This window comes from Lineus longissimus, chromosome 1 (genome assembly GCF_910592395.1).
Source record: "Lineus longissimus chromosome 1, tnLinLong1.2, whole genome shotgun sequence".
NCBI lineage: Eukaryota > Metazoa > Nemertea > Pilidiophora > Heteronemertea > Lineidae > Lineus > Lineus longissimus.
In genome coordinates, this window is record NC_088308.1 from 20,589,865 (window position 1) to 20,817,543 (window position 227,679).

Here is a 227,679-nt window from a genome sequence, read left to right on the forward strand (position 1 = left end):
GGATATGTATGACTAGTAGGCCAACATGGAGAGCAATCTTGCACCCTGAGTTTTTGATAGAATCTCGACCGAAAATTACCGCACAGTAATTTAGGATCGGCCGCCACGTAATTCGGGATCGGCCGCCACGTGTGTCGGTAGGCTCCTCCATACTTCTGAACATGTTGACCTTCCACAGACTGAACTGTATAGCTGACATGAAGGCGCCGCGCCATGACCCTCAAATGTATTGACATTGCCAGACAACGCGCGTCATGGGCGGAGGCATCCTCGATCTGATGGCGTGATAACGAGTGACCTCTCTCGCCATCACCGGTGAAGGCATGGAAGGTGGACTTGAAGTCCATCCTTCACCCGTAATGCCTGTGTCGATGGAAATCGGTTGACATATTGATGATATGGAGACAGTCAATATCGGCCAAATTAATACCTTTACCTGAAACCTCTTCATCTTCCCGTAAAGTAACATATCAACATGGGGCTGCTAAAACAACAACTTGTTTCTTGTCCCTGCCTGCGCCTCGAATGTGGCCGCCGCCCCTATCAGACCATGCACAGCCCGTGCTAACAGCACTCGATCTGTTATATAAGTATGATTTTTGATTTGGTGTGGGGGATTTTCTTCATTCTGGTGTGTGTTGAATGCCATGGGGACTTTCTTCGTGGCACGGACTGGTATTTCCACTTGAAAAGTGTCGATTCTGTCGTCTACCATGATCCATGAAAGATAAAAAATCATGAAAGGGTTTGGACGAGAAAAAATTGTATCTTTTTGCCCTTACTAAAAACTATGGAACCACACCGGCTAGCGCAGGATCGATGGGTAAAAATAGAGGACCAGGTCGATAAGTCAGCGTGATTGGCAATAGTGGAGAATACGGTGTCATCAGGGATGACTTTTAAGTCTTATCATCGATTTTACGTATTTGATCGACTATAGTATCCAATGCTTAGAAAATCGAGAGTCGTGCATTGATTTTAGCTGGAATTGATCCCATTTTTCATTCGAGTCCTACAGGTGGAGGCTCGGCACAAAACAGGCGTGTTGTCCACTGGGACTACATGTATCTTGTTCTAGCTGCTGTCGAGTTTCAAAACTTCAACGTCAGTTACATCCATCATGATAAGTAATCGGCGTATGAAAATATAAAGTCCAATAATGTGCTGTAAAATGTTTGATCGTTCACTAATTCAACTAATATCAATATTATCACCCTATAAAACACAAGGTGTGCATGTTAAACGATGAAGAGTATCTCCCCGGCCCGGAGAGCTCATCGATCATGTCCCTAGATAGACCGGCGCTGGTCCGCCCAGGCCTATTTTAATGGACTACTCCTTAGACTGCTAAGAGTCTTGATATAGAACCCGCAGTGCTATTTCCCCCATCTTGTTCCGCTCTGTTATTTCACTACTGTTAGCTACAGTCATGTGACTTCTCCTTTGTCCATAGCAAGATTCGTTGCTTTCAATTGATATGCTTTACAAACGTTTCAACCTGAATCCATATAGTATCGTGGGCTGTAAGCTAAGAAAGAAACTGTCACCAGACCGCCTTCGGGCTATAAAGAGCACCGGGTTTGCCGGTTATGGAAAGCTTCGCCAGGCAAATATACTCCATGTTGGTTTGGTGCAAATAATGTCGATATTGAAATGTGGGTTGTCATGGTTGTAAAGATTATGAAGGTTTCAGGCAACCTACTGAGAACCTTATTCTACCCAGTAATTGAAACTTGGCATCACCATCGAGGCAGTACCAAATCAGTAAGCCGTCACACGACTTTGAGTGATTTCTCCCTTGAAGGAATACTGGTGTGCTCTAACATGCAGCTTCCGTGATGCGGAAGCTGAGTTGATGAGGTCAGTTCGTCTTAGAACGTATGCTGCAGAAGAGCAGTTCATTAGTTCACAGACAAGGGTTAGTTTTCTGTCACGCAAGCGATGTTGCGAAGTGTGTTGTTTGGTGTCGATCGATGAGACAAAATTGCTTTGAAATCCAATCGGTCAGTTTCCTCGTAACGTAGCTCATGTGGTCGTTGTCAAGGTGATACATATATTGTTGGTTGTAATATCTGACGTTGATGATCTTTATTGGTCATTTTAGGTTGTTGGGTGGCATTTGCTACCGCTGAGACTATGGGGTGGAACGGATCAAACTTAGGCTGACAACCAAGTGCATGGGTGTCAGTTTGGTTTGCCTTCTCCAAAATCATCATACCCAGCGATGATTATATGTTGCACAGATTTTCAGAGCCGTGCGGGTGATACAACATTCGTGACACCCTTCCAATGGGAAAAGACGAGCTAAATTTGCTCCGTCGATCAAAAGAACGCTAGTAAACTGTGCTAGTCGATCACTGAGCAGCAGTCACCAATTGCGAGGCTTGGAGATTGCGATCATGACTTCCTGCCGTCAGAGCTCCCGTCATTGCGTCATTATTTCCCTGCAAGCTTCAGTCACGTAGTTCGCTGCAAACAAAACCATGTCCAGGCTATCTTTAACTATACATCTCATTTCTTGAGCGACAGGTTATTTCAACTCTCTTTGCTTTAAATAATCAAAAGCACATTTTCCAGTGAAATGTGTTTTTTTTAATCCGATATCCCGTTCATCGGTGCGAAGCGTATACACCATCTTCTACGTTACATGGATTCACGCATACTTCAAAAAAGGTCATTTTGTACTGACTATAGCTTGAGATGCAATTAAGTTCCTTTTATCTCATCGATTTTCATCAACATCTGAACATCTACCGAGTAAATATTGACAAGTTATTTCATAATTTGTTGATAACCATTGTAGATACATGAAGTATGGTTATTTCCGTATTGAATATGTTTTTGTTATGTCACTGTGATTAAACGGTGTCGGGCACTGGCAGACGATGTTGTCAGCCGCCGCCTGAAGAATTCTGAGCAGACGACAGCAGCTAGCGAATAGAACTGTCTCATGATGGTAATCCATGATCGGGAGGTGTATGAGGTATTGTCGTGTTAAGATAAGGTATTGGTTTCTGCAGCAGCTAGACCGGGTGTGGTTCGCTCGGCGCTCTCTTTTTACGTTTGATATTTGATCAACTGGCTGAGGAGGATTACATTATTGTGTACACAGCGCATGGGAGTAGATGTCCGAGATAGGTAACTTGGTGCGTTTTCTTTCTGAAAGATTCAAAAGTGGATTACAGCAGATAGAATTTTGAAATGCGGTGTGGGTGTGTTCGGCACCTAATAAAATATTGGCGTTGTCGACATTAAATTAATCATGGAGTTCTCAATTGGTATCAAAATGCGGGGATGTGGCGTTTTGCAAGGCAGATACTGTGCTCTTTTCAAGGAATAACGACTTGCAACTTTGCACCGCACTGGATTGGTATAAGAGACCCTTTAGATCGTTAAGGTAAAATGTAAAACATTAATGTAAGTTGTTGTGGAATCCACTAATCGCGTGATCGTATATACAGTGATATTAGACGGGTTTCGCAACACTTAGGAAGAGCTACGAAATGTAGTTCATCGATGATCCCGCCCCGCTCCCCCTCGACAAAAAACTCCATGCCGTCTTTGTTTAGTTAGGTGGTACACATTTAACGTCTTCTTCGACAACAACCCAATACACCGACATAAATTCGTTCGTATCATAGCTTCCTTTAAAGGGAAAATTGCTCATGTTCTATGTATTTCATACGAATGCTAAAATACTTGTATCACCACTTCAGTTGGACAGGTCAACTCTAAAGAAACCAAGTTTTCCTCATTTTTACAAAATACAATGTATATAACCCGAGTAACCGGCATGGGTATACCATGTGTGAACTCTTAAAACTTGCATTGCGATGACATTAACAGAAGTCCATCACACCCACATGCCGCTGTCGTGTTGGTACGAAAGACACCATATATGACTTGACAGCTGGCGGCACGCGCCTGACCTTTACGGCAACGATGATTACATACAGTTATGATACAGAAATGGTGCCAGCGATGGAGGGCGATATCCAATATTATCCTCCGCATTCCAGTTCAAAAATATAATTTGATACATTTCTTTTGCGTCTGTAGTTGTTTCAGTTCATATATCAGTTCATCTGATAATGATAACTACAGTGATACGGCGATTAGAAAAAAACACCAGTAAATCGAGAGATATTATTTATTCTGCGTGCAACCGATACCTAGGCGTAAAATGATATCAAAAACCTTCTTCGATAATGATGATACTTTCTGCACATATTTCCATGGCAACAAATTAAAGATATCAACGATAACTGATGTAACAGGTAATGAAAGTGGATTTACTAGTGTATTTATAAAAATGTCAACCGCTTGTCGCATAAGAATGATTCTGCTTCTATAGATGGTCGACAAGGGTTGATAGTCCAGAAAAACAGAGCTCCAAAGGTCGCTCTAATGGATTGTATTACATGTATCTGTTTTTTCTTCTTTTTCTTATCTATCTGATTTCTTTTTGAATAAAAATATACAAAAAGAGATTCTGCTTCTCTGAAGGTCTAGAAACAAACAACAACAATAATGAGGCTGGTGATTTGAAATACTGTAATATTAGATACAAAAAACTCAAAAAGCGATTTTAGTCATTAAAATGTGCCATCACAAAGCCTCGTTGGTGGGAACCATCTGGTTTGTCCTGTTTTTCAGGAAGGGGTAACTCCACTCTCCCTCAATGGAACACCAATAGTAACCTGTCGTTTAGTTAGTTTACATCATATTATCTCACATTTTTTTCACGCGCTTTGAAATAGCCAGTGTGATTTTTTGAGAAAACGTACATTGTAATAACTGAAACAATATCAAATTTCATTGGGTTACGATTTCAAAGAAAAGACTCCTTATCCACCCACGATTTTTCACTGAACATAATATTGAGTCATATGACATTTGCTAAACACAGCGTTGTAGACCAGTCAAGGCTGTCACTGTTTCCTGCAACCGAAAGGTTTTGACATTAAGGGCCGTTTGAACAAACAAGGACTTTTAGAATGAGAATCACCAAACGAACTTAACTTCGCACTAGTATGATTCTCTCATTCACGCGGCAACGCTTTCACAATACCTTTGTCTGAATTACACCTGCTCTGTATTCCCCACCAAAGATCTTTGTAAATGACCAAGACGCAGCCTCCGCATTTCCTGCTTTGAGTGAATAATGGCTAAAAGGAAAAGGTTTCCAAGGAAGCGATTGTTTCCTTCTGCATTTGCTAAAGGTTGCATGAACACGATATACTATTAGTCTTCTCTTTTCACCCTGGCGTACTTTGTATACATATTGGGTAAGTGGGAAACCAGACAAATATAGAAATACGTGAGCTATAAAGTGTGTGGGTGTTTGTTTCTTTTTATTTCATGACATGGAGAAAATCTTTTTTTTGTGTCATATGTCATGCCTTGATCTTGTTCCGGGCGTCATCGAACTGACGGAAATGTACGGAATGAATGGAAGATAATGGAAGATGATGAAACATGCCCAAAACTGTCGCAGGTATGTTTTAGGAACTTATTACGTTCCGCTATATTCCCTTCATTCCGATGAGGCCCTTCTTGTGTGTAGTAAAAAAGATTCGCCGAAAGCATGCTGGGATACATTTAAATGAGCCTACGCGACGTGTCGTGCAAGTTTCCAGAAAAGAGTGCATTGTGCAGTGTCATTAGTCTCAAATATAAGATGTGGTATCATAGTTGCGGTGTGTGTAGATGCCATGCAATCACAAGAGGTCAATCGAAACGAAAGAAAATTCTACATCTATGATGTCAGATCTATAAGGTTTGAGCACAAATATAAACATAATGTAATGTTGTTTACCAATGATCGCTCTTTAAGTCACCGTTTGCAGCACTCTAGTACATAAGTTACATTTTGACCATGTAACTTCCAGCTACATTTTAGAAACATTTGTTCTCAAAATCAGTAGCACCGTAAAGGAGCTTAATAAATAATACAGAACAATCTCTTAAGGGTGGATCTTTGATGATGTTGAAAACAAATGTCATCATTTGACCAGAAATAGCTCTTTAAGACGGCTACGCTATTTTATGATATCAGTTTGCGGATAGAAAATTGCTGCGTAGGTTCATTCATCGAGCAAAATTTATTCATCCTGCTAATGAAAGGTTAAAGACTAAAACGCGATGAATATCAATGTCATCGTCTTATCTACGTCATCATGACGTCAATGGACGGGAAAGTATCAAGCTTGCTCTTTGATACAGCAGACAAAATATTTGAATGGTTTAACCACCTTAGTATCTGCATCTATTATTGATACAGTTTACCAGCTCCTGGAGTAAAATTATCGATACGTGAAATACCTATTGTACATACAGAATGTATGAGCTCCTCGGGATCAATAGATTCATATAGTGCCGCCTACTACTGCAGCGCGTTTTGCGATATCACAGAAGAATACTAGTTGCCACTAGCCAAGTTCGTAGTCAAATATTATGAAGTGGAAGCGAAGGAATGGTCATCGTTGTGTGACATAAATGAGATGGCAGCCACATTTCGATCACAAGCTATAGGAAAAATATAGATATATGTTATGATTATCTCTGAAATTGATGAATTATTTTTCATTCTTTATTCGTCATCTTTCGTTCCGAAGGAGAGTTATTCTGAAACATTGAAACTAAAAAATTTCCACTGATACTGTGCAAAACCCAGCTCCATCGTTTCCATCCGTTGCTAAAATTACTGTCATGTACTGTCAGCTGATTTTACACTGTATGGACTGTATATTTATACCGATGTTATGTTACATTCGCTAATCAGATACATGCACTTTAGTATTCCAGACCATTCCATTGACAACTGAAAAGAATAGAAAATCGAAAGGATTGAGAGAATGGCGATACTCATTGCTGTGACTTTGAAATCTGGCTTCATGTGTTACTCATGTAGACTATTGTTCTGTCTTTTCAGATTGTAAGAAGTGTAGCCACCAACGTCAGAACTTAAACACACACATCCCAAGCAGTCACTAATCAATTCTTTTGGTCAAACGCATAAGCTGCCAAGAACAGATGTGATGTCTTTCAGCGTACAGAAGGATGAGAACTTCGCTCACAGAAGTTGCATTAATTGTCACCACGAACTGACTTTGAGACTTCTTCACGGATACCCCGAATAAAAGCAATAATCTTTCTTGCAGCAACGGTCGGAATTATCACATCTCGTCAGATTTCCAGTTGTGCTTAATTGAGTCTTGACGCCGATGAATTAATCTGGCAGTATAATGTAGTTTATCGTCAAACGTTTTGTTGGCACAGGCTGAAAACGTCTTAATCATGACAATTTACACGATGTCAACTGAATATTCACCCATCTTGCAGCGCTTTCGTTGCTAAATGTCTTCTATCACATACCGGTACATTCATCCTGCAAACTACATACTTTGAGCTGGTCATCCACGTAGAAATCATTACAGGACAAACGGTTCGTTATCTCTGAAGGCGCTTCATTACTCGCCTCGCTTCCTTCAACATATACTACCTCCAATCGACTGAACTGGCTGTCGCATGTCTAGGGTGGTGAGCGCAGGCAGTTCAAGAGGAACTCTTGGGTAATCGCTGATTAAGCACTGATTGAATTGGAAAGCAGATTGGCATAGGATTCGACGAGGATATTGATAGTTGAGATTCCACCTATTTGCACGTATCAACAGGTGTCCTGTGCAGTACTGTGCAAAAGTGCAAGGTACAGTGGGTAATCGGTGACGCTTCTTTGTCACTTAAATTATTAGTGGGTTGTTCCTTGTAACGGATGTTCTCAGTTGGATACAATCCTAAGGCGAGGAAACTACGATTCCCACTCGCATAACTTAACGAGCCGTTTTGATCTGTGCAAATAAGGAGGCACATTGGTTTGTGTCAGTTATACGATTTAGCAAAAATCTTGAGGTGAAACAGATTCTATAGTGAAATTAACTATATGTTTTGAAGCTATATGTGTGTATGGGAGTACTATTGCGTCAGCTACTATATACGGCACAGTAAAAAGGAAAAAATTTATCGACCTTCGTGTAACAGAACAGAATTTCTGTGAACGCATGCGATGCAAATACCTCCAATTGTTCGCCACAGGGAGACAATTTTTACAAGGGACCAGTGATTTCGTTGAACGGTTGAGAGAATTTATCTTCTCACCAACCTTTGCAATCTGACTAAACACATACGGCGTATAGCAATCGCCGCAAGCGATAACATCTTAGTTTGCGATCGATCGCTATTGCATTTGCTAGGAGAAGCACAACCGTGTATCTGGATTTTGTAGATTTGGACTTTATAGATTTCTAGTTTACAGATTTGGTGGGTGAGGTCGTGTCAAAAGCCTTCACAAGAGCGGATTACACAATATATATAATATAGGTACATAATCAAGTTCGAGAGCACATACATTTGTATATCGGAAGGTTGATCTAGATCATATAACTTTAAAGGCAAAGTTAAGTTTTGAGAGAAAGAATACTGATACCCATTTCAGGGAAGAACCCATTATTCTGATTGGCGTACGTTTGTTCTCAAATATGCCAAATAATCGTCACTGGAAGCGTCGCCAGGCCAGACTCCACGGTGCCCTACGCGGCTGGCCAAACAATTCAATGATAGTAACATTTAATATCGAAGGTCAGAATCGAACATTTAAGGCACTCATAGACCACATTCCGCAGGAAAAAGAACCCTACGATGCAGAAGGTGCCACTCTATACGTTGTAGCTGTGATAATCATTTATGGGGTCAGTATAATACTGATGATTTTAGCAACTGTCCGGGGTCGTCGACAGCATAGATACCTTGACCAACAGATATCGTCGTACTTCAAAGACGTTGAACGAATTAGGAAAAAGGCTATGGCAAATTCTGTTATCAACCAATCCATTAGTTTAGCAGCTTCACAGACTAGACTGGACTCCAGTACGAATCAGTTAGACTCATTACCATTGATTGTGGAGTCGTCTGAACCTTCCCCTGACGTGCGAGGTTCTCGCAATTTTTTCCCGAACGATTCCGCTAGTTCATGCAGCACCCCAGCTCTGTCTCAGTGTGGACAATTCGACGTTGCTGGTGCACCAACGCGCTTTGAAAAAGGGATTCTGAGAAAATCATTTAATAGAGAGAATTCAGCGAGTGCTGAGAGTTCGCCAGCTTCATCTCGGAGTGTCAAGTTCCGGCACGATTATGGGGTTGAGAGAGGAGCTCTTCGGCATCAGCTGAAGTATCAGATCGACAGCTTAGGCGTCCTCAGGCCAAAACTAGCGGATTATATTGACGACGAGGATACTGTTAGTGCTCCCAATTCTCCTGGACTTGCAAGGGTTCAATTCAAACCATTGGGTCAACAGCTTGGTAGAAGGGGCCAGGCGCGTGTACACAAGATGCAACAAGAACATGAGGAGCAAAATAGATCTGAAACGGAGGATGAAAACTGAAACTGATTTACATGTAATGCCTTGTGTGTTGACCGGCAAGTAGCACAATATTGCAGTGTACACTTATATGACGTACACTAGCATGCTCTTCTGGTCCTCGTTCTCTCGAAATTGTTTTTTCCCGAAAAATCTTTGGAATGAATAGGTATGGAATAGTTTATGTGAAAGCTCCACTCCAGCATCTCCATCTAACGGTTGAAAAACCAATGGGGGGGGGGGATCATCAAAGGACTGTCAAAGTGCATGATAACGTACATGTATGCAAATATGGAGAGTTAGATCCCATCCCTTTAAAAGGTGGGGTCCGGTCATCCAATACTGAGACAGGGTCGAAACGGTCAGTCTGTTCATCAAAAGTGAGGGAGCGTCAAATGTCAGTGTCTGCATACGAAAATGTTGGTTCGTTAGCAGCTGTTTTATGTGAGGGATTATATACCATGTAAACCGTCCCATTTTTGTACGACTCAAATTATCAAAGTACCGTACTTACTGTTGTTTTAGTGGCTATTAAAGTTTTTGATGTTACAAACGATGCTCGTCGGTTTATCACATTTGTATATATAAGTTAAAAAACCAAGGCTACTTCAGGTAGGAATCTAACCTATTGACATATTAATCGATTCTTGTATGGACAATTTATAAGCACTTAATGTGATCTGGTGCCATTTGGTAAGTAAATATGTATATGTATGATTCGAATTGGTATACATTATACTCGGAAGACATTTAAACAAATGAGGTCAGATATAAAAAAGAAACAATAGAAGTCTTGCTGAATGCCTCAATTCAAATTCGTAGTAATATAATACACGAGATATTAAGAATGCTGCTTAAAAGGTGTTTCATTTTGCTTGCTTGCTCCGGGCAAGTTCTTTGCGGATTAAAGTCGCTGGGATCGGACCTCAAGGATCGCCTGGTCGAGTGTCCATCATATCACTACTACGAGGCCATCTTCACGTCGTGTCAGCCTTGTGGGATACTGTGTGATATCAGCCAAGAGATATGCATTGATCGTGGCTGCACAGGTAAATCACTCACAATGTAATACAAAGAACTTCGTAAATGCTGGTTAAATCGAATTTTGATAATACTAGGTTTTGAGTCCGGGAAAAATTCAGTTTTATGAGAATATTGCAAAGGTAAAGGCGATTGATGTCGTTTTTCTTAATCAAATAGTGACTCAAGGAGTGACTAGAATAGCTAAAAGGGAACGTGTATAGAAAAGTATATCTATTTGATCGGTAAAAGGAAAGGAGCGAGCATTGAAACGAGGCGAGTGTAAGAGGAGTAAGAAGATGGGAACTTGTATGGAGAAACACCAAAAATAAATTCCTCTAGTCGATGGCCTTGAACTGTTAGAAGTGATATATGTACGGCTCCTCGAAATGTATTGGTGACTTTGACACTATGGCCGCAATTTATGTTTCCGGGGTCCCCAAAAAATTGTTGCACCTTTTCTGACGACTTGCCATCATTAATGTGCCTGTCCCGCGACTCGTATTAACGTTCTCATCGCAGCTCATGACGACCCTTTTGGAAGTAACTACAATACTTTATAGGTTTTCTGCAGGAATACACAATAACACTGAGCTAGATGTAAGTCGTTATTTCAGATTACTTGGAGCTTTTCGCTGAAGAACCAACGACTTCTCCTTCGACGCCGAAACCTGAACTCCTCTATGATATCAGCCCCAACGACCCCGACTATAATGACTACACAGACGACTACGCGCCAGACGAGTCTCCAGCTGCCAATGATTGTATGTGCGTCTCAACCTTCAACGTGATATTGGTGTTGTCAATCTGCGCCAGCGCACCCCTTCTGATGGCCGTACTCGGCTTACAGATCTACGTCTTCTTCTGTCGGAGGAGAAAACGTCTCGCAAAGGTGAATATGTACATGTATTGGGGTTTACCTGACATATGTGTTGCATCGCGATATTTGTTGAAATTGTATGATCATAGAAAGATTCGATTTAATAACAGCTACTTGGTAGTGGCTCTTCATCAATTCTGGTACAATATTTTCGACTCTACCAGCATATTATACCTTTTGATGCAAAAGCAACCAAAGTGATTTCATCGACTTAACCAATGAAGCACGTCTAGCTGATAATTCCCCTTTCAGAAATTCAAGATGGAATGCAAAGCACTAAAGAATACTTCCAAAAGACGTAACGAACTGTGCTTTACCGTACCAAACGGTGGCTATGGAAACGAAGGATGCGTTACAAACAGTGGAAGGCCATAACATTGTTGATGGAGCAGAAACACCGATAACTTCACGGCAGCTGCTGTTGAAATCAACGCGTTGCTGGATCTACAAGGTCCTCCAGAAAACTTCACTGCCAAAACTCACATCCTTGTCAGTGAAGTTTTCCCATTTATCGCGATCATTTAGTTTTTTGTTGAAGTATTGTCATCATACATATCAATGCCAATGTAGAAGGTTTAAAATGTCCTGGGATAGGAAGTTTAGGGAACAAAGTATTCTATTTTACGCTTACGCTTTAATCTCTGAGCTATTGACGATCATGGCCTCCATAGAACCATATTCCCTAATTTATCAGAATACGATTTACCCGGACACTTTTTCCAAGGTGTCATTTTCTACTTGTACACCGGTCGAAATAGGCTCCTTGTCTACATCGCCGATGCGGTAAGCAGAGTAAATCCTTTCTCATTTAATTACAACAGGGAGGAGAAACGACCCCGGCTTTCTCTGGAAATCCCAGGGCAGTAGCCAGAGAGAATGCATTCTGCGTGTACATGGTATAGGAGTCGAAGACTCGTGAGGGTTCCTACCAACTCACAGATGATGCTGATGAAGAAATAAGGAACAAGGATTTTAGCACGCATGCCAATATTGCATTGTAAGGTGTACTATATTGTTTAAGTGGGTCGAACGTACATACAATTGTACATGACATATTACATGACATAGTACATACGCTGTCTGGTAACCGCAAAGAAACTTAAATGAATGTACAAGTATACACAAAGCAAAGCACTTATTGCGTTTAGTTGGTGAGTGGAATTTAATAACATCATCGTATTTATGTCTTACAAATATTGTATTTTAAAAGAAGGTGTAAGTCCCTGCAATATACGCCTGTTTGGCTTTGGTCCAATTTGAAAGTTAAAACTTATATTTGAGTTTGATGAGGTCAAATCAAAGACAAATCCCTTGAGAAACCTTTGCCTACTGAGAAAACAGTTATGTACTTCAGTTTGTTTTGGCATATCGACTAACCTCGGACGCAACTTGCCTTAGCATAGTATCATTTTCCGTTGCGTGATCCATTCTGAAGCGCTTCTTGGGCACCACGGCGCAGGTCTTCTTGTACAGGTCCACAAAGTGGTAGAATGCACAGTAAATACCCTTATTTGCGCCACCAGGACCCCGTTTCCGTCTCAGATACGTTTCCTGCATATACTGGTTACCCGACTTCCGTATCTGCACTCCAACACACCATGAGGCATCCTTGCATTTCTTCACACAGGCCCTCGTTGTCATATTCATTTGGCGTCGACTCTGAGCGTTCGAGTTAAATTCCCCAAGATATCGGAAACCTAAGTCTGTGGAGTTCATCTTGCGGATAATGCAAGATGTCTTGTCATCACCTTAAAACAGAGTAGATTTTCATCAACTTTCTTCATTTGGATAGAAAGCAAACAATCAGGTATTCGTATGATGATGCAAGGGGAACGGGATGGCCGCGAAACGACAACCCGCTTCATCTCCACATGACTGAAGTTATAGTTTAAGGCAGGTTGAACGCCGAAGAAGAAGAAAGTGGAACTGGTAGTGCTCCGTAAAAACGTAGGAAAGATCTCTCTATGAATTGTATGAAGATAGGATGCTCCCCTGAATCGAACCAGGTGTGACGTTTTGGGTTTTTTCTGTTTCTGAGTGTTTCAGATCACTGAAGGACAGACTGACATGCACGTTTTTCTCTGTTTCTGTCTGCTTACCGTCACATAATTTCCCGTAGAAGGTCGGTTGGTTAAACTTTTCATTTCGATTGTCGTCAGTGCCGTTGTCTCGAGTTAGGTTCTTGAGCTGACTCCATGAGAAGTACCCGTGGTGATGTCCATACGTCATGTCTGGTGAAAAGCGGCGTTCGTATACGGCAGTTTTGTTCCCCCGTGGTTTTTCTTGTTTGTAATAGTTGTAGCACTGATAATAAGTTGCACCGCGGCGTTGACGACCGTTCGATTTATGGCCCATTGCGATACATGTTGCTTTCAGTTGACATTTCCTCTGACATTTTTTTAAGGTGTATTGACTGCCATAATATGAGCGTGAGGTCAGGGGTCGCTTAACAACTGTCAGAGGATCAGTAGGTATCAGCCTGCTGTTTGTTCCTATAAATATCGTACGTCGGAATTTAAAACGGACAGAGCAAGTGAGAAAATCAAAAAACAATTTCAAAAAAGGTGACCGAAAATTTAGGATAAAAACGTAAATTTTGACAAGGAAATTTGACGCGTCTTTATTGCTGTGTTTTATGAAGTTACCATGCTGCTGTTTACACGAGATATTTGTATTAGTTGATCCCAGTTGAGCACAAAGTTCAAACACTTTCTGTGCATCCATTTCTCTGAGATACAACATCAAAGACAGGCACATTTTTCTGAATAACCCGATTTAACAACCGCAGCACCCCTGGCCTGTGAGAGAGCATGCGACACTTACCGGTAAGAACTTTCTCATAGAATCTGAAGTTCTTATTGTTCTTTTGAAATGAACAATGCGTCTTTCGTGTAAACCAGCTGTGGTTGATTCGAGTCCCTTGGCAGATCTGGTCCCTCTTACACAGCGCGACACATCTTGCTGGGGTTGCAGTGTGAGATCTATACTGATTAATACGGTAATATTGCATATTTGGTGGCATCTGTGCTATCTTCGTCAACGTGCATTGACCAACTAGAAAGAAGAAAAAACTTCAGGTTTGATATGCGAGGTATTTTTTTAGATACGATGCGACGGATCGGAATAAGAAGAAGGGGCTCAATGATGACATTTCATTTGGGAAAATACCATGCAGTTGCACTGAAGAAAAGGCGGATAATTGTGCACTTAACCTAGGAAATAACCAGTTTCTTTTTGTTGAATATGTGTTGATGGTAGCACTTAGCTTTGCATTGGTGGAATAAGAGTGGACAGTTACACTTAGTATGAATAAATACCATGACTAGGGCGTTTGGTGAAAATTAGCTTGAAATAGATACCAGTTTCATTGGTTGATAGCTGACGTTGATTCTTAGTCCTGGAAAATACCATGCACAGATTCATTAATAGACTAAGAGCTGATGGATGACAGTTGCACTAGCTTGGCAGGAACAACCAGTGTCTTTGGTGGAAAAGGGTGCGACTGAGCTTGAAAAAGTACCAGTTTTACTTGTGGAATGAATATAAGGGCTGATAGTGACATGTAGCTTGGCAGAGCAGTTTTATTTGGATAAAATAGGGGCTGGTGGTGCCTTTTCAAGCTTGGGAAAGTACCAGATTCATTGATAGAATAAGAGCTGACAGTGACACGTAGCCTGGCAGGAAATAGATAAAATGTTTCATTGGTGGGCTGATGGTGACATTTCGCCCTGGAAAATACCATAAACAGACTGATAGGTGGCATCATGATAAGGGTTTATGGTAATAAGGGATAATGGCAAGGGAAGGTACAAGCTACACTGATGAAATACGTGCTGACGGTGTCACTTCATAGCTTTGCAGGAAAATACCAGTTAGGTTGGTGGAATAAGGGCTAATGGTGGCACTTAGCACGGGATGGTACTATTTCATTAATGAAATACGAGCTGACGGTGCCACTGCATAAGCTTTGCAGGAAAATACCAGTTACGTTGGAGTATTAGGGACTGATGGTGCAACTTTCTACATGTAGCTTGGGAAAGTACGACGGTGCCACTTACCTGGCAGGAAATACAAGATTTTTTTGTGGAATAGTGGCTGATGGTGCCACCTTAAAGCTTGGGAAGGTACATGCACCAGCTTCATTGACAAAATAACGATTCCTTTATCAACAAACCAGTTGATCAGAAAATTAATTGCCACTTCGATTTGAAAAACTACAATTACCTGTGTTACAAATCTTGTAGAATTGGGTAATAGTATACGACCGAAATCCAAAAACACGACACATCGACGTCGTTTTCTCGTAGCCTATGCCAGTACACTTGGCATTATCACGTGAGCAGGACTGAGCACATTGCTGATAGGTCGTCTTGATTTGTTGGGTCTGAGGCTGCACCCTCATCTTCTTAGTCCCCGAGAGTCTCATCTGAACAAGTCTGCATACTGAATCCGAAAAGAAATTAAACTTATTGATCAGTTTTAAAAGTAGGGAGATGGTGTCACTAATGAACCACGCGCAATTTGGTGTCATACAGTCCTCGCAAATTGAATAATAATGTTAGTTCTCCAGGCAATTCTGTCCGTAAAGCACCTAGGCCGATGTTTACTGCAGCTGTGGACTTATATAAGGGCCACCATCGCATGCGACGGCCACTCTCTTGCAATTCTGTTGTGAACTACACATGATGATGTACATTTATACCGGTTCTCCGAGAATTAAGGGTTGTCGACCTTTTGAAAAGCCTTTATAAAGATCTTCGACCAAAAATTATGCACTAAGAGGTCTTTCAGCGAAATTTAAAACCCTTAAAGGTCACTTTGATTAAAAACTAGGTTTTTCAAAAGCTCAAGGACCTTTATTTCTCCGAGTGTACATTGTACGAACTGAGTTATCAATTACCTCTTCGACTTGATACCATTCGGCACTCATTTTTCATCAGATCAAAAAGAAGATAAAGTTGGCAGCGTTTTCCATATTGGATGGCGTAACATCTATTCTTGTAATGCTCGCATGCTTCCTTGCACTGCTCCAGTCCTCGGGTATTGAGGTTGCGTTGGGTCTTTATATAATACGGAGCACGCCATATAACATTCGAACTTGCTGACTTCAGGTGACAGCGCCAATTAAGACCAACGTCTGGATTAGAAAGTTTAAATAGTCATGCACATCTAACAGTTTTTCTAAAAAATAATCATTGCGCTGTGTAACATAATGTACGATGTCTAAGAATTTGTACTTTCAATTGATTTTTAAAGATTCCGCATGGCAAAGCTATCTGCCACTAAGTATCATTCTTGACGTGGATTTTTGGGGCTGACGACCTCATGTAATGCGGACTATTAAAGGGGACGAGCACTGGCCCTGTCATGCTAGGATGCTCAGCAGAATCGCGTACTAATGCCAGTATACTAGTAGTTTCCGCCGCAATAATTTTCCAATTCGTGAAAATAAGTCTGTTTCGAATTATATTCATATTTTGACGATATTTCTTTTCTTCTGGTCAAGAAGCAAAAAAAAACTGTCGCGAGATAAAATTCGGAAATTGAAACAATTTGGCAATATAATGAAGTGAGGTAATGCCTAATTACATTGTAATGACAGTTTTTTCGGTGATGCTCTCGTTTCTCTATACATATTCATGGAGTTATTTCTGCAAAAGTGCATTAAATGAAATTTCGCTGAGAAGAGAACGACGGGAAAGCAAAAAAGGCGATCACGATTCAAGCACCAACCTTGGCACTTATTCAACATGGTGATCTTTGCCACGTATGATCGGCAGCCGACTCGATTCCTCACTATATATGGCCGCATAAAAAGGCAATTGCTATCTTGGAGACATCTTCGTCCGCAGACCGATCGATAATTGGTAAGTCCTGCAGTGACCTCGTAACTCTGTTCAACGTCTGACCATTTTGGCCGGCCATTTACCATTTTGCAGTTTCGGTTTCCTGAAAAAGGTCGGGACATAAATTGCCGCGAGAGACTATAACTTCCTAGACTTGGGACAGTAATTTCAACCCATTGGCCCTTAATCCATTGCTGAAAATTGGATGAAACATATGACACATAGGCTATACAGGAACAGTGCAAAGTACATGTATTTCCTGAACACACCTATTGCAATGCATGTAAACTCGGCCTACATTTATGCAAGTATCAATTCGTGTCTTGTACCCCCCCCCCCCTCCTCAAGGGTACGACACCTTATCACCCTATAACGACATCTTGAGGCTCAAGCATCACCCTTTTTTCACCAATGCTGCTTTTTCTTTCGTCAAGACATCACCATCAACATTAATCAGTTATCACCGTCATATAAAGTAACCGAACTAATTTTACTGGGTAAGGCTGTATGTTCGACAAGACATCGACACATTAGCATCCTTATTCTTTCCAGCTTCGCCAAATTTTCACTAAAGGAAAAATAAATACTACTCAAGCATCGGCAAAGATTAGTGGTGAGAGCTTAACTACCCTTGAGGAGGGGGGGGGGGTACAAGAAACGGATTGATACTTGCATTAGCCCCTCCTATTTAGCGAGTTTGTCGGTCTCGAATTTTCGATCGAGATAACCAGTGGCCTGTCGAGTAATGGGCGGCGCGATAAAGATGCAAGTGATATGTCAGTGGATGTGTAGGATTTGTCCGAATGAAGCCAAAGCGAAGATGGTAGCAGCATGCTTTGTTTAATGGCTTTGTTTATACGCTGTATCGTTATTTTGTTTGAATTTATAGACTCTCCACCAACGAAAAGAATTTGGACACATTTTATGTTTGAAAAATTGAAACTGAGATCGCACTGCAGTTTTTTTGCTCTGAAATCAAGACTGATGGGAACTCATATAATTCGTCAGAAACCTTAGACCAAAGTTCATAGCGTTGCATCAAATGTTGTTGGCAGTACTCATGCATCACCTCAGTTAATAGTCTGTATCAAATTCCATGCATATTTAGAAAGACTGAAGATGAACTATTCTCACCTTGTTGGCACTGTTTTCTGAGGTAGTACAACGTTGTCCGTAAATAGCATTGGTTATATCGAGGTTGACTCGAATGTCCATGGAAAGTCAAATAGCTGCATCTGGGATTTTGTGCACATTGATGTTTACACTGGTGTTCATTTATTCCCGTTCTTGAAGCAATAGTGGAAGTGATCATCCCAGATGCATTATCAGGAGTATGGGAAACCATTTTGCAGCGACCTCCTGTTAAAATAAATAACAAGGAACGTATTAAAGGCCATATATCAAGGTTTTTTGCCATTTTCTGCTGTAAGACGATTTCAAAAGTGTACCTAACACTTTATACAATACAGAAAACCAAATGCAATTAGCTCCATCCATTTTGAAGATATAGCCAATTATGTGTTTGACAACTTGATTACCTAATCAGGCTAGCAACTGGCTTGTTAGAGCCAGGCGGCGGGTTCAGCAAAAGCTGTGATGTAGATCAGGTTATCTGTACATGTCATGCAATCATAAAAGCAGGAGGGCCTTAATTAATTATGCACACCTGGAAGTAATGTGTTTCATTCACTATGGTGTATTGTGTGGCTCCGAATTGTGTCAAGGCTAGCACAAAGAACAATCGAATGACGGATGGGACCCATTTTCATGAATTTCCAAAGCCAGTTGAACGAGAGAGGAGGAAGCTGTGGATTCGGAAGTGCAAACGTTTGGAGTGTTGGAAGCCTGGGCCTTCGGCCAAACTTTGCAGTGATCACTTTATCGATACGGATTATCACATGAAGCCGGATATCTGCATCCAACTGAATATCAAATGCCACTTGTTAAAAACAGCTGTTCCAACCATGTCAATTGCATTTAATGCCCGAGGCTGCTGAGGTCGGTTGTTATACATAATGTGTAGGCCCTATTGGGGCCTGTGATACCGCATAGTGTCTTCTTGTGTTCCAGCCATAGCAAGGTGACAGCGACACAGGTCAGTGTCAGTGACAGCCACTGTCAATGACAGATTATTGTCATCTGACATCTAGGCCTATCTAACGTTGCACGGCATTATATCGTCACGTCAAGATGATTGTGCATAATGCCGTCACTTTTCAATAGTAGTTCAGCGTCATGACATAACTGGCGATACAACACAGACGAGGCGAAACAATATTGTGCAACATTAGTCTGTTCAAAAATCATACATGTTATGCATCTGCAACCGTCTATCAATGTCTTCTTTGCTATATCGGCAGGTCTGCCATGCAAATTGATTAACCACAAATTCTAATCACTTTCGTCCGAATGATCACTCTCATTATGATCTAGTGATATTAATGGCTCGAACATGTACGGCTCAACGTTTAAATATCCTTCTGTATCGACCAAAACATCCTCAAATTCACTGCTCTCACTCTCTGAACTGTATGCGGAAGCCATCTTGCTTTGTTCTGACTGGCCTGATCTACGTCATCAAAAAATCCCTAGCGGCAACATGTGGAACTAATCTAAAGTTGTGTGTGGTGGGAAATTCAAATAGTTTAAAATTGAAAATTGAAATAACTAAATAATGACTTTATTATTAGAATTTTTTTAATGTCTGGGATCTTGTTTTTTTAACCCTCAACATATTTCATGAGTATCAAGCATGTTTTCAAACCTTGATATATGGCCTTTAAACGACAAGACAGCCGACTGTAAGAAGACTGATGTCTCAACTATTGACGGCCACGTCGAAACAGAGGGAACAGAGACGTTCTCATTACGTTTTATCGTAAACATCCAACATACATGTAATATGTATTATAATGCCTACAGATATGCTCTTGAGTACTATTATACACTTAATGAATAAATGGTGTGCGGCCGGATGATGTAGGGAATTTTCCAAACTCCTTGCCTCGCCATGGTAACCGTCGCTAAGTGATACAATCCCAGTTTACTGCCAGACACATATTTAACGGCAAGTCTGGGCTGCAATGAACTAGCGATCTTGACTGAGGAACATGAATTCATTTTTTGTTCAGTTGTAATTCTGTCCTGTCATCTGCAGTATGCTTTAGGTACTGGCCATCAGCACACACAACATTGTGTCACTATCCTTTTCCAAAACAAAACCATAACAAAACAACACTATACATGTATATACATGTATCGTGGTAGAGATTTTCTGTTTAGACAAATCCTACAGAATAACAAATCGAGTAATACATTTATAAAGTCCAAATTGACATCCTTCCTGCTTCGTCAGTTACGCGCGACGAACACGCCGGTGACGCGCCGCGCGACTTAAGCCCGCAGCACACTAGCCGCCAACTTTGGCGACAAGAAGCGTTCGGCTGACGCCTCTCGACGCCATAGTTGCCGGCCAGTGGATCCCGGTCAGAGCACACCTGCCCAGAATCGGCGTCCAGTAGCGTCTTTTCCGCCACTTTAGGCTGCCCTTTTGAAATCATGTGACATCAAGACGCAAGCTGATTGGCCATAGCCTCGCCGCCGACGCCGAGTCAGGCGACCATCCGTAGCACACCTGGCTTCTTCTTGCGTTCAAGCGCGGTGACACGTGTCAAAAATCAAACATTATGTTAGATATTTGGCGTTTAGTTGCGGCGAGTGGCGTCAAGTCGCGTCCGCCGACGCCGTTCGTAGCAGACTAGGGATTTTTCAGGCGTTCAGGACTCTTGCGGCAAAAAACGCCTGTGAACGCCGAAGTTGGCGGCTAGTGTGCTGCAGGCTTTACGCGAATTAAGGGATGACGCGAATTAAGGGATGTCAATCGTGATTTGGACTGTATATAAACTTACTGTTATCGCATTTCTTCATATACTGCATGTAACTTGGTTTTAGCATCATCGCGCATTGCTTCTTCCCAACAGGTATGGACACTGCGAGACATCTGCGGTTGACCTGACATTTCTTGAAGCATTCGTCCCTCCGGTGCAAATTTTGGGAAGGCATGTTGTGAAAGTTGGAAAAATCGGTAACCTTCTGAAAGCATCTATTTCCTGTAATAGAAGGATGAATCAAATTTAAAAAGATATTTTGCTTACAATGTATGATCCCCCCCCCCCCCAGTTTTTCACACGGGGGAGGGAGAAGAGAAACACACGACCATCCTCTTATCCATATTGCAAGGACAAAGTCCTTTGGCATTTTTGGCAATTCTATTGGAAGGCTGTCTTCCCGGGAAGACATATTGACATGTTTTTTTCCTGTTTGCCCCTAACGAAAAGTTTCTCTAGAAATATATTGTGGAACAACAAAAGACGTCGTTACACCGGCAACGTGTCGACTTAAGTTCTAAGCAACTTATACATGTAGCTACTATTTCATTGATTAAAAAAATTCTCGGACATCGAGATAAAGGTCTTATGACTGGCTGCCCAACAGCGAAATTGGTAATTAGTTCACGAGATATTTCCTTAATGTTAACATGGTATGCTGCAGTGCGTGCTAATTGATTTAAAGAATTTGATTGTCTGATCACGACCCCTCTGCTAATAGACGGAACTTTCAGACCAAATACCGAGGTGTGAGCGGAGGTTTTGGCCGAATTGGAGGTCAATCCGAGCGGGATTAGACACCTAAGGATCTACTGGAAGGTATCAATTTCGTTTTTAGGATAACCTACCGTTGGTGGCTTCTCGTCGTTCGACACCACATGTTTTGACTTTCCTAATGATTGCACTGTTCCGCGCCTCGCCCACTCGGACGCTGTAGCCGACCGTCCTTTGCCAGATTTGTTGAAGGTGGATGACACAGGTAGCCAGCGAGGAATTTGTACGGGGTGAGTAGAGAACCGCCTTGCATGCCTTGCCGTGGGCCTCGCAGCGGCGTTCGCAGCGGCCAAGGCTTGGGCAACCGACTACGGCCGATGGCCAGGTTGAGGCCAAGAGCGAACGATCAAATTTTCGGGTGGTAACTAGGCGACAGCCTTTGGCAGGAAGAAAATTGCTTTTATCAAATACATGTAGTTGTGGTAAATGTCGTGTCGGTCCAAAACATTTGTTTCGTGTGCTTTATACTGTACGGCGTAAATGCGTGGATTCAAACTCAAAAGACCGAGGCGAGATTAAAGAATATGTTCTTGGAGGAGGCGTGCATGGACTTCAATTTACTGTTTTCACTTCAGAAAATCAAGACTTTGAATTCAGCGAGGAGCTGAATGAAACCAAAATCTACATTAGGCCCATATGGTCAGTCTGTGATGCACGCATTTGAGATTAGTACAGAGGTTCAGATTCTGATCTGAGAACGAGTATAAGGCGCATTTCGACGATTGATATCGTATTGGCTCTCGTCAGAAGTGCAATGAAACAGCGTGGTGTTTATTTTCTATAGTATGCCAAGAACCAAACATCCTGACAATATCAGGCCGTTACACCAGATACATACTTACTCCCACGGAAACATGCGTAAGCAGGTAAGGAGGAGTAATGTTCTAGGCTCTTTTGCAAAAGGATGAGATCCAAAGAAAAAATCGCCTTGTCCTCATTCTGAAATCAATCTGAACCTCTCTTTTACCTTTTTCCAAACGTCCTTCTGTCGAAGAAGCAAAGAACACCAAAGCCACTAACAACGACAATTGAATGGATGCCATCTCGCCGATGTTCAAGCTTTCACTGGGAACATCCGACTGTGAATAACCGGACCCCCGGGATAACCAAATCAACTTCGATACAATCACGTGGTTATACGCGTGGCCAATCACGTGCATGGAAGTACATGTAGTAACCTCGGGCAATAAGTATCAGTTGCAATGATAAACTATGAATCAAACATTGAAGGAGATTTTGTACTTTCTTTCTAGGGTGACACCCATTTCTTTCTTGATGTGGACTCAGAAATGCATAAAGTTTTTGGCTATATATAGCCCATTAAGTGAATTGTTGCTTTCATCGGCATCTCCTTCCTCATATTTTGTGTATCGAGTAATTTAGGCATTTGGTGGCGCAGCATCGCCCTTGGGTTTCCCATCCTCGAAATAAAACACGTCAAGCAAACCAATTAAGGTGTCGCATAATGCCACTTTCTTTTAACCAATAAATTAACTTTTAGTATTCCTCAGGCTCAGTCAGAGTAACAAAAGTGATTATAGACATAGAGTGGGCCGGGTGGGGAAATCGAACACAGACCAAAACGCGATGTGAAATATTATTTTATTTAATTATTTAATTTGAAAGCCCGCACCACACGGTGAAAATTTGCGTGATGCAAGTGACACGCGTGCATCTTGCGACAGGCAAATTCTCACTGTGTGGGGTCGTTTTTTGCTGCGTATCTTCCTCGCGTGTCGAGACGCAGCCGATCTAGCATGTTTGATATTTTCTCGACACGCGAGGAAGCTGTATGCCTGGTGACATTTTGGAAAGATAATCTGACGTTGCCAAACAATTTAATTGGCCAGGGAATAAAAAAGCTCATCATTCATGTGGACGTTCGGGTCTTTAAACATACATGTACTTGCTTTGAATGATAATTTAGCATCCATCTCGACGACGACAGCGAGTGTCTCAAGTCCGATGAAGAGGCTAAAAAGCCCAGTATATACACGTAGCTCCTCAGGTGATAAATAAAAATTGTATCCTGACAAATCAAGAATGAAGTTAAATTGGACTATATACAGCGGCAGTGGGTTAAATTCGTCATCTTCGGGTGACAACTACACATTGTACACAGTAACGTTTTATTCAGCACTAAATATTTTCGATGTACTCTGAGATTGAGGAGACCCCTATTGGCGACTTCGTGCAACTTTATTTTTCCTATCCAGCTACTGCCTAGAGTCCCTTTAAGCCATAAAGCTCGCTTGTGCAGTTCCAGTTTCATGTATCAAACACCTCGTCTTCGTGGTGCTGCCGTCCATCGAAAGAACATTCCGTCGGCTCTCGAGATTCTCTGATCTGCGGCAGTTGTTCAAGTTGGGTCGGATAGTATTCTGTTAGTCGCCACCGCTGACAGGCGTAGGCATGATAGTCCGGTCGCGGCGAGCTCCAATCCTGCCATCCTTCTCCTTCAGAACTCGGACTGTGAATAGCAGAATGTTCATCCGAACCATCGTCAGCCATAACAACATCGGAGTGAGTTTTCCGAATACTGGCAGAACGAGCTAAAGACGACGTCATAATTTGGCGACAGGGTACAACATCTCGCATCGCCTCCATGTCCTTGAAGTACATTGCAACCTGCTTGTCAAGATTCCGTGAGTGTCGTTTCCTCCGCACGGTGGCGCCTATCAGAAGAACAATGCTCATGCCGTAAATGAGCACCATTGCAATGACGTAATATGCTGCACCCACCGAATCGTACTCCCCTGAATCTTCCACGACGGCATTGAAAGTGTTATTGAACCCGTCGATTCGGAAGGTCACATCCCTAGAAGAACCCACTGCAGAATTCAAGAACTTGTGATCATCTCGTCTATTCTTATGAATACGACCCATCTCTTAATCCTATGACTGAGATATTTCCAAAAAAGATTGTACAGCCTGTATCAAAAGCGCCTTCCTCATTTCTCACCATGTATGGTGAAGTGAGATATCTAAACCCATTTTCATTGTTGACACTGTCATTTTATTACTATTGGACTCCAAACAGTAACACCATGGTAACCGAACCACAATTCCTGCCCATAATGATAAATTGTTATATAATGTTAACAGAAACTGGTCAGATATTCCAAACAAGAGGCCATTAGTCTTAGTGGTTTGATTCATTATTCTGTTTGCGTATCATGCTGTGATATTTACCAAGTTTCTGGTGACCATTGTCGGAAAATGAGACTACTATATTTCCGTTACGGATAAACACGCCGTACATGACAAAAGAGGCTGACAGCTTCCAATTAGTAACCTCAGATCGATGAATGGAACACAAGAGCGTGACATTCGACCGTTATTATGGGAATGCCTGGCATAATATGTTCATAAGTATGCTGACACATATATATACGATTTCATTTCAACTCCAGGGTGGATAACTGCCAAAGCCTGACCATAGCAGAAAATTCAACAGTATCGACTGAGTGTCCGGTAATCTAATCGCCTGTGGAGGGGTTACAGGGTTTGTATTGACCGCTGTAAAATTTAGGCGGGCCGAATGGTAATCGTCCTTGTAGAAAAACCGACGATAACAACTATTAGTTGTAACCGTTGTATTTGGACTTTGGGACATCGAACATTCGATTCTGGGCACGAATTGGTTGTTATGCGACTACTTTTGCAATCAGTTTCGCTTTGTTTTAGTTTGTGGCCTTGCTTACTCACTTTTGACCAGGTTTTCAACCACTGACACGCTGTCAGATGGTCGAATCGACCACTTTCCGCGAATGCACATGTGTCAAATTGAATGCCAGATAGATAGTCACTATTTTAGAAGCTAGATGGCGCAGTGTAGAATAATTATTCGTGGCGGGAAATCCGAGACCGCACTGCGGCATGCGGCATTTGGTGATTCTGATTCCGTAAACTTCGTATTTGAAATGTATGATATTATTTAAAAACTACAATTTACATGTACAGTGTATGTATCATTTGACGAATTTCGTACTGTGTCGAATTGGTGGTTAAGTTTCTTTCTGGAATAATCTAGTACTGTGAGTGTCATTTCCTCCTACAGTTTCACTCAGACTTCGTTTAAGTCGTGCATCGACCTTTCAAAGGTAAGAGCGAGTCAGGACCGTATAAAATAGGGCCTATGTTGTATATGTCTGGAATTTCCATTTTCTTGTAGGTTACAATGGCTGATAAACTTGCAAACTGTATGAGGGTCAACCCCGACGCTGCGTGTCGTATATTCTGTTTTCCTTGGGCTGGTGGTGGATCCATTTTCTACGCCAAGTGGGGGTCCAAAGTCCCAGCAGACATTGAAGGTATGAATCCTTATCCAGGTGCCTAGGGCATTGTAAGGGGAAACGATGTTTTTAAAACAGGGAATCAGATCCTTATATCAAAACTTCTTACTAAAGTGGGCAAATGAATAGCTTTTGAAAGAAAGCACGCCAATCTTTTGAAAAAGGTATTTGAAAGCAGTAAACCAAGATGAAAAGATTTGGGCACTCTTAAGATATAATCATCACCTCTCGGAGGAGATGCATTAGAACCTGCCGATTGTGACTTCAAGGTTGTAAAAACGTCATTTTATTATATATACATGATTTCCGTTTTAGTATGTTCCCTGCGTTATCCTGGCCGAGAGAATCGTTTCCGAGAGCAAAGTTACACGAGTCAGACTGCGCTAGTGAACGATATAACCACCAACCTTCTTCCCCTGTTCAAGGAAAAGCCATTTGTGTTCTTTGGCCATAGGTAGGGTAATTGTTTTAGGTTTTGGAGAAGTACCACTTGACTAACCGATATAGCCATATATTTTACAGGAGACATCCAGACGTCAAATAGCATTTTATTATGATTTGTAGTTATAAAAAATGTAAGAATTGCTCAAAAATGTTTACTCTTGATCGTTTAAGATTCACTCGCAGGAAGTTTTTCATAATATTATTATAAGTGCGGTCCCTGCTTTATCTTGAGACATTCCTCCTTTGTGCTACTTTTTTGGGGCTCCATTGCAATTTCAGCCTTGGAGCAGTTGTCTCATTTGAAGTTGCAAGAAACCTGAAAGAAATGTATGGTATCGAACCCAAGCATTTGGTTGTTTCTGGAGCAAACGCACCACATGTAAGTCCATACCTACCCAGCATGCAGTTTTAGAAATATTGCACCCGCCACGTAAAGTCTTTTTTATCGGTAAAATTATATATCAAATGACAATTTGAATAAAATCCAATTCTTCCTACAACTAAAGTATTACGGATGATTTACGTGTGTCGCGCAAAAAATCAGCAAAAGACGAACATACATGTACCTTCGTACGTCGCACTTTGTCGTTCGCATACGGATCGCGAAAAATGCCCGTCTGAGGTTTTAAATTAGCACCGGCTTTGCTATTTCACATTCATTACGACTGCTGGAGAAGACTTTGGTTAATACTTTAAGTCCGTGGGTAAAGTCAACTAGTCAAATTCTGCCTTCAACAAAATGGATTTATCCGTTTTTTCAGTCTGTGAAATGGAAAGATCATCCGGCCAGGTCATGCTCACAGATGGGGGACGACGAATTTATAGCATATTTAGGGAAGTTAGGTAAATAACTTATTTTAGATTTTTACGAACAATGTGTTGAAATGTCCTTCTTAGTGGCGTACTGTACCGTACGCGTACCCTATATTACGTGGTAAATAAATTGCAAAGGTTTACGTCTGGCTTTGATACATGTAGTTGTGCATTGAGACGATCTTCTTCCAATCGCAGACACTAGTAAATGTGACAGTGTTTAAATCTACATTTTCGTATGTACATGTACAATCATGCTGGCTCGTGTTTACTTGAACTTGGAATGGATGGAAACTTCAATGCATGGTATATTGATGGCGTGGTATTACTCTGGTTGTTGTTTTAACCCACAGGTGGAACTCCCAAAGAGGTGCTGCAGAACAGAGAAATGATGAAGATATTTTTACCATCACTTCGAGCCGACTATGGAATTATTGAAAAATATGAGTTAGTACACATCTTACTTGAAATTCAAGGCAACACGTCTTTCAGCTAGTAAATATGACTGTCTATATTGGCCTCAGTAATTTTGCTTGTTTGCCCGCTGGAGAATCAGTTGCAAATACAGATATGTCCGCAAAAATAGTGTCATTGATCATTTACGTCTACTTCTTGGTCATCCTGAGCTTCGACACGTACCTCCCTTTTGCCCAGAGTAAAACCATTAATCCCCCTCTGGATGGCAGGTTGTCGTCTACAGTTACAGCACCTAGTACACATAACAAATCCAATTTAATATCGCTTGATAAATTTCAGGTACACTTTGCCAGAATCTGGAAGTCAGTTGATATGTCCAGTGAGTGTGGTCAATGGAAGTGAGGATAGAGCCAAGGACATTGATGGTATGTTAATCTGACATTAGGGGGCAGCATACTTGTCTTAGTCCGTCCCTTGACTTTCTCGTGGGTTGATCGTACTCCTTAGCTGGCAGAAATATACAGATCCCGCGACATGTCATTGAAAAAACCTGTATTCTTTGCAAATCGATATTCGTTGCACTGCCACTGGTCCTTTTTATTGTGCGAAATGAACTATTTCTCAGCAAATAAATTCTGACATAGACCTGGGAATGGATTCATGAAATGTTGTGAATCCCTATTATATAATATATATTGTAATTTTTTCTTCCTCATGAACAGGCTTCATAATAAAAACTCTTTTTTTGTAATCTAGCGCGTGCGTTTGATGGTTATTGTTTTGATTTTTGAGCTGGTGACTAGTTTTTTCTAGGAAAAGTAACGTAAATACATGTAACACTTTGACATTCGAAATGATCACGCGCATCTCAACAGCAGGATGCGCCTGACCATTTTAAAGGTGATAAGAATACTATAACTTCTTGCTTACAGCCTGGTCGGAAGTGACAACTGGTCCCTTCAAGAAGCAGATTCTACCAGGAGGGCATTTCCATTTCATCGGAAACTCAGCCAACGAGGAACAGCTTTTAAAATTCATAACAGACTCATGTATTAATTAGTAGATAATGACATTCTTTTATAAAATAAAATCACAAAAAATTATTTCTCAATGTCGTTGATTTTTTCGTTAGCACAGATGATGTTATTCAAGTCACAACCAAGATAACGATTGAACGTTACCTTGTGAACATTTTAGGCAGACTTTACATAGAGCTTCACGCTTCACTCCTCACGCCTCATGCTTCACGGTTCACTCGTGACGCGAAGAATTTCCAAGGCATTTCAACTTAGGCCCTCATTTTTTCCGATGTAACAGGGCTCATTGAAATACCTTGTTAATTCTAGAGTTGCACAAAAATATAATAAGCATGTTTATTGCTGGTTTGAAGCGTAGTGAAATAATTCTTTAAACAGAAACATAATTACGTACCGGTAAGTGAACCGGGTAAGCGAATCGTTGCCCATGCCTACTGAAACAGATAATCGATGATCGCGTCGAATCAATTGAATGAGCCTGCACTATCGAACATTCTGCCTATGGGCTCTAGGCCTATACTATACACCTTTATCATAGATAAAGTCTGAACTGTTTTATTGTGGTGAGCAGAGCTCGCTAGCTTATTGATGGTTCTGTCCACTCCACATTTTGTAGCAGACGACCATTTTGAAATATCAAAACTAGCAGGTCACGTGCACGTCATGTGACTATGTTTTGACATACATTCACATGAATGGAGTGTGCCACGTCAATCTGGAATTTTGAGCTGATATGATCCAATTTTACTACGCTCGGATAGTGCAGGCAACAACCTAGCGATGGAGGGTGCGATTCCCGCGGATATTTTCACCTCCGATTTGGCGGAGACGTTAGAATCGGACGAAAACTACTGGTACCAGAATGGTTAGTATCCTGAGACGCATATAAAGCAGTACATAAACATATGGATGGCTTTCTATGAAAACATATACTGGATTTTATCGATTCGTTGTTACAATGCCAGATGGTTTGGACAGCTATTAAGCATTCCCGTGAAATCGACTGGTATCATCACTTATGATGAGACTCCTGTCATGCGCATTTACCCTAGGCCTTTCATTAATCATGAGACTGGCCTTTGTGCGATCACTTCTTCCTCATTAATATCTGCCTGTGTATACTCTCCATCTTTTGACGGGGCCTTTCAATTCACTTTAGTTCTTCCCGCCTTAATTGTGATATTTTCACCAACTCTGTTTTTATCAAGGCGCTTTTCAATAAAATGCACTATCGTAGACGTAGGTCTGTAAATATGTTTATTGATATATAATATGTGAGTGCCTTGATTGGCTTGTGTAATCATTGATATGAAATAACAACTCTTTATATTTAATAATATTTCCCTATACTCTTTACTTAACAATATACCGGCAATCTAACGGCCCAGGGGAATGTTGAATGATCTACTTATCAACGATATAACCCATGCCCAGTTCAGGCTAAGACTATAAGAGGCCATGCAGGCCTTTAAAGGCCCTATCTAGAACCTGCTCAGACTGATTGTTTTTAATAGGCCTGATGGGATCCTGCTGTCATGGTACATAAAGACGCCCGCCCGTTGATAAAGGGCCCATTATGTGCCAATGCTACCATATTTTTAGTCGGCAATTAGACTGGGTGATACTGGCGCATGCCTAATAGCACTGGTTACATTGGGGAAGCTGTACATCCAGGAAGCTGTACGTATAAAGGGTGTATATGTGAAATACAAGTACAACATGATAGTTGCAATTAAAATCAAAGTACTTCCTGTCATTAATGCGACCAGCAGGACATGACGAAGTCAAGGTCAGTCCCGGGGTCAGTCACTATTGTCATGATGGTCATACCATATGTGGCATTTATTTATAATAATTACGATTGTGCATATACATGTATCCCCAATTAGTTACCGTCGATACCACCATGATCTACATGTTGATAATGCACTTACACTTGACCTGATGTTAATATAGGACACAATCTATTCGGAGATTGTTGCAAAAGATAATGTTACATGGGAGAGAAAAATCAGTATCTTACTATTAACACTACAACATATTTTTCTAATGAAAGAGGGGCTTCGTTATTTTCATCTTTGTAAAAAAAATGTGAGCAACGAGGCCTCTCACTGGATATTGTGTTGAAAAAAACAAATGCGTAGTGTCGTTGACACTCATTGAGCTCATTCAACAAACATAAAGGCCGGTCTCCACATAAGCGATTTAGAGAGCAAACTGTAAGATTTGCCAAATCATACAGGCGCCTTTCAAACAGTTGATATTTTCCCGTTGTGATGTCTAATGAAAGGACGTTCTTTCTTCCCCGGTAATACACAGTTGGCATTCTCGCTACTTTATTGAGTCGAGACACATCTTTTTCTATATTTTTCTTTTTGTATACTGGTCCAGGTATCACCTGGAATGCTATTAAACATAAGAAACTGGAACCCAATATTAGTTTGTGATGTAGGGGAATGACTCATGTTTCCGATGGAAGCATGTTTTGCTTCATGTTCATCCATAACCACGTACCTTAGCGAAACTAAAGATTTTACCAATCATGCTTATCGTGCGTACCGTGTGCTCCTTGAGATATGTATGTAGGAGATAAAGACTGCGGATAAATGAAAAAAGAAAGCCTCTCCTTGATCTGGCATAGATGGACTCAAGAACAAGGATAAAGAAAAAAGGGGAATTCTGGCGAACGGCAAAAATGGAACGTGAACGCCTTTAATCTGTAAATGGAAAAAACCGAGTTGTATTTTGGCGGTGAAATATGATCATGACTAAATGAACACGGAGCTTGTAATGCCATGCACGCTTGTGCAGCAGGGGGTCCAGGTTTGCGGTAAATGACCATTGTCATGTTGTTATTGATGATTTAAGAAAATCTTTCCATCAGAGACACAGTTGGCGGTCCCCTTAAAAGTAGGTTGGCCACGTCATCGTAACTCGACGACTCGCTCTTCCAAAACATAACTACAATGTACCCTACTCCGCCTTTTTCTTTGCTTTCGGGGTCTAGGCTTTCGTAGCTGAGTCACCACTCTTTCAGTGTATTTACTTTACACGTGATTCACCATGGTGATCTCGTAATTCCTCGTGTGGAGTCCTTGACATTATATATCCATGTGGTCAACTCAGCATCAGCAGCATGACGGAAGATTATTATACAATGCCGTAACACAGTTACTTTTATCTTGGGAAATAATGATTAATGCACTCGAAACAAATTCTGATTTCTAACCATCAAATGTTCCCATTGCAATTTTTCAGAGTTGCAGTTAGCAGCAGAGCTAGGCAAGACCCTTCTGGAGAGGAACCGAGAGCTTGAGACACAGTTGGCAGCGGCACAGCAGCTGAACCATGACCAGACACTTGAGATTGACGTAAGTTTCGCAGGGAAATTTCAAAAGGATTGTCAGTTAGTCCAGTGCTTTCTCGTGAAATGATTTCGGACCCGTCCGGTCGATCTGTAGTTCCTGCTTAGGCGTTAGCCATAAGGAAAAGAGGTGTCTGTCTTTGGAACGTCCCGTATTTGTAATGTATACCTATTAAGGCTCAAGAACAATTATCCGATTTGCACTTGACTATTTTTTGCCAAGATGATTTTTGCCTCAGTGCGAGCAGTTGCATGATTAAGGGCCCGTCCCTGCTCACCTAGACTTGAGGTGATGAATTTTCTCTAGCTGAGCAAATACGTTCACTTTTGAAATGATCCACAGTAAGGAATCAACTGTACCCCTCTCACTAATTCCCCAAATCGATTCGTTTAACCGGTCGAAAGCACCTAAAATGTAATGCTCCCGCAACTGCTCCTCTGACAGACTTGGGACACAATTATCGGACATATCGATTATTAATGCTCTTGTACCAGTCGGCGAGTGCTTTGCTATGTTATTCTATCTAAATGGATACTGTGGTTCAGATATATACCCATGTTATTGTATGTGGTTATCTTGAGCCATCTGTGGTGGTTGGCATGTAAAAAGGTCCGCTCTGGCGCCGTTTGATTGCTGCAAACGATTGCCTTAACAGTTAACTGTTGCACATGCATGTGATAGGGAAAAGCTTGGCGGCATGTCGACACACAGAGATAAAAGACTGAAGCTATTCGGTTAGAGCATTTGCGGCTCCTTAAGATAGCTGCTCCTGCAGCATTGCTGAAAGGATTTTAGAATTTAATTATCGGATCGGGTGGGCTACTAAATCCAATATTGTTTTCTTTGTTTACGCCGAGTGTCAACAAAGAAATAAATTAAAACCTAACAGTCGATATCCTTGGCCATCTAACCGATTCTCTCAAGGAACCCAGGTCGTTCAAATACGTTTTAGGGCCTACCTGCCGATAAATTAAGTTCTTGTATTGTTACTGGTTCTTTTTTCCCGCTTCATGTATAGTTCTTAGCGAAGCAGATTGAGACCCTGCGGGAGCTAAACCAATCGAAGATGAGAGTATACGAAGAGGTTGACAAGAACTCACAGGAGATCGAAAAAATCAATCAGTCACTTCAGAGGGAATGCAAGGCAGACAAGGAAAAAATCAAAAGGTACATATATACATGTAGTTTGTTTGTCCATGCTGCGAATATACAGCACTGAGATTATTGAAAGCGGCAATGAGATATTCAAGAGAATTTTTCCAAAGCTGAGCAAAACCAATCATCGGGTGATTTTTGAAAGTAACACCAAAAGAATCATTCACTGATGATACAATATCTTTTTTAGAATCTTCTGCTTGGGGTCAGACGATCGACTTGGGTTTCGCATCAACATGAACGGACTCGAACGATGTTATTTCAAAATGAATCTTAACTGGAGACGATTGAGCTCTGATGGTTAAAATTATCCTCTTAGATGTGAATTGCAACTCTGGTATCATGATGATGCTTCAAGTTGCAGACAAGGCTGCTGTCCACAGCTAATGGAATAGAACGCTGATGTACTGCGCACTAGTCAATCGATTTTCTACTACTAGTATCTCTCATCATGCATCTTGATGAATGTGGGTGCAAGCAGCTGTCATTTGCTTGCCTTCACATTAAACTCGGAAAGCATCCAATTAAGATTATAAGCGTGGCAACATGTAAAAGCTGCACAGGAAGATGTTGGCAGTTGAATGCCTGGCCTTTAGAACAAGCAAATTGGAATATACATCTACTTGAAGTGAGCGATCGATTAGGTTTCTGAACTAACAGTAGATTGTTGCTTGGTTGTGGTGGCAGTTCGATCGATTCATTAACTCATTAGTCGCATGTCGACCCCGAGAGGAAATACATCATCTTTAAAAGCACACCCAATAACTATTTCTTATGGGCAAAAACATTTGCTTGTTGTTCTCTATGTCTGTGTGTACATACTCTAAACAGAATGATTTCATTGTTAGGATACAAATCGTTGTGCCTCAGGGAAGTGATGAACCTGTCCTGTACCTGATCTTATCTCGAAAACAGTTCCACTCTTGAACTTAAATTGGTGCACTGGGTAGTCTTTCTGTGTGTTTTTATCCTCGACATATTATCATCATCTCGCGGCGCTACCTCATTCAAATTTCTCTCGTTTATTCAACGTCTTCGATCACGCCATGCCTACAAGGCGAAATGGTACAAGATTGCTTTATTTAAAGTTAGATGTTCGCTAAGTCTTAGAGTTCAGCATTTGTTACGTATGTACTTTTGATTTCATCAGTTTAAGCAAAAGAATACATTGTGGAGCTAAAATTTGCTTAAACTGATGAAATCAAAGGTACATACGTAACAAATGCTGAACTCTAAGACTTAGCGAACATCATCAACTTAGTATGTTGTATGTATTTTGGACAAAATATGCCACCCACATTCTTTCATTGCCTTTTTTCAGACTGATTGAGGCAATAAATGGCATGGAAACCAAGTGCGAGTCTTTACAGAATGAGGTGGAGACTCTCAGACAGGCTGAACGTGAAGCACAGCAAAAACCAGTCGTGAAACGACGAACAAAGAGCGTGCCCAGTCTCAAAGAATTAGGACTATTCGCTGACTATCATTTAGTAACAAACAGTAGGCAAGGCACCTTGACTCCACAGGAAGTTGAAATCAAGAAACTGCAGCTGATTGTGAAAAACTTGAGTTCTAAACTGAGTTGTGAACAGCGCCGGAATGACACTGCGGAGTCCGAACTCATGGCTGTGACACTGGAGAATAAGTTATTAGCGGATCGTGTGAGGGAGCTACAGGACAATGCGCATTTAATCAAAAGACTTGAGAAGGAACTCCAGGATTTGGAGAACCGGTCGTCCGGTAAGAATGACGTTTTCTGTGATAGGTGTAAGAAGTGTGTCGATGCGGTTGAGAGGTTCGCCACAGTGCCGGAACATGACGGAGAGTGTGAGATCCGACACGCGGAACTGATGAAACATCAAAATGGTGGCAGTATCTATGGGAGCAGGGAATCTCTTCAAAGCGAAGGTGTGGACAAACAGGACTTGAGTACTTACGTTGCCGAGGAGGTTCATATCTCACTTCTATCAGAACTTGACCAACAGTATCATCATCTTGTTCAGAAATACGAACAACTCTTAGAGGCGAAAGGGCGCAGAGATTCAGGAAAGACGGACGCCCATGACCAGAGAAGACATAAAGAAGCACAGGTACAAACTGCGTTGACACCCAGAGCCCCAAGACCCCTTAGCCTACCACTGCCGGCGAATTTTCGTATTACAGCCATGACTTTGCCATCCCCTGGTGTTGAAGGAGAGCCCGAGTACAAGCAACTATTCCGAGAGATCTTCGACACTCTGCGGCGTACTGTTGAGGACCAGGAGGGTCTGACTCCTGTGGTAGCAGGCTCAAAGAGCCCGCTGAAGCCAACAAATAAGAGGAATGGTACAGACAAAGCGAATACTTCTTGTAAATGAATATCGAACGATGTGGTGGCACCTTTTTTGCTAAGCACTAACTGAATCAATTTTGTACCCGTTTATGGGTTCCACAAAATAATCTGACTGTCCTTCGAAAGGTTTTTTTATTCTTCCTGAACTTCCTGTCTGGTCATATTCATATTATTATTGATAAGTTTTTCCATGGTCCTATATTTGTATTATGATTTCGTCAGCTGTAGGCAGGTTTCATCCAAATACCATGTCATACGAATGGCTTGATAGCTGCCGTTTTCGCAAATGGAACCTACTTCGGATGACTATTTGAGAACATATTGATAACCTATCTGTTTGTTTCAACATGTTATGGGTAACAGAGGTAGAGATGGTTAGTCATATTCTGTCAAAAGGTGATAAGCTGGCACTCTTAGCATAACCAACACTTTCACAGAATTACTCCGATCATCCTATTTTCTCCTCATAAAGAGTATTTTGTGTCACTTCTACGTGTAGGTGGGACGTGGGAAAATTTAGTGTTAGTTTTTTAATTCATGTTATATTTAAGAGTGTGTCGGTCAATCATGGAAATGTATCGTCGTAATGAAAATATGGTTGGGCTAGTCTTTGTGATATTTTATTCACTCGGTAGGTTAGTACGAAAAGCCTTGTATTGTACCTCCAGTGAAAATAGTTTTGGTCCCATGCGAGAGATGGTCCTGTATGAGCTTATTGTAACGAAATATCGAACTGTTTCTATCAAAAACTTGGCAAAAATTTCCTACAATCCTATAAACGTAGTATTGGCGTTCCATTTTGTGCTCTTATCACGGCTGATATGCCTTCCATTGAGACTATCACTATGTCATTCAAAGTTCGAGTAGCCAGTGAGTAGACAAGTTGGGGCCAAGTGTCTGTCATTATTATCAAAATAAACTTGCCAATTAGATTTAAACCCAGTTGAGCAAAATCTGTCGGGTAGTTTCTTTCGAACTCCCGATGCCAGGGCGCAAAGTGAATCAGTTCCCCGCAGAAGTTTATACCTGCACTAAAAAGGTCAATATCATAAAATTTCCCACTCGGACGAACACTCATCACTGGCCAGTTGTCTGTTTCCTACTGATGTCTCTACTTAGTCAGTGGGTCTTGTTACACATGGTATATCGATATCATTGTTCACTGGTAGTTAGAGTGCATGTGATTGTGCAAGTTCTTATGCAAGTTGGTTTGTGTTAGATTATCTCAACGATTCCTGTTATGCAATCGTTTGTCTTTGACTATGTGATATAATAAAGACTGCAATACATATAATACCCTTTCTTTTCAATCTCGTTATCTGGTGAGACAACCAATACTTCAAGTTCGGTATCAATTCATGAGAAATGCTAGGATATGGCCCAAGGATATGGCCTCCATTTGCATTTCAGATTTAAAAAGAACAATGCGAGGGGAACCTACTTCGCTCCCCCCCCATCAATGTTCTTTGCTTCAAGCTCATTCTTCTCAAAATCCTGAACACGCTCCTGCAGAGTATCTCGATCTCGACCTATATAATGTGGTAGGCAGCTAAACTTTCAATAAGCACACAGGAGGATCATGCCATCATGAATTCAATCCAGTTCACAATCGATGAATAGGCACCATCACGTTTTGATAAACAGCTAAGACAACGTTGCTGTACAATTGTATTTACAAACAGGCAACGACGGGTGTTTGAAAAGAAACCTATTCATTGACAATTCGTTCCCTGATACTTAGTCGTCACATCAGCCTATACCGATACCATTGCTGTTCATTATAATATCGCCTTGACCACGGATGGTTCTTGTGAGGATGGGCATAGTTTCAGTCACGACCTCTGAACTGAATTCTGTCAGGGTACTGTCCTCAACACAGGCTTATAATATCATGTGCCGGGGATTGGACTTCTATCCCATGTCGAAAGACGCAGTATCTCGGTTTTGACATCGCGAAGTAACTCATTGCGGAGCTCGTACTTGTGCAAATGCACGAGAGTCGCCATCTTTACCGTAGCGCCATCCTTACTGTAAGGCCGCAGGTAACATGGTCCAGGGATTTTTTATAGCAACGTGATAATTATGAAAATTACAAAGCCGGTGCAGTAGTGTCGTGGAAAAAAGTGACGATAACAAACTAATGATACTTATAATACGCTTTTATATGTTTTGCTTCCATATTTTGCTCTGTAGCGGAGCATGCCGATCTAACGGCGCTGTTCGTCGGTATCCCACCTCGCGGGGGCACAAGACAGAGATTTTAGTGTGCGTCTAATTGAGCAGATGCTCATGCAACCAAAGGGACATGGGCAGAAAATCTAATTGCTTGTGCCAATAGAAACTTCGATATCAGTGAGAAAAACTACGTGCTTCTTTTTACAATGATTCTTCCCTCTATGAGTGGCAGCTAGACTAGTCTCTGGTGGCCGCTTGGGGAACAAAAATGTGAATGCCGATCGCGACTTTTCCGATGATAACAAGTCTCCCTTCGTCTAATTTCATCACCCGTTCGAATAGTTACATGTACAGCAAAGACGATTGTGTCGATTAGATTCGGCAAATGTTCGCTACATGGAGACAAAGTCAACACAATTGGTCTGTTTCAAAATAATCGGAGGCCTTGAATTAGAGCAAGCATTGCTGCGACCGCCACGATATCAAAGATGGATGAGGCACAAGAAGTAGTCGTCTGAAACAAGAAAACATAACACATGAACATGATAAATGGTAAACCAACAACATGTATGGAGAAGGAGGCATTTCAAACAAGTATATTATCTGGTTTAATCCAGGATTTCGGAAAGCAAAACGTGGGGTAGTTTCTAACATCCTAGCCCATTTGGGAGGCAGTTTTTTTCAAACGGTTTCGAAAATATACCCACTGTCGTTGCCTGCGTGGTGGTTGTCGTCGTCTGGTTGGAGTTTGGGTCCACAGCTGAAAGATACAGGGACATTTTGGGAATTTTTTTAAAGACGTATCATTTATATGACAAACATTTAAATTTACATCTAGAGTGACTTTGAAATCGAAGGGACGTATATTTCAGCTGCGATATTTCTTTTTTTCTCAGGATGCCGGCGACTGTTTGGAAAGTAACCACTGATTAAACTGATGATGTGTACGTTAACAAAGGCACAGCAGAAATTCAGGATCAATAGAATTAGGATCGCCAACCAGTATGAATGTCTGCATACTAGGCTTTTATTTCAAAGAGAACGAGATACTTACTTGGTGCGGTACAGCTTCCTGAAAAGACGAATAGAAGCTTCTAAAGTACTGGGAAGAAGCACGTTTTTTCTGCATTATCCTATTCAGTCGATACCGATGTTAATTCATTGAGAAGTTCATGACAAATTATCGAAAAAACTTACTAATCAGACAAAAAAACTTGTGTTTGATTGAACTATTAACAACAAAAATAGAAATGTGTAACGTATTTTGTTTATAAAGGATCTCGCTGATGTTGTGACACTTACCCTCGGATGTGAAGAGAAGGGCGACGCCTGGACTAGATACAGTCGTGTCGGTCTGGCCTGCAGCACAGTTCTGGGGGGATTGGGTGGCGAAGGTTGTTAAACCACTGGTGGAAAACACCTGTTTGGAAAAGGAATACTTTGGTCTCAATCTGTATATAAGGACTATGTCGTGATTTTGCATTCGCTATACATGTAGGTAGGTCCAAGCTGTGCCCAAAGTTAACCAAGGAGTGCAACATGGCACTGCGTGACCAACAGATGATCAGATTTGAAATATTCTTAACCCGAAGTTATTTAAGTCAAAAGTGTCGCATTTTATTTGAAACGCGTAGTTATCTTGAATACTTACCAGGCAGCTGAACTGGTAAGTGGAAGACCCATCAGGGCTGACATCGTTGTTGAATAATGTGAGATAGGTCAGACTTCCATTGGTCGTTTCATAAAGACAGCTCAAGTCTCCATCGGCTGTAAAAGAACGAAGTAGGATATCACACAATGTGAAGTAAATGTACAAAATTTGTTGTTACTAGAATCTCTGAGCCTGAAGGAAGTATCCAGTGAACTGTTCCATGGCCCGATCAAGCATGCAAAATGCCCATGTATAGATTACTAAAGCTCTTACAAAAAAATAGTTTGATCCCCACCCTTTCCTGGAGAAGACCCTTTTTGATTTTTCCTATCTTACCAGAAAACCTATATCTTCACAACCAGAATCATGAGATTTAACGAAAAAGTGGCGTACGACATACATGGTAAATGTTAAGAACGCAGATCGCAAAAAAGCTAGCGGTTGTTAAAAAAAGGAGAAGCTATCTGTTGTTAAGCCCCAAAAACAGTGCCTGTGTACATGGCTACAGCCACGTTTTCATTACGAAATTTGAATGAACAGCAGTGCTGGCGTTTTCTTCCAACTCATGAAGATCGACTTACAAGAATAGAACATCTCCGTGGCACAATACGTGTAATTGACGGCAAGCGCGTCAGTCTGTACGCAGTTGTCCATCATGGAGTTACCAGAGCAGAGGTCACTGCCACCAAAATCGTACGTGTAGTTGAACCGGTACTGGAGATCGGAGGGACACGTGATTATGTTACTGGCAACAGAATCTGAAATTTAGAAGATCTTGGAGTTTTTACTGGTATTATAGTCAGGGTCCCCATTAGGAGTAACGTGTGTACCGTTCAAAGGAAACATAATCTTTATGCTATGAATTCGCATACACATTTAGGTGCATCCTAGTGTTTTTGACGGCGTTTCCTGACTGGAGAGAGGAGGTTGTAAAGAGTGCGGACAACCTTTTGTGCATGGTTGACATCAACACACCCATTAGCATATGGGGTTTTGTTTATCACACTCCAAAAGCTATGTAGTTCATTAAGCAATTTGTTCTCCAGAGCATTGTATTTCCTTATGCCTTCACTGCAAATTCTGAGAATGCTAAATAATAGTTGTATTTTCAAGATTGCTTAAGTAAGTGATGATTGGGAAGAATCAACGTCATGCCGACATCTCAAAATCATTTGGTGGTCTAACCGAACGCAGGGTTTGTAAATCAAGTGTGACTTTGGATAACACTTACCATTTTTGAGTAAAATTGAGTATATACCGGTGTCATACGGAGCTGAGACATCACAAACCTCAGCGATGGTAGCCGACGAGCCTTCAGCCATTGCAAGGGCACGCTCGTTGTTTATGGCCGAGTTCACAGCTGAAATAATCATTGAAAACATGAACTACTTGATCAGCTCCAACTCATCATCCTTTTCATGCGAACAACCGTTACTTTGCCTTATGACGACAAATATATCTCTTCAGATTGAACTTGATGTTTACGCTGACGTCGATTGGCCTCTTGTGCGCGAAAGCTGGTCATTCGCAAACTCCGCCTGGCGCACATCAAATTCAGCTGGCAGAAACTATTCGGCATTTTTGCTACAAATGCCGAGAGTTGGTGTCAGCAGACGCCCGACAAATACATTTTACTTCAGAATCTAAGGCAAACAATTTTCGTTCAAAAATCTCCTGGAAAAAAGGCTTTGCAAAAGTCAAACTTTATACTGACGATGTGCTCAGTGCTGTTGGCCCTGATTAAAGAATCTTGAGGCTGAGCCTGATTGTTTAATAGAGTAAATCCGAACTGACCTCATGGATACAAAGAATTCGGGAGACAAAAAGGTCGCAACTTACATGTTGCTTGCCAGTATTTGTACATTGATACGCTGACCGCTTCGAAGTCAAAACAGATGAAGAGATCCAATTTAATGAATGGCGGGATGACTGGCACACTGCCTGTTCTGAAACAGAAGAGCAAATCATACATTGTACGCAATTTCGTTCCTTTGATCATTTGGAAAGCAATCCATTCCTTTGATATCATTTGGAAAGCAATCCATTCCTTTGATAACATTTGGAAAGCAATTCCATTCCTTTGATATCATTTGGAAGCAATTCTTTTACTTTAATAAATTGGAAAGCAATCCGTTCCTTTGATATCATTTGGAAAGTCATTCCATTTCTTAGCCATCGCGAGGAATACTAGTAAATGGAGCCCTTCATGTCGTTAAAATGCTATAAGGGGTTTCTTTTTTATGACAAAGACTTGTTAAGCATGTTGGCATGAAGGTTTTCTGTGCGACCTCTACGAGCTAAAGATTTACGTACCTTACAATATATTTGGTGACATTATCTGTATCGTAACACTCAAAGTCTAGAGCGCCGTATGTGCCCATGTCCAGACTAATAATTGTGGAACTGTTGAGCGTGAAGGAACCACGATCACTGGACAACCATGTTCCGACAAGAGCGTTGGGAAACGTGCAAGCACCTAGGGGAAAAATGAAAGCTTATTGAAGACCTGCAGGGTACAAAATAATTGATATGAGGGAGTATTCGCAAAGTTCCACAAACGTCCTTGTTGACGCCTAGGCTAGTGTTCGAATTCGTTAGCAGTGGTCAAACAATGCGATTTAGGCGTCCATGTTGATGTTTCGGGGATTTGCCAAAAATCCGCATTGGCTCATCCCCTATCTTCGGCCCTAATATTTGTAATTCGATCACCAACTGTCCTCACAATATCGATATTCAATGAATTTAACTGTTATTGACCGTCCTATGGTTCCAGACTCTCCACTGTCTCTCCAGCAATGTTTGGATAAATGTTTGGAGTTGCTATAGGCTCTACAGTTATTTCTTAAAGCAAATACGCGGAGGAGGTGACAAAATTAATTTGTATCATAAAATGGCTGTGTTGCCGAATTCATGGACTTGCATGAATTGAAACGAGCAGGGCTCAGATACTTTCACCAATACACACATCACTTCGGTCAAAGAGAAACAATTATCAAGACATACCTACGCATCCTAAATGAAATATCATTATAAAACACACCCAATGGAAATTCTCCCGACGTAAATTTGGCAGTTCCATACTAAAATTGAAATATAAATCCCGTGTTGGGAGTCGAACAGAGATTCTTTGACTGAGGGGCTGTGCATTGTTTACAACTGTTTAGTTAGAAACGTCATGAATGTGTCAAAAACTTTGCCCGTTACCAACACGTGACGGGGCAAATACAATGTAGCTTTAAATATTATTTGTTACAGTGTGATGACGTCGCGATCCTCTCCAGTAGTAGGACAGTTGTTCCAGTTAACCACATCTAATTGTAAAACTGTTAGTCACCAAAAAATAATTGTATAAAATTATCCGATAGTTGAACTACATAGAGGACAAGAAGGGGGGCGTGGTATATTTTAAAACTTTACCAGCTGTTGTTCCAACTAAGTAATAGACCAAGACAATAAGTATGTAATTAAAAGCAATTTTCAAAAACCGGAAAAGTCTGGCCCTAATTGACGGTGCAAAAAAGTGATTATTCATTCGGCTTTGTCTCGTCTATGGGATGAACAAGATGTGATGAGGAACGATCAACAGAGTTGGTAATCTAATTGTCCACGACTACACTAGAAGTGGTTGTAGGCCTAACACAAGTCGACAGCGTTGGTAAGGACAATAAAGTTGAAATAGTCGCTTGATCCACTCTATATACCCATCAACACAATTCGATCTTCGAAGATGATGCGATTGGTAACAATAATCACAATCAGAATGAGGTCTTCAGGCGTTTAGTTCTAATGTTCTATGACGGGCGTCGCCTCTGTGTAAAAAGGTGCAACATGCCAAGATGTCCAAATAATAGAATCATTGTTACAACCGGACCCGCCCGCTCTTTTCGTCATCGAGAAGACATTCTAGCCTCTTCGCACCATGTACTATGTGCTTTTTTGCTCCGCAGCAAATGCTGGTATGCTCTCATTGGGAGATTGAGAATGAAGACATAATTGCAAGCTGATTGAAGAATTTATCTCTCTTGGAGGGCATTACTACCTTGGCCTCCTAGGACCATGTCGCATTCAGGCCATGCCTAGCTAACCTGAAGGCGGGACTTGTCGAGGAATCTATCTCTCCATCCCACATGGATGTGAGAACAATAAATAGTGTGGTACTACTACCTTGGCCTTCTCAGGACCATGTCGCATTCAGGCAATGCCTAGCTGTCTTTGAAGACAAGACTTCTCGAATGTGGCTTTTCTGGAGAGCATCACAGTGGATCGGAGAATAAGCATAATGCCAACTTGATGTTCTTAATAGGACCACTTCTCAAACAGCCCATGCCAAGCTGCCTGTATACGGCACGTCTTGTCGAATGCATCTCTCTTGGAGAGCATCTGCATGGTTCTTAGAACACGTGTCGTACTACTTGGACGTTCCTAGCCAGGACGCCATGCCAAGCTAAGCTACCTTGACGACAAGATTTAGAATGTGGCTCTCCTGTAAACCAACACTGGATCTGAAACGAGTGTGGTGCCAACTTGTCGTTCCTAGGACTGTGTCTCATTCAGCACATGCCAATTCGAAGCTATCTTGAAGACTCGTAAAATGTATATCTCTTAGAGACCATCCCAAATTTTGATCTGAAGACAAGTGTGGTACCACCTTGACGTTCATAGGACCTTGTCACATTCAGGCCATGCCTGGATTATCTTGAAGACAAGCTCTCCGGGAGACCATTCAACTGGATTTGAGGACAAGTGTGGCACCACATTGACGTTCTCGGGACAATGGGTCATATGAATAAAAACTAGCATTTCCTTGGAAGGAAATCCTTCAAGTAGAGGCAGTATTTGCTAAAAGTAGAAGATTATGCTTATTTTCGTATGAATAATGTGGACCTTTCCTTCCGGGTATGGAAAGGCCGAGCTAAAACCCCTGCTATTGGAGTACCAGCCATGGAAGGATGTGGGCCAAATGCGCAATCGCTAACATTTCCACTTCCGCCTTGCTAAACGGATCCGAAGCTACCCCAGCGCCGCGTATCAACAGCGATAAGAACCAGACTAGCTTTTCCTACTGTATTCATGCAAAATTGGGACGGGTACCAGTTGGCTTGCATAGCAACATGGCGTATGGTTTTATCGAAAATGCGAACTTGTGGGAAATGAAAAATGGACGGGTTAAATACAGTGAAAACAGCTGGAAAGGGGGTTGTAACGTTTGGTACTTATGATTATATGTATAAATTACATTCCAAGCAGTGATATTCTTCAAAAAAGTTCAACTCGATCGCGTCATCGAGTCATCGCGTCGTCGAGTCATGGAGTCGAATACATCAAGCCCAAGAGGTCTCCTGATGAAAAGATGTTGGCGAAAGTGCTTAGGGTTCGGTCCTCGTTGACACACTCTCTTGCGTCATCATCATCGGACTCATCTGTCATCTAACTGGGAAATCCTGCGCGCATCCGTTTAATAATTTGCCACGTTATACATCATAGAGCCTCTACTGCTGAGGGAGACCCCCTTTGCAATTGTTTTGGAATGATTACTTTGATAGAAAAATTTAACCTCCACCTCGCCAGACCCGAAACCGGAGTTCTCGTAGATTATAAGGAAACACTTGACATTTGGTCTTTTGTGCTTAAAGACATATTTCGAGTGTCCTCCGAATAAATTGTAAAATGCTATGACCTCCGCAACACGTGGCCAAATAAAATCTGCACGACATGGCTTTCATGGCAAATACAATTTTCGTGACCAAAATGCATAAAATTAGCCATTCGGAAGATGACAAACATCTAACTTCCTAGCCACCTCAGGAGCAACCTTGAAAAATCGAAGCATTTCCTATCAAGTGCAAATCATATGTTATGCTTTATTCATATGAAGACAAGCATTCACTCCCTTTAGAAGCAAATTCGTTTGCTTTGACTTGAAGCAAAAACTTCAATTTCCGAGCATTTGCTAAGGTTTTATTCATACGAGTATCAACAAAGCCTTCAAAATCGGTAGAGAAAGCAAATGCTAGTTTTTATTCATACGACCCATTGGGCCATATGAATAAAAACTAGCATTTTCTTGGAAGCAAATCCTTCAAGTAGAGGCAGTATTTACTAAAAATAGAAGATCACGCTTGTTTTCGTGTGAATAATGTGGCCCTTTCAGTCCCGATGTCATATTTTTATGAATGGTCGGTGCTGGTTATCTATTTCATCTTGCAGTTTTGGTATTGTTGAAGGGGGTAAAGCATCCTGAACTTCAGGGCTTTTCACTTAGCATCTATAAATGACCAAGTTTTTTGAGTTAACGACGTCACGACTTCATGCCAACGTTGAAAGCGAATAGCGGGAATTCCAACAAAGATGTAACAAAAGACAGCAATGAATATGACATGAAATAGTGAGGGGCCTTTCTCCGGACTGCACTCATCGCTTATCTGCCGCTTCGGTTCATTGAGGGTATTTGCCGGTTCACTGCATTTAAGGTGTTTGCCGGTTCACTGCATTTAAGGTATATTATAAATATTGGATATCGGTTAGAGAGATATCTCTATTTTTTCTACAGTTATAGCCAGGGCGCACCACGCCAAATGCACAATGCTGACGCACAACGCCTGACGCACAAGGCCCGACGCACAATGCCCGATGCCCAGTGCACAATGCCCGACACACAACAATGTAGAGGTCATAGGGGTCAAGGCGAAAATTAATTTCTTTACTGGCCAGAGTAAAGGGTACCCTATTGGACCGAGTTGTTTGATTTGGGCCCTCGGATGCCGGGGCTGCCGTGTGTGGAATGCCCAGGGAGAAATTGAGTGGACGGTGCGATGGCACAGATGGGTTAGCAGACCCGCTCCTCCACCTGCTCCATCGTATTGACTACCACATCCCTGAGTCAGACTCTCATCGCACGGCGTGTCAGCTGCTGAGAGTCGATTTCGGTTGATTTCTATTGTGATCCACTTGAACTGCTATGTTTTATGTGAATGTTAATCTTTAAGAGAACTGCTATTTTTTATTTAGATGTGTATTTCTTAAGAAAATGTTTCTGTGCACGAGTTTGGAGGAGCAGGTATTGTTGCAGCCCTGTATGTTTGTCAGGGGCAGCAACAGCGCTGTGGCACAGCTGCTCTTTCAGTCTTCGTCCTATAGACGTATATATGATAAAGGTAAATGTATGTTTTATTCTCCTCATCAGGAGGTCAATGAATTATTATTATCACTATTATTATTAGTATTATCATTATTATCAGTATCATACATTATGCTGCTGCATTGATATCACTTCGTAGTTTTTTCTATACTGGAAGACCACCGCAAGGGCAGCCAGGTGGCCATCTCGGATTTCAGATTGGACCAAAAATTGATAAGGCACCTCTCCTACCCCACCCCATCATGCCACCGAAAATTGAAAGGCATCCGTTCAGCAGTTACAGTATGGAATGCTTGAGCCAGGATGACCACCTGGAAACCAATACGTCGTCAAGAGCTTTCCGGCCGGAGAAAATTAACGAGTGCAATCTGGTGATGAGGACCACACACGATGGCAGTATCATAAAGTGTGTTTTAACAAAAAGGAAACAGATATTGACTTGTTAATTTCTAGGACATTGCTAAATATTTGGGAAATTGGCAACCGCAATTCAATACCTTATGATGTCCTCTTTCTTATGACACCAAGAAATACAATTTAATGTCACAGATAACTGAGCACGAAGCAGTTCAATCAACCACGTCAGCACTGCCCAGTGCAGGGCTTTTGTTGGGCCTCCAAATTATGCAATCATCTGCATGTTTCTTCATTGCACACTCCTTAAAAGTAGGTGGAAAGGTTGTTCATTTTTCAGACCAGCAAAAATGCAGCTTACAACTGAACAGCGTGTGTTTGTGGTAACCGAGTGGTTGAGGTCTGGAAGCCTCCAGCAAGTAGCAGATGTATTTGGTCAGCGTTTTCCTGACCGTGCCATCACCTCCAAGTCGACTATTTGGAAAATTATCCGAAAGTGCCAAAGGGAGGAGACAACCTTGAATCTCAACAAGGGTTGCTCAGGCTAAAGAAGAACGACAGGATCCGATGCGAACATCAGCACTGTCCGTGAGATCCTACAAAGACACCTGCATGTGTCTGCCAGGAGAAATGGGCTAGGTATTTCGCCGTCCTCTTTCAACAAGAATGTTCGATTGACCATCCAATGGTACCCTTAAAAGATGCACACGCGACACAAACTCCTTGATGCAGATCTACCAAGACGACTAAGATTTTGCTAGTGGTTCCTGAACTGGCATCCCAGATTCTTCGAGCACCGTGTGATTGGGAATGAAGCAGCCTTTTTCATGAATGGCCAAGTCAATAACCAGAATGTCCGCGATACCGCTCCGATGTATGCACAACCCAACTTCAATTTTGATGTGAAAATGAGCCGAGAGAATATTTCACTTTGGATGGGCCTTTGTGGAGAGGCACCATCATTGGACCCTGTTTCTTTGATGGTAATCTTAATGGTGAACGTTGCCTTCAGATTATCGACGACAAAATTGTACCGCAGTTACAGCAACACTTTGGTGGAATGTTTCACCGCTTATTGCGGGCCCAGGATGGAGCTCCACCTCATCGTCGGATCATCGTGAGGGAAAGGCTACGAGAGTTGTTCACACGAGAGTAATTGTCAGAATGGTCGCTGCAGCTGAGACCTCAGGAGGACAGAGAGAAATCAGGAAAGATCAGGAATGCATTGAGAGCAATGAGGACCAGAGCAAGTATGCGTTGAAAGGAATTGGAGGCATGTCGAAGGGCACTGGGGTTAGGATGAGACAGGAATAAGTACCCGGATCGAAATCATTGAGTGAAAATATTATAAGTATGAAAATTGTCAGAATTAGGCTGCGGTGAATCTGGTGCAAGACCAGTTCTGACATGATTGATTGAACTGCTTCGTGCTCAGTCATCAATTTATTGGTGTATACATGAAAGAAAACATCTTTGGTATTTAATGGTGGTTGCCAATTTCCTAAATCTCTAATGACGTGAATGCGACATCGCCTTCATGAGCTTGTCCGTTGATCCAGCCCCCAGGGAAGACAGGCACAGGTTGGCGATCTCCACCCGATCCCGGTTCCTCTCGGCCATACGCTGCAACTCCATGTAGAACTCTGCCTGTCCATCCTTAGCCGCAACTGCCGTAGAAGCGAGATCCTCCAGGGCCGCCAGCAGATGGGGAGTGCTTGGTTTCGCCTGCAAGGCCAAGCTTCTTTTCTTTCTCAAAGCTGCCTGCGATGTCTCTTCCGTCCGTTGTCGTTGTGCTGCCTCAAGGACATCCAACCTAAAAGTAAACAATCCTCAGATTAGCTGCAGAATGCATGAGGCTATAAGTACTACTACCGTTACAAAGTGAAATTTAAGCAAAACACTGATAGCGGACATTCACACCAAGTATTCACGCCCAACCTCGTGGCACATATCTGCAACTCTCAGGGCTATCACTTTAGACTACCTCATAACCTGTGCTACCTTATGGTACTCGGCAACTCATGCGGACTCAAAATCGAGAAGAAATCGGTGATAAAATCGAGCGATCCAAAACCTGCAGCTCACTGCACTGGCGTGGAGGGAAAATCGAAAGAGGTTCCTTCAAACCCCGATAGGGGCCACTGTGGATGACGTAAGTTTTGAGGTAACGACGTCACGACTTCATGCCAACGTTGAAAGCCAATAGCGTGGGGATTCAAACAATAATGTAACAAAATACAGCAATGAATATGACATGAAATAGTGAGGGGCCTTTCTCCGGACTGCACTCATCGCTTATCAGCCGGTTTGGTTCATTTAGGGTATTTACCGGTTCACTGCATTTAAGGTATTTGCCGGTTCACTGCATTTAAGGCATATGATAAATATTGGATATCGGTTAGAGAGATATCTCTATTTGTTCTAAAGTCATAGCCAGGGCGCATGACGCCAAATGCACAATGCCGACGCACAACGCCTGACGCACAAGGCCCGACGCACAATGCCCGATGCCCAATGCACAATGCCCGACACACAACAATCTAGATGTTATAGGGGTCAAGGCGAAAATTAATTTCTTTACATAGATTTGTTCCCAACTTCGGAATTGTCAGGATTCAAGATCACTTCCACACGTACATGCGCATGTGATGTTTAAACAAGTGTACCGCAAAGCGGCAGCAATATGCCCGTCGCTCTGCACTCTCAAATTAACCACGAGCAGAGCAAATCAACCGGCAATTCACGGTTGCTCAGTGCAGTTCTATATTAACTACTGGCCACAGAGTAAAGGGCACCCTATTGGACCGACTTGTAGGGTTTGGGCCCACGGATGCCGGTGTAGAAGTTTAAAATGTCCTAGGATAAAATGTCCGGGAACAAAGGATTCTATTATACGCTGAGCTAGTGACGGTCATTGCCACTATAGAACCATATGCCATAATCTGTCAGAATACAATAGGCCCGGACACTTTTTCTAGGGGGGGACACTTTTTACTTTTACACCGGGGCTGCCGTGAGTGGAATGCCCAGGGAGAAATTGAGTGGACGGTGCGATGGCACAAATGGGTTAGCGGACACGCTCCTCCACCTGCTCCATCGTATTGACTACCACATCCCGGAGTCGGACTCTCATCGCACGGCGTGTCAGCTGCTGAGAGTCGATTTCGGTTGATTTCTATTGTGATCCACTTGAACTGCTATGTTTCATGTGAATGTTTACCTTTAGGAGAACTGCTATTTTTTATTTAGATGTGTATTTCTTAAGAAAATGTTTCTGTGCAAGAGTTTGGAGGAGCAGGTATTGTTGCAGCCCTGTATGTTTGTCAGGGGCAGCAACAGCGCTGTGGCACAGCTGCTCTTTCAGTCTTCGTCCTATAGACGTATATGATAAAGGTAAATGTATGTTTTATTCTCCTCATCAGGAGGTCAATGACTTATAATTATCATTATTATTATTAGTATTATTATTATTATCATTATCATACATTATACTGCTGCACTGATATCACTTCGTAGTTTTTTTCTATACTGGAAGACCACCGCAAGGGCAGCCAGGTGGCCATCTCGGATTTCAGATTGGACCAAAAATTGATAAGGCACCTCTCCCACCCCACCCCATCATGCCACCGAAAATTGAAAGGCATCCGTTCAGCAGTTACAGTATGGAATGCTTGAGCCAGGATGACCACCTGGAAACCAATACGTCGTCAAGAGCTTTCCGGCTGGAGAAAATTAACGAGTGCAATCTGGTGATGAGGACCACACACGATGGCAGTATCATAAAGTGTGTTTTAACAAAAAGGAAACACATATTGACTTGGTAATTTCTAATACATGGCTAAATATTTGGGAAATTGGCAACCGCAGTTCATTACCTTATGATGTCCTCTTTCTTATGACACCAAGAAATACAATTTAATGTCACAGATAACTGAGCACGAAGCAGTTCAATCAACCATGTCAGCACTGCCCAGTGCAGGGCTTTTATTGGGCCTCCAAATTATGCAATCATCTGCATGTTTCTTCATTGCACACTCCTTAAAAGTAAGTGGAAAGGTTGTTCATTTTTTCAGACCAGCAAAAATGCAGCTTACAACTGAAGCGTGTGTTTGTGGTAACCGAGTGGTTGAGGTCTGGAAGCCTCCAGCAAGTAGCAGATGCATTTGGTCAGCGTTTTCCTGACCGTGCCATCACCCCCCAAGTCGACTATTTGGAAAATTATCCGAAAGTGCCAAAGGGAGGAGACAAGCTTGAGTCTCAACAAGGGTTGCTCAGGCTAAAGAAGAACGACAAGATCCGATGCGAACATCAGCACTCTCCGTGAGATCCTACAAAGACACCTGCATGTGTCTGCCTGGAGAAATGGGCTAGGTATTTCGCCATCCTCTTTCAACAAGAATGTTCGATTGACCATCCAAAGGTATCCTTAAAAGACACACACGCGACACTAACTCCTTGATGCAGATCTACCAAGACGACTAAGATTTTGCTAGTGGTTCCTGAACTGGCATCCCAGATTCTTCGAGCACCTTGTGATTGGGAATGAAGCAGCCTTTTTTATGAATGTCCAAGTCAATAACCAGAATGTCCGCGAAAACGCTCCGATGTATGCACCACCCAACTTCAATTTTGATGTGAAAATGTGCCGAGAGAATATTTCACTTTGGATGGGCCTTTGTGGAGAGGCACCATCATTGGACCCTGTTTCTTTGATGGTAATCTTAATGGTGAACGTTGCCTTCAGATTATCGACGACAAAATTGTACCGCAGTTACAGCAACACTTTGGTGGAATGTTTCACCGCTTATTGTGGGCCCAGGATGGAGCTCCACCTCATCGTCGGATCATCGTGAGGGAAAGGCCACGAGAGTTGTTCACACGAGCGTAAGTGCGATTAATGACCTACGTGTCAGAATGGTCGCTGCAGTTGAGACCTCAAGAGGACAGAGAGAAATCAGGAAACATCAGGAATGCATTGAGAGCAATGAGGACCAGAGCTGAAGTATGTGTTGAAAGGAATTGGAGGCATGTCGAAGGGCACTTGGGTTAGGTTGAGACAGGAATAAGTACCCGGATCTAAATCATTGAGTGAAAATATTTCAAGTATGAAAATTGTCAGAGTTAGGCTGCGGTGAATCTGGTGCAAGACCAGTCCTGACATGATTGATTGAACTGCTTCGTGCTCAGTCATCAATTCATTGGTGTATACATGAAAGAAAACATCTTTGGTATTAAATGGTGGTTGCCAATTTCCTAAATCTCGAATGATTTGAATGCAACATTGCCTTCATGAGCTTGTCCGTTGATCCAGCCCCCAGGGAAGACAGGCACAGGTTGGCGATCTCCACCCGATCCCGGTTCCTCTCGGCCATACGCTGCAACTCCATGTAGAACTCTGCCTGTCCATCCATAGCCGTAACTGCCGTAGAAGCAAGATCCTCCAGGGCTGTCAGCAGAAGGGGAGTGCTTGGTTTCGCCTGCAAGGCCAAGCTTCTTTTCTTTCTCAAAGCTGCCTGCGTTGTCTCTTCCGTCCGTTGTCGTTGTGCTGCCTCAAGGACATCCAACCTAAAAGTAAACCATCCTCAGATTAGCCGCAGAATGCATGAGGCTATAAGTATTACTACCGTTACAATGTGAAATTTAAGCAAAACACTGATAGGGGACTTTCACACCAAGTATTCACGCCCAACCTCGTGGCACATATCTGCAACTCTCAGGGCTCTCAGTTTAGACCAACTCATAGCCTGTACTACCTCGTGGTACTCAGCAACTCATCTGAATCAAAATCGGGAAGAAATCGGTGATAATTACCGGAGCGATCCAAAACCTGCAGCTCACTGGCGTGGAGGCAAAATCGAAAGAGGTTCCTTCAAACCCCGATAGGGGCCACTGTGAATGACGTAAGTTTTGAGGTAACGACGTCACGACTTCATGTAACGTTGAAAGCCAATAGCGTTGGGATTCAAACAATAATGTAACAAAATACAGCAATGAATATGACATGAAATAGTGAGGGGCCTTTCTCCGGACTGCACTCATCGCTTATCAGCCGGTTTGGTTCATTTAGGGTATTTACCGGTTCACTGCATTTAAGGTATTTGCCGGTTCACTGCATTTAAGGCATATGATAAATATTGGATATCGGTTAGAGAGATATCTCTATTTGTTCTAAAGTCATAGCCAGGGCGCATGACGCAAAATGCACAATGCCGACGCACAAGGCCAGACGCACAATGCCCGATGCCCAATGCACAATGCCCGACACACAACAATCTAGAGGTTATAGAGGTCAATGCAAAAATTAATTTCTTTACATAGATCTGTTCCCAACTTCGGAATTGTCGGGATTCAAGATCACTACCGCATGTACATGCGCATGTTTAAATAAGTGTACCGAAAAGCGGCAGCATATCATATGCCCGTCGCTCTGCACTCTGAAATTAACCACGAGGAGAGCAAATCAACCGGCAATTCATGGTTGCTCAGTGTAGCTCAATATTAACTTCTGGCCACAGAGTAAAGGTCACCCTATTGGACCGAGTTGTTGGATTTGGGCCCTCGGATGCCGGGGCTGCCGTGTGTGGAATGCCCAGGGAGAAATTGAATGGACGGTGCGATGGCACAGATGGGTTAGCGGACCCGCTCCTCCACCTGCTCCATCGTATTGACTACCACATCCCTGGGTCGGACTCTCATCGCACGGCGTGTCAGCTGCTGAGAGTCGATTTCGGTTGATTTCTATTGTGATCCACTTGAACTGCTATGTTTTATGTGAATGTTTATCTTTAAGAGAACTGCTATTTTTTATTTAGATGTGTATTTCTTAAGAAAATGTTTCTGTGCAAGAGTTTGGAGGAGCAGGTATTGTTGCAGCCCTGTATGTTTGTCAGGGGCAGCAACAGCGCTGTGGCACAGCTGCTCTTTCAGTCTTCGTCCTATAGACGTATATATGATAAATGTAAATGTATGTTTTATTCTCCTCATCACGAGGTCAATGAATTATCATTATCATTATTATTATTAGTATTATTATTATTATCATTATCATACATTATGCTGCTGCATTGATATCACTTCGTAGTTTTTTTTCTATACTGGAAGACCACCGCAAGGGCAGCAAGGTGGCCATCTCGGATTTCTAATAGGACCAAAAATTTATAAGGCACCTCTCCCACCCCACCCTATCATGCCACCGAAAATTGAAAGGCATCCGTTCAGCAGTTACAGTATGGAATGCTTGAGCCAGGATGGCCACCTGGAAACTAATACGTCATCAAGAGCTTTCCGGCTGGAGAAAATTAAGGAGTGCAATCTGGTGATGAGGACCACACACGATGGCAGTATCATAAAGTGTGTTTTTTTACAAAAACGAAACAGATATTGACTTGTTAATTTCTAATACATGGCTAAATATTTGGGAAATTGGCAACCGCAATTCATTACCTTATGATGTCCTCTTTCTTATGACACCAAGAAATACAATTTAATGTCACAGATAACTGAGCACGAAGCAGTTCAATCAACCATGTCAGCACTGCCCAGTGCAGGGCTTTTGTTAGGCCTCCAAATTATGCAATCATCTGCATGTTTCTTCATTGCACACTCCTTAAAAGTAGGTGAAAAGGTTGTTCATTTTTTCAGACCAGCAAAACTGCAGCTTACAACTGAAGCGTGTGTTTGTGGTAACCGAGTGGTTGAGGTCTGGAAGCCTCCAGCAAGTAGCAGATGCATTTGGTCAGCGATTTCCTGACCGTGCCATCACCTCCAAGTCGACTTTTTGGAAAATTATTAGTGCCAAAGGGAGGAGACAAGCTTGAATCTCAACAAGGGTTGCTCAGGCTAAAGAAGAACGACAAGATCCGAGGCGAACATCAGCACTGTCCGTGAAATCCTACAAAGAGACCTTCATGTGTCTGCCAGGAGAAATGGGCTAGGTATTTCGCCATTCTCTTTCAACAAGAATGTTCGATCGACCATCCAATGGTACCCTTAAAAGATGCACACGCGACACAAACTCCTTGATGCAGATCTACCAACACGATTAAGATTTTGCTAGTGGTTCCTGAACTGGCATCCCAGATTCTTCGAGCACCTTGTGAATGGGAATGAAGCAGCCTTTTTTATGAATGTCCAAGTCAATAACCAGAATGTCCGCGAAAACGCTCCGATGTATGCACCACCCAACTTCAATTTTGATGTGAAAATGTGCCGAGAGAATATTTCACTTTGGATGGGCCTTTGTGGAGAGGCACCATCATTGGACCCTGTTTCTTTGATGGTAATCTTAATGGTGAACGTTGCCTTCAGATTATCGACGACAAAAGTGTACCGCAGTTACAGCAACACTTTGGTGGAATGTTTCACCGCTTATTGTGGGCCCAGGATGAAGCTCCACCTCATCGTCGGATCATCGTGAGGGAAAGGCTACGAGAGTTGTTCACACGAGAGTAATTGCGATTAATGACCTACGCGTCAGAATGGTCGCTGCAGTTGAGACCTCAAGAGGACAGAGAGAAATCAGGAAACATCAGGAATGCATTGAGAGCAATGAGGATCAGAGCTGAAGTATGTGTTGAAAGGAATTGGAGGCATGTCGAAGGGCACTGGGGTTAGGAAGAGACAGGAATAAGTACCCGGATCGAAATCATTGAGTGAAAATATTATAAGTATGAAAATCGTCAGAGTTAGGCTGCGGTGAATCTGGTGCAAGACCAGTTCTGACATGATTGATTGAACTGCTTCGTGCTCAGTCATCAATTTATTGGTGTATACATGAAAGAAAACATCTTTGGTATTAAATGGTGGTTGCCAATTTCCTAAATCTCTAATGACGTGAATGCGACATCGCCTTCATGAGCTTGTCCGTTGATCCAGCCCCCAGGGAAGACAGGCACAGGTTGGCGATCTCCACCCGATCCCGGTTCCTCTCGGCCATACGCTGCAACTCCATGTAGAACTCTGCCTGTCCATCCTTAGCCGCAACTGCCGTAGAAGCAAGATCCTCCAGGGCCGCCAGCAGATGGGGAGTGCTTGGTTTCGCCTGCAAGGCCAAGCTTTTTTTCTTTCTCAAAACTGCCTGCGTTGTCTCTTCCGTCCGTTGTCGTTGTGCTGCCTCAAGGACATCCAACCTAAAAGTAAACCATCCTCAGATTAGCCGCAGTATGCATGAGGCTATAAGTATTACTACCGTTACAAAGTGAAATTTAAGCAAAACACTGATAGCGGACTTTCACACCAAGTATTCACGCCCAACCTCGTGGCACATATCTGCAACTCTCAGGGCTATCACTTTAGACTACCTCATAACCTGTGCTACCTTATGGTACTCGGCAACTCATGCGGACTCAAAATCGGGAAGAAATCGGTGATAATTACCGGAGCGATCCAAAACCTGCAGCTCACTGCACTGGCGTGGAGGCAAAATCGAAAGAGGTTCCTTCAAACCCCGATAGGGGCCACTGTGGATGACGTAAGTTTTGAGGTAACGACGTCACGACTTCATGCCAACGTTGAAAGCCAATAGCGTGGGGATTCAAACAATAATAGTGAGGTTTCGCAACCACCCGTTTAGGCCCTACGACGACGTTTATCTATTGTGTGAGTTTACCTGAACAATAGATAAACGTCGTCGAAGGGCCTAACCGGGCGGTTGCGAAACCTCACTATTGTAACAAAATACAGCAATGAATATGACATGAAATAGTGAGGGGCCTTTCTCCGGACTGCACTCCTCGCTTATCAGCCGGTTTGGTTCATTTAGGGTATTTACCGGTTCACTGCATTTAAGGTATTTGCCGGTTCACTGCATTTAAGGCATATGATAAATATTGGATATCGGTTAGAGAGATATCTCTATTTGTTCTAAAGTCATAGTCAGGGCGCACGACGCCAAATGCACAATGCCGACGCACAACGCCTGACGCACAAGGCCCGACGCACAATGCCCGATGCCCAATGCCCGATGCCCAATGCACAATGCCCGACACACAACAATCTAGAGGTTATAGGGGTCAAGGCGAAAATTTAATTTCTTTACATAGATTTGTTTCCAACTGCGGAATTGTCGGGATTCAAGATCACTACCACACGTACATGCGCATGTGATGTTTAAACAAGTGTACCGCAAAGCGGCAGCAATATGCCCGTCGCTCTGCACTCTCAAATTAACCACGAGCAGAGCAAATCAACCGGCAATTCACGGTTGCTCAGTGCAGTTCTATATTACCTACTGGCCACAGAGTAAAGGGCACCCTATTGGACCGACTTGTTGGGTTTGGGCCCTCGGATGCCGGTGTAGAAGTTTAAAATATCCTAGGATAAAATGTCCGGGAACAAAGGATTCTATTATACGCTGAGCTAGTGACGGTCATTGCCTCTATAGAACCATATGCCATAATCTGTCAGAATACAATAGGCCCGGACACTTTTTCTAGGGGGGGACACTTTTTACTTTTACACTGGGGCTGCCGTGAGTGGAATGCCCAGGGAGAAATTGAGTGGACGGTGCGATGGCACAAATGGGTTAGCGGACACGCTCCTCCACCTGCTCCATCGTATTGACTACCACATCCCTGAGTCGGACTCTCATCGCACGGCGTGTCAGCTGCTGAGAGTCGATTTCGGTTGATTTCTATTGTGATCCACTTGAACTGCTATGTTTCATGTGAATGTTTACCTTTAGGAGAACTGCTATTTTTTATTTAGATGTGTATTTCTTAAGAAAATGTTTCTGTGCAAGAGTTTGGAGGAGCAGGTATTGTTGCAGCCCTGTATGTTTGTCAGGGGTAGCAACAGCGCTGTGGCACAGCTGCTCTTCCAGTCTTCGTCCTATAGACGTATATGATAAAGGTAAATGTATGTTTTATTCTCCTCATCAGGAGGTCAATGAATTATTATTATCATTATTATTATTAGTATTATTATTATTATCATTATCATACATTATACTGCTGCACTGATATCATTTCGTAGTTTTTTTCTATACTGGAAGACCACCGCAAGGGCAGCCAGGTGGCCATCTCGGATTTCAGATTGGACCAAAAATTGATAAGGCACCTCTCCCACCCCACCCCATCATGCCACCGAAAATTGAAAGGCATCCGTTCAGCAGTTACAGTATGGAATGCTTGAGCCAGGATGACCACCTGGAAACCAATACGTCGTCAAGAGCTTTCCGGCTGGAGAAAATTAACGAGTGCAATCTGGTGATGAGGACCACACACGATGGCAGTATCATAAAGTGTGTTTTAACAAAAAGGAAACACATATTGACTTGGTAATTTCTAATACATGGCTAAATATTTGGGAAATTGGCAACCGCAGTTCATTACCTTATGATGTCCTCTTTCTTATGACACCAAGAAATACAATTTAATGTCACAGATAACTGAGCACGAAGCAGTTCAATCAACCATGTCAGCACTGCCCAGTGCAGGGCTTTTGTTGGGCCTCCAAATTATGCAATCATCTGCATGTTTCTTCATTGCACACTCCTTAAAAGTAAGTGAAAAGGTTGTTCATTTTTTCAGACCAGCAAAACTGCAGCTTACAACTGAAGCGTGTGTTTGTGGTAACCGAGTGGTTGAGGTCTGGAAGCCTCCAGCAAGTAGCAGATGCATTTGGTCAGCGATTTCCTGACCGTGCCATCACCTCCAAGTCGACTATTTGGAAAATTATCCGAAAGTGCCAAAGGGAGGAGACAAGCTTGAATCTCAACAAGGGTTGCTCTGGCTAAAGAAGAACGACAAGATCCGAGGCGAACATCAGCACTGTCCGTGAGATCCTACAAAGAGACCTTCATGTGTCTGCCAGGAGAAATGGGCTAGGTATTTCGCCATCCTCTTTCAACAAGAATGTTCGATCGACCATCCAATGGTACCCTTAAAAGATGCACACGTGACACAAACTCCTTGATGCAGATCTACCAAGACGACTAAGATTTTGCTAGTGGTTCCTGAACTGGCATCCTAGATTCTTCGAGCACCTTGTGATTGGGAATGAAGCAGCCTTTTTTATGAATGTCCAAGTCAATAACCAGAATGTCCGCGAAAACGCTCCGATGTATGCACCACCCAACTTCAATTTTGATGTGAAAATGTGCCGAGAGAATATTTCACTTTGGATGGGCCTTTGTGGAGAGGCACCATCATTGGACCCCGTTTCTTTGATGGTAATCTTAATGGTGAACGTTGCCTTCAGATTATCGACGACAAAAGTGTACCGCAGTTACAGCAACACTTTGGTGGAATGTTTCACCGCTTATTGTGGGCCCAGGATGAAGCTCCACCTCATCGTCGGATCATCGTGAGGGAAAGGCTACGAGAGTTGTTCACACGAGAGTAATTGCGATTAATGACCTACGCGTCAGAATGGTCGCTGCAGTTGAGACCTCAAGAGGACAGAGAGAAATCAGGAAACATCAGGAATGCATTGAGAGCAATGAGGATCAGAGCTGAAGTATGTGTTGAAAGGAATTGGAGGCATGTCGAAGGGCACTGGGGTTAGGAAGAGACAGGAATAAGTACCCGGATCGAAATCATTGAGTGAAAATATTATAAGTATGAAAATCGTCAGAGTTAGGCTGCGGTGAATCTGGTGCAAGACCAGTTCTGACATGATTGATTGAACTGCTTCGTGCTCAGTCATCAATTTATTGGTGTATACATGAAAGAAAACATCTTTGGTATTAAATGGTGGTTGCCAATTTCCTAAATCTCTAATGACGTGAATGCGACATCGCCTTCATGAGCTTGTCCGTTGATCCAGCCCCCAGGGAAGACAGGCACAGGTTGGCGATCTCCACCCGATCCCGGTTCCTCTCGGCCATACGCTGCAACTCCATGTAGAACTCTGCCTGTCCATCCTTAGCCGCAACTGCCGTAGAAGCAAGATCCTCCAGGGCCGCCAGCAGATGGGGAGTGCTTGGTTTCGCCTGCAAGGCCAAGCTTCTTTTCTTTCTCAAAGCTGCCTGCGTTGTCTCTTCCGTCCGTTGTCGTTGTGCTGCCTCAAGGACATCCAACCTAAAAGTAAACCATCCTCAGATTAGCCGCAGTATGCATGAGGCTATAAGTATTACTACCGTTACAAAGTGAAATTTAAGCAAAACACTGATAGCGGACTTTCACACCAAGTATTCACGCCCAACCTCGTGGCACATATCTGCAACTCTCAGGGCTATCACTTTAGACTACCTCATAACCTGTGCTACCTCATGGTACTCGGCAACTCATGCGGACTCAAAATCGGGAAGAAATCGGTGATAATTACCGGAGCGATCCAAAACCTGCAGCTCACTGCACTGGCGTGGAGGCAAAATCGAAAGAGGTTCCTTTAAACCCCGATAGGGGCCACTGTGGATGACGTAAGTTTTGAGGTAACGACGTCACGACTTCATGCCAACGTTGAAAGCCAATAGCGTGGGGATTCAAACAATAATAGTGAGGTTTCGCAACCACCCGTTTAGGCCCTACGACGACGTTTATCTATTGTGTGAGTTTACCTGAACAATAGATAAACGTCGTCGAAGGGCCTAACCGGGCGGTTGCGAAACCTCACTATTGTAACAAAATACAGCAATGAATATGACATGAAATAGTGAGGGGCCTTTCTCCGGACTGCACTCCTCGCTTATCAGCCGGTTTGGTTCATTTAGGGTATTTACCGGTTCACTGCATTTAAGGTATTTGCCGGTTCACTGCATTTAAGGCTTATGATAAATATTGGATATCGGTTAGAGAGATATCTCTATTTGTTCTAAAGTCAGAGCCAGGGCGCACGACGCCAAATGCACAATGCCGACGCACAAGGCCCGACGCACAATGCCCGATGCCCAATGCACAATGCCCGACACACAACAATCTAGAGGTTATAGGGGTCAAGGCGAAAATTAATTTCTTTACATAGATTTGTTTCCAACTTCGGAATTGTCGGGATTCAAGATCACTACCACACGTACATGCGCATGTGATGTTTAAACAAGTGTACCGCAAAGCGACAGCAATATGCCCGTCGCTCTGCACTCTCAAATTAACCACGAGCAGAGCAAATCAACCGGCAATTCACGGTTGCTCAGTGCAGTTCTATATTACCTACTGGCCACAGAGTAAAGGGCACCCTATTGGACCGACTTGTTGGGTTTGGGCCCTCGGATGCCGGTGTAGAAGTTTAAAATATCCTAGGATAAAATGTCCGGGAACAAAGGATTCTATTATACGCTGAGCTAGTGACGGTCATTGCCTCTATAGAACCATATGCCATAATCTGTCAGAATACAATAGGCCCGGACACTTTTTCTAGGGGGGACACTTTTTACTTTTACACCGGGGCTGCCGTGAGTGGAATGCCCAGGGAGAAATTGAGTGGACGGTGCGATGGCACAAATGGGTTAGCGGACACGCTCCTCCACCTGCTCCATCGTATTGACTACCACATCCCTGAGTCGGACTCTCATCGCACGGCGTGTCAGCTGCTGAGAGTCGATTTCGGTTGATTTCTATTGTGATCCACTTGAACTGCTATGTTTCATGTGAATGTTTACCTTTAGGAGAACTGCTATTTTTTATTTAGATGTGTATTTCTTAAGAAAATGTTTCTGTGCAAGAGTTTGGAGGAGCAGGTATTGTTGCAGCCCTGTATGTTTGTCAGGGGCAGCAACAGCGCTGTGGCACAGCTGCTCTTCCAGTCTTCGTCCTATAGACGTATATGATAAAGGTAAATGTATGTTTTATTCTCCTCATCAGGAGGTCAATGACTTATTATTATCATTATTATTATTAGTATTATTATTATTATCATTATCATACATTATACTGCTGCACTGATATCATTTCGTAGTTTTTTTCTATACTGGAAGACCACCGCAAGGGCAGCCAGGTGGCCATCTCGGATTTCAGATTGGACCAAAAATTGATAAGGCACCTCTCCCACCCAACCCCATCATGCCACCGAAAATTGAAAGGCATCCGTTCAGCAGTTACAGTATGGAATGCTTGAGCCAGGATGACCACCTGGAAACCAATACGTCGTCAAGAGCTTTCCGGCCGGAGAAAATTAACGAGTGCAATCTGGTGATGAGGACCACACACGATGGCAGTATCATAAAGTGTGTTTTAACAAAAAGGAAACACATATTGACTTGGTAATTTCTAATACATGGCTAAATATTTGGGAAATTGGCAACCGCAGTTCATTACCTTATGATGTCCTCTTTCTTATGACACCAAGAAATACAATTTAATGTCACAGATAACTGAGCACGAAGCAGTTCAATCAACCATGTCAGCACTGCCCAGTGCAGAGCTTTTGTTGGGCCTCCAAATTATGCAATCATCTGCATGTTTCTTCATTGCACACTCCTTAAAAGTAGGTGGAAAGGTTGTTCATTTTTTCAGACCAGCAAAAATGCAGCTTACAACTGAAGCGTGTGTTTGTGGTAACCGAGTGGTTGAGGTCTGGAAGCCTCCAGCAAGTAGCAGATGCATTTGGTCAGCGTTTTCCTGACCGTGCCATCACCCCCCAAGTCGACTATTTGGAAAATTATCCGAAGGTGCCAAAGGGAGGAGACAACCTTGAATCTCAACAAGGGTTGCTCAGGCTAAAGAAGAACGACAAGATCCGATGCGAACATCAGCACTCTCCGTGAGATCCTACAAAGACACCTGCATGTGTCTGCAAGGAGAAATGGGCTAGGTATTTCGCCGTCCTCTTTCAACAAGAATGTTCGATTGACCATCCAATGGTATCCTTAAAAGACACACACGCGACACTAACTCCTTGATGCAGATCTACCAAGACGACTAAGATTTTGCTAGTGGTTCCTGAACTGGCATCCCAGATTCTTCGAGCACCTTGTGATTGGGAATGAAGCAGCCTTTTTTATGAATGTCCAAGTCAATAACCAGAATGTCCGCGAAAACGCTCCGATGTATGCACCACCCAACTTCAATTTTGATGTGAAAATGTGCCGAGAGAATATTTCACTTTGGATGGGCCTTTGTGGAGAGGCACCATCATTGGACCCTGTTTCTTTGATGGTAATCTAATGGTGAATGTTGCCTTCAGATTATCGACGACAAAATTGTACCGCAGTTACAGCAACACTTTGGTGGAATGTTTCACCGCTTATTGTGGGCCCAGGATGGAGCTCCACCTCATCGTCGGATCATCGTGAGGGAAAGGCTACGGGAGTTGTTCACACGAGCGTAAGTGCGATTAACGACCTACGTGTCAGAATGGTCGCTGCAGTTGAGACCTCAAGAGGACAGAGAGAAATCAGGAAACATCAGGAATGCATTGAGAGCAATTAGGACCAGAGCAGATGTATGTGTTGAAAGGAATTGGAGGCATGTCGAAGGGCACTGGGGTTAGGATGAGACAGGAATAAGTACCCGGATCGAAATCATTGAATGAAAATATTATAAGTATGAAAATTGTCAGAGTTAGGCTGCGGTGAATCTGGTGCAAGACCAGTTCTGACATGATTGATTGAACTGCTTCGTGCTCAGTCATCAATTTATTGGTGTATACATGAAAGAAAACATCTTTGGTATTAAATGGTGGTTGCCAATTTCCTAAATCTCTAATGAAGTGAATGCGACATCGCCTTCATGAGCTTGTCCGTTGATCCAGCCACCAGGGAAGACAGGCACAGGTTGGCGATCTCCACCCGATCCCGGTTCCTCTCGGCCATACGGTGCAACTCCATGTAGAACTCTGCCTGTCCATCCTTAGCCGCAACTGCCGTAGAAGCAAGATCCTCCAGGGCCGCCAGCAGAAGGGGAGTGCTTGGTTTCGCCTGCAAGGCCAAGCTTCTTTTCTTTCTCAAAGCTGCCTGCGTTGCCTCTTCCGTCCGTTGTCGTTGTGCTGCCTCAAGGACATCCAACCTTAAAGTAAACCATCCTCAGATTAGCCGCAGTATGCATGAGGCTATAAGTATTACTACCGTTACAAAGTGAAATTTAAGCAAAACACTGATAGTGGACTTTCAAACGAAGTATTCACGCCCAACCTCGTGGCACATATCTGCAACTCTCAGGGCTATCACTTTAGACTACCTCATAGCTTGTGCTACCTCATGGTACTCGGCAACTCATGCGGACTCAAAATCGGGAAGAAATCGGTGATAATTACCGGAGCGATCCAAAACCTGCAGCTCACTGCACTGGCGTGGAGGCAAAATCGAAAGAGGTTCCTTCAAACCCCGATAGGGGCCACTGTGGATGACGTAAGTTTTGAGGTAACGACGTCACGACTTCATGCCAACGTTGAAAGCCAATAGCGCGGGGATTCAAACAATAATGTAACAAAATACAGCAATGAATATGACATGAAATAGTGAGGGGCCTTTCTCCGGACTGCACTCATCGCTTATCAACCGGTTTGGTTCATTTAGGGCATTTTAGGCATTTGATAAATATTGGATATCGGTTAGAGAGATATCTCTATTTGTTCTAAAGTCATAGCCAGGGCGCACGACGCCAAATGCACAATGCCGACGCAGAAAGCCCGACGCACAATGCCCGATACCCAATGCACAATGCCCGACACACAACAATCTAGAGGTTATAGGGGTCAAGGCGAAAATTAATTTCTTTACATAGATTTTGTCCCCAACTTCGGAATTGTCGGGATTCAAGATCACTACCACACGTACATGCGCATGTGATGTTCAAACAAGTGTACCGCAAAGCGGCAGCAATATGCCCGCCGCTCTGCACTATGAAATTAACCACGAGCAGAGCAAATCAACCGGCAATTCACGGTTGCTCAGTGCAGTTCTATATTAACTACTTGCCACAGAGTAAAGGGCACACTACTGGACCGACTTGTTGGGTTTGGGCCCTCGGATGCCGGGGCTGCCGTGAGTGGAATGCCCAGGGAGAAATTGAGTGGACGGTGCGATGGCACAGATGGGTTAGCGGACACGCTCCTCCACCTGCTCCATCGTATTGACTACCACATCACCGAGTCGGACTCTCATCGCACGGCGTGTCAGCTGCTGAGAGTCGATTTCGGTTGATTTCTATTGTGATCCACTTGAACTGCTATGTTTTATGTGAATGTTTATCTTTAAGAGAACTGCTATTTTTTATTTAGATGTGTATTTCTTAAGAAAATGTTTCTGTGCAAGAGTTTGGAGGAGCAGGTATTGTTGCAGCCCTGTATGTTTGTCAGGGGCAGCAACAGCGCTGTGGCACAGCTGCTCTTTCAGTCTTCGTCCTATAGACGTATATATGATAAAAGTAAATGTATGTTTTATTCTCCTCATCAGGAGGTCAATGAATTATTATTACCATTATTATTATTAGTATTATTATTATTATTATCATTATCATACATTATGCTGCTGCATTGATATCACTTCGTAGTTTTTTTTCTATACTGGAAGACCACCGCAAGGGCAGCCAGGTGGCCATCTCGGATTTCAGATTGGACCAAAAATTGATCAGGCGCCTCTCCCACCCCACCCCATCATGCCACCGAAAATTGAAAGGCATCTGTTCAGCAGCTACAGTATGGAATGCTTGAGCCAGGATGGCCACCTGGAAACCAATACGTCGTCAAGAGCTTTCCGGCCGGAGAAAATTAACGAGTGCAATCTGGTGATGAGGACCACACACGATGACAGTATCATAAAGTGTGTTTTAACAAAAAGGAAACAGATATTGACTTGTTAATTTCAAGGACATGGCTAAATATTTGGGAAATTGGCAACCGCAATTCATTACCTTATGATGTCCTCTTTCTTATGACACCAAGAAATACAATTTAACGTCACAGATAACTGAGCACGAAGTAGTTCAATCAACCATGTCAGCACTGCCCAGTGCAGGGCTTTTGTTGGGCCTCCAAATTATACAATCATATGCATGTTTCTTCACTGCACACTCCTTAAAAGTAGGTGGAAAGGTTGTTTATTTTTCAGACCAGCAAAAATGCAGCTTACAACTGAACAGCGTGTTTGTGGTAACCGAGTGGTTGAGGTCTGGAAGCCTCCAGCAAGTAGCAGATGCATTTAGTCAGCGTTTTCCTGACTGTGCCATCACCTCCAAGTCGACTACATGTATTTGGAAAATTATCCGAAAGTGCCAAAGGGAGGAGACAACCTTGAATCTCAACAAGGGTTGCTCAGGCTAAAGAAGAACGACAAGATCCGATGCGAACATCAGCACTGTCCGAGATATCCTACAAAGACACCTGCATGTGTCTGCCAGGAGAAATGGGCTAGGTATTTCGCCGTCCTCTTTCAACAAGAATGTTCGATTGACCATCCAATGGTACCCTTAAAAGATGCACACGCGACACAAACTCCTTGATGCAGATCTACCAAGACGACTAAGATTTTGCTAGTGGTTCCTGAACTGGCATCCCAGATTCTTCGAGCACCTTGTGATTGGGAATGAAGCAGCCTTTTTCATGAATGGCCAAGTCAATAACCAGAATGTCCGCGAAAACGCTCCGATGTATGCACCACCCAACTTCAATTTTGATGTGAAAATGAGCCGAGAGAATATTTCACTTTGGATGGGCCTTTGTGGAGATGCACCATCATTGGACCCTGTTTCTTTGATGGTAATCTTAATGGTGAACGTTGCCTTCAGATTATCGACGACAAAAGTGTACCGCAGTTACAGCAACACTTTGGTGGAATGTTTCACCGCTTATTGTGGGCCCAGGATGGAGCTCCACCTCATCGTCGGATCATCGTGAGGGAAAGGCTACGAGAGTTGATCACACGAGAATAATTGCGATTAATGACCTACGCGTCAGAATGGTCGCTGCGGTTGAGACCTCAAGAGGACAGAGAGAAATCAGGAAAGATCAGGAATGCATTGAGAGCAATGAGGACAAGAGCTGAAGTATGTGTTGAAAGGAATTGGAGGCATGTCGAAGGGCACAGGGGTTAGGTTGAGACAGGAATAAGCACCCGGATCTAACTCATTGAGTGAAAATATTTCAAGTATGAAAATTTTCAGAGTTAGGCTACGGTGAATCTGATGCAAGACCAGTTCTGACATGATTGATTGAACTGCTTCGTGCTCAGTCATCAATTTATTGGTGTATACATGAAAGAAAACATCTTTGGTATTAAATAGTGGTTGCCAATTTCCTAAATCTCTAATGACGTGAATGCAACATCGCCTTCATGAGCTTGTCCGTTGATCCAGCCCCCAGAGAAGACAGGCACAGGTTGGCGATCTCCACCCGATCCCTGTTCCTCTCGGCCATACGCTGCAACTCCATGTAGAACTCTGCCTGTCCATCCTTAGCCGCAACTGCCGTAGAAGCAAGATCCTCCAGGGCTGCCAGCAGAAGGGGAGTGCTTGGTTTCGCCTGCAAGGCCAAGCTTCTTTTCTTTCTCAAAGCTGCCTGCGTTGTCTCTTCCGTCCGTTGTCGTTGTGCTGCCTCAAGGACATCCAACCTAAAAGTAAACCATCCTCAGATTAGCCGCAGAATGCATGAGGCTATAAGTATTACTACCGTTACAATGTGAAATTTAAGCAAAACACTGATAGGGGACTTTCACACCAAGTATTCACGCCCAACCTCGTGGCACATATCTGCAACTCTCAGGGCTATCACTTTAGACCAATTCATAGCCTGTACTACCTCGTGGTACTCAGCAACTCATGCGGAATCAAAATCGGGAAGAAATCGGTGATAATTACCGGAGGGATCCAAAACCTGCAGCTCACTGGCGTGGAGGCAAAATCGAAAGAGGTTCCTTCAAACCCCGATAGGGGCCACTGTGGATGACGTAAGTTTTGAGGTAACGACGTCACGACTTCATGTAACGTTGAAAGCCAATAGCGTTGGGATTCAAACAATAATGTAACAAAATACAGCAATGAATATGACATGAAATAGTGAGGGGCCTTTCTCCGGACTGCACTCATCGCTTATCAGCCGGTTTGGTTCATTTAGGGTATTTACCGGTTCACTGCATTTAAGGTATTTGCCGGTTCACTGCATTTAAGGCATATGATAAATATTGGATATCGGTTAGAGAGATATCTCTATTTGTTCTAAAGTCATAGCCAGGGCGCATGACGCCAAATGCACAATGCCGACGCACAACGCCTGACGCACAAGGCCCGACGCACAATGCCCGATGCCAAATGCACAATGCCCGACACACAACAATCTAGAGGTTATAGAGGTCAAGGCAAAAATTAATTTCTTTACATAGATTGGTTCCCAACTTCGGAATTGTCGGGATTCAAGATCACTACCGCATGTACATGCGCATTTTTAAATAAGTGTACCGCAAAGCGGCAGCATATCATATGCCCGTAGCTCTGCACTCTGAAATTAACCACGAGCAGAGCAAATCAACCGACAATTCATGGTTGCTCAGTGTAGTTCAATATTAACTTCTGGCCACAGAGTAAAGGTCACCCTATTGGACAGAGTTGTTGGATCTGGGCCCTCGGATGCCGGGACTGCCGTGTGTGGAATGCCCAGGGAGAAATTGAATGGACGGTGCGATGGCACAGATGGGTTAGCAGACCCGCTCCTCCACCTGCTCCATCGTATTGACTACCACATCCCTGGGTCGGACTCTCATCGCACGGCGTGTCAGCTGCTGAGAGTCGATTTCGGTTGATTTCTATTGTGATCGACTTGAACTGCTATGTTTTATGTGAATGTTTATCTTTAAGAGAACTGCTATTTTTTATTTAGATGTATTTCTTAAGAAAATGTTTCTGTGCAAGAGTTTGGAGGAGCAGGAATTGTTGCAGCCCTGTATGTTTGTCAGGGGCAGCAACAGCGCTGTGGCACAGCTGCTCTTTCAGTCTTCGTCCTATAGACGTACATATGATAAATGTAAATGTATGTTTTATTCTCCTCATCAGGAGGTCAATGAATTATTATTATCATTATTATTATTAGTATTATTACTATTATCATTATCATACATTATACTGCTGCATTGATATCACTTCGTAGTTTTTTTCTATACTGGAAGACCACCGCAAGGGCAGCCAGGTGGCCATCTCGGATTTCAGATTGGACCAAAAATTGATAAGGCACCTCTCCCACCCCACCCCATCATGCCACCGAAAATTGAAAGGCATCCGTTCAGCAGTTACAGTATGGAATGCTTGAGCCAGGATGGCCACCTGGAAACCAATACGTGGTCAAGAGCTTTCCGGCCGGAGAAAATTAAGAGTGCAATCTGGTGATGAGGACCACACACGATGGCAGTATCATAAAGTGTGTTTTAACAAAAAGGAAACAGATATTGACTTGTTAATTTCTAATACATGGCTAAATATTTGGGAAATTGGCAACCGCAATTCATTACCTTATGATGTCCTCTTTCTTATGACACCAAGAAATACAATTTAATGTCACAGATAACTGAGCACGAAGCAGTTCAATCAACCATGTCAGCACTGCCCAGTGCAGGGCTTTTGTTGGGCCTCCAAATTATGCAATCATCTGTGTGTTTCTTCATTGCACACTCCTTAAAAGTAAGTGGAAAGGTTGTTCATTTTTTCAGACCAGCAAAAATGCAGCTTACAACTGAAGCGTGTGTGTGTGGTAACCGAGTGGTTGAGGTCTGGAAGCCTCCAGCAAGTAGCAGATGAATTTGGTCAGCGTTTTCCTGACCGTGCCATCACCCCCAAGTCGACTATTTGGAAAATTATCCGAAAGTGCCAAAGGGAGGAGACAACCTTGAATCTCAACAAGGGTTGCTCAGGCTAAAGAAGAACGACAAGATCCGATGCGAACATCAGCACTCTCCGTGAGATCCTACAAAGACACCTGCATGTGTCTGCCAGGAGAAATGGGCTAGGTATTTCGCCGTCCTCTTTCAACAAGAATGTTCGATTGACCATCCAATGGTACCTTTAAAAGACGCACACGCGACACAAACTCCTTGATGCAGATCTACCAAGACGATTAAGATTTTGCTAGTGGTTCCTGAACTGGCATCCCAGATTCTTCGAGCACCTTGTGAATGGGAATGAAGCAGCCTTTTTTATGAATGTCCAAGTCAATAACCAGAATGTCCGCGAAAACGCTCCGATGTATGCACCACCCAACTTCAATTTTGATGTGAAAATGAGCCGAGAGAATATTTCACTTTGGATGGGCCTTTGTGGAGAGGCACCATCATTGGACCCCGTTTCTTTGATGGTAATCTTAATGGTGAACGTTGCCTTCAGATTATCGACGACAAAATTGTACCGCAGTTACAGCAACACTTTGGTGGAATGTTTCACCGCTTATTGTGGGCCCAGGATGGAGCTCCACCTCATCGTCGGATCATCGTGAGGGAAAGGCTACGAGAGATGTTCACACGAGAGTAAGTGCGATTAATGACCTACGTGTCAGAATGGTCGCTGCAGTCGAGACCTCAAGACTGAGGACAGAGAGAAATCAGGAAAGATCAGGAATGCATTGAGAGCAATGAGGACCAGAGCTGAAGTATGTGTTGAAAGGAATTGGAGGCATGTCGAAGGGTACTGGGGTTAGGTTGAGACAGGAATAAGCACCCGGATCGAAATCATTGAATGAAAATATTATAAGTATGAAAATTGTCAGAGTTAGGCTGCGGTGAATCTGGTGCAAGACCAGTTCTGACATGATTGATTGAACTGCTTCGTGCTCAGTCATCAATTTATTGGTGTATACATGAAAGAAAACATCTTTGGTATTAAATGGCGGTTGCCAATTTCCTAAATCTCTAATGACGTGAATGCAACATTGCCTTCATGAGCTTGTCCGTTGATCCAGCCCCCAGGGAAGACAGGCACAGGTTGGCGATCTCCACCCGATCCCGGTTCCTCTCGGCCATACGCTGCAACTCCATGTAGAACTCTGCCTGTCCATCCTTAGCCGCAACTGCCGTAGAAGCAAGATCCTCCAGGGCTGCCAGCAGAAGGGTAGTGCTTGGTTTCGCCTGCAAGGCCAAACTTCTTTTCTTTCTCAAAGCTGCCTTCGTTGCCCCTTCCGTCCGTTGTCGTTCAGCTGCTTCAAGGACATCCAACCTAAAAGTAAACCATCCTCAGATTAGCCGTAGTATGCATGAGGCTATAAGTATTACTACCGTTACAATATGAAATTTAAGCAAAACACTGATAATAGTGATAGGGGACTTTCACACCAAGTATTCACGCCCTACCTCGTGGCACATATCTGCAACTCTCAGGGCTATCACTTTAGACTAACTCATAGCCTGTACTACCTCGTGGTACTCAGCAACTCATGCGGACTCAAAATCGGGAAGAAATCGGTGATAATTACCGGAGCGATCCAAAACCTGCAGCTCACTGGCGTCGAGGCAAAATCGAAAGAGGTTCCTTCAAACCCCGATAGGGGCCACTGTGGATGACGTAAGTTTTGAGGTAACGACGTCACGACTTCATGCCAACGTTGAAAGCCAATAGCGCGGGAATTCAAACAATAATGTAACAAAATATAGCAATGAATATGACGTGAAATAGTGAAGGGCCTTTCTCCGAATTGCAGAAGGTGTCTTCTTGATACTGCAATGTACAACCAACAGCTCGGATGGGATTAACAGTCAAATTTAGCTCCCATTTTGGCACTTTTATTATATTCAGCTTTATGACTATACATGTATATTACTAGCTAAACGTGAAGGAAGGAAGCCCTAACCCACGTGAAAGTCTAGCTTCCAAGCTAGCGGGTAAAACTTACCCAAGACAAACTTGCACAGTACCTCCTTTGCGACATGCACTCAAAATCTGTTTCATACGCTGCACGACACGACTTTATTACTAAGATTCTTTTTATCCAACAGTGTAGACCATCAAAGCACAGTGTAGCGCCTGTACGATGTACAGGAAGGTGTACACAAATACGGCGATATATACTATGAATACTAACAGAGCGGAGCGAAGCTCTGCACACCTCGGCAAACACACAATGAATGACAATTAATCACTCGTTCGAGGGGTTTAAATACACTCAGGGTGGGAGGGTTTCAAGAAGAAGATGCCCGTCGCTCTGCACTCTGAAATTAAGCACGAACATAGCAAATCAACCGGCAATTCTTGGTTGCATAGGCCTAGCTAGTGTTGTTCTATTTGCCGGTTCAGTACATTTAGGGTATTTGCCGTGTGCAGAATACCACACTCAACGTCCGTAACATACTACAAATGAACATTCTCTCATCCCAAAAGCATCCAGATAATCATTTATGCAAAACTCTCTAGAAATATAATTTGATTAGGCCTTGGGCAAGGCAATTCATGTCTCGTGCTGCAACAGTGTCCACATTTTGGGATGACTGCAACAAAAACAGGTGCCCCTTGACGCTCAAGTTGTAAATTCTGCCCTCCAAGGATGTCACATACATTCAGTTGCTTCTGAGACAATTAAGGTATTCCTTAGTATGTGTGAGAAATCTGACATGATTCGTTGCCATACGTCACCAAACGTGATGAAAACGGCCGATTTTAATTTTGAAGCCGTCCTAGAATAGAATGCCCGGGAAACAAAGGATTCTATTATGCGCTTCACTCTCTGAGCTATTGACGGTCAGGGTCTCTATAGAACCACATTGCAGAATACAATAGGGCCAGACACTTTTTCCAGGGGGACATTTGTTACTGTTACACCGGGCCTACTGGAAATGTGTCAAAGACACCAATGGCGCACTGTTGTTTCAAACGGCTCTCTGTTCAGCATTAAGGCCTAGGCCTATTTCGTATTTATTTTGGTACCAAACGGTTCATTGTTCAGAGCTTGGTGGTGAAGTCAAAGACTATTTGAAAATAACGCTGTTCTCTCATGACACTCATTTCAAAATGCGTTTTGAAGGCGCTTTTCAAAGAATGACCAATTGGTGCTGTACACCACTGGAAAGGCTGTGATCGCATCTTTCACACGAACTCATCTCATTTATTTAATGAATACAAGTTAGTGATTATTGCAGGATTGGCTCCGAACACTTGAGGCCACCGCAAACTAAAAATTTCAAACCAGACCCCAATTGACTAAAAAACCACCATTTAAAAAAAAATTCTAATATGCCTAAGTATGTACATCCAAAAATACCGGTTTCCACGTGAAGCACTATAGCAAATACTCGAGAAAAATGCGATAAAAATTTAGTTTAGTTTGCCCATTTTCGAAATATTTAGATTTTTGTCCAAAGCATGGAAAACACACAAAACTGGACAGTGCACCAGCTGATCACCCGGCTGACACACACACTCCAATCCAGTGAACGCCTCTGCCGCCATCATTACGAGAATGTCTTCATTCTTATACCAATCTTTTGAACAGTTTCATAAACTCTGCATGTCATGTCCCAACTCGTACAGGTGCTGGTTCAGTGCTAGATGTAATAGACAGCAGTATATGCAAACAATTTTAGGAACTACGGTTAGGGGTTGCAGGCGGATTAATCCACGGAATCTCTTCATCAAAAGGCACCTATAAACCAAAGAAAGGCGGTCTTTTCTTCCTATAAATGCAAGAAGGACTATAGTTTCTTCCTAAAATGCAAAGAAAGCAGTCGTTTCATTTGTAAAATGAGAGAAAACCTCTCGTCTCTTCCTGAAAAGCAGGGAAAGCAGGGGTTTCTTCCTATAAATGCAAGAAAGCCTGTCATTTCTTCCTAAATTGCAAAGAAAGCAGTCGTTTCATTCGTGAAATGAAAGAAAACTTCCCACTTCTTTCTAAAAAGCAAAGAAAGCAGTCGTTTCTTCCTATAAATGCAAGAAAGCCTGTCATTTCTTCCTAAATTGCAAAGAAAGCAGTCATTTCATTCGTGAAATGAGGGAACACTTCCCATTTCTTCCTAAAAAGCAAAGAAAGCAGTCGTTTCTTCCTATAAATGCAAGAAAGCCTGTCATTTCTTCCTAAATTGCAAAGAAAGCAGTCGTTTCTTCCTATAAATGCAAGAAAGCCTGTCATTTCTTCCTAAATTGCAAAGAAAGCAGTCGTTTCATTCGTGAAATGAGGGAAAACTTCCCATTTCTTCCTAAAAAGCAAAGAAAGCAGTCGTTTCTTCCTATAAATGCAAGAAAGCCTGTCATTTCTTCCTAAATTGCAAAGAAAGCAGTCGTTTCATTCGTGAAATGAGAGAAAACTTTCCATTTCTTCCTAAAAAGCAAAGAAAGCAGTCGTTTCTTCCTATAAATGCAAAAAAGCCTTCATTTCTTCCTAAATTGCAAAGAAAGCATAGGTTTCATTCGTGAAATGAGAGAAAACTTCCCATTTCTTCCTAAAAAGCAAAGAAAGCAGTCGTTTCTTCCTATAAATGCAAGAGAGCATGTCGTCTCTTCCTTTCATGCAAAGAAAGCAGTATAGCGGTTAAGAAACGTGCCATAGTTATACTCAAATGAAAATTTACGCCATTTGACCTCTGTGACCTTGAAAATTAGGTCAAATCAAAAACCGGTACAATATGTTATGTATCCTTGCTGGGACAACCTACCATAAAAATTTTATCGAAAACGAGTCACTCATTAGAGAGATATCACACTTTTTAGGTTTCCACTTCTGGCCCCCTGGTGGCCAAGTCGAAAATCAAATCGGACCGAAATTCACTGTCAGTGGTCACCTGACCTAAAGAGTTTCCGTGGATTCATCCGCCTTGCGACCCCTAACCGTAGTTCCTAAATATTTTGGATTTCCTGCTGCCTATTATATCTCACACTGGACATGTCATTCAGAGTTTCTGAAACCGGGTGCACTGTCTAGAACATGCCACCATTGTTGACACGATGGACGGACGAAGGACCACAGACAAGACGTGACGACATAGCTCACCCAGGTGAGCTAAAAAGCACATGCCAGAGAAACAAAAGGACGGTCAGATATATACTTTCAGGTGTGCGTGAAGTGACATTCATTCCTAATATACTAAAAAGAGGAACAGATGAACAATATTATGAATACAATAAATAGAAACATCAAGATGCATGACGGAACACATGAATCATACAAAGTCACATTAAGATTTTGTCACTCGTTTAGAAGAGCAAACCGAACCCCATGTTCTGATGAAGATTTTTCACATTCGAAATCAGTACCAATTACAGTTGGGCGCAACAATGTTTTATTTCATGTTTTGTATGTACAAACTTTGGACATCCTCAAAATTGAACATTTGACCCTGAAGACAAAGCAAGTTGCAGATGTCCGATATGAGTCTGTACAGTCACTTATTTATCAAGTCAAAAGATCAATGAAATAGTGAAGTCACAGAACTTCATGTCAAATGTGCTGTATGGCATTACAAGCCTTTTCAAATTCAGTCAAAGTGATTGTCTAGAGTCAATACTTCTACATCTGGTGGTATTGCCCTAATACATGATGCAGAATAGTAAAATTCATTTGCTCTCTCATCAAGGGAGTGTTTGGAGACAGTCGAATTTACCTATTTTTTGCCGAGTCTGACCTGAGTGAGTAGGGGAGAAGGCCGGGTGTTAATTACCTTACCTTATAAAGATGTTTCCTCCAACAATGTGTAGTCTACATCATACCATACTGAGTTTGTTCATATCCTCCTGTGGTAGTCCACATCTTCAATGCTGTCCGAGATTCTGGCTCCATCCTGAATCCATTTCCCTCCATCACTTACTGTCTATGTTGCTGCCTAGTCGAAGCTGGAATTTTAAGTGAAAAAAATTTATATTTTGCAGAAATCAAGAAGTTCCCCAAATCTTACACTACAGTAATCACTCTGTTGGCCTTATCTTCTGTCTTGGTATCCTGGTAGTCCATTGATGAATCATGCAGAGTATAGAGAAAAGGAAATCGGACCAACGAATAGGCTTTGAGTTCTGAATCTGATCCTTTCAATTTATCAACAAAAAATCTCATATCTGAATATGATATCTCGTCAGCACCTAAGTCATAACAGTAGCAAATTAAAAAAAAAAGTTCATGCACCACTCACTTCTGCCCAAGCCGTTTCTGCCCTCTGTAGGCGACCACCCCGCACGCCCTTATACCAGACAGGCATGTCAATCAAGTAATAAACTGTGAATCAACGAGCCAATGAAAATGAGGCAACATGAAAAAGGGTGCAGCGCCTCCATAATTAGAACAGGTCATCGAAAACCAGTGGAACAATGATTCTCATCCCCGACACAAAGACATGAGAAGCATAATCTTTGCTTAGATAGATTTGTCATTGGACTTCCCATCCACAGCACATTTTACTCCATTGTTGAAAAGATCATGAAAGGAATTAAAATGTTTAAAAACTTTTAACAGAGTTGCATTGGCGATGGATTACCAATTCTTTTCAAAGGGAAGCTGTCATTGGTCAGTTGAATGCCTATTTTCTCCAGTCCAAATAAAAAATGGTTCTAGAAACATTGTACTAATGGAATGCATGGGTTGTTGATTTACTTTAGTATGCTCCTTGAGTATCTGATGATGTCAATTGTTCATTACAATCCCAAAGCAATATTTTTTAGATAAATTTTTGTAAAAAGTATACAGGTTAATGAGGGGGGGGGGGATTTTTGCCTTACCTTGCATTGTTTTTTCACCAAGATAAAGTTTGACTTCCTCAGCATTCTGTTCTATTCGAATGACACTTGATTTGTCTGCAAAATGTCTCTTTAGTCCACTGTTGATGTCCTTCCAATCCATATCATCAATCTCATTTGCTCTGGGATGTCCTCAGCATTGTGCCGTCACCTTCCATCATCGTCATCTCCAGTCATCTCTACACATGACTTGTCACTAAACAGCGGACTGAAAAAAAAAGATGTAAGAATTGAAACATTTCGATATTTAAGCCTGAAAAGAAGTCAACCTTTGGAGATGTTTTACACCAAAACATCATCACAGCAGAGTGATCATCGCACAATGCAGATTTCTGGTTCTGAGCTGTTGAATGATCAAGTTACAACGAACAACGAACGCAGTATGTACTTCTCACTTGCCTGTGTGCAATCTCTCACTCGCCTGTGACAACGAATCTGAATGAAACAATGTATTTCGTTATAATGACGAGCACGCCCATTGGCATTTGATTCGCGCCGTTTTCGTTTCTGTCATTTTGATGTTCATTTTTGTGTGGAAACTTTCCCAAAAAGAAATAAAAAGGAAACTATAATTAATTGGTTGATAAATCGTATAAATGTGGACCGCTTTATCTTTCAAAACGCTGAAAATTCTCCGAAATCATTTCAATGCAATAATGGTTTGAACCACTTGAACGTAAGACGCAAAAACCAATCACAAGTACGACGATTTTAGCACTTTTACCCCGTGAAATCCACTCAATTTTAAATATACTCTAGGCCTAACTAATTTCGGAATTCAAAAAGACTATTTGAACCTTGAAAAGTGACGAAAAATGTCAACAAATTTAGAAACTTCACAAAATGGGAAGTTGAGTACTCACCGACCCGATCCGAACGGAGGACGCGCACCGAATGAATGAAACAGCAGACGAAAGCGGTCGAACTGTGCACATCAGACTGGCGCAAGACATAAATAGATTGTACTGGTTGGCCCTGCCGCGCCCTGGACAACCTCGTTCTGACAAATTTTCTTTGCTATGGTCTCACTAGCCGGTAAGGAGGCCAGGCCTACCTGCCTCCAAAAATGACGCGACGTCATTTCATGCATGCATATCCCTGTTCCAGCGGCTGTAGACTTGGCAGTGTACGTTACTCTCACACAAACCTATACATTTCTGAATAGATTGTCTCTTGTAGAATACATCTGGCCAAGTTTCAACGTCGTCCTAGACATACAGTCATGCATAGACTGATGCAGCACAATGCATGAGACACCCTCTATGTTAACGCAAATTTGAAAGATTTCACCTCTATGCCTTATAACTTCAAGATTAACATATTAAAATTTCATACACATCTACTCATCACCTTGAGAAAGCCAACTGACTATTTCAATCTTTTATATAAAAATAGGCTGTCGTTGCGGCGTTTGTTTGAGTTTTTTTGCCCTCGAAATTTTACCTTGAGGACATGTGCAATCTCACAGGAACCAGTCGATGTCAACATCCTCTTGAGCTATAAGTAGCATGCGGGGCATGCTCACCGCGTAAGTGCACAGAGGAAACTGGTATTTTCCTCAAATAATCGTCAGAGCTCCCCCTTCACAAAAAACATCGGACATTTACATATTCAATTATTCAATTATTCAATTCAATTCAATTTATTTCATCTTTTTAATGCCCATAGGGCTGTTACAGATATATATGAATAGAAAACATGCAATGATACAAAGCAGTGAAAGGTATATACAAATTAATAGGGGTACATATCATAAATATAAGCAGCAATGCGAACAAAGGCAGGGGTGGAAATACAGGTTAAGAGATATTTAAATTTGTCGATGTCGGGTAGATTTACAAAGCTTGTATCAACTGTACATATGAACAAGTAGCAATTGGGATAGAGTAGGCCCATCTGTATCCATGATAATCACTCGAGATTGAAGAACTAGTTTTTTGGCCGACCTGATCACCACTGGCTAGTGAGACCTATATCTCCCTCGTGCACAAAAAGCGAGAGTTTGGTCAGTGGGGCGAGGATGGCACATGCCAAGATGTCAAGGTTATCCGGTGGGAAACGGCATTAGGCAGGTTTCGCAGGCCGTACACGAAGGGCTACGAACGGCTAAGTGCGACGAAGTCCGAAAATGCATTTTATAGAGTTTTTTTCAATAGTTTCCCGATTCCTCCTCAACTACAGAATATATAAACGATGATTTACGAGAACTGGAGGAGACCACAGACATTCGTTCTTCGTCAGTCGTACGGATGCGAAACCTACCTATGTACCAGCTGAAAGAGACACCAAGGAACGGTTTGGCGACACCAGTTCACGTAACATAAGAGATGAAATGTGGGATTAAAAAAAAAATGTAACCCCAAATTATATGTCACTGCTCTACGCCCTATAGAGTGTGTTCTAAAATGCCATTCAAAAAATTCATCCTTCTGTACATTGTGCAAAAACCAAGGCAGATTGCAACGGTATGTATTTATGGTGTGATCGAGAGAGACACTGGCAAGTTGTGACAAGGTCGTCGTCTCAGTTCTTGGTAACAAGACTTCATGGAACCTTTTCTGATACACCCTGCGTATAGCAAGGAGGATTGCGACAGTATGAGGATAACTGCTGCGACTGAGGTTGGTTGTGACGAAGTTTCCATGTGAGACCCTCGGTAACACGGCCTCATATTACAAACCATATCTGAGACATCCTGCATACAACAAGGATGATTGCGAAAGTATATCATATTGGTGCGACAATTAATTATAGTTGTTGACGATGTCTTCATGTACAGTCCTTGGTTTGCAAGGGTTGAATTTTTTTTTCGACATCCTTTGTAGGACAACATTTCTAGATTGTGACATGTCTGACAGGTGCGATAATGATAGGTTGTGACGGTGTCTCCAAAATGTCTCCTCTACATACCCTTTTCTGCGACATCCTGTATAATGGTAGGCCTAAGACAGATTGCAATTGTGTGTATAATTGCTGCGAGATGAGGGACATTGGTTGCGACGATTCATTGCGGGACTGTGGTTACAAGGCTTATATAGATCCTTTCTTCTGAGACATCCTGTTTATAGCACAACGGATTGAAGAGAAGTGACAATTAATGATTGGTTGGGACGATGTCTTCATGTCAAGCTCTTTTTTCAAAGCTTTACATATTCATGAAACATCCTGGATCTTGTGAAGACCCTTGCGAAAATATTAGGATTGTGACCGGGTATCTAACTGGTACGAGTGAGGAAGGTTGTGACATTCAGACCGTTGGTTAATACTAGGCTTTATAGAGCCTTCCTGATGAGACATCCTGTATATTGCAATCAGAGTGAACAGGTGCTACAATGATAGGCTGTGACGAAATCTCTAAGTCAGGCCCTTGATGCTTTATACTACATTTTCTGACCTTTTCGGAGACCTCTTGTATAACAAAACTGATTGCGACATTACGTCTACTCAAGTGCTACGAGAGAAATATGTTACAACGATGTCTCCATGTGAGGCCCTTGGTTTCATGGCTTATAGACCTTTCCGAAACATCATGTGCACAGGTGCAACTTGTCCGCCAGAAGCAGGTTGACATTGGATTGACAATTAGTTTGCAAAACTTGTCTCCTCCAAAGACGATTTGATTGACGTTTAGTTAAGAAACTTGTCCGCCAGAGACAAATTGACGTTCATTTCACAACGCGTGTCTCCAACTGTGAAAGACAGATTTATATTCATTTAATAAAACTCGTCAACGTGTTAGAAGACGCTGATAATTCAGGATATGACTGATACATGTATATATACGTTATATACCAAAGCAATGAATGATTCTTACCTTTTTCAGTTTCCCTGACTGAAATGAAGGAAGGTGATGATTGGGAAAGTCATTGAATCACTTAACCGAGATCTCCTTTATCAACTCAGTGTCAACCACACTGATGAATGGGATGTAAAGAAGGGACGTTCTGCAGGGGTTAAGGGTTAAACTGTCGTAGTACATTTTAATTTGCAGGTCAAATGCCCTGCGCTGATGGTCGGTTGCATCGTTTCCTAAAAAAACTCCGGTATTCTGAATGACTTTGTATTTTGGGAACAAAAAGAATTTCGTCAGTTCCGTTCTGGACTCCATCAGTTACTCTTTCTCAAGTTCAATCAAAAATATATAGCTCGACCTATAATTATTTTGGTATCATGCATTTCCCACTCCTAGCTCGAGTACTCGTTCAACCCCCGGGAAAGGGACTCGGCCGAAAAGCATATCTTATACCAGGCTGTCTGTTTCGAAAAACGAGGAGTTACTCTTATGACAAAAGGAGTAACAAGTGGATGCCTTCTACTCCGACTTAAGATGCCCCGACTTACAGTTCGCTCAGCACACATCGTTCAGTAAAGGTATTATATAAAGTATTTTGTCCGACAATGATTTATTATAATCTAGAAACGACATTTCATTGTTTTAGCATTAAGTGTCCGCAGTGCCAAAAGTTGTATCTTATTTTACTATGCCTCCATGTCTTGATGTTAAGCGATCTCATGCGAAAATGTCAAAACTCAGTTTTTGGAGCTTCAATATGGTTTGACATTTTTAGATAGACAAAGCGGGTGTGCGTGCGTGTGTGTTGGGGGGGGGGGGGGGGGGGGGTTGGGGGGGGGGAGAGGGATACGTCTAGGGCATAGCTCCGTACTCTTAAAAGAGTTAAAAGAGTCCAGTAGATCTTAGCTCTCTCATTCGCAGTGAGCAAATCGAACGTAAATATACGTATACATGTAGCCTTCTCAAACGGTTCATCGCATTAGATGACTGATTTGGTATCATCACAGGCTGCGACAACGACGTCTTCATCCGAGCCCTCATAGTTTGAGCTTAGCCCAAGGTACACCATACTGTCCCTATGGTACAGTTCTCTTTTCTCCAAGCTCACAACACCCTTTTTCCTAAAATTTGGCAGCTCATTTACACAGTCGTCATCAGTAGGAGTTGGGCTGGAGGTCTCCCGCATTTGGGTCACATCACTGTTGTGTTGGGTCACCCAAACACGCGGGACCGGTGTACAAGTCCTTGAATTCTTTTTCGACGCCGGGTGATTGATTTCCTCCCTTGAGTTTTTCCTCTCTTGTGTTTTAGGCCGGACCCAAAAGACAGATTTTGGTCGCGTTGGTTCGGAATGTTTTCTGCTCTTACTGACTTCTTCCAAACTTTTCCGACTGGAGATGTTCCGTTCCATACCTTCTTCTGTACCATGGTCGGCCAACAAAGCTAGATGATATCCACCAGGCATTGTCCTAGACCGCTTACTCATGGAAACCTCGGCAGTCCCTCGGGCAGTCCGACGTGACTGATCCGATTTCACCCGATTTTGGAGCGTTTGATTCAAAGGCAAATGTTCCGATTGTCTTGCACCAGGAAGGGTGCTTTTTGATTTAACTTTTGGATCTCCTGTCTCCTCTTTCATACGACGCGCATCGTACTGGTTCGTCGCATCGATTGTTAGCAAATCATCATCATGAACATCATCGGATGAGATCAAAACCGGTGGCGGTACCAGCTTTCGTTCGAGATCGGGACTACGGCTTGGGGAGGATATCGAGAATCGAGATGATACCCGCGGACTCCACGGCTTAGACTCGATCCATGTTGCGTGATGAGTATTCGGTAAATTTTGCTCACTCCCATTAGCGATGTCGGACATAGTTGGCGCAGATGGAGTGGTTTGCGGCCGACGGTACTGTTCTTGAAATTCGGAATCCGGAGGATAGACAAAAGGAGCACTGGGCGCCAAAAACAGGCGATCGACGTTCCTTGCAATTGGTGGTCCCGGCATAAAGTGTTCGTTGTTTGAACATACCACTACCAACATTGTATTATCCGAGACCATACTTGCCCTACGCTGTACGATGTTATTGATGAAGTTCGTAATCGGCCCCTGCGCATTAGACGGATTCAACTGATGTAAATTGTTCAGAGACGCAGGGACATGCGGAAGGGTATCAGATGGACGTTTCAGATTACTTTCATCAGCGAATCGATCAAGAACTTGACTCCGTACGGGAGCTTCTTTGTAAGGAGGAGGTGCATTCATCTGCTTGAACTGTGGTTCAAATTGTGAAGGACTATGAAGGGCGTTCACGCTGAGGTATGCTGCTTGGGTTGGATTGACATTGTTCGTGGAATGCTGCGGTTGTTCCCCCACTGTTTGAATCATGGGACTTGTCAGCCTTGTTCGAGAGGAGATAGACGGACTCCGTGCGCCAAAGCCTCGGTCAAAGAAGACATCAGTCACTTGCATTTGCCCAAGATCGTTCACCGTGGTTGAGATCACGGAATGACCGTCGGGTTTGTTTATAAAAAGTGTTGTAAAGTCACCCGGAGACACTGGCAAACGGTCCTTTTCAATCGGTGTGACCACACGACTATGTTCGCCACTGGTGGCTGCGTGTTGTACAAACGTCGTGATAGCACTCGAACCAGCTAGTGTGTTAATTGATAATTGCGAGGAGCAACGGGGATCAGAGGGTGATGCCAACTGGCTCATCGCCATTTGTTCGGTATAAGGAGTGACTGGCACGGTCGAAGTCGTAAGCTCTGAGCGCAAGTTGATTGTGCTCTTGTGCACAATCGCGGTAGAGTTGTCCAATGAAACTTCTAATTCATGGTATCTGACTTCATTTTGTACCGAACTTTCCTCCCTGATACAGTTGTCTATTGAAGCACGTAAATCATCAGTTATGAACACTGAGGGCCGAGGTTCCAAGATGTCTCTATTGGGGGCCACGATTCGAAAACCTCCTCCTTGTGGCATATCCGCGCCTTCTGAAGGTCTTGTGCACCAGAAGACTTTATGCGTAACCTCCGTGTTTGAGAAAATGAACTCCAATGGAATAACAGATAGCGCCAGGCACTCCACAACAAAACCTATCGTGTCTAAATGATGGTATTCCGGATCGTTGAGGAATTGTCTTAATGTGAACAAGGTCTGCGTGATGACTTCAACAGAGCAGTTCGTCACGGTTATAACAAGCGTTGACTTCAGCCACTTGAGTTGCTTCTTGAACTTGAGTTGGTCTCTGTTAAGTGTGGGGAAGTTGAGCTCGGACAGGTGGTGCAAGATACGCAAGCCTGCTCTCCGCAACGTGATGATTTTAAACGCCATGAAGTAGATGACCAAGAGTACCACTGCCTTCGCCACACTCACGATATAGAACATGGGGCTTGAGACATTTAGGAGAAGGCCGCAAGTAAACTTGTCTGGGATGTAGGAAATTCCGTTATGGCCAAAAAACAGCACTGTACACAAGACGCCTGGAAGTAAAAATGCATTTTTGCTTTAGACTCAAAGAAGGTCCACTCTTAAAATTAAATAGTGAAAATGTTTTTACTTTGTTTTAAGAGTGTTTTTACTATAAAATAAATTTTTCAGTGTCATTAGCTTGGTGAAACCAAGTTTGTGTTCAAAGGCAAACTGGGAGTCTTTATTAATTCTTGATATCATACAGGGTAGTAGTAAAATTACCTGCAACCACCCACACCAAAGATAGGAGGAGGGAATAACACGACTTATTCATGGTATATTCGTTCTGATCCAGTTTCCCTAATGATATGTACCTGAAATGATAACGAAATGGTCCAGTGCAATGTAAATAATATATGGAACGAAAAAAAAAGATATGGCCATAGCAAGTGTGGAAAGCATTGGACATGGTAGAATTGTATCAAACCATATGGCAAAATATCCGTCCCAGCTTTTTGAAATCAAATGTCACAGAGAAGCGCGCGTGCCTGGAATATACTCTTCATCAGAACCGGACGCATGCAACGGTGACGCATGACTTCGAATCATCTGTCGATCTTGGCGCTGATTTAGAATTCTCCTTTATTTCCCGTGGCTCGGTCGGTATCAAAGCGAGCATGAATGAAACGGTCCCATATTACTGCACGACTCATGACTCTAAAATTCCTCAACGGATGATGAGTTTCTGGATATCGAATCGGTCCAAATCACGATTGCAGCACACCGAATCTGACTAACTGCGGTTTAATGGGCGGTGAAAATGTAGAAGTAGGCAAAAAATTGGCCGTACGAAATTCACTTTGATACTCACATATCAGAAAGCAGGAACAGAAAATGCATAACGTAGATGCAGTAAAGATACATGTTCAGGACACCGACAGTGAGGCACGTGGCGTCATCAAAGTCCCAATCAATCAAAACCATCTTGACAGTGGTGATGGGTATTTGCGTAAGGATGCGCAGTAGTACGCAGAAGAACAAGCTCACAAAGGCTCGACCTGAAAGTGTGAAAGTGAAGCGACTAGTAATGTCAATTTCAATAAAATCCGCTACAAATTGAATCAAAGACAAATACATCTCATTGGGTTGATCTAATTGGATCCAATTGATGAAATTCAGTTAAAATGATTCTCATAGGGAACTTGCGTTTGTCATGTGCGTGATTTGGGATGGGGGTCTTTTGAATTGACACCTCAAGCCCTATCCTCGCATAATCTATAAATATATGCATCCGACGCGAGTATTACATCCGGTCGTTCACTGCTGACATTTAACTGCCGGTGTTACATGTGTGTGAATATATGAATATATAAGCAAAATGGTATGATATAAATATCAAGCAATCTCAGATATCTCAGGTGGAATCGGTACGAACAATATTGGAAAGCCCGCTCGCTGCTAGGCCTAAATTTCTATTGTTCTATTGACTTATCAAAGGGTTATCACAGCAAACCTCGTTAACACCGACCTCCACGAAACAGCTATCATGGAGGCGGCATAAGACTCAACCGGCATGTTCAGAATTGCGGGTTTCATGTACTTGTAAAATGAAGATCACGATGCCTACGTACCGACGGGAACGTAGGTGAACTTGTCGTTCACGATCAGGAAGCACAGCATTACAATGCACATGATAGATCCTGCAACTGCCAGCACTACAAACAGCGCGGCAATTGTGTTTCGAACAACCGGTGGCATCACCTACAACAAAAGTATATTTGTGAAGATTAAATGAAATCTGTAAACTCCCGAAGCAGTTCATTCGTCATCTCATCAAAAGTACATGTAATTCCTTTGTGGGGAGGGACGAGGCCGGTCCACTGCGTCCGGAGTCCAGAAATCTTTAGCCAAGCATATTCCCTTCCTTAACATTTGCATATCATTTTGGTTTTAATATGTTATCAATGTATTATGTAGCGAGCATTAGAACTTGTGTTATTTCGGCATGGAAATGTGTAGGGTTTCTGCTAATTATCGACTGTAATAGCTTCCTCACGACTGACGTCCCACCTCGCATCATTTCAGAGGTTGGGCATCATCAGAGACTCTTGCATCATCCCGACTCCCACTCAGACGTCTACGTTGAGTGTTTGTCCCTTCAAGGCAACTACACATACGCATTCTCTGGTAATGAAAAAAAAGCCTAATATAAATCTTGCTTACCGTTTGAGTGAGGTTCGGCACTGTTCCGTTCAGATCGACCATCATTGTGCCAGGTTGCGCAACATCTGAGTCTCTCGCCTTCGGCAAGGAAGAGATTCGCGCCCGTTTAACACCCATTTCTCGTTGCCGGGGTTTCAGATAAAGTATTACGCAAACATTATGAATGTTTTCTTAGATTGGCTTGACGCAGATGAAGAAATCTTCACTTCTGAGGATCTAGCTGGCCACATGACTAATCAGTTCCTTTAGTATTCAGTTTCTTATCGTCGGGTCCTTTTCCATATACCTTCTCTTCTTATTGCTTTATTTAACTATTTAACACCGCTGTTGGTATTCTCAAGAGATTGTCTCAGTACTTGGGAAAAACATTCATTTTCCTTCCACTCTTTCTTTTTTGTCATCTACACTGTCGAACTGACCAAGTAAACCTCCCTTGGTTGTTGCTCAGTTGACAAACTCGTGATGAGAAGGACGGTAATCATGGTAATACATGTACATTTCCTGGAAGAACTGCCCTATATGGAGTCACTCAATCGAAGTCCCGAGTGATTCAAAAACAATCACCTTTGTGTCTTGCCTTTTTTTCTTATTTAATGATTAAATATCACCATTGTACAAAAGGAAAAATAGAAAATGCTAAAACACACAAAATGCGCAACCTCTCTATTTTCAACAAGCACACTTGGTCAGTACAAAAGCACTGTACAGATTTTCTCCTCTGCCAATTTTGTTTTCCAATCTTTGGTTCCAAGCATACTATAATGGATTTATAAGCTTGAATTGTCATTTTGATAACCCGATGCAATAGTATTTGGGGTGAAATTAAAATGAAAAAAAACCCATCATGCCCATTCAAAAATCCAGAACCATCTTTAATGCAAGGTCAAGGGGACATGGGGAGACTTTTCCCTACCACCACCAATTCTAATATATTCAACAACAACACAGCATGTTCTTATTCACATTTATTTCAAAACATACTTTACAATGGACATACAAATAAATAGACAGAGTGGTCAATATAAACAAGGTAAATGAAACAGGAATCACAAAAATACTCCTGCGTATCACAATGGACGGAATATGACGATTATGTTTTTACAGTGCTCCTATTACTACTAGTTAAGTTATACTGTACTATGCAATCAGATTTACAGGAACAAAATCATTGCACTTGCTTGGATTGTAACAATCTCAAGTATGATCCACTATGGCTGTAAGAGCATTGCAATATCATTCATATTGCTACTTCTGAGTGCCTTCTCCAGTATAATGGAATGAGCATTCTTGCCTTCACGATCCCGCCAAGACTTCAGCATGTAGTATACCTGAAAAATATTTGACAAAAATGACTTCAATTGTCACATTCTTAGAATTACGTTTTTTATGAAAATTTAATGGCACATGTTGTTCCAAACACGCTCAGCAACAAGCTGAACAGCATAGATTCCAACACCCTCCGTCACACAGACACTGCAAACGGCTAAATTTTCGGGGGTGTTTTATTTTCGCGGATTTTGGGAATAACCTAGATTTGCAAAACAAAACATCGAAAAAACACCTTTTGCTCCCAGGATTTGTATAATTGTAAGCCTCATACCTCAGTATAGATAGAATGAAGAGTGTATAGCATTCCTATGCCAAGTTGCATAGTAAAAAAGTAAAAACTTTGACTTACACGGATAAAAAATTACAATTATAATTTACCTTGTCCTTTTTGCCTGTGTGACGTCTGTCAAAGTCATTAATGTCTGTCATGGTGAAGCCAAGTTTGTTTCCAAGTAGATTCCAGTCTCTGGTTGACGCTTTCACAGCAATCTCAGTCAAAATGTAATCAGTGGGAATCTGTTTTGAGGCAGCATCAGCATCCTAGAATCAAAACAAAGTTGTCATTAGAAAGTGCCCTGTCTAGTTTCCTTGTCACATGACGTGATGACTACAAGACAATATTAGACTAACTTGTCAAACTTGTTCACTGATAGAAAACAATCATCGTTTACATACAATGGTTTGTTGTGGTCGTCTCCTTGGCTGATATCCAGTGGTTCGTCGCATAGAATTGTTCAGTATGTCATCGTCTTCAATCAGGTTTTGAGGCACAACATGGAACTCTAATATCATCTCGATGTGCTGACGTGGTAGCCCCTTCACCCAACTGAGGAATTGATTTTCTTCAATAAAACCTGTCAAAAATATGACATCATTGTGATAACAAGTTCCTCATCTTTTAATGTTGATAAGATTTCTGTTCACTTCTCTACAATACACTAAGATCCTGTTATATCTGATCTCATGCTTTTACTGAAGATTGCATTGCATTTTTTATAGGCTTGTATTACAGCATTGCGAGACTCTTTTTCTCAGTTGTCAGAGAAAAAACTGCAAAGCGGGAGGCCCCTGAGTTGACCCAGACATAAAAATGGGTACCAGTCAAAATGCTCAGTTGTAGATCAGAGTGGATCACATTTAGCATGGAACTGGTATGAGGTTTAGAGTCAGAATTTGAAAAGAAGTTTACCCTGTTTCTTATCATCCATTTCCTCCATGAATCCATTGGTAAGGGTTGAAATTGAGATCTGAAAGAATAAGATATTTGGTGAATCAATAAGTTAAAGTTTGGGTTTAAAGTCTTAGCCTTAGTTTATAGTCTCAAGCCTTAACTTGTTCAAAAGAATTGCTACCAAGTTCAAACCTAAAACACTTACATCATTTTCTCCTGGATAAACTCTTTTGAGGACTCGTCCAAGAACATCCCTAGGAATTGGATTGCCATTGTTCAGGAGGTGGAAAATTGCTGAAAATTTTCAATATTGAAGAGGAATAAATAGCCTTAACTGCATGTAAGTTTTTTGACTCGGGATTTATTAGTATTACTAACATTTTCCAAATTTTCTAGCTTTGAAAATGGGAGGAGTGGGAGGGGTGGGGAGAGACAATCTGTTCCCACATGCCTCTATAGATATATAATTCGTGTAAGTGACAGAAGCGGTACATGCTATCATTATTTCAAGCCCGGGTATCATTTTTATTATCATTATCATTGTTGACATTATTTTATATTCAAATATCATTAAAATAACTGAGAATTGTATGTTACCTCTTATTTTGGAATCGACGTCTGAATTTTCTATCCATTGCATTGCATTACAAAATGTTTCAAAGCAGATCACACCATCTCTGCCTTTGAAGTTTCTCAATATCTGAAATTGAGTGAAATAAAACTGAATGTTTATTACTATTGACCGGAAACAATAAGGACACACTAACTCTAGATTTATTCTAAGACGATCATATTTGCTATTCTTCACTGTTAACAAGTATATGCACGGTGCTAAACATGCTGGGAGAAGAGCCCGCCGATCACATTCTTATCATGCAAATTTTCAACTGTCCTGTGTCCTGCTGGAAACAATTTCTGTGGGACAAACCAACATAGCTCATGCTCAAGTTGTCCCTTTAAAAGAGTGACTTCAGGGAGTAGCCAGACTGGTGCTAAACAGAGCTCAGTTGGCTGAATAAAAACTTTTCTGATCCGTAAGTGTTGTACGCACATTTCTCACAAAAACATCACTGGCAATATGTGGTGCTGACAACATCTGCGATTCTAGTATTCCTGTGTCCTCCCGACAGCCCAGCTGTAGAAACCGTGTCCACAGTCTTTCAACTTCTACTATGGTCACTGAAAAAAAGAATGTTGCCAATTTTTATTCTATTAACCTTTTCCTCTCTCCAAGGGCTCTGAATTTATCCGTTTGAATATCAAAATTCAAATCATCACTAATCACTGCACTGACATATGCAGTTTCACAGCCAGCTGACATTTTGCTTTGGCAAGTAGGTAGGACTTGGACCACCAGCAGGTTTTTTCTCCCTTCCGGCTCTGTAATTTCAACTTTTCTAAGCGTTCTCAGCTCACAGACACTTGGTGAGAATAGAGATGTGAATTAAATACTTACAGCCAGTCGCATCAACATGATCGACAATCCATTCTGGTTGATTTGGTGTTGATGTAATCTCGCCACTTTCCTGGAAATTACTTGAGTAGGTAGTACCCATGATCTGCAAATATATATAATAATCATTCCAATTTTAGTGAAAGAGCTACCAGTAGCGGTACATTTTTATGTCATAAATCCTTCTTCTCAGTTGCCTGTGAAAAGGGGATGACGAAATGACCGAAAGGTATTTTCACAGAACATCTATGGACCGGATACAATGGCTAGCCTGTGCTAGCCTGCAACACTGATCATATAGTGATAAGTATAACCAACTTTTTTGATACGCCCTGAACACTCGATTTTGACATTTGTTTGGCAAGGGCTCATTTATCACAGTTTCACAAATAAATAATGAAACGACTCGTTCGTCAGTAGCCACATGATAAGATGAATACGACCATTACCGAATCTTTACTGTTCAAAGTGTGTTATTATGGAGTTTCACGTTTATTTCACTCTATTAAAACATTTTTGTTAGTCAACATTTCTGAAATATTTACTAGAACAACCCAAACCATGACCATATACCGGGATGAACCAATCAAAGACGCGTTTTCATTTTAATGACTATTTGTTATCAACGATTTGATTGGTTAACACTTGTCGCGTTGTTCATGCTAGTCGGCTAAGGTCACCGTTTTTTCTGATTTTCTTCACAAGTTTGAGAATTACCGAGGTATTTATGAATCCTATTTAAAATTTCATTTTGTATTCTTATTCCTCAGGTGTCCAACTTTTATTCTGGTCATAAATTTAGTGGTCTAATTCATTCTTTAGGGTTATTTCCACCAGCTAGCTGTAGTCGTGTATAATGCATGGTCATGGATGATGGAGTGCAACGCCAACACATGTCACATGCATTTTGTGATAGAGGCCCTTACCCTACATTTACACCACTTGGAGGAAGCCACTGGCTGACCACAACAAACAAGCAGCAAACAAAAGACCGCATGTTCGCACATCACATGTTCTTTTGTTTGTTGTACCCGTCGTATTTACATGACTGACCAGTGCTCACAGTCACAGTGACAGCTTGTCTCTGTCTCCGAGTCTGACAAGTGACATGTCTGATTTAGTGATTAGGCCTAGTAGATTACTCACTGCTAAGCGAGGCATGATAATGCTCATAGTTGATGCTGATGTTCTGACATGACAGACTGTAAGGGTGACAATTTCATTGTATCATGGTTTGCTTGGCTTTTGCTATGTGCGCTGACGCCGAAGTTGCCCCTGGCCTTCGACTGCTGCTAAAGTCGGGGGACTGTGGCCAAATTCCAGCTTTTGTCTGCGCCCAGTCAAGCATAAAGTTCTGCAGATACTTAGGCCTACCTCATACCTGTATTCAGCCATGTTCAATTCAGCTTTTCCCATTCCCAAATGTTTCTTCTTTCAGATTCCCTAGTGTACCACTACCAGTCTGAGCATACTGAAGAGCCACATCCTGTTCCAGATTAAAACTGCAGTATGTCTTCATCTTGGACATCAAGCAATGCCAGCCCCGAATACCTGTTCTCTTTGGCTAACCACCAGATTTCTGTTCTAGAGGAGTCTCTGGAACATATTGCACACACCAAGATACAACTGAGAGATCATGCACAAGAGGTAGGTAATTTGTAAAGAGCTTTTAAGTTCTTGATAGTCAATTGAAATAAGAATTTATATGACTTTTGGTTTTTCTTGCGAGTTTTTGCAAAATCTATGTACTGGTATGTCCAATCTCGTATCGTGAATCTGTCTATCCCATCTCATCTTTCATTTTCACTTCACGATTGTAGGTCAAGAGTCAAATCCATGGGGCCATCAGTCGTCAACTGGAAACTCTCCGCAACCGTGAAGTTTGGCTCCTTGGACAGGTGGAGGTGATCAAGCAAGCCAAGGATGATTTGCTCTTCCAACAGCAGGAAGAGATCAGCCGCGCTTTGGGTGCTCTAAAGAATGCCCTGGATTGCATGGAGAGTACCATGAACTCTGAGGACACGAATGTGGAGCAAGTTCTAGTGGAAACACTTGAAAAGTAATTGTCAGTCTTATCTTAGACCTGTAAATGTCATTGATTGTGATAGGTCAGGATAAAACAAGCATACCGGTAGTTTAAATTAGAAAAATCGATGAGGCCTATGAAATTTCCACATCTGCCATCAACTTTTGCATCAAGTTTTAAGAATAAGTTTATGAAAATGTATGGTGCTATTCTATAATGTCTCAGAAACAGTGCTTTGGTACTAGTACAAGTGTCCTATATGTGTTTTTCGCGGGACACCCAAACTTTTCGTTTATGTTGTCAAAAACGAATTTCTCTGTAACGAAATTACATTCAAAAGTGAGGTTTATCATTAAATTTCAGGTTGAAGACTCTGAGTCTCCACCCATGTGAAATGCCTCACATAACATTCAAAGTCAACAACCCGGCCATGAAAAGTGCCATATTCAAGTTTGGGAAGGTCGACAGCAAAGGTTTGCCGACTGAAGTTGCTTTTGCCGATCCACACAGGCCGTCGACCTGTCTGCCTAGTTGCTTTGAGGAGTATGGTGATGCGGAGCATCATGTGCTGTATAAGACCCTAGAGTCGGTCAATAGGGAAAGGAACAATGATCACAGGGTAAGACAGTTTGATATTTGTTTGACCTACTCAAGAAATTCTTTAATAACTGATCACATACGGGTCACAATACATGTATCTGTGGTAAAAGAGGAAGCGTATTGTAAAAAATATTTCTTGTGTGATACAGAAAACATGTTTTTTTCAAACCAGATTATTACTTTACAATGCTTGTCATCTGCTTTGTCCAAAGCCTGATCATTTCCAATTTGCTAATGCAATGCCTGTCTATTCTGTGTGAAACTGATTTCAGTATGACATGTCTGGCTGATTATATTTTAAATAATGTTGTATTCCTGTCTAGATTCAGGTCAGAATTCCCAAACTTCTGGAAGGAGACTGGCTTTACAAGCCCTCAGCCTCCTACCCAAGCCCAACACAGCCTGTATCATCAGACGGTTTGAGGTCTAGCAGTTCAAACCCTCTGGCTTCCTGGCTCCTGAAGTCTGACTCCTCAAATCTACCCAAGGTAAACGATGCCAGCATTCAGAATTGGCTGCATCACATCCAGGAGGGGGAGATGGAGGATGATTTTGAATTTGTTGGAGCTAACAAGACACGCACCAGTGAGTAGGCTTGGTAATTTCAATTCAAAAAAAGTCATCAATGGAATGCCACAGAAAGGATCCCCATTATATTTTATTGTTTTCATGGATGTACTGTAGGTACCATTGAGCCGGAAGATGATTATGAACCAGGAAGTGTCAGAATGGAATATTCTGAATGTTTTTGAATTAGAAAATCCCTGTCTAAACAACTTCAGTGTCTATTGAATTTCAATTGAGCTGAATGATGTATTGGAGTAGATGTAGTTCTAATCTCAAGTTTTTACTGTACAACTGTTGTGAAAGCATGGAACAGAATTGAATTTTTTTGGATGGGGACCTAAAAAGATCACTCAAGCATTTTTCTCCATCATAACATGTCACTAGCTATGAAACATGCTGGGCTGTTCATGTGGGAGTAAACATTTTATTTGGATGTCTAGTTTTTGTATTCATGATAGTCTTCTCTGTCCATTTCAGGTTCAGAATCGGAATCCATTGTGGTAGTTCCCATGTCTGTGGAGAGCTGCAATGCCAAGCCAACATTCAGCTATTTCCAAATGGTCAAGTCTGCTCCATTGACTGCTTGGCTTCTTCAACCTCAAGCCAATGTCCATGTTAATGAGAGCTCCGATGGGGCAGTCAAGTCGCTTGCAAGCCAGCTGAACTATTTCCGGGAGGTGAGCTGCAAGATGGAGGACTGGCTGCCAAAGAAGGTTGCAGAGAGCGACATTGACATGACAGAGGGAGATGAAAATAAAATGGTGGGTATTTTACCCATTGCAGTCAAGAAAAAAATCTTCATTTCCAATTACCTTACATGATTTTTGGAATTCTCTATTTACCAAAGTAATTTTCTTGCCATTTCCCGTCTGTTCTTTTTGACTCAAGTTGGTTTCTCTCTTCTTCATATCTCCAGGCAAACAGCAATGCTGACTTCTGCTACACGCAGTGTGCTTGCCGGCCCGATACTGTTGAGATTGAAGACCTTGAAGGGATAAGCTGTATCCCAAGCCCAGGCTCAAAGGGATCGTCAAGTCCTGACCTGAAAGTCTGGCTGAAGCGTGATCGCAAACCAGAAGATGATATGGAGTCGCCAAGTCTTGCTAAAGTGTGCCGTGCCAATGAGCTGTGTTCTTCTGTCGGGGAGTGCTGCTGTGAGCCGAACTGTATCGACAGGAGCCAGCCTGCTAACCCTTGGCTTGTTACTGACAAGAACAGCCCGTATGGCAGTAAGCGAGATTTGTATAGCCCCGAGATTGAATTTGCCCGAGGTGTTCTTGATACATGGCGAAAAATCCAAAATACTCCAATGTCAGATTGGTTACCAATGCAGTGTAAAGAGAGTGTATCTAAAGAAGATAAGGAGAAATCTGAGATTGATCCTGTTGTTAAGTCAATGATGGGCATGTCACTTTGTGCCCCAGGTTATTGGTTGCATGAAGATAGCAAGGGGCTGGACTCGTGTAAATTGTCAGCTAGTTTTGGTAGTTGCAGTACAGAGAGTACTGATCTTAGTCATTGGCTTGTCAAGAAGGTGTCTTGCAGTTCCCCTGTCGATGGGAATAAATTTGATTTTTCTAATTGGCTTAAGAAGCCAATGGCCTCTGAAGATAAATGTAACAGTGGAATAGAGAAATTACTCTCTAGTTTTGAAAACAAGGTTTGGTTGAAGAAGACTGGTGGCAACAATTTTAGTGAGGCAAAGTCTGTAGAAAGTGCTGTGATAAAATCTGATTTGTCTGAGTGGGTTATAAGCAATGACATGGACATTTAGAGGTGTCCTCATATATACATGTAGCTTTGTTTAGGAGATGCCATAAGATGCTAACGTGTCATTTGTATCCAGGAGTAGCAAAATGTAACCTGATCATCTGTATAAATATCCTCTTGTTAAATTCTCCAAATTTGTTCTGGTTAGGAGGTAGCAACACATTTACAAGTATAGCCAAAATTCATCAATCAAACGAATTTGGTCGTGATCACTTTGTTGCAAATCTTTAGCTCACACATCATTAAACTTGTTATTTTACGTTCTTGTTGACTGGATTTTGTCCAATTTTTGCATTTACTAAAATTCATAACAGTTTATCCAGCTGAATTTTGTTTTGTGTGGGTTAATAGTAGCAGGGATTTGCATCAAAGTTATTGATATGAATATTTAGTTGTGGTTATGGGTGTTTGTTTTAAAATCATCAAGGATGCAAAATCCTGAGAATACATGCATTTTTCATTCATCATTTGTTATGAGATTTGTAATGTATTCTTCATAGGATGGATGTATAATCCACCTTAGATTAGCTGAGGCATGTCATAACAAGCCCTAAGTCGAAGACTGTTCGTGGCGGAGAATCGTAATAGTGGAGATGTATCAAACTTTAACTAGTGTTTCGCTAAAAAAGGAGACACAAAAATAGATCAACATGTATTTGGTGAGAAATTTTGTTAGAAATAATAAGTGTGGTAAAATTGGTAAAAGCAAGCCCTTTTTTGGGAGGTAAGGAAGGTTCTAATTTTGGTGTACATTCTGAAAGTGTATAATATGTCATTATAAAATTATAAATATGAATGAATGTATGTTTGTATGTTTGTATGTAGGATAAATGGAATGAAGGATTAAAAGTTATGATATTTATTCATTGAAAAAAATCTGCTATGCCTTGTTCTTGTATGAGTAAAATGATAGCCAGGCCTACTCAATGGCAGGCTTTACGAGTTCCTCTCTCATGTGGAGAAACATGAAGAAAATGAGTGTTCTGTCGAGTTGGAATAACCCAGTTCACCTTCACACGACATGCACATGTACTATCTCAGAATGTGGACTTGGTCGAGTTACATTATAACCTGTGCAGATCAGTCATTGAGCCCCCTCACGCTCGTCAAAGGGCAACAAAAGGGGGACGTATGTGGAAAAGCCAATTTACACTTAAAGGAGCCAAACTGCGCACCGTATCAATAATGTGTCGAAACCTCCCTTGTAATATTTAGCCTACTTCTTGTTAGGTTGGGCTAAGTGACGCATAGTCTACCGGTAAAGACATCCCTATCACCGGGGTATTGTAGCCTAAGGAATGGCAAGACCTGCACGTGCTGCTTTCGGCGCATTCTCCATTCTAGGATTTCCAGAAAGTAGATCGTTTCCAGATTTGCACGTTCTTTTCCGGGTCAATTAACAAACTGACAAACGCATGAGGGAAACGACGTCTGCCGGGGGTCGCGTCGTTCATACCCACAACTTGCCCGTCTGATCTGCACACCGGACGCAGTGGATCGGTCTCGTCCCTCGCCTTAACCCCAGGTAGTCCACTAAGGTCCACTATTTAGGTACTGCTGAGACTCGAACTCGCTCCTTTTGTGCATCGCTAATCTTGTTCTAAGAACACGTGCTTTTCTTTCTTGATGACGTCAGGCGAAGTTACAGCGCTGTGGCTAATTGATGTACATGTGTACCGCCGGGCTGGTAGACGTCATTTACTGTTTACACGAAGTTCCGAAAAAGAATTGTTTCTCGCTTAGTTGAGTCTTAGAGTAGTTGGTTACTCTTGAGGTTGAGTTGAGATCCTATTTGTTTTACTTTCACAGTCTTGTTGCGTCAGGTGCCGGTCTTCAGTCTTAGATACCGGTAGGCTACATGAGGGTAATTTAGTTTAGTTTAATAATCTAGTTCTATAGTCTACCAATTGATCCTACACATATATAGGGAAGGTTGTCCTAATTAAGCTTTGTACCTAACTGTTCAACATTTGTTACTCCTCATCGGTCTCAAAACCTGTAAAATTAAAGCCTTCCCCTTTATCCCCTGTGACAGAAACCCTGTTGCCTGAAGTCTTCCTTTGCCTGAAGTCTTTTTATTTGTAACTAAACTATCTTTCAAGATGATGTGGGATCCAACAGCTACTGTCGAAGCGTTGATATTGTCACCACCAGAGACCGATGAGCAGGCTATACCTTGTTCAAAATGCTATGGCCGTGGAATGTCATTCTCTAAGGATGATGTAGAAGATTTGAAGTTGAGGGCAGCAGCTCTGGCTCAAACTGCAACTAGGAGGAAAGAATTGGCCGATTGTCCTGTGGAGCAGAGGGTATGTTGTGCTATCAACTGTAATTCAAGACAGGAATGCATCAAGTAGTAAAGCTTTGCCTTTTCATTGTACGTAGGACCGCCCTGGCTTTCTGGTTGTGACTTTGTCCTTGCCTGTCCAAATTTTGGGCGAATAAAGTCCATGATCATAATCTAACATCACACCTTTCACTGTATTTAAATATACATATCCGGGGCTTCTGAGGATCTCAAACAAGCAGTGATGTTTTTGTTGGATGTGATAAAGATCTTAATTTTATGAGGGTACTTAATTGGACAGAATGGTGAGTCAACATTTACTTTGATTCTGTTTCATGTTTCAGTGTGAATCAACTGCACAGTTGCGAAAAGCAAGTGGTGCCATTCCAAAGACCAGGTTTTGGAAAGCTGCTGGAAGAGGAAAAATGCTAGAAAAGTGTAGCGCAAATTGTGCAATACTTGGTTCCACCAAAGGTTTAATCTGGATGTAAAATGCTTTGAGACCTCTATACACTATAAAGCAATAAATAAGAATTAAGGTTTACATTTCTCTTAAAATCTTTCTTTTATTGTTTAATAAACAGGGCATCCGCTGCTGTGGTACAAGTTCTTAGGATCATGTAATCTTCTCATAGGGAATTACAACCGTACACGAGAAAACAATGAGAAACAACAAAACTCTTCGATTTGCGGAATCAAACAGTACATAGATTTAGACAGCTTGTAAGGCAAACTTTACATTGATTCATTTGATGAGTTATTTCACAGTAAAGTGTGTCTCTATGGTCTTGGATAATACTTTACTCCTGGCAGGATACACAGCATCTCAAAGAGTAGGTTTGCTCCTACCAAGGCTGTGGTACCATTATTGTCAAAAGGAGGCGATACCTTTAAAATAGACAAAGAAATGGAATAAATGAGATGAAATCAAAGCAAGGATGTCAGCAGATCTTTGAGATACCCAAAAATCCTAAAACGATTGATGTGCATTGTACAAACGACCATTTTCGGTCTGGAGTAAATGTTGAAAATTGTCATTCTGGGAGTGTCTTATTGTTATTTGAAAAACATCATTTGATCAATGAGTAAAAAGAAGAAAGCTCGGAAAGAATATGAGAAAAAGTCTTCATCACTCTTTGCTATTGCTATGATAACTCTGTCTCTAATTGTCCCATACCAAATGATGTTACTGATAAGAGCTGGTTGCTCTGTGCCTTTGCTAATAACTTAAGGCACTTACCTCTACAACATCAGCACCGACAACATTTAGACCCTTGCACCCTCGGATTAATTCCAGAGCTTGTATGGATGTCAGACCTCCAATTTCAGGAGTACCTGTAATAATGAAGTCGATGTTTGAGAATTTGTGACAAAGTACTGTAATAAGTTGGTTGACAGGTGTACTAGCCTTTTATTGCACCATGTGTAGCCTCAAAGGCTTCTCTTATCCACCTTTTAATAGAAGCACGTCCAAGTCCTATTAAGAGCAGTCTTCATGTGTTCATAGTAGACGGACCTGCCATCCCTATTTCTTACGTTCAAGCGGTCCTGGTCCAGGGTTGTGATATCAAGACCGTTGGGCTAAATGAGCTTCAAATGCATTTTAAGCATCTATTTCCTGCACCCATTGGTCATTCCAAGATGTCAGATCATTTTATGTGCTCTGCTTAAATAACACTTCAGGGTCAAATAAAAAAGATAGGCCTTTACCTGTCCCAGGAGCATGCGCAGGATCAAGCGCATCTATATCAAAGGAAATGTAGCACGGTCCATCTCCCATCTCTTTCTTGATATCGTTAATGAGGGGGGTTAAAGATTTGTGCCAGCAATCTGTAGCAGGAATCACATGGAAGCCCTGCAAACGAGAAAATACAGTGGAACCTCCCTTAGCGGACACCTCTCTATTAAGGACAACCTCTCTATTAAGGATACTACTTCTGATCCCAAATTGGTTGTTTCCATTCAATTTGACCTCTCTAATCAGGACACCTCTCTATTGAGGACAACATTTGTCAGTCCAGAGGGTGCCCTTAATAGAGAGGTTCAATTGAAATGAAATGGCGCACTAGGTGAAGATATCTTGGTTTTTGCTCAGATGACTCAGCAAAATTTGCTCAATCAAAATGAAGTTAAGGATCCATCCACCTTGAATAACATGTACTGCGAATATATAAGCTCGGACCTGTTCACGACTCCAAGTGTAGTCATCCGATGTATTTCCACTTCCACGGATTCCAATCTGCCAAACTCTCTTAGGGTCAAGACAGTTGTCATCGAATGCCCGCCTGAAGGTTGTGCCATGCGTGATCCTCTCGTCGTCTTGTAGGTCAGTTGTATCAAGATGAGCATCGATGTGAATTAACCCTACAGGTCCATGTTGCTCCTGAAAATAATGTCTAAAGTGATTAGATTGCACAAAGATTATAGGCAAAAGTTGCAACATATCAGAACATCTGGAAGGACTTGAACTAATGTCCTGTCAGAACACACTCTCCCATACCTTGATTGCTTTTAGGATGGGATAGGTGACAGTGTGGTCACCACCAAGCGTCAGCGGCTTACAACTATTCTTGATCAGTTTGATGTAATGCTCTGTTATCCTATCGCAGGCCTTTGGAAGATGATAAAGGTTGACATGCACATCACCACAATCTGCGACCATCAGGGACTCAAATGGGGCAGCACCTGAAGAAAATGAATTCAATTAATGGGCATCTTGTGAATGATCAAAGGTTATTAGACTAAATTGCAAAGACAATAAATTCAGATATCATCAGAGGTGCATTTTTAGACATGTTTTATAAGGATTTCTACGTTGCAAGCAAGAATTTGGTTTATGCGAGTATGCAAGTCCCAATTTTGAGGATACATCACAATTGTTGCCTTTAGGACAAAAGTTAAAAGAGCAATATAGTTCTGGTTTGCTTGGCATCTTTGCAGACATCATGGAAGACAAACTTCCAATAAACAGAGCCTTCATCTAATAAAATTGAGATTCTCTCTAACTTGAGCATACCTGTAGCCTGGTTGACTGGGCGTAGAAGCACCGATTCTGTTCTTATTTGTCGAGGGCCAAACCGGGTCCCAGGTCTGTTGGTTGTCCCAGTGTCAAGAGGAATACCAATGAAACAAGCATCCAGACCTGAAGGTATTTGAAGAAGGTTGTGTGATCCATTGATTGCTGAGGGCAATTGACTAATATTTCAATGAACAATCTTGTTGCATTAACAAGCTGGCTTGGTCCAGGCCTTACTGACTGATGAGAGGTCCATTGATGCATTAAGTCAAGGACCAAAGACTTGCATGATACCATGCTGGCATTTGATACTGGCCAATATTCACTGTATCAATAAGTCTGCTGACTTCTGTTATTGCCTAGCAATGCCTAAGCATACCTGTGACGACCCAGCAGGTAATCTCTGCTGCTGGTAGACCATGTAGGCCTCAAGGTATAGGCCTACAACTCGGTTACTAACAACTGAGCTGCGAGGGGAGGAGGATACGACCAACTCTGTTTTTAGAGGATGAGAAGTTGAATGGTCACAACACTATTGTCCTTTGAAGACAAAAAAGGGATGTCCTTTGGAACGATTCTCCTAATCTGTGGAGGCGGTCTTCTTTTATAAACTGTCTTTAAACTAGCCTGGAGACCAAAGCGGACAGAAAACTTACCCTTTGATGTGTCTTGATATGGGAGCCTCATCATGGATGCGATACCAGCCGGCCGACACAAGTCATTTGCAGTTGGAGGAGTGTTCAAGGTCTTCGAACTGAACTGCCTCACTAAGCGGGTGCAAAGGCGGGAAGCTGACCCTCTAAAATATCTTGACAACATTTCCAGAAGATTTTTTCCTGAGTTTTGTAATTGGTTGTTGGGTTGATGGTTCTTCGGCATAGGCCTCTGACTTAGATTCAGTAGGCAAGTCAGGCAGTTTCAGTTGGGCCTACAGCAGGAACACAGACTCCAACACCTGACATGAACATGAACAGGTATATCAATGTTCAAGCTGGTGAAGCATGTGTACATTCAGGTCATGATTATCCCGATTGGCTGTTGGCCTATATAACGTGAATGTCAGTATAAATGGATATCTGATGTAGGTATATTATCAAGCATAGATCATACTGGTATAATGAATGGACATCGCAAACAGGTCACAGGACGGGGTCATGGCAAAATAGGCAGTTGAGCATAATAGTTCATTGAAGATTATACTGCAGGGCCTATGGCTTATAGCCTATAGTATGGCATTACACCAGCTCCATAGCTGATAATTGATATTAGATAGCCTCATTGACTTTGATGTAATATATGTCCGATATTTTCAGTAGTTCTATATATGGCTATGGGGCAAGAGGCCTACCACAGGCGATTGAACCTAAAGCTACACCAATTATTTTATCCATATAGCAGGCAGATCTGCTGAAAATCTAATGCCAATGGCACATCCAGCAGGTATCAAAGGTAGTGGAGGCCCCAACAAAACCTTTTGGAACAGTTTTCAGTGTGACGCTCATTATGCACTTAGTATTGTAAAATTTCGCTTCACTGGCATATAAAAAAACAAAATGCTGATGCGTCATGCCAGTCTGCACCTCCTGACAACCTGTTCAGATCTGATAAAAAATGGATAAACTAAAATATTATTGCAAAGGCTTTATTTACTTTTTTTGGTAAGATGTAATGTACATCACAAATAAATATACAATAAGAGGCCATTGATGGGATTACAGGACATGTACAAGTATTTACAGTGTTGTTTTCTTGCTACGAAATATGTCCAAACTATCTAACATTCCATTGATATGGCAAAATATACAGATCGGGAAAGATATAAATGTAAGGAGGAGAGGACAATGGATTTGTTCATAATGAAAACATCTTGCCTATTCTGCAAGGATGAAATTAAAACAGGGTCCTTTCTGACACTTGAACCCATTGCTTCAGACCTGCCCCTCATGAAGAATAGAGGAATACTGGGCAAAGGACACCACCCTGACCACAAAGCTCTCTGGTGGAACGCTCTAGTACAGCCAACTTTGTGATCGAAAATTGACTGCATTCATCTAAAAAATTCCGAACAAAAAAGAAAAAGGAGGAGGAGGATAGTGAAGTTATCACCACAGTGGAATGATAGAGGACCATAATTCATGCACCTTCTAAAATGTATATTGTGAACATATTTGCAGGGATAACCTTTCACTTTATTGCCTGTCCGAGTACATCAATTTCAGTTGTGCCAGATCTTTTCAAATGACCGCAATCCTTTATTGTGTGTCGTGATGAGAGTAACTTGCAATACCAGGGTGAATATGAGTTATCAGTATGTTGAATTTCCTAATGTCAATTCAGGTAAAAATTCTAAAATGAGTACGACACAAAGCTTACACAACTAACTAAAACTCCCTCCGAGCAATTAAGGAGACACTCAACACGCATCAGATTTGTTCTGGTGTAATGTACACAGCTTTGAAACAAGCTATAACACAGTACATGTCGAGGGCCTCTCCCTTAGTTACCAATACAAAAGCCACTTCGTTTTTTAAAACCTGTTAAATAAACTTTTGATCAAGCAACACCTTCGCCAATAATATTGACTTTAAAAACAATACCTTACATTTTGAACAACCATGATTGTTGGAAGGACTGCAAAGTGAATAATTTTATTTACAAATTACATTGTATTACTACATGTTCATGACTTATGTTCTACTTGCTTCCAATTTCAATATATTTCTCTGTGTCGGACTATGATCAGTTCAGAGAGACAACTGTTCAGTTCTGCACGTTGCATGTATGTTGTCTCATCAATGAAAGTTCCCACATTTTCAACAAGCTAACATTTGTCTAATACTTACATGTATTGACACTAGCGTGCAATTTCACAACATTTTCAAATTTTTACATTGTATTTGTCTGTCACTGGCTGGACAAATGATCACACTTTTTTACCAATGACTTTATTTTTATTACATGACATGAAACCCGCATCACAATGCAAGTAAAAGTACAAGTAAAATGCCTTTATTAACCATTTACATTTTTACTTGCCATCAAACAAGGTCAACAAGGGCATCATACAGATGAGATGAAATCTCTAATTATGCCTGGACCCAACAACTTCCCTATACATATAAATTAAGTCTCTACTTTTGTCGCATAATCCCCACAAGGAATTTAATGATGTAGACCAAAGTATATTACCTACTATCATGGTTGGCAGTATCAACATATTTGTACATATCGATATATCAGAATGACAGAATAAATAATAGTATTTTACATTTCATTTCATTTTGGCACTGGATAATGTAATTTACGAGTAGAAGGCTGTAGCATACTGTACCATTAGAAAGCTCTCCAAGCATAGAGTACATGAAATAGGCTTGTAATTCGTTTAAAAACTCTGATAAAAGAACAACACCTTAGGAGAACTAAGTGTATCTAGGAACACAGTCTAAACATTCTTCAGATCGTTCATGTACAGCAGATGGTGATGGTGATTTTTGAAATTTCTAGCAAACAAATAACCCAGCATTTTCTTGCATGAAAACACTCACAAAGGCTAATGACTGATAGAAAGATAAGGTACAAACAAGCCAAACTGCCCACAGTGCCCGTCTCAGATCCGTGCTTCAAAAATGATTATCTATTGCCAATGATGATGCCCTACTGTGACACAGAGCTTCTTGGTGAGGATCAACCAATTTGTGATCAAGTCTATTGAGCTGGCATCACACAATACAATGTACAACATGTCATTGTTATATCAAAGTGTCCATTGCCAAATTGTGATCAAAATGAAAGGTTGGGTCAGAGATCTGATATGTCTGATACCCAAACAGTTAACATCCAATTCGAAGTTCACGTCAAACATTCAAAATAATCAGTAGCCGTGCTCTCTGTTCTATCTCAATCACAAAGGTGGCCTCTCGTAGGTTCTCCTCAACAGAAATCATGTTTCAAACTAAATTAGTCCCAAAATGAACATCATAATTGTCCCATCAAGAATAAATCCGTTCTAAAGCATCACAGTTTGGCGTTTTCATTTGCTGGGCTCGTTCGTAAAGCTTGACATCATTGAAGTTTCGGGCTCGCCATAAGGTTGCTTCCTCTGGAACAAGCAGACAGAACAGAACATTAGCATACACTAGGGGAGGAAATTAGGAAAAGACAGGAACACAACTTTGGGCACATTTGACTTTTACAGCTTTAGTCAACATCAAATTTGCAATTTCTCCTAGGGTGGGCTAGACACTTGTACCGGAAACAGATCATGGATTGATTCATCCTGAACAAAATATCAAGCCATTGTGTATGCAAGGTGATTGTTGCTTTGAGTCCCAGCAGATGCCTTAAGTTTGATTGCAAGCTATTTGCTATCATACCAGGGTACCTTCCAGGGTATCTTTAAGGAGGACAGGGGGTGTGCCAAAAGACTGTTTTGTACACTTTTGAAAATGTAGCTAATTATGGATGACCCTTAGAATGACTGGTTTAAACTGTGTACTTACTTAAACTTCTCTCCCTATAGCAGTGCTCCCTCATATTTTGTATATATTCGTGTTCGACTTCTCTTTCTACTTTATTAATACTGCCTTTATAATAAGTGTTAAAATCTTGCTTCACGAAATATTTGATTCCAAGGTTGGCCGTTTTTCTTTCATTAGTGTATTTTCTGAAATGAAAAGAACACATAAGGCTGGGTTTACATCGAGTTCACAATGTCACTTGTAATGATTCACTTTGATAAAAAGCCATTTTTAAAGGAACAGGCTACATATGATTCATATGATTCACTTTTCACCCTCAGGTCCTGGCTTGTCATGTCCTCAAGCCTATGTCATGTATGTCATTTAACGAACATGCCTGAAACAAGTGACACATGACAACATGAATCGTATATATAAACATGGTCACTAAATGGATATGCAGAGTTATAGACTGTGACTCTGACAAAATTATCATTGCAAAGAGGAACACTTCCTTGTGACATGTGTGAAAAAGACTACCTAGTATTTTATGCAGGGTGACAGTTTTTATTGGGAGAAAAACAGCCTGATATAAGGGTACTCAATCATGAAAATCCAAACTGATCAGGATAATTAGTTGAACTTACGTTGAACTGTGTAAACTGTATGAAGGATCTGCTACGAAGAAACTTCCCAAGAAGGACATCAGGACTAGCATTAGTATCGGGGCAAGTTGAATAAGTAACATATAGCTACCCTGAAAAGAGAAATCACATGCTCCTGGTAATCTAACAGAAAAAAACATTTCTTTGATTATTTGTAAAAGTCAAATTTAAGTTAAATGACAACAAGAATTATTCATTCTCCTTCTTGAAACATGAAGTTGAGCTGCCGTAAACATGATAACTATCGATTACCACTGCTTCAGGAACCAAAGGAACTGTTAGCGTAGCAACCAATTTGGTAAAGTAGTTACTGCTCTGAAGCCATACATATATGAATCTAATATCGAATCTACATGCCCAATGTATAATTTCGGATGCAGCTTCATCCAGTCCATGTACTAATTGCTATCAATCTACACAGGAGGATTGAGTAACCATACAGCTCCTCTAGGATTTTTAAATGCATGGATGACCTCACAACCAGATGTTTGCTATGGACATTCCCTTTACAAGACACTTTGGATCCGTGAATGGAACATCATTAATTTTCAATACTTGTGTTTAAAATTTCAGGTGGGGGCTCAACAGGAAAATTTAGGAGCTTGGAAGAGGGAGCTGTGTACCAGCCCTGCTGATTTTTCACAACATTTACATTTTGGGGATGATAAGCTGGATTCTTATGTTCAACAGCAGTGGTGTCAGTGTAGGTTTAAAAAAACAACAGGATGTTGACATACATTTCTCTGCCGTGTAGTATGCTGAAATAGAAACAATCAAAGCTACAACTTTGTGATGCAGGAGGGGGTGGGTGGGGGATACAGATCATGGTACTATGATAGCATGCTGTGAAAAGTGATGTGACAATTGTCTTCAAAATCTGACGTCATCCACATAACATGCTGACGATTGCTGTGTGCTCACGTTTTCTTGAAACGTGTTGTTGCAAAATAACTAACATTAAGTATGGATTTGATTTAATCCATACTTGCTAACATGGAGGTGATGGATGTGAATTGATGTCATGTATAAACAAACATACATGTAGAGTAACCCCTTTCAGATTTCCATGTCGTTTTCAATGATCACGTTTGGACCCTCTGGCAAAGTCATGAAAATACCAAAGGCATGACCATGCCCACATTCCAAACATAGTGATTGCACCTCTCTATCAGGAACACCAAACATTAATATAATATCAGTCTTCGACAGATTATACTGAAGTCCCCATCTGTCCTAACTCATTGATATCAACTTGGGGTATTGTTTGTTACGACATTGTCTTTACATGGACAACTTACCCAACCATCACCACCACCCTATATCAATAATAAAGCTTGGTGGTGTAAATGGGCTACTTTGAGGGGAAAGGGAAATCTCAATCAAAACGGAAGAAGTATTGTACCAAATCTTGGTTGTGTACTTTAATTCTCTTCCTACAGTATGTACACAGTGGTTTTTCAAGCAGTCCTTGGTCATTTTCACTCTGCTCGACAACGGCCAGGGAAAGAGTGGTTGAAACATTGCAGCATACATTCTATAGCAGGAGAACCAGAATACTCAATCAATATTCCTAACACCTTCCTAAAATCTCATTCAAAGAATAAAATACGAAAGTCTCAAATCAAGGTTTGATTATACTCTTTGGTGATTACTTGATACATTGATAGTCGGCATCTAAATGAAATAAGGAGGAAAAAAATGTGTCGTCCATGCGGTGGATCTGCACAAGGATTCCAACTTTCAGTCAAATGGCATGCAGTAGATGATGTCAGTGTATACACTACATACTTGTGTGCAGAGTCTGATTTTAGGGTTAAGCATACACCCAACACTGGAGTACAAAAGTAAACCAAATTTCATAGGTTAAAATTAAATCAAATTGGTAATGGTAGACTGCAAAGTATTTTTGATAGGGCAGGCATTAGACTTTAAGTAAGATTGGCAACTCAAGATGATCTTTGAGAAAAAATATACTGCCCACTGCCAAGAAAGAAATGAAAGCTACTTCAACGTGGGAAAAGCATTACATTGCAGAAATCAGTACTTGGTATACATGAACTTGTAGCATTTTTTAATTTGGTTATTTTTCTAACATATGTCATGTGGGCAAGAAAAACTTCCTTGAGATGAAGGAAGCAGTGGCAAGAATAACAAGAACTGAGATATAAAAGACTCCAATTGTCTGGCCAGTGTACTGGAGTTAACCAGACTGGGTGTTTTTTTCCATTTCACTTTTTTTCTAATCAGACTGTAACAAATGCTACCAAGCACTGATACAGTTTCATAGTGTTAAGATTAAATGCACTCATGCTAGACTAGATATAGCCAAGCAAGTAGCTTATAGTAACAGCACCTACTGCAATGTCCGTTCTTCGAACTCGGTGAAAAGTACGAGTTCTCCTTACCTCTTCTGCTGAACCTCTATTGTGACCCTGTCGTCTATGCTGTGGATGCATTCGGTTCACGTAGACATTAGATGCTGCAAAACGAATATTATGACATGTAGGACAGTGTGATAATGACACACTACTACAAGATCGAGCCTGTAGGGAAATTCTCTTTAGCAAAGTCAGAAGAGTGCTTGTCGTGTCACCCTCAGGGTTTTGTGTTCAAAGTGAAAATGGAGTAAAATCCACCAGAATATAAGTACTATATTTTTAAATAACTCACCTGATGGGAAACCTCCGCCGAAGAACATATTAAATAATTCTTCAGCTGAAATATCACCTGCAAAAATGAGCATCAGAATTTTAAGAATGCAAAAGAGCCCAGCGAGGATGGAAAGAAAAGTCGGAAAAAAGCAGTAACATCCTGCAAGAATCCCACAAAGCATCCTGACTGAACAATATACATGTATAATAAATATTCCAGGGTTAGCAGTATATTCTTAAGAGTAAAGTCATACATGGACTCCATTTTGGCCCTAAAGGTGGCCTTTTTCAGGCACACTCACAGTCACAGACATCAAATACTACTGCTTAGACAGGCACAGAGCCTAAGACACACAATACTAACAGCATGATGTAGTAACATTGACCAAGTGTTTCTTACTCTTTTAGCATTGCCTTAAATTGAAACTGACAATTTGAAAAGCTTTCAATCAATGTCCCTCAACTTACTCTCAAATCCACCTCGTGTATAATCATTCTCATAGTAACCACCATGACTATGTCGATGGCCAGACGACCTTGATTCCTCCTCACCATAGAGATCATATCTACGCCTTTTTTCTGTATCACTTAACACAGAGAATGCATTACCAATAGCTGAAACATGAAAATGAGTATCTAATATGTATTTACTTGTTATGGATAAACAAGAACAACCTAAAAGGGCTTCCGCCAGAGTGGGACAGCCCCTTTTAATGCTGGGATGTTCCCTTGAACGAGTTCAAATCGAATCCTGGCAGAAACCCTGCATATCCATCAATGACAACATGAACCCCAAGACAGTACACAGTTGTGCACAGTGAAAGCACAATTTATGGTACAGCCAAACCACAAATACATGGATCAACATATACCTTTAAATGCATCTGATGAGCCCGGTGCCTTATTCTTGTCTGGATGGAACTTCAAAGCAAGTTTTTTATATGCCTTTTTCAAGTCGTCTTCTGTGGCGTCCCGTGCTACACCTAACACTTCATAGTAATCCTTGCACTTCTTAATTCTGAAATATTAGAAATCATATCTTCAATGCACGTTCTTTTCAGCAAATATTTCACTCGACAGTTGCCTGATCAAAGGAAACATTCTAGTTGGATTACATTAATCTCGTACTTCCAAGTCATATTTCCACACTTTATTCCTCCGCTCCAATTCCAAATGGATGAGATGCTGGTTCATTGTAGGTACCAATTTTGTATTCCTGCCTGGAGGGTATAGCAAAGGTTCAGGTGTCTTTATCAAGAGGCTGACAAAACAGCTCAATCATCGTTCCGATAGGCCAACCCATGACCTTCTAGTTGTGAGCGCGGTACTCTTTTATGACCAAGATATCCCTAGCCCCAGTCCCTAACAACAATTGTAACATACAGACACCACCTACTTTCTAACTGCAACCAACTGATCCTGTGTATAATTCTTTTCAACTTTATGTGATTTATCCCCAGGAGAGGTGTGATTAGCAGTACTGTCTTTTTCAGATTTATCTGAGGCATTTGACATGTTTGATGCTGTGGAATTCTGTCTAGATTGTGAGGCAAAACGACTTCTTAAATTGTCTGCATTATTTTCTCCTGGTTTTCCATCAGATTCGTCATCTTGTTCTCCGCTTGCAGTCCCATTAGGTTGACTTAAACGGTTTAATAAATCTGAAAATGGAGAAGAAAACTTGACAAAAAAGTTGGTCAACACAAAAAATACTGAACAAGCCTAAAAAGGAAGGATGGTGTCATTTTGGTTCTGCCTTTTTTGGCTGGGACTCGGACAGAGGCCCAGGCTCTGCAATGAACACCTGTGCATGGTGCTGTTTTTCCAGGATAGCTCATAGCTGTTTGAGGATGGCCAGACTATCACAAACACAGCGCTATTTCTTAGGTAATGACCAGACGATGTTTACTAGGGACACGTCCTGTGTTATTTTTTAACTAGCCATTCACTGTGCTTTTGGCAATTTGTGATGTTAGAGCATTAGGCGTCACATTTTGAAATAACTGATGTGATATGAACGATAAAATACTATACATGGTCATGACTAATGAGTTTACAATCCCCGTTCACGCAGTCCAAAAAAAGGTAATCGGTTGAATAAAGTAGAAGCGCCACTGTTCAATAGATTTATAGTTAAATGCGATCAAACTATGTCATTTCCGATCGGGGATTGTAAATTTTACGTGCCTCACATGATGACGGTCATGCATGCATGTACATTTTACAGTGTATTTGCACTGGGAAGTTGCTTGGAATACCGGCAAAAAAAGAGGTTCTGTTCCTACTTTAATACATCGAATAAGCTTTACCTTTGGCTTTATGTGAAGGATACAGTCTTTCTGCTTTCTCTAAAAACCTAATTGCTTTATCATTGTCTCCCGCTTGGATGTATTTTAGAGCTAATTTGTAACATTTTTCACTTTCATCTCTGTTGCCCTCCATCTTGATGTGTCGTCTTTCCGAAAGGTGTCACAAAGAAGAGTTGTGATTGGCTGATTAAAAAGTATCAGAAATTGTATTTTAGTTAATATTCTGCCAACTCTTTGCACTAGAACTTAATTAAGACTGTTATAGAGTGTCTATGATATACTCAGACAAGTAAATAACGGCAGCGTTATCAAAATTGAACCCAGATTTTGGAATCAATTAATAAAATTACGATATCTACGCCTAATTAATTAACCAATCAAAACGCAGTTGACATCGGCAAAGAATGACGTTGCCTTCTAACGAGTTCTGGCGATAGATGGCAGCACGCTCAAGAACGCCATTTTGGAAATATTTAATTGTTTTGGTGTAACTTTTATTCGAATAAAACCATATATACTCAGACGATGGAGAATTTTTCTAGACTGTTGAATACACTGGGTCTTGTACTTTTATGTGCAGCGTTGTGTTTGGTTGATAAAGGTGCCTATTCCAGTTTTTAACACCAATATTTCTTGTGTTCCAATTTCAGATTTTTGACCTGAATTCAGTTGTGTACACCTGTACACGACGGCCCTGTACATTTTTAGTACTCATAAATGACTCATACCTTAGTAAATGTTGCACTAAAGGCACCACCCTTTGCACTATGATCACCACTTATGTACAAATACTGTTTTTACATGTTTTATTTGAAGTGGACATAACCTGGCCGAGGGACAGCTCGTTTGAGTGTGCAATAATTTAATATATTTTATAAGACAAGAGACAGGGTTGACAAGTCAAACCGGAAGGCCTACATGCGGATCGAAGCAATAAAATACAGGCCCGACACTTAAAACACTAGTATTCAAATTGATCTTTCCCTCTTTTTCACTTTCCAGGGCAAGCCTTCCAGTGTTACCAATGTAACTCTACATCCAACGCAGAGTGTCTGGAGAATTTTCCACCAGAGACTGCCCTGTCTGGTTCAACTTGCAATGTTGCTGGTGCTAATTACTGTATCAAAGTAACTGGTGCATGGGGAGGTAGGTAGAACAAGGAAAAAGCTTTGATCGGCAACATTCCTTTACCTCTACATGTAGTCTTGGCAATGCTGGATCTTATATTGACTCTCTTAACTGTGACATATTACAGTCCTGACCACTCAAGTTGATAATTGCATCAAATGCTAAAGAACTGTCTTTGATTGTCACCCTGGTGTGCTTAGTTAACGTCATTTGTACTTTTGAAAATGAAAAAAAACAAAAAAGACACAGTTCATAAAATACTTCACAATAAATTCACAGGGTAAAAAGTTGCCTGATTGCTCACTGTCACACATTTTATATTGCTTTTTCCTTTGGACATAAAAATACAATGTTACTGAAACAAAGGTAAATCTTTTAACTGAATTATGTTTATTTCCAGCCGTTGTTGGAACATACAGATTCTGCAGCTCACGCGATCTTGGCAACCAATGTCAGTATTTTGGCTTTGATGACCATGACCGAGTATACCGAGGCTGTGTACACACATGCTACCAAAACAACTGCAATGGTTCAGGAAATTTAGTCGGAAGTATCGGCATGAGCGTTTCAATAGCAGCTGCAATACTTGCCTGGCTGAAGTGTTGATTAGACTAAGGACTTTCAAAACCTGCCATATGCTTTCAACCGTTGTATGCAGTGATTCTGAAATCTTAGTTCATACATTGTGTGGCCCTGGAAGACACAACTTGGACAGCTTACATAAAAAAGAGAACTGCCAGTTAATTATTTCTGCAGTCACCACTGTAACAGTCGGGAGGGACATGCTCCCCCCAAAAAAGCCATTGGAATCTATTTATTAGGAAAGACTGATAACTTGAGTCATTCTGTTTAGTATGGGTTTTATTTGTAGCAGAGTCGATTCAGAATCACTGGCTGTACATTTGTAAATAGAACAGTACCAAGTGCAGATGTGGTCAGCATAGGTCACATACAAATTGAATTGAAATTGTCCTTCTGGATGGAATAATGTTCATGAAATATTCAGTTCAGGAATTTCCTATGTTGCTGCTACCAAGATTAATCAAGATCCATCCAAATATTTTTGAGTGATGACCGATGTTAGAAATGTATTGTTTATTTTCAGTAAATACTATTAATTTCTGTATTGATTCCCTCTATCGATCGCAACATTCCAAAACTACATTTTTTTCTCTCATCATTTGACATGTTTGAGTCCAGTCACCACATTCCAATTATATGTAGTTATGTATTTACATTTTAGCTTCAAGTATTTCAAGAGTATTTTATACTGACAAATAATGTAAATGTATATAAAAATGATTTCGTCCAATGTGTAACTCATTCAAGTTTAGGTAAGCTTGTATTTAAAAACTTACCATTCATTGACAGGGGTCTCAAGTGCATCATGGTCTGTCCATCTTTTGTGATATATTTGGAAGCTCATTGAAAACTAGTGTGGAGTCTCAATTTCTTTAGCCTCACAATTAAAATATGTGCACATGTATTCATCAAAAGTGCTCGCAATCATAACAGAGCTGATTTCAAACCAATTTCACGAGCCTTACATTTGCTTTCAGGACCCTGTGAAAGAGTTGGTATATTTCTATTGATATTTTATAATCATGTAAAAAAGAAATGAATATTGTGCACAGTTGTATATATTAAGTGCATTTACATGTATCCTTGCTGGATCAGTACATGTAGAACATTGCTACAAGTACATGGGGGACAGCTTGCAGATAGACAAGTACATTTTCAGAATCTATTATTCGTCATTGTCATATAACAACATGTACATTGTACACTAGTATCTTGCAAAGAAAGTTACAAACTCCAACATGCACGAGGCAAATCCATGTAGTACATGTTATTGTTATAGGTTACTGGTAAAAGATGATAAAAATGTACCAATGGTTACAAATTTTAATGTGTCTGTAATTTTTGTACCTGAAAATAACGCTTTACAATAAAAGAACATATCAGATATATCTCGTGTTACATTGGTTCCTCAAGTTCGGGCTCTCTCCTGTCTTTTCCTTTCCTACCATTTGTCATGGTTGGAATCTCTCCTTTTGGTTGTGGCAGTGAAAGGATCTAACATATGTACATCATTTATGTACACGTACATCGCTTCGGACTGCTATTCTATCAAGACTTAGCAGCTTAATGTATGGCCATTCACTTGAAAAACAGATTATGAAGACATCCATGACAGGGAAATATGAGAACATACCAAGTTTCCACTGCCAAACCAAGTTTCCACTGCATGTTAACCCTGTGTTGTGTTCTAAGCACGGCTTTGTTGTGCATCAAAATGGCCTGGCAATAATTAAGAGAAAATAGTGACGTGTGAGGCTGTCCTTGCTCGATGCAGGTAGTCTGTGCAAATAGTGGTTTGTATTTTCTCAACTTGTAAGTGGGCATAAAGATTGTCGAGAAACCATATAGAAGATGAGAATGGGTGTTGCAACACATTCCAGGGACCAAGAACAAAGCAAGGGTACTGAATGAATGAGTTCTCACTGTTGAAAAATCTTCCATGATTGCCATACATGTAAAGCCAATGAATGACGCTTGATCTTCGTCACTGTGACTTGATAAACCATGGCTCCAAAAAATGATTAAAGGGAAGCAGGGATAGTGTTTTCCTGTCTGAAGTACATGTATATAATTCTTGCTGGTAGCACAGATATTAAAGAATAACAGAGAACCAGGTTGGAAGAGCCTAATAGCCTGGTGGTTAAAACTGCTGGCTACCAGGCAATGGGGCCTGAGTTCGATCCTGCGGAAAACTTAGGATTGTATATACCGGCCCAGGTGACCCAATTGCTAGGCCACTATATATGGCCAATTTCAAAATGGTAGTATTGTTATACATTATCATGCTGGAGTTTCTCGATCTGACTGGTGAGCTAGCTTGGGGAAAGATACGAGCACCAAACAATCTGTGAAGTCAACAGTAAGGACTCTACTCTCAGCCTCTTGTTGGTACATGTATTAGAGAGGTGATGAAATGTTCTGGCAACACACGTGTAACAGGATCTCCACGGCAATATTTGGGACAAATAATGAAGCCATACTTATGCAGTGCACAGAATGTAGTGGCACATCTCGACTTGGCTAGGAAAGACGCAAACACCTTCTTCAATGGCCCGATAGTGCCTTCTCCCCACAAAGACGTGATTTACAGAGCAAGTGGCAAGAGGTCATCTCTTGTCAACATGTGCAATGTTTGCCAAAATGAAACCTGGCCTGATAATATGATATCCTCTGACTGGGACACTGGCAGAATGTCCACTCCTCTGCTGCTCACCTTAGCTGGAGCTCAAAATCCTTCATCTGAGACATCATAAATGAAAAGGTTCGATATTACTTGCATTCATTTGACATACAAGTGCATGTATTTTTGAACAGCACTTGGACTTCCTCCTCTCGGCTGTCCAGTCATGGTGATAAAGACAATGATTATTTTAAGACTAGGTCACCTACTTCTGGGCTGTGTACATGTATGGCCTACATGTACTCCATACTGATGAAACTAACAAAGCGAAAGTAAAATTTATGTTATTTATTGACACAAAATGAACAGTGCTCCATCCTTTATTTTTACAATTAGAAATTATCAAATGAACAGAGTACTTCATTGCCCTGTGCTGAGCATGAAAAAACAATTTCCACACAATGCAAAAGAAGAACACTACATAATGGTACATGATGGTATGGCTGACAGTTTTCATTCATATTTTGATGGAAATATTTCGGGGGCAAGTTCATGTCATCTGGCAATATAATGGTAGATGTGCAAGTACTGTCGTGGGTCAAGACATTCCCAGGGGTACATAATCAGCCTTCCAATACTGTCACATTTTTACTTGAAAGTGTCCTTTGATATCACTATTAAGTCAATACAGTTCTAATCCTTGCGCATTCTCCGTTTTTTCTGTTCTAACTTTCCAAGTTCTCTAAAGAGTTCCTTCTTCCCTTCTTTCAATTTCTCCTCCCGAGTCTTCTCAATCTTAGCCATCTCTTTCTTGTGTTTCCCAACGCGTTGTTTCATCTCGGCTCTCCGCTGTTTTATCTTCTGCGTGTTGAGCGTCTTCAGCATCTTCATCAGTTGTGCAACCTGAAAATAAGAGCATACATCTTTAGTAACTCATCTTTGCAACACTTACATTGAAGTGAAAAGAAAAAGATGGGTCTGGTCGTGTCTTGCCATGAGGATGTGGAAATTCAGCCTTCCTCTCAAAGTTCTACATATTGGACATCACCAGGAACAACCTGGTGAAGGACTGTATAATTTGAATGACTGGTACCGAACAAGACTAGTCATAGCATGAATTAACTTGCGAAGCTCAAGACAGCGCTGACTGGGGCATTGATGTGTGCCAACCATCCTCCCATTGTCAAGTAAACTGATACACCATCACCTACCAAAATCACAAGTTATGGACACTGACCTTTCTTTCCTTAGGCTCCCTGATAACTGCTACCCGCTGGCTCTGGACCAGGTCCACTGCCTTGCTGGGAATCTTTGGCTTGTCTTTGAAGGGAAGATTCCTCTGGAGAGCATTGGGAATGGACAGGGGACGGAATGTCTTCTCCCTACGCTCGATAGGCTGGAAAGTAAAGGCGAAGTCAGCATTGTCATCAATGAAGGAAGACAACGGAGCTGGAATATGTCAACTCATACAAGTACACTACATTATGAACCGCCACACCCCTGTGACCAATCAAGATGTCTGCACCACAAACCACGGAAGTACTTGTAGCCGTACTTCCTGTGTGGGCAACTGGCATATCAGGTAAGTGATTGAGCCTCACCTTGTAGAGAGAATCAGGGTTGTAATTTCCCTTCACGCCCTTCTCCCTCCTGAGTTGGCCAGTCGTCTTCATGCCCTGCCACTGGTTCTTCAGGTCCTTGGGAAGCAACATGGTGGTTACCGGGTTGTAGAAGTTGGGCACTTGTATTTGGTACCACGTTCGTAGAAAGACAATATCTGAAAGCGATGTTGTAACATTCTAGAGGACAGTTTAGGGCAACTTTCAGACCATGCATTACTTATTTATCATGTTCATCATCATCATTCTAAGCATCGTATTGCCAAAGACTTCTTTGATGATTCATCTCTGATGTCATGAATTACATAGCCCGGCAGGGAATCTATCGCTAATCTATCCATCCTAAAAACTGACGACTCTCTACTCATGGCTAATCAGTGCCCTCTGCACAACTTTATCTCCACTCCCTGACTGAGCTGTTTGGAAAGGGGATAAGAATCCTCCTCATTCCATCAATTTAACCACATCCGCTTTCTTCATGAACAACCAATTCATGCACAGTTTTTATATAATACAATGTACATCCCAACATGCGCAACTCTGAAACAATGGGTGATATGAATAAAGACTAGCAAATGCTTTTACTTCAATTTTGTACAGAAAGGCCTAGTGTAAATGTACATGGAGTTTTAGATAAAAGCATTTGCTAGTCTTTATTCATATCACCCAATCTTTCCTAATCTACTCACCACTCAACAATATCTTGTCTTCGAATGTTGCCCTAAAAGCACCAGGAGGAACCTTCGCAGCCTTCTTGATCATGCCACGGATCCCGCTAACCGTTCTGACACCTGCTCCTTCAAATTTACTGACTTCTAGATTTGAATTGAACATGCCCTCAATAAATGCAGTCTTCTTGTAGATTTTTTGTGGAGTTCCGGTGAGTTTGAGCTTTTTGACAATAGTGAACGATTTGTCCAACTCCAGAACGACTCCCGTGGCAGCTATTCTAAAACCAGGCTGAAAGAGAGAAATTGAACTTAAACTCTCGCCCTGGCATGTGATCATGGAGTACAACCATTTACATTTTTTGCACATCTCTCCACTGTTTTTCAACCATGTTGACATGGTCTAGTGTCTCTCCAGTCTTGTTGGACTGACTGCTCTCATTAAGACTGAACTGTTCTCCTTGAATCTAAGCATCAGACAAAGACACACATATTTTTTCAAGCATGTATCTCAAGGAACATCTGCAATTCTAACAATTCAGATTTAAGGAAACTCACCACTCCACCTGACACTGTCTGCACTGCCAAAATACCAGTATTCTGCGGGGTCATGGGACCTTGAATGAAGAAAGAACTCTGAGGCATGCTACAAGTCATGACCCAGGCTGCAATCAATTCAAGGGTTCGAACTCTGGCCTTGTAACACTTCTTGATCCAAAGGTTCGAGCCCTTGCCTTGTAACAATTCTCAATCCAAGCGGTCAAAGTCTGGTCTGTTAGACATTTTCAGTCCCAAGGTCGAGACACGTGTTGTGCTCAAGGAGTCCACCACCCCGATATTCCAGAGTGCTCATGTAGTGACTAATAAAAGTGGGCCTGATGACAGCTGCTGTGAAGCATTTTTACACCAAAATAATAGCTATTGTTATCATTTTTCACACAGTCCTCACTCACCCCACAAGGCAGCATGACAGTGAAGATGTTCTGGCGTATACTTGAGCAGACGATTCCTCATGTTGTGATCCTGGATTGTATACAGAGGTATCGTTTGGAATCGCCTCCAACCCAATGAGACGATCAATGGATCACGTGTCTTTAAGATCTTCTTGTGCCAGCGATGTTTCTTGAACCTAACCTACAAATGAAACGAAGGTGGACTCATAAAGAGTTAAACTTGCTGGAAATGTGTCGAGAGGATCACTGCAATATCAGTTAGATTAATCTTTTTCAATAATCAAACATCACCTTGATGACAGGTTTCTTAAAAAGAGAATCATCAAATTTTTCAGGGAAAATTTTCAATGTCACTGCATGAAATAGATGATATGACAGGTTTGTGACATCTGTAAACAAAGGACTTTGCATTTGAAGCCAAAGGTACATGTAGGCACATTGAGAAAAAGGGCCTAATCAGGGCACTTGAATGAAGCTGGATTAGGAAAGAATTCTTTCAGCCTTACCTGGAGTAGACCAATAGTTTCCTCTACATTCAGCAGTCCACCTAGAATGACTGGATAGGTGGCATCAAAGTTAGTGATGAATTCACACGGCATGGAATCGATTTCAACTCGGGCATACATGCCAGGGCGAAATCCCTCATACTGTACTCGTAATGTATCATCTAGTGCTTCAAATTCGCCTTTGTTTAACTGGAATAAAAATCGTGCAAATTATAAAAAGATTTTTCGAAGTCTAGAAGTAATGGAAGGAAAAGATTTTACTGGAATTTAACCTCACCTGTGCCTGTTCATTCAGTGAAGCCTTGAGCTCATCAAAATATGAAGATGAGCCCTCCGCCTCGTCATATTCACTGTCAAACATTGTCTTTAACTTTCTCTTCCTCTCTAGTCGCTTCTCTTGAATTTTCTTGGCTCTGGCTTCTTCCCTTGTCAGTGGAATTTCTGGAGGAGAAAATAAGGAAGACAATAAGAAGAGATGAGAGTGCTCGTTTATAAAAATTTCTGTAAACACACTTTTTTAGAGAAAATGTCACACAAAAGCAATAGACAGATAGACCATGTGCTCAACCATTACATGACCTTATGACCTTGACCCATGATTGAGAACAAATCGTCTGCTCACCATCTTTCTTTGGCTCCTCCTTCTCTTCCTCACTACTCTCACTGTCTTTGCCTTCGTGCACTTCACCCGTCTCGAGATCTTCAAAGTCACCATAAACTTCATCTGCAATATAAGGCAACTTGGTAATAAATGTATATTTACTTAAGAAATTGCCCATAACATAAATGTGTTTCACAATTTGAACGATGGTAGAAAGGAGGGGAGCGTCACAGGGCTTGTTTGGATTGTCTTTCAGGTAAAACTTCAGTGGGATATGTAAGAACTCTGGGAGGATACCTCAGGGAAATAAGTAACAATCATATCAACAAAAAAAGATTTGTGGTACCCACCATCTGCATCTGCATCCAAGAGAGTTTTCGCATCTTCACTTTTATCCCACTTTCCAGTCACGAAACAATCCTTGATCAATTCCCTCACTTCTTCCAAGTCCGACTCCTGTAGACTGGCAGCATGATGCTTGGTAGTATCCAGGCCGTCTACCGAACCTTTGGGCTTCTTGTTGACTTTCTTGGGGAGCTTGAACAATCCACCTATATCGTTGTTCTCATCGTCTTTTTCTTCCTGATCGGTACTTTCTGCAGCAGAAGAGTACAATACATAAAATCAAGTTATAAAGAGGCAGAGATAGCAGTCTCTTATTAATCAGCAAAATTCAACAAAGAAAAATATTCAAGTATGAAGCATGTGTATCATACACGTATAATGCATTGGATTCAGACATGTCATGGGTATGAAACATAGGTCTCCCTGCTGGAACTACCAAATGTCAATTGTCTTTTTGGCATTACTTGTGGATGTGACCCTAGACTTGGACACTTCACCGAGACTAGAATAGCACTCAAGATGCTAACCAAGTTGTCTCACAACCCAACAGGTTGCCGCAATGGTCTCTTTCAGATAATCATATAACGTGTGACTTGGTACTAACCTTTTCCATAAACCATCTTCCTCCAGTTAGTAGTGCTCATCTGTCGCCTATGGAAAGCATCGGAAGCTTTTCCCGCCAAATTGTCTTTCCATCTCAGTTGGCTGTCCTCGTCTCCAGATTCGTCGGACTCCTCATGCACGTTGAATCCACTATCCCCACCAGTATCCATCCCCTCATCAGAACTCTGGTCTTTATCACGAGAATATTCACTTTCGTCACCAGAGTTTTCATCCTCATCCTCCTCAGAATCATCACTTTCAGCCTCAGTATCTTTCTTGTAAACATCCCCAACTTTGCTAACTATAGTCATACTATTAGAACCAGGTTTTGATTTCAATTTCCCTTTTTCCTTCACAGTTTTTGCAGGATGTTCATCATCCGAATTTTCAGATGAATCACCATCGCTTTTATCAACAGCATCACTATCACTGTCATCATCACCATCACTACTTTCATCATCATCATCCCTGTCCTCATTCTCATCACTAGACCTCATATCAACCACAACGGTAGTCCGTTTCTTCACTGAGGGAGAATGTAAATCTAACCCATCCTCTAGGTCATCATCACTGTCCGCAAACACCAATTCTTCTTCCTTTTTGGACTTCTTGGCTTGTGGTTCAATCGTGTACTCTCCTTCATCATCATCATCATCATCATTGTCATCATCATCATCACCAGACTCGTCATCTTCAGAATCCTAAAATTGTATGTTTCAAGTAATAATCAAAAGACTATTCAAAGCCTGGCGTTTTGGTTAAAAAGTAAGACCATTAGTAACTTAAATAACTTGAAGTAAAAAAAAACTGGTAAAAATGTAGCACTGTCTTACATGTACTACTCTTACTATATTGAATACAGTGTCGAGTACGAGTTTTCTGCCTGGCTTGTAACTTACTGAATCGCTTCCTTCCTCTTCTTCATTTCCACTATCTTCAACATCATCGCCAGGGAGAGCCCTGCGCCGAACTCGGCCATTGGAAAAAACTTGTTCTTCAGATGGCATATCTGTATTTGACCTAAAAGACAAGTTTAGAGATGATATAGAGGTGTAGCACTGTCAGAAGGTACGGGGCCCAGTGACGTTGTATTCAGATGAAGATTCGAGTCAAAATTGGTTTACACATCACATGAACCTGTGTCAGGATCTTAAAGGGACAACTTGGGATTGGGATTCAGGCATAGACACACAAGTACAAAACTTGGTTTTGCATCTCATCCAAAGGAAGCAGCAGTTGAGCTGGCTGACAAGCCCAAGGTAAAAGGTATTGAGAAGGAATGAGGTGAACCGAAACAACTTCTATACCTCAAAATGATCTGTGCACTAACAACATGGCATCACTTACATATCTACATCTTCAGCTTTGAGTGGTGCCGTGTTTGAGAACAGTGACACTTCACTGGCCGCCATTTTGTAGTCTAAGGGTTGTTTAGCGCCAATCAAAGAAGTCATCAACTCATCTGCAGGTCTGTTAGACTGAAAAAAGGAAAATATCTTCATATTTCTGAGTCACAGTTGGCATACACAAGAACAGCAGTCATACATTTGATATCGCGCTCACACTCTGAGAGGTGTGTCCAACTCTGACCTCTAAAGGACTTATCATATTCCATGGTGGTGGTGAGCGTTCTCCGATAACATTGCTTGAAAGTTTGACAGACTGTTTTTGAGGTTCAGAGCGTCATAACGCACTATGCAGGCTCCGATGAAACCATGACTTCGAAGGCCACAAATACGGTCAATTCTAGTGAATAAAATCATTGCTAAAATGGTCTTTAGGGTCTTGAATGACTGGAAACAATATAAAAATGAACTGGACACTTGAAGTCAACAAGTCAAAAAAAATCATGTTATTTTGTCCTCGGATCAACATCTGAATCTCTCTAATGATGACAACTATTACAGAAAATACGATAGATGATTTTTAGTTACCTTTTGATGCTCCTTCTCAGTATGATGGCTCCCACCAAGATCAATATAGACTGCATCCTTGTCATAAACAATGCCACCCACACCGGACATAGGGGCATAGATTAAACGTTCCTTCTCATTGAGGTTCCTCTTCTTCATTGCCTGGGGCAAGGGGCATGGATCAGGGAGGAAACTCATGTCCTTGATGCTGAAATCACCACAGCCTGGTGAAAAGATACAAGGAAGAGGTTTTATGAATTCAACAACCCAACCCCTTGGTTCAAATTTGCAGGCAAAATGATTCATATAGGCCTTTTCGAATAAGAAATTAATACTTAGCTGTTTCAAGGCTGCTTGGGTAGAACTAAATTTTATTCCCAAACCCTTGTTTTTGGTTGGCCTTTTTAGTCTAAATCAAAAACCAAGGCCGCCAGCTATTTTTCTTCAAACAAAGTTTTAGAGTGACTCACCAGGAATGTGAACACTGCTATGATTCTTGAAATGCGTGCCCCTGACGTAACCGTAGAGACAAATCTTTCTGTCACACTTCGCATCTTGTCTTATAGCTTCAGGGTCTGTGACATCCTCATATCTGAAATAAAAGATAACAACACCTGAAATGCTTGGTCGATTGGGGGCCCAGTAAGCCCAAAGCCAGGCGTTGGTTCAACTCTTGACAGGACCACTATTGTTTCAACTTATCATAGTGAACTGGAAAGCACCAATCATGCCATTGTCAAATGTCTCCCCATCCAGGGGAATGAAATGCACATCATTTCAACTGAATAAATGCCTTTACCTTGCTTGGATTGTGTTTGTCCAAAATGAGCAAGGGATAGGCCATACTGAATTGTTGAGTAGGTTGGGAAGACGTGGTTGATTATACCCAGACGCATGAGTTATTACATTTACCTGTCAGCAATGATATAGGGATGAGTGGTTCGCCACTGCAGGGGACGGAACTTCATCACTGATATGAACCGTCCAAGATTATGGATCTCAGTTTTCTGGTATTCTCCATTCACCATTCCAGACAGGTAGAAAAGTTTGGCACCCTGAAAACAAGCATTTCAAGGCAAATATTATCATATTTTAAACAACTGATCCGCAGTACCAGTAGACATACTAGATGGAATAAGAAGGAATATTAAAGTCCCTCTTAAATTACCCAAGGAAGCTTCAAGAGTTACAAAAGAGTTTTTACATTAGCCGGTAGGTAATGAGATTACACACCTGATATATTTCAGTCCAAAATCTGTGTTTTAGTCGTTTTTTTGTTTTACGCAAATGTTTGTTGTTCCTGAACATGTCCAGATGAGTCAGGACACCCATGATCTTTGGGAACCCATGCACCTGGCAGATATTCAGGAATTCAAATGTCTCCATTTCAAAACCAAAACTGGCATCCACAAGAAGCAGAACCTGAAAAAATTAAAACATACATGTCATTGTCTTAAAGTTTGGTTCAGAGTTCTTGGCCATGTTTGACCAAAACAACAGCTCTGTAAATCTCTGATCAATTCCAGTGATATTAGTAATCACCAAAATATTGTGAAGTGTCTGTAAGAGCCAATAATGATTCAAGTTTGCTCGCATGCTCACACCTCAATATTCTTAACACTGAATCTTTCTGTACTACCAACAGTGGACAAAGCAAAAAGTCAAAGGCAAGAAGCATAACAATCATCACCCACCAGGTCAGCTATCTTGGCAATATCAATCATAGCATTGATGTCATTGTTACACTCGATAAAGGTTATTCGCCTCTTCTTACCTAAAAGATATGATGAAACAAAGGAAATTACGGTACTCTGAAACCTAAATAACATGTCTTGAGTAATTGCTTGTATTTCTCACTGACCCTGGATAACTCAAGTGAGGAGTTGAACAACTGATGCAGAACCAACAGGGTTAAAATGTGCCAGCAATTTCAAAATTCAAGAAGAGAGAATTAGAAAATGTCCTTCAAAATAGTCATATTGCGTCCCCAAGTAGGACCAGAATTTCTCAAAAAGTTTCACCCTTGATCAAGTAATGGCCTGAATACAAATATGAAGAAACTTACCAGACACAATAGTGACAGGACCCTGGATATTGGATAACTTTGTTTTGGTAAAACTCTTGATCAGGCAGTTCATCAGCGTAGTTTTGCCCACCTTGGGCGGTCCAACTATTGCAACACATATTGGTGGCGGTTCTAGAGGGGTCCGATCAACAACTGGAATATGGTGCTTCTTGACCTGAACGTCCAATGACCTGGTAAAAGAACCAAAGTTATGGTTAAAAACAAGGCATTGGATTTTATAAAGAATTTTTACATGCAAAAAAGAGTCTGAGAGTTAACCAGCAGGGTGATAGATCTGAATGAAACTACATGGTATTTCCAACAAATAATATCCGAGGCAATTGAAAGTTGCAGGCCAAACATCATAACCTTCATGTAAAGGGAGTATGTAATGAAACAAGGTCCTCCATATCTCACCTTCTCACAAGCCTCTCTGTTTTATTGACAGACTGGATTGCAAATGCCTTTGGGTTCCTCTGTCTGGCAGTTAAATCTTGCTCATGTTTATTCTTTGCCTTCTTCTTCTCTGCTTTTGGTCCTGCATGTCGCTTGCGATGACCTTTTCGGCTGCTATCTTCTTCCATTTTTGAATTACAAGTTTGGGTCCTGTTTATGAGGAGAATTGTATCATGTTGGTAAAGAGCGATTAAATATTCTGCAGCCAAGGCATAGGAGTTTGTTTGGGCACTGACCAGTATCAGTAATGCCTTTCACCTGTTCCTCAAGTTCCCACGACGCATCGTTGCATGCACAGAACATTTTTATCATCAGTGCAACAACTGACTATATATACTCATTAGAAGAAGAAGAGATGAAGAACCAAGGGTCACAATGGCTTAGTTAATATTGCATTATGATTGTCTGATGTGTTTTGAGTATGTATGTGTTCTGCACCAATACCTGATGAGCGCTATCTTAAGATTGCGCTGCCCATGCTTAGGATCCTTTAACTGCAAAGCCATCCACAGTAAGATAGTTGTTTTGTGAATTTTTTCAGTAGGTTGGTTCGGGGCACTTCAACACCTGCTGAGTAAGTCTTGATCGGACTTCTCCATCTGGCTGTGTTTATACCAGTTTGTCTCGAGGTAGAACAGAAGAATTTTCAGAGTGTCAAAATTCTCAAACTCTCAAACTGAGGAGTATAAGTGCGTAGCTATATAGTCTGTCAATGCCAATGCATCGGGCACGTGCATTTGGTACAGGAGACATATGGGGCAAAAAGCTCAGAACGTTTTTTCCAGTTTTCGTACCAAATGTTGAACTGAAATGTTTCTTATGTCAAGAACTGATATTAAAGAATGAATAGAGAGTATTTTGCTTACCTTTGGATTTTTAAAACAGTCAGATTTTGCTAAAATAAAATTATGAATTTTGCCCACATGTAAACATGGGCGCAGCCATTTTGACGTTGTTATCGTCGTTGGTGTACGTGCCATGCTCCTTCACTGTGAGTACTCTGTGGGTAGGTGTAAACTGTAGACGAAAGTGTGGACGAAAGTGTGGACAGCGGCCCTCTAAGTTTGGTGGGCTGGCATTTCTTTGTCTTTCAATATATTTAAAAGAAATTGAAGTATATTATGCATTGTAATCTTTTTAATGGGTCAGCGAAAGAAAAAAAGGAAAAAATTATTTTGATGGGTGATTTTGATCAATGAGTGGACGGGCTTTTTTGAAGGTTTCGAAGTGGCCTTTGACTTTGTGGACGGGGAAATGCGAGGTGTAGTGTCCAAATGTGGACTAATTATCAAAGAATTTGTTGAAACTGTGATATTTCTAACTAGTCCAAATAATATTCTTTCACAAAAACTACTTTTATTTGAATGACAATGACAATATCATTCAGTTATAGGCAAAAATAGTTGGCCCTCTCTCAGACCAACTTTCGTTGATCCAAGATGGCGGCACCACTGAAGCCCTGTTGAAAGGTTACTGTAAATCAGTCAGGAGCTATACTAGTCATCAAAATCACCCATCAAAATAATTTTTTTTTTTTTTCTTTCGCTGACCCATTAAAAAGATTATAATGCATAATATACTGCAATTTCTTTTAAATATATTGAAAGACAAAGAAATGCCAGCCCACCAAACTTAGAGGGCCGCTGTCCACACTTTCGTCCACAGTTTACACCTACCAGACCTGATAATACAGCATATGCTGTCACAACCAGACCTGATAGACAGGAGATGCTGGCACAACCAGACTTGATGAGATTGACTTTCTACCAATGTCTTGCCGCACCTGGGCCAACATGGCCCGAATGAGCATGAACGAGCTTGGTCCAACAACTTGGCAGAGCAGCAAAGACTGATTTGGCCTGGCTGTGGCCGTCTCATCTCTCTCACTGACCTTGTCAACACGGTCGAGCAGCCAGGACTAATTCGGCCTGACTGTGACTGCCTCATCTCTCTCACCATGTTGTTGACAACTTGGCAGAGCAGCCAATACTGATGTGGCCTGGCTGTGACTGTCTTATCTCTCTCATCATGTTGTCAACACGGTGGAGCAGCCAATATTGATTTGGCCTGGCTGTGACTGTATCATCTCTCTCATCAGCCAGGACCGCCAGAAAGACTACTGGGATCAGGGATATTTCAGTTCTAAACGCGCACCCCAGATGGCGCGGATAGCATGATGATCCACACCAGCTTTTAGGAAAGACTTCACAGTTTCTACGTTTTCCTGATTATCTAATCCACCCTGTCCCATTTAAGCGCGAGAGCCTGTGAAAGAATAAATGAATCGAGGTAGGTACGAGTTTTGTTTCTTTTTTATCAAGTTCTGTGCTCCATTTTTTGATTGATGAAATCCAATTGATAAACAGGAATGTTCTAGAGAGCGCCATCACGGTGAAAATAACGTTTTTAAAGCTGAACCGTTCAAATCATGAAATCACTCTGTGGGTTCCTTCACCGTCCTATCCCGCAATATAACTACCTCCCACTTGTACTCACTGTGGTTGTCAGTCGCTAATACAGTTGAAACCCCATGAAAACCAGATATATCCTTTTATTCCAGCAATCGGACAGCTCCTTAGAATACAAGCTCTTGTGGACTCGGGTCAAATCCTTGCGAGAAGCATGTCAACGGTGAGCAACTGCAAACAAGAATATGCCTAGGTTCATTTAGGCCTACCTGGCATTACACTGTATGCCCCACCCTCATAGTAGGCCTACAAGGACAGTATCTATGATCTACCATTGAGTTTAAAATTGCAGGATCACAACAGTAAGGGGTCTACCGGTACAGTGAGACATGCCAGGAGACATTCCACTGGCAAATTTATTGGGTGGGGCATGTCCCCGTCATTTCGTCAGAATGCAGTGATTTTTCATGGGTGCCTAAGAACTTTATTTCAACTCTCACATACCCTCAGTCCTATCTAGGTGAGGCTGCACCCCCTCTCCCTGATTTCTGGATCCACCACTGACATTACTAATGTCCTTGTTGAGTAAGAAGTGTGATTATTCATTGCTTCTTTTCTGTACCTTATAAATCCTTGTTCTTTGTTTTTGTAGATGAATCCAGTAGAGACCAGTATACGGGAAAAGTTAAGTCTGGAGTTACAGCCTGTGCACCTCGATGTGATGAATGAGAGTTACATGCACAATGTACCAAAAGGTATATTGGTGTATTGGTGGCATCTTCCTACTATCTCAAATGTCTTGTGGAAATTAAAAAAGGAGTTGCACAAATATTACCTTTCCTAACATTGTCCTTCATCTGATCCGCACAGACCTTTGACATCACTACACTTGATAAGTGTATTTTTGTTATTAAAATGAGCATTGATGGCTTCTAAGTATTTTCAAAATATCATATCAAGATGTTCTATTCTTATGTTCTTTCAAAGATTTTAGTATTTAACTGAAAAAGTGTTATTTCATCTTTACTCTGTTTCAGGATCAGAAAGCCATTTTAAAGTTGTGGTTGTTTCAGAAAAATTCACTGGGCTCCCTTTAATCAAAGTAAGTTGCCTTTGACTATCTTCTTTGAGGGAGTGCTGATTGCAGTTTTTCGAATTCCGTGATGAAGCAACTGCATGGCCACATGTTTATTTCATCTCTTTTGTCCTCTACTAGTTTTTGATATGGAGTGAGAATCCAGAATACGATCCTTTCAAAGAATGTCCACGAAAGGTTAGTTAGGTAAATTAAATGTGTGGTGGGAGCCTTTTTGAGGACCTATTTATGAAATTGGTAACCAAGTCTGTCTTTTTTCCAGAGACACCGACTGGTCAACCATGTGCTACAGGAAGAGCTAGAGAAAACTGTTCATGCATTATCAATTACTGTAAGTTTAATCCATCTGCGAGCTTAGATGTGACATGCTCCATATATCAATTTATCCTAATTTAATTGAGAGAAAATTTTAATCACGTTCAGAGTTTGAATTTGGGCGTCCTGCCTGAAGGTCCCCTTTGAACCGGGGAATTAATCTCTTGTCTAATTTCAGGCTAAGACACCAGAACAATGGGAAAATTCAAACCAAACAGTTCACAAATCGCCACCTTGTCGAGGAGGAGCAGGCAAATAGATGCAGTTGAAGCAATTGTCTTTGTATAATGTATATATTTTGTAGATATTGCAAATTAAAGGTACCAGAACGTTATAAAGAATTGCCAACTTTAGTCCTTGCTTCATACATTGAGTGGTTTATTGAGCAGTTCTAATTCTCAAACAGTTTATCCAATACTTTGTAACATATCATGCTCAAGGAACTGAGTGAGCATAGGATGGGTGCATGGCACAAGGTCCATTGTTATACACTTTGTAACACATCATGCTGAAGGAACTATGTGGACAAGGTCCATTGGAGCATATGTCCATGTTGCAAGAAACTGAGTGAGCCTGTGTCCATGGTGAGGAACTGAGTGAGCATAGATGCATGACATGGTGTCATTCAGTCTTGCTAGAGCTCAACCATGTTGTTCTTATCTCCTGTGTCTCTTTTGTTTGATGTTGGATGCTTGCTCCTTCTGAAACAGAAATTGTAGATATGCGTATTGTTGATATTCACAATTAATGAACAGAGGATGAGATGAATGTTCTCGGAGAAAGCAACCTGATTTCTCGAAGACTATCTATGTAATAAATTCCTTGATAATGCTCCTGATACAAGTTTTACTTCAAAGAGGATGTATATTGTTTTGTACATGCACACCTGCCGAAATTCCTAGCCTCTTCTATTGATGCTGGCAATGGCCTGTTATGAGTCTCTGGTAGAAAAAAACTGGTTAATCCGGCAATCACGCTGAGAAGGCCAAACACGATCAATGGCATTGCTTCAGAGAATCGTCCTGGCATGTAAGTGCCCTGAAAAGTGAAATGAGTCTTTTAGTCCAGTCTCATTCATTTTTCCTTTATTTTCTCTCAATGAGTCTTGACCTGTACCTGCTGTACAGGGACATGAACGATGCAACCTTTGCCAGTTTTCGCGTAATGCTGGCTGCCGGTGCTTTACAAATTCCTAGATGGTTCGAGATCCACGCCGATTTCTAGAGCTTTAAGAAGCTACGTTTTCATTGGAATTCAAAGTAGATATAGCTTACCAGGTCAGAAATGAAGGGAGCGCACAAGCTTGCTATCCTTGCACACATTGAGCAGAATCCTAAGGACTGACTTCGTAAAGCAGTTGGGTGGAGCTCCATCGTGAAGAGGTAGACTGAGGCAAAACCGGCGGCTGCGCCAAACTTCCCGATGATTGAGAGGAATTGGTAAGCCCAGGTAACTATAATGACGAAATACATGTAGGCTTACATGTTAAATACAGTTAAGTGCTTGACATATTCATCAACTGAAAACCATCAGTCGCTTGCTTCTAACCCCCTTTAAAGCAAATACGGCAATGGATTAAGGATATTTCGAGCTATTCCAAGTTCCCATACCGGGAATTAACAAATATGGTCTGTTACATTAACTGGACTCTGTCTCCGACACTGAGATCTGATGCCAAAGGATAAATAATTTCCTTGTTACCTTACCTTCCCTTCCAAAGACTACCACCAATATGGTTGCCAGGCAAGCAGTTCCGCCCAGGAGAAAAGAGAAAGCATGTGTTCGCTTTCGCCCGAACTTCATTGGAGCAAACAGGATGAACATAGCTGCTGGAAGGTCTATTGCAGCCAAAAGGGCAACGTTTACGAAGATGTTGCCAGACAGGTTGCCGGCATTTAAACTAAGACCATAATAGACCGTGGAAGCTGCAGCCCTGTAAGAAGAAAATTCAGATAGTCCTACTACCGATATATATTTGTTGCAACCAACCTTTTAGCCATGACATTTTTATAATACATTTCTTCTTTACCTATAATCTTTTACATTCTTTGGTGTACATGTATAATCAAAACTTCATCGTAGAGCGTCCCTAACTTTTGGACACCATTTATACACCCCGACCCGAACTCCGTTACACCAATGAGGAAGCAACGGACGGAGTACCTCTGATAGTTTGGAAAACCTGAGTGTTTTTGTATTGTTTTATTCTTTCGCTATCCTATGATACAACAGTCAAGCAACATAGATGTAAGCGGGAGTTCCATATCAAAGTTCGTCGTTAAGAGTTCTAGATCTGAATGGGCTTGCTTCACTTACCAATTTACACCAAAAACAATCAAACGCACACCGGTCGCTCTGTACTTTAACAGTTGCAGGAAGTTCCCCTCTTCCTTTGAAACATGCGCATCAACACTGTCAAGGATGTTCTTTGGTATTTTCCTGCCATTTACGTGTGCCGCCCTTTGGATTATTTTCTCCGCCTCTTCCTTGCGGTTCATCGTCATCAGCCAACGAGGTGATTCGGGTATGAACCTGCAGCAGAAGAATCCCACGAGATGCGATGTGACCGACGACTATATGTAATGGGAATGACCAATTCCTTGTGGCTCCATCTTGACCTCAAAGGTTTTTGCATCTTCTCAAGATGCCCCACATTTAAACGGGAGTATAAGACCATGAAGTTTCGATTTGGTCGCTTGGCAGCACCGCCAGGCTCGTATGCCCAACACTTTTCTGACGATCATAGTCCGAACTAAAGTGCTTCATATAAAAATTCCTCTTATTATTATTACTAAATACTGTACGTGCAAAGGACTGATCCGTGTAGCAAACCCCAAAACGGAATCATCGTTAGTTTACTTATATTATAGCCAAGGTTTTGCCCGAGTACAAAACATAGTTATCCAAAGCAATTTATTGACAGTGAACGTATGTCCCATACTTACCACCCAAGGCCCACGAGAGGTAACTGAAAGACCCCGACAGTTAAGGTGAGATATCTCCAGTTTCGTATGTAATAGGCTGGGAGGGTCATCAGGACATATCCACAGACAAAGACCGCATCCGTCATAGGGGCGATCATTGAGCGGCGTTTACGACCAGTAAGTTCCATTACTACATCAAAAGGTTTCATCAGAAGAAAATAGTTTGATGAATTCGTTTTATGCTTGAAACATACAATGATTGTAATGATTGAGTAATTCCTTCTGCAGGCCAAATATTTTGATGCATGGCGCTATTCATTTTTCACCAATACATTACTTGCGTAAAGTTGTTTTCTTCATTGCCCTCATATACGCGCATCATCGGGTAACTATTTACTATACGCCTGCTAAACACGATTTTTGAAATGCAAACTTTATCATAGAAAAGAACAATGCAACCATTTGTACTTGCATTTGTTGGATGCTCATGAAAGAAAGCCGCCACTCGTTATAAGTCATGTCAAGCTTCATTTCTTCTCAAGAGAGCTAACCTTTTTCATGGGTCTATTGCAAGAAAAATTAATCATGAGAGACTGTGCTTTCTAACATTTTGATCGTCACGAAATCTTTGTGATGATATACAAGTACTCACACAAAACGAGCGCGGCTGCAAAGTAGCTCATACAGCACGTTGACTGGACAAATCTACATGCCATGAGGACGAAGATATTGGGGGAAAACGCCATCCCGTTCGACGCTATAACGAATGGGAAAACAGCGACGTATATCACCACCCTCCGGCCAAATCTGAAAAGAATACAAAGCGTGTATGAATAATGACAAATATTTGTAAATGTGTGATTTTTAATGTTTTTGGTAATTTGGAGAAGGATGTCATGAACCTTGTCGTCACCAGCAGGGATGTATTAGCACGCATTGCATCCGTGTTATCAGCAACAAGCATTCGAGTTGGCTTTACCAATAAAATAACCACACCAATTGACATTCTTGAGAAAAATCAAGTCACCTTTTAGTGATAATTGGCCCCACTCTTAGAGGTTTGTTGTAGCTTTTTTAGAATCTCAAATTATTGTTAGTCGAAAGCGCATAAGGTTTTTCAAAAGCTTCCATTTCTACGAGTGAAAGCCGATAACAGCCGTAAAGAACAGAGACAGGTTGTTGTGTTCGAGATTGTTTAATGTATTCTGTTTTATCCCTGGAAATCAAAGTAGACCTACGACATAATTACTGCCTGTAACTAAGTTCCCAGTCATGTTATTCTTACCGGTCTGACAGTTGTCCCCCAACAAGGCCTCCGCAAAGTAGTCCCATGAAATATACCATGTTCGTAACAGCACGATATATTTTCCGGTCGCACACAGTATTGAACTGAAACGAAGGATACGTATCGATGTGGCCGTGTAAAAATGAGGAATAAATAAAGGTTAAAACCCCACAAAAGCACCATTACCGAACGCTGAAACGTGGCGGCTCGTCTTTGGCGGGTGTGACTTTAAAATCACCCAGTGTAGCCTAAAAATCCTTAGTTGCTCTTAGCAAAATTACCTCTAGTGGCCAGTTTAAACAGCATAAAAACAATAACAAACTTTTTCAAAATTGTTTGTGCAAAAGCAGTCTTTCGAAAGGCTCTGCATAAAGATTCATTTTGAATACCAAGGACATTGACATGCAGTTGCGTTCGAGATATCTTTTTGTCAGACCATACTTATGCGTAATTTATCTTTTACATATGTTCCCGGACGCGAATTTTTTTCCTGAACCTTTCGGACAGTACAGTGTACATTTGTACACAGGTTCTCAGCCAATCAGAATCCGATAAAGCTTGTATTGTTTTGTGCTTGTTACTCAAATTTAAAGCATACAGTATCAAAATATACTGGAGGAAGACCATACACATGAGGCAGTATCGAAAGACAAGTCTCATTGTAGAGAAACATATTTATACTAGAGGAAGACCATTCACATGAGACAAGTCTCATTGTATATTCATACTCAATATGATATCTGACTATCCCTTGGATCTTGGAGATGGGCTATTGTTATTGTCCTTTCTGTAGGTATGTTGCAGGCAGCAGAAATAACTCAAATATCTAAAATCGAAATAACAAGGGAAAAGAAACGCATTATAAAAAGAAAACATAAAGAATAAAAAAGAAAAAGAAAAGTGTTGTCCATAACCGGATTCGAACTCGCGACCTTTGGATCGAACATCGTACTCTGCTATTTCTGACGAGCACTCTACCAACTGCTCTAAAGTTTCTAAGACTTCTGACGTCATGTGGTTGTCGAAATCTGATTGGCTGAAAGTCCCTGTACAAATGTACACTAAAGTGCTCCAAAGGTTCAGGAAAAAAAATCGCTTACCGGACTGATGTTCTGAACGAAGTTATAAGTATGAAGCTAGGAATGTTTGGGTGTGGACCTACCTCCTCAACTGCTGACGGTCTGAAGATTTCGTTATCGTACACCCAAAGAGCACACGGCTTCTCAGTACCATTGTCTTGGAAGTCGAAGAAGGTGCACTGCGATCCTGGCGGGATCGTCTGGTTAAGGAGCAGCTCATGGTCGTCATCTTGAATCGCCCACGTGTCATTTATGCCGGGAATGGCACATCTAATTCGAAAAGGAACCAACAAATTACCATGATTTTAACGACGTCGGCGTTGAATAAGTGTCCAAGACAAGTATTTACCTCTCATGATGCTACATGTACTAAGGCCGTAGCTAAGAGGGGGTCACAAAAGACGTGCCTTTTTTTTCTTGAAGATTTTGGCAAATTTTCAGACCGACAAAGAACAAAAATTTGGATTTGGACTTACCGATGTTTTGGTGTTGCCAATATGAATACTGGCAGCATAGTCACACCGAATCCCAGCATCAAAACCATATACTGAGATAACAAAAAACATCTTATTTGATATTTCTTGAACTCCCCGACTTGGTCGAGCACTTCGTCGAACAGCATATTCAATACAATGTTGTTCTCGTACAGATCTGACTGAATGACCCCAAAGTTGTTGTATCGCTATTACATGTATTTAAAAAGCTGCAAAATTGGAATAATTTACAGTTAATAGTGGCATAAATCTCGATATTTTAAAATGAAGAGTATACGGTCATCAGGCGCCTATACCATGAGGTTCATTATGGTACTTTAATGGAAAGATTCCACGGTAATGCCACGTCATTAAATACGTTCACACAGCGTTTTAATCGTGTCATTCCATCAACTTTAGCAGCCCTTCGAATCTAAGGTGTACCATTATGAAAATGCATAAAAATCTGATCTGTTCAAACGCGGGTTGGGATTTTGTGCTGTAACGTAATTAGTGGACCTGGATGTAGGAAAATGAATGAACTATTGTTGGTAAAATGCTACAGCCTGATAGAATAATTCCTCGATATAAAATCGAGTGGTTAAGAGCATATTTGTAAATAACCAGTATACATGTATATTGTTCTTTTGAAGCGGCGAATAACGGTCAAATTGTAATGAAATAATATGAAATACAGATGATTCTCCCACAATGAGACAGTTCACAAAAGTCATTCAGAAAAGAGATAAACGTGTCAAGTTGAGACTTGTCACTCAAAAACGTTTTACCAGGATGCACACGATATCTTCGTTGTGACACGAACCAGTTCTTCTTTATTCGGAAAGGTGGCGAGTTTATCAATCAACCACTCGTTCCAGAAGCTATGTTATGCTCGTGAAAATGGTATCAAAAATATCTAATTATTTCATTAAATACACGGATGCTTGTAATATCGTTGATAATCAGACGTATTTATTATAAGATATGTGTGTAAAGATTACATGTTTTGCTATAATCGAATGTATTTGATTTAATTGCCATAGGAACGATTGTGATATTTAAGTGTCTCACACATTAAGAAATAGTTCTCAAGCCATCACCTTATAAAATGTTCCATGCAAATAATAAATGATGATGTTTACAAATTAAAACTGTCTATAATATGTAGCCTCGGTGTACACGTACAGGCAATACAATTACGTCCTTTGTACACGTTTATAGCGAGCACCCACATTATCGTTGAGTGTTGCAAAAAGCGGCGATACATGTGTATCATACAAGTTAAAGATATATTTTTTAAACATGATCGTTGGCGCCATTCGAGTCTACACTGCAGGCACATTGAAAGACAAACTTTCTTGCAATCCCCAATGTAGCTCTCTATCATTAATCTTTAATGTGAGTGTCAGAGTTTGGCTCAAGATTACCCCACCTCCTACAATATTGATGATCGTTTCCCTGAGACGGCATGAAATGATACTGAAAAAAGTTGTAGGACCGAAGAAAAAGGAAATGTTGGTGAGAAATGGTACAAACGTGGAAAGAATACCATAATGTATCTTAACAAATCCGCTGCAACTCAATGACCTGTAAATGTGTTCGGTTCATTTCTTAACTTAAGTGAGATGGCCTCAGCCTGGGTTCCATTTGTTGATTGAAAAGCTAAAGTTTGGTGATTTTTCTTCCTTTTAATCCACCGTATTCTTTATTTTGTACACTATCTTTCTTATCTAATGTCATATGTTCGGCACACTTAAGAATTTTCGTGACAAAAATCATCAAGTCGAAGAAAGCGCACTCAGCGGAACAGCCTCACAGAAATCCAATAATCCCCCCTAAATCAACGAGACTTGATTTTTCACACTTTCTTGTATTAAATCTTGTCAAATAGTCGTAACCACGAGAAACGCCTTAGAATTTGCCTCCAAGAAATCTTTCATCGGTGATCACTTTCCGCGCGCCGTGGATGATGGGTTTATTGGATTTGTACTACAAGTCGATCACGGCCCACTGAGCAGAAAGGTATATTGATCACTGCGACGCGCAGTCAGGTGGAACGGAGCTATTGCGGCCATTCAGTTGCATCGAATGATGAGAGGCAGATCATCGCGTGAGGGCCAGATCATCGCGGAGCACCACCGACGAATGAGCAGAACCTGCTGAGCGGTCCCGGGAAAAGAGTGTCCAAATTTGAATTTTCTTCTCCTTGTGTTGTCTTCACTTACGGCGGATTAATGATTGGGTACAAGCCAAAAACGTTAGAACCTCTCCGTGTTTTGTGACTATGTTAATTCGAAACCATATTTCATGTTGCCCAGCGGCAGTTTTTGCTACTGCGCGCTCATAAATCATTTTTGATAGGCTTAATTATGAATCGACAAATCCGCTGTGGATATAGTCCACAACGGATGTCCGATTTCAATTTTTGCCGGACTCAAGTGCTTGACCTATTTTATCTGTTCCAAAATTTTAAACATGAACATCAATTTTGCTTCAAATTATTGGATATTCAGTTTCGGAATTACATGTCATTATTTATTGTTTATTCCTAGTTTAGACCGCGTCCAGTTGCTCAGCCCTTTTCCGGCAACGCCGTGATGTTACCATTATTTTTCATGGCAATACATTAAGTTCTGAAGCCCGGTTCTGAAGAAAGCTATAGATCTGACGAATTTTCAGCTATCAAAATTAAAACATCAACAAGTTGTTTCGCTACGCGTGTGTGCAATCCATCCGAGCTTTCCGCATTTGTAGCTGATTCGTGGTGACTGTTATTGAGGATATTAATCGTGGAACGCCTACATTCTATTGGTCTTTATCGCCATTTTATGGTAGCGCCCCTTGTGTCGTCTGCAACACCGAGTTTGAAATTTATCTGCATAAATTCTCGATACGCCGACCTTGACCCGCTGTTAGGCGCATAAGATGATTACAAGCATCTCAATGGTGATGCTGGCGTTGTTATTCTTCTGTAAGCTAGTTTAGCCTTAGCGACCGGTTAGCTAGCGGTTACATAATGTAGCTATAGCATGTCGACTGTGGGGGTTAAGCCCAAAGTCGGATCCCGTCGGATTAGTTCAACACGACCGAGGTATCACCCGTCCAGTGCGAAATCGCCAAACAGAGGGCCCGGCTTCAAATTAAACTTCGTGGATTTTGTGCCAAAATGTATCGAACCGGAAGGTTTATTCACTAGTCCAAAATACGAGCGATTCGAGTAAGTACACATATTTTTTTCTTATGCTGAGTGCTGATTTGTTAGTAACGATAGTTAACTAATTCACCACCGCCCGGCATTAATTAATTCTTCCTTCCATATTTTATATCGACGCAGATAAATTGGCGCGATCGGATATCTGAAAGGCGGTTTGCTTCGCAGTTCTTCAGCCTGTCCAATGTTATCGTTAGTAATCTTCTTGTATTCCTTGAGCAAAACATATCAAAAGCGATCCTTTGTTCTCTTTTGATCGAAGTTGTGGCATTGCTTGGAAGTTGCAGTGAAATCGGTGTGATTTATATAGTGTTGACATTAAAGGATTATGCGATGCGGGTTTGCGCCACATGGCAACTCTTTCGGTTGTAAAGGGTTGCTGAAAAACATGGATCGGCAGAGCAACTGGACTGCCGGCTCGCGCATTATGCTGCTGTCGGCTGCTTGAGATTTATGGTTTTGTTTCAACATCCTTTAACAGCAATATATTTATTTCTGTTATGCTCCACATTTGTAGGGGTTCATTTGAAATCTATTTACTAGCTGATGATTCTGTTCAATGTTGTAAGTGACGCTGTGAACAGTCTAAAAAGGGTTGGAGCTACCGATACATTATGTATAGAGAGAACAAGTCTGAATATAGCAAAATGTCAAATATCACATGACAATACGTTTTGTGCTAACTTTGCCTGGGGCCCATAGAGTTCAAACGAAGTAATAATAGTCACTGTATTGATATCTTGCTTTTTGTCAATGGTGAGAGGGAATCTGTTTCTGTTTCGTCAAAAAATCGACAGAGACTTGTATTTGTTTTAGTCAACTATTTAATGCTCCTATTCTGATCAGCTAGCATTTAGTTTTAGCCTTTTGGTTAGCTAGAGGTTTAATAATGTACTTGTAGCATGGCGACTGTGGGGGTTAAAGTCAAAGTTGGATCGCGTCGGATTAGCTCCACCAGAGTGAGATACCGCCCGCCCAAAGAGAAACAATCTAACAAAGGCCCCGGCTACAAATTGAACTTTGTGGATTTTGTACCAAAATGTGTTGAACCAGAAGGCTTATTCAATAGTCCAAAATACGAGAGATTTGAGTAAGTACCCATACTTTAACTTTTACACTAACCTGTTAGCATTATTTTAGTAAACCTGTATACTCCTTTAGACCCTTTTTGTCCAGTGACCCATCTTGGGGCACAGTTCTGTCTTCTGTCAGCAAAACGCCTTTGCTTATCTGTCTGAATATGATCAGATTTCACGCAACACTTACTCTGTTTCCCCTTTCTTATTCATCATCGTTCTTACCCTCACTAAAATCGGTTAACAGCATCAAAGAGATAAAACCTGTGCTGGTACAAGTGTTTTTAGCATGACTGACGAACGGAGTTCATGGATGATGCCATTACAAATAAAGTAAACTTTCCAAGATTTTTTTTCATATTGACCACATACATAAAGATAACTGTTCTGTAAACCGCAAATATTTCGTGCTATTTTATTTTTTGTGATTAGCGAAAAAAATTAATTACTTTTCACGATTTTTATTTTTGCGATTACAAAATTTTGTTTTGATTTTCTCAGCTATTTGCCGAATCAGCGAAATTAAAAACACCCTTATGAAAATTTGGCGGTTTACAGGAAATTAATCTATGTGGTCAGTACTAAAAAAACTTGGAAAATTTACTTTTTATATGTGATGACATCATCCATGAACTCCGTTCGTCAGTCATGCTAAATACACTTGTACTAATCTGAAAATAAAATTGTCGCCCAAGTACGCCATTGAAGTTAGACTCAACAAAACGATCAGAACCAACGGATATCTGTGTTAAACGATTGAGTTCACTTAGTACATGAAATCCATCTAAATTTTAATGCGAAATCATTATCTTTGCGATCAATACATATAGATATAATAGATATAATATATATAAAATATATTTGACAAAATTTGGAAGTAAAGTAACAACGTCTTTACAAACATCGTTGGACATCCTGGTAAATTATGAATTCACGAAAAAATATCAACTGTGGTCATATCAAAGAGAACCTAACGCATTTTCATAACTCATTTCACAGATTGTCAATTGCAAATTGCCCAATTTGAAATATTGATTTGTATACTTGTTTTCACATCCATTGAAGTTAGTTGAAGTGATTTTATTTCGTACGATGAATACAATGGCGCCTCAGTCGGAATCAAAGCAAAAATGCATCATTAAGTCTTAGGCGATTTTTTGAATGGAAGCCTATGGGGGCCCTCTTGTTCACATGTTCATCAGAGCGGACCAGGATAATTGATCTGCGTCGGACTTATAAACAGGAAGTGGGAATGTGCATTTTCACCGCCCGAGAAAATGTACAAAGTAGGCTAAAGCGCTGGGCGTGCGGAATCCCCTTTAAGTGATACCAACACAGAATATACAAACCGGAAAGACATCGAGAGAATGCCATATACATGTAATTGTGTACTGGAGCGAATACTGTAAACCTGAAATTGACAACTTCAGTTTGACATGAACTTGAATACTGTGTACAGGTCTTGCTTAATTCTGTCTTCAGCTTTACTCGCATTAAATCATATTTTTCTAATTTTGAATATCTTTTGAATATGTTTTCTTGACGAGTGTGTCTCCTTTCGCTATTTTGCATTATTCTGGATAACGATTGCTTTTAACTATGAAACTGCATAATCTAAAAGTCTGCCCTTGTCATGACATGTTTTTGCTAGCTTGTTTGATGATATGACTTGAATCTACATTTGTACTGTTTTTTATAACTTACTCATATATAATGTACATCTTTGAAATAACTTAAGAGTTTACTAAATCTTCATCTAAATGTTAACTTCTCTAAAATATTTAACAAATAATCTGACTATCTCATTCTCTTCCTTATCCGATGAAATCTATCCACCCAGCACATCCTCTTACCATTTTTCACAATACCCCACTCTGACCACCATGTTGTGGAGTGCACCATGTTATTCTCAATATTGTAACATGATACTCAATATTGTAATTACCAGGTGTTATAAAACACAGTGTAACCTGACTCATGCCCTTCGATTGATTTTTTTTCAGCGCAGTTCGATATCTTATCGACCGTTTCATTTGTTAATTATACTCGGTCACAATAGACAACTTAGTTAACAATGGATATTGTGACAACAATAAAACTCAATAGATATTGTTACAACAATAGACATTGCGACAACAATAAATATTGTGACAACAATAGATATTGTGACAACAATAGATATTGTGACAACAATGGACATTGTGACAACAATAGATATTGTAACAACAATAGACATTGTGGCAACAGTAGTAACAATAGATATTGTAACAACAATAGACACTGTGACAACGATAGATATTGTAACAACAATAGACATTGTGGCAACAATATATATTGTGAGCAACAATATATATTGTGAGCAACAATATATATTGTGAGCAACAATATATATTGTGAGCAACAATATATATTGTGAGCAACAATAAACATTGTTGCTAGTTGCACCCTGTGAAATGAAGTGAAAAACTTCCTCCAGAAAATTCTTACCAAATGTTGCTTGGATTCGTATCGCCACTGACTGAGAAATTTACTCGGCAACCATATCTTTCAATAGATTTTTCCTCCATATTATGGTAACGCTTCAAGTGACATGTTGCATTTTTTGTTCAAACTTCAAAACATTTTTGTGCTGCTCAGTGGCGTTATTGGTCTTTCTGCGCAGGATGTTTGTTGGGCAAAAAACCTTTGATGGTTTTTCAGAAGCTGAAAAAAACCTTTACTTCTATGAGTGGATGTCGTGGTCACGAACGACTCAGATACAAGGTTTAGGGTATCAATCAGTGGTCGTGTTGTAATAATAGGACCGCCTAATGAGCTCCCCTGAGAACCACAATAGCGACCTTTATTGAAAGGTATGCTGATTACGAAGTAAGATAATGATTATTACCGAGCAATCCTGCGTAGCTTTGTCGTCCATCTGAAACACTGCTTGACATGTTGTGGCGAATTCTAAACCATCTTGATTACAATAAATCATGGTCAACTGTGTATGATGCATTCTGCGCCCATGCACTGTGCCTCGTTTTGACGGCAGCGGTTATGACAAGGCAATCATGGCCGCTTGTGGAAACATGGAAGAAACAGTCAAAATCTCATATCATGAGCGGTACATGTACATGTAATCAATTAACCTGTAGATATCGTTTTACCAAATCTTATACATACTTCAAAACCATAACTAGGTGGTTTTATGTTTCCTTGCAGTCATGTTCTCTTGACTAATGATCGTTTCCGGCGAAGAATGCTGGTGTTCAATATTTCCTACTGCCGATAAAACACATCCCGTCTTTAAAGGAAACCAATCAAGAAATTACAAAGTAAAAGCAAAATGAAAATCAGTCATAAATTTATGATGGGGGTTTTGAACAAACATATGTTTTCATTGATACATCTCATGCTTGTGAAGCTCTATCATGTGAGTTCTCATCTAGGCAAGATAAGATAACATTTTTCACTCTATACAATAATGAGTTTTAAGTACGTGTACATGTAATGTAATCAAAGTAATGGTATATATTACGATCGGCTCGTGGAAATTCAGCAAGATTTTCTAACTCGTGCGAAATCACTAATTCTTTGGCTACAAAATTTCTGAGTTCTGTAGAGCAATATTTCGCTTTACGTGGCCAACCAACCGATAATTAAATGTTGATGTGGCAATTTATAGGCAGATCATGACACAGTTATTTTCCTGTCAGCAATTAGTAAAATGATGCAAACGAAAAGACTGCTCCCACCCGTTTCTCTTGTTGAAATTAGGTGGACACTAAATGAACATGGCAGGCCATCGAGTAGAATCCGGGAACTAGTGTTGTTGAGCTATCCTATGAGAATTGTAATAACAGTAATCATACCATGGTTTTTCCGATGATATACCAATTAGTTTCTACAAATGTCACAACCAATTATTTCACGAGGCATTTTGTGGAAGCGATAAGGCACGGTAATATCATTTGAAATAAAATATTACCATTTTAAGATGTAAACAAACTACATGTATGCGCGTATATTGTGCAAATGAGTGTCAGAATATATTGTTCTAGAATGCCGTTTAATAATAAAGTTCTCAAAGTTAGTGTGATATGTATATCATTGTGTGGATCTCTTAACGTCTCGAATCTGATATACCATTTATATGTAGACCTGTTCGGCATATTGGTTACTAAAGTACTGCCATGATCTGATGATGCTTATGCTCAGCTACATCAATGTAATGTGATTACGTAGTCGGTATGTCAACAGTCTCGCGCAAATTAATTGTAGTGCCACTGGTCGGTATTGAGTGCACCCATAACGACATGATATTACTTCGTCGTTGTGTAAATGGAACCTCTGTTAATTAGTAGTGCCACTGGGTCAACATTAACGAGATGGTAATCAAAGTAAGGCCAGTTTCTCGGTTTCCAACAACTAGAACACGATTCTGGAGTGGCGGTGTAGAATTTTTAAATGTCCTAGAATAAACTGTCCGGGAACAAAGGATTATATCATGCGCTTGAAATATCTAAGCTATTGGCGGTTAGGGCCTCTAAAGAACAATATACCTTCATCCGTCAGAATTCAATAGGGCCGAACAATTTTCCAAGGGGCATTTTCTAATTTACACCGGTGTTACGTTTGTAGTTGTTTGCAATATTCCAGTGCTTCCTACAAGCACAAGAAACAGCTATTTTTAATAGGGGGGACTGAGCAAACTGTCTTTAAGCCTTCCCACTCATACAACGAGGGGAAACACTCAAAACGGAAACACTCAAAAACGTTACACCAGCACTTTAGCGGCCTGTAACTTGATTCAAATCGAATTATAAAATGATCAAAGGATTCTTCAATTTCAAAATGCCAGTGTCAACTCGACTGCTTAATGGACTGCCACACTCGAAATGCGGCGGAATACTCCATCCCCGTGATACGAAAAATTGTCAAAATAGAAAACAGAGCACATTTTAGAACTCGTGTACATTAATTTGATCAATATTCAATACAGTTGGATGTTTTCTTTAAGATTTATTGATTGCGAAAATTATAAACCATAAAACCTGTCTCATATTTCATGATAAATCAATAAAGCTTTAGCAATCTTGTAACACCTACAATATTTTGATGTTTTGTTAGTGAACAATGAATGTCACCCGTGCTCAAATGTCAGCCCGACATGTGTCATTAACACATTTAAGTTACATTAAGATCGTATGACCTTCCACCACTGGTTGGAGTGCCGCGAGGAATAAACTTCTTCTTTTTGGGGAGGGGGGGGGGGGGGGGCTTAAGGTAAACATAATTTACAAAATTTGTCAGTTTCTTGCTGTGTATTCTCTGTATTAAAGGTAAACTCTATATCAACTGCTATCAAAATATGCGGTACTTCTTGAAATCTCCCTAACTTAAATTTGTTTACGAAATTGGTACACTAATTGTTCTATATTGGGAAGGGAAGTCTACTGTCTATTTGTCATGTATTATGTCGGGCTATATATTCATGTAGCATGAAGTGCACTCGAATGATGCAATGAATTCCCAGGCTTAGTGGAATTGACCACCCTAAATAACAAATAAATGGTCAAGAATGAACTCTTCTTTCCTGAAATAGAACAAGTGTACCGCTATCTCCAGTGATGTACGTATTACAATGTACTTCACTTCAAACGTTTATAATGTGTGACGTCATCACTCATAACCATCCTCATGATTGAACTGAACACGTAGTCAAGATATAGGCCTATATAGGTATAGGTGCAAAAATAAATGCTGTTCGTCTGCTCATACACGAAAGGTAAAGATACGAAATCTGTATCGTTTTGTCTTGACATTTCATCGTTCTTCGTTCACACGTTCGTCTGGAAGTTGCGATAAGTTACTTTGACTGTTTCCCCCTTCCATGCACAGTAGAAAGATACCAGTCCCGACCTCGACGTACCCACACTAGACACCGTAGACGATCGTACACTCGTTATATTACCGGAAGGTCGAGGCTATTGGCCACATTCTTGGTTGTTTAGGGTGCATGGCTTGTTCCGCGAGGCCAAGAAAATGTCGACCGTAAAATAAGGTTACATCTCGGCTGCATCAAAATGTGCACTTGCCACCCCTACACAATAAAGAGCACAGTCAATGGACTCTTCCTTCATGTATAAACACAACATGCGTACATGGTAGAATACCTGCTGTCTTCTACAGCCCTGCACAGATTGAATAGGCGATTTTCCAGAAAATGCCGGATCGTTGGACAATGGGATAGCCCGTGTGCAAACAACTTCAGAACTTTGCCCGTGACGATCTATTGTTCAGGGCAACTCTCGGGATGCATCGTCGGCCATTTTCTGGAATCTTGTCTATCAAATGTATCAAGAATTGATAGAGGGCTAGTCTTTATTAATTCTTGGATGTATGAATCCCTTGCACTGTAAAACTGACCTCCTCCCGAAATATGCACCGTATAGAATTGTTTTTTTTGTCAATAATGATCTCGGATACATATTGTAACCGGCTATACGCAGTAGAGATATTGTTATAAATGATTATCAATTATAACATGTTTGTACACGTACATGTACATGTTACTGACTTGCCACTGGTCATACATTCTTACATGTATACGACTCACGTAGTATGGTTATAAATTATCATTTATGGTTACAACAAATGTATGTGAATATATATGACTTACATGTACGCCGAATAAAAATGATGTCTATGACTCACTGAGATCCATAGATATCTACACTCCAAAAAGGTTAATTAGTTGATACGATAAATGCACATCTTACTAGCCTGTTTTGCATCCAAACAAACCTTTATTGGAATATCTAGCACTTAGTAATTGTGCATGGCTAACACGGAGATGAAACTCGTGGTTAATTTACTTCTTAACAATATCTACGAATGAATTACCGACTTCTTTGGTTTTGAATATACGATAGTGCCGATTCACGATGAAGTGCACCGCTTAGAAACCGTAGTATGGTTCACCTTACTATCTATAAAAGTCTCCATTTAAAACAAGCCATTGCCCAGGTTATTGTATTGACGGTTATCATTCCATTTTGACACCATGCATTGATCCGAACCCGAATTGGTAGCTGTACCCGAATCAGTACAGTAGTCATACTACGTAGAATTGAATATTTTTTATTATTCCGGTAAGTATATCAATCATCTTTACACAGTGTACAAAAATACAACGCACCATACAACTTAAGTTAGTGCACTGACTTAAGCCTGTCAAAATACGCTATGCAGTATTGGACAACGAAGTGCAAACGCATAGAAATGTGATGACTGCATATCAAACAGGCTATAATTCGACTTTTAGATGGTTGTTATCAATTCAAAAAGTGATTTGACTGAACTTTAGCACTGCTGGAAGACCTTTTGGACAATTGAAAAATAAATAAGTAAAAAGACAAATTAATTCGAAATTTATAATTAAATTTTATTGATACAGTCATATGAAATGAAGCTGACATGAATAATTGCAAGAATTTTTCGAAGCAATATACATTGTACGATCTGTTTTAGACATTTATAACTCACCAACATATTGCTACAGGGACGTCATCATCAAGACACTACATAGGCTGCAAAACCTCTGAAACCATAGGTGGTATAGGAGTTTCGTTAAATGAGTTTTTGCCGAAAACCGATGAGAAATTTACCTGTACCTTTTGATTTTAATCATTCCTTCGCCTTTTATTGCATTTCCGCCTCCATCATATCTTTTCAGTATTCTTGTAGAAAGAGCTAATCAATGGCTATCGGAGCATACAAATGTTCAAGTCAAAACTTGTGAGACTATCGAAGTCAAGTCCAAACAAACATGTCACCACGTCGATTCGAACAAATCCACCTATTACGAACAGCCAGGAAGACAGAGAACCCAGTTTGTCAGGGCCTTAAGGTAAGTTTTGTCGTATTTTAAAAAAATTAATTACATGTACAAGAACACACTTGTATCTAGAGCAGAGTTCGATCAAATGTTTCTTTTGTATGTATATATGTTTGTTGGATACGTAGCGATTTATCATATGTAGAAATGTACATAGAAGCTACCGGTGATAGATCCGTAAAAACCAAAATCTACTTATATCATTCACGTTAATAAATACAGTAGAAGCCTTTACGTCAATCACTGCCGCATGGCTTCACACTTGAGAATCTGAATGTTTTTGTAGTTGTAAGTTCCTTGGTTCTCTGACTTAGGCATGACATTGATACATTTATGATCAGTCATATCGGCCGGTTCAGTCGGTCCGAAACCAGGTGATTACCCCTTTCGCTTGATCAAAAACAAACAACTCACTTTTTGATAAATTGGACATTACACAACCAATGACGCTACAGCGTTCGACTGAACTTTTACCAGGAGAGACCGTTATATGATCAAAGATTTGATATCAACAACACAATAACAGTAGAGGTTGTCACCCGACTCATAATTTACACTCCATCTCGGTGGCTAGGACATGGCCATCGTGTCTCTACAGCGTCCACTTGGCGACTTACCCGACTCCATTCCGTACTCATCCAATAATCCTGTATAATCCTTATTCATAATCACAATTCTATGATTGATCACAAGGATTATATCAGTGATCCTTAATCTACGAGAAAAATTGTTTGAATAATATCTCCAGCAGTCACGGCGGTTATCAGCTCAGACGCGCGAACTGGCAGCATTTTTTTGTCTCCTATAAAAATGACACCTGGTCGTTGGTCACAAATCATTGCGCGGAAAAAAGTAAAGCTCAACGAGCGGGAATATCTTGACAGGTAATTTTATCTGTCGAGTGTCATTTTTTACAGAAGGAGATATTGGTCCATTGATGAAAAAATACGAAAATATCTTGGTTTCAGTGGACCGACCAGGTGGTATACGTATGGGGCCGTTCACACTACGAGCGCAGCAATTGCTTATCAATTAATGAACACTTACATATGTACATGAACTAAGCATGTCTAATACTGATAATTCCAGTTACATATTTCGATTTCGATGTATGCTCTGGCTCAATGCGAAAATCATCACATATCATGAATGCCTTCTGGCTGGGCACTCCATTAAAAATGCCCGGAGTATTCTAATATGATGCATTGCTTCAAGATGACGATGGCTGCCGGGCACTGCACTCCGGATTGTCTATTAAAGAATTGAGAATACAGGATTGAAATTAATAAGTTCTATTCCAATTATTTCCTGGCAGGGAGATGGATTCTGCTTTAGACAGGTACGATTGTTTTATCATTCCGGTTGCTGGCGCACATATATTCTAAGAACACTGTTTGCTTCAATCATAAAGTGCATTATAACTCTGACATTACCCTTGTTTCTTCCTAGTCTCCTTTCCCGTCTCTGCCTTGACTGTACGTGACAGTAACAGTAACAAAGGAGCAACTCTCCTTGCCTTCATCCACAATCAATACTCCTGCCTACAAGTGGCAGACAATCCATGCTCGAGCCTTTGCTTGTCTTTACAAGTGTTTCCTTTCAGATTGGTAGATTGGGGAGTTTGCCGATGGCGCTTAGTTCTCGTTATTATGTGGTTCGAGAAGTGTCATAGACGCTACGAGATGGTGCAGATTGGGTTCAGGGTTAGCCATCCACAGTAAGTGGACATAGTGGCCTGTCAGTTCTTACGCCACAAGGTTTAAGAGATGGTTTCTGTCACGTTAGAATAAAGATAACACAATGGCATGATCGCAAAATGTAAAGAGGTATTAAGCAAAAGCCTTAAAATCTTGCTTCTTTATTCATAATGACCGAGCAGTAACGATTATAACTAACTAATGCTGGCGAACGTATGGAAATGCGCAAAATGGAAATCCACTTCCCAACTGTCACCGTGGATGATCTATGCGAAATTCCCAATAGACTGGCTTCTATGACCGAGTAGTTAGTCCAATGTATCTGACAAGTCCACATAATGCCACAAAAAAGCCAAATACATGTTTGCCTTACTAACGTGACTAATGTATTGCTCGCACCACAATGCTCGCCTAGCATTAAATAGGGAGCCTAATTGAGTAAGTGCCACAGTCATCTAGAAGAAATTGCTGTTCCGCAAGAAAGGAAGGAATGTAATGAAATGTTCAACGGCTGTATCCTTAGGGTGGAAAGACCATAAATCAACGCTGATAATTTTTTTCACGGCGAAGGAACGTTGACATAATAATTGCGGAGCTATATGAAGAGGTGGTATGATGCTACTTGCCTTCACAATGTCCAGTTACGAACTGGAGGTGGTACTTCGAATTACAGTAATTCCAGACTTATAATCAAAATATCGAAAATGAGATTCATACCTGCCTTGAGCTGTATTTAGGTTGGTTTTATTTCATTAAAACAAAACGAATTCCCAATTCAAAACATATCCTTCAGTCAATTTAGTCTTGTTTTTCTCTAACAAAGCAACAAGGAAGCAACGCTAGCCTACCAAATACTATATTTGGTCCATTATTGAGTGTTTCAAGCGTCTTGAATATCTTGCACAAACCGTATTATCACTCTATAATGTTGCCATTCTAATTAAATAATCTCAACCTAAATACAGGCATAAATTCTCATTCTTGGACATTCCGATAAGTGTGGAATAACTGTAATTCGACTGAAGTACCTGGTGACCATTCTTGCCTCACTGGAGAATTCTTAATTCTATCATCGATATCGAGGCAAGGATTTATAACTTGAGATTCACAGCATACACAGATAAATGCGGCGAGCCTTCTACTGTTTCATGCTATCCTCTGCATCAAAGGACATATACCACTGCTTCTCAGGCTATAATACATTTCAGCATCCCGAGATATTTTATTGTAAGATTATGCGGCGTACATGTATAGAGCCGGCCTCGGAGCCATCAAATGCACGAGAGCCCCATCAAGCATAAGATAGATTAAACCTGATCGCGGCAATAAAGAAGGAGAGAGAAGCAGTCTGTGATGAATTCTCCATCAGAAACTGCTGACTATAGCTTAAAACGTATATTACGTACACGCTAGCGCGCCCGAGTAAGCCATTTTTACGCCAGCACGATCTAGTATTAAGTCATTCATTTGATGTAGTACGGGTGAATGTGCAAAGTGGGTGTGTCCATTGGTGACCATTTCGGAATGGTGTATTTGGCAGGTTATAATGGCGTATTTCAATATCATGTATTGAATCAAACATTTTGTACAATATGGAAGTCAAGAAGGGGTCTGCTAGCATCATTAAGGTCTTTGTTTTATCTTGAAACGCTCACAATTTGAGACAATAACTATATATCTGTGCATAAACACATATGGCTCCAAGTTCATATACACATGTTTGCTTTCTTTCCCTCATTAGTATCAGGAAAACTGCACACGATGAATATTATTTTGTCCTCATTTTAGTAGAATGCCCCAGGTAAGATAACATTGCTTGTTTCATCCTGTTCTATATTTCGCCCACGCAATGCATTTGGAACTATGTTGGTTACCTTCCGGCAGTTAAGTTAGATGAATCAAAAACTCCATAAAAGCGCATTGTACCTTTTGATTAAAAACCCCTCATAGTTGTTAACGATATATTTGCTTTTGTCTTAGTCCCTAGTGGATATTGGTTATCATATTTGAATTCCTGATGGAAAGGCATTGTCACAATTTAAATTTTTGATGATAATGCATTCCAAAGGTTAGCCCAGATTCGTCATGTCGTTGCTAATGTAATCTAATCGCGAGCGACGGGAGCTAATCAATAGACTGAGTAGAATTGATGGAACCTCGCCTTCGATTACCTAGATTATCACACGGAAGTGTTTGTTACCTATGAATGTTTCATTGGATGGGATGGGGCTGCCAGTTTAGTGACAGAGCAAATAATGTTCTGAGCTGCAAACTTTGGGCCGTATATGGTCGTTAAGAACAAGGATTTTTAGATATCAAATATAAGCAGTACTTCTGAGGGCTAACAACCCAATTCCTTAACTGAACCCGGTAACCACAAAAAAATAAGGAAGTTACCTACATGGCGTTCTATAAATTGGCGTTATCTTCTTCTGTTAAGCCAAATAAATCAATAGGCCAAGTTATGGTTAACGCTTTGAATGACTTACTTGTTTTGAAATAACCAGTCGCTTGACTAATTATTTGATGCTGTGTGGTCAAACGAAGAAGAAAAAGAACTAAAGAAGAAGAAGAAGAAGAAGAAATAAAGAGTAAGAATAATTTTCCTTTGCTTCCGAATGTACCAGTATGGTTAGACGACATGATTGTTCAAAACCTGGTTTTTTCTTTGAGAAATACCACTGGGAAGAATGTAGACTGAAAATGGATAAACGTAAACGAATACGCAAGAAAAAGTATCTCTTTCAATAGATATGTAACCCATGTTGATCTCAAGACCTAGGGCAAAATATAGATTGCGAGCGTGTGAAATACGAGCACTCATCTATCAAGTGGTAAACCGAAGCATTCTGTTGACTCTGATGCCATGGTTTCAACTTGGTATGAAAGCCTCAAGCCATCTCAAGCAATCCTATTGGACCTTGTCGCCTAGCTGGACGCTTATTGATTCTGGTCTTCAGGAAAGTCAAGCTGAGGACAGTAATTACACCCTATAGACGAATCTCTTTATTGTTGTTAAAAACCTCGAGCTCTACGTGGGTGGCTTATGGATGAAATATGCAGCAACTTGTTGTTCTTGGTTCAGCTGTGATGTGCTTGAGTTCAGAAGGTCTAAAAGTTTTAATTGGTATGGATTTATAAAGCAATAGCTATTTCTTTGTTGGTAGGTCTGCTGGAGGCAACTTTTAATCAAATGGTTACTGTGCTTGTGCAAAGAATGATTTCTTTGAAAGAAAATTTAACGAAATGAAAGATATTATTTCATTGTAAGCATGGTCTCATTCAATCCAAGATCAAATCACACGACTTCAACTCCATCCCTGAAACTTGTTTAATATCTAACCTTTCTTTTTTCGACCAATTTTTAATGTCCTTGACTTTTCATCATGAGGTCAATTTAACATGACGTTTGTTAGTGCTTTTGCTGAATTTAGAGTTAGAAGGTTAAGGCTGTTTACAAGGGTCATGAGCATGACAAAAAGCTTCATTTTGACTGACCTTGAACTCGTTATCAATTTATTTTTGATAACGTTGAACGAGCCACCATTGAGCCTTTATACACCACAAGTGCATACATGTACTGTACATGCAGTGCATTCATATCAAATCAGATTTCTATTTGCACTGTTTTTAATTTCTCCATTGTATGCATGAGCACAATCTCGTTCACATAAGCAGTTGTTTACATTTAACATAATGATGCACTAATGCACTGGAAGAAGATTTCAATGGCAATCAAGTTATGTCCAATAGAACTGTTAATGAACACTCGTGCGTCGAGTGAGGATGAGTTGAAGGGCTAATAAGTATGGTATTAGATCAATACATTCCTACCTAAGTGCATTACTGCATTAATACAGATACGTTATCTCTGTGATGTGCTAATTTATTTGACATGAATTGACACTGACGGATACAACACTGATAGTGTCAAGGAGAATTTGAGATATATTACGTGAATCCACCTGAATGTCTTCTGGAACGCACCAATGAAAAAGGTTTCTTTTTATGTCGTTACTCAGTAAAAACATACCAAAGCTGACATCCACATGGTAATGTTCCCTATTAGAACTCGACAACTATAATGCAATCGAGTAGCTTACAGCCGTTTCTTGTCCCGTCTCTCTATTTGTAATAAGCTGTCACTGTTATTTTTGGCTGAGCAGCAGATATGGTGACAGCTAATGTAACTTCGAATCTTAGAAGACTGAGAAAGCTTTAGTGCGATTGTAAAGCTTGTAGCTAGCTTGCTATACTGTACATTCGTGCGCCTTTCGAAGAGATGGATGCGTATTATGTACATATATAGGCCATACAGGACGAGAACACAGTTGAATACCTGATATTCAGCTTTATCATTGAGAGAGTAATAGTTGTAATAAAGTAAAAGACCCATCGGACTCATTGTGGTTGTTGAAATTGAGGGGTGAAAGGAAGTACATTACACCCTCTAAAAAATTTTGGAGAAAAAAAAAGGTTGGGGGTGTCATTTTTGGCTCATAACCATTGCATTTTTATATTCATTTGATTGGTCACCGTGAATCGACAGATTTGAATTCCATTTGCGACGGAAATTATGGATTTTAAGCTAGTCATTTGTTTGTTTTTGTACTGTCTTTGCAAAGCATGTTGGTGTGGTTCTGCTCTTACACTACAGAATAATACCAGTAAAGATTCCAATCACGACTTGACCGCTTTTCCTACCTGTGTTGGCATTAAGGATCAAAGTTAACCAAATAAACCTATTAATCATTGCTTCTCGCAAGGGACATCATCAGTGGAAAGGATATCTTTCATCATCAAAATCCTTTATTTGCACCCCTTAATCGACATCGCTTTCTTTAGGTATCGGTAATCAAAATCTTGTCATTCGCCGTTACCATGGTAACGTAGCGTTCATGAGCGACGCGCTGCTGAAACCAACTAGGGAACGCTAGTCGGACCAAACCATCATTTATTTTTATAAATGTGTTTTCCTCTGAGTGATCATGTTGTTTTGTGGTAAAATGACAGAATCACTAGTTTCTATTCATGAACATGTCTTAACCACAAATTAAATCGGAGGCTTACCCAAATAACCATCAGTTATGAGGAGCATTTTAACATCTACTTGGCTTGTCTGAAAGATGTTAGCTCACACGTAATAACTACAGTTTTTGCATGCCGCATGCAGTCAGCTAATACCGGCTTATTTATCACACGCTTAACTCATCTGATCATAAAAATCTGGTATCGTCGGCAGTTTTTGTTGCCGGATTACGCTGTTCTTTACTGAATGTATTCAGCGTCACGTCGTCTGAGAAGCATAAAAAGGCAGTTTCTAGCGTGGTGTTTGAAAAACCAATGAATCTCAGTGACTTGGATGCAAAATAAGGTTCGCAGCACGTAGTTTCGGTCATTAGTATTTCTGATTTAAACCATTCTCCCCTAATATTAGACCCACTGACATGGACTGAAATAATGTAGCCGCGTCAATTATGCGCCTGTGTTGAAGGACATTTTACTTCAATATACAGAATTTCATTACTACCGTATCCTTATTGTATTTAAATACATGATCATGAAAATGTGACATGCTTACTATTACCATTCTTAACTGCTGGTTCTTCAATCAATGTATTCTGGCATAGGAAAGTTTTCTAAGATTATCAACATCCTTAGCACTATAGGTACTGTCCTGAATTCTCTAGCCCAGAATTTTGATTTGAAATCAAATGCTGCCCAGAGATCACAATGTCATGACGATTCTGTTCTCATTGGTCTAGATTGGATTTCACAAACTGTTGTTTCGATTGTTAGATAGGTATGTAGTTCAAATTGCATTAAGAAGGTATCGCCACTTTGCTTAACGCTTAACATTTTCTTGGAGAAATCATTTCTCTGAGCCCTTTTCATTCTGGCGTTTTGTAGTTTTCGCATTGCTATATCAGTGTCTTCTACATCAAGGTACTGATTGATAGTCATTAGATATACAAAATAACCTCATCACACAACCAGAATGTCACAGTTCCCTGACCTTTCTCAGTTATAGAACTTAGAGCAGTGTCAGAAAATAGGATATTTCCCTCCGTTCATGCTATTTGAAACAAACTCTTGATCTCAAAATCAAGCCCACCAACCTCATCTCACCGTAACCCAACATCCATCTTCAGTTAGACCCTGGTAATCTTTTCGTAATTGCTCCGGGTCGTGCTTCATCTTGCTATGTTGAAGGAGAACTAGGTGTTTCAGAATATATGTCACACTTTTTATTTCGAAGTTCAGATAATAAAAAAACGACTCAAGTATTTAGTATGTAACTGAACCCCAAAAATTAGATTTCTAAAGATAATATTATGTTACAAAAGTTTCGGATTAATACAGCCAATCAGATCGAGGATTTTTCTCTGATTTCAATGTCGCTGTCATCAGCTAGAAATGTGGAAAAAGTTTGCATGAAATAAACTTTCCGAGGACAACTTGTCGTTTGTGGATATTTTGGCCATCATGAAATTTAAGATATATTAAGAGTCAAAAGTGTTAGATATTTTCTAAAAACACCCAGTACATGTTCCGATTTCGTTCTGCCATGTCAGGGATTTGTCCAATAATGCGACACGTTAGTTCAATTGAGCAAATGGACTCATTTCGTCGTGTCGATAGTGTGGTCGTCTCGTCTTCAGATATATCTGGCAGGGGATTGAGCGGTGCTGTCAATAAAGATGCAACTACAGAAACTTGATTAGAAAGACACCGTGCGTTATCTTTGGTACTCCTGTGTTTTTGCTTTTAGATTTCTGGTAGATACAGAGTTGTCAGTAGTTGAGAGTAAATATGCCACAGGACGTGTACTATGGGCGGTTATTTCCGCATAAATAGAGGTTGTCTCAAATAGACATTTTATGTCGTGTTATGACTCGAATAGACGTTTGGTGGCGCTCGTTTTAACGGAGACGTACCTGAAATAAACATATTGTGTCGTATCTCAAATAGACATACACTCAAATAGACGTTTGGTGGCGCTCGTATCTCAAATAAAGCGCCACCAAACGTCTATTTGAGTGTATGTCTATTTGAAAAGCGCCACCAAACGTCTATTCGAGTCATAACACGACATAAAATGTCTATTTGAGACAACCTCTATTTATGCGGAAATAACCGCCCATAGTGTACTATATAGCCCAATGTGCTGGCCAGGCGAAGATTTTTTAACCAGAGCTAACGCACCTAAAACTCAAACATTCACTGTCTCCTAGTTATTTTCATACTCATGAACTCAGTAATAGTGTCTGTCTAAAAACAATAAAAAAAATATTTAAATCTCAAGAAATCTCATGCAGCTACTTATCGCTTGGTGTACATGTGAATAAAAAACGGGTACAATTAGTTGTCAAAATGTACACCGAATTTTGTTGAAGTTAAGCTAAAAGTGTATTCTGCTGCCTTATAATCATGTCAAGGGGGTGATGTTGTAATTTTCGCAGGGTAATTGTCAACTTGTACTGTGAAGGAATTCTGTAGTTGAAGCAATATGCTTGGTTGGTACATTTATGTACATGGCGAAATATTCCATATTGTCTTTAAAGCGGATCAATGTTGCATACCAAGTGGCATTACGATTCATTTCGTGCAGATGCATGAACGAGAAGAAGATGAAGACAAATGCTTCAGAAGAGATCTATGATGAACTTGAAAAAACTTAGCAGTATAGAAAAACAACTTCATGAAAAGTATCGTTTTGGCACAACCAAAACCAACTTATACTGTATCAATATCCTAAACACCGGAGAACGGTTTTGCTGCTCACTCTAATCTCGAGTAAGATGTCGTTGTGCGATTTTTCTTACCATTCTTTCTCAGATCACCGTATCGATTTCCTTACATGTACCTTTCTAACTATCAAGAGGAGGTCTTCGAAAATAAATTACATGTAGCCAACGTCTTCAACAAATAATGGTATCGGAATCCCGTCATCCTGACATAACCAGCGATTTTCAATGTACTCCGCCTCTCGATATTTCAATTTGTATACGAGGCAGGAGTATCAAAAACCTGATCTCAGGATGGAATCCCGTTGGCGCTCTTAGATTTGTCCTTGATGGAGATTTTTTTGTGTGTAAAATCACCAGATGAACAAGGCAAACGTACCGGGATGGTTCCGCGTACTCAGGTGCACGGGATACATTCTCTATCATTCTGCCCATGACTCTACAGGGAGTTCTCTAACGCTGTCTATCATTCAAGCAGGCTCTTCGGGGATAGTTTTAGAACAGTAAATTGTCTAGTCGTACGCTGTAGTTTTTCGGATGAGATTGCTGTTGATATCAGTACAGTGCGGAATACACTGCTGTAGGTTACTGGAACAACCATGAATACGAGTCAGTTGGCTTGGCGAGCATTGGGCTGGCACAGCTGAGGCGTATTCTAAAAATGTTCGTGTCCAGTGAATTTCACATTTCTTTTTCTATGACTGCATGGATTGAGCATTCTCAATGGATTGATCATTTTCAACTTAGCCATTTTTCTACATGTTGAGAAGACATACATACAGATGTGAGAAGGCGTAAAGACCTAAAAATGGGCCTTGGCGATTTTAAAAACAGTATGAGAAAATTTATATAAAATATATCATAACCTACATGCTGTACAAAGCTATCGTCATTTCCAGAGGATGACGATGCAGCCGGGTGATATGTGCATGTCAACGACTTTATAGTTGATAGTTGAAGTCTATATATACTAGATCATAAATTCCAATGCAAGTTTACACCTATGTGATAGCTCATTTGTCACAGATTTGGCAATCACGTTTTATTTATGTCACGTATTATCTTCTCTTTTTTGGTAAGCATTTCATAGATCAATTTTTGACTTCTGCGGTAAGGCATTTTTCAATTTTCTTACCTATTACCTCTCGCCACTTTAGACCTCATACCCAAATAACTTCTTCAAATAATGAAATGGCTTTAGCTTGGGATAATTCGTTGCAAGGGTCACTGCCCCATGGTACTCTCATGGTGTTATGTTCTCCATCAGTATTGAGTTTGAATCAAGCCATCCCGTATAAGATTACAATATCATTCCATTTTCTGACTTCTACAACGTTAGCGTGACAAACAGTCTGGATGGTGGAGATGTAATCCTGTTTTGCCCGAACATGATACCTTCATTGATACTGAAGGTCGTTCTTGAAAATATCCCTGAAGAAATTCTGTTCCCTTGGTATGGGTACGAAGAATGGCCATAGTAGAAATGGAAATGATCAGAATCGAAAAAAAGAAGAGGAAAAATAATTCGGTGCTTTAGCTTCTAGAAAACTTGAATTTGTAACCATCCCTTGCTCCATACACCACTTGCATTGGGTATTGATCAAGTCAGGGAAGTGGTTTACACCAAATCTCTCAAAGAAATCGTACAAGCTAACACAGCATTTGAGACTTAATTTGAATCTCAGTTTAAACCATCAATCATCAAGTAATGGCCTGTGCGACACTCGTTTGATCAAGCGAAAACCGATGTTCTATGTAGGCAGGATGAACTTTCGGGAAAAGATTCGAATTTAGGACTGGGAAGCACGTACAGCATGTAACCTCGGCACCCGTTTTGAAGATCTTAGAAGAAGGAATAGAATATTAGGTTCTAAAATATGTTATCAGCTTAGTTCAACCAAAGGAGGCCTAATTTCCATGGCTTTTGGACAAGATAGAGATATCTTGATTATTGTTGCTGTTAGGAGACGTAATCGAAGCCTTTTCTTGAGATATATATATAACATGTATAACTAGCTTTTCATCGCGCTACAAAGTATCTCGAAAGATACTCTCCTAAGATGCTTTGAACATCCTTGAGCACACAATACGACGCGTTTCGAAAACAATCACTCCAGCCGATCCATTTAGCACATCATTGCACAGCGTGATGAAGTAGGCGATGATCGAATGCACATACCCTTCAGTATTGTTCCGTGTGCAGAGTCCACGGATACGTCTTGAGATGGATCCCTATTGATTCCACATGATCAGTGAATGAGGCGCATTCAGATGAAGATGCGGTCACATTTTTCCTGAGCGGCCATGCTGCGCAGTAATTTGTTTCCGCCATTAGTTCGGTCAATAATCGGTCAATTTCAATATTGGTGACTGCGCCTTGCATTCATGTGCACACGTGTGAGTGGATTCTGGTACATTCGCTGGGCGTGATTCAATGAATGAACAGGTAAAATCATTACTGTTTTGAGGGTGAATATGTAAAGGCTGCATTCCTCAAAGAGCCAATGAATCAAATGATTGCACAAAATCAGCAAAAGCGACAACGAATGTTGAGGAAAAGCGACAGTAATTTCTCATCTGAATTCAACTTCTGATTTAGGGAACGTCTCTTATGAGATATGTAGAAATATGAGAAAACTACTGGCAATGATTCACTGATCACAAAACCGAATGAGGATAAGGTGGCTTGCCATCGCATGTTACCATCTCCAGCTCGGGTGGTCATTTCATTTGCATTTTCACTTCAGTATAAAACAATGTCCTTGAAGTTCTGGAGAAGGTAGAAAATTGTTTCTGAATTGTCCATGAAGCCAGCAACGTGCATTCGCGGGGGCGAACCACCACAACAGCTCCGTCATCTTGCCCGTGTACATTGTATGACGCCAGGCGTAGATATCTAGAAATTGCATTTGCAATCACCAGTATTGAATATCGACTGATCAATCCTTTCCCGCAAATTGTGTTAGTGGACCTGGGGTGATAGGAGAACATATGCTCTTGCGGAACTAATTATGAAGATTTCTCTTCTGCCATGTATGCTGTCAAAGCACTAACGACAAGTATTCTGAAATAGAGAGAAAATTGAACACATAGGTGAAATATACATTTATGTGAAGCTGGATATATTAAAAAATGTATGAATAGAGACGAATTTTTGATATGACCGCACCGAGAAACTTGTTCAAAGCGGACATATCCAGAAGTGGGCCGATACCTCAAGGACATGGCTTGAAAAGAATGTATAGGGAAGAAATTAATAACCTGATGGTCCACAAATCAGAGCATCAACGGATCATATGTTGCCGTATAAATAATGCTTCTTCCATCAAATAGCAATGACTATAGTTCCTGCACATCACTCCTGTACAACTAGCTCCTTTAAATTAAAAGTATACTTATCCCTTTGGCGTTGGGAAACTATCGCTTTTGCAATACATTCGGCGTACTCTTGTCAGGTTGATGGCTAACCCCGAAAGGCAGCTTCTTTCCAGTCAGTGGGCAGGCATAGGGAAAGAAAGTCCCACACTATAGCTAGAGCCTAAAGGCGAGCGCGCAGTTTTTGACATCGGCAGTGGTCAGAGATCGCCCCGACATCGAGCAATGGAAATTGGTCCCATTCAGTTCCCCGATGGCCTCACGAGATATCCAATCGGATAGTCAGACAAGTGTCATGGCGGTCGATTTGATGTCAACCCGCTTTATCGGCAACCAATTTATCAAAATCATGTTTGAAATGAATATAGCGGAATAGTAGTGACTGGGTGTGTTTAAATGATTTGGTATTCTCAATTGCTGTACATTATATACAGTATCTTTCCATGAAAGCTATGCCTCTCACAAGGAATATGATTCTGAAGTTCTATGTATGATACTATGGTCATCGAATGAATTATTTTTGAGTGGCATGTATATTGGATAGATTTTTAGAAATTCGATGTTCTTGAAGTGAACCTCATCCTTTATCCACGGACTACCGCAACCGAGGTCATGGCCTTTGTATTGATTCGTTCTGCTCCGGCTTCACTGTCGTAAGACTTCCCCATTACCGAAAGTTAATTCGACAAGGAACAACCCTGGGGTGATGTCGTAGGTTGGTGTGTGAAGACACTGTTTCTCATCCTTTCCATCTTCCGTTCACATTCACTGCTAATAGATATTTATTAGCCCTGGCAGCCTTGGGCCATATTCTTTAGAAGGTTTTTTCCCAATCTCATAATGCACTAGTAGTCAATCATTTAAGTATAAGAATCTGCCATTAGCCTTTGGCATGGGCAAAAGGGATTATTTCATCTTATAGCTGCACTTCAGGATTTGGGGATCTTTTTGGAGACGCATGTGTCAGTGTTCCATGCAATAGACAGCTAGAGAGACCTTGGCTTTTCAGAAGGGGGGACAAGGAAAAATGTGTCAATCTGTCTTTCAGCGTTTCCATCCATCGATCGACTAATATTCTACGCCCTCCGTGCTATCTTTTTTGTGCAAAAAGATTAATTACAATCATATTCTGTACTTTTTTCTCCAGCTTCAATCGCGCTTCCAATAGATTAATTACCGCGACGTTCTGTACCCCAGTCCCCCCCCCTTGCTTCCAATCGCCAGCCTGGTTGGGAACTATTGAATAAGCCGTCATCCCGCAGACAAGGAAATAAGCAAACCTCGAACGCTCACTCAGAACGCCGACGACGTTGACATGTCGGCATTCAGGCATGTGAGGACCAATTATAAACGGGGTATTTCTTGGGGAAATAATGTGGCGCTGAGGATCCATTCTGGCTCGCTATTGATCTGGTGATGCGTGCGCTCACCATGGCAGCCCGTGGATGTTAGGCTTACCAGTAGCCATGGCAACATTGACCCAATTTCCACAACTGTGACATTTGATTCAAATTCCCCGTCACTGACAGAGATTTATCATACATTTTTTATAGCTTCGAATCCGGCTTGGCTAAAGCCACGACGTCCAATTACCCATTGCCATGTAGACTGGAAATTGGTGATTATAAAGCTCAGTTCCTCTCAAATGTAGCTTCACTGTTATGACTCTTCTTTGTAGGAATTGTAGTGATCTGATGATCAAAATACTTAATTATTCTGATCCGGTCAGTTATTACATTAGTTTAGACTGGATTTGCCATGACCTCTCATTCAGGATTTGCAATTGACGATTGGTATATCTTATGATAAAAAAATAAACTGACGATCGACAGAGTTTTATACTTTTTCTATCGAATTAGTATCGTTCTAGTAGAGTTTATCTCCAGAAGAAGTTCTTTCTCTAGATATCAACAGCAACTGCATTCCAAGATACCTTATAGTTTAACGCTAGCTATTCGTATCAGAAGACAACTAATCCCCTGCATAGTTTGGAAGAAAAGTAATATCTTTGCGGTTTCCTAAGCTGTAATAATCAAGCTGATAAGTTTCATTTAGCAAATCGGCTACCAAACCAATAAAGTGAACCTGCGGTTACTCAGCTTCACTTCATTGGTTTTACTTATAAACAGTTCTGACATTTTAAGTGTCGTCTTCACAAATTCATCAAACGCAGTTGGTATCACAATAACGCCTGTCCTATGAATGATTGATGATGTTTGAACAATACTAAATAGCTAGATAATAGGAAATAGTTCATCTACAATTTGCTGGCTGCACTATCTAATTCAAGGTTGAAATGGGTACAATTTGAGGTACAAAGTTCTAGGCAACTGTAACAAACTGGGAAGGGGGCTGCAAGTCAGGGAAGGTTAATATGTATACAGTGAGCAATTATTAGAATTATGTCGTGCATACCGGGATGTACACAATGCATTGTCATCATGCTAAACCTTCAAACATACCAGAGTCGAGTACATCGCTGTAATATATTTGACAATTTCTATACCAATACCATCACCAGAGGTAAATATCACTCCCATTAACTGTTTCATCATCGGCGCAATTAAATAGAAATTGTAAAATTGATGAATATTTGAACAGTCCTGTGGTGAACAGAGGGAAACATATTTGAAAACCGATGCACTGAAGTATTATATAGATTGGGTTATGCCAGTATACTAGATGTTGTCATTGGCAATCTGTATTCATTTCTTTTATCAATCAACTGATATATTAACCCTTAGCTTGCTGACTCCTTGGTTAAAGGTACTGAATACAAAACTGGCAGCGTCTATCCTGTATGAGATCAGCTGAGTGGGATTTATTCATAGTAGGCCTATGTCTGATCAGGGCCCGGTTGTTCAAAAGCACAAAAGTCACGTTACCCTTAACTGTTACGTTAAGTATCCTTATTGCCGTCATCTCTTTCAGTTAATCCTTTGAATTTTCATGTTAAGACTTAACGGCACCGTTAAAGCTAGTGTGATTTTGAACAACCCAGCCCTGATAAACAGTGCTGTTCGAATTAGATCTGCAGGAATAGATAGATGAATGCTTTGTGCTTTCCCTAATAATCTGCTGGTCTTATGGCTCTTCATTTTCCCGTCACTCTGTTCGACGCATCAGCAGTGATAACATGACATGGCCATGCAGACATGTGGGAGTGATAAGATTAATAATTCACAGAATAGGTCGGTGCCATGGCAGCATATCCCTGAAGGAGTTCCGGCACCTTCTGTTGAGCAACAAGACGAATAACTGTCGTGGTGGCTGCGGTAGCGCTGACGGTAAAAAAAATGTATAGGTCTGATTCCACTGCAGCGGTTTACCGCGGCGGTTTTGCTGCTTTTGCTGGCTTGCTGCCAACTACGACTGCCGATTTAATGAGAGTATACCCGGAAGTTAATCCAACACCTGTCTCCAACTTTCACCGCTGGTGGAAACTAACCTCTACACCGAAATTTCTTCAACACTTATTTCAGTTTGGTTATGCACTACTAAAAATGATAAAAGACCTGTTGAAACCACATATAACCGAAATAACAGATCATCGGCATTTTATGACTGGTGAAAGGGCGGATGTCTACATGATCATTGCGATAGAGCAGTTCCATCAACAGTGAAGGCTCAATCAAGAAATGCTCCAAGGGGGGCGCCCCTTGCATCAACTGAAATTGATTACGTAGGCCACAATCAAACTGAAATCGATTACAAAGGCCAAAATCAAACTAAGTTATGTCCACAATAAAACTAAAATTGATCACATAGTCCATACAGAACATGAATTGCATTACTAACTTCAAGATAAAACTGAAATTGAGGGTGCTGTATGTGTCGTCCACAATTGCAATTGAGCATAGTCTACAAAAAAAAAATTCACCACGTAGTTACAATAAAACTGAATTTCATTACTCAGTCCACAATAAAATTTAAATCGATTACGTAGTCAACAATAAAACTTAAATTGTTTACGTTGTCCGCAGTAAAACTAAACTTGATTACGTAGTCAACAATAAAACTAAACTTTATTACGTAGTCCACAATTAAACTCACGTTGACACATGTAAATGTAATGAATATAAAAAACCATTGCTTCAACTTGTACACAAGCGTTGTGGCAGTAGAACAATGAATATACATTGGTTGGTTTTGTAATTTTGTGAGTATCAAGCGGGTGATTAAATGGAAAAGGAGGGCTCTAAAGCTCGTGGTGTTAATTTAGAACAGTTAAAGTGAAATTGCCCAGAGTCTCGGAGCTCATCTGCCACTTCGCCTCTTTTATTTAACGACGCGAGGGAAAACTATAATCAACAACTACAATACGTGATTTGAATTTGAATATGTTGGTTCCCATATATACTTATTAGATACACAACACTTATTTCCCTAGATCCACCGACTTTACGCACAATCTCCATTGCATGATGGCAGTAAAATGCCATCAAACTGGAAGCCACAATGTGCAGAGAACAGGAAATGGAAACAGCTTTAGTTTCGCACGATTCACGATCAGGCAAACATTTCTTGGAACGACGTGATGTTCTGTAAAAAAAGCGGCAGTGAGTTGGTAAAAAGGAGGTGTGGCGCCACATTGGCGTTGGCACTTTTTTGTGGTCTGATGTGTGTCGACCATCCCAATCTCCAACAACAGCGAGCATCGTTAGACCTCTGTAAGGGAGATTGGAAGAGGATATGAAAGATCGATGAGATTGATGGACGAAAATGATTGTGAGGTCCTGGTTGCTTCTGTAGTTCAATGGATGATTGGCTTTGCCCAATCCGTTAGCCAGTTTCCGACTTGCTCACGATCTACGCTTATGAATTCCTTCTGATTAGTTATTTTCTTAGCTTAAACTGCAAATTACTGAGTGGTTATAACACCATTAATACTAATCGATATTTTCACGATATCTTCATGTGGTCCTTTCATATCATCAATTACTCCTACTATCCAAGTTATCTGTCAAAGGCTGGTAACTAAGCGTCGACCAATAGTTGTTCACTGCTCAACGCGGCCACTCCCAGCCTTTCCAACCTCCCGCTGACTCCAATAATGTTGTGTAACTCACCTCGTTACAACACCACTCCAAAGGAAAACACGCCAGCCTGTATTGTTCTTCGATTACCAATACGGACAATAGTCCACTTATTGAATACTGGATTCCATTGTCATATATCAACTATTACAACATTTAATGACTAACACTATTTATCGGTAATAAATTTTTAATTCGTCGATCAGTCGAGTGGAAAACTTATATCATTGAGATGCCTACTGTTGTTATTGAGGAACTGGGTGCAGGAAAAATATTACCATTCTCATTGATTTCATATGCAATGGTCTCTAGACTAATCAGTAGATGATGAACCAACAAGTTGACGTCAGTACGAGTTTCTAGGGACACATATTTGTGGCTTATAACAATCTATGAGCAAATATAGCAGTGGAATTAAAACCCACACTCAGCCATTTTTTTAAAGGAAAGTGGGTCTGGCCAATCAGATTATGGTTACCACGGCAGCGGTTAGAGATTGAACTAGAGGAAACAACATTGCTAACATCTGATTGGCCAGTATAAAATATCAATGAGTAAGTAAGTCGGTTTATTTCACTGATTCTTTCTGTTCAAAAGAAGTGATGTGCACTATTGTTACCAAAAGAATACAGAAATCGATGAAGCTGATGTGCTTTATGTAATGGAGTTGACCAAGAAAATCAAACTGAAAGTTGTCCTTAACAAAAATGGCAATACCAGCACCAGCAGAATTTCGGTCCCATGGCCGAGAGAAGTACCCACTTTCTTTTCCAACTGATGTATCTTAGTTGAATTGCTTGATCGCATCTAGCCTCATTTAGTGAGTTTAGCTTGATGCTAATCAGCCGAGTTCATTTGCTGATTCCTCCACTTAACGTCTTGAGAGATCACTTAAGAAGGATGTTTATGGATGCCGATTCTACCACTTAACGTGTTGAATGATCACTTGAGAAAGATGCGTGTGCGTGTCTCTTGCTGTAGTTTATTGCTCCCAGGATCCAGTAAAGTTTATAAGGCCATGCAAAAGTATTTCTTTTCAAGTTTCAATCCTTGTGATCTGGTGACAACTGGTAGCATGAACGATGCTTTTCAGGCCTTTTTGTCTGGTAACTTTTTGTTGTGATATCAGCTTTCAATGAAATTACAGTACCTGTGGACAGCAACAGCGATTATGAATAGACAGCAACGACAGTTTTAACGACAACAGCAACAACAACAACAAGACAGTATAGACAGCAACAGTAGTTATAAATAGACGACAACAACAACAGCATTTAGTAGTTTGCAACAACAGTTATGGATAGACAATGGCAACAAAAGTATGAAATTGGCAACGACAGCTATGATACGAATGTAATTCCGAAAGAAAAATATATCTGAAACAGCCCAATATTCTTGCATGGCCAGATTTAGATAATTTCAGGGCTCAACTAAGAGTGGTTGTCAGTCTACCGCCTGGTGTCTTTAGCAGTCAGCAGTGAATGACATTTCAAATACTTGAATGGTTGGCAGATAATGCAGTTTGGTATGTTTTAGCGAGATGTTCTGGGTGTCTGAGCCATAATCATCTTGGCTAACCACACCTTGAATAGGATCAATAGTCAAATTCGCCCAACATCATTCTCAGCCTTGCATCCAATCTAGCTGCAATGTAATGAATCTATCGATGTTATCTCCATTCAAATTGCTATAATAGTTGCGCAGAGAGCAATCAGCCCAATATTTTCTTTAGATAATTACATTTCCCGGTGGCAGTCTGCGTGTAAACACACTACTAACAACCTATGGCTGGCAGAAGGAAAGCAATTTAAGCATTGAGCAAAACAAAAAGTGCTTTGCAGAATGAATTCAGTTTCTGTACGGAGTGATATGCATTAAAATTGCTTTGCAGAATGAATTCAGTTTCTACACTGAGCGATATGTATTAAAAATGCTTTACAGTATGAATGCAATTTCTATACGGAGTGATATGCATTAGCAAGTGCTTTGCAGAATGAATGCAGTTTCTATACGGAGTTGATATGCATTAGGAAATGCTTTGCAAAATGAATGAAGTTTCTATACGAACTTGATATGCATTAGGAAATGCTTTGCAGAATGAATGCAGTTTCTATACTATAGTATACGGAGTGATATGTATTAGAAAATGTTTTGCAGAAGGAATGCAAATGCAAATGTATAATACATTTATTTAAGACTATGCTGCAGAAGGAATGGATTTGCTACACTGAGCGATGCACTGTACGATTAAATCACAGTGTAGAACTGTGTTTTTGCAGAATGAATGATATTTCAACTCTAAGTGATGCGCCGAGACTGCTCTTTGCAAAGTAATACAATTTAACACTGAGAGATGCCCTACAATTGCTACCTGTCGCTGCAATTAACAGCATGGTGCACCACTGAGATTTTAAGGGCAACCTTTAGTGCCAATGTCACAATGTCATTACTACATGCATCCTCAAAGCTTTGAACTTTTTCCGATGATAGCTTATTTAAATTACAAAGCTTTTAACAGTTCTCAATGATTTTTCAACTATCTTTGGTATTGCGACTTGATTCACTACGTTATTTTGTCCCTCACATCGCAGTTAAAAGAATTCAGGCCTCGCCCTGTATACACACAGTCTATTGTTTGTAAACAAAAGCCCGCTCGCACCTTGGCCTAAGTTCTCATTGTTCTACTGATAGCATCGATCCTTTGAAATAGTTTTCATGTAGGTCGATATGCCAAAACCGACAGGTTGTTGCGTCGAGGAGTCTGACATGTCTGAACTAAAGTTAGTTCTCGAGAATTAGCACAAAGCTTGCACTAAGTTTGAAGCGACTGTGTGATTACTACTGTAACTATCAATCATATTATTACAGGTTTCATGCAGCAGTTGTTGGCATATTTGTAATAGCCAGAATACTTTAAGAGGCTGATCCACACCTCTGCGGCCAAGATAGTGTGGGGTAGGGAACATTGTTAGCCTTATTATCGCTGTCGTGGTAAACTTGACTTGATTACCATTTTGGCTGCCAAGGACACTTTGCAAGAAAGTCGACCGTATAGAGAAATCCCAAATCAGCTTTTCCATTCCTTTATGGTCGTCTCTCCTACAAATTGGTTGCCTTTTATTATCACACGAGCAGTTTACCAAATGTGATAGCCAATATGGATAGCAGGAACACTCTTGTTCGGGGAAAACAGCTCCTGAGGAACCATCAAACTTGACTCGACCGCTACTGCAGAATGACATGTGACCGGCCTCCTAACTCCACATTTTTTTCATGCATTTGCTACGGCAGTAAAGGACTCATCGAGGCATGTGTACGACAGTAATTTGTTGACCAGGGCCTCATGGGAAACATTGCGTATCTCTTGAATTGGTTCTCGTCATATTCCATCGAACATGAAGGCAGTTATGAGTAGAATGATTTACGCAAGTAAACTGCATTTTGTGTATTTTGTTAAGGATGTTTTACCGAGTGTCTGGTCCTGCAGTTGCAAATTTAAAGCCTTCCAAATTGGGTAGCTCAATTGCGTAGACGAAATTCTGTTGATCGTCTACTTTGATTGCTGCTTCTTGCACACGCAATATCTTAACTTTTTGGAAGTCCAATCCACCCTAGCTAGACCACGTCACTTCTACCCATACAATGCGTTATTACCATATTCTTACCATTTAAAACGCACGTTCAGTTTAGACTGACGTACCAAAAGACCAATTATTGCATGAATCGAGCCTCCCCGGAGTCTCACTTTGATACCTGATTACGAGACGGCAGTTTTCACAACCGACTGTGATCTCGTATGATGTGCGCTTATTAACCGTCTTGTCTGATCTAAGGCAGTAATTCTCGTACTTTGACGCTGATATTGGAGTTCTTGCCATGTTTGTATTCAATCACTTTGACCCTGGTTCTTTGAGCATTCAAAAAGCTTTCGACTTTTCTTTTGAGACTATCCATCTAAATCTTATTTTAGCTATCATGATATTTTTCAAATATGATTTTCACATTATCTAACTTGCCACGAAGATACAAGAATCGGTGGTCATGGTGACTACATTACAAATTTGGTTTGCGGGGTTGGCTTAGGCTCCAAGGGAACTTGTCTCCTCTTAACTAAAGCTCCTTTTGCCCTCATACAGACCAGACCGTCTATTGTCCAGAATTATCGGACGGAGATTCATGGGTTTATCTTTTAATGTAAACCGTCTACACTAAGTAATTTGTCGATAGAACTAAGACTTTATCTACGGGAGAAAAATCCATAGTTCCTTCTACTCACGTCTATAAGGGCAGTGTAGTTTTTGTATCAACAGTAACACTACTGTGCAAGGATCCATTGTTCTTTCATAGTGGAATACAACACAGCGTAACACTGGCAGGTCTTGTAATAGTGGCGAAAACTGTTGTTTTATTCAATACATGTATCTAGTCTTATGATATCCGGGCTAAAAGTCAAGCTAGCTGTCGTAACGCTGCCGTCAAAAACAGTTTTATTATTATTCCCAACGCTCTAATACTTAATATTGTCAGGTAGTAACACTGTTGTTTGCCTAGGTTAACGAATGTTCGATTCCCAGAAGCCCGAACAAGGTATTTTTTAGCAAGATGCTTGACATAAACTGGTTTGACAAAAAGTAAAATAAATCTGACTCCAAATTTTGCCAGCCAGTGTTCGCTTCGAGTTTGCAAAAGCACGCAGAACCAGTGCATCATTTTGTTTATTGCCGTCGCATTTGTGCCAACTCTGCAAGCACTTAAAGTTTTTTCATAAATTAATCTTTGTTATTTTGGCTTTCATTTTAATAATTCAGTATATGTTACAGACACCGTAAGGTCACATGTATCAAAATAGCAACGGTTCCTATTCGAAACCTCAGAAATTCCGTATCAACAATTTTTTTAATTGCCATACCCTGCTCCAACAGACTTGTTCATCTGATTTCTGACAGGAATACTGATAGCATGATCAGGCAGAATATAGTCATGATTACATGTCAGGAATTGTAGCTTGCTTGTATCATACTGGTAGCCAGGTTCCCTGAGGCAGATCAAATGACGTCTGAGATCTCGGGGAGTATCAGGATAGAGCAGCCGCTTTACTAATCGTGTACTTGTATGTACATAGTATTGTTCTCCTACCATTACTATAAAGGCTGATGTGCTGGCAGTAAAAGTGTTTTTACCTCTGACTGTACTGTAGACACTGATGTGCTGGTTGTATTCTGGCAGGCCTTTGGTTGAATATTCTCTCAAGACCACAACCACTATTATTTATTAGTATTCTTTATTCACTCAAAGAAAAAATTAAACATATATACAGAGAAAAATTGCCATATAGTAGCCCTGGTACGTATGAATCGCCACCCAACTCGGGTCAGGGCCCTTTCTGCGTACATCGAAAAAATATGGCTGTTGTTTCATTTAGATTTTAGCCAATGACACTGCACCTCCGTCGGCTATTATGTCAATACTGACGAAATGAACATTCATTTCCCCCAACTGTGTCAAGCACACCAACAAGCCTTCAATCTGCACGGTTTTTTTTGTCATCTCCGTAAGACCATCTGGCCAATTACCATGAGTTCAGCGAATCTAACTAATTCGTCTGACAAGAAAGGAGGTCGGAATTCAATTTGGACTGATGGGGAAGACTCTTGAATCAGTTCCTACTGCGTGGTATTATATGATCTGGGGTTACTAATGAATTGGATAGACAGACTCTGCCAACTAGAACTGCTGGTCTTGACATACGTGGGAGAAGAACATAGAGACCGACTTAAAAGAGGTAGAGTTTGTAAGGATCGCTCGGTCGCCTGCCAATGGTGAATGGACATGACATTCATCAATTCGGGGATATTTGCTGGTACGTAGAAAGTGGTACTTGGTATATGCAGTGTTTCGGGTACCAGTCTTACTACTTTCACTTGTGACCCAGAGCTCGCGACACAGAGCCGGTAGATATCGAAATGTAACCAATCACTATTGCTCATTGATCTGCAAGTGCAGTTTCCCTATTAAGTATTAAGAGATGCATTTTGGTCAGTACTGTTAAACATTTAGAAGGGCTGAATGTGCTCGTCATGTCTTGGAAATGAATACCTCAAACTTCACCCTGAAATGTGATATTGACTGCATCAGTATCTTGCACCAATAAAAAGTTGTTATGGTTGCCTAACCACAACCGCTGCCACAAGAACGAGGCACAGTGTTCATACTACTGCTTCATATATACAATTGGCATCACCTCAGAATGGCAGAAATGCTCCATAACAACAAAATCTCATCAGAATGCAAGACACGACTCAGAATCATCGATCACTAATTTACAATGTTTTTTTACAACGTTTTGTACACTGCACAAGTGGTTGATTACATTCTCCAATCACTCGGGACACTTTTCGATGGCACACGTTTAGTTAAAATACCCACCAGAGGGAGAAGAATCATTAAATGGTAATGATCCAGGAGGCGAGTTAGATTGATGCCATTCGTTCGACATTCCCCTTGGTGATTGTTCGAATGAAGTCACGTATGCTTCAGATTTCAATTGGGTGGATCAGAGATGTGTAATTAAATTTCTTCAAATGTCTCCTAATATACAGTCATGATGAGCATGCCTGGTAGTATTTTTCTTCTCACACAGATATACTAGGTTATCTCTACAGCGTCTTTAAAGGACAGCTACACCGGTTCGTTAAAATTTGAAATTTCTAATTGATTTGAAAAAAAAGAAAAATGTGTAAATTCGTACTGAAAACTGAAACCCTTACAATTACCACTGTATCGACAAATATATTAATACTAAAAATACCAAGATTTAAGCAAATTTGTATGCACAATAACTGCCATAATGCCATAACTATCCTATTGCACATTTCTGTTGGTGTTTCAATCTGACAACTGAAATGTTTTGTATGGATTAAATGTTTTCTTATTCCAATGGCGATGTAGCTGTCTGATTTTAAGACAAAGTGGGCCCTATAGAATACTGATGAAACAGATGAAGATATAGATGAATCTATGTATCGTCACTATATCATATTCATATCTTCCCCAAAGGGAACATTGCTCATCACAAATGTTCTTGCTTACTTTTAGTTTTATTCATTTTTTTGCTCTGAGTTTTGACTTGGCAAAGAATTCTTCATATGAATGTACTAGTATTTCTATAAAATGGTACTTCTGCTGGAACAGATATCTAAACATTTGAACTGTATGTTTGTTCGTTAAATTGCCTAGTATTGAGGACACAAATTCTCCGCCGAAAGAAGTGAGTGTCACATACAGAACCAAAAAGAAGAAGAAGTAACAAGGAAATTCGTGATGAGCAATGTTTCCTTTGGGAAAGAAATGACTTTCTTAGACCAGAGTGTGATATCCCTCTTCGCCTTCATCAGTTTAATCAGTACTCTCCATGGCCCAGTTGGTCATAAAATCAGACAGCTAATATCACCATTACAACGAGGCACTTGGTCCATAAAAACTCATTTCAGTTTTGCTGCTAACGCTGTCGAGATTGCTAAGAAATATCAACAGAAATAGGCAATATATGATCGTTAATCAAAGGATTTTGCCTAAGTGTGATTCTGCTATTACACGACGTCGATTGATCCAACCAAAGATATTTACCATCCACAGTTAGTGATCTTTTTAAAAATACATCGAAGCCGAAAAAATCCGATTTTGTCTGTCGGCGAGTGGGGTTTCAAGAACAGGAATAGGAACTAAAAAGTGTAGCTCTTTTGGCTTAAGTGTATTTTGAGATGATCCCCATACATCATTCTTGTTTATGTCACACATGAACATTAAAGCCAACGTAAATTGGATGGATTTTGTTCATAAAACCTGGTTTAGCTGAAAGCTAAATCATTGTGGGCACGCAATCAGGAAACTTGATATTATTGGTGTGATATACAAATTCATATATGAAGTATCAGATTTATGGAGATCATTTGGGAGTGAGATGCTGCGATGAGGGCGTGATTGAGACTTTCAATTTAATGCGCTCAGTCTTGAGATGAGTTTGTAAATGATAATAGTCGTAATCTCTTAGAAATTAGGGTTTTCATCTTTTGAAAGAAAAAAAAGAGGTTTTTTACAATGTCAAAAACCTTTTGGAGTTTTTCATTTAAAAAAAAAGAAAAAAAGAAGCTCTTTGGGGTGCATATTTGTGTTGGCCGTAAACCTTTAATGGTTTTTCCAAAGCTTAAAGACCTTTATTTCTAAGAGTAGGATAGGGATTAAAATTCCATTAACAACGTTATGCTGTATACAGTGGATAGACACATAGACACTGTATCAAGCACTGATATAAAGACTATTAATGCAGTGTTGATAGCCTTAGGTCGTTTTTTCTGACCGAATGTAAGGCCAATCCCCCTCGTCAAAAACTTTGCCTAATTCGGTGTAAGCGCACAACGGACTCGCTTCCCTCATATTACTGCTGAGCCATCTGATCTCCCCAAGTCGCCTTGTATCTCCCCTCATGCTGAAACCTGTATCGAACCCAAGCATTCACAAATCTACCAATCGATACCTTGGCGATATTAGGTAAATGTGATGGACATGTACCTGACCCATTCAACAAATGATTAGCCGACAAATTCCCGATCATGGCGGCCAGTCAGATCACAGGGGCCTCATGGGATGCGAACCCTGCTGATCGGGGAAAGCACAATCAGCGATATGCCACGGTCAGGATGGAGAAGCAGTGGCGGGATGAGTGTGATATGGGTGCTGATTGATGTAAATGTTTGTCCTATGTTCTGCTGGATGGAAGCTTGGGAAGCCAGCGGGGTTGCCCATGTGGCATGAAGAAGAAGCTCCATCTTGTAAGTGAAGGCATGATTTGAGAATGACCTTGACAGAGAAAGATCGGTGTTTTGCCCAATATTGTCGGTGAATGTGTTGTCGCTGAGCATTTTCAAGCTAATCTAGGTCAATTTTGGCCTAGGGTAATCGCAATACTACTGACGCTGAAAGTAAAATTGATCAAACACAAATTATCGCCATGTGGAACATTGGTATGAAGAAGAAGCTCCATCTTGTGTATCACGCATAGCTGATGGACACCAATGTAAATATAGGTGGCACGGCAACGTGACAATTGCCTCCTTGTTTGTTTGTAAATAACCAATAAATGGCACCTTGCCACTCCCTGTATTCATGGCTAACACTAGATTTGATTGGAATGCCATTATCACAACTTCCAGCCTCCGGGTATATTTTCTAAAACATACCAGCAAAGAAAAAGCTATTTCGCCGTTATCTGATGGATTTCGCCAGTGATTATTATTACCCAATCATTTCACCCGTGGACGCATTACAGTTTAATCATTCTGTGGTGTCCTTTCCGCGGGAGATTTTCGTCACCATCGTGACAAGCAATAAGTATAAAGTCACATCAGATTTTGCAAATCCGCGTGTGGTTGACGTTAGTAGTATTGTGATGCCCCTGGGCTAAAGTTGACCTATTTAGCATCGACATAGGTGCCTGTGACTTTGACAGAGAAAGATCGTGACCTTGACAGAGAAAGATCGGTGTTTTGCCCAATCTTGTCGGTGAATGTGTTGTCGCTGAGCATTTTCAAGAAAATCTAGGTCAATTTTGGCGCAGGGTCATCGTAATACTGCTGACGCTGAAAGTCAAATTGATCAAACACAGATTATGGCCTCAGGGAAATTTACTCTCTATCAAGATTTAGCAAGCATGTAGAAGTAGATATCATTTGAAGGTCTTATAGTATTCAAGCCAAATTATTCTGATCTCGTCGGGAATTTTTTTTTGCAGAAGCTATGAATGTTTCATTTTGTTGTGAAATGGAAGGACCGTTATCGCCCGATATTCCCAAAGACATGCTGTGCCTTTTGCTCTTATTTTACTATAGCTGCGCATTGTATAATCATTTTCTTCAAACGGAGACAATCTCGGTTCGGAGGTTCATGGTGTTTGTGGATTTGTCGTAAAATAATTCACGAAAATCTCCATCCTTACATTAAATCTTGGAGATGAGGCTGTGGGCGGGGAAGTAACCTTATCTATCTTTTCTTTCCGATTCGGTTGGAGTCATGTGCCTGTTCTGAGTCTCACAAAAGAATACAACATCGCCTGCCTCAATTCCCCTTTCCTCAGCAACTCTACTCATCAAGAATGACACGAACAACAATCATCATCAATTAAGTAGCTTTGTGAACACGAGTTGTCCATTAGATGCACTCAATGAATACATTGTACGCCATTAATATTTACACTCAACATTTGATTGTGAAACCATCCCATGGTGATCAGTGCACCTTGTCTGGTAACTGAATGAAGTGGCGATGTGAAGGGATTTTAGGACGGATGTCTAATGGTGGATTCAATCGGCAGATATTTTTGAACCTTGTACATATGTATATTTTTGGGAGATCAGTCATATAGAGGGTCGGCGCTGGGGTCATGATCAAGGTTTGGGGTTCAACTCTCGGAAGGATCACAACTGTTGAGAGTCGGTGTGGCCTTGCAGACACTTACCCTATTAATTTGCTCCAAATAAAATATAATACTTAACTTGCAGAGATAGCAAAACATGACTGTGTAGCTGCATCTAGGACCTGTAATAGACCTTCGCCAGGAGAGTGGATCTTGAAACCTGAATGAACAGGCCAATTAATAGCTAGGGGTTATTATGTGAAGCATATAAGTGTAACACGAAATGGTTGACAGCCATATCGTACAACAGGACGAAGTCGCCAAAGAAATTAAAATTCATCAAAACATTCAGATTAGTATGGTTCCTGTGAAATCATTCAATTATGGTTTTCTTCATTGTGCCTTAATATTTATTGCTTTAGTTTACTCTTGAATTTTATTCTTGATTAAAATACAAGCCACAGGAGTTTAGAAAGGTGTTCGCCTCATTACTTTGATTATACATTAACATGATTGTAATGTCGGAGAACAATTTAGGCATGCATTGATTAACTTTATATTGCTAAGTCGTGCTGTGCAATGAATACAAATTTGAAATTTTGGATTTATGTTTTGTGGTTCCGTCCGGATGGGGTGAAGGTCGAATAGGGTAATGGGTCAAGGTCATTCTATGACTGAATGGATGGAAATATATAATAGAGAGGTTTAGCAAAAACCGTTTTACCATACGAGTGTGATTCCAACTAAGGAACACGATCGAAAACTTATATCATACCCTCACCTCGGCGTATCAGAATGGCAGTTTTAAAAACAGTGCAGAACATTTGAAAGGTAATACCACAATATTTTAGTTCGGCAATTATCAGGCAAATTGAGTGAAATTTTAGCTTATGAGTGGCGTAATTGAAGATGATTGCATGCAATGCTTAAGCTGACAATATTAGGGTGCAAGGCTTCTGATTTAAGCCTTAAAGAAATGAACAGAATGTTTTCCTAATGTTGGTGTGCAAACTTGGCATCCAGTCTATCGGTGATCATGGTAGTCGATGACATCTTTTGAAAATTGACGCGTCTTAATCAAAATGGGGTTTTCTGTATCAATTTTGCTGTAGCATACAACGGTTTCCGAATCTCAATGTTGTTTTGCCTGCAACTTGACTGATGAGGCATAACAACTCGTGTTACATCCGATACTTGGGGCGGCTCGAGAGACAGACTGGTACGCCCGTTGTGGTATGATGCTGATAATTCTAGCGACATCATAGATCCCAAGTCGCACGGCTGTCCCAGTCTTTCCCCAAGAGAATGACATGCCAATACAGAGAGAACAGTACACGCGACGCTCGTTTGTTTCAATCTATATACTCATTGATTTTTTGTTCTATTCAGCGAATTGGAATCAAATGGATATTGGCTATCTTTCTTCTATGTCGTTGTGATGTACTCTAACAGATTAAACCACAGGTCAAGATCAGACTCTCATTTGAAAGATGGTCTCTCAAGTGAGCCACTTCCTTTCAAATCAGAGTCTTTCTTTGGTCTTATCCATGTTCAATCCTGTTGCATTATTTACGCAATTTAAGAAAAGACAACTTCTTCCAGAAAGACCGTGACCTCCCTAAACAGTATACTTGACTAAAATTATTTAACTGCACTGAACAGTGAACTAGAACATAATATGCCGGGAGGTTTATCTGAAATACACAAACCATTTCCTCCCCAACAAAAACTTGCGGATTTCACAGTGATCAGAAAGAATGCTTCTTGTTTGGTAATCGTGCAGCTGGCACCTAATCGTGGCGATCTCGGGTATCATCCTCTGTCCAACTAAATCTCACGCCCTTCTCGTCCCTTGAACAACGTTTGGCGTTTGTATTGACATCTGTTTGGTATAACAATGTACTCTTTTATAAATGTTTTTCAATGTGAACAATAATAGGAAGACAATGCCACAATCAAACGTATTCTCTTCTAGACTACATATACAGTATTTATGTGTAGCGGCAACACCAATCAGATGATATTGTCTCCAATTGCCTTGGCAACCCTCTATGTGACCTGTTTATTCAGACGTTCATCGACTCGACAATGGTATATCCTACGCAAATACAGGTAGAAAAAATGCTATATGTGAAATAAAATTCACTGATTTACATACTGACGACATGATATCTACATGTACAAATGTATATACATTGCTTCACATGCTCAATTCGGGTGTTGTCTCAAATAATATGTAGCTGCTTTTTGTAGTTTTTTTCCAAAAGGGCAGATTGAGAATTGCGAGTATGGAGATAGGCAGTTTACAATGTGAGAATCTTAGCCGTCAGTATGCAAATTATGATATCATGGTTTTGTTTCAGGGATGTACATGTAGTCTAGAAATCATCTTTGATTAGTGGGGTGTAAGAAACAGTAAAGGATAGCTAACTGTTCTTCACCTTGTAGAATAAAAGCATAAATCTTTTACCAACAGATTTATGGTTAGTGGTTGTCGTAACGGCTGGCCACCACAGCCGTTTGACGCCTAGAGACACCAAAACATATCGAAGATAGCGTGTCGGTCATCCGCAGGGATACGGAGTCAGGGGTGATTCCCATCAAAGCGATCAAATCAATAGTTTCCTCGGTGATGCGCGCAGTGATAAAATGGCTTCTCCTGTTAGCTTGGGATGCTCAGATCATCATGTCAGATTTATTGCCGAGGCGTGTTTTATATTGTCTGTCCTGTTGTCTTTGCTCTGGGAGGTGATTTGGATTGACAACAAATTTATGAGCCTAAAACTAAAAGATCGTAATGTCTTCATCATATCATTGCATGATTATCCTCTTTTAAAGTGATTCTCCTAAATCATCTTCACATTTTAAATCCCATTTTTGTAGCTGTGAAAGTTATACCTTCTACTTCCTGTCACTTAAAAATAATTCACTGTGACAGCTGACGAAAATGATTTTTTGTGAAAACAACCCCAAATAAAAAAAACAACCCCAAATTCATTTATAGAACATTATTTCATCCCAACTAAGATCATCATTTTTTAGCAACAACATGCTACTTCCATTAACTGTATTTTCTTTAACCTTGTCTTGTTTCTTTACTTACAGGTAAGTCAATAATCTGGATTCGTTTTGCTAGAAATACTAAGTAAGTACAAATACTATTCATGCCAGAAGAGTGGTGGCTCATCTTATAGGGTCAAAGACATATTGGTTCTTGTCAGAAAATCGGGATAGATAGCTCAACCGGTAGAGCATAGACCGGTGTGGAAGGAGAAAATGTCGCCCTGGAAAAAGTATCAGGCCCTATCGTATTCTGACGGTTTATGGTTCCTTACAGGCCATGACTGTTAACACCTCAGAGATGATAAGCAGCGTTAATAATAGAAACCATTGTTCCACAGACATCCTATCCTAGGACATTTCGAACTTCTACACCATCAATTAAAAGATCATTCTGTGGTTCGATGCCAGTCAACTCGATTTTCTGTATTTCTTAGCAAAGGTTGAAATGGCGTCGGGGGTATAGGACCCTTTCTTTAACTCACAATTTCTCAAAGCCAAATCGGTAGCGATCAGAAGAAAATCTCTTAGCAAATCCTTTTATGCGTATTCGTCTGAATAGGAATCCAGATCGCTCGCAATGATTTCATAGGAACGGTTTGGTTGATTTGTGATTTATTTGCATTATCAGAGTCATGTGGTCATGGCAACCAGTCCTCTGATCTGGTAATGGCTGTATTCATCACTTTCGTTCCGTTCTCGAGGAAGTGCGTTGCGGAGATGGCAGAAAAAAAGTTGGGTTTTCTTTACCAAGGTCATGATGCAATCACTAATCAGTAAAAAAAGTATTGGAAAATATTTCAGGCGGTAATATTGTTTCCCCGTGCGTCGGCGTCGAGAATATCAAGCATTGGTTTCACTAGAATGCATGCTGGCAGAAGGCATCCGGGCGTGTGGAATCGAACACAAAAAATGGCCATACTGAAAAAAGGCTGAATAACTTTTTGTTTTAAATGGCAAAAACATCTTTTTGATATGTATACTAGAAGATTTCGAAATGATGCTTTTAAAAAGGGCTAAAATCCTCATAACGCCTTTCAGTATGACCACTCTCTATCATGGGAGATAGAAACAGCATGAGGATTACAGAGCTTCGGCTTAGCTTTGCTTTCGTGTGTTGTACTGTTTAGTGTAGGTATAAATTTGAGTACATCTGTTGCACGTTTTTCTTTACACCAGGTAGCTGACCCCACTCTCATTGATATCGAAATCAGCTACTATCATTCTTCACCGAACTCTTTTGTCTAAGCTTTGTACTTATAACACTAGTAACATCTAGATATCAATTTCGCCTACTGAGCTTCATCTGAGTTTTTCAATTTTACAATCATTATCCAAATTCCAGCGGTCACCGAACCCATTCATAAAATCACACCGCTAGCTTCTTCTGTATAACAATTGCCCATTAGTTGAATGCGTGATGTGAGGGGCCAAAGACTAGACTCAGAGTAAGAAGATCAAACTAAGTTGACCAACCGCGAAATGGTATCCTTCTCCATCTCGATCCATTGATTTAGGAAATGACTGGCTTGCCACTTCTCTATGCAATCATTCTGTGATATGGACTAGAAGTGTAAAGGACTGTAAGAGCTTGTTTATTGATCAACGGTAATGGAAAGGTTAGGATAGGCAGATTTTGGTGATGGGCTGATGATCAATGACGCAGTTCTGTAGTTTATATGTATCATGTCACCGCTTCACGTGGGATGAAGTGAGATGAGGTGTTATTTATTAGTAAGTAGATCTTTACAGAATAGTCTATCGAATATATCCGTTTCGACGGGGGAAAACTTCACGCTTGATTCCTCAGTGAACAGAAGTTTACTTCGCGCTTTCACAGGACTGCTCAAGGCGTATTCGCATTCAAGAGAGTGCATCTCATAGGCATTAAGCGCTATTCCTCCAATAAACAGACAGCTCTAAAGTGATTCGAACACTGACACAACCCATAACCGCAAACCCTCGGCGCAGCGATAACATGATGGTGATTTTCTTGTTAAGAGCCGGATTATCTCGTTTGATATCCACAGACATAACATTTGGCCAGAACATCACATCACTGGGCTGCGTGCGCATGATCTTCATCTGATCTAACCTTCATTTGAACCAAACAGACTTGCTCGAACCGGAAAGTTGCCTTACTTCGAGCCTGGTGTTCAAGACCAGTTCTTAAGCTGTCATATTTCTCTAAGTTGTCAATATTGCATTCGTTGCTTTGAATCTGACGACGTTCTTTCTAGAATACAACATGCTGTGACCTTTTGGGCCGGAGGAAATGAAATAGACGATATTGGTTATGTGGCGAATATTCACAATCGTAAAAAAGAAAAACACACATTCGGGAAACAAGTACCAAAGTCAATGACTTTTATATGTTAATACAGTACATGGTATGTCAGAATCGTATAAGGAAAGGATGTCGCGTTCTACAGCTGCTTCTGACATGAAATATTTAAAAAAACAATGGGATCTGCCATCGTGCCTTATTCCAGTCTGCGGGCACGTTTATAATGGCAAGAAGTTACTGAAACCAGGGAAGTTCATGAAAGCCACGCAGCAACGATTCTCCAATGAAATGAAATGACGTTACATTTATAACTTAAAACGAATTTGAGAAAAACTTCCTGTGATTCTTGCTTGAAGCCTTACATGACGTTGTGCCAATTTGAACTGTAAGAGTGCATCAAAAAGGACATGTGACATCGTAAGAAATAAGAAACCCCAGGCGGTGTCAACGTCGATGCATGCATTACATCAGTCTGCAGGCACATATGGCGAGAGGATCCAGTTGCATGTCATTCTCCAAGGGATACAAATGTTAGTTTGATCTGGGAGGATTTATTGCAACTTCTAGGGGGGGGAAAGACGCCAAGGTGGTCTGTGAGTTTGCATACGCCAGTTCGAAAGCCTAGACACGTTTAATGGCAGAAGCATTTAAAGATCAGTTGATAGTCTATGATCGAAAAGGTGATGGGTTAGACATCAATGACATTTTTCTAATTCTGGTGACAAAACAGGAGTCACCTAACCCCTCTTTGAATATTCAGGCAATCTAGATCGCTGCTCCCTGACAGATGAATATTCTTTCAATTTCATTTTCCAATGTGACCAAAACGCACTTTACCCTGTCAAACAATCTTGCCTGGTCTCCTTAACTGGTGCCCTTGTGAGTGCTTCGCACACAGAGGATCTATCTCAGGGAGTTGCCAGTGTCACTTTAACCTTTGTTGCGGCATATTTAATCTCAAGTACTGACACATGAACGTTAACAAGTGATTAAGTATTCAAGAATTCGTACAGCTCAAACCTGGAGAAAAAAATTCTGGTTTTACTATTCAGACAGAAACTTCAAGTTCATTGCATTTTTCCCTCTAATCTTTTGTTGGAGTTTGAGAATGCCTGACTCATATTAATTCCGGAATATAATTTTCCAATCTGTCATGTGAAGATACACTTAAACCTGACTTTGAATTGTTAAACACGACAGTTCGGTGTCTTTGACAGATGCATATCTGAGTGATTTGCACACAGAGCAGTCTGTCTTTGGAGCTGGCAATGTCACCTTAAGCACTATACTAACGGATTGCGGCATATTCAATCGCGAGTAATTGCACATGGAAGTTAACAAGTTATTCTACAAAGACGCAGACATGGTTATTGACGAGTTCAAGATTTCGTGTGGGTACACCTCCGACGTGGCAAATAGTTTTCTCGTTTGATATTCACACAGCGACTACAAGGGAAGTTTATTGCACTTTCAATTTTTAAAATCTTTTTCTCCTTTGATGTTAGTTCAAGATCACAGCACTTTCATCAGCCAAAGTAAGGTTAAATTGCTTTCGGCATATTTGCAAAAGAAAATCTATTCTAATCGTGGAAACTGAAATCCCGTGTCTTTGTTCTTTCGTCTGATCCTATCAACAAGATTGGTTGCTATTTTCAGTCAAAAAATAATTTCACAATGATAATGTAGCATTAGGCTTTCAGAGCTTTGTTCGTGATATTATTATCTGAAGCCAACAAGTCTGTTTCTGATTAAAGAAAGATGGGTTTTTTAAAACACCATATACATGTTGTGCTAGACTAAAGCGTTTGCCTTTCAGTCTTAGAAACTACAAAAAAAATTATAAAAATGAATGCCGATTAGCGTCAGTTATCAGATGGTAATTGTATAAAGTGGAATCAACCGAAATATACAACAACCTAATATTCCTTCGCCCAAACTATGAAGATGCTAGAAATGGGTGCTTGAGCATGGTCAGCAGTGCCTGGAATCCTTCGAAATCTTGATGTAATTGGTCTCCTTCTGTGAGTATCCTAGTAGTAAACAAATATTATATTCTTGAGGTGCTTTCGTCTTGACCTTCACTCGCCTACATTGTAGCCCTTGACGTAGCACTAATCATTGCCAAGACAACACTAAATTACCGAGAGAGCAACGAGTGGTTTAGAAAGGGAAAGGTCCTGGGTACCTGGGTACCTGGTAGTGATTTTTATGGAAAACATCATACGAAAAAATATGTCCAATAGCTCTCTTTATCACGTGATTGTTGCCATACCCTTATAAGTTGACTATCCATTGATCTACGTTTTCCGGACCGGTGGGTCAAAGAGAAGAGAAGTTCATGGCGACCGATAAAACCGACCAACTCTTGACCATTTACCATCATCTCACTACATGTACTTGATGAACTGATACTGATAACTCACAAACACTTGTGGCTGAAACCAGTGCTTCTGCCGTTTGAAGATCATGGCCAGCGGAAATATTTCGCTCTTATCTAATATCTAACTGCTTGACCAAGTTTATTCATTTAGGGCACTTTCGACGTGTTAATAGAAGTCTGTCTTGTTCGAGTTCAAGACGCAACAATGTTAGGCAGTTACATCGCCTCAACTCGTCAGAATAGCGTGATTGGTGAAAACTGGGACTTTGTTCTTTACAATAGGCTGTGTTACACCAAAACAAGTCACTAGTCTCATCAATTTGTCAGCCTATTTGCCGATATATATCGTTAGATATATATCTTAGGGACACTAAAGGTGGTTAACGATTTGCATCATGAAAGATAGACACAATGACCGTAACCATGATGGCTGTTCAGTGTATTACAGATAATTGCAAAGCTTGTGGTTGGTGCTCTTGGGCGTTTAATCACTTTGGTAAAGACAGTCTCGACATGACCCGGGGTTGTCGAAGTCAATTGAAAGGCCGCTGTGGCTCTCGTGGGCATTGTTAACATTCGGTCGAGTCATATTGCAATAACTTGCTGTGGGAGAGGCAGGTGTGTGTAAATATTCTAGAGTGCTGTCCAGGGTCGCCACGGGCGGGGAAGGGAGATTATAATGTAGCAAACTCACCACCAGTCATCGGCTGGGTTGGCTTTGAACTAACAGTGATTAAAAACTCCAATTTTAGAGCGAACGCTAAAGAAAAAAAAGAAGTAGTGAGACCTTGATCGTAAGCCGGAGTTTGGGGAATGTTTTTAGGCCGGCCAGTCGCCCCCACTGACATCGCTACTTAGCGGCAACTGTAAGAGCATTATACTATAGCATGCTAAACACGGCTTTAAGCTAACCCATGTATTGAACCTGGATGTACTCTAGGTCGGAACATGCCATGAATATGAGTTTTGGAATAGTTTCGCACTTGTTGAGTGCAACTGAAGCAGAAGCAGACGAGTATTCAGTCATGATAATCTGTTTACATCCTAGGCGATATCGAAATGTCCATTGCCCACCACAGATTTGCATCAAAAACAGATTTGAGCTTTTTCATCTTTGGTCAGTAAAGAACAACCGCATTTATCTACCAATCTCACCAGCGAATCAGGAGGTCTGCTTCAAAATTCGATCGTTGATTTCCATTGGTAACTGTGTTCAGTTAAAGATCGAAACCAGGCAGTTCTGCAGTGATAGAACATTGGAGAGGTCATGATCTTTTATTGGGGTCTTGGTTATCCTTTCTAGTGACCTTTCCTGCAATATCTCGTACATCTGCATCATTTACTTGGCTTCATCTCCTATGGCGGTAAACAAATGAACTTCATCAATCGACCAACATGTTTTTTATCATCGCATATGTGACCAGCGCAGAAATTAGTTAATACCTTGTTGTGGCTTTGTCCGTAGTTGATGGCATGCATGAATTAATTCCATGACATCAGTCATAATCAAATTAATTAGTGACAGCGCTGTTGTTGATGGACGTGATTGCTGTATGGATTTAGATCGTTGGTTGCATGCCGCGAATAATTGATGGACCTTTTTTCGCGATGCGCTTTATTGGGTGAATTTTTTCGGCAATCCCGGGCTTGTTATTGAACATGAGGGTACGAGGGGTATTGCATACGCATTCGCTGATATCAGATAGTATTTCTTTGGCTTCATGCATCCCCGTCTTGATGACAGTTAAATGGGTTTTGAACCCATAGATGTCATAAATGCCACAGATCGTCTGGATGTGCAATATCAGTGGTTGTTGATATCCAAAAAAAATCATGAATCCATGAAATCTGGCGTGGTAATAAATGTGATGCATGTGAAAAGTAACTGATCAGCTCTTTTCGAATTGTTCCTTTTGGGTGCGTTATTTCAGTGGTTCCTTTTTCAAACAATAATTGTGCAACAAATATTTCGGTAAGGAACCGATGACTGTTTCTACACAAATTAGATATTTTACACCCAGATACAAGAGAACGTCTCCTTAGAGTAAAATATAGGCTTGCCCAAACTTTCCCCAGAAGTTAATAACGAATGAGTTACTTAACTTTTTTTTTATATACCATTTTCACACCAAAATTTAGGGTCTTGACACATAACAAACATTAATTTTGGTTGAATAGATACATTCTGTCACAACCTCAAAATCAGTATCTTATGAAAAAGAAAAAGGGTGTGCCTCATGCAATTACATTGTGCTTTTCACGGTATAGCGCCATGTTTGTGATTGTTGTTTTTTCTTTGTGCCGTGTTTTGATATCCCTGCAACATCAATTTTGATATCAATAATCCTACACCTGCTCATCTGGTTTGTTATCAAATGTAAGCCTTAAACCAATTATGATGTTATGTTAACCCGACCAACACCCAACGAAAGCCTCTGATATCTAATATGTTTTCAAATGAAAAAATATGCAACACAATACAGATTTAGATACTCCGGTAAACATCACGAGTTTTAGCAAAATTCTAAATCTATTTTTTTCCAACATGATGGATGATGATGTTATTTTTTTTCCCTTTAAATACCTGCAAATTTCCTACGGATTCCATTTCAAAGGTTGAGATTTTGATTTGCTTTTACAGATGTAGTTTAAACAAGAGATTCAAAACAAACAGATATTTCTAGGTATGAATTTGTTTATGCCCGTTGGAGTTGTTGTGAAACTTTAAAATGTATTCTGCCAATCTAGTGAACTCCCGGGCTTAATATCGTTGGAACTATATTGAAGTATGATTTTATTTCACAGAATTATGAGAGCGAACTAAAGAAAGTCATCAAGTTGTAGCCATACCTAGCGCTGCTGTTTGCCGAAGAAAAAACACTTCAAACCGGTATGAAAGGCGATGGTATGATGGCCTTCGGATGACCCAATATTCTGATATCTTGTTAGGGCCCCGATAATTGCAGAAGATTTGAGCTATTATTTACGTGCGCTGCTAAGCCACAACGGAAATCACCTCTGATGTATTGCTTTTTGTCACGCAATAAACATTTCCGGTTCGTGCCGATGAGAGAATGGCTCTGATTGGTCAAGGTGCTAATGACGCTAAAGCCATTCGGTTGGCCGATATATTCCGCCGTGATGGTGTGATGGCCCATTCGTTACTAAGTGTGATGGAAAAGGATTTTGCGGTGGCTTTTTAAGGTTTGTCATACATGTACCAGTACCATGCAATAGTTCTAGGAACACCTCTCCAGTTATCTACCACGCATAAAGAGTACTTCAATAACTGCTTACCGAAAATGTCGAAATGCTTAGCGAAAAGGTCAATTGATTCCGTACAAACCCGGTTTGTGTATTTAGAGGACTGATGGTTTTGTAAGAGCTTGAGGAGAAACTTGCGTCATAGAGTTGTGCTGTTGTGACAGAGTTCCTTCTGGCATACATGTATATTTCTCAGTATTGACTGACGAATGTGAAGGTGGTGATGTCATTGATTTCATCGCATGCTGTGCTGAATTTGGATGCACTTTACAGCGGATGTCCATGTTAATGTGCAGTCAGTCCCAGTAATCGTTGGGTGAAACTGCCACACGCCCCTTCCCCGAGTAATTTCCTAAAGGGGATAGGATTTGGCATGTCTCAGTGTAATGGTTAACTGCCTCAAGTAATGGATACCATTTCGTGCCGGTTAATGCCATCTGTAAATGGCATTTCGTTATGTTGCAGAGAATGATTCCAGAAATTGCTGTAACCGAGAATGGTTGCTAGCATTACATGAGGTTTTTAAAACAAATTCTTGATAAAATGAATGGATGGTAACTCAGCTAGAAGGCCTTGTGTTCTCTCTTTCTCGTTCCTGCATGTCAAAGAGAACCGGGTTTTTTAAGGGTCGTTTGCCATCTGAGCCGAGTAACTGATTCATGCGTGATCACCCTGTAATTAACGATGGCTGCCAGTGCTGTTCCTTCATTGCCTTGTGGTCTATAGGAGCTTATCACTTCTGAATAGATGATATGCATTGGAGTTGCGTTAATCACGAAATATCTTTGACGAAGGTCTAATCAGCTAATTAGGACTTTTAGTCGTGTGATTACAGCTTCTCGAAGAGTAATATTCGGGTAAGGAACGCAACTGTTTTCTGCGTTTAATAAGTACACGATCGAATTAAAGAAGTCGAATACGATACCGATCTTAAGTATTCTCTATCGATTTCTAGTTATACCTGAGACATTCTCTCCAACATAATCCATCATCTCCTTCATTCGAGATTGTTTCTTGTTGCCAATCTTTTATTCTTGAAAGAAGTCTCTCTGTGATATTGGAAAGCAGACTTAGGAATTCACTGTAGAAAAACGCCAAGAATTAGGACTACTTTTGTTTTCAACGGGAAGTTACTTTGGCTTCTCACTTTATCAAGACTCCTTGTTTCTACTGAAATCCTTCTCAAGTAAACATGGGCAATGGTTAAATCATGAAGCTAATAATGCGCATTTTCTCTGCAAGGAGAAAGTGTTTTTGTGTATGCGGCATGATGAAACATTTCACAGCTATATTTGCCCCGTGTCAACTAAATAACCGGATGGCGCGGAATCCACAGTTCCTTATAGACGACATTGGAACTTTTTTCCATCTTTCTCTACTAATCAACTTCCTTTCATTGATTTTCTGTCCATTATTTCCTCACCTTTGCTCGATAAAAAGCATATTCTATTGATACAGCTATTATTGGAAACCAGAACATAACAGAAAGGTAGTTTTTTGCTTCGCAGGTTTATTGACTTGATATGATGTATTCCTAATGTGCTGTATTCTTTAAGCCTGCACTTATAGAATGTCTGGTGAATCATCGAGAGTGACATTTTCATTAGAAGCTTTTTAGGATCAAGATATTTTTTCGGTTATTTGTTAATCGTTTCCGATAAATGCGTTCAGGTCTGGTGATCAAAGATGCTGTCAACTTATGGTGACATAATTAATGTTATTCTACCACAATAGTAATGTTTTCTAAGATAATAATTAATTGTAATGATTCGATATTTCTCAACATGATCGTTCATTTGTGGGCATCACGGACTGAAATGTCCCGGGCTTTGGGTGATATATTCCGCGTATAAAGAACGCTTCTGTGGAGCTAGGACTTTACTGTCTGACGAAAACTCTCCAAATTTCAATGAATTCGAATTGTAATCAGGTTTCTCCGAACTGACGTACTTTCAAAAACTTTATGGTTGGTACTTCTTTACGTGTCACTTGACAAGTCGCGATATGAAATTTCCCCCTGCGTAAAATTTGATTAGATCCACGCGTTACCATAGAAGCACATCATACCTCATAGAATGCGATCTAGCGATATATACCTTGTTATCGTTAATTTCAATCGCTGGATTAATTTCTTATGACAAAATAATTTCATAAGTTCTCGCTTGGAACAGAAATCCAATAAGGGCAATTACTACCGTGGGGCTTTTTCAGAAGATTCAACTTCTGCGAATCGTAATATTTCAATATCGTCTGTTAGGGACCAACATCACAGCCCCTACCATCATCGACCAAGCTCAAAGAGATCATGAAAGAGGATTGGTGATCGATTACCCACATAATCATATTGACTCTTCTGTATCGCCTATTACTGACCAACCACAGACACACACCAGAACATGTACTCTCCCCTGATGTGTAGCCATCCGACAAAATCGTCCCTGATCGATTCCCGTCAGTGTAAGCATGCCTGTCAATATGGATCGAGATGGATGCAGGAAGCTGGCTTTGACGCCTCATTTGCCAACTTAGAGCACCAGCTATACAGAGCCTCATCTCGTTCTCCCTGGTGAATCGAGGGCCTGCTGGGTAACGGGAGTGTTAAAGCTATAAAATATCCACCCCAGAGCCTTCTCCCTGGTAAAAGTTAGGGCCTGTCGGGTGACTGGAGTAATTATTGCGTTAAAGCAGAGTACCCGTCTCTCTGTCATGGGTGTGTAAGAAAAAAAGATGACAATACTGTATACTTTTTATGCTTTTTACTGTATACTTTTTACGCATAAGTTAACGTATCATGGCAAGGCCAACATCTGTTTTTTTCTTCTTTGGACCTTCTTTAGGTTTAATTCTGTAAGGATCTTTGCTTCAAGTTCGATAATATTCGATATACCAAAGTGGTAAACATTAGCTTTAATTCTGCAATATAAGGCGCTTGTCCTTTATCTGGAGAACGTCAACCACATGATCGATCGAACACGAGACAGTCAATGCAGGCACGGATGATCATAGAGGAAGCTGGCTGCAATGGCTGGCTGGTCATCCTCCATCATCTTTTCTTGTCTAAATGCACCATGTTATCAATCAGTATACATAGATATCCATGGGCGTAGATATCCAAGCATTAACGAAAAGCAAGAATGTCTCAAGCCGGAAGCTGCCCGATATGCCACGTTTAATGTTGTCCTTATCCTTCTCCATGACTAAAGTTGTTGCCACCAATTCATCATATTTATGATTTGATAAACGTGACTTGATTCGTTGTGACAAAATATCCGGCTATTGTTCGTTATAAAGATGGCGTTGAACCCGGAAGATCGAGATGAACGTGTTTACGGAACCTAACTGGTCACTCATCGCCACTTCCCTCACGCAGTAATTGGAGACGTCCAGTCAATATTGACCAATCCGAACACGTCTGCCATGCTTGTGTTCGGCGCAGAAGTGGTTGCCATACAATTAAGTAGAGGGCTTCTGATCGGCAAAAGGTGACCGAATGAACATGGCTTATGCTAGCTGAATTCTCACTTCTGTGGATGCGAAATCGATACTGGTTTTGTCTCAATCTTGACAGGCTCCAATCACGCTGTTACCATTAAACACAATGTATGACACCGTTTTACCGATAATAATGGTACTATATGTGGCCATTATCTTTTTTACAGGTCCTTCCAACTGTTCTTTATGATGGAGGTGCCATTTGGACTGTATTACATGTGGTATATTGGTCATATAGTATAAATGACGCGCAGAAGTACGCATGAACTACATGCACCAAAGAGTCATAATTACTTTCAATTCACAGCCATATTTTTTTCAATGGGTACCTTTCGCATGTGTTCTGGCTATCCTTAATTTCCTTTTACCCTTTTAATTGTGCTCAACAGATATTTTCTCGCCCTTGCCCCCCAATAGAACACGCATTGACATTTGGGATCTCAAGAGCGATCCCGTAAGATCTTCTCCACTCTAGATTTAGCCAGTGGATTTTGGCAATTGGTATTGGCAGAGTCCAGCAAAACTTACACTGCATTTACGACGGGCTGGTCGCTATTGGAGTTTGAGAGACTGCCTTTTGGGTTAGCCAGTGCTCCTGCCCATTTCCAACGGCTTATGCAACTCGTCCGAGCAATTTTTTTACGGAAATACAAAGTAATGGGATCGTCAAAGCTCTGTGTTAATTGTTCCGCATCAAGTGTTTTCTACCATGTCTGAAGCTGTTTCCCGATAATTAATGCCCTCAGCATTGACGCGTAATTGTCGAGAACATAGGACATTTCCCATCATTGGCGTCGTTCTTCTATGAAGATTAATTTAAAATTATCTTCTGTTCCTGAGCCACTGAAGATAATTGGTGAATAACTTCTCTTCACAACGATTTCTAATGTATTTTTCTGTCATCGCGTTGTTACTTGACATTGCTTCCCCGGCCTGATCGTTTAAAACAAGTTAGATTCTGCGAATAATGATTTTTAATCGACGTTATGCTTTCTGTCAAGCAAAGCAAAGTTTTTCAAATTGATTTATTAGAAAGATTGATGCGTATTTAGTGGTCCGAATCCGTCTTTTTCTTATGCCAGAACGGTCAATAATCCTCGCCTCGTCTTGCAAATTTGTGATAACAGCAGATCGCTGGGTAAATATTTGATATCGTTTTTACTGGTATCAGCTCTGTGTCGTCCATCCTGTGGTCTGTAATTAACTATTTCGAAAACCAATCTCATGGTCTTCGTCTTGAAATTGAGTTCACGTCCCTAATATTTGTGGTGGTTTGTTCATGTTTGCATTGATTTCTTATCCAATAACACTGGTCGTTACATGTTTGAAGTTCTCCCGTTTGAATACATAACCTGCAGCACGGCCAGGATATTAAAGCAAAAAATAAAACTCACCTGTTGTTTTTTATATCGGTTATCAACAACGCTTGAGCATGGCTGGTACTGTATTTTCTTGCATTTGGTTGAGAGTCTGACGGCGGAAGTGTAGTTGCACAATCGTTAGGTAGCGTTGTTATGTGCTCTACGCGGATACTGCGTCTACGCAGACGGCTGTTGTACTATCATATTGCAAGAAATAAGATATCAGAAATTGTAAAAGTGTGTAAACGTTTTTGAAACACGCAGTACAAGTCTTAGCTCCAATGACTTTAACGATTTCAACACCAACGAAGCATAATCTATGTTTATTGTTTACCATTGATCCGTTACTCAGGTAACATGTTTGCTGTATTGGCATTGTTTGAAGTTGCGGATTATTGATGATAATGATCATGTTTTAGCCTTACGTATCAATTACTGATAGCTTCCTGTATATACATGATAAATGTAGCTAAAGGAAAAGCTTTATGCCCTGAGACAGCGCTAAGGTGACGGCTACAATGTAAGGGCGTCTATTGTGTCTTATGGTGCTGGGATGGTGTTACTCTTAAAATTGATGAGGATAAGAATATGACCCCTATTCATATCGTGCAATTAGTTTAAAACATTATACACGACAGAAGGTTTCGTGTCACTTATCAAGATTTGCAATATATAGGGTGTCACAAACAACTCCCTAATTTGAAACTCTTGTTAGGAGTTTTTAGAATCAATGAATATGTTACCAAAGCTCATATCCGTGTTCGATACATTGAAGTTCGTTATGATGACCATCACCATTTTAAAATCATATGACGGTCTGTTCTTCAAAAACAAAAAAACAACAAAAATATGGAGAGAAAAACTGTCACGCTATATGACTTGAGCAAAATATTGAGGTATGCGAAGTTGTACTAGTATTCATCGAGTAGAAAGTCAGCGGATGTCAGGGACTTGGTATCAGAAAAATTACTTCGCCCACACTCGCTATGAATGAGGCAAATTGATGATTCTATAATTTGAAAAGATAACTTGCCATCATTATCGTATGTTACATGCCAATAGAATTATCTTTTAGTGCGGTATTATAAAGCTGAGATTAAAATGTCAAAGGTCATTGCAGCTGCGTGTCCCATATCAATGGTTATTACAATTTATTATTGCAATTCCCAGTCGAGATGGGGCATAATAGTGAGACGAGATGATGCAAGTTGAACAAAATTGTAATACTTTTGTGAAATTGGCTCATGTGCTCCTTGTAATTTTGCGCTCAAAATCGAATAAAACGTTTTGCCCCTGGGGATTCTGTATTGAGTGGGCAATCAGCCTTCCTTACTATTCAAGAACGTCATTACTTCCTAATCATAATGGTTAATTTTTTCATAAGGAAGCACAAATAACGGAAAGTGCGATTTATCATCATGTTCGATGTGAAATTATTCCATCGGTAACTAACATGTCATGCGACTCAATACAGATTATGGGTCGGCTAGAGTGCTGTAGAAAATGTCGATGATGATGGAAATAACTTGAGGAAGCCAAAATGTGGATGTGGGGAAATTGATGACTGCTGTGATCAACGGAAAAGTTTTGCTAATGTGGATTTGGCATCGTCCTCAATTCACCTGGCATTTTTCCGACGGGCATCTCTCACGAAAGACGAAGTACGAATGTCTGTGGGGGCCTTGCTCGACGCGGCTTCCAGTCTTTGTATCTGTAGTGCTAGGAATCAGGACCGTCGTCGTTAAAATACATTTGGATACCTCGTACTCTGTCGATCGTAGATCTTAGTAAGGGTAACTAACGAAATTTGCCCGCACTAGAAATTGATGACATCATTCCTTCATACCCATATTATTCTTTTCGTTAGGATCGCAAAACCTCCCCATTGTCAGCGTAACGCGTTTTGATTGATGAAAACCTATGAGTTAAAGACAGCGACCACCACATCTGCCTACAACATCTGCCTTTCCCATGGCTCATCAGGTTCTGTAAAAAAAAGCCTACTCTTCCGGGCCGCACTACAAAAATACACCCAATAATCAGTGTAGTTGCTGCTTCACAAGAAAACACGAAGAGAAAAAGATACTCACGAAGTAGCTTTGTCCATCTGGCCGGAAAAAGGTCTGAGATCTGTGAAAGAAAGGTGGCCTGTCAGATTAACTGCAAAATCATGCAGCTAGAATTCACAATGAAAAAAGCAGATTTAGCTGTCGGAAACAAGGAGTGTTCCTTCAATACTTTTGGTGAGCTGGATTTTAGTTGTTTTTTTGCTTCTGCTGGAATACGCCTCCTGCTATCAGTCATCACAAGATTGTCATGTTCGATTATTAGTGATCAAAGTATTCTTTCTATCAACATTTATCATACAAAACCCTTTTATTGTCAGCCTGCAGAATATTCCTTGAATCTTAACTGTCTTCGAAAGCAAATTTTGAAAAACACAATATAATGTAGCTTACTGAATGAAGATATTATACCCACCTCGGTTCCAAGGGTATATTTGTACGTGACAGACGCAACAAGCTGAGCTGTTGCCAACACGGCTAAGAAAGGCGCTTGAGTCTTTGACGAGATCAAATGCCTTTGATCAATTTGAGCTGGGAACACCTCAGCATCTTACGAGGTGTCAGATCAAGCAGAGGTCTGAATGAAAATCATGACGAAGGTAATGTGGGTCAACTTGCTCCGATGAATGAAGTTATGATATGTTCATAAAATCAAATCATAAAGTATCCATGTGATCGAGGCTATGATGATAAATTCCCTCATGGCACACTCTTAAACCATATCATCATCAATCTTCGAAAAAAATGGGATTTCTAATCCATGCCATATTACTTTTTATAATCAAGTATAAAGTTAACATGTGTCTCATCTATCTTGCGCCGAGTTGCTCCAAGGGATTCACTGTGCTCTGATAGGCTTCATTAGCCTCTGCGCTGACGATGTAATCAAATTCCATAATCCCCGAACATACATCATATTGTCGTTATAATGCCTAAAGTAATCATCATTAGTATACTGTTTTAATTCTGAAGGTTGCTTGTCTGCCTTTTTGCAAGCCCAGACACCCCGATGACCAAACAAGTATAAAACTTCAGATTCACCCACTTGTTATAAAATTTAATGGTAAAGGTCAGTTTTATTTTATCAATTACTCCAACACATAGAATTGATTAGACTGGAAGGCCATTTCGTTCCACCGATGATGCATTTTGGCACGGAAGTTTCGATCATCGTTCGTGTGTTTATAAACAGACACATGAGCAAATAAGGGATGTACTGGTCTTGGAAGGTTGGAGTGACTGGAAGCTAGAAGCACGCGATGTCTTCGAAATCATGTCGTAGAGGTCTTTAAAATCTTATTAAACGTGATGAGGTATCGACAGATCGAAATATGAAATTATATCTTTTGTCATATTCCCTCTCATCAAGAAACATTCAACATCAAACTCGCTCACGATGATATGCGGCTTGGTAAGTCATCAACCTCGCCAGTTCTCGAAATAAAGGGTGTTTTATTTCTACGCGACAACATCAACAGGTGACCGAAGCGCCCCTGTGACGTAGTTTGTATCAACATGGCTTCCCCTCAAACGTAGTATATGTTAAATCTGATTGATGTCAAATAGCCTTAAGGTTATAAAACCTCCATTCTATCCAGTTGTGGAGAAATTACCGTACAAATGTCAATATTTTTCATATGTCAATATTTTTTATCTGTTCATGTCAGATAGCTTGAGGCGATGTATGGATCAAAGGCTCCGTCTCAGCAAGCGGTTTATTATAAGATTACGGATGCCAACGACCTGCGATTGCAGCGGCATGTCCAATCAGGTTCAAAGCAATTCCAGTTGTCGTGACCAGTGATTTCACGCCACTTCTCTACTTGCTTATTGGAAATTGGTCATATTCTGAAACTTTTAAGCTAAATACAATCATGCAGGTTGAGGACTTTCCCCTGCTGTTAACCCCCGGCCTTAACTTTCTTATTTTTTCCATGTAGCAGCGTTTCATCAAAGTTATTTTTATGTTTCTATATATTGTAAGGAAAGGTTGTACGATTATAACCGTGGTATAATTATGGCCTCTGAATGCGTTACATGTGATTGACAACTGTTTTCTACACAAGCAGGGGCTATAATTGTAACCGGGGCCATAAATGTTAGCTTCATTCTTCTTGATATCTCTAAATACCGGTAATTCAGAAAGATATGCCAGACATGCCGTAGGAGTTTTACCAAATCTGCCGCTAAAAATACTCTATAAAACTCCCAAGTATTATCACATGTAAAGATCAACATTCCTGTCACAGAATAAGACAGAAAGTCATGTCCCCATAAATGCCAAGAAGCCTCCAGACTCATTATTTACCACCGTGAAATAAATAATTAACTCAAGTGTATTAAAGGCATCCGAGTGATGCAATTAGCCAGATTTCCATGTCTTCAGTTGGTTTAATCATTCGCTTGTTATTGTCTCCTTTAGGGAATTGCACCATGCTTTGAGTTGGAACTCCACTGCTGCTTGAAGTCACTGGGAATGCTCCCGAAGCCGCAGCAGGATTAACAAAATAATCTGGTTAGCTGTTTCCCTTTGGTCGGAATACACCAAAGTTGCCCAGGTTTGCTAGGAGAGAACTCGTGATTGTCATTTTGATTTGATTGATCATGTAGCTTTGTGGAGACTGGTCGAGTCGTTCCTGATGTTTGTCTTGGTTGTCTAAGTAAATAATGGTTAGCAGCCAGATGTAGGGAGACCAAATCAATGGTAACCAAAAGCATTGATTTTAGTTACACGCGGCAGAAATTTGGAAGAAATTAAATGTATATTTTGTTAATTATTCAAAATCAGAATATAAATCTTTTTTGTGTCAGCCAATAATTCTGGAGGTTGTGATATTCCTATGTGCAAGAATTTATAAAGACTAGTATTTATTAATTCTTGCTATAATATAAACGATAGACAGGTCTGGCTTTATATAGCATATTCTGAGTACATGTACATGGTTGATACGTATTTCTCTAGTAGGAATGATTGATAATTCATCAAATCTAATTTTCTAGTTTTCGATTAAATCACCAGATATCTTTTCCAATACGAATGCCGTTTAGAGTGAGACGCAGTATGCAGCTAGCTACGATTCCCACAGCTGTTTAGCATGGTGATCAAGAATCGATATCAGTAGCCGGTAGGCGTTATCGATTTTCAGTGATCTAAACCGATTTAGCATCAATCTTACTTCCTATGCTCGCATGCAGCATAGCGTTCCACGCAAAGAGTCCATGTGCTGTACCAACTAAGAATGTATTGACCAACGCTTTTGGATTCCAAGTGAATATCACGGTCTCGGAAAAGTGATATAATCTTGATGTCTTGGAATACTGTGGCCATTAAATTTTTGAAAAACTAAGAATATTTTCATAAAATTACTTAATTAAAGCAGTATTGAATGTGATGCGGAGTCAAAGTACATACGGTCGTGATGGTTTATACCAATATGTTCGAATCTCATCTGAACTCACCATGCTCAAGATGTTGTGGTTCATTTAAAGTTAGGCGGCTACACAATTAGCTGTCAAACAGTGCTGCATGTGATGGTGATATTTCTCTGTGTTATAATGTATGAGGTATTATTACCCTACCATATGAAATATATGTTCTCTGAATAAATGCCTGGCCCAATGCACGTTGAGACGTTGAGACTCCAGCATGACCTACACAACATACGTGCCTGCCGATGGTCCGCAAAAGTAAAACATTATCACAAGAAGGCCACTTCCGTCTTAAGTTGTGTACGTGACTGTATGGGGTGGGTATTGATTTCTGAATTATCTAGTCCATTCCATACCATCAACACTACAATGTGCTTCATACACTGATCGAGATCTAACTGGAGATGTCACTAATCTAATTAATGCGAATGGTTTCATCGGATGGGTGGGCGGCGGAGGATGCTTTGGGCAACATTGTCTGGGAGTCTCCCCGGGGTGTGATGTATTATGGACTGGTTATTGTGCCTGGAAGAACTGTCTCCTCCAGTCATATAACGAATAGGCTGCTTTGCAACTTTATATATTTGGTTCAACTTTGGCCTGGACATGATATGTTTTAGTGAGTAATTTGAAGTGCCTTACGATAAACACAAGCGCAGCGAACGCCTTTAAATGCCTGACAATGTACCTGTACAGGAGAGAACTCCATGGCAAAAACCTCGTCGTTATAAATGATATGGTCGATATCAACCTCCCATGTCTTAATGGAATACGACACAGTGTTCATCATGCGTGAACTTATTGACATCATTACAATTAATTAGGTGTATTTATAACATGCCAGGTTCACTATCCTTGCTGTTAATTAGGAAGCAACGACATCAATGGCTATAAATACGCATGGGAATGGTTTTCTTGAAAATTCGACTGAGATGAATGTGGTAAAATAAGGGCAAAATAACTTTATCTTTGTTGGCAAAAGATATTCAGCACTTACAGGTATGCCTAAAGATGCTGAAAGTCATCGCCAAAACGTACTTCCAGAAGCTGGTTCAATATTCAGACACACCAAACCCCTTGGAGTCTCAGCTTCTTATTAGCAGCATTATATCTTCTCTGAGTAACATCTATATACCGAAGTACAGTATCCTATTTCCATCCAATTCTCAATCATCCCTCTAGACAAATATCCTCTCTTCACAATTGCGGCTTCTTTTCCTAGTCCATTGTGAACGCCTGTGTAATCTCACCCGGCGCATCCATCATAGCACAGGGCTCAGTCCCGGTCTATTGCGTTAGAGCTTCTTTGGCTAGTTATCACAACCGTCTATCATTCTGAATATTTGCTTCTACTGTCTGGGTGTATATTTTGCTGGTCAGAAGCAATAGAGCTTGCGAGGCACGATCACGGGCCACATTCCTTGGTCATTAGGCTGATCCAGCCCGGGTTCATCAGACAAAGAGACCAACTTTCTTGAGATAAATTTCTCTTGATAGAACAGACAAGAACTCGATTTATTTCACTGATTGGGTCTGCTTCAGTTTCGTGGCACCCACGTGTATCTGTTGGCATTATTCACAAGGTTGTTGAATGGTTGTCGTCTCTCAGAATCTCAAGTCCAAGTCAACTAAGACCAGGATATAGCTTTTGTTCTTGATACACCACTCCACACTATTGAGACAATCCATCTTTGTTGCTGATCGTTTCATATTTATGGCTCACAGCACGTAAATTACAGCTTCCTTTCGATGGTATTGGCTACGGACATAGCTGTCCGGGCATAGCGGACAGCTTATCGTATACCTGGATGGGCGTAGCTTTTGTAATAAAATTTTCATTTGGTCTGTCCTGCTTTTATCAGCATTTAACATCACTAAAGGATACGGTTTCTCCAACAATGCAGGTTGACTCTTAAATGAACCAAAGTTGCGAATCTCAACCTACATTTTAAACCATACACGGATTCAATATACTGCCATCTTGAGTAGCCGCCTACAACTTAACAACCATATTGGCCTCAGCGTTTGGAGGGAGACATGACCAGAATACCGGAACTCCGGTATGGCAGTAATCTCGGCGTTGCAGATGGATGTGTGTGGAGGCCATGCATACTGAGTGGCGTGCTTTACACATCAGCATGCACGCCACGAAAGGGAGTGGGACTTTACGCTGAACAATGATGGCGAGATCGATTCGGCGTGATGAGGTTGATGGTTCCTTTTCTTAAGCTGACAGGCAATTTCGACAAATCTGATCAGATTCTGCAAATAGTGGAAGTCTTTACAATGCATGAGATGGACAGCATCGAGCTGATGAACAATACGCGTTTCGCAAAGGTTCCTCCTTTACCGCAGTTTCTAATAGCTTCGTAGAAGAGAAGTAGGCTTAAGTCAGCATGCAGATTTACATGATCAGTTGTACAGTTTCTTTGGCCATTTTCTGCCCTTTGGCCATTTATTTCTTTTGATGAATTACATTTTAAAATACCTAACTATTCGCCGTTAACCTCGATAATGCCTTGCAGACTATTGATAACTGTATATTCACTTTGGGATATGAAATCGACTCACAAAGGATAAACCACTGGCCAAGAAAGTTCAGAAAGTTCAATCTGAGATTAAACCTTCAGCTTTCCACCGGCTAGACAGAACTGGTCTCAGGAGAAATCACTGACAACAACAAACATAATTCATTCATCCTAAGTTACAAAGCTAATCGATTTTCAAGGGGAACTATACCAAGGAGTTTGTTCCCAATCCATCAAGAGCAGCTTTCTGAGGAACGAACTAAATTACAAAAGTCATGTACAATCTACATGTACAATCTACATGTACGATCTACATGTACATTCTACATTACAGTAATTACAATAGTGTGACGTGGATTGACTCAGCGACCACATTTTTTTACATACGAACAGTGGTGTACATTTCGTATTCCATAGCAATGAAAGACATCTTTTCGTGGCGCTAAAATAGCAATCCGCATAAATGACGTCAGCCATGTTTGTTTCAAAATGTTTGTCTGACCCTGACAATAGCAGCTTGATCACTTTCAGAATGTTTGTCCGCATTGACAATAGCTCATACAAAGGAAACATGACATTACTTAATCCCCGACGCCAATTTCAGTTTTGTTGTCCGAATTTATGTGCTAAAAAGATTAATCGTGTGGTGTGCTATTATCAAACTTGTGACATAGACCCAAAGCGACTGAAAACATGGAAATAAAAAGATGCTTCTTTCTGCCACAATCTAAACCAATGACTAATTACGTAGCCGTAGCCTTATACGTTTACCAAGTCTGCATTTCACATAATTCGCAAGGCTGCACGCGCAGTGTATCTTTCTTCATACTATCAGAGGTAGCGTCACAAGTGGGAACTGGACTGTTGGCGGAAGCCATTTGAAAACGATTTCTACGAATCGAGGGAAAAATTGTCTGTTCTGTGAATTTTTACACATCTCCTTTCTCTAACAAGGAAATTGTTTCGCACTGTGATGCATGCTAAATGGCGGAGTAAACCTTGAATAGCTGCTGATGTATTCTGTCTCCCAGACGTTTCTGTTGCCAGCTACAACGTTTGGCAATAACCTTCAAACAAATTCGTACGTGATTAATTACTTAGCAAAGGCCTGAACACGAAACCCAACCTTTGTCATCAATTTGGCTCTCCCACAGTGCGTCGTTTGGCACAACCAGTATAAGTGCCATGAATTCAGCTCTACCGCAGTCTTTGTTTTGGCACAACCAGTGTTAGTATCAGCTCAGCCAATTCAGTATCTGACAGGCTTACAAATCATGGAGATAATATTCACGTAGCGGCTGTTAAATCTGCCACTTGGGCGGGATATCAGTCATACAAATGCCCCGTTCTGGACAGCGTCCTCTCTAACTTCGTCCATACATTAACACAAACGGCGCCTTCCTTTGGGACCTCTAGAGCAATTCAGTCCCATGTGATAAGATAAGTTGACTCGTACATCTTGGAAAAGGTCTCCATGCCCAGGCCGGATCCATCCGTCACGTTAGTCATACTGCTAGTTTGGCATTTTCTTTATTGCGAGGCTTGCACGTCACATCGCATTTAGGGAGATGCACCATGCAGCATGTTTGGGTGTTGGTTGTCTTCTAAGGGAACTAGGCTGGAGCTGCATTTCCAGTTCGTGGTCTCCAGGTGACTTATATTTATATATAAAGAAATTGTCCAGGGACCATGTGCTCACCTCGGGTAATGTTAATGCATGTCATTTGCAGTGGATAAGCCTGATATCACATTTTCTAGGTTTTCACTTTTGGCCCCCTGGTGGCAAAGTTGAGAATCAGATTGGACTTCAGTGTCAGAGGTAACCTGACCTAGGGGGTCATGTGTACAAAGTTTCAAGTTGATACCTCTAGCAGTTAAGAAACGTGCCACTGTTTTTGAAACAGGATACGGACGACGATGGACGACGACGACGACGGACATCGGACACTGCAGTATTGTATTGGCTCCCCTATGGAGAGCAAAAAAGGCAGGTATTTAAGTATATTCCATCACAACAGGCCAACAATTGACACTTCGTAACCATGACGTTTTAAACGCGTTTCCATTCCATACTTCGGGCAACATGATCAACTTCGCGAATAACACGTCTTCCCTAGCAAAGGTCACAATTAAAAGCAAAACCTCTACAAGACAGTCCTAATCAGGCTACAGCCTAGCAATTATCAGTAGGATTGGTGAGTGAGTATTGAGAACGTTTCCGTTACCAGCTCATCAGCTATTTTTGCTTGGATAAAAGCTTTCAGAGGAGCGACTTTATAGCCAACTTAAGCTTTGAGTGACTTTCAACTGGAAACTATCTGATGGCATCCGGATCTGTCCTTTAGCTGTAATCACCTGTTCTTAAGAGAAGGCTTCAGCTTAGCCATCATGACATGACTTTTAATCACTCTTTAGTGATGCTAAGACGGCGTTGTCAACAGCTATATAAGCCATCTGGTTCCAAATACATACATTTCGTTCATCGTGTATCTGGCACTAGAACATTACGTTATCCTCTGTCACGCAAACATTTTTAGCGATGATTATTTCGTCTCCTTGGTAAGGCTGCTCCTTGATCCAAACATGCATCCATCCGACAGTCGGTGTTGCCCCCTACGGGTAAGCAGGTTGACAAGGAAAACGGGAGAAGTTTTCAAGAGAAAGAAGCATTAGGCATGAACAGAAAACGACGAATGTGGGAGGCAAAATACTCTCTCCTAATATTGTTTAAGTATTTTGTACTAATACTGTCTAAGTTTTCGTGACAACTTAACCGAGCAAGATTGCATTTCATGTGCTATAATACCATCGACGGAGCTTCAAAGAATAAAGCGATGTCGTTTTGTTGTTACCCGTGGACAACAAGCAGCTTTTGACGTGTTCTAATGCTTTGGATGTCCACGATTAAACAACCTTAACGGCGGTAATATTGATAAACCAGAGAGACAGAATAAACGAATTAAGAGAATCCCTAACTATTCGATAGGTTCAAGCCATTCACACTGTGTCAGATGAATGATCCAGCAGACCAAGTTTACAGTTGCTTTACTTCCCCTGACTACAAAGTATTGCCGATCCAAGGTGGTTCACTACAAAACTTTGTAGTTTCTGATCGAAGCAGCTGAGTGTGGCTTCCGGCCCTTCATCGGTAGAGCAGTTTGGATCACTGGTCGTGAATGAGCCAAATGCTTGATATCATACTCCAAGTCATCAAAGTTAATATGGAAACTTTGAAACCCCTGACTACATCAGATAAGAATTATAACCGTCTGCTTGGGAAAGCTTAATGGGTGAATATCTATGCGTGCAGGAAGAACTGAACACTTTGTAGTTGCTGGTCAAAGTCAATGTGTTTGGTTTGTAGTCCTTTGTCAACCTTGCTTTGACCAAGAGTGAGCCGAGGCTGGGTATATTGGATGAAACCCGCCGAGTGCGAGGCGCTCTTCCGGGGAACTGACGGCATCAGCCTTGGGCCGATGGACCGGAGGAGCATACTTTGTGTCTGCTGGTCAAAGGGATTGATTTAAGGGCCTCCTTAAAGGCTGCTCTATAGTCCGTCGATCTGAGTTTTTGTTCTAGGGCTTAATAGATTGTTGTAATCGCTTTAGTTAAAGGTTACTCCAATATATGAGTTTTGAAGGGGTCGAAGGCACCCCTTTCACCCCCAAATTTCTCCAGACACAAAACAATTCGGGTGTGTCCATTATATGGCCCAAACTGGTATCAAATTTGAATCACCAACGTGACTGAACCCGAGTAATTTCATGGTAAATCAATAATGACTTGCGGGCTAAGCCAACAGGTGGAAATGACAGTAATTTCGTTATAGACTTCAGTTACAAGATAAAAGAACGCGGAAAACTGGTTATTACACGAACTCCAATCGCCCAGCCAGGGATGGATAATCCTTTGTTTGAGGTAATGGTAATGTATTGACTTAGGGATTGGTATTGATTGCTTCTAGCCTGATCCATATTGAGACCGGCTCTCTACACTGTCAGAATTGATGGAAAAGTATGTAAATTAAAGCTTTGTGTTACCTTGTATTGCGTTACTTGTGCCACTTATTTAGACAAATGAATGTGGCTAATAATGTACAGCCGTACCGGTTGACATCTCACGGAATTCGATTTCCTCAACTTTGCCATGATTATGGTTATGTGGTGTTACCAGAATGAAATGAAACGAACTGATCTGGAAAGAAATGATATCGTCGAAATGAAACCTGTGTTTTCTGAATGATGTCACATGTAGGTTCCGAGGGTTCTATACACAACGCACTAGTGCAATCCATACTAGTCCGAGTCTCTTTCTTGCTACATGTATATGTATTTCGACGAATCGATTTCATTTCGAGGGATGCATTTCGCGGGTCATACATCGTTTCGTTTCTGACGATCTTGTTTCGATTCGATGGTTTTGTTCCCCATTTGTTAGCCCGAACGCCATGATTAATAGGCAATCTCTGACGATCGGGCGACATTTCTTTCTGGTTTCCGCAATTTGCTTTGAGAGTGGGGTATGAGTTTTGCTCTGATAATGCCTTTGGAAGGTGTAATTATGGTAAAATTACTTCCTGTGGGTGTGGTTCCTTTAGAGTCATATGTGATGGACCGCCGACAGGATGATGGTGCATGATTCCATGATAAGCGGGGATGAAATCAATATGCTTTGTTTGTTGGATTTGAAGGACTGCTGTGACGCGGTAATGGTTGTAATTTGACAGAGCCGTCTCGATATATTATAGTGTCACTGCAAATTCGCGGTTTTCATGTAGATATTAGCCCATTTCCTAAGCAAATGGAAGTAATTTGCGCAAAAACATCCATCCCTTTGGCCTCTTTGAATATAAATATCTGGCACTGGTCTTTTCATTTCTGTGTATGGTTAATTAACCAGGCCACTTCCATCTCATTAGACCTGATAGAACATAAACGTATTGATTAGTAATTCTCATTAACTATATTACTAATCCTTTTTTGATTGCGCAGTCTGGAATTTGTCGGGGAAATTGCATCCTCAGATTTCATCTTCTGATCATCCAAAATGGGATTTTTATGTCCGAGTTTCGCATGAACGCTTATTTTAAGGGTAAATCGCTGTCGTCGGAGCAACTGAAGGTTGATTACGCTGATTTTTCTCCGACCATTATCTGAACTTGATGTCGGACAACAGGAAATTGCCACCTATTTTTTTGTTCGTGCGCGGCAGGTTTATAAAAATGTGATAATCTCTGTTTTTTCCTAGAATCAGAGAAATATTTGATACGAAAAGGTGCGATGATCATGGCTCATTAGGCCGACATTATATTTCTGCTGTGTGTCTAGACGGTTCGATCCGCTGGTACAGAAAAATTGTACTATAAACTGTCAAACTTTCACCCCTCTTAAATCTTGAGATTTCATGTTCCGTTGCTCTATCTTTGCAGATTATGGGTCGGTCCGCACTTTGGCCCTCCAGAAACACACCGGATCCGCTACTTCAATGCTATGCCTTACATGACCGATGATGACGTCCTCGAGAAACCTATATTTGAATCATTTCGACAGACGATAGAACGTGTAAATGATATTTTGAGAAAAAATCCGTTGCATGGTAAGTCGTTTTTTTAAACTATCACATTATTTAGGGAATGTAAAATACTCTTGAATTCCAATACGGTACAGTTGATGATAAATAATGAATGTCTTGTTACATGCACGTGGAATTAAAATCAACAAATTTTGTGGCGTGACTATAGAACATTTCCTTTTCATTGCATTTTGAATTTGATACAGAAGAGTATCCATTATGTCATCAGTCGGTATATGATAGGTGGCTTTTAACTGCGTACAAAAACAGAAGAAAATATATACACAGACGATTGCATGGATGCATTGTACCGGGCGTTTTCAAATTGGTTGCATTTTTGTTCTCAATGACAAAGAAAATGTATGGAACTTAATTCTCTGGTGGTGTTTTCTGTTAGTGGAGACCAATTAGCTGAGCCTCTTATTGGTTTCTGTGGCAGATGCCTGTAGGGTTGCTGATGATGGAAAAACAAGCGCAGGCAAGCTAATGGAAAAAGTAAAAAGTAAGGTAAAGTGGTGCAATTATATGCATAGCCTCGGTTCAGCTGGCAGTACACAATAATGCACGCAGAGGCTATAATTGTCCCAGGATTGTAATTGTAACCTCCTTACTGTAAATAGTCTTCTCAAACACTCATTAAAAGTGACTAGTCGCTCCAGGATTTGCAGTTAGCAAATTCAGGCTTGCCTTTTGCTAACATTGATATTCAAGAGACTCTCTCGGGTTCCCCTCCAGCATGCCAGGTTCATTGATGAAGTTGTTGCCATTATCTGTCGGTGGCATCAATTACCTCTTCATTCATTTCAACCTTGTAACTAATGGAGCTGACAGAATGTGAAGTACCGAAAAGAAATCCAACGGGCTCAACTTGTTAAATGAATTCACCACTTTGGGGCAAAGAGTTTTTGAACTGGAGTCGTGGATGATGCGGAACAAAGGCGGTCAATGTTGCCGTAATAGGACACTTAAAAGCTTCCCAATTGGTCAGCTCGTAATTATTTTGAAAGCACTGACATGACTAAGAGATCGTTGAGAGAAATCTGGTCAATGGATGCAAAATATCAGTGGTTGGTAATCATGGTTTCAGTCATGGCAGTCGATTGAATGTCCACGCCCATTTGTCGGTCGGTCTGTATACAGCGCGAAATTCGTTCAGATGAGAATGCGACCAGTCCATACATGTACCATGCCGGTACCATTTAATCAGGGAATAGAGTGAGTCCTCCTCCACTGTGAAAGGCAATTTCTGAACCAAATTAGCCACTTTCGTGACTGTTATACTTATAAGATACTTCCTACTGACAGCCGAAACACCCTGTTGCTACTTCTGGCAGTGGTGGTCTCGGCGTGCTATGGTATACGTCACTTTCATCACAGGGGTTCTGACAGAGTGAAGAAGAACGCGCGATAGAGGTTGACATTGCCTGATCAGTTGTCCACCAAACCCTGACAGATGAATGGTGTGGACTAAATCACAATATTGCGATGGGTACTGTACCGAAAGGAGCTGACATGGCTAATATATTGCCCGTCCAATTTGATATTGGGGAGGTGTTGACGTTTCGCCAGCCAACGTTTGTACACGTCATTAACCGACCCAATTGCTCTTTTCCGAAACATTTTGAAAGTTAGAAATTGGAATATTGTGCGAAGATCAGGCATACATGTATCACCTAACATTTGATTTTTGTCCAGCTATTACATGTATATGCGTTGGAAACAAATTTATAGTCATTTATAGTTAGCTCAGCAAAGCGACAGTAATTCTGCTATTATTTGATGACGTCATTGTTATTGCAGCCAATCAATTTCTTTAAAATCTTTTGCAAAGACTATTTTGACATACATGTATAACATAAAATTTTGTGCGATTTTTTATTGCCCACTCGATACATTTGATTATTACTATTCCTGTCATTTGTCAAACCACACAACCAGTCAGGATATCTGAAGATAGACACGCAGCTGAGTTCTAATTGATCGCGTGAAGTCCTTAACGTATGTTATTTTTATTTCAACTCCTTCTTATAGGGATTGATAAATATCGCTGCCTTAATGATATCGTAACACCTGCAGTCTCGCGAAGAATAGTTTTGTATTTCATGTCAACTGCAACCTCACTGAATCATTTCGCATATTGGCACTAAAGGGTAGTCTTTTTACATTTGTCTCGGTTCTAGTGCAGCAACAACTTGCCCGCTGGGCCTGATTAGTGCTTTGACAACCCCTTCATCTCAAAGAATCATTCGCCTCGCACACTCATTAGGGGTTCATCATACATAATTAATAATTAAGATTGCTTGGTCTTCTGTTAATTAGGGTCTGTAAAGGTCCTTGCATGGATTAGCAACTGAAGAAATTAGTACTTTCTTAGGAAGTAATAAATAATTTGGAACTTCGGCCACTAAAAATGTTTGTGGTGTATCAGGGCAGAATTAGAGCGTGAAGGCGACGTACACGATTATCTTGTCAGCACGGGTCCCTATTCCCGAATACCTTTCCATATCAATGTGATGCTGCCGATGGACGCAATAGGGGTAGAAACCAAGGAAATGATGATAAAGCCATGAACACATTAATTAAGTTTTAGTTGCCAGAGTTTTGATTGTAGAAATATTCTACTCACCCTTCTATTCGTGTTATTTCTCGTTTCAGGTAAAATAGTGACAGTAGAAACACAAGAGATGAAATACAAAGAGTTTAGTAACGGTTTAGACCCCGACAAGAGCTATTCTGCCGAGGGGAACAAGTGCGTGGAATATTTCCTGGTGTGTATCAGGATATTCTACGTGAGTGGTGCTCCAACGTATGAGGAAATAGGTAGGTGTATGTTGGGCGAAGAAAAGTATGGGTTGCAGCGTGAATGCAGAGGAACGTCACTTTCAAAATTTTCCGGATGACGTTCTGGGCCCTATTGTCATGTGCATATTTCAATAAAAATGTGACTTCCGAGCTTTTGGAAAACCCTTTCAGGCTTCATTTCACTAGGTTGTATATATTCGTCATGGCTTAATACCCTAAGATGTTCTCTACGAGTGTTGCGGCTTTTCGCTCTAGGGTTGCTTTTCGCTCTAAGGTTGGGTGTATTAAGTAGTCCTGTTCAAAGCATGTCACTAGGATTTGCACTTATTGGGGAGGAGTAAATTTGCGTTCTCGAACTTCGTCCTGAAATTATTAGTTTATTTACTGTGATCTATTTCCCTGTTGTTTTACTGCATTTCAGGTTGTGCAGATTTTGTGCCACAATACCTTGAGTCGGGCTATGAAACATTCCAATCAGTGTTAAATAGAGCTAGCCTGTGGCTTCGACAGCAACATTCGATACGACTCACCAATATTCAATCAATGAATTATAAGGCTAAAAGTGGCGGTGGGTAGAATTTCAGTTAGATTAGATTCATTGATGTGTGTCTGATTGTGGTGAAGTTTCCTGATGCTGACCACGACGATTAGCCGTGTCTCTACAGTATCATGATTACGGAGGTACCGGGTCGGTAAGGACAGGATGGTCTTCCACATTTCGCGGCGAAGATTGGCATCGTGTACCGAGCAGCCCAGGGCTCTTGTCAGCCAAAGTCAATTACCTCGCGCAAATATTTACCGTCGCCATCCAAGTGATCCACGGGAGCAGCCGTAACAGAGTTATTAGAAAATTACATAGGGAAATCGATGGCGTGAAGAGTTCCTTTGTGCTGTTAGGCTCCAATTCAACTTTCCATGCTTTTGGCTGATTGTATGGGTCGATTCAGAATTACCCTTTGAAGGGCATATCCCCATGTTATTCAAAGATGGTCATATCGATGCCTTACCCAGTTCTAAGTAGCCCCACTGGCTCTTTTTCTCAGCATCTAAATCCAAGATTCTCATTCGACAATTTGTGCTTTTACCCAATTCAAAATTACCCTTCATAACCAATTTAGTTTAAGCTACAAGTGAATGTCATGCTGGCTATGATTTTTAGAGGCAAAGCTAACTGACATTATCAAGAAAGGCACAACAAGCGTAAATGTACCTTTTCAAGTACTAAGAGCTTGGTGTTTTGCCTATCCCTGCTACTAATTTAAGAATTTAGTGGGTGGTTCACATGAAGTCTTGCCTGAGTTTCTACAAAGAATACTAATGCCACTGCTGTCACCACCGGCATTATCAGATCGTCACCCAGGACTTTTCACTTAGAGCAGACCATCCTTTTCAACTTCTATAGCTAATCCTCCCACATGCATAGCACAAATAATGAGCATGACAATAGGACCATTTCCATTTCCACTGAGGTTTGCAGATAAAGAGACATTTAGCAACCATTTCAGGAAATACAAAGTAGCTTAGCCAGCACTTAGGTACATAAACTTCCGCTAAACCAACCGAGTAATCAATTAAAACCAGAACTTGGTCCTATACCAGCAACTTTGTCACCCAACGCCTCCCGAAAGTTCCTTATCCGGCTTATTTGGCCATTTTGCTCACTCTATTTAACCGTTGGTCTCGTGACGGGGGTCAGATTCCAAGGAGATCATTGCTCTTACATCCTATGTTCGTTTATTTTCAGAGCCACTTGATACCCAGAGATCTTTCTATTCATTTAACGCTGGAAATGGTTGGGGAAAAGGGACCAAGTATTTGCGAATACTTCGTGTCTGTTACACGAAGCCTTCAGCGTTAGAAGTAGTTATTAATCGCCCACACCCGGTTATCACGTATAAGACTTTCTTTCCGGCCCAAATTACGAAATCGGGACCCTTTTCGCCACCGAAGTTTGAAACTCAACAGGAATGTATGCACAGGATCCAAACATGGTTAAGTTTAACAGGTAAGAAAAACCTGCTTTCTCTGCAGGAGAGTCAGTGGGTTGCAACAAGCGCATTCCTCACAAACGTCCTAAAGTACTGTTAGTCAATGCCATGTTTAGAGAACGCACAACAGATTTAAAGGAAACTAAAAACTGTTGGCAGCAACCTGAAGGGAATGACTAAAAGGTCTAACTTGTTGCCTTTTCTTACCTCATTATTTGACCTGTTCGCTGTAAAAGCCAACGGGTCAATTTTCTGCCTAGCGCCGAAGGGTGAGCTTAGCAAGAGAGCTTTTAGAGAAGCGATACGTGACAGCTTAGAAAACTCAATTCTTAATAGTTTTTCTTCAGATTCACGACTTCATGTATCACGCGATGTGATATATTTCTTAAACTCCATTGCAGATGTTGACGTCATTTCCGCAGAAACCTTAGCCGTGCGAATGTTGTCCGGTGGCCAGTACGGCAACGATGAACAAATGTTCACCTGGGACACGGGGACGGATGAGACCTGGCTTTTTGTACTGCGTGTCTACCTAAGTGGTTACTATATCGAACCGTCACCCTCCGACCTGCCCGCACTACCCGTTCCAAAACACGAACAAGAAGAATGCTGTACCATAGTTTGACGTTCATGTGATGTAGAGGGTGTCTCCGAAAAAAAGGTGACCCTGAGATAACCGGTTCATAGAACAAAGTTATAAATTTCATAAAATCGTGATGGTCGTATTGAAAAGAAGGAGTTATCAGCTGCAGAAATTGTGGTTTGCTCTCTTCTAGGAATCTTTTTCTGAGACACCCTGTAGAGATTGCCATTTGCGTTAAATGTCCCTGTGCTTACTAATACTTGGATAGATTCAACTGTAGTCTGCATGTACCACTTACATGTAATGTTGATGAATGTCAGTAGACTGGTTTAATCCGGCCCATGATGAACTGATTGTAGTCCCGAGACCAGTTCTAGAAAAGAGGTGGACCATCATCAGTATTCGTAAAACCAACGTGTCCAATGTGGAATTCAAGAATTATGTAATGGCAATTTATTACATATTGGCTCCAGTTGGGGAGAGGTCCGGGGTCACCTAAAGTGTAGGTCATTTCCTTTTGGCCAATCAGGGTACTTGAGAAACAATCGACCGGGGTTCGTGGATAGATTGAAACCTTGGGCATCCACCGATTTAAACTCTTTATTTATATTTGGTATGTTTTTTAGATATGTTTTTTTTTTGCTTTCAAGGTTGAACGATCTTTTGATATAGTTTGTCGTTATCCGCCTGACAAAAACGGCTGCTGTTTTTTGGAATCATCTAGATGTGATTACAATGTAGTTTACCTGAACATATCGAAGCGCACATATTTTGGGAAGATTTTTTTATCCAGTTCTCAGGTAATCTTTCAGTGTCGCTTGCATCAAAGAAGACAATAATCAAACCTAATTTCTCTTGCGCAATTTCCAAAGGAGAAGCTGTGCGAATTGATTATTTCATCGGAAGTGTGCTTTTCTCATCTTGTAGATGACTGAATTACCATTGTCGATGATGACTGAATTACCACAGTCGATGAGTGATGAGACTTCACTTCAAAGAACAGTCACCTAATGAGATTCTGAAAAAAGTAACAGAATGAATCTAATTGCTGGGTCTCCGCTGTGTTTGCCTGTCCCTGGTGTGATCAGGTGACAGACATGTCAGAATTAGGTGCCGGACCCAGTGGTGTATCATTCAGCTGTACTTCCTTTATATCTCACGATCTAACCAGGGTGACTCCCTGCTAAATTAATGTCACTCTCACTGCCAAGATTCTCCGTGTTTACGTGACGATTTCGGGTTGCTGCTAGATTCAAACATCACTCGCAGTTGAACTCTGATTGTAAGATTTGTTATATTTACATGTACCTTGCTCCGTGGATTGCTGCTCAATTCAAATATCACTCGCAGTTGTTGAACACTGATTGTAAGAAAGCACGTTTGATTATAATTCTGGCGTCTCTTGATGCGAAATTGAAAAAAATCTGAGAACGTATTATTATTAATATATACTCTCAGTGAATTTAGATGTTCATGCTAGAAAATGTGTAATGTTTTTGATTGCTTGTCCAAAGTGAGTGAAGTTGAGCATCTTTATTTCAAGTTATTCGTAAAATCTTCTCCTTCAGAATGGTTTCTATGCAATTGGTGCAGTGGTGATGTACAGTGCTAGTGCAGTAGATTTTCAGTGATTATAAGGTTTTCAGTCAAGTCTTTTCTCCTTTTGTTTTGATGAATTTTATTTTCTATTTCCTCTGTCGTGCTGGTGACTCAAGTCTGGTGATGTCTGGTTAACATTTTATTGGGAATTTTTTCTTGTTTTAGTGAATTTTTTAAAATCTTCTTAAAACATGTTGCGCGACGTGTGTATGATAGTAACCGGAATGAATAATGTGTTATGTATCCTTCACCATATCATAGTTTCCAATAACGTATGGACATGTACATTTGCACCTTGTTACTTGTCACTGACAATCTATTGTGTTATGTTTCCTGTGTTGACCATGTAAACTTTGTAGACAGTAATTGACCTCAACAAAAAGACAACGAGTGAAAGAGGCTATAGTCACAACGAATCAATGGCATACAGTTCAAGTGCATCCCATGATACCAACACCTTTTGGATATAAAGTATCCTATTATTGATATTACATGTTCCCTGCTGGTTATCTAAATGTTTTGTGACCAAACCAGTGGTTTTAATGGAAACTTGTTCATTACCAGCTATTGCGGGCCTAGCACACTCTGTTTTGAATAGAGGGAGACTCCATCATTCCTATTGTTTGAGATTGGAAAGGTGTGAATTAATCTGGCAATTAGCCTCCTGTGCATTGGTGCATACAAACACTAAAATGTTTGGTTTTTGCTGATTTAGGGTCAAATAAATCAGCCAAAAGTTTTGAAAGCTTCACAAATGATTGTTGCAAGGAAGTACTTTATGATAGTTTGCGAAATTTTGATTAATTCTAGGTGGAAAGTTATATTTTTCGCATATTTGTTGGGAAAAAAATTGAAAATCCTCCAATTTTCAACCCCCCTATGGACACTATGAATTTTTCTCCAATAAAGCTGAAATCTTGGGAATATAATCCTAAGAGTTATATCAACCACGTCTGAAGTCGGGAGTTTGTATCAAATGTATAGTTTCGGAGCTAGCGCAGCTAGAAAAGCCCCCAAAACCCACTTTCTCAGGAATTTACACTACGGGCTACGAGTGAAGCATTACAGATTTACCAAAATTTTCAACCTATAGATGGACACATCGAATTTCCATCCAAATCACTCCAAATTTTGCCAGTAAATACCTAGACATATATAGAATTGTGTCAGAAGTCGGGAGTTGGGATTATTTTAACACCCCGCCCAAAAAGCCAACTTTATTGATATTTCCTATGCATTTTCCATTAGGCTTGCCAGGACCAATTAAGCAGGTGCACTAATTGGCTTAATTGGCTAGGCCCGCAATAGCTGGTAATGTGCTGTGTTGAATATAGATGTGCCCCCGTTAGTGGAACCACCTTCTGTACAGTTGATGGTCAAATGGTGCATTTTGTAAAGATGTTTTCACTGTTAAATATGCATTGTTTTGTAAATATACATATAACCAAGTATTGATCTTATCAATACTTAATGTGACTGAAATCATAATATTTTCAGGATTAAAAGAAATCGATGGGATGTGGAGTATTTTGGTTGCGTAGGTCGGGTGACAAGAACACAGCCTTTTCCCTAGGCCTCCTGAAATAATGAGGGTAGAACCCGCATCAATCTAATCCATGTCTATCAGTCTGCTGTGCAACCTATACAAGTCTTGTCTGAAACTGTCATCTGTTAGAACGTTGGTGAATTAAGATGCAGGGTACCCCGTCAGTCGAAGAGGACATTGATGCCATCTATAAGTTGAATTAAAATCTCATCATCGACGTACACAGATGGCACAATTATCCTGACAAAGAACTGGAGTTACATGTAGGGGGTACAAGTGACAGTGGATTTGCTGGTTTCAACTAAGCATGTTTTGTCATCGTTGTATGTTTCTTGGTCCTTTCTTTTTTGTCTTAATATGGATGTGTGCAGGATAGACGCAATTTAGGACTTATGGGAAATAAAAGGTTTAAAAGAGATCTAGATGTAATCAACTCCATAACATTTCGTTACCAGCTGCGATCGAAGTGAAAATGCCGATCTGCTACGCTGCACCAAAAAATGCGAGGAATGTTAAGTTGCTGAGACAATAAGACCCCTTTCGATCACCTGTGTGTGGTAGGCGTTATCAGTATCCTGTATCAGGACTGTAGTCATGGATAAGAAGTTCATTTCAGGAACTTTCTTTCATATGACTCGATCTGGGAACACCTTTTAACACTCGATTCGTTTTCAATTTTGAATTTTTGTTTGTTCATTGCAGTGAAAGTTATAGATGTCTGTAAGCATAAGTCAGCACGCGTTTTTGTTATGCTGGGTAGGCCTAAAGCCAGAAAGGGATAAGGCAAATGTATTTTTTTCTAGTCAAATTCCCATCTCCCTTCGATCACATTGATTGTATGGGCAAGTGAAAGTGATTTTCGAAGTTTATACTCGTATATCAAAATGGTCTATAGTTGTTCCGGTCCCAGCGCTACCACTAAAAGCAGTAAAAAGAGTAGGATGATCACATCGATGTAATATATCGTGAATGGTTACTGTTTATAAATGGGTTTTTTCAGTTCTTGAGGGACTTTGATAGTCACTCCAAAAAAATATAATTGATAAGCGCATACTCGAACTTATTTATAACTAGGTCCAATGTCGTAGCGGGTTTGGGGGGTTGGAATTTCCATTTCTAGGTACTTTGTATCGATTGATTCTGTCCTAAAACCAGGCATGCAACAATTGGATGCCTTATTAATAATGCTATTCTATGTTATATAATCGTGTGTGACTGACATGAATGTGGTATGTAGCATATATAGCTGAATATTTACAGTTACTGCCCATTCGTAGTTTCTATCTACACTCCTAAAATCCATTAGTAAAACCAACTACTAACCCAGTTCCTATTGCACCAACTATGAAATCAGTGAAAACTAACCATTAACTAGATGTAGTTGTTTTCGCTAAACAAAGTAGTAGAACTTACCATTAAGATGGTTAAGAATTCCTATTTGCATAGTTACAAGAACTAATTTCACAGTCGGTGCAATAGGAACTACCGGAGTAGTAAAAGATTACGTAATAAATTACTAATTGATTTTAAGAGGTAGAAGGATTCCTCCTGCCATGAAGTGAGTTGGAAAGAGGGGGTTCCAGGTTCAAAATAAACACAGATGACGGTCTGTGTTATAAAAGCCCTGCATTGTTGTATTGTAAACAAAATAACTCGTCTTTCACCAATCCTTTCTGTCAACCGAGGCACAAACTACATGTATAACAAATGAACGAAAGCTCAGAAGTATCATTCGAATTTCGGACTTCAATATTTTTAACTTCAAAATTCGAATGATTTTTCTGGGCTTTCTTACAAATGAGAAAATATGACGATATTTTCATTCAAATTATTTTTACATGTTGATATCTTATTCTGTAATACGAGAGCCAATGATAGTTGACGCATTGATGGAATATACTATAGTAACCTGTATGCTCTAGGTGGGTTTTTTTCAGCTTTAATCGCCTTTGCATATTCAGTTCATGCAGATATAACAACGATGCCAGTCGTCGGTCCTGCCTGAGTCTTTCATAAGAGGTGTCTGCTCCATTGAATTTCACCAGTGATGTCGCGATTGCACCAGTTTGTTTTCAAGGGAAGCTTGGCAGACGAGACAAGTATTTTGGTTTAGATAACGGCAAAAGTTTCAACAGAAGAACGCTGCTTATTTTTTTCTTAAGCTCATGTAATGTAAATATTGTTTTAAGTGTCGAATTATTAATTAATCACTATTTATATGCAAGGCACACTTATTTAAATGCACAATGTGTTACGTTTTAGAGTGCCACTCGGCCTGTTCTCCTACTCCTTTATTGGCAAAATATACAAGCGCCATAATGTGACATGTAGTATTAAGATGCTTAATTAACAGTTGGGTAAGTAATCATCTTTTTTGCATTGCGATGAAATGAGTGGACAGTTCAAATAGATTTAAAATGGACATCTTGTCTAAGTTTGCAGTGTGATATATGTTGGCTAGGAGTTTCATAACAGCAAGCTGATCATGACTCAGAATTGTAATTTGAAACCAGGTTAATATAGATCCCAGTAACTTGAAACAAGCTCTGGTTTGTTTGGAATATCAATAAACTCGAAACCATGGAACCCCTATATTTATGAAGAAAAAATCAACAGGCACTTTGAAAGTCTACGTGATGTCAAGCGCTGTGTCTCTGAGGTGAAATGCATTGATGATATCATTGCACAGCGAGGATAATGTGATACGATAGCACTCTGTGTTACCCCTAGTCTCCCCAGACAGTACTTGATAGTTGTAGGGATATTTGTGAATAGTACCCTTGTTAATTGCTGAAGTTATTTCATATTTCAATTTAAGTGTGTACTAGTTATCAAAGGTTGATGGCCTATAAGTTATAGCTTCCAATTACCAGTTGCATTTATTTATACCCGGTTTATAAATGTAAATTGTGTATAGTGCATTTAAATTTGAAATAAAAATATTTTGAAATTGCCATCCAAAGAATTTAGAACCTCTTCTTCAGAGGATTCTATAGACATATATTGACAATTTTAACCATCTTTGAAATTCCAAAGGATTGTAGAATGATGTAGATGCATTTCCATTGGTCGAATTTCTAGGTGTTTCCATACCTTTAGAGGGTATGCTAGTGCTAGCTTTTGTTGCCCCCATGAAGTGAGATTCTTGCTTAGCCTACACTCATGAAAATAAGGGCTTTAGCTTATTGTTGAAAAGAAAAGAAGGGTTTATAAGGAGGAAGAAAACAAGGGACAAAAGGGAACAGGGCATTTTCGGATGGAAGTCGAAGGCATTCGCAATTACCAGCACTTCCTGAAGGAATGTGGTTGGTTACAGTTAGCCCTCCACTAGCCAGCATTCAGAAAATGACAAGCAGTTGTAAATAACAGTGTGTTTGATTAAGTTTGGTTATGTTATGTATTACTGTATATCCCGTGCATTTCCATAGTATAATGGCAAAATGTCGCATTTGTGGTGATTTGTCCGAAAACCATGCATATTATGATTGACATGAACAGCACACATGTACCTTTCGATATTTTAATAATTGTGTGTTCATGGGTGTGTGCTCAAGTTTGCATTTTGTATTGCAATTTTTCGTCAGAGTTGAGTTTCATACTTTTATTTGAAGCAAGTACGTGTATAAGCATAAAGAAATGATAAGATTTCAAGGAGTTTCGGCAATCAAGTCAGAAAACATGTCAGATATTGCCTTTTTATTATTTCTTTGTGGTATAAGTTAATGTGATTGTGCATTTAGATGTTTGTTATCATAAATTATGACTTTGTGTGAAAGACGATAGCTAAAGCATGACCGTATAATCGGCCATCCGTAAGTGTGCAATGAACAAAATGCATGGGATTTCATATCTTAAACGAATCGGGAGCCGCTAGATGTCGCTAAAATCAACATGTAATGTGCAGTGGTGTGATGCTTAGTTCAGTGCTGCGTCAATACAGAGCTGTTGTTGGGGGCTGCATGATGTTACAACGCCTTGCATTTACCTTTCAGTGATTTCTTTAAGCATACTTTGGTTGAGACTTCCTGTGGTTATTTTAGCCAGCAAAAGCCAGCAAGAAAGTCTGGGAACCAGCTACTTGTGGCGTGGTCATGTTGGTGGTGATGAAGGACTGCGGAATGTCGGACACGCTACTCGAATGAGGCCACGAGTGCATACTAAGTATTCAGTATTTTGTAGACTACGTGTACATGTACACACTATGTATGGCCAAATATGCAAACCTAGCGTCTTACTCACAGTGATATTTGCATACGAGTGCATACTAGTGCATACTAAAGTATTCCGTATTCTGTAGCCTACATGTACATGTAGGCCCTACACACTATGTATGGCCAATTATGCAAACGTAGCATCGTGCTGATATTTGCATCCGCAGCAGGCAAATGGCCAGAATTGGCACTGATTTCTAGTTGGATGTGGCTTTGGCTCTTCACAACGGTCTATTTGTGGCAGGTGCTGTACTGCACGCATACGTAGACCAGGCCTACTTATCAGTTTGAGCGTAAGTGTGTATAAGAAATCACCACCTAAAAGGGTAATGCATCATAAAAAACCCAGCATCTACTATTATAGCTGATTTTGTAATTTAATCAATGTTTGTTATGTTAATGAATTAAAAACCAACATTGGATGTTATATTTTCATGCTACAAAATAAATATACCTCATATGTAAATATTTGTTCTGTGTTAATTTGTCATCACCATGTGCTCAATAACCACTAATTTACCAATAAAAACGTTAACTGACTTAACTGCACTATCGAGCCAATACAGGCATAGCATTCGATTTAAACCACAAATACAGGATTCGGATGCCGCTACTGAACAAGTATAATACTTGTCTTGTTGGGTTTGGTCGCTCCCATAACAGCAATGTTAATGTACGATTTTATGACGAATATTTGACTCTGTTGATCGCAAACGAAACGTTGTCCAGCAACAGAGGGCAGCAGTGATGACATGAAATCTAAGGACAGCAGCTCCAATCACGATAACTTACTTTGATGCTTTTTTAGCAGATATCGAACAACTTACTGATATCAATGTTTTAGAATAACAACAAATCTGTTTAACGTCGCTTCATAAGCGATGGGAACTGCGGGGAGTGACTACAGAAGCAACAGGAACCATTGACGTGTGGCCTGCCGATTGGACACTTGAAGTCGAATAATACAACGTGCCGTCATGAAAATGAGGAAGTAGCTTTGTCAGAATAAAGATTTCAATCAACTGCTTTCACAGTCTATTGAACCGTAGGCCTTAAGATATTTAAGGATCATCAATATTTATATAGGTCATACACCACCAAGGAACACAGGAATCCGGTTATTTCAATGCCGATATGGCTTATATTGAAGTCAGCAATGAAAAATACGAGTAGTTTTCAACGGCATGATAGCACCCCGGTAGTGCAAAAATGTCTTTCTACAGGCAAAATAATGCAATGTATGCTTTTACGAATTGCCCAAATTGAAAAACTGCTTCTTGTCAGTTTCGAGTGAATTTTATTGTAAATTTTAATACAGTAGCTAAGTAAATCGCGTGCCCATCTCCCTTTGAACTTTCAGAACACTCGGCCATATTTACCACACTTTTGCAAAATAAAATAATTCGACCAATATCGACGATTACAGGGTGAAACATCAATTTTAGCCTCGACGCGTGAGTCGTGTGGCCACACCCAAAGAAAACCAGGTATTTTCAGATATAAATCGATGTTAGTTCATACTGTAGCAGCTGATGCAGCAAGATCGATACTCTATATAGCTCTGTTGAAGGTTTTGTCTTTAATTTGCATATAGTTCTGGATGTTCGGCGAAGACACTACTATAAATCAATCTACATCAATAATCATCTGATTGAAATAGAGTCAAGTCGTTAGCAATCAACGTTGAAGCCAATGTGGACTCTATACATGCAATTCTGTCCATCATGATCATATTCAGAAATAATAACTGACAAAACTTTCGCAAAAACGGTCATGAATCAATAAGACGAACAATGATGATATGTGGTCTAAGTTTATTCTGCAATGCTTCAATGTTGGCTGATTCCATTATTTGTGCTCGTTCTGGTTTTATTAATGGGAATAATGGGAACGATATAATAGGAATGATATCATGAACCTTCGAATGGATGAAATGCAGAGAGAGAAGGGAAATCATGAAGGAAAAGACGTGCCAGGGCTTTTCCAAAGAATAACGGCTTGATTCTCGATTTTACGTGAGATGCCAATACAGTGGTTCTCTAATTTTTCACATTTCGGATTTTTCTGCTCCTGAGGTATTAAAACACGAAACAATAATGCCAGGCCTAATTCTGTTCAACCGGCGGTGGCATGTCGGGGATGATGACTTCGTCTTTCGTGGAATTATGGAGATGGTATTCCGAGCAGCATGGTGAGTTAACAAGAGGCGCTGATTTCGTTTCTTACAACAAAAATTTTTATTTCAAATTTCATCAATGGTGCGAGTTTACAATACCATCATTTGCATGTAACATCATTTACACTTCGTCATTTTACTTGGTATGTTGGTGTTGTGGTTTAGATATAACTATTCAGTGAATGTACGCATATTTATCAAACTGCATATATAACACGAAAGATAACTCAAAATTACCAGGAGCATAATTAAATGAATGTCAACAACAGTTACTTCTCGTTTGTCACTAATAGGTCGATAATGGCAGTCAGTGTAATGGACATTAGGCGAATTGAATTACATGAACACTCTATACGTCGAGCCGAGACGGAGCGGAAAACGTTGAAAGCCGATGTCGGTATCGGTTGGTACCAGTCGAGCAAGGATACCCAAACGACGAATTATCGCCAAAACGAGCTATTTTGCCTGGCCACCGTCTGTGACCCCGACCACACTCTCGCTAGGCTTATACCTGTGTCATTTCTAAAAATGAAATAGGCGTTCACAAAAAATGCATATCTACGAATGTCCTTGTTGATTTCAATTAAGAATTACCACTTTTCTCTGACAATTGATGTACAACACCAGTATCCGTAAGATTTAGCGAGATATCGCAAATTTTTGTGTAAAATGCTGTACATTCGGCCACTTGACAGCGCAGCTTGATCTAGCTATTTGGGTGAAACTCCTCCTCTACCTAGCTACGCCGCGGTATATCTCCATGGCACAGTCGAATAAGGGAGTTTCGAGGGAGTTGACGCCCGAATTGGCGACAATTTGGCGTCCGGAAATCCCTGCTGGACTGGCCACCAGTTGCGCATGGGAATCGACTGGCAACAAAATGGCTGTAACTCAAGATCGCAGTTCTAATTTTTCCCACTCCGTTCCAGGTTAATTGCCCTCGCCGTCGTCTACGGCGTGCACAATGGTTCTTTCACTTGTAAGGCGGGACTCTACCTGGAAATATTCTTCATCGGACTCATCGGACAGACCGTCATCCACATCATTCTAACACTAGGCATAGTTTGCGTCAGCTCACAAGGAACAATGGTGGATGCGTATCCAAGACGATGGCTACGCATTACCCTCTACCTCAAATTTGTCTTTGGATTCGTACCGGAGTGCATCCTACTGATCGCGGGGACATATTGGGCGTTTGGGAACACCGCAACATGTGACGATGAAGTGCTACTGACGATGCGGATTGCAGCTCTGATGGGTCTTGTGGTGATTTTGTTGTTTATAATAAGTATAGCCGTGTTGTTTGACCCGTTGGGAGGAAAGATGCGCTCAGAGGAAAATACAGACGTCACGCAAGTATCCACTGACGTCTGGTTGCAAAGGTAAATTGTCCTTCGGTAACGTATAATTCGGAAATCAATGAAAGAGACGCCATTGTCAATTATATATCAAACGAGACTGTGACAATCCTTTATTTGGAAATTAATCTGAAGGCCTGGTACAGAATTCGAGCCAATAGCTTGAGGAGATGCCAATGTTAGCCCTGTCGGTCATCACCAGATTCGTCACAGCTTGAGCGGACTGGTTTGTCACAATCTCATTTGGCAAGTGTCATGTTACCAGACCAGGATTCGTCGCCCGTGACAAACCAGCATTGTTCCTGCGACAAACCCTGTGTTGTCGAAATGGCATTTGAGTGATCAACCTAGATTTGCCAAGGTACAGGAACATTTGTCAATTCCGGGAAAGATTAAAGAACCATTTGACAAAGTTTAGGCTGTGGGTGTGACAGACTGTCGCGTCGCGTCATTGCTCTGTATTCTGTAATCTGGTCTACCTCTATAGAAATGTAGCTCCTGCCAACTGCTATATCATCATAACATCATATAAGTATAATTTTTCACAGATGTAGCAGGATATGTTGCTGTGTGGGAACAGGTAACTCCAGTAAAGCAAGTCTTTCAACAATTGCCAGGATAGCGGCGGATTTTTTCGCGGTGAGTAATGTTGACAATTTGCTTCGAGTCAAAAATCTTTCTTTAGACTGATGTCTCACAGTGTGTCTACTTCCATGTTATAACAGATCTCATCAAAGGGACATACCTGGGTCTTGACTGTACCTTCGAATCTTTAACAGATCTTAACCCTCACTTTTCAACCAACTTTAGACTCTGATAGATCTATTTCCTTTCCTCGTTAGGGCATAGACCTCGTGGCGACAGATATCGCTGCCGGGTTCGTACTCGTCCACCAGGACCAACACCGCCGAGGGCTCGATGAAGGCTACATCATCTCCCCATCAGACGAGACGGTTGAGGGGGCTGTCGGCCCGGAGGCTACACCTGGTTCGCCAAGCCCGCCCATCGAGGACTGGCTCGACATCAACCGCATGATCCGCTACCTGAAATACGCCCAGGCGGCATTCGGGTGGCCCTTTTACCTTGTGATGAACGGCAACTGTTCGGGTCCATGCACCTTGGCAAAACATTACAAGTACGTCACAGTAAATGAGTGGCCTGCAAAACTGGTGTCAGTCTGGAGCTGAGTCCAAAAGGCGCTGAATACCCACATCTTTGGTAGCTCGACATGGAGAAATATCTTCAATGTCGAATTTTACCTGTAGTCAACATGACAAAATTTTCCACCAATAATGAAAATGGAGAGTTTCACCTTCCCAATCCATATATCGATCGGAAATCGATCAATTCAGATGGTCTGCGTTTTGTTCACTTCCGCTAAAAGTGAATTGTTTCCAATGGAATTGCTTCAAAGCTGAGCCCTTTGAAATGAAGGCTGCGCATAAGTCGGTCGGTAAAGCCCAATTTACAGGTTTAGATACGGAAAACTATCCTCGGATATTGCAGTCATGTACCATGTCGCATCATGTATTCATAGTCTTAGATGGGTTTAGACACGAGATAAACTAATCTAAGTGACTGTATGACGTCAAATGGCAGCGCTTGATGTTTCTTGGCGACATATCCCGAAAGAGACACACAAAGGCAACATTTTATTCAATTGATGATAATAACCTCTCTATTGAAGATACATAACCTGGCCTGCTTACAGAAAAAAATGAAACGACCTAAATCAGTGTCCTTTCGTTAGAAGACATTCCGATCTACCGGCGTTGTGCGTATATCCATCCTTCCTTGTGAAAGGAGGAGACTTTGGGATTGATGTACACCGCCGGTAAGTCGGCATGTGGGGAAATGTCCTGCTTATAGTTGACTCCCGGGCAGTCCATTTCGTCATCCTATGTGTCCTGTGCGACCGGACGTACCTTACAGAGGTGTCGGCTGGAAAGGATATTCAAGGGTATATTTGTCCTTCAGATGCTGTGCGCCAGAGGACGACAGTGTCGTCGAGGACAACTGTTGCCAATGTAACCTTGCTGCCCTAAAGCTGACTGTGGAAATACCAGAATGTGATATCATCTATGCAACCTACCATGACAGCGTAAGCAGTCTAGGGACGACAAAACTTATGAGCGTAAATGAGCGGGCGCAGTGGCGGAACACCAGGGCTGAAGTCAATGTCATCCACCAACGGATATTCTCCCGGCGCACATTTATCATCCACATGTATCATCCACAACTGAAATGTCAAATAGCTAAAATGAACAAGTCTACAATATAATATATCAATAAGAGTAAAATAGTCACAAGTCTACAAAAAAATGCGAAGCTAAGAGAATTAACAGAAAGTTTGCATTCAGTTATTTCAGGTCCCATTCTATGTGGCCTACAACCATAAAGACAAGACCGTAATGCTTGTGTCAAGGGGACTCATGTCACTGAAGGACACAGTCACATCCCTGACTGTGCAGTCAGAGCCCATCGAGTTCAGTGAGCTGCCTGATGAACCGAACGAGGCCCACAGCGGCATCATGAAGACTGCCAGATATATCAAATGCAAAAGTGAGGAATATTTACAAGAGGCTTTTCAGGAACACCCGGTAGGAATCAGTCTTTTGCTTGTTTAACTTAGGAAGACGTGTTCTTTTCATCCCGCCAGTGTAATTATAGGCCTCATAAGTCTATTTTTTGTGGGCAGACATTTATCAAGGATAACCCCTCTTTCATGTAGGCCTACATGTATCTTCAATATTAGGCTCGTGTGACACCAACATATCCTATTTGTCCTAATTGCCCATATAAGGACAAAGTCACAACCGGGTGGTCGGTGTAAACATTTAAAATGTCGCAGTCTTATATCATGTTCCGATGCAGAATTCCTGGGTACGATTATTGAATATGGCTTGGTCACCAACGCTCCCGTTCTCTTTAGGTACGGGTAGCCTTCAGTTGATTCCAACCCTGTCCAATTCACTGGAGGACTTGGTTTCTACTGATAATTACTTTTTAAAAGAAAGTAGTGCTCCACAATTGTTTTGATAGTTATTGCATGCCTCTTGTTTATTTTTTCTTCAGGATTACACACTCGTCTTGACTGGGTACAGCTTGGGAGCTGGACTCTCAGCCTGCCTAGCATTACTCTACCACTCCCAGTATCCTACTCTCAAGTGCTACTCATTCGCCGGCCCTCCCGTGCTAACGTACGTACTTTATACACTTCTCTCTCTCTCTCTCTCGCCAATATGACATTTTTCACGACATGAGCTAAATGCACACAGGAGCATGACCCCTGCCATGTTGGCAGCACATAACAAATCATCCCTATAATGAATGCGATGCACGGAGAGAGATTCCGTCCGTGATATCAAAAATTTCATTCACCCGAGCTTCCCAAAATTGGTCTTCTTGGGACATAGTCACATCCAGGGCGGACGAGGACAACGCTGCATCCATTCGAATTCGTGCCATGCATTATGCAGCCCAGATACTATCATTATCAGTACCGTATTCCATATCACATAACGACAACGTTCCACTCATTATCAATACTTTCTCCTTATTTTCAGTCCTGCGCTGGCTCAATACGCCCAGGCATTCATATGTTCGGTGGTGTTCGCCAAGGACATGATACCGCGAATGAGTCGTGTGAATATGGATGATCTTAAACTCAAGGTTCTTAGACAGATAAAACACAGCAAAAGCCCCAAGGTATTTCATCATCTCTTCTTATTCTTATTATCATTATTCCTCGTCCTCTTCTTCGCTTTGGTCATTTTAAATAACTTTGTATGTTTAAAGGGACAAGAATAAGCGGTGACACCATTCGAGGGTACATGGGTTGTCTTCATGGTTGTGGCTATGTCTTCGGTACAAAGATGTAGATACATACATAATTTTGTAGATTTTTAAATTCCGGCTGTACCATGAGATGAGCCACTTGCGTTCAGTCGCGAAATTCCAATAGAGAATCCGAAAAAAACCCAGTGAACCATTGAAATATTGGTCTATTTCACAATGCGTGTTTTTTTTATATTTCAGTTCAGGATTCTTGCAAGTGGTGTTTGGCGTGCTCTCTGCTGCTGCCGAAAGCCAGCAGAGGAGGTATACAATCCTGATCACACAACGACAGAAAACGAGATAAAGCTTTCGGAGCAACATGACAGCAAAGTTAATCTTGCGGAAGAAGACAGCGAGGTACTGTCAGTGGAAAACATCGAGTCTATAAATTTTTGTGAAACAATGACAATTATAGAGCCAAATGGATGTTTGGACACTGATATTTTTTACCAGTGTTATCCACCTGTTTTCCGTGTATTGCCGCAGCTTTGTGTTCTCCCTCAAAGCATTTTCAGATAGCTCTGCTGTTTTGGTGGTAGTGCATGGAAGCAACACATCCAAGTGGTAACGGCATACGCTCTGTGCGAACCCTGGTCGATTTTACAGCATTTAGTTGCTTTTACTCTGCATAAAACCCCTTCACTTTTTCTTCAGAGTTGGGTAGACAAGGCGATCGCCTCTTGCCAGAAAGATGTAGGGGCTTATCCAGTGCTCAACGTCCCAGGAAAGATTATGAGAATTATAGAAGTAGAGTAAGTTTTGATTATGTCCATAAAGATGGTGTCATACGGACCGAAGTGATGAAGTGATTTTATGCATGGCGCTTCCACCACGAGGGGGGTTGGTTTCAACTTTTTCGGATCGAATTAATTTGGGTCTCCGGCTGTGACATTTTGAGATAATCAAAGGTATAATGTTCGCTCATCTGTCCCGCTCATTAGCCGTGGTTTCCTAAGGATGGGTTGTGGTGGTCTCACTGGCGACAATTTTAATCATTACTTACTTTTTTCAGGAACAACGAATATCGTTACTTGTTGTGGACCAAGCATGACGACCTCCGTGAAATCATCGTCACGCCCAGGATGCTGACAGACCACTTGCCAACACGGATGTTGGCTGCCTTCGAGTTCCTTGCGCGAACAGGACAGACCCCTCTAGATCATCTCCCGCAACAGCACATTCAGAATAATCATTGAAAACTTATATGTCATTGAATAGGACTTACAAAAATCCACTGTTTTCTCAGAAACCTCCAAAATGTATAAGACAACATCGCGGTTACCACACGAGATTCCAGTCACGTAGCAATAATATTGCTGTTACAGATGTAAGTCTTGGAGAGGAACTATTCGTGAGCATGCTTGATAATTGTGTTCACACGACTACCCTCGGTGGTTGTCCTTGTCTCCTTGTATTTAGGCTCACCCAGTATCTTAGGAAAACTGCTTCAAGGACAATTAATGTAGATCCGTAGGCTTAACGCAGATATCAAAACACTGAAAGAGACAAGGAGACAAATATTCTTCATTTAGAGGACACCTCAGAACCAACTGAACGCCATGTGAGAACATCCCAAGTGACCCCATCAACTCAGGAGCCCGGTGAGAGAGAATGTATTGCGCTTAACAGTACAAAGGCCGATGATGACGTCACTTATATTGCAGTGTGGACCAATGGACCAAAGGGCATATTATACCTCTTGATGATTTGATGTGACTGTCTGAAAATGAACGGTGTGCTATAGTTGTATTATTCCAGAAACTTGGTCATCAATTACTTTCTATTGTATAGAGAAACATTATTATTACATGTCATCAATTACGAAGAACGATTTATTTAGATAGAGTTCAGTGTCATCACATAAATTTATCATTTTATCCGCTGTTGTCTCAGATTTCTTCAGCGCGAGAAATATCTTTCACTTCTCCATAATATGTCCCTCGTCACACCCCACGAATCTGTTGTCTAAGTTGTCTTTGGTCTCTACTGTCAAAGTGTGGTATGCACGTTGGCATCTCTGTTCTAAACTGACGAGATTCGTCATCCGGCAACCAACCGAGACGGCGCAAAGCAATTCTATATCACCATAAACTTAACACTACATTTGATCATATTCTGTCCGCGAGTCACATCTCCCAGGGGACAAAACTGAGGACAACGTTCGAATCAAGTAGCGACGCTAACGTCAAGTTGGTAAACTCAAACGACAAATAACCAACTGGCCGAGGCTGCCGTCAACAGATCGAAATGCCTCATCTCTCCCGTCGTTTTTCGGCAGCAGTGGTGAGGCTGTCACGTCCGATTTGTTCCACTTGCGACTGCTTGATCTATCTCACCGATGCACTCATCATCTGAGGCAACATTGCAATATTCAACACTGCAACAATATTTGGCAACAAACTGTTACAGCGTGAGACACAACTGTGTCACAACCTTCTCTGTATGTGTCTCGTTAAATCCAACGCGTTTGTCCTCGTCCTTACTCGTGGTCTTTGATCGGCTCCACTATCAAAGTAGGACACACTCCAATCTACGTACTACCAAAGAAGATTTATTATTCGGCATCAAACTGTACCGGCGCGAGACATGTCAGTGTCACGACCTCCGCCCAATGTTTATCGTCACACCCCTTGCAGTAGTCGTCCCAGCTGTCTGAAGTGAGACAAGCTATCCGTTCGGCAACAAACTATCACGATGCGAGACACTTCGCAACCTTCGCCGCATGTATCTCGTCACAAAACTTTACGTTCTGGTTGCGTTTGGTAGTTTTCTTTTGTCTCCGCTGTCAAAGGTTTAATAACTCTCGCACCAAAGAAGATGCTGCCGGAATTCGGTAACCAACTACTGCAGGCGAGAGAAGTCCCTGCAATTGCTTTCGCCATAAATGTTTCGTCACACCCTACGCTCTGTGGATGCGCTAGTTGTGTTTGATCTCTGCAATCAAAGTGAGACGCTCAGTGTCTTGTCACATTCCACCCATTTGTCGTCTTTGCTGTCGTTGATCTCTACTCTCAAACTGTGAGCCGCCCTTTTCGCATGCGTACCTTCAGATTCGGCAGCATACGATTATGGCGCGAGACCTGTCATTGTCAATGACTTATCAATATGTCTCTCGTCACACCCAATGCACTTGTTGTCATGTTTGTCTACAGTGAGACGCACTTTCGCAAATCCGTTCTACCGAGGAAGATTCGTTGTTCGGGAACAAACTATTACTGTGCGAGACAAGTCGCAGCCTTTGCCGCATGTCTCCACTCACACCCCACACGCTCAAGTCGTGCTAGTTGTCTTCAATCTCTACTGTCAACAACGAGATGTCATTTTCTTGTACTGAAGAAGACTCAGATTCGGCAACCAACTAACACGACGGGAGACATGTCTCTGTCCTTGCCTTCGACGAACGTGTCTCGTCACATCCTACGCATGTGTCGTTCAAGATGTCTTTGAGCCCATGCAAATATCAACGCGGATGAACCCGGTAAGAAATGAATGATTCTAACTTAAACAAGCATTAAGGAACGCAGCCACACATACCAGAGGCTCTTTGCTGTCACAGCTATGCAATGCAGGGTCACAGGGTGATCTGCATGGCATGGAAATCTACAAGGACCAATGGAAGAGGATGGAAAGGATTCTCTAGCTGGGGCATCCATCAAGGGCCACTGAGACTGAATGCTAACAGGCTCTAGCTGGGATATCTATCACGGGCCGAGAACACTGACCGATACCGAATGGTATTGGATCGCTGGGACATCTATCAGGGAACATTTAGACAGAATGATAAAGGCTTTAATAGAGGCAGTCATCGGGGGGACACACGGATGAGACCGAATGGAAAAGGTTTTAGCT

General features: G+C 40.8%; 13 protein-coding genes and 2 long non-coding RNA genes across 28 annotated transcripts; 8 read left to right on the forward strand and 7 right to left on the reverse strand.

The window, feature by feature from the left end:
* The first annotated feature begins 2,986 nt into the window (after positions 1–2,986).
* On the forward strand, positions 2,987–12,456 carry LOC135491436 (uncharacterized). Of its 3 annotated transcripts, none has more exons than XM_064777316.1 (4): positions 2,987–3,397; positions 6,935–10,465; positions 11,054–11,328; positions 11,569–12,456. In XM_064777316.1, exons 2-4 carry the CDS (start codon positions 10,264–10,266, stop codon positions 11,689–11,691), a joined length of 600 nt encoding a protein of 199 aa, XP_064633386.1. In that variant the 5' UTR covers positions 2,987–3,397; positions 6,935–10,263; the 3' UTR covers positions 11,692–12,456. The 3 variants fall into 2 exon arrangements, 1 of the variants encoding a protein (XP_064633386.1); XR_010447824.1 differs by having other exon boundaries at positions 2,987–3,138.
* Positions 12,457–12,459: 3 nt separating this feature from the next.
* LOC135491467 (uncharacterized) lies at positions 12,460–13,624 on the reverse strand. The gene is made up of 2 exons (XR_010447832.1): positions 13,416–13,624; positions 12,460–13,064 (listed from the first exon to the last, which is right to left on the reverse strand). It is a non-coding gene; the product is annotated as an uncharacterized LOC135491467 (long non-coding RNA).
* Positions 13,625–25,404: 11,780 nt separating this feature from the next.
* On the forward strand, positions 25,405–28,877 carry LOC135491445 (S-acyl fatty acid synthase thioesterase, medium chain-like). 4 transcript variants are annotated; one of them, XM_064777341.1, is made up of 8 exons: positions 25,405–25,748; positions 25,998–26,136; positions 26,434–26,572; positions 26,842–26,941; positions 27,324–27,405; positions 27,729–27,822; positions 28,132–28,217; positions 28,725–28,877. In XM_064777341.1, exons 2-8 carry the CDS (start codon positions 26,004–26,006, stop codon positions 28,850–28,852), a joined length of 762 nt encoding a protein of 253 aa, XP_064633411.1. In that variant the 5' UTR covers positions 25,405–25,748; positions 25,998–26,003; the 3' UTR covers positions 28,853–28,877. The 4 variants fall into 4 exon arrangements, with proteins under 4 accessions (XP_064633411.1, XP_064633401.1, XP_064633425.1 ...); XM_064777331.1 differs by having other exon boundaries at positions 25,405–25,466; XM_064777355.1 differs by lacking the exon at positions 25,405–25,748 and adding an exon at positions 25,761–25,780.
* Positions 28,878–29,500: 623 nt separating this feature from the next.
* On the forward strand, positions 29,501–36,975 carry LOC135491473 (cerebellar degeneration-related protein 2-like). Its single transcript, XM_064777374.1, has 4 exons — positions 29,501–29,694; positions 32,088–32,200; positions 33,213–33,361; positions 34,671–36,975. The coding sequence occupies exons 1-4, from the start codon at positions 29,610–29,612 to the stop codon at positions 35,704–35,706; spliced, it is 1,383 nt and encodes a 460-aa protein (XP_064633444.1). The 5' UTR covers positions 29,501–29,609; the 3' UTR covers positions 35,707–36,975.
* An 884-nt stretch (positions 36,976–37,859) lies between these two features.
* On the reverse strand, positions 37,860–77,373 carry LOC135495919 (uncharacterized). Its single transcript, XM_064784984.1, has 12 exons — positions 77,352–77,373; positions 76,471–76,696; positions 75,428–75,594; positions 41,821–41,983; positions 41,347–41,453; positions 40,739–40,867; positions 40,089–40,265; positions 39,508–39,623; positions 39,159–39,276; positions 38,911–38,928; positions 38,564–38,616; positions 37,860–38,370 (listed from the first exon to the last, which is right to left on the reverse strand). Exons 4-12 carry the CDS (start codon positions 41,886–41,888, stop codon positions 38,284–38,286), a joined length of 873 nt encoding a protein of 290 aa, XP_064641054.1. The 5' UTR covers positions 41,889–41,983; positions 75,428–75,594; positions 76,471–76,696; positions 77,352–77,373; the 3' UTR covers positions 37,860–38,283.
* Positions 77,374–86,871: 9,498 nt separating this feature from the next.
* LOC135495992 (uncharacterized) lies at positions 86,872–90,411 on the reverse strand. Its single transcript, XM_064785113.1, has 9 exons — positions 90,322–90,411; positions 89,876–89,978; positions 89,471–89,598; positions 89,017–89,119; positions 88,625–88,713; positions 88,438–88,495; positions 87,924–88,102; positions 87,627–87,788; positions 86,872–87,247 (listed from the first exon to the last, which is right to left on the reverse strand). The coding sequence occupies exons 2-9, from the start codon at positions 89,973–89,975 to the stop codon at positions 87,128–87,130; spliced, it is 939 nt and encodes a 312-aa protein (XP_064641183.1). The 5' UTR covers positions 89,976–89,978; positions 90,322–90,411; the 3' UTR covers positions 86,872–87,127.
* A 101-nt stretch (positions 90,412–90,512) lies between these two features.
* Positions 90,513–95,705, forward strand: LOC135491483 (nuclear receptor coactivator 4-like). Its single transcript, XM_064777382.1, has 7 exons — positions 90,513–90,593; positions 91,311–91,519; positions 91,693–91,931; positions 92,262–92,517; positions 92,822–93,083; positions 93,543–93,826; positions 93,982–95,705. The coding sequence occupies exons 2-7, from the start codon at positions 91,382–91,384 to the stop codon at positions 94,837–94,839; spliced, it is 2,037 nt and encodes a 678-aa protein (XP_064633452.1). The 5' UTR covers positions 90,513–90,593; positions 91,311–91,381; the 3' UTR covers positions 94,840–95,705.
* Positions 95,706–96,538: 833 nt separating this feature from the next.
* Positions 96,539–97,631, forward strand: LOC135482947 (uncharacterized). Its single transcript, XR_010446285.1, has 3 exons — positions 96,539–96,699; positions 96,938–97,144; positions 97,467–97,631. It is a non-coding gene; the product is annotated as an uncharacterized LOC135482947 (long non-coding RNA).
* A 31-nt stretch (positions 97,632–97,662) lies between these two features.
* On the reverse strand, positions 97,663–101,174 carry LOC135496067 (agmatinase, mitochondrial-like). Its single transcript, XM_064785222.1, has 7 exons — positions 100,795–101,174; positions 100,139–100,264; positions 99,623–99,807; positions 99,305–99,505; positions 98,833–98,977; positions 98,363–98,457; positions 97,663–98,010 (listed from the first exon to the last, which is right to left on the reverse strand). Exons 1-7 carry the CDS (start codon positions 101,015–101,017, stop codon positions 97,903–97,905), a joined length of 1,083 nt encoding a protein of 360 aa, XP_064641292.1. The 5' UTR covers positions 101,018–101,174; the 3' UTR covers positions 97,663–97,902.
* A 592-nt stretch (positions 101,175–101,766) lies between these two features.
* LOC135491493 (dnaJ homolog subfamily B member 12-like) lies at positions 101,767–110,384 on the reverse strand. Of its 4 annotated transcripts, none has more exons than XM_064777403.1 (10): positions 110,221–110,384; positions 109,308–109,572; positions 108,784–108,929; positions 108,380–108,526; positions 107,931–107,987; positions 107,666–107,739; positions 105,998–106,018; positions 105,243–105,352; positions 104,638–104,801; positions 101,767–104,237 (listed from the first exon to the last, which is right to left on the reverse strand). In XM_064777403.1, the coding sequence occupies exons 1-10, from the start codon at positions 110,351–110,353 to the stop codon at positions 104,128–104,130; spliced, it is 1,227 nt and encodes a 408-aa protein (XP_064633473.1). In that variant the 5' UTR covers positions 110,354–110,384; the 3' UTR covers positions 101,767–104,127. The 4 variants fall into 4 exon arrangements, with proteins under 4 accessions (XP_064633473.1, XP_064633482.1, XP_064633491.1 ...); XM_064777412.1 differs by lacking the exon at positions 105,998–106,018 and adding an exon at positions 106,559–106,576; XM_064777421.1 differs by lacking the exon at positions 105,998–106,018.
* Positions 110,385–114,890: 4,506 nt separating this feature from the next.
* LOC135491510 (ribosome biogenesis protein BMS1 homolog) lies at positions 114,891–125,229 on the reverse strand. Its single transcript, XM_064777436.1, has 21 exons — positions 125,146–125,229; positions 124,241–124,429; positions 123,824–124,014; positions 123,453–123,532; positions 122,992–123,180; positions 122,671–122,813; positions 122,229–122,350; positions 121,780–121,982; positions 121,193–121,323; positions 120,745–120,865; positions 119,847–120,546; positions 119,248–119,493; positions 118,919–119,020; positions 118,574–118,737; positions 118,297–118,485; positions 117,791–117,971; positions 117,396–117,454; positions 116,859–117,129; positions 116,152–116,327; positions 115,788–115,946; positions 114,891–115,453 (listed from the first exon to the last, which is right to left on the reverse strand). The coding sequence occupies exons 2-21, from the start codon at positions 124,405–124,407 to the stop codon at positions 115,244–115,246; spliced, it is 3,804 nt and encodes a 1,267-aa protein (XP_064633506.1). The 5' UTR covers positions 124,408–124,429; positions 125,146–125,229; the 3' UTR covers positions 114,891–115,243.
* A 1,203-nt stretch (positions 125,230–126,432) lies between these two features.
* On the forward strand, positions 126,433–128,439 carry LOC135496225 (bolA-like protein DDB_G0274169). Its single transcript, XM_064785460.1, has 6 exons — positions 126,433–126,568; positions 126,840–126,910; positions 127,340–127,442; positions 127,725–127,789; positions 128,046–128,114; positions 128,277–128,439. The coding sequence occupies exons 1-6, from the start codon at positions 126,559–126,561 to the stop codon at positions 128,355–128,357; spliced, it is 399 nt and encodes a 132-aa protein (XP_064641530.1). The 5' UTR covers positions 126,433–126,558; the 3' UTR covers positions 128,358–128,439.
* LOC135496145 (organic cation transporter protein-like) lies at positions 128,346–134,024 on the reverse strand. Its single transcript, XM_064785330.1, has 10 exons — positions 133,863–134,024; positions 133,470–133,656; positions 132,308–132,411; positions 131,675–131,829; positions 131,044–131,212; positions 130,415–130,630; positions 129,805–130,031; positions 129,373–129,551; positions 128,985–129,136; positions 128,346–128,799 (listed from the first exon to the last, which is right to left on the reverse strand). The coding sequence occupies exons 1-10, from the start codon at positions 134,006–134,008 to the stop codon at positions 128,733–128,735; spliced, it is 1,602 nt and encodes a 533-aa protein (XP_064641400.1). The 5' UTR covers positions 134,009–134,024; the 3' UTR covers positions 128,346–128,732.
* A 1,877-nt stretch (positions 134,025–135,901) lies between these two features.
* Positions 135,902–211,251, forward strand: LOC135491515 (uncharacterized). Of its 6 annotated transcripts, XM_064777460.1 has the most exons (9): positions 135,902–136,101; positions 136,491–137,076; positions 137,972–138,160; positions 145,867–146,040; positions 203,588–203,754; positions 206,386–206,550; positions 206,954–207,100; positions 208,277–208,537; positions 208,922–211,251. In XM_064777460.1, the coding sequence occupies exons 2-9, from the start codon at positions 136,889–136,891 to the stop codon at positions 209,143–209,145; spliced, it is 1,515 nt and encodes a 504-aa protein (XP_064633530.1). In that variant the 5' UTR covers positions 135,902–136,101; positions 136,491–136,888; the 3' UTR covers positions 209,146–211,251. The 6 variants fall into 6 exon arrangements, with proteins under 6 accessions (XP_064633530.1, XP_064633540.1, XP_064633548.1 ...); XM_064777470.1 differs by lacking the exon at positions 136,491–137,076 and having other exon boundaries at positions 135,903–136,116; XM_064777478.1 differs by lacking the exon at positions 136,491–137,076 and having other exon boundaries at positions 135,903–136,101.
* Positions 211,252–218,084: 6,833 nt separating this feature from the next.
* On the forward strand, positions 218,085–225,707 carry LOC135496293 (diacylglycerol lipase-beta-like). Its single transcript, XM_064785583.1, has 11 exons — positions 218,085–218,650; positions 219,565–220,017; positions 220,542–220,632; positions 220,836–221,128; positions 221,971–222,094; positions 222,354–222,593; positions 223,069–223,193; positions 223,560–223,701; positions 224,032–224,187; positions 224,485–224,582; positions 224,843–225,707. Exons 1-11 carry the CDS (start codon positions 218,556–218,558, stop codon positions 225,024–225,026), a joined length of 2,001 nt encoding a protein of 666 aa, XP_064641653.1. The 5' UTR covers positions 218,085–218,555; the 3' UTR covers positions 225,027–225,707.
* The last annotated feature ends 1,972 nt before the right edge of the window (positions 225,708–227,679 follow it).

Bases quoted from the DNA above. Each gene is read 5' to 3' on its own strand.
- LOC135491436 (XM_064777316.1), top strand. From the start codon at position 10,264: ATGCTGCTTAAAAGGTGTTTCATTTTGCTTGCTTGCTCCGGGCAAGTT. The intron at 10,466-11,053 runs GTAAATCACTCA...TCGTTATTTCAG, and splicing joins CATTGATCGTGGCTGCACAG to ATTACTTGGAGCTTTTCGCT. The intron at 11,329-11,568 runs GTGAATATGTAC...TTCCCCTTTCAG, and splicing joins GGAGAAAACGTCTCGCAAAG to AAATTCAAGATGGAATGCAA.
- LOC135491445 (XM_064777341.1), top strand. From the start codon at position 26,004: ATGGCTGATAAACTTGCAAACTGTATGAGGGTCAACCCCGACGCTGCG. The intron at 26,573-26,841 runs GTAGGGTAATTG...TTGCAATTTCAG, and splicing joins TTTGTGTTCTTTGGCCATAG to CCTTGGAGCAGTTGTCTCAT. The intron at 26,942-27,323 runs GTAAGTCCATAC...CCGTTTTTTCAG, and splicing joins CTGGAGCAAACGCACCACAT to TCTGTGAAATGGAAAGATCA.
- LOC135491473 (XM_064777374.1), top strand. From the start codon at position 29,610: ATGGAGGGTGCGATTCCCGCGGATATTTTCACCTCCGATTTGGCGGAG. The intron at 32,201-33,212 runs GTAAGTTTCGCA...CTTCATGTATAG, and splicing joins ACCAGACACTTGAGATTGAC to TTCTTAGCGAAGCAGATTGA. The intron at 33,362-34,670 runs GTACATATATAC...GCCTTTTTTCAG, and splicing joins GACAAGGAAAAAATCAAAAG to ACTGATTGAGGCAATAAATG.
- LOC135495919 (XM_064784984.1), bottom strand. From the start codon at position 41,888: ATGGGCACATACGGCGCTCTAGACTTTGAGTGTTACGATACAGATAAT. The intron at 40,266-40,738 runs GTAAGTGTTATC...TCTAAATTTCAG, and splicing joins CTCAATTTTACTCAAAAATG to ATTCTGTTGCCAGTAACATA. The intron at 39,624-40,088 runs GTAAGTCGATCT...GTTCTTTTACAG, and splicing joins CACGGAGATGTTCTATTCTT to CCGATGGAGACTTGAGCTGT.
- LOC135495992 (XM_064785113.1), bottom strand. From the start codon at position 89,975: ATGGGTACTACCTACTCAAGTAATTTCCAGGAAAGTGGCGAGATTACA. The intron at 89,599-89,875 runs GTAAGTATTTAA...TCTTTTTTTCAG, and splicing joins TCATGTTGATGCGACTGGCT to TGACCATAGTAGAAGTTGAA. The intron at 88,496-88,624 runs GTAAGTGTTTTA...TTATTCTTTCAG, and splicing joins TTTATCCAGGAGAAAATGAT to ATCTCAATTTCAACCCTTAC.
- LOC135491483 (XM_064777382.1), top strand. From the start codon at position 91,382: ATGTCTTCATCTTGGACATCAAGCAATGCCAGCCCCGAATACCTGTTC. The intron at 91,520-91,692 runs GTAGGTAATTTG...TCACGATTGTAG, and splicing joins TGAGAGATCATGCACAAGAG to GTCAAGAGTCAAATCCATGG. The intron at 93,827-93,981 runs GTGGGTATTTTA...TCATATCTCCAG, and splicing joins AGGGAGATGAAAATAAAATG to GCAAACAGCAATGCTGACTT.
- LOC135496067 (XM_064785222.1), bottom strand. From the start codon at position 101,017: ATGCCGAAGAACCATCAACCCAACAACCAATTACAAAACTCAGGAAAA. The intron at 99,808-100,138 runs GTATGCTCAAGT...CATTTTCTTCAG, and splicing joins CCCAGTCAACCAGGCTACAG to GTGCTGCCCCATTTGAGTCC. The intron at 98,011-98,362 runs GTAAGTGCCTTA...TCTATTTTAAAG, and splicing joins TCGGTGCTGATGTTGTAGAG to GTATCGCCTCCTTTTGACAA.
- LOC135491493 (XM_064777395.1), bottom strand. From the start codon at position 110,353: ATGGAGGGCAACAGAGATGAAAGTGAAAAATGTTACAAATTAGCTCTA. The intron at 108,527-108,783 runs GTATATGTTGAT...TTCATGTTTCAG, and splicing joins CTCATCAGATGCATTTAAAG to CTATTGGTAATGCATTCTCT. The intron at 107,740-107,930 runs GTGAGTTATTTA...TTCGTTTTGCAG, and splicing joins CGGCGGAGGTTTCCCATCAG to CATCTAATGTCTACGTGAAC.
- LOC135491510 (XM_064777436.1), bottom strand. From the start codon at position 124,407: ATGGAAGAAGATAGCAGCCGAAAAGGTCATCGCAAGCGACATGCAGGA. The intron at 122,351-122,670 runs GTAAATGTAATA...CTTTTATTTCAG, and splicing joins CCCTATATCATTGCTGACAG to ATATGAGGATGTCACAGACC. The intron at 115,454-115,787 runs GTCAGTGTCCAT...TCTTATTTTCAG, and splicing joins GGGAGCCTAAGGAAAGAAAG to GTTGCACAACTGATGAAGAT.
- LOC135496225 (XM_064785460.1), top strand. The intron at 126,911-127,339 runs GTGAGCAACTGC...TTGTTTTTGTAG, and splicing joins TTGCGAGAAGCATGTCAACG to ATGAATCCAGTAGAGACCAG. The intron at 128,115-128,276 runs GTAAGTTTAATC...GTCTAATTTCAG, and splicing joins TTCATGCATTATCAATTACT to GCTAAGACACCAGAACAATG.
- LOC135496145 (XM_064785330.1), bottom strand. From the start codon at position 134,008: ATGCTGTTCGACGAAGTGCTCGACCAAGTCGGGGAGTTCAAGAAATAT. The intron at 130,032-130,414 runs GTAAGTGAAGCA...TTCTTCTTACAG, and splicing joins ATTGTTTTTGGTGTAAATTG to GGCTGCAGCTTCCACGGTCT. The intron at 128,800-128,984 runs GTGTGCATGTAC...TTTCTGTTTCAG, and splicing joins GAGGCTAGGAATTTCGGCAG to AAGGAGCAAGCATCCAACAT.
- LOC135491515 (XM_064777460.1), top strand. From the start codon at position 136,889: ATGTCGACTGTGGGGGTTAAGCCCAAAGTCGGATCCCGTCGGATTAGT. The intron at 146,041-203,587 runs GTAAGTTTTGTC...CTATCTTTGCAG, and splicing joins CAGTTTGTCAGGGCCTTAAG to ATTATGGGTCGGTCCGCACT. The intron at 206,551-206,953 runs GTAGGTGTATGT...ACTGCATTTCAG, and splicing joins TCCAACGTATGAGGAAATAG to GTTGTGCAGATTTTGTGCCA.
- LOC135496293 (XM_064785583.1), top strand. From the start codon at position 218,556: ATGCCAGGCCTAATTCTGTTCAACCGGCGGTGGCATGTCGGGGATGAT. The intron at 222,594-223,068 runs GTAGGAATCAGT...TTTTTTCTTCAG, and splicing joins AGGCTTTTCAGGAACACCCG to GATTACACACTCGTCTTGAC. The intron at 223,194-223,559 runs GTACGTACTTTA...CCTTATTTTCAG, and splicing joins GCCGGCCCTCCCGTGCTAAC to TCCTGCGCTGGCTCAATACG.